This window comes from Babylonia areolata, chromosome 2, assembly GCF_041734735.1.
Source record: "Babylonia areolata isolate BAREFJ2019XMU chromosome 2, ASM4173473v1, whole genome shotgun sequence".
In the NCBI taxonomy this organism is placed as follows: Eukaryota; Metazoa; Mollusca; class Gastropoda; order Neogastropoda; family Buccinidae; genus Babylonia; species Babylonia areolata.
In genome coordinates this window covers 72105989-72335630 of record NC_134877.1, presented here as the reverse complement: position 1 = coordinate 72335630, position 229642 = coordinate 72105989, and the positions used below count along the sequence as shown (strand labels likewise).

The 229642-nt window shown below is 46.1% G+C and overlaps 2 protein-coding genes, 1 long non-coding RNA gene and 1 other non-coding gene across 9 annotated transcripts; 1 reads left to right on the top strand and 3 right to left on the bottom strand.

Moving 5' to 3' along the window:
- Positions 1-1959: 1959 nt before the first annotated feature.
- On the bottom strand, positions 1960-8760 carry LOC143279579 (uncharacterized). The gene is made up of 3 exons (XR_013054904.1): positions 8677-8760; positions 6188-6296; positions 1960-1975 (listed from the first exon to the last, which is right to left on the bottom strand). It is a non-coding gene; the product is annotated as an uncharacterized LOC143279579 (long non-coding RNA).
- A 38118-nt stretch (positions 8761-46878) lies between these two features.
- LOC143276939 (oxaloacetate tautomerase fahd2, mitochondrial-like) lies at positions 46879-105628 on the top strand. 3 transcript variants are annotated; one of them, XR_013053663.1, is made up of 8 exons: positions 46879-47401; positions 49241-49457; positions 52613-52672; positions 63992-64151; positions 73573-73681; positions 81290-81377; positions 93679-93792; positions 104835-105628. XR_013053663.1 is itself a non-coding variant. In XM_076581614.1 (7 exons), exons 1-7 carry the CDS (start codon positions 47007-47009, stop codon positions 93739-93741), a joined length of 1092 nt encoding a protein of 363 aa, XP_076437729.1. In that variant the 5' UTR covers positions 46879-47006; the 3' UTR covers positions 93742-94352. The 3 variants fall into 3 exon arrangements, 1 of the variants encoding a protein (XP_076437729.1); XR_013053661.1 differs by having other exon boundaries at positions 93679-93896; XM_076581614.1 differs by lacking the exon at positions 104835-105628 and having other exon boundaries at positions 93679-94352.
- Positions 105629-131682: 26054 nt separating this feature from the next.
- LOC143276912 (uncharacterized) lies at positions 131683-167152 on the bottom strand. Of its 4 annotated transcripts, none has more exons than XM_076581581.1 (6): positions 166977-167152; positions 160617-162186; positions 144214-144403; positions 136809-136901; positions 134224-134467; positions 131683-132755 (listed from the first exon to the last, which is right to left on the bottom strand). In XM_076581581.1, the coding sequence occupies exons 2-6, from the start codon at positions 162133-162135 to the stop codon at positions 132384-132386; spliced, it is 2418 nt and encodes an 805-aa protein (XP_076437696.1). In that variant the 5' UTR covers positions 162136-162186; positions 166977-167152; the 3' UTR covers positions 131683-132383. The 4 variants fall into 4 exon arrangements, with proteins under 4 accessions (XP_076437696.1, XP_076437703.1, XP_076437712.1 ...); XM_076581588.1 differs by having other exon boundaries at positions 160617-162170; XM_076581597.1 differs by having other exon boundaries at positions 160617-162154.
- On the bottom strand, positions 157111-157229 carry LOC143279595 (5S ribosomal RNA). The gene has a single exon (XR_013054916.1). It is a non-coding gene; the product is annotated as a 5S ribosomal RNA (ribosomal RNA).
- Positions 167153-229642: the final 62490 nt, after the last annotated feature.

The following is a 229642-nucleotide window of genomic DNA, read 5'->3' as shown; positions in this document are numbered from 1 at the left end:
GACACCCCTTGACATTAAAAGACATCACTTGAAAAGGGGAAACCAAATACTACAGCCCCCACCGACACGGTGACAAAAAAAAGCAACCCCCCTTGACACGGTGACATCAAAACTTACGGGCACAACCGCACACACTTGACACAGGTGACATCAAAACGGGCACACCTCACCTTGACACAGGTGACTCAAATACTACAGACACCTACCTTGACACAGTGACATAAATACTAAGCACCCCTCCCCTTGACAAGGTGACATCAAAACAGACCCTCACCTTGAACAGGTGAATCAAATACTACAGCACACCTCACCTTGACACAGGTGTACATCAACAGCACACCTCACCTTGACACAGGTGACATCAAAACAGCCACACCTCACCTTGACACAGGTGACATCAAAACCAGTACACCTCACCTTGACCACAGGTGACATCAAAACAGCACACCTCACCTTGACACAGGTGACATCAAAACAGCACACCTCACCTTGACACAGCTGACATCAAAAACAGCACACTCACCTTGACACAGGTGACATCAAAACTCAGCACACCTCACATTGACACAGGTGACATCAAAACAGCACACCTCACCTTGCACACAGGTGACATCAAAACAGCACACCTCACCTTGAACAGTGACATCAAAACAGCAACCTCAACTTGACACAGCTGACATCAAAACAGCACACTCACCTTGACACAGGTGACATCAAAACAGCACACCTCACCTTGACACAGCTGACATCAAAACAGCACACCTCACTTGACACAGGTGACATCAAACAGCACACCTCACCTTGACACAGGTGAATCAAAACAGCCACCTCACCTTGACACAGGTGACATCAAAACAGCCACCTCACCTTGACACAGGTGACATCAAAACAGCACACCTCACTTGACACAGGTGACATAAAACAGCACACCTCACCTGACACAGGTGACATCAAAACAGCACACTCACCTTGACACAGGTGACATCAAAACAGCACACCTCACCTTGACACAGGTGACATCGAAACAGCACACCTCACCTGACACAGCTGACATCAAAACAGCACAGCTCACCTTGACACAAGGCTGACATCAAAACAGCACACCTCACCTTGACCAGGTGACATCAAATACTACAGCACACCTCACCTTGACCACAGGTTGACATCAATAACAGCACACCTCATCTTGACACAGGTGACATCAAATACCTACCAGCACACCTCACCATGGACACAGGTGACATCAAAACAGCACCTCACCTTGACACAGCTGGACATCAAAACAGCACACATCACCTTGACCCAGCTGACATCAAACAGCACACCTCACCTTGACACAGGTTGCCCTTAAATGTCTGCCGGATGTAGTCAGCCACTCTGGGTGCCGCCATTCGCTCTGGGTCTGACCCGGCCTAATGTCCCGGGTCACAGTCCTGCACACACCATGACCTCTGACCTGTCAGCAAGTAAAACTGTTCCAGATCACTTCACTTACATTACACCACTGACCCCGTATAATCACACACACACACAGACACACACAGTGACACACACACACACACACACACACATACACACACACACAGTGACACACACACACATACACACACACACACACACACAGTGACACACACACACACAGTGACACACACACACACACACACAGTGACACACACACACAGTGACACACACACACACACAGTGACACACACACACACACACACACACACACACACACATACACACACACACACACACACGCACACAGTGACACACCACACACAGTCACCACACACACACACACTGACATGAACCACACAAACAGAAAGACACACACACACACACCTTCCTGTCTCCAGGGCCATCACCCACATCAAGTCCAGTAGGAGTTCCCATGGCCAGACTGCCGCACATCACACCCAGCACCTCCACCTCCTCCGTCTCTCCTCACACGCCCTCCCCACACCTCCAGGGGCTGCACACACCTCACACCCCACTGACTGACTGAATAGTGACTGACCTGACTGAGTAGTGACTGACTGACTGACTGACTGAGTAGTGACTGACTGACTGACTGAGTAGTGACTGACTGAGTAGTGACTGACTGACTGACTGAGTAGTGACTGACTGACTGACTGAGTAGTGACTGACTGGAGTAGTGACTGACTGACTGACTGAGTAGTGACTGTACCTGACTGACTGAGTAGTGACTGACTGACTGACTGAGTAGTGACTGACTGAGTAGTGACTGACTGACTGACTGAGTAGTGACTGGACTGAGTAGTGACTGACTGACTGACTGAGTAGTGACTGACTGACTGACTGAGTAGTGACTGACTGAGTAGTGACTGACTGACTGACTGAGTAGTGACTGACTGACTGACTGAGTAGTGACTGACTGACTGACTGAGTAGTGACTGACTGAGTAGTGACTGACTGACTGACTGAGTAGTGACTGACCTGAGTAGTGACTGACTGACTGACTGAGTAGTGACTGACTGACTGACTGAGTAGTGACTGACTGAGTAGTGACTGACTGACTGACTGACTGAGTAGTGACTGACTGACTGACTGAGTAGTGACTGACTGAGTAGTGCCTGACTGACTGACTGAGTAGTGACCGACTGACTGACTAGTGACTGACTGACTGACTGAGTAGTGCCTGACTGACTGACTGAGTAGTGACTGACTGCTGACTGACTAGTGACTGACTGACTGACTGAGTAGCTGACTGACTGACTGACTGACTAGTGACTGACTGACTGACTGAGTAGTGACTGACTGACTGACTGAGTAGTGCTGACTGACTGACTGAGTAGTGACTGACTGAGTAGTGACTGACTGACTGACTGAGTAGTGCCTGACTGACTGACTGAGTAGTGACTGACTGACTGAGCAGTGACTGACTGAGTAGTGACTGACTGAGTAGTGACTGACTGACTGACTGACTAGTGACTGACTGACTGAGCAGTGACTGACTGAGTAGTGACTGACTGAGTAGTGACTGACTGACTGACTGACTGACTAGTGACTGACTGACTGACTGACTAGTGACTGACTGACTGACTGACTAGTGTCTGACCGACTGACTGACTAGTGACTGACTGACTGACTGAGTAGTGCCTGACTGACTGACTGAGTAGTGCCTGACTGACTGAGCAGTGACTGACTGAGTAGTGACTGACTGAGTAGTGACTGACTGACTGACTGAGTAGTGCCTGACTGACTGAGCAGTGACTGACTGAGTAGTGACTGACAGAGTAGTGCCTGACTGACTGACTGAGTAGTGACTGACTGACTGACTGAGTAGTGACTGACTGAGTAGTGACTGACTGAGTAGTGACTGACTGACTGACTGAGTAGTGCCTGACTGACTGAGCAGTGACTGACTGAGTAGTGACTGACTGAGTAGTGACTGACTGACTGACTGAGTAGTGACTGACTGACTGAGTAGTGACTGACTGACTGACTGCCTGAGTAGTGACTGACTGACTGACTGAGTAGTGACTGACTGACTGACTGCCTGAGTAGTGACTGACTGACTGACTGAGTAGTGACTGACTGACTGACTGCCTGAGTAGTGACTGACTGACTGACTGAGTAGTGACTGACTGACTGAGTAGTGACTGACTGACTGACTGCCTGAGTAGTGACTGACTGACTGACTGAGTAGTGACTGACTGACTGACTGCCTGAGTAGTGACTGACTGAGTAGTGACTGACTGACTGACGGAGTAGTGACTGACTGACTGACTAGTGACTGACTGAGTCGTGACTGAGTAGTGACTGAGTCGTGACTGACTGAGTCGTGACTGACTGAGCCGTGACTGAGTCGTGACTGACTGACTGAGTAGTGACTGACTGACTGACTGAGCAGTGACTGACTGACTGAGTCATGACTGAGTAGTGACTGACTGAGCAGTGACTGACTGACTGTGTAAAGACTGACCAACTGAGCTGGGACTGACTGACTGAGCATTGACTGACTGACTGACTGACTGACTGAGTAGTGATTAGTGACTGAGTACTGACTGACTGACTGACTCAGTAGTGACTGACTGACTGAGTGACTCGTAACTGACTGACTGAGACTGACTGAGTAGTGATTGGTGACTGAGTAGTGACTGACTGACTAACTGATTTGTTTAGTGATGAGAAACCCTTAATTCATAAATTGAAAAAAAAACTGCTTTTGTCAAAATTGGTATGTACACGTGTCAGATAGCAAACATTTGATTTTTAACATTTGTTTAAAAGTACCGGTACATTTGAATGAGAAAAATACTTCCATTACATTAATGACATGCATTTTTAAAACAACAATTGCTGGTTTCTGAATGGGTGTTGGCTATGAATAGCCACAGCTGCTGATATAAAACAATTTTTACAGGTTTCAGAATGGGTGTTTTGGCTATGAGTATAAATAGCCAAAGGTGCTGATATAAAACAATTTTTGCAGGTTTCAGAATGGGTGTTTTGGCTATGAGTATAAATAGCCAAAGGTGTTGATATAAAACAATTTTTGCAGGTTTCAGAATGGGTGTTTTGGCTATGAGTATAAATAGCCAAAGGTGCTGATATAAAACAATTTTTGCAGGTTTCAGAATGGGTGTTTTGGCTATGAGTATAAATAGCCAAAGGTGTTGATATAAAACAATTTTTGCAGGTTTCAGAATGGGTGTTTTGGCTATGAGTATAAATAGCCAAAGGTGCTGATATAAAACAAAAGGTGCTGATATAAAACAATTTTTGCAGGTCTCAGAATGGGTGTTGGCTATGAGTATAAATAGCCCAAGGTGCTGATATAAAACAATTTTTGCAGGTCTCAATTGGTGTTGGCTATTATTTAAAACAGCCACAGCTGCTGATTTTCCCAGTAGGTGACTAGGTCAGCTGCTGAACCACTGCCTGTACCAACAACTACCAAATGAAGGGCAATATTTTGTTCATGTAAGTCATCAACTTATTTGAGTGTGATGATCTTCAACTAATAAAGAGAGGACCAAAAAGTAAATCTTCTTGTCCATATTTAGGTTTGATAAGGTTTATGTCTGCAACAGGCCACATGCCTATGTATGCAATTAAACCATTTTGTTCTTGTTGTTCTCTCTCTCTGTCTCTCTCTCTCTCCACAAACTTTAAAACTGATCCTTCTCAAATCCTGATCAATAGTTTCTGACAATACAATAGAGATCAAAATAATCTGTACAATGAAGCTGTTTTTATGTCCATTCCTCTCACAAGATTTGAAACAAAAATAATTCACAATGTATAGAACTAATTATAAGTTCAACATATATCTCTTCCAAGAATATCTATCTCTTCAAATCTAGCCTTATTCACTTGGGCATTTATTTTTGCTGAGTATGTTTTGTTTTGTTTTTTGTTGTTGTTTTTTTGTTTCAGTTGCATGCAAGTCAAAGAGCATATTATCTTTTCTTCTTTTTGGGTGGTTGTTTGTGGAATGCATTACTAGTTTCATTCAAATATGATCCAACATTTGATATCAAATGTAAATTAATTAAATTATGTTTGTCTGTCTCTGTTTCCCTCTCTCTCCCTCTCTTTCTAATCTACTTTTGAAATATATATATGATTATGAAGGGACTAATGTGTATGTGTACATGCAGATTACGAAGGGAGTAATGTCATGTGTATGTGTATAAAAATTATGCATATTATATTATGTGTATATGCAGAATACGAAGGGACTAATGTCATGTGTATGTGTATATGTATATTATATTATGTGTGTGAGTTTACCCTGCCATTTCTTCTATTATACTCACATATTTTTTTTATTATCTGAATTTTCTTTTCTCTGTTTTGTCATAAGGGCTGAGTGCAAACAAGCACACATGCTTATTCAAATTCCCTCAACAAATCCACAAAAATTATAATGCAGACAATATTTAAACGCACACAGACACACATACACTCACACAGACACATACAGACACACAAATTATAATGCAGACACATTTAAACGCACACAGACACACATACACTCACACAGACACATACAGACACACAAATTATAATGCAGACACATTTAAACGCACACAGACACACATACACTCACACAGACACATACAGACACACAAATTATAATGCAGACACATTTAAACGCACACAGACACACATACTCACACAGACACATACAGACACACACACGCACACTACTCACCACATACAAGGCATGCAGGGCACCCAACAAAGTGGCGTAGTCCGATTTTTCAAAGGACTTGTCCACTGGCTGCACCAGCAACGGTTTTCTACAGCCCGCCTCCACAGCCCTGGGTCAGTCACACCACAGGGTCAGTCGACACAGATCAGTCCCACCACTGGGTCAGTCAACACTGATCAGTCACACCACTGGGTCAGTCACACCACTAGGTCAGTCAACACAGATCAGTCACACCACTGGGTCAGTCACACCACTGGGTCAGTCAACACAGATCAGTCACACCACTGATCAGTCACACCACTGGGTCAGTCACACCACTGGGTCAGTCAACACAGATCAGTCACACCACTGGGTCAGTCACACCACTGGGTCAGTCACACCACTGGGTCAGTCACCACAGATCAGTCACACCACTGATCAGTCACACCACTGGGTCAGTCACACCACTGGGTCAGTCAACACAGATCAGTCACACCACTGGGTCAGTCAACACAGATCAGTCACACCACTGGGTCAGTCACACCACAGATCAGTCAACACTGATCAGTCACACCACTGGGTCAGTCAACACAGATCAGTCACACCACAGATCAGTCAACACTGATCAGTCACACCACTGGGTCAGTCAACACAGATCAGTCACACCACTGGGTCAGTCACACCACAGATCAGTCAACACTGATCAGTCACACCACTGGGTCAGTCAACACTGATCAGTCACACCACTGGGTCAGTCACACCACTGGGTCAGTCACACCACTGGGTCAGTCACACCACTGGGTCAGTCAACACAGATCAGTCACACCACTGGGCCAGTCACACCACTGGGTCAGTCACACCACTGGGTCAGTCAACACAGATCAGTCACACCACTGGGCCAGTCGACACAGATCAGTCACACCACTGGGTCAGTCACACCACAGATCAGTCACACCACTGGGTCAGTCAACACAGATCAGTCACACCATAGATCAGTCACACCACTGGGTCAGTCACACCACTGGGTCAGTCACACCACTGGGTCAGTCACACCACTGGGTCAGTCACACCACTGGGTCAGTCACACCACTGGGTCAGTCAACACTGATCAGTCACACCACTGGGTCAGTCAACACAGATCAGTCACACCACTGGGTCAGTCAACACTGATCAGTCACACCACTGGGTCAGTCAACACTGATCAGTCACACCACTGGGTCAGTCACACCACTGGGTCAGTCACACCACTGGGTCAGTCACACCACTGGGTCAGTCAACACTGATCAGTCACACCACTGGGTCAGTCAACACTGATCAGTCACACCACTGGGTCAGTCAACACAGATCAGTCACACCACTGGGTCAGTCACACCACTGGGTCAGTCAACACAGATCAGTCACACCATTAGGTCAGTCAACACAGATCAGTCACACCACTGGGTCAGTCACACCACTGGGTCAGTCAACACAGATCAGTCACACCATTAGGTCAGTCAACACAGATCAGTCACACCACTGGGTCAGTCACACCACTGGGTCAGTCAACACTGATCAGTCACACCATTAGGTCAGTCAACACAGATCAGTCACACCACTGGGTCAGTCACACCACTGGGTCAGTCGACACAGATCAGTCACACCACTGGGTCAGTCAACACTGATCAGTCACACCACTGGGTCAGTCACACCACTGGGTCAGTCAACACAGATCAGTCACACCACTGGGTCAGTCACACCACTGGGTCAGTCACACCACTGGGTCAGTCGACACAGATCAGTCACACCACTGGGTCAGTCACACCACTGGGTCAGTCAACACTGATCAGTCACACCATTAGGTCAGTCAACACAGATCAGTCACACCACTGGGTCAGTCACACCACTGGGTCAGTCAACACAGATCAGTCACACCACTGGGTCAGTCACACCACTGGGTCAGTCAACACAGATCAGTCACACCACTGGATCAGTCACACCACTGGGTCAGTCAACACTGATCAGTCACACCACTGGGTCAGTCACACCACTGGGTCAGTCAACACTGATCAGTCACACCATTAGGTCAGTCAACACAGATCAGTCACACCACTGGGTCAGTCACACCACTGGGTCAGTCAACACAGATCAGTCACACCATTAGGTCAGTCAACACAGATCAGTCACACCACTGGGTCAGTCACACCACTGGGTCAGTCAACACTGATCAGTCACACCATTAGGTCAGTCAACACAGATCAGTCACACCACAGATCAGTCACACCACTGGGTCAGTCAACACAGATCAGTCACACCAATGGGTCAGTCACACCACTGGGTCAGTCACTCCACTGGGTCAGTCACCACAGATCAGTCACGCCACTGCGTCAATCACACACAGTGACATTACTGGGTCAGTCACATTACTGGGTCAGTCACATTACTGGGTCAGTCACACACAGTCACATCACTGGGTCAGTCTTACACAGTCACATTACTGGGTTGAAAGACAAAGAAAAAGATCATTTGCTTACCGCTTGATACCTTTCTCTGCTGCTTCAGAAAATCGTCTGACATCATCAAAGTCTCTGTTCAAGGGGCCAGTAGGGGAGTACACCTAAATCATGACACACAAACTACATGTCACATGGAAATTATTGGTCTTTCATTTTAAAGGCCAGCAATATCATTAACCACATAATATTATGAGGGATGTTCATTAAACATTTCCCCTGACCCACTTCCCATGGATTGAGAGGAGCAAAACTTCGCACAATTATTTATTAGTCTTTCTCTACATGGGTTCCACCAAGGGTGACACACATCGCCCATCGCTTTATGCAGCTGTGAAGACCTTGCCTGCAGGGTGCACAACAAGGCACAACTTAACCTCAGAAATAAGTGTCTCATCGTCTGTTAATCACTTTATGCAGCTGTGAAGACCTTGCCTGCAGGGTGCACAACAAGCCACAACTTAACCTCAGAAATAAGTGTCTCATCGTCTGTTAATCACTTTATGCAGCTGTGAAGACCTTGCCTGCAGGGTGCACAACAAGCCACAACTTAACCTCAGAAATAAGTGTCTCATCGTCTGTTAATCACTTTATGCAGCTGTGAAGACCTGGCCTGCAGAGTGCGCAACAAGCCACAACTTAACCTCAGTTGGGCAGCATGCGAGTTGTTAATCGGGGAGTTCTCTTGCATGAGTCGGACACCTTTGGTCAGCATGCCTCGCCTCTCAGTTTTGAAGGCTTTCTACAGCAATGAAGCACAGCACGTCCTGGTAATTGTGGTACCCTTTGCCAGGAAATCCATCATCACAACTCCGTGTCGATCCCAAAAGACCGTGACCATGACCTTGCCCGCCGAGGGTTGGACACGTGCCTTCTTCAGAGGTGGTGAGTCAAAATGCTTCCATTGCTTTGACTGGGATTTGATCTCTGAATCATAGTGATGGACCCATGTTTCATCCTGCGTGATCAGCCTGTCAAAGAAGTCCTCCTGGTTTTCTTAGCACATGGCCAAAAGAGCCTGAGAGCATGTGACTCATTCCTGCTTCTGGAAAGGTGTGACCGACCGGGGAATTCATTGTGCAGACTACTTCTGCATGTGCAAATGGTCAGGGATTGTTTTTTCCACAGGCCCCACATTGATCTTGACATCTTGGGCTAGTTGGTGAATGGTTATGTGGGAGATCCTTCAAAATGGCAGCCTCCACATGCCAGATGGTGTCTTCATCAATGGCAGACTGTGGTCGCCCAGAAATGGGAGCTGTTTGTGACGATGTCGACCACATTGGAACTGATGATGCCAGAGCTTGACTACATCATTTGATGAGGCATCCTGCCCATAAGTCTCTTTCACCTCAATGAATGTCTGCCTTGGTGTTTGGCCTTTCAAGTACAAAGTCTCTTTCACCTCATTGAATGTCTGCCTTGGTGTTTGGCCTTTCAATTACAAAGTCTCTTTCACCTCATTGAATGTCTGCCTTGGTGTTTGGCCTTTGATGACTGTTGTGCATTCAACTGGCTCCTTTATCACATCCTTACTCCACCATAGCACCCATAAAAGAAAACTGTGAGTTCAGATATGCAAATTACCATGTGAACTATAGAAATATGTATTATAATACATCACATGTGGCAGTTTCAGACCCCTACACTAAATGGAGATATGTCAGGGGAAATCTTTAATGAACATCCCTCATAAATGATACACAAACTACATGCCTGGTTTAAATCATTGGTCTTCCACTGAATGATGTAAACCAATGCCAGTCCCCATCTGACTGTGTCACTGTGGCTACCAACGACAGTAACATTAGTGTGTCCCTGTGGCTACCAACGACAGTAACAGTAGTGTGTCCCTGTGGCTAGCCAACGACAGTAACAGGAGTGTGTCCCTGTGGCTACCACGACAGTAACAGTAGTGTGTCCCTGTGGCTACCAACGACAGTAACAAGTAGTGTGTCCCTGTAAGCTACCAACAACAGTAACATTAGTGTGTCCCTGTGGCTACCAACGACGTAACAGTCGTGTGTCCCTGTGGCTACTAATGACAGTAACATTAGTGTGGTCCCGTGGCTACCAACGACAGTAACAGTAGTGTGTCCCTGTGGCTACCACGACATAATCAACAGTAGTTTGTCCTGTAGCTACCAGTGACAGTAATCAACAGTAGTTTGTCCCTGTAGCTATCAGCGACAGTAATCAACAGTAGTTTGTCCCTGTAGCTACCAGTGACAGTAACAGTAATGTGTCCCTGTGCTACCAATGACAGCAACAGTACTGTGTCCCTGTGCTACCAATGATAGCAACCAACAGTACTTTTTAACCATGGGCTACAAATGACAGTAACCAACAGTAGTGTGTCCCTGTGGCTACCAATGACAGTAACATTAGTGTGTCCCTGTGGCTACCATGACAGTAACCAAACAGTAGTGTGTCCCTGTGGCTACCAATGACAGTAACATTATGTGTCCCTGTGGCTACCATGACAGTAACAGTACTATGTCCTGTGGCTACAAAGATTGACAGTAACCAACAGTACTGTTTAACTGTGGCTACCAATGACAGTAACAGTAGTGTGGTCCTGTGGGCTACCATGACAGTAACCAACAGTAGTGTTCCCTGTGCTACCAATGACAGTAACAGTAGTTGTCCCTGGTGGCTAGCCAATGACAGTAACATTAGTGTGTCCCTGTGGGCTAGCCAATGACAGTAACAGTAGTGTGGTCCCTGAGGCTACCAATGACAGTAACCACAGTAGTGTGTCCCTGTGGCTACCAATGACTGTAACATTAGTGTGTCCCTGTGCTACCAATAACAGTAACCAACAGTAGAGTGTCCCTGTGGCTACCAATGACAGTAATCCACGAGTAGTTTGTCCCTGTAGCTACCAATGACAGTAACAGTAGTGTGTCCCTGTGGCTACCATGACCGTAACAGTCTGTGTTGTTGTGGCTACAAATGACAGTAACCCAACAGTACTGCTTAACTGTGGCTACCAATGATAGCAACCAACAGTACTGTTTAATTGTGGCTACCAATGATGGCAACAACAGTTCTGTTTAACTGTGGCTACAAATGACAGTAACCAACAGTACTGTTTAATTGTGGCTACCAATGATAACAACAGTAACTGTTTAACTGTGGCTACAAATGACAGTAACCAACGCTACTGTTTAATTGTGGCTACCAATGATAACAACAATACTGTTTAACTGTGGCTACAAATGACAGTAACCAACAGTACTGTTTAATTGTGGCTACCAATGATGGCAACAACAGTACTGTTTTAACTGTGGCTACAAAATGACAGTAACCAACAGTACTGTTTTAATTGTGGCTACCAATGATAACAACAGTACTGTTTAACTGTGGCTACAAATGACAGTAACCAACAGTACTGTTAATTGTGGCTACCAATGATAACAACATTACTGTTTAACTGTGGCTACAAAGTGACAGTAACCAACAGTAACTGTTTAACTGTGGCTACTCAATGATAACAACAGTACTGTTTAACTGTAGCTACAAATGACAGTAACCAACAGTACTGTTTAATTGTGGCTACCAATGATAACAACAGTACTGTTTAACTGTGGCTACAAATGACAGTAACCAACAGTACTGTTTAATTGTGGCTACCAATGATAACAACAATACTGTTTAACTGTGGGCTACAAATGACAGTAACCAACAGTACTGTTTAATTGTGGCTACCAATGATGGCAACAACAGTAACTGTTTAACTGTTGGCTACAAATGACAGTAACCAACAGTACTGTTTAACTGTGGCTACAAATGACAGTAACCAACAGCACTATTTAATTGGTGTTACCAAAGATAGCAACAACATTACCATGTAACTGTGACTACCAAAGACAGTTACCAACTGTGGAGTGAGTCCTAACAGTAAATAGAAAATGTCCCTGTGGCCTACCAATGACTGTAACAAACAATAGAATGTATCTGTGGCTACTATTGTACCAACTATAACATGTCACTGTGGCTAACCAATGATAGTAAGCAACAGTAGTGGTGTGTCCCTGTGACTACTAATGACAGTAACAGTAGTTGTTGCCGGTGGCTACCAATGACAGTTACCAACAGTAGTGTGATAGTAACGAACAGTAGTGTGTCCCTGTGCTACCAATGATAGTAATGAACAGTAGTGTGTCCCTGTGCTACCAAGTGATAGTAACGAACAGTAGTGTGGTTTCTGTGCTACCAATGACAGTTACCAACAGTAGTGTGATAGTAATGAACAGAAGTGTGTCCCTGTGGCTACCAATGATAGTAACGAACAGTAGTGGTGTTGCTGGTGGCTACCAATGACAGTTACCACAGTAGTGTGACAGTAACGAACATAGTGTGTCCATGTGGGCTACCGAATGATAGTAAAGAAACAGTAGTGTGTCCCTGTGCTACCAATTATAGTAACGAACAGTAGTGGTGGTCCCTGTGGCTACCAATGATAGTAAGCAACAGTAGTGTGTTTGCTGTGGCTACCAATGATAGTAACGAACAGTAGTGTGTTGCTGTGGCTACCAATGATGATAACGAACAGAGTGTGTCCCTGTGGCTACCAATGATAGTAAGCAAACAGTAGTGTGGTTGCTGTGGCTACCAATGATAGTAACGAACAGTAGTGTGTTGCTGTGGCTACCAATGATAGTAACGAACAGTAGTGTGTTGCGTGTGGCTACCAATGATAAGTAACGAACTGTAGTGTGTCCCTGTGGCTGACCAATGATAGTAACGAACTGTAGTGGTGTTGCTGTGGGCAACCAATGATAGTAACGAACAGTAGTGTGTTGCTGTGGCTACCAATGATAATAACGAACAGTAGTGTGTCCCTGTGGCTGACCAATGATAGTAACAAACATAGTGTGTTGCTGTTGGCTACCATGATAGTAACGAACAGTATGGGGTTGCTGTGGCTACCAATGATATAACGAACCATAGGGTGTTGCTGTGGCTACCAATGACAGTTACCAACTGTATGTGACAAAAAACCCCTTTGCTCACCATCTCCCCTGAAGAACAGAAATCTGTCTAAATTTGATGGAAACCCTCCTTCCCCAAAATGTTCTGATTGATCTGCAACACAGGTCCACATACAGGTATGGTGTTCTGATGTATGTGAGTGTTTCTGATTGATCGCAGCACAGTGTCACATACAGGTGATGGTTCTAAATGTATTGATGATTTCTGATTGATCTGCAACACAGGTGTCCCCATACAGGTGATGAGTTCTGATGTATTGATGATGTTCTGATTGATCTGCAGCACAGGTGTCACATACAGGTGAGGGTTTTTGATAACTGCAACACAGGTTGCCCCACATACAGGTGATGGGTTCTGATAGATCTGCAACACAGGTGTCACATACAGGTGATGGTGTTCTGATGTATGTCATGGGGTTCTGATAGAGCTGCAACCAAGGTGTCACAAACGGGTGATGGTGTTCTGACTAAATCGCAACACTTTTCACATACAGGTTCTGATGTAATGAGGTCGTGTTCTAATTGATCCTGAAAAACAGGTTTCCCACATACGGAAGGTTTTTTATAAATAAAACTGAAACACAGGGTCACATACAGTGATGGTTTTTCAAAAGTATTGGGAGGGTGTTCTTCTGTCTTAAACACGGGGCACAACAGGGATGGTGTTAGGTTTGATTACAACACAGGGGTCACATACGGGTGAGGGTGTTCTGATGACTGAAACAAGGTTCACATACGGTAAAGTTTCTGATGACCAACCAGGTGCCACATACAAGGTGATGGTTTCTAAAATGTGGGTGTTCTGATTACTAAACACAGGTGTCCAACGGTGAGTTTCGATTGATCTGAAACACAGTTCCCCTACGGGTGGGTTTCGACATCGAAAACACATTCACATACGGGTGAGGGTGTTCGATGTATGGTGTTTTTTTTAACTATCGCAACACAGGTGTCACTACATTGATGGTTTCTGTTTTTTAAAGGTTTTCTAACTGATCTGAAACACATGTCCAACATTTGATTGGGTTAAAACTGACACAACACGGTGTCACATACAGTATGGGTTCTACGATCTGAAACACAGCACATACAGGGATAGTGCTACTGATTAACACATGGTCACAACAGGGATGGGTTCGATTTTGAGGGTTTTCACTTCGCAACCGGGTGCCCATACAGGAGGTTTTCTATTTTTAGGGTGGTCGACTATCTGCAATACGGTCCCCACATACGGGGGGTTTTCTGAAAATCTGCAACCAGGTCACTACGGGAAAGGTTTCTGATAACGCAACACAGTTCACATACTAGGGTTCTGTTTATTCAGGTTTTCGAAGAGCTGCAACCAAAGGGGTTTCACAAACAGGGATGTTTCTGCCTGATCTGCAAAAACAGTGCCCATACGAGTTCTGATGTAAAGTGTGTTCTAATTGAATCTAAAAACACATTTCCCACATACAGTAAGGGGTTCTAAATTGATCTGAAACACAGGTTCACATACAGGATGGTGTTCTGATTAATGTGAATTTTTGTTCTGTCTGATCTAAACACAGGTGTCCACATACAGGTGGGGTGTTAGGGATTGATCTGAAACACAGGTGTCACATACAGGGATGGGTTCTGATGTAGTGTGGTGTTCCGATTAATCGAAACACGTGTCACATAAGGGATGGTGTTCTGACTAAATCTGCAACACAGGTGTCCCATACAGTGATGGGTCTATGTTTTGATGGTTTCTGACGATCGAAAACACCAGGTTCATAACAGGTGATGGTGTTCTGACTGATAACACATTGTCACATACGTATATGTTTCTGATTGATCTGAAACACGTGTCACAACGGGTGAAAGTGTTCTGATTGATCTGAAACCGTGTCACATACAGGTGAATGGATTTTTACTAAATCCTAAAAACACAGTTTCACATACAGTAAATGGTTTTCTGATTATTGATGGTGTCGACAATCTGAACACGGGTGTCACATACAGGTGATGGTGTTCTGATGTATGTGGGGTGTTCTGATTGATCTAAAACACAGGTGTCAAAATACAGGTGATGGTGTTTTTGATTGAATCGAAACACAGGTGCCCCCACATACAGGTATGGTGTTTCTGATAGATCTGAAAACACAGGTGTCACATACAGGTGTTTGTTGTTCTATTTATGTCATGTGTTCTGATAAAGCGAAACCCAAGTGTCACAAACAGGTGTGGTGTTCTCCTGATCTGCAACACAGGGCACTACAGGTGCTGATGTATGTGTTCTAATAAATCTGAAAACACAGGTTTTCACATACAGGTAAATGGTGTTCTGATTAAACTGAAACCCAGGTGTTCCAACATACAGGTGATGGTTTCTGATGTAGTGATTTGTTCTGTCTGATTTTAAAACAGGGTCACATACAGGTGATGTGTTATATGATCTGAAACACAGGTGTCACATACGGGTATGGTTTTTTCTGATGTATTGGGGGTTTTCCGATTAATCTAAAACACAGGTGTCACATACGGGTGATGGGTCCTGACGATCTGCAACAACAGGTGTCACATACGGGTGATGGTGTTCTGATGTATTGTGGTGTCCGATAATTTTGAAACACAGGTGTCACAAAACAGGTAAAGGTGTTCTGACTGATCTTCAACCACAGGTGTCCATACGGGTGAGGGTTTTCTGAGAAATGGGTTTTTTTCCCGTGATCTGAAACACAGGTGTCACACATACAGGTGATGGTGTTCTGATTGATTCCTGCAACCAGGTGTCCACAACAGGTGATGGTGTTCGATGTATGTGTTTGGTGTTTCTAACTGATCTCAACACGGGTTGTCACATACAGGTGAGTGTTTCTGATGTATGTGAGGTGTTCTGACTGATCTGCAACACGGGTCCACATACAGTGATGTTTGTTCTGATTCAATCTGAACACAGGTGTCACATACGGGGAAATGGGTTTCTGATGTAAGTGGAATTGGTGTTCTGATTGACCCTGAAAACACAGGTGTCACATACAGTTGATGGTGTTTAAATGATCTGCACACAGGTTCACATACAGGTGAGGGTGTTCTATGTAGGTGGTGTTCCGATTTCTGAAACACAGGTGTCACATACAGGTTGATGGTGTTCTGATTGATCGAAACACAGGGGCACATACAGGTGATGGGCTATTTATTGTGGTTTTTCCGATTGATCTGAAACACAGTGTCAAAATACAGGTGATGGTGTTCTGATGATCTGAAACACAGGTCACATACGGGTGATGGTGTTCTGATGTATTTAAAGGTTTTCCTAACTGATTCTAACAAACACAGGTGTCATACAGTGAGGTGTTTCGGACTGACTGAAACACATGTGCACATACAGGGATAGTGTTCTGATTGATCTGAACACAGGTGTCCACATACAGGTGATGGTTTTCTGACTAAATCTGCAACACGGTGTCCATACAGGTGAATGTTTCGATTGATCTGAAAAAACATGTGTCACATACAGTTATGGTGTTCTGATGTATGCCCATGGGGTTTCTGACTGATCGCAACACAGGTGTCACATACAGGTAATGGGTTCTGATGTATGTGGTTTTCTGACTGACTGCAACACAGGTCTCACATACAGGTGGTGTTCTGATTCATCTGAAACACGGGTTTGTCACATACAGGTGATGGTGTTTCTAAAGTATGTGAATGGTGTTTCTGATTGATCTGAAACACAGGTGTCACATACAGTGTGGTTTCTGACTGATTCTGCAACACAAGTGTCACATGGTGAAGCTCCTACCCTGACTGAGAAGCAAAACTGCCCTGACACCAATGATCACAGTTGAAGAACACTACCCTGACATGAAGCACACTAACCCTGACATGAATGAAAACACACTAAAACTGACATGATGAACCACACAAACCCTGAAATGATGATGAAGCAAAAACTACCCTGACAATAAGCACACTACCCTGACATGATGAAGCACACTACCCTTACATGAACCCACACTCCCCTGACGGGGAAAGCACACTACCTTTACATGGGAAGCACACAAACCCTGACATGATGTACACTACCCTGACATGATGCGCTGCACACTTCTCTGACATGATGCCACACTACCCTGACATGAAGATGAAGTACACTTCTCTGACATAAATGCCACATACCCTGACATAAAGATGATGCACACTTCTCTGACATGATGCACACTACCCTGACATGAATGATGAAGTACACTTCTCTGACTTTGATGCACACTACCCTGACATGATGAGATGCACACTTCTCTGACATGATCACACTACCCTGACATCATGATGATGCACACTTCTCTGACAAAAACACACTACCCTGACATAAATGATGAAGCACTCATCCTGACATGATGCACACTACCCCGACATCAATGATGATGAACACTTCTCTGACATGATGCACACAAACCCTGACATGATTAAAATGATGCACACTTCTCTGACATGATGCACACTACCCTGACATCATGATAAAGCACACTTCTCTGACATGGATGCACCACTACCCAAAACATATGATAAAAGCACTCATCTCTGACAGATGCACACTACCCTGACATAATATGAAGCACTAAATCTCTGACATGAGCACCACTACCCTGACATGATGATGAAGTACACTTCTCTGACATGATGCACACTACCCTGACATGAAGATGCACACTTCTCTGACAAGATGCACACTAACCCTGACATGATGATGAAGCCCACTTCTCTGACATGATGCAAACTACCCTACATGATGATGAAGCACACTACCTGACATATCCCCACTACCCTGACATAACACCTACACTCACATAAATGAATTGAAGCAAAAACTACCCCTGGGCACATGATGAAGCCACAAATCCCTCACATGATGCAACACTACCTTACACAGTGAAGACACTACCTTGTCATGATCACACTAACCCTACATGAAGCACATAAGCCACACTAACCCTGACACAATGCACGCTACCCTGACACAACACACTCTACCGTGATAAAACGCACACAACCCTGACACAACGCAGTCCTACCCTGAACCCCACCCTGACACAACGCACTCACCCTGAACACTACCCTGACACAACGCACACTACCCCTGACACAAACGCAACACTGACGGGACCTTGGCAAAGCAGTGGAGGCTGGCAGCAGAGGCTGCAGAAAGGGGATCCCCCTCCAGCCTGGTGAGGGTGATCTGTGACCACCACCACTCCATCTAGTCCTCCGATCTACGTCACTGGACCCAGCCCACACCGGCGCCACCCTGTTCACATAGCCCCACACTTAGTCAGTTAGTGCTACTTCTGCAAACAACTATTTTAAATTCTTAACCACACACTGTCTTTTTTAATTCTAAGACTGGAGACACCACAGCAAAAACAGAAAACAGAAATGGCCAAACAAATGGGATAATGGGCCAGTGAAAAGAAAAAAGAAAAAAAGAAGAAAAAAAGCTTTCTGGTCAAAAGAGATCTTGGTAACATTGGTACTACTTGAAGAAAAAAATGAGAAATTCAAAATTGTGTCCATTGTTTTTTGGAGCACAGGTAACAGGGTTTTTGATGGGTGATTTTAATTACCCTGACACTGACTCTGAGTGACTGGGAACAAGAGGTGTGTACCAAACACACACACCATCCTGCTTTAAAATTTCTTAAAATTTTGCAAGATAATTTTTGTGGTACAGTTTTGTTACAGAACCATTTTTTGCGCTAAATCAAACAGCAAATATTTTGGATTTGGTTTTTTGCAAACAGAGCTGACTTGGTTTCCAACGTTTTTTATCATCCGCCAATAGGTAAGTCACCATTCTAGTATTACCTTTTGAGCTAATCTTGGTTTTTCACATTCTCATTCTCATAAGTCCAAAAGGCAGACGCTATATTTTTTTTATAAATAGTCTACCGACACTAATTTTTCAATGGAAATCGCTGCAATATGATTTTTTTTTCTTCTCATAGGTTAGAATAAAGCCTTCTACAACAAGAACAATACCCTAGGACACACAAAAGTTTGGCATTGTGGTTCTAATTAACAAATTAGTTTTTTCAAGGGATTGTGATTTGCTCAAATACTGACCACTCTGATACACCATACAACTCACAGCAAGTGCACCAGCTGAAGTCGAGATGATGAGTGTTGACACGTGTGTGCATGTCGACATCCGCTAACCCAGAAAAGCACAGCTCTTACCTTGGCATTGCGCTTGCAGTGATATACCAACAGAAATACACTGACTGCAGAAGGGGACAAGCCTGAAAACTATGGCCGATTCAAAAAGCAAAATCCCATGGAATCAAGCGATCTCTCCGTAGAAGAAAACTGGACAGGAGGTAAGAGTAATCGTGCTTTCTTTAATGTTTCATTCTTTTGACGGAGTCTCCCCGTTGGTCCAAGGATTGAGTAGGCAGGCAGGCTTATTTGTCGGTGTGTGTCCTCATATGGGAGACGAGGCCGATTCTGGATGCGCAGCATTTCCCACAGGTGTTGCGAGGGAAAACGTCTTCAGAAGTTGAGCTCTGCTTCCTTCGCTCACGCTTCTCCTTAATGGCCACCATTCTCTTGTTTTCAAACGTCTTTATGCCACTAGAGCACAGCATCCTCCAGCGAGAGCAGTCAAGGGCATCAGTTTCCCAGGAAGTGATTTCTATGTCACAGGTTTTGAGGTTTGTCTTCAAGGTGTCCTTGAAGCGCTTGCAGGGTCTTCCAAGTTCACGGCGGCCTTCCTTCAGCTGGCCATACAAAAGGATCTTCAGGATCCTGCTGTCTGTCATGTGGACAATGCGTCCTGTCCACTTGATCAGCAGGCTTTCGATGCTGGGCAGGCCGCTCCTCTCTAGGACCTGGAGGTTGGAGACCCTGTCTTGCCACTTTATGCCGAGGATCTTTCATAGGCATCTCTGGTGAAACTGCTCAAGTTGTTGAATGTGACGGCGATATGTTGTCCATGTTTCACAGCAGTACAACAAGATGGTCAGCACAACAGCTATGTAGGTTTTGATTTTGGTGGTGAGCCTGATGCCTTTGTTGTTCCACAGCCTGTTGTTGAGTCTGCCAAAGGCGGAGCTGCCCTTGGCGATGCGCAGTGTCACTTCTGTATCAAGGGCTCCGTTGCTGCATAGGGTGCTGCCCAGGTAGCAAAACTTGTCGACTGACTTGATCTCTGTGTCATCGATCTTGATTGCAGGTGGGGGGAGGCACTGGTGTTCTGTGAGCTAGCTGGTTGGTACATGGACTCGGTCTTGCTGAGCTGATGTTGAGTCCAAAGCACCTGCAGGAGGTTGAGAACCTGTCCATAATGAACTGCATGTCCTCATGGGTGTGTGCAGCAAGCGTGTAGTCATCAGCGAAGAGGAACTCTCTCAACAGTGCCTCCAACACCCTGAACCTGGCATGGAGTCGCCGCAAGTTGAAAAGTTTGCCATCTGTGCGAAACTGAATGTAGATGCCCCGGTCACAGTCTTGGAAGGCGTCAATCAGCATGGCAGAGAAGAGAATGGAGAACAATGTGGGTGCCAGGACACAACCCTGCTTCACTCCATTTACCACAGGGAACGGATCCAACATGTCAGTATTTTCCTGTACTCTCGCCAGCAAGCCAACGTGGAATGACGCAATCAGCTGGATTAGGCTCTCTGGGCAGCCGAACTTTAGAGATCTTCCACAGACCACAGCGGTTCACCTATCGAAGGCCTTAGTCAGGTCTACAAAGACCATGTGGAGCTCCTTGTTTTTGCTCACGGCACTTCTCTGCATCTGGCGTACAGTAAACACCATGTCACATGTCCCCTGCCTGAGCAGAAGCCACACTGTGCTTCAGGATGAATGTATTGGAGACATCGTCAACCAGTCTGTTCAGTATGATGCGGGCGAAGATCTTGCCGGCAATGCAGAGGATGGTTATCTCAGGATGTTTTTGTCTCCCTTCCGTTATGTAATGTGGACATTGAAGCATCCTTGAAATCCCTGGAGGACCTCCCCTTTCTCCCAAATAGACTGGAACAGGCAGTCAGCTTGTCTGTCACACCTCGCCTCCATACTTGTAGATGTCGACCTGGAATCCATCCATTCTGGTGCTTTTCCTGATGCTGTCACTTCAGGCCTTTCCGGGTCTGGGCCTTGGGTGGAGGGGCAGCTAGCGAGTCATTGACTGTAGCTGAAAGGAGGGCTGCAATTGCCTCGTCAGATACGGACGATCCCTGTTGAGGAGGGTGTTGAAGTGCCTGCCCATGGGCAAGCATGTCTTTCTTTTCTGTCAGGAGGGGTCTGGTCCAAGGCTCAGACAGGGGTTCATCCTGTCACTCTTGGCCCATACACCGCTCGGAAACCATCATGGAAGGTCTTCATGTCATGAGCATCAGCACAGACTAAAGGGCATCTACCCGACAATGATGAAGCACGCTACCCTGACATGATGCACACTTCCATGACATAAGCAACTACCCTGACGTGATGATGAAGCACACTACCCTGACATGATGCTTTGCCATACAAACCAAACTTGCACAACAGCTTGACAGCCTTCCATGTGGGATAAACGATAGGTTGATGACCCGCATCTGAAGCTGTCCGAGGATCGCTTCTCCACAGTCATCAGCTGCTATGCCCCAAGATGACCAACTCTGATGACATCAAAGAACTTTCTATGAGGAGCTCAGCCACACCATTTCAGTGGTAACAGAAAGGACAGGTTTGTATGGCAAAGCCCACGCCTGAGTTTCATGGGGTCCATCTGGCCCCCCAATGCAGTGAAGGTGTAGCCCCCTCCAACTTCCTCCAGCGGTTTCACCAGCAAAACTGGTTCACCAGGGCTGCTATGTCCATTTGGTAGCAACCAAGCATTTACAATGACCGCTGTGCGCCTTTCGGGTCTATCGTCTTCCTGTCCAAAAGGGTGCGAACTTTCCGGGCACCCAGAGTCGGGGCATAACTCCTGGTTCTTTTCTTCTGTTGTTTTCAACTGCTAGTGTTGGATGTCCAAGAAAGTGAGGTTTCCTACTAGGTACTTGTGTATCAAAAATTTATGTAAAGGGCATGCCTGATATACTAGACTGTTTTGTGAAAAATCTTTGCAGATAACAAAATCTATCTATGAGGAAGTAGATTCGATGTTGGTAGATGGAAGTTACAAGTTAGTAACTGAAAGTTAATATTGATATGATATTAACTAAAAAATGAAATTTACTACAGTTTTTATTTCAGTAGCTCAAGGAGGCGTCACTGCGTTCGGCAAATCCATTATGCTAAAACCACATCTGTCCCAAACAATGCCTGACCAGCACGTAAACCCAACGCGCTTAGTCAGGCCTTGAGAAAAAATAAATAAATATATATATTTTTTAAAATAAATAAAAAAATAAAATAAAATAAATAAATACATAAAAAAGAACTACTACTGCGAATAATAATATGTAAATGGCGCAAAACTTGATGAATTCAACATAAGCGTAGAAAAAAATTAATATAATAAAATAAATAAAATAAAAAATAAATTAATATATAACTAACTAAATAATAATAATAAAATTTATAAAAAATAATAAGATAAAATAATAATAATAATAAAAAAAATAAATAAAATATAAAAAATAAAAAAAGAAAACAATGATTATAAAAGCAAATAAATGTAAAAAAAATTCTGACAACACATTCACACAAACAGCACATATGCATACAGATATGCACCAAACATGCATTTAAACAGATAAGGAGATAGAAAGCACAGTCAAATACACATAAACATACATGAGCCCCAACACACACACACACACACAATTCCCCCTCACCTCCCCCTCTACCCCCCTCCACACACCATTTCTAGCTAAGTATCGCAGCTTCCATCACACACACACACACAAAAACACACACACAGAGGCACACTTACTTGTAAAAGCACACCACACAGCACCCATATCCCCCAGCCCCAACCCCCCAGACATATACACAAAGATATATATATATGCACACCTGCACGTTCCAATATTCCATTGCTCCCACAGTGTGGGAAAGTTACACACACAAACCACTTTACCTCATCCTCTACCCCCCCCCCCCCCTCCCCCCCCCCTCCCCCCTCTGCTCACCCCTGTTTGTATTTGGAAAAGCCCACAGAGACTTTTCCTTTTGAAAGAAATTTGCGCCATGTTGGTTTTGGAAATGATGCCGATGTTTGTTTGATTTCCAAAGCATCATGCTCTAAACCTTCATGTTTAGACTTTCGGCCGCTCCCCTCCTCTGCTTTTAATCTTTGAGCAATAGATGGTGTGATGGCCTTGTACCTGTTCTTTTTGATATTCTTTGACTTTTCTGAGGATTTCCGATTTTCCCTGGGTGTAGGCCGCTCATTTTTTTTGTGTTACCAGCAATCGTCACTCGCTCAATTTTCCCTTTAAAACCTGCATGTCCCGGCAGTATACCACCGCAAGTTTTTTAATCGAAAGTTGCGCATTGCCTTATGCCCCTCTGGGGGTTTTCCCATTCAATTTTCAATTTTCTGTTGAGTTCACTGAGTCGGTAGAATCCCTGGCATGTTGGTTTTTCCGGGGATATGGGTAACGATAGCCACTGAAGGCATGTGTCACAGCTTCAACTTCCATCGTTAGTCTGGAAGTTGTGACTTTGTAGGCAGCATTCTCTTCCCTAATTGTTTTTCCATTTTGTTTCACAGTGAATCCCCAACCAGATTGGTTTTTGGTGACTGAGCCACTGTGTATATGATAATGTCCTTTTCTTTACTGTTTTTTCTATGGGGTAGCTTCACTTCTGCTCAGTTTTGCCCTCTGGCCATTCCTGACAATGTCTTCCTAGAGGGGGGAAATGGCTGTGTTGAATAGAGGGTTGGTTTTTTGGGTTTTTCTCCCATTCTTTCGTTTCTTTCGGGTCTTGTAGTTGGCATACTAGCTGGATTGTGTCTTCTGCTTCCCCCATCCATGATCTCGTTCTAGACGGCTGCCTTTTGGTTCTTTGACTGCGTCATGCAGTGGGTTTTGAGGTTTCTAAATGCTTTTGAAGTAGGTCTTGACCTGTTCTAACTGTTTCTGGCCTGCACTGAAGGAAGGTCAAGCGGGTTATGCATGGTTTCCGTGGGTGTGTCTTTTGTTGTTCCAAGGATCACCTCATAGCTTCTTTTTTGAACTCTTTCTAATTTTAGGAGGTTGTTGCTTTCAGATGGTGTTGTTAGCCCAAGTCCATAGTCGATCACACGAGGACGAGTGATTGGTATAGCGGGAAGAGTGGCGTTGTTCAATACCTTTGGTTCCCATTGCTTTTAGACTGAAACTAGTAAAAGGCCCTTATTTCCTTTACTGGCAGCCGTTTCAGTTGCTAAAGGAGCGTCACTTGCGTTCGGATAACACTGGAAATCATGCAAAACAGCAGCCCTTTCAAGTTACACCACTGACAGCTTACTCGATCTACCCACTATACAGAACAACAAGTTCAGTTTCAGGTAGCTCAAGGAGGCGTCACTGCGTTCGGACAAATCCATATACGCTACACCACGTCTGCCAAGCAGATGCCGACCAGCAGCGTAACCCAACGCGCTTAGACGGGCCTTAGAAAAAAAATAAATAAATTTAAAAAAAATATATATATATATATATATAAGCTTACATAAATAATTAATAAATAATAATTATGATTATTAAAAAAAAAAAAAAAAAAGGTAGTAGTAATGAAAAATAATGAATAAAATAATAATAATAATAAATAAATAATTATATAAATAAGACAAGACAATGATGAATAAATAAGTAAATAAATATAAAACATGAAGAGACACACATGCACACATACACCCCACATGCATAACAGATATTCCCCCAAAAACACAGTTTCACAGATTGAAAGCACAGTCAAATACATATAACGTACATGACTCCAACACACACACTCACACACACACACACACACACCACAAATTACCCTGCACCTCCTCTACCCCGCCTCCTCCCACACACTCATTTCTAGTCTATGTATCGCAGCTTCCACGGCACACACACACACACACACACACACAAACACGCACGACGCACACATACACACACACACAGATGAACGCTTTACTTGTACAAGCACACACACACAACGCCCATATCTCCCACCCCCCAACCCCACACACATATTACAAAGATATATATATATAATATACGTCCAATATCCTGTTGCTCCCAAAGTGTAGGCATGCATACACTCACATACCTCATCCTCTACCTCACCTTCCCTGCATCCCCACCTCCCCCTCACACACACACAACACACACACACATGCACAGAACTCTCCTGACACTTGTGTACACTTACACTCTCACGCATGCACAAACGCACTCAAAAACACAGACCCACACATACACACAAACACACACATACACTCACGCACAGAGGCTGCCACTGATTGGCCACAAGAGGGATGGAAAAGATCTCTGATGCCAAGAACGTGGCGTCTTAGTGTGTTGCTCAGTCTATTGTATTTGAAAAGCCCACAGAGACTGTTCCGTTTTGGAGAAATTTGCACAATGTTGGCTTGGAAATGATGCCAATATTTGTTTGATTTCCAAAGCATCATGCTCTACCTTTCATGTTAGACTTAACGGCCGCTCCCTCTCTCTGCTTTTATTTCTTTCAGGCGATCGATGGTGTGATGGCCTTGTACCTGTTCTTTTTGATATTCTTTGACTTTTCTGAGGATTTCCGATTTTCCTAGATTAGGCCGCTCGCTGGTGTTGCGTTACCAGCAAGTCTGTCAGCTCGCTCATTTCCCTAACTCCTGCATGTCCCCAGGCAGTATGACCATGTGAGTTTTTGATCTGAAAGTTTGCGCATTGCCTTATGCCACTCTGGGGCTTCCCATTCCGTTTTCAATTTCTGTATGAGGTTCATTGAGTCGTTAGAATCATGGCATTTGGTTTCCGGCGTATGGGATGGATGATAGCCACCTGGAGGGGCATGTGTCACAGCTTCAACTTCCATCATTAGGCTGGAGTTGTGACTTTGCATGCAGCATTCTCTTCCCTAACGGTTTTTTCCATTTTGTTTCGCAGTGAATCCCCAACCGGATTGGTCTTTGGTGACTGAGCCATCTGTGTATATGATGATGTCCTCTTCTTACCGTTTTCTTCACTTCTTTTCTTCTAGCTTCACTTCTGCATCAGTTTTGCCCTCTGGCCATTCCTGACAATGTCTTCCTAGAGCGGGTGAAATGGCTGTGTTGAATAGATGGTTGAGGTTTTCGGGGGTTTTCTCCCATTCTTTTGTTTCTTTCAGGTCTTGTAGTCGGCATACTACTGGATTGTGTCTTCTGCTTGCCCCATCGATGATCTTCCTCGTCCTAGACGGCTGCCTTTTGGTTCTTTGACTGTGTCATGCAGTGGGTTTTGAGGGTTTTCTAATGCTTTGAAGTAGGGTCGTGACCTGTTCTAACTTGTTTCTGGCCTGCACTGATGAAGGTCAAGCAGGTATCGCATGGTTTCTGTGGGCGTGTCTTTTGTTGTTCCAAGGATCAGCCTCATAGCTTCATTTTGAACTCTTTCTAATTTTAAGAGGTTGCTTTGAGACGGTGTTGTTAGCCCCAAGTCTGTAGTCGATCACACTGAGGACGAGTGATTGGGTATAGCAGGAAGAGGTGGCGTTGTTCAATACCTTTGGTTGCCATTGCCTTTAAGACTGAAAGGCCTTTTTGCATTTGAGAACAGTATTTTCCGTATGTTTTCTGAAGTCAGCCTCCTGTCGAAGTGTATTCCTAGGGTAGCGTAGGCATTCAGTTTTCTCGATCTGAATCCCATTGAATGACACAGAAGGTGGTGATTTGCTCTGCGGTTCTGTGTTCAGGGTGCACAGCAAGGTTGGGCTTTCGCTGGATTGATGGAAGATCCTGTGTCTTTGCACCATTGAGCAATATTGTTTAGTTGTTTCTGGACGGCTTTGGTTCTTTCCTGAGCATCTTTCGAAGTTTTGAAGACCAGCCATCATCCGCAAGAGTAAGCACCCGAGCTATTCCATTGTTGTTTAAGTCTGCAAGGCCCTTCGTGTAGACTTTGTAGAGGACAGGAGAGAGCGGAGACCCTTGTGGCAGTCCCATGGATAGTTTTAGAAGGTGCGGACATCCAATCTCCAAGGCGTAGGACGACGGTTCTTTCCTGAAGCGCTGCTGCTATCCATCTTGTCAGTGTCAAACTTACTCCATACCTTAGTAGCAGCTTCCATGAGGTGTGCAAACTGGACTTTATTGTTGGCATCTTCAAGGTCGATTGCTACTGCTAGTGTTTCTTCTTTCCTTTGAAATCCTTCATACACCTCATATGCAAAAGCAGCTGCATTTTCCCATGTGGACTTGCCTGTTCTGTAACCACCTTGATTTGAAGGGAGAATGTGCCTGTGTTCAAGATCCCTTGCAAGTTTCCTGGCTATCATGCGTTCCATGAGCTTTCCAGCAATGTTTTGCATGGTTAGGATCCGTTAGCCGCTTACCTGATGATGGTCCTTTGCTGGTTTGGTATGGGGTTTTAAGAAGCTGTGTGTCCAGTCCTCCGGCACATGTCCATTGTGGAAACTGTTTTGATATAGATTGAAAAGTTTGCTTCTGTCTTCTTTCCGATAGTTCCTTGATGTCCGAGTAGCGAACTTTGTCTGGGCCAGGGGCTGATTCTTTCTTGCATTTAGCTATTGCTTCATTTAGATCATCTATTGTCAAGTCATCATCAGGTCCAGTCTGCATAAGGGTTTGGTTTAACTCAACATATTTCTTTTTCTCATCTAAGTTTCTTTGATCGCTCTGTTGTATGAAACGTTTGAGCAAGGCGGATCCTTTTTCTTCGTTTGTCTTAAGCTTGGTACCGTCAGTGTCTACCATGTCTGGGGTTGTTGTTCTGCACAGTTTCCCTTCCATGCGACGATAAAATTGCCAGAACTCTGTCAATGTTGAGTCATAACTGAGTGCCTCGCAAAACTGTTTCCACTTGTCATTTTTGCCTCTTGAGCAATGGTTTCAAATTGTTTAGTTTTTTCTTTCATTTTTGTTTCAATATCTTTGTCCGGAGATGGTTTTGTTCTTTCTTTTTGCCAAAGTTTGACAGCCGCATGTTTTTCTATCCAGCTCTCTCTGTGTCGGTATTCCACCATGGGGGCTGAATAGTTTTGCATCCTGTTCGGTGCCGTTCTTTTGTTTCTTCTGCGTCTTAATTTTTCGATGACTAGAACAGACTTTACTTAAATAACAGCACTGATAGCATGCTCGATCTACCCACTATACAGAACAACAGTTTCATTTCAGTTTCTCAAGAGGTGTCACTGCGTTCGGACAAATCCATACACGCTACACCACATCTGTTGAGCAGATGCCTGACCAGCAGCATAACCCAACGCGCTTAGTCAGGCCTTGAGTGCATGCTTACATATTTGTCTACCTATGAAAGTGGATTTCATTTTACGTAATTTCGCCAGAGGACAACACTCTCGTTGCCATGGGTTCTTTTTCAGTGCGCCAAGTGCGTGCTGCACACGGGACCTCGGTTTTTCGTCTCATCCGAAAGACTAGACGCTCAGTTTGATTTTCCAGTCAAACTTAGGAGAAAGGGCGAGAGCGGGATTCGAACCCACACCCTCACGGACTCTCTGTATTGGCAGCTGAGCGTCTTAACCATTCTGCCACCTTCCGACAGAACAACAGACTTTACTTAAATAACAGCACTGATAGCATGCTCGATCTACCACCCAGTATACGGAACAGCAGGCCTCCCAGACAGTACACTCACCTTGAGGCTGCCATTTTCGAATCGTCTGATCATGTGAACACTGAACCCACATCACGTGACTCGATGACAGTAACACCGTGCGCAAGTCAACCTGACGGCCAGCTGAACTCGACAGCAGACACCACACCCCAAGATAGTATTCAATTCTGCCGTGTGTGTGTGTGTGTGTAGTGTGTGTGTGTGTGTGTAGTGTGTCAGTGTGTGTGTGTGTGTGTGTGAGTGTGTGTAGTGTGTGTGTGTGTGTGTGTGTGTGTGTAGTGTGTGTATGTGTAGTGTGTGTGTGTGGTTGTGTGTGTGTGTGGTGTGTAGTGTGTGCGTGCGTGTGTGTGTGTGTTGTGTGTGTGTGTGAAGGGCTGTTGGAGTGGTGCGGGAGAGGATTGATGTTCATGCTCCTTCAACTGGTAGAAGTTTGACCTGTATTATTTCAGTTGTGATGGAGTCAGATCCTACCGTAAGTAGTAACGGACTTAGAATTTATATAATAAAAATCAAAAATAGAATTCTATTTTTAAGTCCATGTGACTGTATTGGCAAAGGGCTGAAAATTAAATCATTGTTGAATGACCGTTTCTCGTGTATTTATTCATGTGTTTTACACAACAAAATGACATTCTCTTAGTGAGGTGATAAACTGAGTATTCTGTATGTATTGTAATTCTTTAAATCAGTGAAGTGAATACATGCTGGTAGGTGTGACAGAGGGGATTTGTTTCAGTTTGATGAGAGAGAGAGGGGGGTGGGGGGGTCTGAAGTCTGAGTGGTTTATTGTTTAGGCCTTTCTGCCCGTGACAACAGGGGTAAGGGGCTTGGGGGTGGGGGGACTTCCGTGTTAACATCCATTATGAATAACAGCATCAAACAAAGGGTAGAAGAGAGAGAGAGAGAGAAGACCAGACCAGACCAGACCTGACCAGACCAGACAAATTCTTTATTTTCGAGGATAATAGATAAGCACTGGCGCGCTTTTTTCATCCAGTCCCCGCCCCAGTGAACCAGGGTCTACACTACTAATACTACATTATATATGTCATTGCATGCACACACACACACATAGAGAGGTAGGGAGGGAGAGACGGAGAGAGAGAGAGGTGGGGAGGGAGAGACGGAGAGAGAGAGAGAGAGAGAGACAGACAGACAGACAGACAGACAGACAGAGAGAGAGAACGTCTGAATGGTTTATTGTTTATTGTTTTGGCCTTTCTGTACGTGACAATAGGATTAAGGGGAGGGGGAGACAACGTCCACGAAAAGCAGAGAGAGAGAGAGAGAGTCGGGGACAAGACAAGACAATCAAGACAAGACAAATTCTTTATTTTCGAGGATAATAGATAAGCACCAGTCCCCGCCCTGAAACAGGGTCTACGCTACACAATTCTACATTATATATGCCATTGCAAGCACTACACAATGCTACATAAAGGCACAAGCATGGTAATAACACACACACACACACACACACACACAGAGGCACAAGCATGGTATTATTAAACGACACAGGGAAAAAAAAACCCACACAGAACACACACATACACACACACACTCTCTCTCTCTCCCCCTATCTCTCTCTCTCTCTCTCTCTCGCACACGCACACTTACACACACATAAGCATACATTGTGTATGTTAACTAATACTATACTAATGTGATTATAAAACGATAAGTCTAAAAAAAAACAAAAAACTACACATAGCAATAACAGGGAGGGTGGTGAGGGGGATGCTCATTGCCAAAGGAAGCATAATTCAACATATAAAACAGTATGAGAATGAAAATGTCACAGGTGAACGAAAGAGACAGACAGGCAGACAGACAGACAGAGGGAGGGGGGACTCAGAGAGAGAGAGAGATAATAAAACAATATCAGCTAATGAATAAATAACCTCATATTACATGGAACATGTGATGGAGAACAGCAGGTCAGTAAGGAAGACAAAGTAACATGCATTGTATCATCTAATCAACACACACACACACATATGTGTGTGTGTGTGTGTGTGTGTGTTTAACAAAATAGGTGTTGTTTTTCAACTTTGTTTTATATATATATATATATATATATATATATATATATATATATATAAGGACTATGCGCATATCGGTACACATACATCAATACATCGAATTGACAATGGAGCAACTGACAACTAATGCATGAATTTTACTTGACAGAAAGAAATGAAAGAACCGAAGAAGCAAACAGAATAAGTAACATGCATTGCAAACGAATGAAATACTATAAAATAATACTTCAATTCACACACACAAAAACAGGAGTGCAATATAATATGATGAGGTGGGGAGTGGGGGTTCTTGGGCAACCGTACACACCAAGAGTCAATCGTTATCAACACAGTGGACAATACATTACACTGTCATCAGGTGGGGGAGTGGGGATTCCTGGGCAACTGTACACACCAAGAGTCAATCTGTATCAACACAGTGGACAATACATTACACTGTCATCAGGTGGGAACGGTAATGTTTTATGAAGGTAGTATGGCAGCGGTGTTGTTTAATTGTTTCTGGGAGTGAGTTCCATAGAGTGGCGCCTGAGTAAACCAAACTGGATTTGAACAAATCAGTTCTTGGATTGGGATATGGACTTTTAGGGGATTCCTTGATGAATCTTCAAAGAATGTGTTTATCACTAGTGTTGGTGGTGCATTTCCTGTCATAATCTTGTGCATTGTTATTCATTTGTTGTACTCTAATCTACGGACTCGAGGGAGAATATTCGCTTGTTTATATGTGATGGACTCGGGGTAAGGGTAGGGTTGGAGTGGAGTGGAGATAGGGATAAGTAGGACAGGTGATAAGGGTATGGTTGGAGTGGAATGAGGAATAGTAGAAAATAGCAGGTTCTCGTGCAGGCAGGAGCATATGAAAGCGGACGCCCTTTCAATTGTTTATTTACTACAGCTATGACAGGAAAACAGTGCCTGCAAGACACAAACAAATAAAAGCCATAAATACAATGTCAACGTTGAATGTATGTATAACAATGAACATACATGAGGCAAAGACCAAGACTGGTAGAGTACCCGCATCAACAAAGCATAAAGGAGGGAAACAAAACCAAACCGAAACACAAAAACCATATTCTACAATACATGAACACTGGAAGCACCATAAGTGGGAAGTCAGTCATTCATGGATGTGGGTAGCATGGAGCATACACAGTGCTGTGCCTACCTCTGGGTTTGGTATTTGCCCACAACAACTATATGCAACTCCCTTAGTCAAGTACCATTCATACTAACATACCTTATAGTATATAATAACAACATAATTATCAAAATACAACAAACTCATCCTACCAACTCCAAATGGGAAATCAAACCTCAAACTTAGTACATAAAATATTTAACATATAATTTATAAAATATACTCACTATCAAGTACACATACACAGTAAACTCATAAAAGCAACATGTCTGTTATTCTTCACCTGGTCCCCAAGACCATGCAACTAAAGGGCTAGGGTTATACTTAATTAGTAAAGTAACCAAACAACCTAATCCATGGAAAACTATTTCAGCTGTATTAAATTTAAAGCGACTCAAATGAATCAATCATCATGTGGCACTATACCGGAGTATGCTGTATAGGAGAAAGCATGATAACTGAACTGGAAAGACTATTACTGGGTCTGGACTAAGCCACAGCATAAAAATAATGCATACGTGTGAAAACCAAACACTGACAGCCAAAGACTTTCCTAATACATTTAAGCAGTGCAGTTACAGTGGTTGTGGCTAAGCTGATTGACTAGAAGTACACTGACAGTATAGATTAGGAAAAGCTCATACTGTGTCAAAGTGACTCAAATGAATCAGTTTATCATGTAGCACTATACGGGAATAAGCCGTATAGGAGAGAGCATGATAACTAACTTACAATTAACAGACTGATGCATATCAGGTGGTTTTAACCAATAACTGATATTAATCAAACACTATCTTCTAATCACCTCAACAGAATACTCCACACATCTTAGAGTACTGAGCACACTGTAGCAGTACAACCGAGATCAGCATGTAAGATAATACCTGAATAGTAAACAAGATGGAGAATCAGTGGCTTAGATATAATACTGGCAACCTGATAGACCAGAGAGTAAGTGAAGCACCATCATGGCTTAACCATTAAGTGGAGAATGAACTTACACAAGTTATCTGTTGCATCAAAGCCAAATATGAGCATAGCTAAGCTTGTGCTCAACATTTAAATTATCTCCGCTTCAGCGGGGATAAGTAACCTAACCTTCAGTGACAGCAGATGAGAGAGAATGAGTCATCCCCTAGAACATTCTGGAACAGACTATCTTGTGTCCTGAGACGTCATTGACTAACGTAAAAAGAATCAAATGGAATACTGCTTCGAACATATGACGACATGGCGATTTTCTAGATCAATCATAACCAAGCTGTGCCTAACATGTCAAAGCCATAACTAAACAAAGAATTAACTGAACAAAGCAACAACTGAACATACTTATATGAACACAAGTACTGTGTCGAAGGATACCTTTAAAGCACAAGTCAACACATTCTACACAATAGTACTTACAGCCATACGTAGCGAGATGCTGTTGTGGGAACGACACTGACCACTACACAGCAAGAGACAAAGGGAGCAGGTGCTGGCCGCGGCTGGCTCGGGTGTGGAAGTGACCACTCATCACCCGCTCGGCCAATTTATACAAATTAGGCGAACTACAAAGACAATCACGTGGGCTGCAAACCAGATCGTCACTAATCTGAAGAAATCTGATGAGAACTGTGCTTGTTACAAGGTGTTCAGTGACAGATTTCTAGATGATTACTGAACCGATTTGCATCGGATAAGTTGCAAAAGAAAGAGCTCAACGCCTACTTTATAATGAGTGTAAAATGAAGTGTTGATTATTTAAGATGAATTTATAATCTTAATTTAAGTCACCTGAACAGGGTCAGTTTTAACGAGCTCGTCGCTGAAAATTACAAACTGCGTTAAATCAGTTTCACGTAGGCAAACATAAATGGAATAGATTTAAAGATGGAGTTAAGACGATTCTGCCAGTATATAATACTAGTAGTTTACTGATCTAACAAAAGAGCTATTAATTAAATACTGTGGAACAGAAACACAAGTTTGCTCTCAGCCAATGACGTACCGGGATGCGACATTGGGCGAGCTGTGAGCAGGTGTCTGGCGAGGAGGACAAAATGATGTAAGCGGAGTGACGTCACACATTCTGTGCGCAGGTTATGAGGGAAAACTGTTGTCTGCTGTGGCTTGTGCGTGAATAGTGTTGGAGCAAGCATAGCGCGCTTGGTCACACCTCCCCCCATCTTTTGAAAACCATCGTCCGCGATGGTTAATTAAAAGTAATTCTTGTGTGCAGACTTAGCTGAGCATCAAACAAGAATTATTGGGCAGGTAAGGGAGTTAATTTAGCTGATAACTGATAGCTAAGTGAATGTGAAATGACTGCAACATTCTTAGGAACAATACCCTACTTCTATATTCAAAGTGGCTTTAGCCAGGTTAAGTTAAGAGTTTGGACACAGTCAAATGCATCCTAACTTAACTTTGAACAATTTGATTTTGAGAAGGGGTCCCAATTAGGTAAATACACTATGAAGATGTAAAGCATTCATTTGTGTGCCTATCAATCTATCTATCTTATCACTGTCAGACGCACATGTAGAATAGCATACATGTATAAAAGCATTGATTATAAACATACTTTGCATTGCTAAGACCTTGTGACAAGCTAGATCACAGGTTAAATTAAGCAAGAAGAGAAATAAAAACATGAATTATGCAAAAATATTTGAAATGAAAACAAAATTACAGCATGAACAGGAATGATAGTTAAATAACATATTAGCACTGTTTCCACTTAGCAAGAATAAAAACAACAACAAACAACATGAGTATTGGCATCATGATTGTTCTGGCTGTTAAATATTTTTTATCATCACCAGTCTTTGCAAAATATTCATTATCAGTCTCCTCACACAGTCAGTGGTGCCCTGGTTGCCAGTCGTGTGGAGCGCCTAGGTGCAGGATCTGGTGGTAGTGGAGGCGGCTCTGGAACAGCTCGCAGGATTGATGTCCTGGGTGGAGGCATGGGCCTGGTCAGCCACACACCACTGTCACTATCAGTATCAGTGTCTGAGTGTGACACCTTACTGTTCTTGTGGTGCAGTGGGACCGGGTGAGTCGGCGTGACAGCAGGTAGTTGTTGTTGATCGTGTCTCTGCTGCGTGGGGCTGACGACAGGTGGGGACAAGTGTGGGACGACAACATCAGGTGTGGTGCTGTGGCGCCTCCGTCGTCTGCGTCTCCTGCGTCGCTGGTTTGGAGCTGGAGTTGGTGTTGGTCCAGGTTGCTCAGTGTGTGTAGGAGCGACACACTGGTTGTGGGCTGGAGCTGCAGGCTGGTGGTCAGCATTCTGTCGCCTGGCCTTGTAGCATCGCTTGTGGCGACACTGGTCTTCGGTGTGACCGGGCCTCTCACACCAGACACAGTGTGGAGGGTGTGGGGTACGGTGAGCAGCACAGTGTTGAGGATGTGGGCGGTGGGCTGGCTTGGGGGACTGCAGCTGACGTCGCAGGCTGGTGTTTTCAGCTGCGAGTGTGGCCAGCTGGGCTTCCAGGCGGACAACACTGTCTACGCCGGGGCAGGTGTTGTAGGTGTGGCTGTCCTCCCTCAGCCATCGCTGGGCCTCCTTCTTAGCTGCCTTGAAGGTGGTGTCAGGGTGGTCTCGTATGAAGCGCCTGACATCGCGCCTGAGTGCAGCTGGCTGAAGACCTCTGGCGAAGGCGTTGCGGAGGATGGTCGCTGGCACCTGCATGATCCCATCTTCAGCCCTGTTGACCTTGGTCCACAGGTACCAAAGATGTGATGCGTAGTCGATCACCGTCTCCTTGGGCTGCTGCTGTCTGTTGAAGAACGCAGTGGCAAGGTCGGTGGCATCTCGCTGCTCTCCCCAGTTCTCCTCAATGATGTGAAGGATCTTGGCTGGGGTGTCCACTTCGGTCGCTGGCAGCCTGACGATCTGCTGGCGAGCTCTGCCGGCAAGGGCTGAGATCAGCCAGAGAGAGGCTGTCGCATCATCCAGGGTCTGTAGCTGGAGTATCAGTCTGGCCTCACTGATGAAGTCGTTGACCTCACTGCTGCCTTCCTCACCGGATAGCGTCGGGAATTTGGGCAGGAAGTCAGTTGAGGCCATCTTGATGTGGGCGACGTTTCTTGTTGTGGACTTGACGTACCTGCTGCACTGTCTTCTTTAAAAGAAAGAGCTCAACGCCTACTTTATAATGAGTGTAAAATGAAGTGTTGATTATTTAAGATGAATTTATAATCTTAATTTAAGTCACCTGAACAGGGTCAGTTTTAACGAGCTCGTCGCTGAAAATTACAAACTGCGTTAAATCAGTTTCACGTAGGCAAACATAAATGGAATAGATTTAAAGATGGAGTTAAGACGATTCTGCCAGTATATAATACTAGTAGTTTACTGATCTAACAAAAGAGCTATTAATTAAATACTGTGGAACAGAAACACAAGTTTGCTCTCAGCCAATGACGTACCGGGATGCGACATTGGGCGAGCTGTGAGCAGGTGTCTGGCGAGGAGGACAAAATGATGTAAGCGGAGTGACGTCACACATTCTGTGCGCGGGTTATGAGGGAAAACTGTCGTCTGCTGTGGCTTGTGCGTGAATAGTGTTGGAGCAAGCATAGCGCGCTTGGTCACATATAGTATGAGTCAAGTAGGGAAGTCTTTTTTAGGAGTACCAGCTTGAGCCCCCTTTTATGAAGATTTAGTAATGGCTTCATGGTGTTCGCACTGGCGGTGTCCCATAGTGTTGATGTGTAATCTATTGCAGACTGGATATGTGCTTGAAAAAAACAATTTCCGTGAGAGGAGGTCAAGGAAGTGTTTTATTTTGGACAGTTGATGGTTCTTCTGGGTTGTCTTATTTGCAAAGGGAAGGTTATGTGAGGAATCCAAGTGAGATTGTTGTCTAATATGACTCCCAGAACATTATGATCACTAACCTGTTCAACAGGTTCATTTTTAAGTTGGACGATAGAAGGAAATTTATCGATAGTGTTTTGGCTCTTTTGTCTGGTGGTGATCAACACACATTTTGTTTTTAGTGGATGAAGAGACATGTTGGTTAAGTTCAATCCATTGAACGAGTTCATTAGTACTTTCTTATAAGTCTTTAGCAAGAGCGTTGATATAAGAATGGGATGTGTGGATTGTTGTATCATCCGCAAAGCCGGAGTTTGCACGCGGATTTTAGATGAAGAAGCAGGTCATTTATGTATACTGAGAATAGTAAAGGACCTTGAGGAACGCCATAGTCAAGTGCTGCTATGAACCCATTGTCACGCATTGTTGCCTGTTTGTTGAGACATGATTGGAGTAAACATAAGACTACTGGTTGCCAGTCCATATAGTTCAAGTTTTCTAAGTAAGAGATTATATGGTCTATCACGTAAAATGCTTTTTTTTAAATCAACAAATAAAACACCGCAATATCTGTTGTCATTGATATTGGCAAGCCAGTCATTTATAAGATTGACTAATGCTGTGTGGCATGAGTATTTTTCTCTGAAACCAGACTAAGCTGGATGTAAAAGCTCATTGACATGAACGTGATGAGAAATATGTTTGTTTATGTGCTTTTCTAGTGGTTTCGAAAGAACAGAAAATAATGGAAATTGGCCGATAGTTTGAAGGATCGGATCGAGGTGTCCCGTGATTTGTATAAAGGAATAACCTTTTCTTTCTTAAATGCGTTCGGAAAGTAGTTTTTGTCGATGCACAGATTATAAATGTACGTGAATGTATCCGCATAACAACTGGAGCGGCTAGTTTGAGAATTCTGCTGTCGATACCATCCAGTCCACGGGCTCCTGTCTGTTTTAGATGGATAAGGTAGTTATAAACTTCAAATACTGTTGTGGGTGAAATATTTAACTTGACTGAGGTGTTCTTTTCATGATAATATAATTTTAACTTTTCGAGTTGATTCATTTTTTTTTGTAATTTCTGGTAATAATTTTTTTGGCTATTGTGGAAAAATGTGTATTAAGTTGATTCACCGAAATGCCTTTGATCACGGCTGACTTTGGCGAAGATTGTTAATTCGTTGGTTGATTTATGGCTTGCCACACTGATTTGGAGTTCTCCTTTGAGGATAATAAGTCTCGGTAATATTTCTTCTTTTCTTTGCGCTTATGTGAGTTTATTGCATTTCTCAGTCCATCGTTTTGATTCTTCATGGTAGCCATGTTCTTCAAGTTCAGAAGGTCTCTAAGGTAGCCTGCCTCTTCCAGCTCTTTGGAACTCCAAGCTGGTTTTGGGTTGTGTTTCACTCTGGTAGTTTTCAGCGGAACATGTTTATTAATGTGATATTTTCCTGTAAATATTTCAGCCCAGTATTCAGTTGCTGAATCGGGGTCTGTGCGATATCGTATTCAGAAGAAAGCCTGGATTTGTTCACGTCATCTATGAATAGTTGTTCATTGAATTTGAAGAAGCATCGACAGGTTATTGTTTTGTGGCCTGGTTTAGTTAGGAATTTTTACTCCGAGTTACTTTTACAGTGACACAGAGAGGGAGAGTGTAAAGAAAATGGTATCCTATTTTCTTAGATCCATTTTTTTTTTACAGGGCAACATATTTATATCGGGGACTGGAATTTGTTATTTTGATATACTACTTTCCTAGATCCATTTTTTTTACAGGGCAAATTTTATATCGGGGGATTGGGAATTGTTTCTTTTGAAAAATGGTTTCAAGTGTTTCACGTGCATTTTTGTAATCATACCATGAGTTATGAATGTGATGTGCTGCTGTGAAGTGTAGATTTGTTGCCAGATGGTGTCATGAAGCTGTCCAGGTTAGGGACATATTTTTGCCTTTAAAGGTATGTTGAAAATTATTGCACTCAGTTTGAAATGACTTTGACTACATTTTGTGATGGGATATTGACCATATTATATAAAAGCAGGACATTTGAATGGATAATTTAGGTAGCGTTTAAATGAGATACATTGATATGTTGTGGTTGATTTGATGTTGTTGTAAAGCTTGTATGGGTAATCAGTATTTGGTGCTTTGATGATATACAGTTAGGTTGATAATAGATAGTAGTTACTTAAATTTGTCTTAAGTCTTGTTGGACTATTCGATGGCTTAGAAATTGTGGGTTTTTTTTTAAACATTGAATTGTGTAGTAGCTAAGCAGCTACATTTTGGTATTTCCTGATAGGATGAATGGGAATAAATGGGGGAACATGTGCATGTGGGTGGGATGGGCATGATGTAATTGTGTCCGAGAATTTGTATTCAGTGGTGTGTGTGTGTGTGTGTGTGTGTGTGTGTGTGTGTGCGTGTGTGTGAAATGGAAATGCAATTTTGTATTTCTTTATCACAGTATTCTTGTATATATATATATATATATATATATATATATATATATATATATATATATATATATATATATATATATATGCATTTAGTTGTTGTTGTTGCTCTTCTTCTGCTTGTTTCTCTCTCTCTCTCTCTCTCTCTCTCTCTCTCTCTCTCTCTCTCTCTCTCTCTCTCTCTCTCCCCTAAATTTTTTCTTCAATTTTTTTTTTTCATTTTTTCCCCTTCTCTTTAATTATCATTATTATTATTTTCATTGATGGCTTGATGTAAAAAAGCAATTGTTGCTTATTCAATTTACCATCATGAAATAAAATCTTGACTTGACTTAAGGTAATTGTATTTTGCATTACTTAGGGTGGTGAAAGGACATCGTTTTCCAAGTGAATATTTTTTTTATATTAGCTTCAGTGATAATTGGAATTTATGTCAATAGTATTGGATGAAGATTTCCTCTTTAGTGTTTATGTAAAGGTATGGTGTCTATGTTGTCTTGTTTGTCCACTTAGGTTTCTAGGAAGAATAATCAAAACATGGTCTGTAGTGGGACTGGAAATGAGGGGGGTTTGCATCCAGAAAGTCAAGGAACTGACGCATACTAAAAATGTGCAGGCATCTAGTGGCTGGGGACAGGCCACGGGTTTTGTTTTGTGCCGAGGTGCCAGGGACTGGGCACGGGACTTCATAGAACTGGATGGTGGCACCATCGGGACGAACTATTGGCACAGAAGATGAACGTGATGGTGGGACCATCGGGACGTGCTGAGTGAGGAGCCAGGAGCTGGCGAGACTGTTGAAGAACATTCAAGGCGGTGAAGTTAAAATTGTTTCCCCCCATAAAAAATTATATTCTAGTCCAGGCCATGATTAACAGCTTTTGATATCTTTCTTAATAATAAATAAAAGGGTGTGGTTAATAAGTGTTCGTGTTTTGGGGAGAACACGTTCTGATTGGAGTGACAAGTGATCAGATAGCAGGCATACACTTACAAGCAAGCACACTCATTCTTATGTAGTTTTCTGTCTATCTGGCACTTTCTTTACAGAGAGGCCGGGGAATTTTTATCCTTAGTATAAAAGAAATAATCAAACAGTAAAATGTGGTATTTTCAAGCAAAAGGAATGTGATTTTTTTTCTGCCGACATGCATCAGTTTGCGGGTAACTGCCTGGAGCATTATACTGTTTTCTCCGTCACTTCCATAGCTCTGTACCGGCGTCACACAATTCCACATCTTTTACTTGTACTTTTGCTTGAAAGCCACAATGTTCAGCCGGGCTGTTTGCACACACATGCCAGTTTTTCGTATTCATATGAGAAGACCTGATCTAATATTTCGATGTATTCAATTGTTTATTTTGTCCATAATAATCATCTTATTTTATCAGTTTTATGTCAGTTAATGTTTTACAAAAACCGAAAAAGGCTTTCAAGGCCTGATGAGTCACTGATCTCTCTCTCTCTCTCTCTCTCTCTCTCTCTATATATATATATATATGTACGTATGTAGATCAGTGCTGATGAGTGGTTTGGTTAACTCACTCAGTACGGCCAGTCCTCTCTTCTCCTCTACACAGACCCCTCGGATGTCCAGTGGGTGTCTGAATGACCCAACCTTTAGTTTCCGTCGTCAGAATTGTGGTACTCTTTGTCAACATTCACCTCTTCAGCATAAGAGCCTTCCGCTTGCAATATTTTGATGATGGTAATTGGGGTGAAACGCTGTTAACGTCGTCTCTTTCGCCGTTCGTATGGAGAGAGTTAAAACGAAGGTCAGATGTTTGCCCCACCTCCCTCCCCCTTACCCTCCCCCACCTCTCTGTCTCTCTCTCTCTCCCTCCAAAGAACAATCAATGCGGTTTCTTCTTCTTCCTTGGCAGCGACCACAATCAGCTAGTTGATTATTCTGTCACTTATGCAAGAGTCCGCACTCCCAAAAACAACAACAAACAAACAAAAACAAACAAAAAAAGAAACACACACACAAAAGAAAACACAAAACAAACAAACAACAACAAAACTTTGGCGTGGCTTTTAATGGAGATGGGAGGCCCTTGACACAAAGGTGTCGATGGTCTTGGCCTCTACGACGTCCTGGGGTAGCTCGTTCCAGTCCTTGATGGTACGGGGAAGGAACGCCTGCTGCCTGTACTGCGTCCTGCACTGTGGAATAGTGAACTGCTGATCGTGGCCGCGGCGTCGGCGTGGAGGTGCAGGGCGCAGACTGACTTTGATGCCTTCTGTGCTGACCAGGTCGTTGTGGATCTTGTACTGCATGGATAGGCGTGCTGTTCGTCGTCTGTCCTGGAGGCTGGGCCACTTCAGTTCTTCAAGCATGGCGGTGGGGCTAGAGGTGTTGTGGTAGCGCCTCATCACGAAACGGGCTGCCCTGTCCTCAGTGCACCGCTTCAAACTTGCTGATGTTCTGCTCGGTGTGTGGATCCCAGATGCTGCTGGCGTACTCCAGGATGGGTCGCACGAAGGACTTGTAGGCCATTTCCTGGATCTTCCTCAGTGGAGCTGACTTTGATGTTACGTCGCAGGAAGCCTAGACCGGTCTTGTTGGCTTTGTTGTACAGGTGGTTGATGTGCGTGTCCCAGTCTAGATTGCTGCAGATAGTGACGCCTAGATACTTAGAGCTGGTGACGGTCTCTAGGATATGGCCGTGCAGACAGTAGTCAAAGTGGAGGGGGCTCCTGCTGCTGATCACAGGCAGAGTGGTGCACTTTCCAGGATGAAAGGCCATGTTCCATCTCTTCTCCCACACATCAAGCTGGTTGAGGTCTTGTTGTAGATGGGCCTGGGCTGCTGGAGAAGTGACCATGTTGTAGACCGCCGTGTCGTCCGTGAACAGGCGTGACCTCGTAGTCAGGATGTCGGGCAGATCATTTATATAGATCAGGAACAGACAAGGCCCCAAAACGGAGCCTTGTGGGACTCCGGACCTGACCGGGACAAAGCCAGAACGCTCTCCACTGACGACCACCGCCTGCTTTCTGTCTCTCAGGAAGTCGGCTACCCAGGTGTTGATCTCTCCTCGAACACCGTAGTAGTAGAGCTTGTGAGACAGGAGACTATGGTTGACCCTATCGAAGGCCTTGGCAAAGTCCAGCACCAAGATGTCTGTCTGCTTCCCGCTCTCCATGTTCTCAAACAGCTCGCTGGTGAAGTCAAGGAGTTGCGTCTCGCAAGTTCTCATGCGGAAGCCGTGCTGTTGGTTGCAGAGGATGCCGTGATGTTCCAGATGGTTCATGATGGTGCTGGTCAGGATGTGCTCCAGCACTTTACAGCATACACTCGTCAGAGAGACTGGTCTGTAGTTTGCCGGGTTGTACTGCTCTCCTTTCTTGAACACTGGCGTAACGTGGGCAGTTTTCCAATCAGCTGGTAGGGTGCCGGTATTGACTGGAGACTGGAAGATGATGGTAAGAGCTGGTGCCAGTTCGTTTGCCAGCTCCTTCAGGATCCTCGGGCTGATGTTGTCGGGTCCCGGTGTTTTTTCAGGTTACTGATGACCTTCACCCCGTGGATGTTAATGTCAATCTTGTCTAGGGTTGGGAAGTCTCTGAGTGGGAGTCTGCATTTTTCCTGGAATTCCTCCTGAGACTGAGAACTGAGGTCTGGTCGCTGCCGAATACAGACTGAAACTGGCGGTTCAAGATGTCTGCCTGTGCTTTTGGGTCGGACACCAACCTGCCTTCTTCCTTCAGTGGCGCGACACCGGTGCTGGACGTGACGACTTCAGGTGTCAGACATACGTACGACCAGAAGCGCTTGTTCTTGGCTGCCTCGAAGGTGTCGAGGTAGGACCAGTATGCTCGTCGTAGTTGGCGCTGGACCTCTCTTCGGAGTTGCTTGTGCTGCCGTTTCAGGTCTTCTGTCCCTTGCTTGCGTATCTCAGTTCTTGAAGACGCGGTCTCAGTCGTCTGTTGATGAGTCGGCGTAGGGCTGGGTCAGTCACGTGACGAATCGACCTCACTAAGGCCTTCGACACCATGAGTAGAGAGGGACTGTGGAAGGTCATGGCCAAGTACGGATGCCCTCGGAAATTTATTTTCTCGGTCAGCCAATTCCATGAAGGCATGCAAGCTCGAGTCCAGGACAATGGCGAAACATCTGCTCCTTTTGCTGTCACAAATGGTGTCAAGCAAGGCTGCGTCCTGGCTCCAACGCTGTTCAGCCTCATGTTCTCTGCAATTCTTACTGATGCCTTCAGAGATGGCGATGTTGGAATCGGCCTAAAGTACCGAACAGATGGCAAGTTGTTTAACCTCAAAAGGCTTCAAGCAAAAACGAAGGTCATGACAGACATCATCAGAGACTTTTTGTTTGCTGATGATTGTGCCCTCAACGCTGGATCTGAAGCTGACATGCAACTCAGCGTCGACAAGTTTGCCACTGCCAGCAGGAACTTCGGCCTTACCATCAGCACGAGGAAAACTGAAGTTCTCCATCAGCCAGCCCCAGGGAAACCCTACGTTGAGCCCAACATCACAGTCAACGGTCAGAGACTCAGTGCGGTGGAGCGGTTCACATACCTTGGCAGCACACTGTCACGAAATGCGACCATCGACGATGAAGTGAACGTCAGGATTGCAAGAGCAAGCGCAACTTTTGGCAGACTCAGTGCAAATGTCTGGAACAGAAGAGACATTAGTCTTGAGACCAAGCTAAAGGTCTACAGAGCAGTAGTTCTCCCCACACTACTGTACGCCTGCGAAACTTGAATAGTGTACCAACGACATGCCAAGAAGCTGAACCACTTCCACACAACATGCCTCAGGAAGCTACTGAACATCAAGTGGCAAGACAGGACCCCAGACACAGAGGTGCTCGCAAAAGCCACCCTTCAATCAATCAATCAATCAAAAACACTTTATTAATCCACAGGGAAATTAAGTTGTGCAATCACAGGCTCATTGTAAACACTGGCATAAAATCATGCGCAACATAAGAAGAGATTAAAACTAGTCAAATAAGAATTCCCAATAGCTGACGATATACTAACCCCCCCCCCGCACCCCCCCCCACACACACACATACTAATGTTAAGACAATAGGGTATTGCACAACAATATTAACAAATGAAAACATCCAACAAAAAAAGGGTATAAGATTACTAAAAATGACATGCGCGCACGCACGCACACACACCCACACACACATACACACACATGCACACACACACACACACACACACACACACACACGTTAAGACCATAAGGTATTGTACAACAATACATAAATAAAAACATCAAGGGAATAAATCGTATATATAAGTAAAATGCACACACACACACACACACACACACACACACAAACAACGTATGCATGCACATAACATATGTCACGCCAATAAGATTAGAACATTAACATTAAGATACATGAAATCCAAGTGAAATAAGAAAATATTTAAAAATCACTTCCGATCACACACACACAAAAATGCTGCTTGCCCGTGCTCACCCGCTCAGTCCCACATGCACGCATAATGTCTGCTCCCATACACTCGTCTGCTGGTGAAGTTCAGGTGTTGCTGTGGCGAGTCAGATCGGACTATTCAGCCATCTGCGCATTCACAGATAGATTCATGAGCATCCTCCCCCCCACCCCACCACCACCCCCCCAGCATCTTCACCATCCTGATGCAGTCCCAGCTTCGCTGGGCTGGACACGTGGCGCGCATGCCAGACCATCGGCTGCCCAAAAGGCTCTTCTATGGCGAGCTGCAACAAGGGAAGAGATCACACGGAGGTCAGAAGAAGCGCTTCAGAGATACTCTGAAAGTCTCTCTTAAAGCGTTTGATATCAACCCTGACTCCTGGGAGGAATCTGCAGTGGACCGTGACAAATGGTGCGCTGCTGTGCACAAAGGCGCCAAGTTGTGCGAGGCCAACAGGACTGCAGCAGCTGTTCAGAAGAGGCAGGCCAGAAAGTCACGGGCAAACAAGCTCCCTGACAATGATATGCCTGTCTTTGTCTGCCCCAACTGTCAGCGAACATTTCGTGCGCAGATTGGACTATTCAGCCATCTGCGCATTCACAGATAGATTCATGAGCATCCTCCCCCCCCACCCCACCACCACCCTCCCCCCATCCCCCAGCTGGATGACAACGATGGTCATCATCGATCTCGATGGACACACCACCACCACCACCACCTTGTCATGGACCTGCTTGTCACACTGAGGGGGATGAACTGCTTGACAGCTGCGTGAAGAGTGTCTCTGGAGCAAGCCAACAGCTCTTCTGTGGTGACAGTGTCCTTCGTCTCTTCCAAGGTGTTGGTGAGGTCGGTCATGGACTTCCTGAGACCCTCCCAGTCAGCCCGGTCCGCCTTCACTGTGTACAGTGGAATGGAGCGCGGTGCGTGCTTCCTCTTCTGAGTGTAAACCACCACCTCACAGCAGACTGCGGCATGGTTAGACAGCCCAGGGAGGACTTCCACTCACGGAATCAGCTGTACGTGGGTTGTTGGTAATGATCAGTGATCAAGTCCAGGGTGTTTTCCTCTCTAGTAGATCCGTCGATCTGCAAGTACTCTTCAAAAGAACTCTGTGATACTCCGTCACGGCAGTGTGATACAACTGAATTAGACGGACTGGTCGATAATCCCTAGGCTCATAATAGATCTAGACTTAAAAAAAAAAGAAGTATTATTGTACTTGTAACATCGGTTGTGTGCTGCGGCGTGTGTGTGTGTCGTGTGTGTGTGTGTGTGTGTGTGTGTGTGTGTGTTTGTGAGTGAGTGAGTGAGTGAGTGTGTGTGTTGTTGTTGTTGTTGTTGTTGTTGTTTTGTTTTGTTTTTCTGTCTTCTTCTTCTTCATTGTTGAGGGCCCGCAGTCAGACGTGATTATTCTAGCAAGAACCATGCGAAACTCCACAGTGGGAATGCCAATTCTTTTGAGATACTTTAACACTTTACCCGTAAATCGTGGTTCTGGGTTATTCATAGTTCTGCACTCAAACTAACATCATATTGCACATTCTTGAATGGCTCGTTCCGGTTTAGTTTGTTTCAAACGAAGATTGAGCATGCAGCCAAGCTAAATGATAACGTGTGCGTTGTATTCTTGCTGAAAGTTATCTGCTGACATTGATAACGTCATATTTGGTATTTATCGTCCGAAATTCTTTGAACTATAATCTGAAATTGAATGACGCAGCAAGTCTGTGTGAACAACACCATCCACATATTCATCCTTCAACAAAAGGGCAAAGTGCAAAGGTCGCATGCGATGCTCAGTGTCGCAGTCAGTTGCAGGAGTCAATCAAACAATCTGTTGAAGACGGTGGTACGACACTCGACAAGGCCTCGGCGGTGGTTGAAGGGACAGGGGCTGGTTTCTCTCAGAAGGCAGTGTACTGGCTACAGTTGCAGCAGCGACAGAATGCGGTTCGTGCAGTTTGAATGGAACGGTCGGCTCGGGGTGGGGGTGGAGCAGAGTGAAGGAGGAGACATCGTGGATGTGACGGAGGTGGACCCCACAGTGCCGCACAACATGAGGGACTTCATTCAGGGAGGCCCTCCACACCTGGCCGCCGCCACACAGTGAGCACTGACCTGTGTGGTCATCGCTGGGAGGGGGGGGGTGCGGGGGGGGGGGGGGGGGGGGGGGGCAATGTGAGCACTGACCAGTGTGGTCATGGCTGGGAGGGTGGGGTGGGGGTGGGGGGGGGGCAATGTGAGCACTGACCAGTGTGGTCATGGCTGGGAGGGTGTGGTGGGGGTGGGGGGCAATGTGAGCACTGACCTGCCATTGCTGGGTAGGGGTGGGGGGGGGGGGGGGGATTGGACAGTGAGCACTGAGGGGGAGGGGGTGCACAATGAGCCCTCACCTGTACATCTTTCACTTTTCCTTTTCATTGCAGTTCTTCCAGTACAATCCTGTTTCACATGATAGTCTTTACCTGTTTGATATTGTCAGTGTTCTGCTTTTCTGACCAGTGTTGCTTCAGTTTTAGTTCCATATTCCATATGATACACAACTTGACACCTGACACCTGCTTCAGTTAAACAGAAAGCTCAGCAAGTGCTAACACTGAGAGTCAGCCAAACATTACTTGTTTCAGGCTTACAGCATGTACATCTGAAACCAGACAATACTTGTTTCAGGACGACAGCATACACATCTCAAACCAGACATTACTTGTTTCAGGACGACAGCATACACATCTCAAATCAAACATTACTTGTTTCAGGACGACAACATACACATCTCAAATCAAACATTACTTGTTTCAGGATGACCACATACACATCTCAAATCAAACATTACTTGTTTCATGACGACAACATACACATCTCAAATCAAACATTACTTGTTTCAGGATGACCACATACACATCTCAAATCAAACATTACTTGTTTCAGGACGACAACCTACACATCTCAAATCAAACATTTCTTGTTTCAGGATGACAACATACACATCTCAAACCAAACATTACTTGTTTCAGGACGACAACATACACATCTCAAATCAAACATTACTTGTTTCAGGCAAATTGGATGACTGATATCATGCGCATCTCAAAGCACACACATACACATAGGCACACACACACACACACACATGCACCCACACACACACGTGCGCACACATGCACACACACACACACACACACACACACACACACACATGCAGTGCATATATTATACACACACACATATATATATACGATTGTGTCAAAAACTACTTTTGAGATCATCAGCATGACAGTCAGTGACACTGACCATGGTACAAACCAAGCACAAATGTTGTTTGAAACGATTTTGTGCTGCATTATGCTTCATAATGAACATAGTTTTGTGTTGTGTGAAAACACTGAAGTAGTTCTATGTAGTACTTTGCATCATTAACATAGTTTAACATAGTTTTTATATTGTTAAAAACAATTATGTGCTGTAATATGCTTCATAGTGAACATAGTTTTGCGTTGACTGAAACAATTGTGTGCTGTACCGTGGTTCCTATTTAACATAATTTTGCGTTGTTAAAAACAATTCTCTGCTGTATTGTGCTTCATAGTGAACACAAATGTGTGCTGGGTCAGATATTTCTGTGCTTTACCATGCTTCATAATAAACATATTTTTATATTGTTTGGTTCTGTGTGGTCCTACACAGTCATGTTTTGAAGAGACATGTTTGTGAAACATAACTCCCTCACTGGTTTAAAAAACAGATAATAAAGGAAAAAAGATGAGTAACTTTCATAAATGTCAGCTTCAGTAAAAACACACTTGGACTATATATACAGTAATTTGTCAAACTATTTTAAATAGGTGGACAGAGGGGAGAAAGAAGAGAGAGAGAGAGAGTGTGTGTGTGTGTGTGTTGATGGAAACAGTGTATTCAGACTGAAGTGAGTTGTGGCTGGGTGGACAGGGCAGTGGAGAGCGGTCACTTTGTCCACAAGCGGGAGAACCTGAAGGTGCTGGCCCCCATCACCAACCCAGAGAAGATCCTGTGTGTAGGCATGAACTACACAGACCACTGCCTGGAACAGGGCTGCCCTGTGCCACAGGAGCCAGTCATCTTTAGCAAGTTCAACAGTTCTATCATTGGACCCACCGACGATCTGGTCTATCCTCCAGTCACTCAGGTAACCTTTCTATCCTCCAGTCACTCCAGTCACTCAGGTAACCTTTCTGTCCTCCAGTCACTTGGGAAACCTTTCTATCATCCAGTCTCTACAGTCACTCAGGTAACCTTTCTGTCCTCCAGTCACTCCAGTCACTCAGGTAACCTTTCTGTCCTCCAGTCATTCTGGTCACTCATGTAACCTTACCATCCTCCAGTCATTCAGATAACCTTTCTATCATCCAGTCACTCAGGTAACCTTTCTGTGCTCCAGTCACTCAGGTAACCTTTCTGTGCTCCAGTCACTCAGGTAACCTTTCTATCCTCCAGTCACTCCAGTCACTCGGGTAACCTTTCTATCCTCCAGTCACTCAGGTAACCTTTCTATCCTCCAGTCACTCCAGTCACACAGGTCCAGTCACTCAGGTAACCTTTCTATCCTCCAGTCACTCCAGTCACACAGGTCCAGTCACTCAGGTAACCTTTCTATCCTCCAGTCACTCAGGTAACCTTTCTATCCTCCAGTCACTCAGGTAACCTTTCTATCATCCAGTCACTCAAGTAACCTTTCTATCCTCCAGTCACTCCAGTCACTCAGGTAACCTTTCTGTCCTCCAGTCACTCCAGTCACACAGGTAACCTTTCTATCCTCCAGTCACTCAGGTAACCTTTCTATCCTCCAGTCACTCCAGTCACTCGGGTAACCTTTCTATCCTCCAGTCACTCCAGTCACTCGGGTAACCTTTCTATCCTCCAGTCACTCAGGTAACCTTTCTATCCTCCACTCACTCAGGTAACCTTTCTGTCCTCCAGTCACTCCAGTCACTCAGGTAACCTTTCTATCATCCAGTCACTCCAGTCACCCCCGCTGGGGGAGCTTACGGCACTCCCCCAGACCCCCTAGACCGGACTTCAGTCTTGCCACTTTTTTCCACTTGCACCCCTGCTCCAGTCACACAGGTAACCTTTCTATCATCCAGTCAGTCCAGTCACTCAGGTAACCTTTCTATCCTCCACTCACTCCAGTCACTCAGGTAACCTTTCTATCCTCCAGTCACTCAGGTAACCTTTCTGTGCTCCAGTCACTCCAGTCACTCAGGTAACCTTTCTATCCTCCACTCACTCCAGTCACTCAGGTAACCTTTCTGTGCTCCAGTCACTCCAGTCACTCAGGTAACCTTTCTATCCTCCACTCACTCCAGGTCACTCGGGTAACCTTTCTATCCTCCAGTCACTCAGGTAACCTTTCTGTGCTCCAGTCACTCCAGTCACTCAGGTAACCTTTCTATCCTCCACTCACTCAGGTAACCTTTCTATCCTCCAGTCACTCCAGTCACACAGGTAACCTTTCTATCCTCCACTCACTCAGGTAACCTTTCTATCCTCCACTCACTCAGGTAACCTTTCTATCCTCCACTCACTTAGGTAACCTTTCTATCCTCCAGTCACTCAGGTAACCTTTCTATCCTCCACTCACTCCAGTCACTCAGGTAACCTTTCTATCCTCCAGTCACACAGGTAACCTTTCTATCCTCCAGTCACACAGGTAACCTTTCTATCATCCAGTCACTCCAGTCACTCAGGTAACCTTACTATCCTCCAGCCACTCAGGTAACCTTTCTATCCTCCAGTCACTCCAGTCACTCAGGTAACCTTTCTATCCTCCAGTCACACAGGTAACCTTTCTATCCTCCAGTCACACAGGTAACCTTTCTATCCTCCAGTCACACAGGTAACCTTTCTATCCTCCAGTCACACAGGTAACCTTTCTATCCTCCAGTCACTCAGGTAACCTTACTATCCTCCAGCCACTCAGGTAACCTTTCTATCCTCCACTCACTCCAGTCACTCAGGTAACCTTTCTATCCTCCAGTCACTCAGGTAACCTTTCTATCCTCCACTCACTCAGGTAACCTTTCTGTCCTCCACTCACTTAGGTAACCTTTCTATCCTCCAGTCACTCAGGTAACCTTTCTATCCTCCACTCACTCCAGTCACTCAGGTAACCTTTCTGTGCTCCAGTCACTCAGGTAACCTTTCTATCCTCCAGTCACTCCAGTCACTCGGGTAACCTTTCTATCCTCCACTCACTCAGGTAACCTTTCTATCCTCCAGTCACTCCAGTCACACAGGTAACCTTTCTATCCTCCACTCACTCAGGTAACCTTTCTATCCTCCACTCACTCAGGTAACCTTTCTGTCCTCCACTCACTTAGGTAACCTTTCTATCCTCCAGTCACTCAGGTAACCTTTCTATCCTCCACTCACTCCAGTCACTCAGGTAACCTTTCTATCCTCCAGTCACACAGGTAACCTTTCTATCCTCCAGTCACTCAGGTAACCTTTCCATCCTCCAGTCACACAGGTAACCTTTCTATCCTCCAGTCACACAGGTAACCTTTCTATCCTCCAGTCACTCAGGTAACCTTTCTATCCTCCAGTCACACAGGTAACCTTTCTGTCCTCCAGTCACTCAGGTAACCTTTCCATCCTCCAGTCACACAGGTAACCTTTCTGTCCTCCAGTCACTCAGGTAACCTTTCTGTCCTCCAGTCACTCCAGTCACACAGGTAACCTTTCTATCCTCCAGTCACTCCAGTCACTCAGGTAACCTTTCTATCCTCCACTCACTCAGGGAGTAACGTTTCTCCCTGTGCTGTGCTGCATGGTGATGTCATGGTGATTGTGATGTCATGGTGACAGCAATGATGTCATACTGGTAGTGGTGTCATGGTGGAATATGGAATTTAATGGAATTGTTGAAAGAACAGCAGGGAAAGGAGAATTTATAAATATTAGGTGATCTGGTTACTCAACAATTTTGTACCAGAATAATAATGAACACTAAGAGGAACAATAGTCTCACACAACTGTTGATTTTTAAATGGTTGGAAGCTGAAGAGTAAGAATTTCACCATAGTTCCAGGATATGTGTGTGCTTTGTGTGTGTGTGTGTGTGTGTGTGTGTGTGTGCGTGCGTGCGCGCGCGCACGTGTGTGTGTGTGTGTGCGCGTGCGTGCGTGTGCATGCGCGCGCACTCATGTGTGAGTGTGTGTTTGTGCGTATATGCAGAAGTGTGTGTGTGTGCATGTATTTAGGTGTGTGTATTGATAAGTGTACCAGTACTGTTACAAGTAACTGTTCAGCATGAGCTGATTCACAGTGTTTCCCTTTCAGCAACTGGACTGGGAAGTGGAGCTGGTCATTGTCATGGGCAAAACAGCCAAAGATATCCCGGTGAGTTCAGTTCACCTCACCATCTGAATTCATTAACATTCATAAAGATGTCCAGGTGAGTGCACCTCATGATCTGAAGTCATTGTCATTCATAGAGATGTCCTGGTGAGTTCATCTCATAATCTGAATTCATTAACATTCATAAAGATGTCCAGGTGAGTGCACCTCATGATCTGAAGTCATTGTCATTCATAGAGATGTCCTGGTGAGTTCATCTCATTATCTGAATTCATTAACATTCATAAAGATGTCCAGGTGAGTGCACCTAATGATCTGAAGTCATTGTCATTCATAACCTTTGCCGTACAACTGGGCAAAAATGTACCCAGATATTCATTTAAAAATTCGTAACACAAAAACTATTGGAGTTGCATCAAAAAAATTTATGACTTTGTCAAACATTTTTATCTTCACACACTCATAAAGAATAGTGAACTTTTTATTGTAAAAGTTGTTTTAACCAAGTAAAAGTATCAAATTTATGCATGGCATAGATACTGGGTCAAAATACCCCATGGTTTTAAAGAAGAAACTTGCACTGTGTACACACTGGGGGAATTTTGACCCACAAAGCAGATGCGCAGCAGGGTCTGCCTTGCTAGCAGAGAGGTGATAAAACATACATTGTTGCAGTTTGTGGAACGGGATCAATCCATCGGCATGGAACGGGATCGGCCAAGTTGGGGTGGGGTTCTGGGGAGGAAGGGAGGGGGGTGTCATATATCGGGCATCTGAAGAACCACATGGACACAAGGAAGATAAAACTTTGATTCACGTTATTGTGTGTAGTGTGTTTGTGCATGTGTGCATTCATTGTGTGTGCTTGGGGTTAGGGGGTGCACGGGAGGGGTAGTACCTCTAGAGGGGGTGCTTGACACGCTCTTCCGGGAGTGATTCGTCCTCTGTTGGTCCCCACCGGCACCCAGCTCTCACCTATGGGTCCTAGAAGCTGCTAGCATGCGGCATCTCCCAACCCCCGGGCATCGGCTATGACAGGCTGGCTAAACTCGGTGAGTTAGGGCTTGTCTACCCAAGCATGTGAAGACTGGATCTGGCGGACTCTGCGGAAGAAGCCTTCATGGTTCAACGGAGAGGAAGGCGGTTGTAGCAGAGCACTGTGGAGTGCTGAGGGCAGGAAGAGGCACATAGGACATCCTGGTCATCCACTGCATCCGTCTCCATCTCCATTCGTCTTGACCTCATCTTGCCACTGGATACAGACGGTCTCGGACAAGAGAGTGAGGTCGACGGTGCGCAACTCCTCCTCACTATAAACAAAGTCATCGCGCAAGTCATCAGTCATCCTTCATCCCATACCATCATTTTCCCCAAGCCCTGTGGTGACAGGTGAGCGACAAAGTGACAGGTGTGGGTACACTGGCAGTCGTAGCCGCGGACCTGCACACAGGCGGCTCAGGCCATAGGGTCGTTTTTTCATCGACTGGAGCAGCGGTGGAGATCAGCAGCCCCCTGAGCGACTGAGCAGCCCTCTTCAGGACAGCACTGCTCACCTCCATGGCATGAGGAAGGGGCTAGAAAAGGTGCTCTAAACATTGCCTGCTCCACACCACCCTAGTCAGCATACCGTGGCTGATGGGGACCCTGCTCAAGCGGTCGACACACAAAGGAAAGAAAGAAGAAAACAAGGAGCACCCCATTGACCATTGCCACATGGTACGTGTGTACACTTCTGGACAGAGGCGACTCAGCCAGACCACAGAGACGCACAACACTCATTGCAAGTGAATTAGCCAGGTATAACATCGACATCGCCGCCTTAAATGAGACCAGACTGGCAGAAGAAGGCGAACCCTGTGAGCGAGGCGCAGGCTCCACCTTCTTTTGGAGTGGTCGCAGACCTGAGGAGAGACGTGAGGCTGGAGTTGGCTTTGCAGTGAAGACAACCAGGCAAGCTGGCTGGCCCCCCGAAAGGAGTGAACGATCGCCTGATGACGATGAAACTCCCTTTATGCAATGGGAAGAAGTTTACCACCATTGTCAGCGCCTACGCGCCCACCATGACCAACCCGGATGAGAACAAGGACAAGTTCTACGAGGACCTGAACGCTGTTATCACCACTGTTCCCAATGCAGACAAGCTCATCATTCTTGGTGGCTTTAACGCGAGAGTTGGTTGTGACAGCACCTCCTGGGAAGGCGTGATTGGGAAGCATGGGGTTGGCAACTGTAACAGCATTGGCCAACTACCTCTCCAGACATGTGCCGAGCACGACCTTCTTATCACAAACACCATCTTCTGCCTCCCTACCCATAACAGGACGTCATGGATGCATCCTCGCTCTGGCATCTCATCGACTTTGTCATCATCAGGAAGAGGGACAGGCAGGACGTAGAGTCACGAGGGCCATGTGCGGCGCCGAGTGCTGGACAGACCACCGCCTTATCGTCTCCAAACTCAACCTCCGCATCCAGCCCAAGAGACGGCCTCAGGGCATGAAAGCACCCAAACGCCTGAATGTCAACAAGCTGGAGCTATGCAACATCAAGCAGAGCTTTGCTGACACCCTAGAGGAACGCCTTGAGTCCACTGTGCTGGACAACCAGAATGTGGAGGCAGCATGGGGCGCACTGCATGAGACTGCCATGGAGTGCGTGTGGCCTTCTGTCAGGAAGCACAGACTGGTTTGATGAGAACTGCACTGAGATCAAGCAGCTGCTAGAAGACAAACGCCAAGCCTACAGAGCCCACATTGAAGATCCCAAGTCACAGTCAAAGAAATACATACTGAAGAGCGCACGCAGCACCATCCAGCTGAAGCTGCGGCAGATGCAGGATTCCTGGTTGAGCAACAAAGCTGATGAGATCCAGTGCTTTGCAGACAGGAACAACATGAAGAACTTCTGTAACGGCCTGAAAGAAGTCTACGGTCTCACCACCTCCGGATCTGCTCCACTCCTCAGTGCTGATGGTTCTACATTAATCACTGACAAGGATGGGATCCTTGAGAGATGGGCTGAACACTTTGACAGTGTACTGAACCGCCCTTCCACCATCAGTGATGAAGCCATCGAGCGACTCCCCCAGGTGCCAGTCAGTGAGTCGTTGGATGCCATTCCAACTTTGGAGGAGACCCAGAAAGCTATCCATCTGCTATCCAATGGCAAAGCCCCTGGCTTAGACTCCATTCCAGCTGAGGTCTACAAAGAAGGTGGTATGGCGCTGACTGAGAAGCTTCATCAGCTGTTCCAGCTCATCTGGCAGCATGAGGCAGTTCCACAGGACTTCAAAGACGCTTCCATCATACACCTGTACAAGCGCAAAGGAAATCGTCAGGCCTGTGACAACCATCATGGAATATCCCTGCTGTCCGTCGCAGGCAAGACTCTGGCCAGAGTACTACTCAACCGTCTCATAGCGCACCTTGAGCAAGGTCTCCTACCAGAGAGCCAGTGTGGCTTCCGGAAAGAACGCGGGACTATCGACATGGTGTTTGCTACCAGGCAGCTCCAGGAGAAGTGTCAGGAACAGAACGCCAACCTTTACTCCACCTATGTCGATCTGACCAAGGCCTTCGATACTGTTAGCAGAGATGGCCTTTGGAGAATCATGGTGAAGTACGGATGTCCCAGAAAGTTCATCACCATCAAACGGCAACTACACGATTGGATGCTGGCCCGAGTCCAAGACAATGGAGAGACTATAGAACCATTCCCTGTCTCCAACGGAGTCAAGCAAGGGTGTGTTCTTGCCCCCACCCTGTTCAGTCTCATGTTTTCAGCCATGCTGACAGATGCCTTCAGAGATGCTGACGTAGGCATTGGCATCAGGTACCGCACAGATGGCTCACTCTTCAACCTCAGGAGGCTTCAAGCAAAAACCAAGGTGAGGACAGACACCGTCAGTGACTTCCTGTTTGCTGATGACTTTGCTCTCAACGCTGCCTCTGAAGCTGACATGCAACACAGTGTCGACAAGTTCTCTGCTGCCTGTGACAACTTTGGCCTCACAATCAGCACAAAGAAGACTGAGGTGATGCACCAGCCAGCCCCAGGAAAACCTTACATTGAACCAAATATCTTCATCAACGGGCAATGACTGAACGCGGTGGACAAGTTCACATACCTGGGCAGTACACTCTCGCACAGTTGTCATTGATGACGAGGTGAATGCCAGACTCGCCAAAGCCAGTGCTGCCTTCGGCAGACTCCATAAGAACGTTTGGAACAGGAGAGGCATCACCCTGGAGACGAAGCTCTAAGTATACAAGGCCATAGTTCTCACCGCACTGCTCTATGGATGTGAATCATGGACGGTCTACAAACGCCACGCCAAAAAGCTGAACCACTTCCACACCACCAGCCTCAGAAAACTTCTTGGCATAAAGTGGCAAGAGAAGATCCCTGACACAGAGGTGCTCACTCGCGCAAACTTGCTAGCATCTACACCATCTTGATGCAGGCCCAGCTGTGCTGGGCAGGCCATGTAGTTCGCATGCCAGACCACCGGCTCCCCAAGAAACTGCTGTACGGCGAACTCCAACATGGCAAGCGCTCCCATGGAGGCCAAAAGAAGTGCTTCAAAGACACTCTGAAAGCTTCTCTGAAGGCCTTCAACATCAGCCACGACACATGGGAGCTGAATGCAATGGACAGACCAAAGTGGCGTTCAGCTGTCCACAAAGGCGGCAAATCCTGTGAGGCCAACAGAATCGCTGCAGCAGAGCAACGCAGACAGGCCAGGAAAAGCAATGCCAGCAAGTCCCCGACAGCCGCCACCATCCCCTGTCCACACTGCGTCAGAACCTTCCGGGCGCGGATTGGCCTGACCAGTCATCTGCGCACCCACAGAGCCCAACCCACCCACCCACAGGATGACTAGATGGTCCTCGTCGATCCTGACGGATGAAACACACACACAGTTGTGTGTGTCTGTGTGTATTTGTGTATGTGTGTGCATGCATGTGAATACTTTTCCAAGTAAGTGTGTGTGTGTACATGTGTGCCTGCATGTGAATACTTTTCCAAGTGTGTGTGTGTGTGTACATGTGTGCCTGCATGTGAATACTTTTCCAAGTAAGTGTGTGTGTGTACATGTGTGCATGCATGTGAATACTTTTCCAAGTAAGTGTGTGTGTGTGTACATGTGTGCCTGCATGTGAATACTTTTCCAAGTAAGTGTGTGTGTGTGTACATGTGTGCATGCGCACGCATGAGCATTCAGTTCAGCTGTGTGACTGTGCATGTGTGTGTACCTTTGGTAATCTGGCTATAGATTCCAGATTTAAACAAAGTAAACTAAATCTCCATGAACTGTTGTGCCAAGTGCAGCATCATCGGCTGACGTAATTTCAGCCAGTGAGATTTCACACACTGTGTGTGTGTTTGTGTGTATGTCACACAAACAGAGTCAGACAAAAGTTGGTCATTGTGTTTCTATTAGCACAGACTGGTGTACAGTCATTCCCACCCATTTGAATATCTGTTATTCTTTGTTTGCATGAGGCTTTTCTATAAGTCACTTACCAAAAGCCAGATTACTACGTTTATTCACTTATGTAGCCGTGTACTGAACCGAGTGGTTCTAATAAGGGGACGGTACAAAAGAACTAACTAAATGATGATTTACTGAATTAAAGGATAGACAAGAATTCCCGCGCACAGGCCAGGAACATATAGAGGCCAGTCACAAATGGGTTTTTCTATTGTTTTATTTACAGTTGTTATGAAAACATAAGAAAAGAAGACATAAACTAAAGGAGAAGACATAAATAAGAAGAGATAATGAGAAGACAGTGCAGTGATACGTAGCGAGATGTCTGCCATTGTGGGAACACACACGACACACACACACACACACACACACACACACACACTGCTTGTGACGCAGCAAGAGAGAGAGCGCGGCTCTGGTCAGATGACTGACCAGGTATGAAGTGCCCACTCATCACTCACTGTGCCAATTTATGCAAGTTAAGCGGACTGCAAAGACAATCACGTGCTGCAAAGCAGATTGGGTCAAATCAGGCCAAATCTGAGAGAAACTGTGCATCTTACAAGGTGTTCAGTGATAGATTTCTAAATGATTCCTGAAAGTCGCAAAAGAAAGAGCTCAACGCCTACTTTCTAATGAGTATAAAATAAAGTGTTGATTATTTAAGATGAATTTATAATCTTAATTCAAGTCACCTGAACAGGGTCAGTTTTAACGAGCTCATCGCGGAAAATTAACTGCGTCAAATCAGTTTAACATAGGCAAACATAAATGGAATAGATTTAAAGATGGAATTGTGATGATTATACCAGTATATAATACTTGCAGTTTACTGATCCGACAAATGAGATATTAATTAAATACGGTGGAGCAGAAACACAGATTCCAGCTTGGCCAATAGTGTACAGCGATGCTGGTTGAGGAGTAGGGCTGTCTGGCGAGAAGGACAAAATGACATAAGCGGCTTTGTGTTCAAACCAGGAATGGCGTCACACATTCTGCGCGGGCCTGTTGAAGTCCGGCAGGTTAGTTGCAAAAACTGATGTCGTCTGCTAGTATAGCTTGTGCGTGAAGCAGTTTTTGAAGCAGGCAGAGCGCTTGGTTACACTTATAAAGGAGCAAAGCCAAACAACAAATCATCCTCGGTACTGCTCTCTTTGTCTTCTCCGTCCCTCTCTCTTTCTCTTACTGTACAAGGGTGTGCTTATCAGTCATTGGTATATTATGTCGTGAATCCAGTGATTTTGACCCTACTGGCCTTCAGGAGGAAATAATCCAGTGTTTTTTTCCCAGTGGCCTTCAGGAGGAAAGAATCCAGTGATTTTTCCCACTGGCCTTCAGGAGGAAAGAATCCACTGATTTTTCCCAGTGGCCTTCAGGAGGAAAGAATCCAGTGGTTTTTCCCAGTGGCCTTCAGGAGGAAAGAATCCAGTGTTTTTTCCCAGTGGCCTTCAGGAGGAAAGAATCCAGTGATTTTTTCCCAGTGGCCTTCAGGAGGAAAGAATCCAGTGTTTTTTCCCAGTGGCCTTCAGGAGGAAAGAATCCAGTGATTTTTCCCAGTGGCCTTCAACAGGAAAGAATCCAGTGTTTTTTCCCAGTGGCCCTTCAGGAGGAAAGAATCCAGTGTTTTTTCCCAGTGGCCTTCAACAGGAAAGAATCCAGTGTTTTTTCGCAGTGGCCTTCAGGAGGAAAGAATCCAGTGTTTTTTCCCAGTGGCCTTCAACAGGAAAGAATCCAGTGTTTTTTTCCCAGTGGCCTTCAGGAGGAAAGAATCCAGTGTTTTTTCCCAGTGGCCTTCAACAGGAAAGAACCATGTTTTTTCCTGACTTGCCTTCAGGAGGAAACAACCAGGTGTTTGAAACATGTTTTTTCTATATATATATATATTAAAAAAAATATTTTTTTTAAAGTTATACACAACATACCAACATTTTATATTATCAGATTCAACCAATATACCAACATTTGTATCATCTTATAAATGTGCTTTTAAATCATCAGCTACATACAACATCATGAACAAACTAACACTATAATCAACTTGAAACAAGTCGATCAAATGATAGAACACTGTGGGTTTTTTTGTGTGTGGATGTTGTGCCATTTCTCTTCCATTCACACTTGAAAAACACTGGGTTTTTCTGAGAGACAGACTGGAGGGGCTAAAGACAAAGAAAGGTATTTTGCAAAGGTCTCGAAGCAAGGACTGTCGGCAGAGAGGTGTCAAATGAGCACAGTGACCCAGAGGGACAGTGTAGATGGAGAAGATCTGAAAGACGACATATTGTTGGGGATAGAGACACTGAAAGCAGAGACAAACTACTGTGTGTCAATTCTTGCTTTGACAGGTAAGCCAGTGAAGTGTTCTGAGTAGTGACTGGTGCCATCATCACTATGTGCTGTGCATGAGGACAGAGTGATGGACTACGTGTATGGGTTCACGGTGTGTGAAAACATCACTTTGTGCTGTGCATGAGGACAGAGTGATGGACTTATACGTGTTTGGGGTTCATGGTGACTGATGACAACATCACTTTGTGCTGTGCAGGACAGAGTGATGGACCATGTGTTTGGGTTCACGGTGACTGTTGGCATCATCACTTTGTGCTGTGCAGGACAGAGTGATGGACCATGTGTTTGGGTTCATGGTGACTGATGACATCATCACTTTGTGCTGTGCAGGACAGAGTGATGGACCATGTGTTTGGGTTCATGGTGACTGATGACATCATCACTTTGTGCTGTGCAGGACAGAGTGATGGACTCTGTGTTTTGTGGTTCATGGTGACTGATGACATCATCACTTTATGCTGTGCAGGACAGAGTGATGGACCATGTGTTTGGGTTCATGGTGACTGATGACATCATCACTTTGTGCTGTGCAGGACAGAGTGATGGACCATGTGTGTTTGGGTTCACTGTGACTGATGACATCATCACTTTGTGCTGTGCATGAGGACAGTGATGGACATGTGTTTGGGTTCATGGTGACTGATGACATCATCACTTTGTGCGGTGCAGGAGGACAGAGTGATGGACCATGTGTTTGGGTTCATGGTGACTGAATGACATCAGTCACTTTATGCTGTGGCAGGACAGATGTGATGGACTGGTGTGTGTTGGGTTCACTGGTGGACAGATGAACATTCACATTTGTGCTGTGCAGGAGGACAGAGGTGATTGACTACGGTTTTGGGTTCATGGTGAGGGGATGATATCATCCTTTTTTCCCTGTGCGGGGAGGGACAGGGGAGGGAAGGGTTTTTTGGGTTTCCCTGGTGCTGATGACACCCGGGAAATTTTGTGCGGGTGCAGGACAGATTTGGATGGACTGTGTGTTTGGGTTCATGGTGACGGGATAAACACCCCCACTTTGTGCTGTGCTTGGGGGCAGAGTAAATTGGACCATGGGGGTTTTGGGTTTTATGGGGGATTTGATGACACCCACCCCTTTGTGCTGTGCAGGACGAGTGGGGATGGCTCTTTTTTTTTTTTTTTCATGGTGATGATGAATCATCCTTATGTGTGCAGGACGGGATTGATGGATTGTTTTTGGGGTTCCCATGGTGGATGATGAAATTTTCACTTTGTGCTGTGGGACGGGAGTGAGGGCCCAGGTGTTTGGGTTATGGGATTTGGTTTCCCTTCTCACTTTGTTGCTGTCCCGGAAAAAGGAGGGAAACCTTTGTGTTGGGTCATGGTGACTGATGACATCATCACTTTGTGCTGTGGCATGAGGACAGAGTGAGTGGACTCAATGTGTTTGGTTTCATGGTGACTGCTTGACATCATCACTTTGTGCTGAGGTGGCAGGACAGAGTGATGGACCATGTGTTTGGGTTCATGGTGACGGATGACATCAATCACTTTGTGCTGTGCAGAGGACAGAGGTGATGGACCGTGTGTTTGGGTTCATGGTGACTGATGACATCAGTACTTTGTGCTGTGGCAGGACAGTGATGGACCATGTGTTTTGGGTTCATGGTGACTGATGACATCATCACTTTGTGCTGTGCAGGAGGACAGAGTGATGGACCATGTGTTTGGGTTCATGGTGACTGATGACATCATCACTTTGTGCTGTACAGGAGGACAGAGTGATGGACTACGTGTTTGGGTTCATGGTGACTGATGACATCATCACTTTGTGCTGTGCAGGACAGAGTGATGGACTACGTGTTTGGGTTCATGGTGACTGATGACATCATCACTTTGTGCTGTGCAGGACAGAGTGATGGACTACGTGTTTGGGTTCATGGTGACTGATGACATCATCACTTTGTGCTGTACAGGAGGACAGAGTGATGGACTACGTGTTTGGGTTCATGGTGACTGATGACATCATCACTTTGTGCTGTGCAGGACAGAGTGATGGACCATGTGTTTGGGTTCATGGTGACTGATGACATCATCACTTTGTGCTGTGCAGGACAGAGTGATGGACCATGTGTTTGGGTTCACGGTGACTGATGACATCATCACTTTGTGCTGTGCATGAGGACAGAGTGATGGACTACTTGTTTGGGTTCATGGTGACTGATGACATCATCACTTTGTGCTGTGCAGGAGGACAGAGTGATGGACTGTGTGTTTGGGTTCACGGTGACTGATGACATCATCACTTTGTGCTGTGCAGGACAGAGTGATGGACCATGTGTTTGGGTTCATGGTGACTGATGACATCATCACTTTGTGCTGTGCAGGAGGACAGAGTGATGGACCATGTGTTTGGGTTCATGGTGACTGATGGCATCATCACTTTGTGCTGTGCAGGAGGACAGAGTGATGGACCATGTGTTTGGGTTCATGGTGACTGATGACATCATCACTTTGTGCTGTGCAGGAGGACAGAGTGATGGACCATGTGTTTGGGTTCATGGTGACTGATGGCATCATCACTTTGTGCTGTGCAGGAGGACAGAGCCATGGATTAAGTGTGTCACAACCCCCCAAGGGAAGAGGTCAAGAGCTGTCTTAAAATGTAACACCCACCCCAATTCGCCAGACGACACAAACACAGAATACAGATGTTTTTCTCCCACACAAAATTCATTCTCTTCCGCTCTGTCTGTCCCGCTCACGCAACCATACACACACAGCTAATATTTGCCAAAAAGACAACAAAACAAACACCATAACTACAACAACAAATAACGAACAGAAATCTCCAAAATTTCCTCAAGAGCATTTTTCCACACACACACACACACACACTCAAGAAAACCTCCCCACCCAAAACCAGGACTGGTACACATATTCATGCTTTAGTCTTCGGCGGCTTGAAGTTTTCCTCTTAAAAGGAAAAACAAAAGACCTTAACACATGGCTCCAGACGAACTTTGGAGGATATGCCTTTGCAGCCCCACTGCCGTAGTGTATGGGTCGTCTCTGTTGTTGGTGGGGTAGCTACCCTGACATCTTGGCACCAGTTGATGGCATCATGACTTTGTGCTGTGCAGGACAGAGCCATGAACAGTGTGTTTCAGTACATGATGACTGATGACATCATGACTTTGTGCTGTGCAGGACAGAGCCATGAACAGTGTGTTTCAGTACATGATGACTGATGACATCATGACTTTGTGCTGTGCAGGACAGGGCCATGGACAGTGTGTTTCTGTACATGATGACTGATGACATCATGACTTTGTGCTGTGCAGGACAGAGCCATGGTCAATGTGTTTCAGTACATGATGACTGATGACATCATGACTTTGTGCTGTGCAGGAGGACAGAGCCATGGATTACGTGTTTGGGTTCACGGAACCTGATGACATCATCACTTTGTGCTGTGCAGGAGGACAGAGCCATGGATTACGTGTTTGGGTTCACGGTACCTGATGACATCATCACTTTGTGCTGTGCAGGAGGACAGAGCCATGGATTACGTGTTTGGGTTCACAGTGGCTCATGACGTCAGTGCCAGAGACTGGCAATTCAAAAATGGGGGACAGTTCTTACTGGGCAAGACTATGGATGGGTTCTGTCCCTTGGGCCCTGCTATTGTCATGAAGGAGGATATTAAAGGTTTGCTCTGTGTGTGTGGTGTGTGGTGTGTGTGTGTGTGTGTGTGTGTGTGTGTGTGTGCATTTTCAGCACATGCAGTGCAAAAATGAAAAGTGGAAGAAAACATTTGAAGTATATTTTCTGAATATATGAAATATATTTTCTTGTATGGATTAAACATCCCACTGTATTACAATGCTTATACTGAAAATAAGTAGTTTTTTTCCAGCTGCTGAGAGAAAAGTTTGCATTGTGAACCAGTGTGGCTGAAATGATTTGGGTTGTACATTATAGATTACAGAATACTTTATTTTTTCAACAAGAGAAATTCATTTGTGGTGTAAAACACATAAACAATACATGGAAATTGCCAACAACTTTGTTACCTTCCTTGTGCACAAAGCGAAGACTCGGTTTTTCAACACCAAGATCTCCAAAGCTAAATCAAGCAAAGACCTATATTGCATTACAAATAAGTTTTGTGGCAGAACAAAATCTTCTTTGCTTCCTTCAGTCTATCCATTTTCATTACTGGCCAGTGTCTTTTCAGATTTTTTCTGCTAAAAAATTAACATCAGGAAAGAACTGGATTCACAGTCACTTGTGCCACATCCCTTGGGAAAAGAATTTCAAGGTGTTCCTTTTGTTGCTTTCACACCTGTTTTAGAGACAGAAAATGTCTGCTCCAAAAACATGTGACCTGGACCCCCTTCCCACACCACTACTGTATGAGTGTTTGGATGTTGTTTTGCCTGCACTTACAAAAATTATAAATGATTCTTTAATTTCTGGTGTCTTCCCAGATGTATACAAAACTGCACTTCTTAAGCCCCAGCTAAAGAAAACAACTCTGGATCACAATGACCTCAAATCTTTTTGCCCTGTATCCAACCTTGCTTTTGTGTCCAAAATTATTGAAAAAATTGTTCTCTCCCAACTTTCAGACCATTTAACATTAAACAACCTGTTCTCTTCTTTTCAGTCAGCATATAGATCTGCCCATAGCACTGAAACTGCTTTGTTGAAAGTAGTTAATGACCTGTTACTGTCTGTTGATGAAGGTAAACTGTCTGTGTTAACTTTCCTTGATCTGTCGGCTGCGTTTGACACAGTAGACCACAGCATACTCCTTTCCAGACTTGAACATGTTTTTGGGATTCACTCAACAGTTCTGAGTTGGTTTTCTTCATACCTATCCAGCCGCTTCCAGATTGTCTCTGTTAGTAACTTTAAGTCTGATCCAACCCTGATCTCCTATGGTGTGCCACAAGGCTCTGTCCTGGGCCCCGTTCTGTTCGTTCTGTCCACTGCTCCTCTTTCTGATGTCATTTCTGGCCATTCTGTTCTTCATCACTCTTCTGCTGATGATACTCAGCTACAAAAATCTGCAGAACAAAATCAAGTACATAGTCTGATTCTGTCAATGCAGGATTGTATTCTCGATGTTAAATCCTGGATGACATTCAACAAACTAAAATTGAATGATGACAAAACTGAAGCTATGATTATTTCCTCTGCAAGAATGTCCACATCTACTTCTTTTCCTGTCTCTATTGTGGTTGGTGATGCCACAGTTCAGTTTTCTAAATCGGCAAGGAACCTTGGAGTCATTCTTGACTCAAACCTCAGCATGCATGCTCAGGTAGTAAATCTGATACGCATAGGTAATTGTGAACTTTGTCGCATCAACTCTATCTGTCAGTACCTTTCTGTTGAAACTACTAAAACTCTTATTTCTGCTTTTGTGCTGTCACGAATTGACTACTGTAATTCTCTTCTCATAGGCTGTCCACATAATATTCTTCAGCGAATTCAAAAACTTCAAAACAATACTGCCCGTCTGACTCTGAGTCCCACGTACTGATCACATTTCTCCTCACCTCCGCACTCTACATTGTCTCCCCATTGAAGCGAGAATTAAACACAAAGTTGCGCGTCTCTGCTATTCTGCTTTCAACTCCGCAGGACCTACTTATCTTTCTGACCATATCAGTGTTTACACTCCCATAAGAAATCTCCGCTCTTCCTCTGACTGTTACCTTTTGAAACTTCCTTGTGTCAATACAAGAACCTATGGTGAACGTTCTTTCTTCTTTGCTGCTCCACACATCTGGAACAACCTTCCTTATCATATCCATGCATCTGATTCTATTTCTGCTTTTTGCTCATCACTAAAGACTCATCTTTTTAAAACCTATCTATAAGTACTCTCGGCTTCCTTTTCTCCAATACCACCCATGCCAGCTCACTTTCGATGTATGTAGAGTGGGAAAGGGAGAGTGTGAGTGGAGGGAGGGTTTTTTGAGAAAGAGTGGCCATGAATGTTTTATGTTACTTGTAATATTTTTCTTTCATGTAAAGCGCCCTGAGCTCTTAGTGAGAAAGGGTGCTATATAAATGTACAGTATTATTATTATTATTAATTTGCATCCAAATTTTTAGATATTTCGCAGACTTGTTGATGATACCCTAAGGTTACTGTGTGAAATTTTTCAAGGACATTGGTTTCTGTATCACAGAAAATATTTGTCAAAAAGCAGTTCACTTTTTTGTGGACACCTGATATACCTGTCACTGTGAATGATGTGTTCAGATCCCCACATCTTGTCACTGTCAGTGATGTGTTCAGATCCCCACACCCTGACACTGTGAGTGATGTGTTCAGATCCCCACACCCTGACACTGTGAGTGATGTGTTCAGATCCCCACAACCTGACACTGTGAGTGATGTGTTCAGATCCCCACACCCTGACACTGTGAGTGATGTGTTCAGATCCCCACACCCTGACACTGTCAGTGATGTGTTCAGATCCCCACACCCTGACACTGTGAGTGATGTGTTCAGATCCCCACAACCTGACACTATGAGTGATGTGTTCAGATCCCCACACTCAGACACTGTGAGTGATGTGTTCAGATCCCCACACTCAGACACTGTGAATGATGTGTTCAGATCCCCACACCCTGCCCTCCCAAAACCTGGAGGGGGTCAGGCTGGTGTTCTCTTGACCCTCTCCCGGGAGGGTCACTACCTTGTCGTAGTCGGGAGGCTTAGTGGCCAGTGATCGAGCCAGCTATGTCGGCGGGGGCATCAGTGCTTCTTGGGGTTTGGTGCTCTGGTCCCAGGTCTTAATTGACAGCCTACATAGCCATCGTAGCTGTTAGGGCTGAATAAGTGGTGGTTTTGTACTGATGCCCCTGATAGGGCTACATAGCCATCGTAGCTGTTAGGGCTGAATAAGTGATGGTTTTGTACTGATGCCCCTGATAGGGCTTCCCATGCCGAACAGGTCGTGAGTGAGGCCCAAACTAAACGTGACCCACTGTCCCTTTCGCTGTTCTCTGTTCTTCTTTTTACCGCCTCTTTTCTGTCCTCAGCTCCCCATCAAGCCTTCTTTTCCACATTCTTTTTTCTCTGCGGCCTTCTTCAGGCCCGCCGTGTTTGCCGTGCGGCGCGACCTGTGATGGAGGGGAATGAGATCCTGGGGATTGAGAGAGCACGCTGCTCTCAACACATCCCTTTGGCTCGGACCTCTCTTAAGACAGGCGGCACACATTGGCCCATGTGTGTCAATCGGCTACCCCTTCGTGGGGCTGGGTCAAGACTGGCAGTTTAGTGGCTAGCGAAGATAACCCCTGTAGTGCTCGGTTCTCTGTCCCCAGGAGCTGGGCATGATCGGGGGGGGGGGGGGGGGGGGGGGGAACACGTTGGAGCTAGACTGTTGGTCGTATATACCTCTGGATTTTGGCCATCGTGGCTTGTGATGGAGGGCGCTGATGACGACAAGCCGTTGTCGGCTCTCAGCCCCTTCGCTATCCAGAAGGGCTTTCAGTGTCTGGCAGGATCGCTGAAATCCATCAAGAGGCTGAGGAGCGGAGCATTTTTAGTGCAGAGTCCAAAAGGCAGACACAGCTCCTTCTCAAGGCGACCACTTTCGTTGATAGGGCGGTGAAGGTTTCCCCTCACAAAGGTCTCAACTGCTCAAAGGGGGTCATCAGATGCCCGGAGTTGAAAGGTGTGTCTGAGGCTGAAATCAAGAGCGAGCTGTCCTCTCAGGGAGTGACCGACGTGTACAGGGTGACGGTGAGGAAGGGGTCGGACAGAGTCCCGACCAACACTTTCTTCCTCACCTTCTGCTGCCCGGATGTCCCCAAGGACATTCGGGTCGGATACCTGATAGTTAGTGTAAGCCTGTATGTGCCGTCCCCTCTGAGATGTTTTAAATGCCAGAAATTTGGACACGTGAGAGACCGATGCAAGGAGGAAGAGGCATGTGGCACCTGTTCGAAGGCGGCGCACCAGGGCGATTGCGTCAGTGCAGCCCGGTGTGCGAACTGCGGAGGTGGCCACCCGTCCTCATCGAAAGACTGCCCCGCCTGGAAAAAGAAAAACAAATCCAGAAGGTCAAGACAGAAAAGAAGATATCCTTCTTTGAGGCAAAGAAACAGGTGGAGGCCGCGTCGCCTAAGGCGTCGTACGCCTCTGTCGTCAGACCCAGGACGGTGGACGTCGCAGTCCAGACGACGTCCACAGGGACGCAGACGGACGACTTACCCACCTCGTTGGAACGGTTGGCCTTGGGTGGAGGCGCCGTGTCCACCCCTTCCCATCCTGTGCGGCAGTCCTCAGGGGCTGCTGGGCGGGAGCGGAAAACCTCGGGCAGAGGCATGTTGTCTGCCTCCCACCCCACCCCACCCCCAGGCACCCCTCGTCTCGCCTCTCGTCTGCCTGGCCCTCGGGCTGGCGGAAGTGGCCGGAAACCCCCCGTACCTCCAAAACTCAAGGAGGGGAGGGTTGCGGCCTCGGCAGGATCGGGAGGGGCCGAGGTGGTGGATATTCCGACTTGGTCGGAATCCGAAAAAGTAATTTCTAAAAATAAATACTCCATCCTGGCCGACCTTGAGCCACCGCAAGCAGAGGAGCAGGGGGTAGCGATGGAATAGGCTGCTGCTTTATTTTTTTAACCTTTTTAATGGCAGTGATCCACTGGAACATCCGGGGGTTCTATGCCAATTTTCAGGAACTCCAGCTGCTTTGTCGTGCTTTGAAACCTTCAGTGCTGGCGCTGCAGGAGACTCTGCAAAGAGATGGCAAGGTTTTATCTCTCTCTGGTTTTAACTCCGTTTTTAAACCCGCTCAACCGAAGCAAGAGGGATTGACGGGAGGTGTCGCTCTTTTTATTCACAAGTCCCTTTTATACAGTACAGTTCTTTTAAAGTCTCAACTCCCGAGAGCAAGGTTTCGGTTGCGCATGCGCACTAGAGCCTATCCATAAAAGGGAAAGGGGCGGAGTTTATCTATAAAAAGCGCGAGCACGTGTCCGGTAGAAATGTAAACATGTGGGAGGTGAAAGCAAAACAAAGACCGACTCACTGTTAGCGGAGAAAGATATCCGTGTACTCCTGCCACACAATGTGGTCGTTTACGGTTGCCAACGTCGAGGGGCTGTCTGCATGCTTTCCAATTCTCACCAGACAGTACCACGTGCTGGTGCTATTTTTATCTGACAGACACGTCTAGCGCAAACACAAACGGCTCTAGCTCCGCCCCTTTTCTCTGCATTCAAATTTTGTATTACTTGTAGCTGACACATTTTGTACTTTCCAAAGTCAATTCAGGTCTAGATTGGAAGCTGCTAGGCAAATCTCGCTCTCTGCCATAAATGAAGCCAAACCGTAGCTTTATTAGGCTTTTATTTTGAATAAACCTTCACCGACGTCACAGTGTCAGACTCTGGTGAGAAACTGGCTTGATTCAAATCGCCCGCCATTTATAGTCCGGTTCAGGCTTTAAGCACCCCTTTACAGGCGGTGGCAGTCAGAGTCACACTTGAGAAAACCATCACTGTCTGCTCTCTCTACCTTCCTCTTTCCGCCCGTGTTCTGAGGCAGGACCTCATGAACCTGGTCGACCAGCTCCCACATCCGTTTTTACTGTTGGGCGACTTCAATGGACACTCCCCGCTCTAGGTAAGTGAGATGACATCAGCCCGAGGTCTTCTCTTGGAAAACCTTCTTTCCGACATGGACTTGTGCTGTCTTAACGACAAGTCTCCCACTTACCTTCATCTGTCCTCTGGAAAGCTCTCGTGTTTAGATCTGTCGGTCTGCGATCCATCACTGGTCCTGGACTACGAGTGGAAAGTGCACGACGATCTGCACGGGAGTGACCACTTTCCTGTCGTCCTCTGCCCCACAGATGGAGAAGGTGACTCTCTGCCTGACCGCCTGAACTATGACAAAGCAGACTGGAGTTTTTTTACCAAGAAGATAAGAGCGGAGCTGCAGGAAGAAACAGTATTGAAAAAGCAAGGAACCTGCTGACACTCTGACTCGGATCATTTTAGATTGCGCCAAAGCAGCAGTCCCATCGTCTACCTCCAAGCCTCAGGTCCATAGAACGCCCTGGTTCAACGCGGAATGTCGGGAGGCCCGTAAGTCTCGGAAGAGAGCGCAGCGACGCGTCTTTCGGAGACCGGAGACCGATAACGTTTGAACCCATCAACAGCTGAGGGCGAAAGCCAGGTATGTTTTTAAAAAGAGCCAGAGGAAGTCATGGAGAGATTTTTGTTCTTCCTTAACCTCCAACACACCCAAGAAGAAAGTGTGGAGGGTTTTAAAAAGAATTAAGGGCAAAAACGTATGCCCAACCTTTCATCATCTTAAACTTTCAGACGCTCTGGTCACAGAGAAGAAAGCAGTTGCCAATTTGCTTGCCTCCACAATTGAACAGAACTCGAGATCTGCTAACAAATCTGCTCGGTTTCTTAAAACCAAAAACCTGTCAGAAAAAACACCATGTAACTTCTTTTCCGACAACACAGAGAATTACAACCTTCCTTTCACAATGAATGAACTTAAATCTGCCCTTCAGACCTGTACCGATTCCTGTCCAGGAATGGACGAGGTCCATTATAAACTCTTAAAGCAGCTTCCCCAAACCTGTCTGGACACCCTGCTTAAGTTATAACCACATCTGGGTCACAGGCTTTTTTCCACCCTCCTGGCGGAAAGCCCTCATAATCCCGCTGCCGAAACTGGGAAAAGACCCCTCGAACCCCTTCAACTACCGCCCAATTGCACTGACCAGCTGCATCTGCAAACTGATGGAGAAGATGGTCAACGGTAGACTGATGTGGAAACTAGAGACCGACGGCCTTCTGGCGAAAGAACAGTGCGGTTTCCGCAAGCATCGCTCTACCGTTGACCTTCTGGTTCATCTGGAAACCACTGTAAGAAATGTCTTTGTAAACAAACAACATGTGGTGGCCATATTTTTTGACTTGGAGAAAGCTTACGATACCACCTGGAAATTTGGTATTCTCTCGGACTTGCACAAGCTTGGCTTCCGAGGACACCTGCCTCAGTTCATCCACAATTTTTTACAAGACAGACAATTCCAGGTGAGACTCGGCACCACCCTGTCCGACATTCACGAGCAGGAGCTGGGTGTCCCGCAAGGGAGCATTCTGTCGCCGGCTCTTTTCAGCATCAAAATTAATGACATCGTTCAATCCGTTCAGAAGGGATCGGACAGCTCGCTGTTCATGGACGATTTTGCCTTATATGCAACTGGCAGCACATATGCCAGCATCCAGCGACGGCTTCAGCTCTGCGTCAACAAAATCCAGTGTTGGGCAGAGGAGAATGGCTTCACATTTTCGTCCTCCAAAACTGAATGCATCCATTTTCATATTTTCGCCAGTTCTATCCGGACCCTGAAATCCGTCTGGGAAAATCCACCATCCCGGCGGTCAAGGAAGCCAGATTTTTAGGGGTCATCTTTGATCAGAAGCTGAACTTCCTCAGCCATATTAAACAGTATCTTGCCAAAAAGCACTGAACATCATCCGAGTTGTGGCACACACGAACTGGGGGTGCTGATAAGAGAACTCTCTTGCACCTCTACAGAGCCCTGGTCCGGTCCAAACTGGATTATGGAAGTGTAGTATACGGCTCAGCCAGACCGTCCTACCTGAAACTGTTGGACCCTGTACACCACCAAGGACTCCGTCTCAGCTTAGGTGCTTTCCGCACCACCCCTGTGCACAGCCTGTACGCAGAGGCGGGGGAACCGCCTCTCTCCAACCGCAGACTGAAGCTGACCCCTGAATTATTATTTGAAATTGTTTTCTGAACCTACAAACCCTGCTTATGACGCTGTATTCAACAACCCTTTCGATAAGAAATTTACAGACAACCCAAACTGCATACCTCCTCTCGGACTCCGCATTCAGCCGCACTTAGAAAATGCCGATCTGGATGTCGGTGGTATCTCAGATTTCTCTAAGTTCCCTGACAGCCCTCCGTGGACCTTTACAACACCTGAGGTGCGATTCGATCTGGCCTCATACCGTAAAGACACCACCAGTTCTCTGGCCTACAGAACTTACCTTTCGGAACTCTGCCACAATTCCCCACTTTTCAAAGCATCTTCACTGACGGTTCCAGGTCAGAGGACGAGTCGCTGCATCTGCGTTCTGTCCCGCCTTTCCTGACCGGCCCTCAATGGAACACATCCTGTCTGACAGCTCGGTGGTACACTGCGGAACTGACCGCACTGGTTCTGGCGGTAAAAATGGTTCTCTCTTCGAAACAAAAGAGATTCATGATCTTTTCCGACTCCTTGTCAGCCCTGGAGGCGATCGCCTGCAGGAATATCACTCATCCCAAACTGCTGGAATTTTGTGAAGATTTACTCTCGCAACGAAGAAAGGATACGAGGTTGTGTTGGCCTGGGTTCCCGGACATGTTGGCATTCGTGGTAACGAAAGGGCGGACCTGCTGGCCAGGAACGCTGTAAAGAAAGAATTATCCAGATCCTTTGTACCCTATACAGACATGAAGCGGAAGGTGAACACTTACGTTAAGGATCTTTGGCAAGAGGAGTGGAACACCCAGACGGACAACAAGCTCTTCCAGATCCGTCCGGACCTAAAAGAGACCCTCCCTTCAGGGGTGAAGAACAGAAAGGAGGAGTCTGTGCTGTGCAGACTGCGTACGGGGCACACTTTTTTTTACTCATTCTTACTTGTTGAAGGGGGAGGAGGCCCCTCGATGCATTCCCTGTGATGAGCCTCTCACCGTGAAACACGTGCTCCTTGACTGTTGGGATCTGCATGACGTTAGACGCAGACATTACACGGCAGTTTCTTTGAAGACTTTGTTTCGTGATGTCCCTCCGTGGGCGATGATGGACTTCTTAAAAGAAGTGAACATTTTTAACCAGATTTGAAGGTTTTAAACTATGGAAGTTTTTTTAACTTTGGAGTGGAAAGTTTGAAGTGGTGACTCATTTTAATTTGTTGTTTTTTTATCCTTGTAGTAGTTATTGACGCGGCGATAGCCTTGAGATGGCCTTAGTGGTCGGCGAGGCTCTAAGCACCATAATTTCATTTCATTTCATTTCCCCACACCCTGACACTGTGAGTGATGTGTTCAGATCCCCACGACCTGAAGCTGTGGACCCGTGTGAACGGAGTGACCAAACAGGACAGCAGCACCAACCAGCTGGTGTTCAAGACTCCACAGCTGGTAGCTTTCATCTCCAGGTCAGTGCCCCCACACCACACCCACACCCCTCCTCCCCCACACACCCTCCACACCTCTCTTCACCCACCCCCCTCCACCCTTATACACCTCTTTCCCCCCCACACTCCTCCTCCCTCCTCCACCCCCACACCACCCCCACACCCCTCCTCCCACACACACCCTCCACACCTCTCTTCACCCACCCCCCTCCACCCACCCCCCTCCACCCGTACACACCTCTCTTCCTCCACACTCCTCCTCCACCCCCACACCACACCCACACCCCTCCTCCTCCACCCTTTCACACCTCTCTTCACCCACACCCCTCCTCCCCCCTCCACCCTTACACACCCCTCCTCCCCCCTCCACCCTTACACACCTTCACCCACACCCTCCACCCCCCCCCACCCTTACACACACCCCTCTCCCCTTGCACACCTTTCTTCACCCACACCCTCTTCCCCCCTCCTCCCTTACGCACCTTTCTTCACCCACACCCTCTTCCCCCCTCTCCCCTTTCACACCTTTCTTCACCCACACCCCTCCTCCCCCTCCACCCTTACACACCTTTCTTCACCCACACCCTCTTCCCCCCTCTCCCCTTACACACCTCACCTCCTTCCCCCTCCACCCTTACACACCTCTCTCCCCCCCACACCCCTCCTTCCCCCCTCCACCCTTACACACCTTTCTTCACCCACACCCTCTTCCCCCCTCCACCCTTACACACTCACCTTCTTCCCCCTCCACCCTTACACACTTCTCTCTCCCCCCACACCCCTCCTCCCCCCTCCACCCTTACACACCCCTCCTCCCCCCTCCTCCCCCCCTCCACACACACCTCACCTCCTTCCCCCTCCACCCTTACACACCTCTCTCCCCACACCCCTCCTCCCCCCTCCTCCCCCCCTCCACCCTTACACACCCCTCCCCCCCCCTCCACCCTTACACACCTCTCTCCCCACACCCCTCCTCCCCCCCTCCACCCTTACACACCCCTCCCCCCCCCTCCACCCTTACACACCCCTCCTCCCCCCTCCCCCCTTACACACCCCTCCTCCCCCCTCCTCCCCCCCTCCACCCTTACACACCTCACCTCCTTCCCCCTCCACCCTTACACACCCCTCCCCACACCCCTCCTCCCCCCCTCCACCCTTACACACCCCTCCCCCCCCCTCCACCCTTACACACCTCTCTCCCCACACCCCTCCTCCCCCCCTCCACCCTTACACACCCCTCCTCCCCCCTCCACCCTTACACACACCCTCCTCCCCCTCCTCCCCCCCTCCACCCTTACACACCTCACCTCCTTCCCCCTCCACCCTTACACACCTCTCTCCCCCCCCCTCCTCACCCCCTCCACCCTTACACCCCCCCCCTCCCTTACACACCCCTCCTCCCCCCTCCACCCTTACACACCCCTCCTCCCCCCTCCACCCTTACACACCTCTCTTCCCCCACACCCTCCTCCCCCCTCCACCCTTACACACCTCTCTTCCCCCACACTCCTCCTCCCCCTTCCACCCTTACACACCTCTCTACAACCCACACCCTTCCACCCTCATACTGATACTCACCTCTCAGGCTCATAACACTGAGGAGGTTTGTGGCAGGATGTGAAGAGTAAGAGTTGCGACACAACTGGAGTGGCTCCACTGAAGAAAGCGGGCTAACATAAGCACCCCTCTGTGAAGGCCAACATTCTAAACGAGCAGTTCTGCTCCGGCTTCACTGAGGAGGACCTGAGACAGATCCTGGAACTAGGTGAGAGCCCCTACCCAGACATGCCTAACATCATCATCTTTGAAGAATGCGTGAAGTTACTGAGGAACCTAAACCCTTGAAAGGCAGCTGGTCCAGACAACATTCCCTTTCACCCCCTGGTTACAGTAGCTCAGGAACTGGCCCCTGCACTTACCCACCTCTTCAGTCTATCTCTTGTCACTGGAAAAATACCTGAAGTCTGGCGACATGCTTGCAGCCCATCCAGCATACAAGAAAGGAGATCAGAGCTCTCCAGCAAACTACCGTCCCATCTCACTGACATCCGTCAGTGGCAAACTGATGGAACACATCATTCAAAGTGCCATCCCATCACACCTTGGCAAGCACAAGATCATTGTCGATGCCCTCTTGGATTTCGCAAAAGAAGATCGTACGAATCACAACTGATCTCACAGTGGATGACCTGGCAGCAGCGCTTGAGGAGGGAGGACAAATGGATACCATCATGCTGGACTTCTCGAAGGCCTTTGACAGGGTGCCCCACCACTGCCTCCTTCTCAAGCTCTGTCACTGCGGAAACTGTGGACAAACGCTTTGCTGGATTGAAGAGTTTCTCACCAACAGAGCCCAGCAAGTGAACGTTGAAGACAGATCTCCACCATCGGCCAAATCACCTCTGGGGGTTCCTCAGGGATCTGTCCTTAGCTCTGTTTCTCATCTACATCAATGACATCAACAAAAACATAAGATCCACGATCCATCTGTTTGCCGATGACACCATCCTATACCGGCAGATCAGATCCCAAGCAGATACCAACGCCCTCCAAGAAGATCTGAATGAACTTGAGCGTTGGCAGAAGACCTGGCAAATGTCATTCAATGCCAGCAAATGTCATGTCCTCTCAGTGACAAGGAAGAAAAAACCCTCCTACCACCCTACTTTCTGCATAACGAGGAACTCCAGAAGGTGGAGAAAGCCAAATACCTGGCGTACAGTTGTCTAAAGACCTTCACTGGGAGCATCCAGGCCACAACAGCAAAGGCAGACAAGACCAGTGCCTTCATGTATAGGAACCTGAGAGGATGCCCCTACATCACGCAGACAACATGCTACAAGGGGCTTGTGAGGCCCATCCTAGAATATGCTGCACCAGTCTGGGACTCCCCGCAACAGTATCCTCACAACCACCTGGAGATGGTACAACACAGACCAGCTCAGCGAATTATGCATGACTTCCGCCCAACCACCAGTGCAACCGAGCTTATCACCAGGCTGGAACTCAACCCCCCTCAAAGTGCGCCGGCACTGCAGCCAAGGCCACCATGATGTACAAGATCATGGGTGGTTTAGTTGAGGTGGCACCCCAGGAAGGTACTTCAGTGCGGACAATTAGAACCGTCTGAGGCCACCCAGAGAAGCTACAGGTACCTTCTCCCGCACAGACTCCTGCAGGCACTCCTTCCTCCCTTCAGCTGTCTGCCCGTGGAACCAGATTCCAGACCATATAATCTCAGCCATTTCCCCTCAGTCATTCAAGACCAGGACTGAGGCCTGGCTGTGAGCCTCAGCATCAGTATAGCTTCAGGACAGGATTTAATTTTTTTGTTTTTTGTTTTTTGATGTGTTTTTTTTGACTGATGCTGTGTGGAGCCCGGGTTCCCCTGGCTGAACTAGGGGCTTAACGGTCCGCACACAGACATCAGACATCTAGAGCGCACCCCTGTGTTGTGGATTGTTGCCCTGTATAGGTATTGTAACAGGATTGACAAGAAAGTGTTGATGTGTGTTCATCACTCAGGTTCATGACACTGATGACAGTGTTGATGTGTGTTGGTTCATGACACTGATGACATTGTTGATGTGTGTTCATCTCTCAGGTTCATGACACTGATGACATTGTTGATGTGTGTTCATCACTCAGGTTCATGACACTGACGACAATGTTGATGTGTGTTCATCACTCAGGTTCATGACACTGATGACAATGTTGATGTGTGTTCATCTCTCAGGTTCATGACACTGATGACATTGTTGATGTGTGTTCATCACTCAGTTCATGACACTGATGACAGTGTTGATGTGTGCTGGTTCATGACACTGATGACATTTGATGTGTGTTCATCTCTCAGGTTCATGACACTGATGACATTGTTGATGTGTGTTCATCACTCAGGTTCATGACACTGATGACAGTGTTGATGTGTGTGGTTCATGACACTGATGACATTGTTGATGTGTGTTCATCTCTCAGGTTCATGACACTGATGACATTGTTGATGTGTGTTCATCTCTCAGGTTCATGACACTGACGACAATGTTGATGTGTGTTCATCTCTCAGGTTCATGACACTGACGACAATGTTGTGTGTTGGTTCATGACACTGATGACAATGTTGTGTGTTCATCACTCAGGGTCATGACACTGATGACAATGTTGATGTGTGTTCATCTCTCAGGTGTCATGACACTGACGACAATGTTGATGTGTGTTCATCACTCAGGTTCATGACACTGACGACAATGTTGTGTGTTGGTTCATGACACTTATGACAATGTTGATGTTGTGTTCATCTCTCAGGTTCATGACACAGATGACAATGTTGTGTGTTGTTCATGACACTGATGACAATGTTGGTGTTCATCTCTTCAGGTTCATGACACTGATGACATTGTTGAGGTGTGTTCATCACTCAGGTCATGACACTGACGACAATGTTGATGTGTGTTCATCTCTCATGTTCATGACACTGACGACAATGTTGTGTGTTGGTTCATGACACTGATGACATTGTTGATGTGTGTTCATCTTTCAGGTTCATGACACTGATGACAATGTTGATGTGTGTTCATCTCTGAGGTTCATGACACTGATGACAATGTTGATGTGTGTTCATCACTCAGGTTCATGACACTGATGACAATGTTGTGTGTTCATCACTCAGGTTCATGACACTGATGACAATTTTGTGTGTTCATCTCTCAGGTTCATGACACAGATGACAGTGTTGATGTGTGTTCATCTCTCAGGTTCATGACACTGATGACATTGTTGATGTGTGTTCATCTCTCAGGTTCATGACACTGATGACATTGTTGATGTGTGTTCATCACTCAGGTTCATGACACTGATGACAATGTTGATGTGTGTTCATCACTCAGGTTCATGACACTGATGACAATGTTGATGTGTGTTCATCACTCAGGTTCATGACACTGACGACAATGTTGTGTGTTGGTTCATGACCACTGATGACAATGTTGATGTGTGTTCATCTCTCAGGTTCATGACAAAAGACTGTTGATGTGTGTTCATCACTCAGGTTCATGACACTGATGACAATGTTGATGTGTGTTCATCTCTCATGTTCATGACACTGGACGACAATGTTGTGTGTTGGTTCATGACACCGATGACAATGTTGATGTGTGTTCATCACTCAGGTTCATGACACTGACGACAATGTTGATGTGTGTTCATCACTTCAGGTTCATGACACTGATGACAATGTTGATGTGTGTTCATCTCTCAGGTTCATGACACTGACGACAATGTTGTGTGTTGGTTCATGACACTGATGACATTGTTGATGTGTGTTCATCACTCAGGTTTCATGACACTGACGACAATGTTGTGTGTTGGTTCATGACACTGATGACAATGTTGATGTGTGTTCATCTCTCAGGTTCATGACACTGGACGACAATGTTGTGTGTTGGTTCATGACACTGATGACAATGTTGATGTGTGTTCATCTCTCAGTTCATGACACTGATGACAATGTTGATGTGTGTTCATCTCTCAGGTTCATGACACTAATGACAATGTTGTGTGTTCATTACTCAGGTTCATGACACTGATGACAATGTTGTGTGTTGGTTCATAAGAATGTTGTGTGTGTTCATCTCTCAGGTTCATGACACTGATGACAATGTTGATGTGTGTTCATCACTCAGGTTCATGACACTGACGACAATGTTGTGTGTTCATCACTCAGGTTCATGACACTGATGACAATGTTGTGTGTTCATCACTCCGGTTCATGACACTGATGACAATGTTGTGTGTTTGGTTCATGACACTGATGACATTGTTGTTGTGTGTTCATCTCTGAGGTTCATGACACTGATAATGTTGTTGTGTGGTTTCATCTCTCAGTTCATGACACTGATGACATTGTTGATGTGTGTTCATCACTCAGTTCATGACACTGATGACAATGTTGTTGTGTGTTCATCTCTCAGGTTCATGACACTGATGACATTGTTGATGTGTGTTCATCTCTCAGGTTCATGGCACTGATGACAATGTTGATGTGTGTTCATCACTCAGGTTCATGACACTGACGACAATGTTGTGTGTTGGTTCATGACACTGATGACATTGTTGTTGTGTGTTCATCACTCAGATTCATGACACTGACGACAATGTTGATGTGTGTTCATCACTCAGGTTCATGACACTGACGACAATGTTGATGTGTGTTCATCACTCGGGTTCATGACACTGATGACAGTGTTGATGTGTGATCATCTCTCAGGTTCATGACACTGACGACAATGTTGTGTGTTGGTGCATGACACTGATGACATTGTTGATTGTGTTCATCACTCAGGTCATGACACTGATGACAATGTTGATGTGTGTTCATCTCTCAGGTTCATGACACTGATGACAATGTTGATGTGTGTTCATCTCTCAGGTTCATGACACTGGATGACAGTGTTGATGTGTGTTCATCTCTCAGGTTCATGACACTGATGACAATGTTGTGTGTTCATCTTTCAGGTTCATGACACTGATGACATTGTTGATGTGTGTTCATCTTTCAGGTTCATGACACTGATGACATTGTTGATGTGTGTTCATCTTTCAGGTTCATGACACTGATGACAATGTTGATGTGTGTTCATTACTCAGGTTCATGACACTGATGACAATGTTGATGTGTGTTCATCACTCAGGTTCATGACACTGATGACAATGTTGATGTGTGTTCATCACTCAGGTTCATGACACTGATGACAATGTTGATGTGTGTTCATCTTTCAGGTTCATGACACTGATGACATTTTTGATGTGTGTTCATCTTTCAGGTTCATGACACTGATGACAATGTTGTGTGTTCATCTTTCAGGTTCATGACACTGACAATGTTGATGTGTGTTCATCTTTCAGTTCATGACACTGACGACAATGTTGATGTGTGTTCATCTTTCAGGTTCATGACAGAAGACTGTTGATGTGTGTTCATCTTTCAGGTTCATGACTCTGAAGACTGTTGATGTGTGTTCATCTCTCAGGTTCATGACAGAAGACTGTTGATGTGTGTTCATCTTTCAGGTTCATGACAAAAGACTGTTGATGTGTGTTCATCTCTCAGGTTCATGATAGAAGACTGTTGATGTGTGTTCATCTTTCAGGTTCATGACAAAAGACTGTTGATGTGTGTTCATCTCTCAGGTTCATGACAGAAGACTGTTGATGTGTGTTCATCTCTCAGGTTCATGACAGAAGACTGTTGTTGTGTTTTCATCTTTCAGGTTCATGACAAAAGACTGTTGATGTGTGTTCATCTCTCAGGTTCATGACAGAAGACTGTTGATGTGTGTTCATCTCTCAGGTTCATGACAGAAGACTGTTGATGTGTGTTCATCTCTCAGGTTCATGACAGAAGACTGTTGATGTGTGTTCATCTCTCAGGTTCATGACAGAAGACTGTTGATGTGTGTTCATCTTTCAGGTTCATGACTCTGAAGACTGTTGATGTGTGTTCATCTCTCAGGTTCATGACAGAAGACTGTTGATGTATGTTCATCTTTCAGGTTCATGACAAAAGACTGTTGAGTGTGTTCATCTCTCAGGTTCATGACAGAAGACTGTTGATGTGTGTTCATCTTTCAGGTTCATGACACTGAAACCAGGTGACCTGATATTGACTGGCACACCACCTGGTGTTGGAGTCTTTCGCAAGCCACCAGAATTTCTCAAGGTGAATGACTCACATAGAGTGGATTGTGTTTTCAACAGTTTAAAGAAATTGAATGTGTTTTCAAGAGCTATAAAGAAATTAGATGTGCTTAGAATAGTTTTAAAGGATTGGCAGTCCAGATGCCAATGGTTATCCCAGTGACATCAGTGGAAAATGAAAGCTGGTTATCTCAATGACATCAGTGGAAAAGGAAAGCTGGTTATCTCAATGACATCAGTGGAAAAGGAAAGCTGGTTATCTCAATGACATCAGTGGAAAATGAAAGCTGTATAAATTAGTGAAGCTGTGCCTGGATCAGACCTGCAGCCAGTCAGTGTGTGAGACATGGAGAAACAGGAAGTGGTGTGAAGGAGGGGTGGGGGGTGGGGGTGGGGGGACTGAGCTATGGTGAGATATGAACTGAACTATGGGGAGTTTGAACTGAACTATGGGAAATTGGAACTGAACTGTGGGGAAATTACTGAACTCTGGGGAAATTGGAACTGAACTGTGGGGAAATTGGAACAGAACTGTAACTGAACTGTGGGGAAATTGAAACTGAACTGTGGGGAAATTGGAACTGTACTGTACTGTGGGGAAATTTGAACTGAACTATGGGGAAATTGGACCTGAACTGTGGGGGAAATGGAACTGAACTATGGGGAAAAAGGAACTGAACTGTGGGAGAAATGGAACTGAACTATGGGGGAAATTGGAAGTGAACTATGGGGAAATCAGAAATGAATTGTGGAGAAATGGGAATTGTACCATAGGCAAATGGGAACTGAACTATTGGGAAATGGGGATGTAGCAGTGGGCTACAGGGAACTGAACTATGGGGAAATGGGGATGTAGCAGTGGGCTACAGGGAACTGAACTATGGGGATGTAGCAGTGGGCTACAGGGAACTGAACTATGGGGAAATGGGGATGTAGCAGTGGGCTACAGGGAACTGAACTATGAGTAAATGGGAACTGGGCAATAGGAACTTAATGTTGGAGAAATCAAATTGAACTGTAGTTTCAGTTTCAGTTTCAGTAGCTCAAGGAGGCGTCACTGCGTTCGGACAAATCCATATACGCTACACCACATCTGCCAAGCAGATGCCTGACCAGCAGCGTAACCCAACGCGCTTAGTCAGGCCTTGAGGAAAAAAAAAAGAAAAAAAAAAGGTGAATAAATGATAGATAAGCTTACACAAATAAATAAATAAATAATAACTATAATGTTAAAGAAAAAAAAAAAAAAAAAGATAAATAAGCAAATAGATGTAAAACATGAAGACACACATTCACATATACACCCACACATGCATAACAGATATGCACCGAACATGCAGTTTCACAGATACGAAAGCACACTAGAAATGAGTGTGTGGAGGAGGGGGGTAGAGGAGGTGCAGGGTAATGTGTGTGGTGTGTGTGTGTGTTGGAGCTCATGTACGTTTATATGTATTTGACTGTGATTGAACTGTAGGCAAATGGGAACTTAATGATGGAGAAATCAAATTGAACTGTAGGCAAATGGGAACTAAATGATGGAGAAATCAAATTGAACTGTAGGCAAATGGGAACTTAATGATGGAGAAATCAAATTGAACTGTAGGCAAATGGGAACTTGGAGAAATACAAATCGAACTGTAGGCAAATGGGAACTTAATGATGGAGAAATCAAATTGAACTGTAGGCAAATGGGGAACTGAACTTCGGGGACGTGGAAACTATGGGGAAATGGGTACCGGGTAACTTGAAATTTGGGGAAATGGGAACTTGAACTTCTTGGAAAATGGAAATGAACTATTTATAGTTCCCTGTGGACTGCTGATAGCAACCAAACATTGTTTCCTTGTGGACTGTTGAGAGCAACACAACAGGCAATGGGTTTCCATGGCGCATGTGAGATGATACACATCAGGTGTGGGTGTCTATGGCACATGTGAGATGGTACACATCAGGTGTGGGTGTCTATGGGGCATGTGAGATGATACACATCAGGTGTGGGTGTCTATGGGGCATGTGAGATGGTACACATCAGGTGTGGGTGTCTATGGGGCATGTGAGATGGTACACATCAGGTGTGGGTGTCTATGGGGCATGTGAGATGATACACATCAGGTGTGGGTGTCTGTGGCTCATGTGAGATGGTACACATCAGGTGTGGGTGTCTATGGCTCATGTGAGATGATACACATCAGGTCCTCCCGAAACCTGGAGGGGGTCAGGCTGGTGTTCTCCTGACCCACTCCCGGGAGGGTCACTACCTTGTCGTGGTCGGGAGGCTTAGTGGCCAGTGATCGAGCGAGCTATGTCGGCGGGGGCATCAGTGCTTCTTGGGGTTTGGTGCTCTGGTCCCAGGTCTTAATTGACAGCCTACATAGCCATCGTAGCTGTTAGGGCTGAATAAGTGGTGGTTTTGTACTGATGCCCCTGATAGGGCTTCCCATGCCGAACAGGTCGTGAGTGAGGCCCAAACTAAACGTGACCCACTGTCCCTTTCGCTATTCTTTGTTCTTCTTTTTACCGCCTCTTTTCTGTCCTCAGCTGCCCATCAAGCCTTCTTTTCCACATTCTTTTTTTTCTCTGCGGCCTTCTTTAGGCCCGCCGTGTTTGCCGTGCGGCGCGACCTGTGATGGAGGGGAATGAGATCCTGGGGATTGAGAGAGCACGCTGCTCTCAACACATCCCTTTGGCTCGGACCTCTCCTAAGACAGGCGGCACACATTGGCCCGTGTGTGTCAATCGCTACCCCTTCGTGGGCTGGGTCAAGACTGGCAGTTTAGTGGCTGACGAAGGTAACCCCCGTAGTGCTCGGCTCTCTGTCCCCGGGAGCTGGGCATGATCGGGGGGGAGCACGTTGGAGCTGGGCTGCTGGTTGTATATCCCTCCCGAAACCTGGAAGGGGTCAAGCTGGTGTTCCCTGACCCTGGCCCCTAAGTTGGGACCCCATGGTGGGTGGGTAAGGGAGGGATGAATTCACATTTTCTTTCAACATGAATCCTAAACAAATACACCCCCCCAAACTCGGAAAAAGACGACGACAGGGAACGGACGACTCAGACTCTGAGTCGGAGGTCGTCGAGACCTCTGGTTTTGGCCATCGTGGCTAGTGATGGAGGGCGCTGATGACGACAAGCCCTTGTCGGCTTCTCAGCCCCTTCGCTGTCCAGAAGGGCTTTCAGTGTCTGGCAGGATCGCTCAGATCCATCAAGAGGCTGAGGAGCGGAGCGTTTTTAGTACAGACAGAATCCAAAAGACAGACACAGCTCCTTCTCAAGGCGACCACTTTCGTGGATAGGGCAGTGAAGATTTCCCCTCACAAAGGTCTCAACTGCTCAAAGGGAGTCATCAGATGCCCGGAGTTGAAAGGTGTGTCTGAGGCCGAGATCAAGAGCGAACTGTCCTCTCAGGGAGTGACCGATGTGTACAGGGTGATGGTGAGGAAGGGGTCGGACAGAGTCCCGACCAACACTTTCTTCCTCACCTTCTGCTGCCCGGATGTCCCCAAGGACATTCGGGTCGGATACCTGCTAGTTAATGTCAGCCTGTACGTACCGTCCCCTCTGAGATGCTTTAAGTGTCAGAAATTCGGACACGTGAGAGACAGATGTAAGGAGGAAGAGGCGTGTGGCACCTGTTCGAAGGCGGCGCACCAGGGCGATTGCGTCAGTGCAGCCCTGTGTGCGAACTGCGGAGGTGGCCACCCGTCCTCATCGAAGGACTGCCCCGCCTGGAAGAAAGAAAAACAAATTCAGAAAGTCAAGACAGAACAGAAAATTTCCTTCTTTGAGGCAAGGAAACAGGTGGAGGCCGCGTCGCCTAGGACGTCGTATGCCTCTGTCGTCAGATCCGGGACGGTGGACGTCGCAGTCCAGACGACGTCCACAGGAACGCAGACGGACGACTTAACCGCCTCGTCAGAACCGTTGGCCTTGGGTGGAGGCGCTGTGTCCACCCCTTCCCATCCTGCGCGGCAGTCCTCAGGGGCTGCTGGGCGGGAGAGAAAAGCCTCGGGCGGAGGCACGTTGTCCGCCTCCCGCCCACCCCCACCCCCCCGGCCCCCCTCGCCCCGCCTCTCGTCTGCCTGGCCCTCGGGCTGGCAGAAGTGGCCGGAAGCCCCCCGCACCTCCAAAACTCAAGGAGGGGAGGGCTGCGGCCACGGCGGGATCGGGAGGGGCCGAGGTGGTGGATATTCCGACCCGGTCGGAACCCGAAAAATTTATGTCAAAGAACAAATATTCCATCCTGGCGGACCTTGAGCCACCGCAAGTGGAGGAGCAGGGGGTAGCGATGGAATAGGCTGCTGCTTTATTTTTTAAAAAAAACAACCTTTTTAATGGCAGTGATCCACTGGAATATCCGGGGATTCTATGCCAACTTCCAGGAACTCCAGCTGCTTTGTCGTGCTTTGAAACCTTCAGTGCTGGCACTGCAGGAGACTCTGCAAAGAGATGGCAAGGTTTTATCTCTCTCTGGTTTTAACTCTGTTTTTAAACCCGCTCAACCGAAGCAAGAGGGTTGACGGGAGGTGTCGCTCTTTTTATTCGAAAGTCCCTTTTATACAGTACAGTTCTTTAAGCACCCCTTTACAGGCGGTGGCAGTCAGAGTCACGCTCGAGAAAACCATCACTGTCTGCTCTCTCTACCTTCCCCCTTCCGTCCGTGTTCTGAGGCAGGACCTCATGAACCTGGTCGACCAGCTCCCACGTCCGTTTTTACTGTTGGGCGACTTCAACGGACACTCCCCGCTCTGGGGAAGTGAGATGACATCAGCCCGAGGTCTTCTCTTAGAAAACCTTCTCTCTGACATGGACTTGTGCTGTCTTAACGACAAGTCTCCCACTTACCTGCATCTGTCCTCTGGACAGCTCTCGTGTTTGGATCTGTCGGTCTGCGATCCATCGTTGGTCCTGGACTACGAGTGGAAAGTGCACGACGATCTGCACGGGAGTGACCACTTTCCTGTCGTCCTCCGCCCCACAGATGGAGAAGGTGACTCTCTGCCTGACCGCCTGTACTACGACAAAGCAGACTGGAGTTTTTTTACCACCAAGATAAGAGCGGAGCTGCAGGAAGAAACAGTATTGAAAAGCAAGGACCCTGCTGACGCTCTGACTCGGATCGTTTTAGATTGCGCCAAAGCAGCAGTCCCATCGTCTACCTCCAAGCCTCAGGTCCCTAGAACGCCCTGGTTCAACGCGGAATGTCGGGAGGCCCGCAAGTCTCGGAAGAGAGCGCAGCGACGCGTCTTTTCGGAGACCGGAGTCCGATAGCGTTCGAACCCATCAACAGCTGAGGGCGAAAGCCAGGTATGTTTTTAAAAAAGAGCCAGAGGAAGTCTTGGAGAGATTTCTGCTCTTCCTTAACCTCCAACACACCCAAGAAGAAAGTGTGGAGGGTTTTAAAAAGAATTAAGGGCAAAAACGCATGCCCGACCTTCCACCATCTTAAACTTTCAGACGCTCTGGTCACAGAGAAGAAAGCAGTTGCCAATTTGCTTGCCTCCACAATAGAACAGAACTCGAGATCTGCTAACAAATCTGCTCGCTTTCTTAAAACCAAAAACCTGTCAGAAAAAACACCATGTAACTTCTTTTCCGACAACACAGAGAATTACAACCTTCCTTTCACAATGAACGAACTTAAATCTGCCCTTCAGACCTGTACGGATTCCTGTCCAGGAATGGACGAAGTCCATTATAAACTCCTAAAGCACCTTCCCCAAACCTGTCTGGACACCCTGCTTAAAGTTTATAACCACATCTGGGTCACAGGTTTCTTTCCACCCTCCTGGCGGAAAGCCCTCATAATCCCACTGCCGAAACTGGGAAAAGACCCCTCGAACCCCTCCAACTACCGCCCAATTGCACTGACCAGCTGCGTCTGCAAACTGATGGAGAAGATGGTCAACGGTAGACTGATGTGGAAACTAGAGACCGTCGGCCTTCTGGCGAAGGAACAATGCGGTTTCCGCAAGCATCGCTCTACCGTTGACCATCTGGTTCGTCTGGAAACCACGATAAGAAATGCTTTCGTCAACAAACAACATGTGGTGGCCATATTTTTTGACCTGGAGAAAGCTTACGATACCACGTGGAAATTTGGTATTCTTTCCGACTTGCACAAGCTCGGCTTCCGAGGACGCCTGCCTCAGTTTATCCACAATTTTTTACAAGACAGACAATTCCAGGTGAGAGTCGGCACCACCCTGTCCGACATTCACGAGCAGGAGCTGGGTGTCCCGCAGGGGAGCATCCTGTCGCCGGCTCTGTTCAGCATCAAAATTAATGACATCGTTCAATCCGTTCAGAAAGGATCGGACAGCTCGCTGTTCGTGGATGATTTTGCCTTATATGCAACCGGCAGCACGTACGCCAGCATCCAGCGACGGCTTCAGCTCTGCGTCAACAAAATCCAGTGTTGGGCAGAGGAGAATGGCTTCACATTTTCGTCCTCCAAAACTGAATGCATCCACTTTCATAATTTTCGCCAATTCTATCAGGACCCTGAAATCCGTCTGGGAACATCCACCATCCCGGCGGTCAAGGAAGCCAGATTTCTAGGGGTCGTCTTCGATCAGAAGCTGAATTTTCTCAGCCACATTAAACAGCTGAAAATATCTTGCCTAAAAGCCCTGAACATCATCCGAGTTGTGGCACACACGAACTGGGGTGCTGATAAGAGGACTCTCTTGCACCTCTACAGAGCCCTGGTCCGGTCCAAACTGGATTATGGAAGTGTTGTATACGGCTCGGCCAGACCGTCCTACCTGAAACTGTTGGACCCTGTACACCACCAAGGGCTCCGTCTCAGCTTAGGTGCTTTCCGCACCACCCCTGTGCACAGCCTGTACGCGGAGGCGGGGGAACCACCTCTTTCCAACCGCAGACTGAAGCTGACCCTGAACTATTATTTGAAATTGTTTTCAGAACCTACAAACCCTGCTTACGATGCTGTATTCGAAAACCCTTTCGATAAGAAATTTACAGACAACCCAAACTGCATACCTCCTCTCAGCCGCACTTGGAAAATGCCGATCTGGATGTCAGTGGCATCTCAGATTTCTCTAAGTTCCCTGACAGCCCCCCGTGGACCTTTACAACACCTGAGGTCCGATTTGATCTGGCCTCGTACCGTAAGGACACCACCAGTTCTCTGGCCTACAGAACCTACTTTTCGGAACTGTGCCACAAATTCCCCACCTTTCAAGGCATCTTCACTGACGGTTCCAAGTCAGAGGACGGAGTCGCCGCATCTGCGTTCTGTCCCGCCTTTCCTGACCGGCCCTCAACGGAACACATCCTGTCTGACAGCTCGGTATACACCGCGGAACTGACCGCACTGGTCCTGGGGTTAAAAATGGTTCTCTCTTCCAAACAGAAGAGATTCATGATCTTTTCCGACTCCTTATCAGCCCTGGAGGCGATCGCCTGCAGGAATATCACTCATCCCAAACTGCTGGAATTTTATGAAACTTTTACTCTCGCAACGAAGAAAGGATACGAGGTTGTGTTGGCCTGGGTTCCCGGACATGTTGGCATTCGTGGTAACGAAAGGGCGGACCTGCTGGCCAGGAACGCTGTAAAGAAAGAATTGTCCAGATCCTTGGTACCCTATACAGACATGAAGCGGAAGGTCAATACTTACGTTAAGGATCTTTGGCAAGAGAAGTGGAACACCCAGATGGACAACAAGCTCTTCCAGATCCGTCCGGACCTGGGGGAGACCCTCCCTTCGGGGGTGAAGAACAGAAAGGAGGAATCTGTGCTGTGCAGACTGCGTACGGGGCACACTTTTTTTACTCATTCTTACTTGTTGAAGGGGGAGGAGGCCCCTCGATGCGTTCCCTGTGACGAGCCTCTCACCGTGAAACACGTGCTCCTTGACTGTTGGGATCTGCATGACGTTAGACGCAGACATTACACGGCGGTTTCTTTGAAGACTTTGTTTCGTGATGTCCCTCCGTGGGCGCTGATGGATTTCTTAAAAGAAGTGAACCTTTTTAACCAGATTTGAAGGTTTTAAACTATGGAAGTTTTTTTTTAACTTTGGAGTGGAAAGTTTGAAGTGGTGACTCGTTTTAATTGGTTGTTTTTTTTTAGCCTTGTAGCAGTAATTGACGCGGCGATAGCCTTGAGATGGCCTTAGTGGTCGGCGAGGCTCTAAGCACCATAATTTCATTTCATTTCATTTACACATCAGGTGTGGGTGTCTATGGCTCATGTGAGATGATACACATCAGGTGTGGGTGTCTATGGCTCATGTGAGATGATACACATCAGGTGTGGGTGTCTATGGCTCATGTGAGATGATACACATCAGGTGTGGGTGTCTGTGGCTCATGTGACATGATACACATCAGGTGTGGGTGTCTATGGCTCATGTGAGATGGTACACATCAGGTGTGGGTGTCTATGGCTCATGTGAGATGATACACATCAGGTGTGGGTGTCTATGGCTCATGTGAGATGATACACATCAGGTGTGGGTGTCTATGGCACATGTGAGATGATACACATCAGGTGTGGGTGTCTATGGGGCATGTGAGATGATACACATCAGGTGTGGGTGTCTATGGGGCATGTATGACACAACAGGTGTGGGTGTCTATGGGGCATGTAGGACACAACAGGTGTGGGTGTCTATGGGGCATGTAGGACACAACAGGTGTGGGTGTCTATGGGGCATGTAGGACACAACAGGTGTGGGTGTCTATGGGGCATGTGAGATGATACACATCAGGTGTGGGTGTCTATGGGGCATGTATGACACAACAGGTGTGGGTGTCTATGGAGCATGTAGGACACATCAGGTGTGAGTGCATGGGGCATGTGAGATGATACATATCAGGTGTGAGTGTCTATGGGGCATGTAGGATACATCAGGTGTGGGTGTCTATCGGGCATGTAGGACACATCAGGTGTGAGTGTCTATGGGGCATGTAGGACACAACAGGTGTGGGTGTCTATGGGGCATGTAGGACACAACAGGTGTGGGTGTCTATGGGACATGTGGGACACAGCAGGTGTGGGTGTCTATGGGGCATGTAGGACACAACAGGTGTGGGTGTCTATGGGGCATGTAGGACACAACAGGTGTGGGTGTCTATGGGACATGTAGGACACAACCGGTGTGGGTGTCTATGGGGCATGTAGGACACAACAGGTGTGGGTGTCTACGGAGCATGTAGGACACAACAGGTGTGGGTGTCTATGGGACATGTAGGACACAACAGGTGTGTCTATGGAGCATGTAGGACACAACAGGTGTGGGTGTTTATAGGGCATGTAGGACACAACAGGTGTGAGTGTCTATGGGGCATGTAGGACACGACAGGTGTGGGTGTCTATGGGGCATGTAGGACACAATAGGTGTGGGTGTCTATGGGGCATGTATGACACAATAGGTGTGGGTGTCTATGGGGCATGTAGGACACAACAGGTGTGAATGTCTATGGGGCATGTAGTACACAACAGGTGTGAGTGTCTGTGGGGCATGTAGGACACAACAGGTGTGGCTGTCTATGGGGCATGTAGGACACAACAGGTGTGAGTGTCTGTGGGGCATGTAGGACACAACAGGTGTGGCTGTCTATGGGGCATGTAGGACACAACAGGTGTGGCTGTCTGTGGGGCATGTGAGATGATACATATCAGGTGTGGGTGTCTATGGGGCATGTAGGACACATCAGGTGTGGGTGTCTGTGGGGCATGTAGGACACATCAGGTGTGTGTCTATGGAGCATGTAGGACACATCAGGTGTGGGTGTCTATGGGGTATGTAGGACACAACAGGTGTGAGTGTCTGTTTGGGCATGTAAGACACATCAGTTGTGGGTGTCTATGGGGCATGTAGGACACAACAGGTGTGGGTGTCTATGGGACATGTAGGACACAACAGGTGTGGGTGTCTATGGGGCATGTAGGACATATCAGGTGTGGGTGTCTATGGGGCATGTAAGACACAACAGGTGTGGGTGTCTATGGGGCATGTAGGACACAACAGGTGTGGGTGTCTATGGGGCATGTAGGACATATCAGGTGTGGGTGTCTATGGGGCATGTAGGACACAACAGGTGTGGGTGTCTATGGGGCATGTAGGACATATCAGGTGTGGGTGTCTATGGGGCATGTAAGACACAACAGGTGTGGGTGTCTATGGGGCATGTAGGACACAACAGGTGTGGGTGTCTATGGGGCATGTAGGACACATCAGGTGTGGGTGTCTATGGGGCATGTAGGACACAACAGGTGTGGGTGTCTATGGGGCGTGTAGGACACATCAGGTGTGAGTGTCTATGGGGCATGTAGGACACATCAGGTGTGGGTGTCTATGGGGCATGTGAGATGATACACATCAGATGTGGGTGTTTATGGGGTATGTAGGATGAAACACAACAGGTGTGGGTGTCTAAGGGGCATGTAGGATGAAACACAACAGGTGTGGGTGTCTATGGGGCATGTAGGACACAACAGGTGTGGGTGTCTATGGGGCATGTAGGATGAATCACAAAAAGTGTGGGTGTCTATGGGACATGTAGGATGAAACACAACAGGTGTGGGTGTCTATGGGACATGTGGGACACAACAGGTGTGGGTGTCAAAGGGGCATGTAGGATGAAACACAACAGGTGTGGGTGTCTATGGGGCATGTAGGACACAACAGGTGTGGGTGTCTATGGGGCATGTAGGATGAATCACAAAAAGTGTGGGTGTCTATGGGACATGTAGGATGAAACACAACAGGTGTGGGTGTCTATGGGACATGTGGGACACAACAGGTGTGGGTGTCAAAGGGGCATGTAGGATGAAACACAACAGGTGTGGGTGTCTATGGGGCATGTAGGACACGACAGGTGTGGGTGTCTTTGGAGCATGTAGGATGAAACACAACAGGTGTGGGTGTCTATGGGATATGTAGGATGAATCACAACAGGTGTGGGTGTCTATGGGACATGTAGGATGAAACACAACAGGTGTGGGTGTCTATGGAGCATGTAGGACACAACAGGTGTGGGTGTCTATGGGATATGTAGGATGAATCACAACAGGTGTGGGTGTCTATGGGACATGTAGGATGAAACACAACAGGTGTGTGTGTCTATTGGACATGTAGGATGAATCACAGCAGGTGTGGGTGTCTGTGGGACATGTAGGATGAATCACAGCAGGTGTGGGTGTCTATGGGACATGTAGGATGAAACACAACAGGTGTGGGTGTCTATGGGACATGTAGGATGAAACACAACAGGTGTGGGTGTCTATGGGGCATGTAGGATGAATCACAACAGGTGTGGGTGTCTATGGGACATGTAGGATGAATCACAACAGGTGTGGGTGTCTAAGGGGCATGTAGGATGAATCACAACAGGTGTGGGTGTCTAAGGGGCATGTAGGATGAAACACAACAGGTGTGGTTATATGACCATTTTTGTGAAAAATCCCTGGTAAATTGATTTCATTCAAATCTTGTTTCCCAAGCAGCGAAAGGGTTAAATGATATTAGACGTAGTACACACTGAGTAGTATGTGTGACTCTCTCTCTCTCTCTCTCTCTCTCTCTCTCTCTCTGTGTTAATGAATGTGTGAGAGTGTATTTTGTATGGAGGAAAGGTTTTCAGAATCTAGAGGGAAAATATGGAACATAATGAACACATAAATACATCCAAGAATCTAACATCAGCAATTTTGTAATATACTGAAGAGATGAAAATGCCAAACAATCTACCAACAACTGTTACAGGTGTCCTTTAGGACTATTCAGCAATCCTCTGACAATATCTGACAATATCTTAAAATTGTCATGTCAAGAATACAAGAGATATCTGAGAAAAGTGCAATATCTGACAATATCTTAAAATTGTCATGTCAAGAATACAAGAGATATCTGAGAAAAGTGCAATATCTGACAATATCTTAAAATTGTCATGTCAAGAATACAAGATATATCTGAGAAAAGTGCAATATCTGGCAATATCTTAAAATTGTCATGTCAAGAATACAAGATATATCTGAGAAAAGTGCAATATCTGACAATATCTTAAAATTGTCATGTCAAGAATACAAGATATATCTGAGAAAAGTGCAATATCTGGCAATATCTTAAAATTGTCAAGTCTAGAGATGAAGAATACAGTAATCTGAGAAAAAATGGATACAGATTTTCTTAAGCTTTGGTATTGAAGAATAACATGCTTCCTAGAAATAGGCAGTCCACATAAACATTTAGCATCTCTACTGAATTTAGTTACAAAGGCCTTCTTTTTTGTCCCTTTTTTCCTCTGTATTATGAAGGTGAGTGTGTGTGTGTGTGTGTGTGTGTTTCAGAAGGGGGACGTGGTAGAAGTGGGAATTGAGGGCATTGGCAAACTGACCAACAGAGTGGTGTGATGTGTGCTGTGACCGGCTGACCAGTGGCTGGCTGACCATATATCCATCCAGGTGTGACTGCAAAATGTGAATGAAGGCACAACAAAATGGCTCTGAATCTTGGAGCATTAGCCATTGGCCCGGTGGAAAGCCGGCAGTCCTATAATTGTGTTCAGGTAAAATAGAAAGAATCAGAATGTTTTTGTTGTGAATCCAAAAGTTAAATATATACTGTATAAAAATAGTATCATTGTTTACAGGTTTCACATTGATTTTTCAAGTGCTCTGATAGATAACATGAGCCTGACTGAAAGTGATTGACCATGTGTACTCTGTGCTTTATATATAATAATGATATAATGACAATGATTATTATAATATGATTTATATAGCACCCTTTCTCTCTAAGAGCTCAGGGTAACATGAACAGAAAAGTTACAAGTTACTTGAATCATTCATGTCCACTCTTTCTCAAAATCCCTCTCTCCCTGCCCTGTCCCCCCCTCTCTCCCTGCCCTGTCCCCCCCCTCTCTCCCTGCCCTGTCCCCCCTCTCTCCCTGCCCTGTCCCCCCCTCTCTCCCTGCCCTGTCCCCCCTCTCTCCCTCCCCTTTCCCCCCATCTCTCCCTGCCCTGTCCCCCCTCTCTCCCTCCCCTTTCCCCCCCTCTCTCCCTGCCCTGTCCCCCCTCTCTCCCTCCCCTGTTCCCCCCATCTCTCCCTGCCCTGTCCCCCCCTCTCTCCCTGCCCTGTCCCCCCCTCTCTCCCTGCCCTGTCCCCCCCTCTCTCCCTGCCCTGTCCCCCTTCTCTCCCTGCCCTGTCCCCCCCTCTCTCCCTGCCCTGTCCCCCCTCTCTCCCTCCCCTTTCCCCCCATCTCTCCCTGCCCTGTCCCCCCTCTCTCCCTCCCCTTTCCCCCCCTCTCTCCCTGCCCTGTCCCCCCTCTCTCCCTCCCCTGTTCCCCCCATCTCTCCCTGCCCTGTCCCCCCCTCTCTCCCTGCCCTGTCCCCCCATCTCTCCCTGCCCTGTCCCCCCCTCTCTCCCTGCCCTGTCCCCCCATCTCTCCCTGCCCTGTCCCCCCCTCTCTCCCTGCCCTGTCCCCCCATCTCTCCCTGCCCTGTCCCCCCATCTCTCCCTGCCCTGTCCCCCCATCTCTCCCTGCCCTGTCCCCCCCATCTCTCCCTGCCCTGTCCCCCCCTCTCTCCCTGCCCTGTCCCCCCATCTCTCCCTGTCCCCCCCTCTCTCCCTGCCCTGTCCCCCCCATCTCTCCCTGTCCCCCCCCTCCCTGCCCTGTCCCGCCATCTCTCCCTGTTGCCTCCCTGCCCTGTCCCCCCTCTCTCTCCCTGCCCTGTCCCCCCCATCTCTCCCTACCCTGTCCCCCCATCTCTCCCTGCCCTTTCCCCCCCATCTCTCCCTGTCCCCCCATCTCTCCCTGTTGCCTCCCTGCCCTGTCCCCCCTCTCCCTGCCCTGTCCCCCCTCTCTCTCCCTCCCCCCCTCTCTCCCTGCCCTGTCCCCCCTCTCTCTCCCTGCCCTGTCCCCCCTCTCTCCCTCCCCCCTCTCTCTCCCTGCCCTGTCCCCCCTCTCTCTCCCTGCCCTGTCCCCCCTCTCTCCCTCCCCACCTCTCTCCCTGCCCTGTCCCCCCTCTCTCTCCCTGCCCTGTCCCCCCTCTCTCCCTCCCCCCTTTCTCTCCCTGCCCTGTCCCCCCCCTCTCTCCCTGCCCTGTCCCCCCTCTCTCCCTCCCCACCTCTCTCCCTGCCCTGTCCCCCCCTCTCTCCCTGCCCTGTCCCCCCTCTCTCCCTGCCCTGCCCCCCCTCTCTCCCTGCCCTGTCCCCCCTCTCTCCCTGCCCTGCCCCCCCTCTCTCCCTGCCCTGTCCCCCCTCTCTCTCCCTGCCCTGTCCCCCCTCTCTCCCTGCCCTGTCCCCCCTCTCTCCCTCCCCCCTCTCTCTCCCTGCCCTGTCCCCCCCTCTCTTCCTGCCCTGTCCCCCCTCTCTCCCTCCCCCATCTCTCTCCCTGCCCTGTCCCCCCCCCCTCTCTCCCTGCCCTGTCCCCCCTCTCTCCCTGCCCTGTCCCCCCCTCTCTCCCTGCCCTGTCCCCCCCTCTCTCCCTGCCCTGTCCCCACCTCTCTCCCTGTCCCCCCTCTCTTTCTCGCCCCCCCTCTCCCTCCCCCCCTCTCTCCCTGCCCTGTCCCCCCTCTCTCCCTCCCCCCCTCTCTCCCTGCCCTGTCCCCCCTCTCTCCCTGCCCTGTCCCCCCTCTCTCTCCCTGTCCTGTCCCCCCTCTCTCCCTGCCCTGTCCCCCCTCTCTTGCCCTGTCCCCCCTCTCTCTCCCTGTCCTGTCCCCCCTCTCTCCCTGCCCTGTCCCCCCTCTCTCCCTGCCCTGTCCCCCCTCTCTCCCTCCCCCCTCTCTCCCTGCCCTGTCCCCCCTCTCTCCCTCCCCCCCTCTCTCCCTGCCCTGTCCCCCCTCTCTCCCTCCCCCCCTCTCTCCCTGCCCTGTCCCCCCTCTCTCCCTGCCCTGTCCCCCCCCTCTCTCCCTCCCCCCCCCTCTCCCTGCCCTGTCCCCCCTCTCTCCCTCCCCCCCTCTCTCCCTGCCCTGTCCCCCCTCTCTCCCTCCCCCCCTCTCTCCCTGCCCTGTCCCCCCTCTCTCTCCCTGCCCTGTCCCCCCTCTCTCCCTCCCCCCCTCTCTCCCTGCCCTGTCCCCCTCTCTCTCCCTGCCCTGTCCCCCCTCTCTCCCTGCCCTGTCCCCTCCCCCCCCTTACCAACTCTCTCCCTGCCCTGCCCCCCTCAACCCCCCCTCCCCACCTCTCGAGAGTCTCATTTATCATGCATCCTACGTGAGCTAACAAGCATGATGTTGGAGAAGAAGAAAGCTGAGAGTGCTTTAAAAAAAGAAAAAAGGAAAGATAATTCACAAAAATGAAATTGAAAGGGTTAGACAAAGCCATGGTCATCAATGATGATGGTGATTGGAAAATGGTTACTCTGCTTGGCAACATGGGTAGCTTCCCTTGGTTCCCCATGTTGTCAGAGGGGGTTCCTGTCTCCCTCTTTCTCTGTTTACCACTTCCCCATCATCCAGCCACCTCCCCATCATCCAGCCACTTCCCCATCATCCAGCCACCTCCCCATCATCCAGCCACCTCCCCATCATCCAGCCACTTCTCCATCATCCAGCCACTTCCCCATCATCCAGCCACCTCCCCATCATCCAGCCACTTCATCCAGCCACCTCCCCATCATCCAGCCACTTCATCCAGCCACCTCCCCATCATCCAGCCACCTCCCCATCATCCAGCCACTTCCCCATCATCCAGCCACTTCATCCAGCCACCTCCCCATCATCCAGCCACCTCCCCATCATCCAGCCACTTCCCCATCATCCAGCCACCTCCCCATCATCCAGCCACCTCCCCATCATCCAGCCACTTCATCCAGCCACCTCCCCATCATCCAGCCACTTCTCCATCATCCAGCCACTTCATCCAGCCACCTCCCCATCATCCAGCCACCTCCCCATCATCCAGCCACTTCCCCATCATCCAGCCACTGCTCCATCATCCAGCCTAGGTCCTGTCTCCCTCTCTCTCTGTTTACCTGGCCACTTCTCCATCATCCAGCCACTTCTCCATCATCCAGCCACTTCTCCATCATCCAGCCACTTCTCCATCATCCAGCACAGGTCCACAAGGCTTGGTTATGGGTGTATTCATGTTAAGTAAAAGAAGTCGAGGCCCTTTTGTTACGTTATTTTTTTACAGTGGCTTCCCAACTTAGTTTTGTTTTATAATAAATATTGTGACACTTTGCACTTTGACCCCTGACTTTTCCATTGTGATCCTTTCCATTCCATAACGATCCGATCCTTTTTCCATGATGATTTTGCTATTTCCATTGTGATCCCATTTTCCATGGTATGCTGACTTGTCCCTGTACTACATATACTGTCTGTTGACATAGCCTTACACTTGTGTATACTGACTGTGTATACTGACTATCTATTGACATAGCCTTATGCTTGTGTATACTGAGTGTGTATACTATCTGTTGACATAGCCTTATGCTTGTGTATACTGACTGTGTATACTATCTGTTGACATAGCCTTATACTTGTGTATACTGACTGTGTATACTGACTGACTGTTGACATAGCCTTATACTTGTGTATACTGAGTGTGTATACTGACTTAGCCGTGTACTGTGTCCCAGAACTGTGTATACTGACATGGCACTGCACAGTTTAAGTTTTCAGTTACAAGGTGTCAAATCATGAGGACTGATCCATATTTGCAACACAACATGCTGCGAGGTAAAAAAAAAAAAAAAAATGAAGCAGATGCCTGATGTTCACATAAATCCAGCATGCTTTCAGGGCCTTGACAGTGTATACTGATGTGGCCCTGTCCAGTGTATACCGATGTGGCCCTGTCCAGTGTATACCGATGTTACCCTGTCCAGTGTAAACTGATGTTGCCCTGTCCAGTGTATATGGATGTGGCCCTGTATTGTCTATACTGATGTAGCCCTGTACTGTGAAGACTGACGTGGCCCTGTATTGTCTATACTGATGTAGCCCTGTACTGTGAAGACTGACGTGGCCCTGTATTGTCTATACTGATGTGGCCCTGTACTGTGAAGACTGACGTGGCCCTGTATTGTCTATACTGATGTGGCCCTGTACTGTGAAGACTGATGTGGCCCTGTATTGTCTATACTGATGTAGCCCTGTATTGTCTATACTGATGTAGCCCTGTACTTTGAAGACTGACGTGGCCCTGTATTGTCTATACTGATGTAGCCCTGTATTGTCTATACTGATGTAGCCCTGTACTGTGAAGACTGACGTGGCCCTGTATTGTCTATACTGATGTAGCCCTGTATTGTCTATACTGATGTAGCCCTGTACTGTGAAGACTGACGTGGCCCTGTATTGTCTATACTGATGTAGCCCTGTACTGTGAAGACTGACGTGGCCCTGTATTGTCTATACTGATGTAGCCCTGTACTGTGAAGACTGACGTGGCCCTGTATTGTCTATACTGATGTAGCCCTGTATTGTCTATACTGATGTAGCCCTGTATTGTCTATACTGATGTAGCCCTGTACTGTGAAGACTGACGTGGCCCTGTATTGTCTATACTGATGTAGCCCTGTACTGTGAAGACTGACGTGGCCCTGTATTGTCTATACTGATGTAGCCCTGTACTGTGAAGACTGACGTGGCCCTGTATTGTCTATACTGATGTAGCCCTGTACTGTGAAGACTGACGTGGCCCTGTATTGTCTATACTGATGTAGCCCTGTATTGTCTATACTGATGTAGCCCTGTACTGTGAAGACTGACGTGGCCCTGTATTGTCTATACTGATGTAGCCCTGTATTGTCTATACTGATGTGGCCCTGTACTGTGAAGACTGACGTGGCCCTGTATTGTCTATACTGATGTAGCCCTGTACTGTGAAGACTGACGTGGCCCTGTATTGTCTATACTGATGTGGCCCTGTATTGTCTATACTGATGTGGCCCTGTATTGTCTATACTGATGTGGCCCTGTACTGTGAAGACTGACGTGGCCCTGTATTGTCTATACTGATGTAGCCCTGTACTGTGAAGACTGACGTGGCCCTGTATTGTCTATACTGATGTAGCCCTGTACTGTGAAGACTGACGTGGCCCTGTATTGTCTATACTGATGTGGCCCTGTATTGTCTATACTGATGTGGCCATGCACTGTGTGCACTGATTTGGCCCTGTACAGTGCATACTGACGTGGCTATTTAAAGTGTACACTGACATAACCTTGTAAAGTGAATACTGATGGGGCCCTATAAAGTGTATACTGATGTGGCCATGTACAGTGTATACTGATGTGGCCCTGTAAAGTGTATGCTGACGGGCCATGCACTGTGTACACTGACGTGGCCATGCACTGTGTATACTGATGTGGCCTTGTAAAGTGTGTACTAACGTGGCCCTGTAAAGTGTATACAGGGCCACATCAGTATGCAGGTGTACAGGGACTGATGATAAACTGACACTGAACTGACACTCCATTGTCACCATGTGTCATAGGCTGTAAAGGGGACTGATGATAAACTGACACTGAACTGACACTCCATTGTCACCATGTGTCATAGGCTGTAAAGGGGGCTGATGATAAACTGACACTCAACTGACACTCCATTGTCACCATGTGTCATAGGCTGTAAAGGGGGCTGATGATAAACTGACACTCAACTGACACTCCATTGTCACCATGTGTCATAGGCTGTAAAGGGGACTGATGATAAACTGACACTGAACTGACACTCCATTGTCACCATGTGTCATAGGCTGTAAAGGGGACTGATGATAAACTGACACTGAACTGACACTCCATTGTCACCATGTGTCATAGGCTGTAAAGGGGGCTGATGATAAACTGACACTGAACTGACACTCCATTGTCACCATGTGTCATAGGCTGTAAAGGGGACTGATGATAAACTGACACTGAACTGACACTCCATTGTCACCATGTGTCATAGGCTGTAAAGGGGGCTGATGACATGGGGCCTGCTCAACACGTTGCCATTCTTGCCTGTCACCTCTCCCTGTGTGCCTTTCTCTTGAAGTTCCTCCTGTGTGCACTGTCACTGTGTACAGTGTTCACTGTGTCACTGTATGATGTGTCACTGTGTGCACTGTCACTGTGTACAGTGTTCACTGTGTGCACTGTCACTGTGTACAGTGTTCACTGTGTCACTGTATGATGTGTCACTGTGTGCACTGTCACTGTGTACAGTGTTCACTGTGTCACTGTATGATGTGTCACTGTGTGCACTGTCACTGTCTGATCTTTCACTGTTACTGTGTAATGTGTCACTGTATGATGTGTCATTGTCATTGTGAGATGTGTCACTGTGTGATGTATCACTGTATGATGTGTCACTGTCACTATGTGATGTGTCACTGTATGATGTGTCACTGTCACTATGTGAGGTGTCACTGTGTGACGTGTCACTGCCACTGTGTGATGTGTCACTGTCACTGTCTGATGTTTCACTGTTACTGTGTAATGTGTCACTGTATGATGTGTCATTGTCATTGTGAGATGTGTCACAATGTGAGGTGTCACTGTGTGACTTGTCACTGTCACTGTGTGATGTGTCACTGTCACTATGTGAGGTGTCACTGTGTGACGTGTCACTGCCACTGTGTGATGTGTCACTGTCACTGTCTGATGTTTCACTGTTACTGTGTAATGTGTCATTGTATGATGTGTCATTGTCATTGTGAGATGTGTCACAATGTGAGGTGTCACTGCGTGACTTGTCACTGTCACTGTGTGATGTGTCACTGTCACTATGTGAGGTGTCACTGTGTGACGTGTCACTGTCACTGTGTGATGTGTCACTGTCACTGTCTGATGTTTCACTGTTACTGTGTAATGTGTCACTGTATGATGTGTCATTGTCATTGTGAGATGTGTCACAATGTGAGGTGTCACTGTGTGACTTGTCACTGTCACTGTGTGATGTGTCACTGTCACTATGTGAGGTGTCACTGTGTGACGTGCCACTGTCACTGTGTGATGTGTCACTGTCACTGTCTGATGTTTCACTGTTACTGTGTAATGTGTCACTGTATGATGTGTCACTATGTGAGGTGTCACTGTGTGACGTGTCACTGTCACTGTGTGATGTGTCACTGTCACTATGTGAGGTGGCACTGTGATGTGGCACTGTGATGTCACTGTATGATGTGTCACTGTCACTATGTGAGGTGGCACTGTGTGACGTGTCACTGTCACTGTGTGATGTGTCACTGTCACTATGTGAGGTGGCACTGTGATGTGGCACTGTGATGTCACTGTATGATGTGTCACTGTCACTATGTGAGGTGGCACTGTGTGACGTGTCACTGTCACTGTGTGATGTGTCACTGTCACTATGTGAGGTGGCACTGTGATGTGGCACTGTATGATGTGTGCACTGTCACTATGTTTTGTGTCAGTGTCTGATGTGTCACTGTCACTATGTTTTGTGTCAGTGTCTGATGTGTCACTGTCATGTGTTACTGTCTGATGTGTCACTGTCACTATGTTTTGTGTCAGTGTCTGATGTGTCACTGTCACTATGTTTTGTGTCAGTGTCTGATGTGTCACTGTCACTATGTTTTGTGTCAGTGTCTGATGTGTCACTGTCACTATGTTTTGTGTCAGTGTCTGATGTGTCACTGTCACTGTCTGATGTGTCACTGTCACTGTCTGATGTGTCACTGTCAGTGTCTGATGTGTCACTGTGATGTGTTACTGTCTGATGTGTCACTGTGATGTGTTACTGTCTGATGTGTCACTGTCACTATATGATGTTTCACTGTTACTTTGTGATGTGTCACTGTGTGATGTGTAACTGTCACTGTGTGGTGTCATTGTGTGATGTGTCACTGTGATGTGTTACTGTCTGATGTGTCAGTCACTGTGATGTGTGCACTGTCACCATGTGATGTGTCACTGTCACTGTGTGATGTGTGCATGTCTGTCTTAACTCTCTCCATACGAACGGCGAAAGAGAAGACGTTAACAGCGTTTCACCCCAATTACCATCATCAAAATATTGCAAGCGGAAGGCTCTCATACTGAAGAGGTGAATGTTGACAAAGAATACCACAAGTCTGACGACGGAAGCTAAAGGTTGGGTCATTCAGACACCCACTGGACATCCGAGGGGTCTGTGTTAGAGGAGAAGAGAGGACTGGCCGTACTGAGTGAGTTAATTCAGAGACCAGCACTGTTATGTTGTTCTTCCACAATCCTGTCTTAATTCAGAGACCAGCACTGTTATGTTGTTCTTCCACAATCCTGTCTTAATTCAGAGACCAGCACTGTAATGTTGTTTTTCCACAATACTATCTGTCTTAATTCAGAGACCAGCACTGTAATGTTTTTCCACAATCCTGTCTTAATTCAGAGACCAGCACTGTAATGTTTTTCCACAATCCTATCTGTCTTAATTCAGAGACCAGCACTGTTATGTTGTTCTTCCACAATCCTATCTGTCGTAATTCAGAGACTAGCACTGTAATGTTCTTCCACAATCCTGTCTTAATTCAGAGACTAGCACTGTAATGTTGTTCCACAATCCTGTCTTGTGGACAAGGCCTGTTGCTCAGAAGACGACAGCTTCTTTCTACACTTCAAGCTTTAGGCACAGTGATTCATGTTCTCCCATAGAAAAATTAGCATGTCGTGTGCATCTGAGAAGAGATCGCAGCTCACAGTACCAGGTTTTGTACATGCTTTTTGATGACACTTGGGTGTGTGTGTGTGTTGCTGCAGCTATGTATGTCACATGTCAGCAGCCTCATCCTCTAACTTCGCACACACATGCATGCATGCACATGCACACACTTGCTCACACACACACATGCATGCATGCACAAGCACACACTTGCTCACACACACACACACATGCATGCATGCACATGCACACACTTGCTCACACACACACACACACACACACACACACACACATATACATACATGAACGTACATACACACACATACCCCACCCCCTCCCACACACACAGATATGTATGGTTGCATGCTAAACACATTAGCATAGAAATGAGAGACTGACATGCACATTTCCCCCACCACCATTTAATAACACCAATAACATTTTTCCCACCACCATTTAATAACACCAATTCATTTTTTAGTGCAGATACAGGCACACAACATTCAGAGTATTTTACACCAGTCATTTGGCTAGTAGCCATACAACATCTAAGGCATTTGTTTGTTTTCATGCACATTGAATACAGAACTGTTCCTAGAATAAATGCAGTACTAAGATTGCTAAGTTTGGAGAACAAATACAGAGAATGATTTAAACTAGGGTTTTATGAACAGAACGTTTATTTCAATACTTAAACATCAAAGCAAAGAATTAATTGTGTAATCACGATCGCACTACAGTCAGTATGATTACATCTGCTGAAATATTGCACTGCAGTGACAATGTTTTAATCCTCTAAAATAAGACACTGCAGTCACAATGTTTTAATCCTCTAAAATAAGACACTGCAGTCACAATGTTTTAATCCTCTAACATATTGCACTGCAGTCAGTATTATTAAATCCGCTTAAATATTGTACTGCAGTCACAATGTTTTAATCCTTTGGAATAACACACAGCAGTCACATTGTTTTAATCCTTTGGAATAACACACAGCAGTCACAATGTTTTAATCCTTTGGAATAACACACAGCAGTCACAATGTTTTAATCCTTTGGAATAACACACAGCAGTCACAATGTTTTAATCCTTTGGTTAATCCTTTGGAATAACACACAGCAGTCACAATGTTTTAATCCTTTGGAATAACACACAGCAGTCACAATGTTTTAATCCTTTGGAATAACACACAGCAGTCACAATGTTTTAATCCTTTGGAATAACACACTGCAGTTAATGATTTTTTTTGTTTTTTGTTTTGTTTGCTGCCGTATCATCTCCACTGTTTCAGTGGCATTACTCCCACGCCACTTACCAGAGGAGACCCTGCACTGCTGCTGAGTCACTTCGGTGGTGTTCAGTGGTGCCTGTTCTGGTTTAACGTATTTAGAACACTACCTACTAAGCCCCCTACTAATGACAGTAATGACTTAGTCGCGGAGCCAGACTGAGTGAGCGTCCCTCCCAGAGTGGAGACCGCCACCACGTCCCTCAAACAGCCCCCCATGAATCTGCCAACACTGATGACATTGACAGGACTCACCCCAAGCACGGAAGTGGAGGGGTATCGAAACCGAGGTCACTATGAGAGCAGGGCATGAAAGGCCACAGACTTTGAGACTATTTTGTTTATATTGATGACGATGGAGGAGGAGGAGGATGACGATGATGATGACGATGTTGCTATGGAGGTCCATTTTGGTTTGGGACTGCGCGACAAGGCTGTACTCTACGCTTCCTGTCATAATGATATCCCAACATTAACCAGGCCAGAGAGATACAGTCACTTGCAGTGTTAGTCAGGTAATTAGAGCAACACACCCAAAGACGCATCCTTGAAGTGGATGACACTGGACTGTGTGGTCCCAGTCTCCCCATTTAAGCCCACAGCACACTCAACTCTGTGTAGGAGCCGGCCACGGGCTGAGAAACCAACCTCTGCTGGGATTTCAACCCGCGTCCTCCCAGCCCTCAGTCATCGACGCTAACCACTTCACCACGGCGGCTGGTGCAGTTACAATGATTTGATGTTTTACAATAACACACTGCAGTTACAGTGATTTGATGCTTTGAAATAACACAGAGTAGCCATGTTTAAATCCACTAAGGTGACACACTGCAGTCACAATGCTTTAGAAAAACACTGCAGTCAGAATGAATTGATGCTATAAAATAACACACTGCAGTCAGAATGAATTGATGCTATAAAATAACACACTGCAGTCAGAATGAATTGATGCTATAAAATAACACACTGCAGTCAGAATGAATTGATGCTATAAAATAACACACTGCAGTCAGAATGAATTGATGCTATAAAATAACACACTGCAGTCAGTGCTTTAGAATACACTGCAGTCACAATGATTGATGCTTTAAAATAACACACTGCAGTCACAATGATTGATGCTTTAAAATAACACACTGCAGTCACAATGATTGATGCTATAAAATAACACACTGCAGTCACAATGATTGATGCTATAAAATAACACACTGCAGTCAGAATGAATTGATGCTATAAAATAACACACTGCAGTCAGTGCTTTGGAATACACTGCAGTCACAATGATTGATGCTTTAGAAAAACACACTGCAGTCACAATGATTGATCCTTTAACACACTGCAGTCAGTGCTTTGGAATACACTGCAGTCACAATGATTGATGCTTTAAAATAACACACTGCAGTCACAGTGCTTTGGAATACACTGCAGTCACAATGATTGATCCTTTAACACACTGCAGTCAGTGCTTTGGAATACACTGCAGTCACAATGATTGATGCTTTAAAATAACACACTGCAGTCACAGTGCTTTGGTATAACACACTGCAGTCACTGCTTTAAAATGATACACTGCAGTCACTAGTCACTGTTAATGATACACTGCAGTCACTGTTAATGACACACTGCAGTCACTGTTAATGATACACTGCAGTCACTAGTCACTGTTAATGATACACTGCAGTCACTGTTAATGATACACTGCAGTCACTGTTAATGACACACTGCAGTCACTGTTAATGATACACTGCAGTCACTGTTAATGACACACTGCAGTCACTGTTAATGATACACTGCAGTCACTAGTCACTGTTAATGATACACTGCAGTCACTGTTAATGATACACTGCAGTCACTAGTCACTGTTAATGATACACTGCAGTCACTGTTAATGACACACTGCAGTCACTGTTAATGATACACTGCAGTCACTAGTCACTGTTAATGATACACTGCAGTCACTGTTAATGATGCACTGCAGTGACTGTTAATGACGCACTGCAGTCACTGTTAATGACGCACTGCAGTCACTGTTAATGACACACTGCAGTCACTGCTTTAAAATCATACACTGCAGTCACTGTTAATGATACACTGCAGTCACTGCTTTAAAATCATACACTGCAGTCACTGTTAATGACACACTGCAGTCACTGCTTTAAGATGATACACTGCAGTCACAATGCTTCAAAGCAGTGACTGCAGTGTATTATTTTAAAGCAGTGATTGCAGTGTGTTATTTAAATCATTGTGACTGCAGTGTCTTATTTTAAAATGATACACTGCAGTCACAATGATTTGATTCTTTAGAATAATACACTGCAGTCACGGTGCTTTAAAATTAATACACTGTAGTCACAATGCTTTAAAATATTACACCGCAGTCACAATGCTTTGAAATAACACACTGCAGTCTCAATGATTTTATGCTTTCAAATAAAACACTGCAGTCACAATGATTTCATGCTTTTAAAAAACACATTGCAGTCACAGTGATATAAGTGGATTGGAGTTTATGGGATTGATGTCAAATTTTTTTTGTTTTGTTTTGGTTGGAGTTAAGGGGATTGATTCCTTGCTCTGTACCATGTAGGTTATGACACCTGTGAGTTAAGGGGATTGGTTCCTTGCTGTGTACCATGTCTGTTACGACACCTGTGAGTTAAAGGGATTAATTCCTTGCTCTGTACCGTGTCTGTTACGACACCTGTGAGTGAAGGGGATTGATTCCTTGCTGTGTACCGTGTCTGTTATGACACCTGTGAGTTAAGGGGATTGATTCCTTGCTCTGTACCGTGTCTGTTACGACACCTGTGAGTGAAGGGGATTGATTCCTTGCTGTGTACCGTGTCTGTTACGACACCTGTGAGTTAAGGGGATTGATTCCTTGCTCTGTACCGTGTCCGTTATGACACCTGTGAGTTAAGGGGATTGATTCCTTGCTCTGTACCGTGTCCGTTACGACACCTGTGAGTTAAGGGGATTGATTCCTTGCTGTGTACCGTGTCTGTTATGACACCTGTGAGTGAAGGGGATTGATTCCTTGCTCTGTACCGTGTCCGTTATGACACCTGTGAGTTAAGGGGATTGATTCCTTAATCTGTACCGTGTCCGTTATGACACCTGTGAGTTAAGGGGATTGATTCCTTAATCTGTACCGTGTCCGTTACGACACCTGTGAGTTAAGGGGATTGATTCCTTGCTGTGTACCGTGTCTGTTACGACACCTGTGAGTTAAGGGGATTGATTCCTTGCTCTGTACCGTGTCCGTTATGACACCTGTGAGTTAAGGGGATTAATTCCTTGCTCTGTACCGTGTCTGTTACGACACCTGTGAGTTAAGGGGATTGATTCCTTGCTCTGTACCGTGTCTGTTATGACACCTGTGAGTTAAGGGGATTGATTCCTTGCTCTGTACCGTGTCTGTTACGACACCTGTGAGTTAAGGGGATTGATTCCTTGCTCTGTACCGTGTCTGTTACGACACCTGTGAGTTAAGGGGATTAATTCCTTGCTCTGTACCGTGTCTGTTACGACACCTGTGAGTTAAGGGGATTGATTCCTTGCTGTGTACCGTGTCTGTTACGACACCTGTGAGTTAAGGGGATTGATTCCTTAATCTGTACCGTGTCTGTTACGACACCTGTGAGTTAAGGGGATTAATTCCTTGCTGTGTACCGTGTCTGTTACGACACCTGTGAGTTAAGGGGATTGATTCCTTAATCTGTACCGTGTCTGTTACGACACCTGTGAGTTAAGGGGATTGGTTCCTTGCTGTGTACCATGTCTGTTACGACACCTGTGAGTTAAAGGGATTAATTCCTTGCTCTGTACCGTGTCTGTTACGACACCTGTGAGTGAAGGGGATTGATTCCTTGCTGTGTACCGTGTCTGTTACGACACCTGTGAGTTAAGGGGATTGATTCCTTGCTCTGTACCGTGTCCGTTATGACACCTGTGAGTTAAGGGGATTGATTCCTTGCTCTGTACCGTGTCTGTTACGACACCTGTGAGTGAAGGGGATTGATTCCTTGCTGTGTACCGTGTCTGTTACGACACCTGTGAGTTAAGGGGATTGATTCCTTGCTCTGTACCGTGTCCGTTATGACACCTGTGAGTTAAGGGGATTGATTCCTTGCTCTGTACCGTGTCTGTTACGACACCTGTGAGTTAAGGGGATTAATTCCTTGCTCTGTACCGTGTCTGTTACGACACCTGTGAGTTAAGGGGATTGATTCCTTGCTGTGTACCGTGTCTGTTACGACACCTGTGAGTTAAGGGGATTGATTCCTTAATCTGTACCGTGTCTGTTACGACACCTGTGAGTTAAGGGGATTAATTCCTTGCTGTGTACCGTGTCTGTTACGACACCTGTGAGTTAAGGGGATTGATTCCTTAATCTGTACCGTGTCTGTTACGACACCTGTGAGTTAAGGGGATTAATTCCTTGCTGTGTACCGTGTCTGTTACGACACCTGTGAGTTAAGGGGATTGATTCCTTAATCTGTACCGTGTCTGTTACGACACCTGCTTTACACGCGAAGCAGGAAATCATAGTTTTTGTTGTGAAACAACAGACATTTTAAATGCAAAACTAAGACATGTGTAGTTTTTGTTGTGAAACAACAGACATTTTAAATGCAAAACAAAGACATATGTAGTTTTTGTTGTGAAACAACAGACATTTTAAATGCAAAACAAAGACATATGTATTTTTTGTTGTGAAACAGCAATTATTTCAAATGCAAAGCAGGAAACTGTAGTTTTTGTTGTGAAATAAATATTTGAAATGCAAAGCAGGGAATTACATAATTTTTGTTGTGAAACCACAGACATTTTGAATTTAAAGCAAGAAATTGTAGTAATTGCTGTGAAACAACAAATATTTAAATTTAAAGTAGGGAATTTTAGTTTTTGTTGAGAAACAGCAGACATTTTAAATGTAAAACAGGGAAATTATAGTTTTTGTTTTAATCAACATTTTATTCAGGCAGATTTTATTAAGATGTTGTTGTTGTTGTTGTTGTTGTATTTTTGTTTACCTATTTATTTATTTATTATTTTTTGTATGTTTCAAATGGGCATGGATTTCTGAGTGTTGGCAATAATGAGTATTCAGTTTACTGTTAAAGTTTGCCACGGAGTTTGGTTTCTGACAGCAAATGCATTCAGAGAAAACATTATCATTGTTGAATACTTCGCCATGGATGGTGATCTTTGTTGTATGATAAAATATATTTGAAAGATCCTTGCAACATAAAAATACAATTATTTGAATGTGCAATGTGGTTTTGGTGTAGCGCATGAATGAGTGACTGTTAGCATAAATTTACACTTTGCATGTGTGGGTGTGAATGTGTTATGATCAGACTACTAATGTTAAACACACTTCATGATAATCAGTCACCATACACATACATTGTGGTTAACTTTAGTCTGATCATCATAAAGAGTGGTTAACTATAGTCTGATCATTATAATGAGTGGTTAACTACAGTCTGGTCATCATAAAGAGTGGTTAACTATAGTCTGATCATCATAAAGAGTGTTTAACTTTAGTCTGATCATCATAAAGAGTGGTTAACTATAGTCTGATCATCATAAAGAGAGTTTAACTTTAGTCTGATCATCATAAAGAGTGGTTAACTATAGTCTGATCATCATAAAGAGTGTTTAACTTTAGTCTGATCATCATAAAGAGTGGTTAACTATAGTCTGATCATCATAAAGAGTGGTTAACTATAGTCTGATCATCATAAAGAGTGTTTAACGTTAGTCTGATCATCATAAAGAGTGGTTAACTATAGTCTGATCATCATAAAGAGTGTTTAACGTTAGTCTGATCATCATAAAGAGTGTTTAACGTTAGTCTGATCATCATAAAGAGTGGTTAACTTTAGTCTGATCATCATAAAGACCTGACAGAGTAACAGTGTAAATGAACAGTGGATGTAACATGTAGACCTGACAGAGTAACAATGTGAATGAACAGTGGATGTAACATGTAGACCTGACAGAGTTACAATGTAAATGAACAGTGGTTGTAACATGTAGACCTGACAGAGTAACAATGTGAATGAACAGTGGTTGTAACATGTAGACCTGACAGAGTAACAATGTAAATGAACAGTGGATGTAACGTGTAGACCTGACAGAGTTACAATGTAAATGAACAGTGGATGTAATATGTAGACCTTACAGAGTAACAGTGTAAATGAACAGTGGATGTAACGTGTAGACCTGACAGAGTAAGAATGTGAATGAACAGTAGACGTAACGTGTAGACCTGACAGAGAAACGGTGTAAATGAACAGTGGATGTAACGTGTAGACCTGACAGAGTAAGAATGTGAATGAACAGTGGACGTAACGTGTAGACCTGACAGAGAAACGGTGTAAATGAACAGTGGATGTAACGTGTAGACCTGACAGAGTAACAGTGTAAATGAACTGTGGTTGTAACATGTAGACCTGACAGAGTAACAATGTGAATGAACAGTGGTTGTAACATGTAGACCTGACAGAGTAACAATGTAAATGAACAGTGGATGTAACATGTAGACCTGACAGAGTAACAATGTGAATGAACAGTGGTTGTAACATGTAGACCTGACAGAGTAACAATGTAAATGAACAGTGGATGTAACGTGTAGACCTGACAGAGTTACAATGTAAATGAACAGTGGATGTAATATGTAGACCTTACAGAGTAACAGTGTAAATGAACAGTGGATGTAACGTGTAGACCTGACAGAGTAAGAATGTGAATGAACAGTGGACGTAACGTGTAGACCTGACAGAGAAACGGTGTAAATGAACAGTGGATGTAACGTGTAGACCTGACAGAGTAAGAATGTGAATGAACAGTGGACGTAACGTGTAGACCTGACAGAGAAACGGTGTAAATGAACAGTGGATGTAACGTGTAGACCTGACAGAGTAACAGTGTAAATGAACAGTGGATGTAGCCAGAAACATGTAACGGGTAGACCTGACAGAGTAACAATGTGAATGAACAGTGGATGTAACATGTAGACCTGACAGAGTAACAATGTGAATGAACAGTGGTTGTAACATGTAGACCTGACAGAGTAACAATGTAAATGAACAGTGGATGTAACATGTAGACCTGACAGAGTAACAGCGTAAATGAACAGTGGATGTAACGTGTAGACCTGACAGAGTTATAATGTAAATGAACAGTGGATGTAACATGTAGACCTGACAGAGTAACAGTGTAAATGAACAGTGGATGTAGCCAGAAACATGTAACATGTAGACCTGACAGAGTAACAGTGTAAATGAACAGTGGTTGTAACGTGTAGACCTGACAGAGTAACAGTGTAAATGAACAGTGGATGTAACGTGTAGACCTGACAGAGTTATAATGTAAATGAACAGTGGATGTAACCAGAAGCATGTAACGTGTAGAGCTTTCAGAGTAACAGTGTAAATGAACAGTGGATGTAACCAGAAACATATAGCGTGTAGACCTGACAGAGTTAATGTGTAAATATACATGATGTTAGCACAGACATGTATAGGCCTGACACAGTTACTATTTGTATTTGTATTTCTTTTTATCACACCAGATTTCTGGGTGTGAAATTCGGGCTGCTGTCCACGGGCAGAGCACGTCGTACACTACAGCGCCACCCATTTTTGACTCACCTGTGTAAACAAAGTGAGTCTATGTTTTAACCCTGTGTTCGGTCCTCTCTCTCTCTCTCTCTCTCTCTGTGTGTGTGTGTGTGTGTGTGCGTGGTAAACTTTAACATTGCCATTTTCTCTGCAAATACTTTGTCAGTTGACACCAAATTTGGCATAAAAATAGGAAAAATTCAGTTCTTTCCAGTCATCTTGTTTAAAACAATATTGCACCTCTGGGATGGGCACCAAAAAAAAAGAAGGAAAAAAAAAAGCCAAATTATATGCAAACTGAATTTACTGTTATATTTATATATATTTTTATTCTCTAAACTTGGCACTTTGATCTGATATTCTGACACAACAACAAGAACAGTCATTTTTATAATTCTTTTGTTCAAAAAGGAACTTATTTTGCTAAGCATGGAAGTTATATTTATTTTGCATATCCTTCGGTACAGATAGTAAAAAAGGGAAATTAATCTGTAATTAATGCTAGGGGGCTTAATTTGCTTTAAAGTGATCTTTCTCATCTGAAACATTACATTTTGAAATTATACTCAATACATAAAAAGCTTGTGTGTTTTCATTTGCCCAAGTGGTCTTTTTCGGAAAATACTAAAATCAATATGACGAGTGGACTTTATAGATCTATTGGCTGAGCCCTGAAGGTCATGGGCGAAAATCAGTTGCGTACACATATTTATACATATTCAAAGCGCGTGCTCATATTCTTCGCGAAGGCGAACGACGCCATTTTGTTTCAAGTTGTTGACCTGCCCGTTCAGTTCAATATTCAATCGACAATACACGATAACACGTGATGGAAAGTTGGAGAAGGAGACCATTAAATATTTATTCAGAGAAAGATTTGTGAATGCCTCATCACTTACTGGATTATGCCCCAAACTGCCATAAAAATATCCTCAGAATCAGTCGGAATTCACAGTTTAAAATAATAAACCATGAGAGTTAATACCCTTGATGAAACGTAAAAATTTCCAGTCTTGACTTTTCTCAAAATTAAGTCCTTTTCACTTCATACGACGTTTAGAAGTACTTGTACTTGACTCTACATGTTATTAGTTTAACAAAATACTCAATTTCCACATCAGCTTTAAAACTATAAAACTAGAATGAACATAAAAGAGAAATTCAATCGACCGTGTCAACAGGGTGCAACAAAACTTGTACATCTATCTAGATCCAGAGAAAACTAAATGTTGCAGTGTGATTGCGGCGATAGCCACGTCTCCTTTACCGCGGACTTAAAAAGAATTTTTAATTGCCCTTAAAGATTTTTTGAATGCCCAAGATACATCAGAATAGTATGATGCCCCTGAAAAATTGTTGTCGCTCTTGCAAGAAACATCCAACTGCTTCCTGGACATTCAAAACTGGATGACTATAAATAAGTTACAATTGAACGCGGACAAAACTGAAGCAATGATCATAGGAACTAAACAAAAACTGTTTTCCATCACAATTGACACAATCAAACTTGGCAGTACATCCATCCCTCTTTCCAGGTCAGTCAGGAACCTCGGTGTTGTCCTTGACAACACACTGTCCATGCAAAAATTTATCAGTCAGACATGTCAGTCCTGCTACTGTAAACTGCGGTGCATCAGTTCCTTCCGGAAATATCTGTCCACTGACGCAACATCTAGCCTTGTCGTTTCTCTCATTCTCTCTCGCATTGACAACTGTAACTCTCTATTGTCTGGTTTGCCTGCTTCATCCATTCAGTCCCTTCAGTGCATACAAAACTCTGCTGCCCGACTCGTCCTCAGAAAGAAAAGATTTGAGCACATCACTCCTTTTTTGCAACATCTCCACTGGCTCCCTGTCTCACACGGAATAAAGTACAAGATCAGCACTCTATGTTATAAATGTGTTCACAAAACTGCCCCTTCCTATCTCTGCGGCTGCCTTCACCTCTACACTCCATCTCGCTCACTACGATCGGCTTCGGATCCACTCTGTTTACGCATACCCAGATTCAAACACTCGACTTGTTGGCCGCCGTTCTTTCTCCGTCTTGCAATTGAAATGAACTTCCTCTTTCGCTTCAAGTCTCCACACACAGCTCTTTCAAGTCTGGCCTTAAAACCCACCTCTTCCCAAAATAGCCTTCCTTCCCTGCCTCTTCCTTGTCTTTAGTTTCTACAGTTTTAGAGTTATGCATGCGTGTGAATGACTGGTGCGAAAGCGCTTTGATTTGTCTCTGCACAAGATTCAGCGCTATATAAATACAATTATTATTATTTAAACAGCATTCTCACTGCGAATACCGCAATCGATTTATCGCCCTTTAAAAAAGTGTGTTTAAATATATTTTGGAACGTCATTTAAGGAGCCACGATAGTGTAATGTGTAAGACAGTTTCTTCTCACCCGAACATGCGGGGTTCGAATCTGCCGTTAGGACTTTTTTTTCCTTTTCCTTTTAACCCGATGCTTTATAGCAACAAATACAGAACACATTTTAAACGATTAGATTTTAAAAAAAGTGTATCACAAGTGAGTCTTGAAGGCCTTGCCTCTCATGTTTTGTATTTTTTCCTGCGTGCAGTTATTTTTGTGTGTGTTTTTCCTGTCGAAGTGGATTTTTCTGCAGAATTTTGCCAGGAACAACCCTTTTGCTGCCGTGGGTTCTTTTACGTGCGCTATAAGTGCATGCTGCACATGCTGCGGGACCCCGGTTTATCGTCTCATCCGAATGACTAGCGTCCAGACCACCGCTAAAGGTCTAGTGGAGGGGGAGAAAATATCGGCGGTTGAGCCATGATTCGAACCAGTGCGCTCAGATTCTCTTGCTTCCTTGGCGGACGCGTTACCTCTAGGCCATCACTCCACATTGGTAAATAAACTCGGTGTAACCAGAGACATTTTCAGACCAGACTCAGTTACTATGTAAATAAACAGTGGATCTAACCAGAGACATTTTCAGACCAGACTCGGTTACTATGTAAATAAACAGTGGATCTAACCAGAGACATTTTCAGACCAGACTCAGTTACTATGTAAATAAACAGTGGATCTAACCAGAGACATTTTCAGACCAGACTCAGTTACTATGTAAATAAACAGTGGATCTAACCAGAGACATTTTCAGACCAGACTCAGTTACTATGTAAATAAACAGTGGATCTAACCAAAGACATTTTCAGACCAGACTCAGTTACTATGCTGATAAACAGTGGATCTAACCAGAGACATTTCCAGACCAGACTCAGTTACTATGCTGATAAACAGTGGATCTAACCAGAGACATGTATAGACATGACATAGTTACTATGTAGATAAACAGTAACCCTAACCATAGACATGTACAGATATGACATAGTTACTATGTAAATAAACTGTGGATCTAACCAGATACATGTATAGACATGATATATAGTTACTATGTAGATAAACAGTGGATCTAACCAGACATGTACTGGACATGACATGGTTACTATATAGATAAACGGTGGACCTAACCAGAGACATGTGTAGACATGACACAGTTACTATGTAAATACACAGTTGATGTTACCAGAGACATGATGTATAGACCTGACATAGTTACAATGTAAATAAACAGGATGTATCCAGAGATAACTAATGCATTCAAGGTTCCTCGCAGAGGTATCGGGTTAAAGTTCCCAGAGCCTTTTACGGCCATCGCAGCAGTGAATTCCTATCCATTGTGTCTGGGGCTTGGCACAGGAGGGCGGGGCCCAGTCTTCTGCCATTTGAAGTTAACCTTCCCCATTTGAAGTTAACCTTCCCCATTTGAAGTTAACCTTCCCCATTTGAAGTTAACCTTCCCCATTTGAAGTTAACCTTCCCCATTTGAAGTTAACCTTCCCCATTTGAAGTTAACCTTCTTCCCCATTTGAAGTTAACCTTCCCCATTTGAAGTTAACCTTCCCCATTTGAAGTTAACCTTCCCCATTTGAAGTTAACCTTCCCCATTTGAAGTTAACCTTCCCCATTTGAAGTTAACCTTCCCCATTTGAAGTTAACCTTCCCCATTTGAAGTTAACCTTCCCCAACAGTAGCCGGATACCTATTCACACCTTGTGGTCCGAGTGATAACCAGGATACCTGCTTTTGCTTGATATGTTAGGTTCTTTTGTTGATTTTACGTGAACTGGGGGTGCTGATTCATAATCTGTTGGAGGCCAAATCGTAAATAATGGGCATTTGAGTTATTGCATAAAATGCAAGATGGCCGCCAATGGATTTGTAAAGTATAGAGTACCTATGACGCATAATTCTAATTGTTTCGTAACTAATACTTGTCTCAGTCAAGAAAATGACTCGCATGACCAAATAATTCTTACTATCTCTATTTTATCCTATTTTAGCCTGGTTTACCAGATTTTCCAAGATGACCGACAGTGGAAGAAGACAAGACTTTTCTTGCTCATGATTGGCATGCAAAATGAATTAAAGAAATCTGACACAAATTGAATTCGCTTGTTGAGTACTTGCAAGTTTTCTTTCTTTCAATGATTGTTGCATTAAATAATTAATGGTTGCATGTTTAGAAAGCAATCAGTTACAAACATGAAAGGTCGATCGTTTGTCAAAAGCCAGTTACTGATGCCCACTTTTTTGTGCCCCAGATTTTTGGGCATTTAATTATCTATTTCGAAGTGTTATGCAGTTTTCATCTCAAACGAAACAATGTTCTCTGAAACCGAACTAACTTCGGTCAGAACTGCGTCCCCCCCCCCCCCCCCAACCCTCCTCCTCCCCACCACAAACACCGTGTTGTCTCCTTCCTCTAATCTCGGTAAATAATTTGGCTGCATGTTGTAATTTCGTAAAATTCTCTGACTGGGGTCTTTGGAACAGTTTGATTGTATGCAGTTTCTGTGTATTGAAGACCTGCGGTTATTGAGCACACTATCAGTGGGAGGTGTGTGTGTTTTGGTGGGGGTATGGGGGGGGGGGGGGGCAGTCTGCCATATGTATTGAAGACCTGCGGTTATTGAGCACACTTTCAGTGGGAGGTGTGTGTATTTTGGTGGGGGTATGGGGAGGAGGAGGGGTGGGGGGACCAGTCTGCCATATGTATTGAAGACTTGCGGTTATTGAGCACACTATCAGTGGGAGGTGTGTGTATTTTGGTGAGGGAAGGGGGGGGGGAACCGGTCTGCCATATGTAAACAAAAGAACGAACTTTCCAATACCAGTCATCCAAGAACGCAGAAGCTATGATTATTTCCTCTGCAAGAATGTCCACATCTACTTCTTTTCCTGCCTTTATTGTGGTTGGTGATGCCACAGTTCAGTTTTCTAAATCAGCAAGGAACCTTGGAGTCATTCTTAATCTTGACTCAAACCTCAGCATGCATGCTCAGGTAGTAAATCTGATAGGCATAGCCAATTGTGAGCTTCGTCTTTCCATCAGTACCTTTCTGTTGAAACTACTAAAACTCTTATTCCTGCTTTTGTGCTGTCATGAATTGACTACTGTAATTCTCTTCTCATAGGCTGTCCACACAATATTTTTCAGCGAATTCAGAAACTTCAAAACAATGCTGCCCATCTGACTCTCATAGTGCCACGTACTGATCACATTTCTCCTCACCTCCGCACTCTACACTGGCTCCCTATTGAAGCGAGAATTAAATACAAAGTTGCGTGTCTCTGCTATTCTGCTTTCCACTCTGCAGGACCTACATATCTTTCTGACCTTATCAGTGTTTACACTCCCGAAAGAAATCTCCACTCTTCCTCTGACTGCTACCTTTTGAAACTTCCTTGTGTCAATACAAGAACCTATGGTGAACGTTATTTCTTCTTTGCTGCTCCTCACATCTGGAACAACCTTCCTCATCATATCAGTGCATCTGATTCTGTTTCTGCTTTTCACTCATCACTAAAATCTTATCTTTTTAAAACCTATCAATAAGTACTCTCGGCTTCCTTGTTCTCCAACACCACCCATGTCAGCTCACTTTGGATGTATGTAGAGTGGGAAAGGGAGAGTGAGTCGGCGGGGGTGGGGTGCGGGGGGAGTTGAGAAAGAGTGGTCATGAATGTTTTATGTAACTTGTAATATTTTTCTTTCATGTAAAGCGCCCAGAGCTCTTAGAGAGAAAGGGCGCTATATATATATATATATATATATATATATATATATATCCACACACACATACACACATATATATACATACACACTGTCACACACTCCAGAAATCTGGGCAAGCCCAAAAGTCAGGAGACGTGGACTTTAGGGTCGACACCGCGCAACACACACTCCCAAGAAGGACGCAGAAATCCGTGTACGATTTTATAACTTTTATTCACACACATATGGGTACAGGACCTACTTCCTAAGCTATCCCCAAACCCAAACCCTCGCCCCACCTAACTCCAAACCACCCCTCCTTAACCCACCTTTAACCCCCACGGGGACAAAATCAAGAAACGAAAGAAAAACGAACCAAACACATACACACTCGCACATTCACTGCACAAGCGGCAACGTTCATTTAACTCATCTGTCACTCGTTGACGGACTGAAAAATCCCTGCTCCAGGCTGAGAGTCGAACGCTAACTACAATCTCTCCCTCGACGTCCAGCTCACCCACAGAGCACCCCACCAGATGAGTCCGGGAGGTCGCGGCAAGCAGGGCAGGCTGCGGTCGAAGGTCGACGCCGAGGGACGATCTGGATCCCCAGGGTGCGATCCCAGGGTTTCGTGTCAGCGCTCGGCTCCTCAGGTGGAAGACCTCGAGGGGCGACCTCGGAGCTGGGACAGCAGAGCAGTCGATTTGCCGCTACTTGACAAACAAGCAAGCTGGGGACGGGGATAACCCCCTGTCAGTACCAGTCCATAACCGCATAACCCTATGCGCGTTGGGCGACCTAAGAAGCCACAGGTTGTGCTCTCATTCATCCAACAAGCACTCTAAGGCAAAATAATGAACAACCACTGTCATACACCAATCGCACGACAACATGCATGCCTGGAAGTGAGGGGTCCGGAACCTGCCAGGGTACCGGCCGTCGCCCTACTTATACGGTGGCACAGGTCAACCCAAGACTCGAACCCCAAACCTTGTGCCGCGCATCCTGAAGCACGCTCCCACAGCGCTACGCTGCCAGAATCGAAGGCCCAATCAAGGTAACCTCCCTTGCACAAGCAGACATGTTGGAACAGAACATTCAAAAAGGAAAAATTATGATAGCGTCAGCACATGGCTGCCAAAGCCATTCGGATCACAAGCAGAGCAATTAAAGTGAACAAATCAATACACAAACTCTTCCAGTGCTCGGTCCATACAGGGAGAGAACTCAGTAACCTATTATTGCCACAATAGCTTACACGGAAAACACTATCTTCTGACACGCTGCTAACAGCGGCCACTTACGCAGGTTTAAGAACCTATCGAAACAGTATTTCCCCCAACGTCTCCCTCACATTCCCGATACTAACATCAGCTTGTAAGCTTTACATATCCAACGTACACTCTGTCGAACAAATTACGGAGATTATACTATTCCCTCACACTTCCTCACAAGTGTATTAATATAAACTCAAACCCGTAACTCACGGAATGATAATTATAACACTGGACCGTTACACGACAGTCTGTAACATCAGGTAATCGTAACAGTTTCATAAAGTGACCCCAGCCACTGTCCAACCCACAGACCTCCCAAAAGTGGAAAAGACAACTAAAGACACTCGAAACAGTTACCGCCTGATATAAGGTTACCTCACGACAGCTTGTGATGGGCGAAGGTGGTAACTTGGGTGGGACCTCCAGCCGGGCACTGCAGCCTCTGCTCACCGGCTTGCTAAAAATCAGGCAGAGGTTCTGGCTGGCCAAGAATTCCTCTCCATCAGCCTTCCGGGCCTCTTCCACAAGGTCCGCCCTCTCTGACGTCTCAGAGTCAAGTCACGCCTAATCACAGTCAGCTGCAGCCAGGTAAACGGCAGGTGAGCGCGAGTTCTGCACTTGGCACGCTAACCGGCCAAAACACACATTGCACGCACTGCACCGCAGTTGCAGTCATGCCAATGTGACAAGAGCCCTCTCGCTCCTACAGAGCGGTGTGTGCACGTGCTGCACAACTCTTACACAGGTAAAACGAGTGTGCATACACACGCTTTTACCAAACCAAGAACATGTCAGAAAACATGATCTAGAGAAACTGGGATTCGAACTCCCAACCATCGGAACTAACACCACTTTCACCGGCCACTGAGCCATACTAAATCGCTCGCACTTCCGCCTATACTTCCGCAGCAACGAAAGGTTGGGCTGATCCGTGACACACACACACATACACACACATATAATGTAAAATCATCACAGGCAATATCATAGTCTCACATCACATAGGCCCCAAATCACAGCAAGATAAAAACGTATCACATTTACCGAAGTCAGAAACATGCACCAGGAACCAGGCCTCACTGAAGCACACTAAAAATCATCGCTAATGCACGCAGTCAACCCCAAGAGCATGTCCAGCCATCAAATCACAGCAAGAGATGGAAAAGCTCTACCCAGAAAGATGAACATTGAAAAGATGTGTTTTGAGTGCTCTCTTGAATGCAGATGTTGGGGTGTGACGAATGTGTGAGGGCAGTGAATTCCGTTGTTTTGGTGCAACAAAAGAAAAGGAACGTTCACCATAACATTTTGTGCGAATTCTTGGAATAGACAGTGTGCACATGTCATTTGAAGAATGGAGTTGTCTGGATGGTGAATAGACAGAAAATAGATCTGAAAGATAGACAGACGGTACAAGAATCAGCGAAAAAAATTGTGACAAAACTGAGAGTTTGTATTGTATTCTTGTTTCAGTGGGGAGCCAGTGACGGGAAGCGAGTAGGGGGGGGGGGGGGGGGGGTGATGTGCTGACCTTTCCTAGCCTTGAGTGTGAGTTGTGCTGCAGAGTTTTGAACTTTTTGAAGTTTGTCAACATTGTGTTTGGGGCAGCCTGCAAGAAGAGCATTTCCATTATCTGGATAGGACAAAAGAACAAACCAATGTCTTTGTGGTTTCTGTGGTTAGATACTGGTGAATGGAACTGATTTGTCAGAGTGCTGCATATGCTGATCTACAAAATTGATGTGGTTGATGTGTATGTCAAGTGTCATGTCATCTGAAAGCATGTACCCTAAATTGCGTGCAGGTGCTGAGAAAGGTATGTCTGAGGTTCCTACCAGGATAGATGAAGGTTTAAGCAAGTCAGAAAATGAACGCTTTGAGTGAATGAGAAGTGCTTCTGTTTTATTATCATTTATTTTGAGTTTGTGATATGTCATCCATGATTTGCCATCTGTGATGCATGACCGTAAATTCTCTATGGTTTGACCTACTTCTGTAGGTTGACATGTTCTATAAAGTTGTGTGTCGTGTGCGACAGATTGGCTGGAAACAAAGTGACTTTGGATGAGTGTATGAAGAGGTTTAGTGTACTTGATGAAAAGTATCGGACCTAAGACAGAGCCCTGTGGAACTCTGAACAATACAAGATCTGGTTATAATGAGTGATTATTGATGATGACTGTCAGGATGCGACTTGAAAGATAGCTTTTGACCCAAGAGAGAGCTAATCCCATAGTAATAATGAAGGATGTGCAGCAAAAGTGTATGGTCTATGGTGTCAAACGCTGCGCTGAGATCTAACAGAGTGAGAACGGAAATATTATCACGATCTAGTGCCAGGAGTATATCATTAGTGACCTTGAGAAGTGCAGTCTCTGTACTTTGTGATGGTCTGTATGCTGATTGGTTGGGTGACAGCAGGAAATGTGAGTTTAGGTATTCAAATAACTGACCCAGAACAACTTTTTCCATGACCTTAGACATAAAAGATAAGTTTGAGACTGGTCGATAATTTTGTAGAGCATTCTGATCCAGAGGTTTCTTCAGCAGCAATTTTACAACTGTGGCGTTATAGATAGACGGGAAAGAACCAGACAGAAGACTTTAATGTACTATATGTGTCAAGGTGGGTAAGAGAGTGTCGATGTTTTCAACTAACAAAGAGGTAGGGATGGGATCCAGTTGGCAGGTGGTCGGTTTTGACTTTAAAATGATCTTTCTTAGTTCATCTTCTGTGACAGGATGGAAGCAGTCAAAAACAGAAGAAACAGAACAGGTGGCATGATTCGAACTGATCACTGATAATGCAGCAGTTGTCATACGACCAAGTTCTTGTCTGACGTCAGTGACTTTCTTTAAAAAAAAAAAGAAGTCTGAAATCACTTGAGGTAGCTGATGGACGGGGTACAAAATAGGAAGAGATGATTTGACATTGCCAGTCAACTTTCCACAGATACAGAACAATTTTCTAGCCGACATACCATCACTGATTTGAGAGTTGTCGTAAGCTCTTTTTGCATGCTGGACAATGCGAGTGACATATTTCTAAGCACTACTAAAAATCTCTTTAAAAACAGTAATGCCAGTTGATATCCATTTCTTCTCAACCATGCGTCTTTTAAACTTTGCTTCTTTTAATTCATTTTTAACATCGCCATACCAAGGAGCTGACTGACCGACCTTCACCTTGCAGCGGGTGACGGGGTCATGCCTGTCAAGGACCTCACGTAAAGCACTGTCCAGCTTATCTACCGTGGAGCAGACAGTGGGGGATTCACTGACATGCATGTTCTGTCTAAAGGCCTCTCTGTTCAGGGGTCGAAAGTTACGAGTCTCTTTGTACACAGGTGATGGTGAAGGAGCATCTATACAAAAGTCACACACGACACAAAAATGAGAACGAAGACCCTGTGTCACTGAAGTGGATTTGATGATGATGTCATGAGGCCTATAAATAACCCAGTCTAAAATATGACCACGTACGTCAGTTGCTTGAGAAACAGACTGACTAAAACCAAATATTTCAAGCATATCAATCATTTGCACAGTACTGGGACGAGCTGGAACACCAAAGTGAAAGTTTGTATCACCCAAAATGACTGTGCTGCTGGTGGTAGTCTTATTGCACAGGTCAAGCAATTCAGGGAATTCCCTAAAGAACACACTGTCAGTAAGTTTATTTTTTTATCTCTGGGACTGGTGCGGTGGATGTCCCAAAAGTTGACACTACGGTGTTGTGATGAGACAGCCACTTGAACTGCTTCAAAAGACGTGTGTGGGAATGAAATAAAAGTAAGTGTTAAAGTGATAAAACTGGTCAACGTGTTTCTGAAAACCACGGCAAGGCCCCCACCGTGATGGGAGCGAGGGAAGGACCTAGCAGTGAAACCTGATGGAGCCAGTTCAGCACTCTTCCCCTCATCGCCTTCTTCTTGAAACCAGGTTTCCTGAATGAATAAAATGTCAGTCTGATTGTCACTGATAAATTCGTTCCCTGAATGAATAAAATGTCAGTCTGAATGTCACTGATAAATTCGTTCCCTGAATGAATAAAATATCAGTCTGATTGTCACTGATAAATTCGTTCCCTGAATGAATAAAATGTCAGTCTGATTGTCACTGATAAATTCGTTCCCTGAATGAATAAAATGTCAGTCTGGTTGTCACTGATAAATTCGTTCCCTGAATGAATAAAATGTCAGTCTGGTTGTCACTGATAAATTCGTTCCCTGAATGAATAAAATGTCAGTCTGAATGTCACTGATAAATTCGTTCCCTGAATGAATAAAATGTCAGTCTGGTTGTCACTGATAAAATGTCAGTCTGGTTGTCACTGATAAATTCGTTCACTGAATGAATAAAATGTCAGTCTGAATGTCACTGATAAATTCGTTCCCTGAATGAATAAAATGTCAGTCTGAATGTCACTGATAAATTCGTTCACTACTAAACGTTTGTCTTGACAATGAGGGCCGAGTGGCCGTGCACTGAACGAAGCTGTCTGCAGTTTTTGTGCAGATTTAGTGGGCTGTGTGTGGGAAATGTGTAAAAGGTTGCTTTGAGTCGCGCCATGGGTCATGCAGTGCAACACACACACATCAACAATCCAGGGCTCAGTGTCCAGAAACACAGCTGTGTCGCTTTCACTCTCATCCGTGCAGGCAACAGGCACACGATTTAATGTGACAACAGGGATATTTTTCCGAGCTCTCATTGTGGCGGCACGCGAGATCGGGGGCCAAAGAAGCGGCGTTCGAAGATATCAACTGTTGTCGATTGTAAAAAGGTTGAACAACACGCTGACCTGGCGACCGGGCAACGCCCACCAGTTGACATTGTCGTTTCACGTGCGGGACTGTAAGAGCTGTCCGCCATGTCTGCTGCACTCGCTAAATGGCGGTAACACGGAGAAAGAACGATCCATTACACACTTGTACACTAAAAATGACAGTCCAACACAGGATAAAACAGGTAAAACGGAGCATAAAATGACGGAGCAGAACACTCAACCTGTGAGGCGTGTGACCTTGACCTTGTATTGATGCAAACTTCTCTCTTACTCTTCACAGACACTGCTTCATGCAAACTTCTTACTTCCTCTTCACAGACACTGCTTCATGCAAACTTCTCTCTTCCTCTTCACAGACACTGCTTCATGCAAACTTCTCTCTTCCTCTTCACAGACACTGCTTCATGCAAACTTCTCTCTTTCTTTTCACAGACACTGCTTCATGCAAACTTCTTTCTTTCTTTTCACAGACACTGTTTGATGCAAACTTCTTTCTTTCTCTTCACAGACACTGCTGCATGCAAACTTCTTACTTCCTCTTCACAGACACTGCTTCATGCAAACTTCTCTCTTCCTCTTCACAGACACTGCTTCATGCAAACTTCTTTCTTCCTCTTCACAGACACTGCTTCATGCAAACTTCTCTCTTCCTCTTCACAGACACTGCTTCATGCAAACTTCTCTCTTCCTCTTCACAGACACTGCTTCATGCAAACTTCTCTCTTCCTCTTCACAGACACTGCTTCATGCAAACTTCTTTCTTTCTTTTCACAGACACTGTTTGATGCAAACTTCTTTCTTTCTCTTCGCAGACACTGCTTCATGCAAACTTCTTTCTTCCTCTTCACAGACACTGCTTCATGCAAACTTCTCTCTTCCTCTTCACAGACACTGTCTGATGCAAACTTTTTACTTCCTCTTCACAGACACTGCTTCATGCAAACGCATCTAATTCTCTTCTAAAAGACAGACACTGTTTGCTGAAGGAGCTCTGAAGGAGAGAATCATTTGCTGGAGTTAGTGATTATGTTAAAGATCCACTTGACCAAAAGCAGTGAAATCAAAAGAAAAATTACGAAATATACTGTAAGGAATTAATGAATCATTCAAAGACCACTCCAGAAATATTCATTAAATGAATCATCGAAAATCATCATAGCAAACCATCGAAAATCATTCCAGATGTAATGATTCATTCGAAAATCCTCCAGAAATGAACAGTAATGACTCATTCGAAAATCATTCCAGAAATGATCATAATGAATCTTTAGAATATGATTCCAGAAATGAACAACAATGACTCGAAAATAATTCCAGGAATGATCCTTGATGATTCATAGGAAAATGATTCCAGAAACGGTTATACTGAATCATCGGAAAGGTAAAGTGGCGTCAACCCGACAATTTCATCAGCATTCTGTTGGTCGGTGTTCCCAATGTCTGTGGGAACCAACACACTGTCTAATCTACATCCAGGCTACAGACGGTTTGATATGGAAACTGAGACTTGCGGTGTTCAGCCAGTGCTGGTGTGGTCACAGTGATGACGATGTCCGTCCTTCCGATTCGAAGGTGAACATGGCTTCAAGAGTCAGATGGAAGATCGCTGGCTGTTGGTGCGGGGGTGACTGATGAAGCCAATCCAGACCCGAAGACTCGTCCACATGCGAGACACAAGCGAGTGGGTGCTGTCGTGGCAGTGGATGCTGCTCGGGCCTTGCGCACAGTACGCTTTCGTTGCCCCTCGGTGATGCGCCTGGCTTCAGCTACACTGGCTCCTGTGGTGATCTTGCTACGCCAAGCTGGACGGTACACAGAAAGCGTCTCCCACCTGTTGATGTCGTCGCCCAAGTCTTTGAAGGACACTTCGAGGCAGTCTTTGTAGTGTTTCTTCTTCCCTCCAACTGAGTGCTTGCCCTGACACAGTTCTCCATACAGCAGCTGCTTATGCAGTGGACTGTCTGGCATTCTGACCATGTCCACCCCACCTGGCTTGGGCTTTCTGCTGGAGGTCGTAGACGCTTCAGAAGCCAGCTCGTCCCAGGACTTTCGTGTTGGGGACTTTGTCCTGCCACATGATGTGGAGGAGTCTGCAGAGACAGCTCAGGTGGAAGCGAATGAGCTGTTTGGCGTGTCTGCTGTAGACAGTCCAGGTCTCGCTGGTGCAAAGGAGGGTGGTAAGGACCACTGCACAACAGACCTTCATCTTGGTGGTAGCGCTGAGTCCTCTCCACTCCCAGACGTTCTCATGGAGTCTCCCAAAGGCAGCGCTGGCTTTGGCGATCCTGTTGTTGACATCAGCGTCAATGTTCACTGCGCGAGAAAACGTGCTGCTTAGGTTGGTGAAGTTGTCGACTGCCTGAAGGTTCTGCCCCTTCACTGTGATGCGTGGCTCCTGGTATAACATCCCTAGGGCAGGCTGGTACATAACTTCGGTCTTTTTGGTGCTGATGGTGAGACCGAAGTTGTTGCAGGCTTATGAGAAGCAGTGCATTTCACACTGCATCTTCTGCTCTGTGATGGCGTTGAGTGCAGTCATCAGCAAACAAGAAGTCTCTGATGACAGTCTCTTTGACCTTTGTAACAGCCTGCAAGCGTCTGAGGTTGGACAGTCTCCCATCAGTCCTGTACCTACGTGGATTCCTTCTTCGCAGTCACGGAAGTCATCTGTCAGCGTGGCAGAGAATACTGTACTGAAGAGAGTTAGGGCGAGAACGCAGCCTTGTTTGACACCGTTTGTCACTGGGAAGGCCTCTGACTCGTCTCCGTCATCCAGAACTTTCTCCATCATGCCATCATGGAACTGTGGACGATTGTGATAAACTTGCTGGGGCAGCCAAACTTCTCCATGATCTTCCACAAGCCTTCTCTGCTGACCGTATCGAAAGCCTTGGTCAGATCGTCAAAGGTCATGAAGAGGTCGCTGTATTGCTCCTGGTATTTTTCCTGGAGATGGCGCGCAGCAGAAATCATATCCGCAGTCCCACGTTCAGCACGGAAGCTACACTGGCTTTCTGGGAGGAGACCTTGTTCAAGATGTTGAAGAAGGCAGTTGAACAGGACACGGGCCAGAATCTTTCCAGCAATGGACAAGAGGGAGGTGTCTTGGTGGTTGTCGCAAGACTGGTGGTTGCCTTTCCTCTTGTAGATGTGGATTATGCTGGAATCTCTCGGCTATTGCAGGGTCTGTCCCGCGTTCCACGTGGACTGGAAGAGTTCAGTCAGCTTTTGCATCATGGCAGGGCCTCCTGCTTTGTACACCTCAGCAGGGATTGCATGGGATCGTGGCGCTTTGCCACGGGACATAGCGACCGACCACACTAATGTCTGATCTACATCCAGGCTACAGACTGCTTGATGTGGAAACTGAGACTTGCAGTGTTCAGCCAGTGTTGGTGTGGTCACAGTGGGGTTGTGTCATCGTCGTGCAAGGCGCAGTAGTATTGAGCCAGGGGGTGATGTCAGACTGGTCAGTCTGGTGGGTGGTTGCTGACTGAATTAACCACTGTCGGTGATGCCTGAACACCATGTGAGGAGTTGTCATAGTGCGTCGTCTTCTTCCTCTTGCGTGAGTGACCCACCCTTTAGGGGTAACGGTTCCGGGATAAATGACGTCTGCTTTCCCCCGTTTCACATCGAATCATTCCAGAAACTATCATAATGAATCATTTGAAAACCATTCCAGAAACGATAATAATGAGTCATTCGAAAAACCATTCCCGAATGGATGATAATGAATCATTCGAAATCCATTTCAGAAACTATCATAATGATTCATTCGAAATCCATCCCACAAACGATAATAATGAATTATTCGAAAATAATCCCAGAAATGATTATGATGAATCATTTGAAAGTGATTCTAGTAATATTCATTTACGAGTCATCGAAAGTCACTCTAGAAATGATAATGATTCATCCTAAGTAGTCGAGAAATCATCATAATGATTCATCCTAAATATCTTCAGAAACAATCCTGATGATGGGAACAGTGTAACGAAGTCATGAAACATCCATTGACATCCTGGTGTTTTGGTCTCTTCCGAAATGACAAAGGGGGTTAACCCAGTGGTATACACCTCTCTACCGAAATGACAAGGGGAACTAACCCAGTGGTATACACCTCTACCGAAATGACAAAGGGGGTTAACCCAGTGGTATACACCTCTCTACCGAAATGACAAGGGGGGCTAACCCAGTGGTATACACCTCTCTACCGAAATGACAAGGGGGGCTAACCCAGTGGTACACACCTCTCTACCGAAATGAAGAGGGGAACTAACCCAGTCGTACACACCTCTCTTCCGAAATGACAAAGGGGGTTAACCCAGTGGTACACTCCTCTCTACCGAAATGACAAGGGGAGTTAACCCAGTGGTATACACCTCTCTACCGAAATGACAAAGGGGGCTAACTCAGTGGTACATGCCTCTCTACCGAATTGACAAGGGGGGCTAACCCAGTGGTACACACCTCTCTACCGAAATGACAAGGGGGCTAACCCAATGGAACACACCTCTCTACCGAAATGACAAGGGGGGCTAACCCAGTGGTACACATCTCTCTGCCGAAATGACAAGGGGGGCTAACCCAGTGGTACACATCTCTCTGCCGAATTGACAAGGGGGCTAACCCAGTGGTACACACATCTTCAGTGAATTGACAAGATCGTATGGGTGGAGATGTACAATCCGCTCTACGGTTCTTGTTTTGTTCCTGATGAGAAATGTGAAAAAGGAGTGCTGAAAGATGCACACATGCAGGTATTACAGTGGTGAAAGATACACACGTACAATTGTTACAGTGGTGAAAGATGCACACGTACAGGTTTTACAGTGGTGAAAGATGTACATGTACAGGTGTGACAGTGGTGAAAGATGCACACGTACAGGTGTTACAGTGCTGAAAGATTCACTCGTACAGGTGTTACAGTGCTAAAAATATGCACTCGTACAGGTGTGACAGTGGTGACAGGTGTGACAGTGGTGAAAGATGCACTCGTACAGGTGTGACAGTGGTTAAAGATGCATACATGCAGGTGTTACAGTGCTGAAAGATACACACATGCAAGTGTTACAGTGGTGAAAGTGCACACACGTACAGGTGTCATCATCATCTTAGATGAACAGACTATAAATAAATAAACATACAGGTGTTACAGTGCTGAAAGATGCAGACGTACATGTGTTACAGTGCTGAAAGATTCACACGTGGTGTTTGGTGCTGAAAGATGCATAATGACGCTGGAAGCTGCATGGAGAGTGTTGATTACACTGACGTGATACAGAGAGCTGTATGGAAAGTGTTTGATTATGCTGACGTGATACAGAGAGCTGTATGGAAAGTGTTTGATTATACTGACGTGATACAGAGAGCTGTATGGAAAGTGTTTGATTATGCTGACGTGATACAGAGAGCTGTATGGAAAGTGTTTGATTATGCTGACGTGATACAGAGAGCTGTATGGAAAGTGTTTGATTATGCTGACGTGATACAGAGAGCTGTATGGAAAGTGTTTGATTATGCTGACGTGATACAGAGAGCTGTATGGAAAGTGTTTGATTATGCTGACGTGATACAGAGAGCTGTATGGAAAGTGTTTGATAAAACTGACCAGCAATAGACAAGGGAGATGCCACGGTGGTTCTCGCAAACTGGCAGTTTGCATTTCCTCTTGTAGATGTTGACTGTGCTGGAATCTCTCGGCTATTGCAGGATCTGTCCCGCGTTCCACGTGGACTGGAAGAGTTCAGTCAGCTTTTGCATCATGGCAGGGCCTCCTGCTTTGTATACCTCAGCAGGGATTGCATGGGATCGTGGCGCTTTGCCACGGGACATAGCGACCGACCACACTAATGTCTGATCTACATCCAGGCTACAGACTGCTTGATGTGGAAACTGAGACTTGCAGTGTTCAGCCAGTGTTGGTGTGGTCACAGTGGGGTTGTGTCATCGTCGTGCAAGGCGCAGTAGTATTGAGCCAGGGGGTGATGTCAGACTGGTCAGTCTGGTGGGTGGTTGCTGACTGAATTATCCACTGTCGGTGATGCCTGAACACCATGTGAGTTGTTATCATAGTGCGTCGTCTTCTTCCTCTTGCGTGAGTGACCCACCCTTTAGGGGTAACGGTCCCGGGATAAATGACGTCTGCTTTCCCCCGTTTCACATCGAATCATTCCAGAAACTATCATAATGAATTATTTGAAAACCATTCCAGAAACTATCATAATGAATCATTCGAAAAACTATTCCAGAAACTATCATAATGAATCATTCGAAAAACCATTCCAGAATGGATGATAATGAATCATTCGAAATCCATTCCAGAAACTATCATAATGATTCATTCGAAATCCATCCCACAAACGATAATAATGAATTATTGGAAAATAATCCCAGAAATGATTATGATGAATCATTTGAAAGTGATTCCAGTAATATTCATTTACGAGTCATCGAAAGTCACTCTAGAAATGATAATGATTCATCCTAAATAGTCGAGAAATCATCATAATGATTCATCCTAAATATCTTCAGAAACAATCCTGATGATGGGAACAGTGTAACGAAGTCATGAAACATCCATTGACATCCTGGTGTTTTGGTCTCTTCCGAAATGACAGTTTTCAGTTTCACTTTCTCAAGGAGGCGTCACTGCGTTCGGACAAATCCATACACGCTACACCACATCTGTTGAGCAGATGCCTGACCAGCAGCATAACCCAACGCGCTTAGTCAGGCCTTGAGTGCATGCTTACATATTTGTGTACCTATGAAAGTGGATTTCATTTTACGTAATTTCGCCAGAGGACAACACTCTCGTTGCCATGGGTTCTTTTTCAGTGCGCCAAGTGCGTGCTGCACACGGGACCTCGGTTTGTCGTCTCATCCGAAATGACAAAGGGGGTTAACCCAGTGGTACACACCTCTCTACCGAAATGACAAGGGGAACTAACCCAGTGGTATACACCTCTCTACCGAAATGACAAAGGGGGTTAACCCAGTGGTATACACCTCTGCCGAATTGACAAGGGGGCTAACCCAGTGGTACACACATCTTCAGTGAATTGACAAGATCTTGTGGGTGGAGATGTACAATCCGCTCTACGGTTCTTGTTTTGTTCCTGATGAGAAATGTGAAAAAGGAGTGCTGAAAGATGCACACATGCACGTGTTACAGTGGTGAAAGATGCACACGTACAGGTGTTACAGTGGTGAAAGATGCACACGTACAGGTGTTACAGTGGTTAAAGATGCACACATGAAGGTAATACAGTGGTGAAAGATGCACACGTAAAGGTTTTACAGTGCGTAAGAATGCACACATACAGGTGTTACAGTGCGTAAGGATGCACACGTGCAGGTGTACCATACTCAAAGATGCACACGTGGTGTTTGGTGCTGAAATATGCATACTTGCAGGTGTTACAGAGCTAATGACGCCGCAAGCTGTATGGAAAGTGTTGATTACACTGACGTGATACAGAGCTGTATGGAAAGTGATTATACTGACGTGATACAGAGCTGTATGGAAAGTGATTATACTGACGTGATACAGAGCTGTATGGAAAGTGATTATACTGACGTGATACAGAGCTCTATGGAAAGTGTTTATACTGACGTGATACAGAGCTGTATGGACAGTTTTATATAGTGATGTGATACAGAGCTGTATGGAAAGAGATTATACTGACGTGATACAGAGCTGTATGGAAAGTGATTATACTGACGTGATACAGAGCTCTATGGAAAGTGTTTATACTGACGTGATACAGAGCTGTATGGAAAGTTTTATATACAGTGATGTGATACAGAGCTGTATGGAAAGTGATTACTGACGTGATACAGAGCTGTATGGACAGTGATTATACTGACGTGATACAGAGCTGTATGGAAAGTTTTATATACAGTGATGTGACACAGATGTATGGAAAGTGCTAATTATACTGACGTGATACAGAAAGCTGTATTGAAAGAGTTTTATAATACCGACATGACACAGCATTTTCCGTTCCTGTAAATCCAGTGTTGTGTCACTCTGTGCAATGTCCCCTTAAACTGACACTTTTGTGTCGTTTTATCACTGCTTAAAAAAAAAAAATTCCGTTTCTTCATCTTTGATTCCATGTCGTCATGTTCGGCTTGGAGTGTGAGAAGATGTTGATGGTGAGAGTGTGAACCACGATGTTTGTTTGAACCAATACAATGATACTCGACAGCATGCATTGAAATACAATACACAGGGGCACACGTCGGATTTTCAGGTTAGTGCTGTTTAGTTATGTCACACCACACAGTTATTCAAGGTCCAGCTCTTTTGCTTGCGAAGTATTCAGGAAGAAACATGGGAAGTCCCTGCTGCACTCAGCGGGCCGGGAAAGGGTTAGGCGGCTGGAATGGCGATTTTGAAATCGACCAGCGGCTGTTGGTCACATTGGAGCTCAGTATCCGTCAACCAACGCCGCATCCGATACTCGGCGTCAGCACTGGCCCCCCTCCCCACCCACTGCAAGGCTCCTTCCTCCCTCTTTCCTCCCGACATAATTCCCGCTTTCCTTTCCAGCTCCGCGCAATTTCGTCTGCTGTGGTGTGAGTGGCGCTGAAGGAAAATGTCGTGCAGGTGAACGTTGTGCCGAGTTAGGGCCAAAGGGATGTGACTCTGGCCACGGGTCGACAGCAGTGACGTCACCTTGTTCTCCAGAACGTAAGTTTTTACCTGGGGCAGTGGCACGTGCACTGTGTCAGCTGGGGGCACCTGCACACAGGGGGTTGTGGGGAATTGTGTCAGTCAGTGACACCTGCACACAGAGGGATTGTGTCAGTCAGTGACACCTGCACACAGGTGGATTGTGTCAGTCAGTGACACCTGCACACAGGTGGATTGTGTCTGTCAGTGACACCTGCACACAGAGGGATTGTGTCAGTCAGTGACACCTGCACACAGGTGGATTGTGTCAGTCAGTGACATCTGCACACAGGTGGATTGTGTCAGTCAGTGACACCTTCACACAGGTGGATTGTGTCAGTCAGTGACACCTTCACACAGAGGGATTGTGTCAGTCAGTGACACCTGCACACAGAGGGATTGTGTCAGTCAGTGACACCTGCACACAGGTGGATTGTGTCAGTCAGTGACACCTGCACACAGGTGGATTGTGTCAGTCAGTGACATCTGCACACAGGTGGATTGTGTCAGTCAGTGACATCTGCACACAGGTGGATTGTGTCAGTCAGTGACACCTGCACACAGAGGGATTGTGTCAGTCAGTGACACCTGCACACAGGTGGATTGTGTCAGTCAGTGACACCTGCACACAGGTGGATTGTGTCAGTCAGTGACACCTGCACACAGGTGGATTGTGTCAGTCAGTGACACATGCACACAGGAGGTGGGGGGGGGGGAGGGGGGGATCAAGATTGTGTCAGTCAGTGACAGCTTCCCACAGTGGTAGGTGGTTTTTGTTTTGTTTTGTTTTTTCTCCAAGACCTGTATGTTGTTAAAGCCCAATTCACGTAAGTCCACTTTTCAGGCAAAGCCCAGTGCACTTAAGTCCACTTTTCAGAAAAAGTCCAGTGCACTTATGTCCACTTTTCAGGCAAAGCCCAAGTAACAAATGTCCAGTTTTCAGACAAACCCCAATTCACGTAAGTCTAGTTTTTACACAGAGCACAATTCACATATATCCAGTTTTCACATAAAGCCCAAATAACAAAAGAAAAGTTTACACACAAAGCCCGATTCACATAAGTCCAGTTTTCAGACAAACTCCAATTCATATATGTCCAGTTTTCACACAAACTCCAGTTCACATATGTCCAGTTTTCAGAAAAACTCCAATTCATATATGTCCAGTTTTCACACAAACTCCAATTCACATATGTCCAGTTTTCAGACGAGCCCCAATTCACATAAGTCCAGTTCTCAGACAAACCCCAACGCCAATTTTCACAAAGCCCAGTTTTCAGACAAATCCCAAAGCCAGTTTTCACACAAAGCCCAGTTCACATAAGTCCAGTTTTCAGACAGATCCCAACGCCAGTGTTTACAAAGCCCAATGCACATAATCCAGTTTTCAGACAAAGCCCAATGCACATAATCCAGTTTTCAGACAAAGCCCAATGCACATAATCCAGTTTTCAGACAAAGCCCAACTCACGTAAGTCCAGTTTTCAGACAAAGCCCAACTCACGTAAGTCCAGTTTTCAGACAAAGCCCAACTCACGTAAGTCCAGTTTTCAGATGATTCCGGCAACTTGCCAGAGGTCGTTGTCTGCTCCTTCAGTCCCTCAGGTTCTCCTCCTCTGCCATCCTCACCCTCCTCCTCTTCTTCTTCCTCCTGCCCCACGTGACCCTGGGAGACGTGGGAGTGGAGAGGGCCTGTCTGAGGACAGTGGGGCGGGTGGTGGTGGTGGCGGGGCGGCAGGGACGACGGGTTCTGGGGCTGCCAGGGTCGTGGTTTGAATCCACTGCATGACAAGTGGGCAAGTCTGTCTCTATGACCCGTCTGTCGGTCTGTCTCTGACCTTTCTGTCTACTTGCCTCTCTCTCTCCCCCCTCTCTGTGACCTGGTTGTCTGCCCTTCCCCTTCTCTCCCCCCTCTCTGTGACCTGCTTGTCTGCCCTTCCCCTTCTCTCTCTCTCCCCCCTCTCTGTGACCTGGTTGTCTGCCCTTCCCCTTCTCTCCCCCCCCCTCTCTGTGACCTGCTTGTCTGCCCTTCCCCTTCTCTCTCTCTCCCCCCCTCTCTGTGACCTGCTTGTCTGCCCTTCCCCTTCTCTCTCTCTCCCCCCCTCTCTGTGACCTGCTTGTCTGCCCTTCCCCTTCTCTCTCTCTCCTCCCTCTCTGTGACCTGCTTGTCTGCCCTTCCCCTTCTCTCTCTCTCCCTCCTCTCTGTGACCTGCTTGTCTGCCCTTCCCCTTCTCTCTCTCTCCTCCCTCTCTGTGACCTGCTTGTCTGCCCTTCCCCTTCTCTCTCTCTCCTCCCTCTCTGTGACCTGGTTGTCTGCCCTTCCCCTTCTCTCTCTCTCCCCCCTCTCTGTGACCTGGTTGTCTGCCCTTCCCCTTCTCTCCCCCCCCCTCTGTGACCTGCTTGTCTGCCCTTCCCCTTCTCTCTCTCTCCCCCCCCCCTCTGTGACCTGCTTGTCTGCCCTTCCCCTTCTCTCTCTCTCCTCTCTCTCTGTGACCTGCTTGTCTGCCCTTCCCCTTCTCTCTCTCTCCTCTCTCTCTGTGACCTGCTTGTCTGCCCTTCCCCTTCTCTCTCTCTCCTCCCTCTCTGTGACCTGGTTGTCTGCCCTTCCCCTTCTCTCTCTCTCCCTCTCTCTCTGTGACCTGCTTGTCTGCCCTTCCCCTTCTCTCTCTCTCCTCCCTCTCTGTGACCTGCTTGTCTGCCCTTCCCCTTCTCTCTCTCTCCTCCCTCTCTGTGACCTGGTTGTCTGCCCTTCCCCTTCTCTCTCTCTCCCCCCTCTGTGACCTGGTTGTCTGCCCTTCCCCTTCTCTCCCCCCTCTCTGTGACCTGGTTGTCTGCCCTTCCCCTTCTCTCTCTCTCCTCCCTCTCTGTGACCTGCTTGTCTGCCCTTCCCCTTCTCTCTCTCTCCTCCCTCTCTGTGACCTGCTTGTCTGCCCTTCCCCTTCTCTCTCTCTCCTCTCTCTCTGTGACCTGCTTGTCTGCCCTTCCCCTTCTCTCCCCCCTCTCTGTGACCTGGTTGTCTGCCCTTCCCCTTCTCTCTCTCTCCCCCCTCTCTGTGACCTGCTTGTCTGCCCTTCCCCTTCTCTCTCTCTCTCCTCTCTCTCTGTGACCTGCTTGTCTGCCCTTCCCCTTCTCTCTCTCTCCTCTCTCTCTGTGACCTGGTTGTCTGCCCTTCCCCTTCTCTCCCCCCCCTCTCTGTGACCTGCTTGTCTGCCCTTCCCCTTCTCTCTCTCTCCCCCCTCTCTGTGACCTGGTTGTCTGCCCTTCCCCTTCCCCTTCTCTCCCCCCCTCTCTGTGACCTGCTTGTCTGCCCTTCCCCTTCTCTCCCTCTCCTCCCTCTCTGTGACCTGCTTGTCTGCCCTTCCCCTTCTCTCTCTCTCCTCTCTCTCTGTGACCTGCTTGTCTGCCCTTCCCCTTCTCTCTCTCTCCCCCCTCTCTGTGACCTGCTTGTCTGCCCTTCCCCTTCTCTCTCTCTCCCCCCTCTCTGTGACCTGGTTGTCTGCCCTTCCCCTTCCCCTTCTCTCCCCCCCCTCTCTGTGACCTGCTTGTCTGCCCTTCCCCTTCTCTCTCTCTCCTCTCTCTCTGTGACCTGCTTGTCTGCCCTTCCCCTTCTCTCTCTCTCCCCCCTCTCTGTGACCTGCTTGTCTGCCCTTCCCCTTCTCTCTCTCTCCCCCCTCTCTGTGACCTGGTTGTCTGCCCTTCCCCTTCTCTCCCCCCTCTCTGTGACCTGCTTGTCTGCCCTTCCCCTTCTCTCCCCCCTCTCTGTGACCTGGTTGTCTGCCCTTCCCCTTCTCTCCCCCCTCTCTGTGACCTGCTTGTCTGCCCTTCCCCTTCTCTCTCTCCCCCTCCCTCTCTGTGACCTGGTTGTCTCCCCTTCCCCTCTCTGTTCCCCCTCTGTCTACTTCCCTCTTGTTAGTTTATCCTGTGTGTGTGTGTGTGTGTGTGTGTGTGTGTGTGTGTGTGCGTGTGTGCAATTGCGTATATGTGCATGCAGTTCAAAGTTATTTTGTGTAGTTTTCAATTTTGCGTTATAAAATGAGTTGAATCTCTGAATTTGTGATCGATCGATTGGCTGCATTGATTGATTGATCGATCGAATGGTTGATTGATTAATTGATTGATTACCTGACGCGCTGCTGGGATCGTTCAGTGAGGGGCGTCACAGTTTCCAAGGTGATGAGGTAAACGTCCTCCTCGGCACTCTGCTCCGTCACAATGCTGTGACAGTCACGTGACCTTCGGCACTGTTCATTCCTTGCTTTCCTGCAGCTCTGTCTCTCTGTGTCTGTCTGTCTTTATCTCTGTCTCCCTGTCTGTCTGTCTTTATCTCTGTCTCTCTGTCTGTCTCTTTCTGTCTGTATCTCTGTCTCTCTGTGTCTGTCTGTCTGTCTTTATCTCTGTCTCTCTGTATCTCTCTGTCTGTCTGTCTGTCTGTCTCTCTGTGTCTGTCTGTCTCTCTGTGTCTGTCTCTGTTTCTCTGTCTCTCTGTGCCTGTCTCTGTTTCTCTCTCTCTATCTCTGTCTCCCTCTGTCTCTATCTCTCTGTGTCTGTCTCTGTCTGTCTCTATCTCTGTGTCTGTTTCTGTCTGTTTCTATCTAAATGTGTCTCTCTCTGTCTCTGTCTGTCTCTATCACTCTGTGTCTGTCTCTGTCTGTTACTGTCTGTCTCTATCTCTCTGTGTCTGTCTGTTACTGTCTGTCTCTATCTCTGTGTCTGTCTCTGTATAGATCTCTCTCTCAGTATCTGTCTCTGTCTGTTACTGACTGTCTCTATCTCTCAGTATCTGTCTCTGTCTGTTACTGACTGTCTCTATCTCTCAGTATCTGTCTCTGTCTGTTACTGTCTGTCTATCTCTCAGTATCTGTCTCTGTCTGTTACTGTCTGTCTCTATCTCTCAGTATCTGTCTCTGTCTGTATTTGTCTGTCTCTATCTCTGTGTCTGTCTCTGTATAGATCTCTCTCAGTGTCTGTCTCTGTATAGATCTCTCTCTCAGGATCTGTCTCTGTATAGATCTCTCAGTGTCTGTCTCTGTATAGATCTCTCTCTCAGGATCTGTCTCTGTAGAGATATCTCTCTCAGTGTCTGTCCCTGTATAGATCTCTCTCAGTGTCTGTTTCTGTATAGATCTCTCTCAGTATCTGTCTCTGTATAGATCTCTCTCAGTGTCTGTCTCTGTATAGATCTCTCTCTCAGTGTCTGTCTCTGTATAGATCTCTCTCTCAGTGTCTGTCTCTGTATAGATCTCTCTCAGTATCTGTCTCTGTAGAGATATCTCTCTCAGTATCTGTCTCTGTCTGTATTTGTCTGTCTCTATCTCTGTGTCTGTCTCTGTATAGATCTCTCTCAGTGTCTGTCTCTGTATAGATCTCTCTCTCAGGATCTGTCTCTGTAGAGATATCTCTCTCAGTGTCTGTCCCTGTATAGATCTCTCTCAGTGTCTGTTTCTGTATAGATCTCTCTCAGTATCTGTCTCTGTATAGATCTCTCTCAGTGTCTGTCTCTGTATAGATCTCTCTCTCAGTGTCTGTCTCTGTATAGATCTCTCTCAGTATCTGTCTCTGTATAGATCTCTCTCAGTGTCTGTCTCTGTATAGATCTCTCTCTCAGTGTCTGTCTCTGTATAGATCTCTCAGTGTCTGTCTCTGTATAGATCTCTCTCAGTGTCTGTCTCTGTATAGATCTCTCTCAGTGTCTGTCTCTGTATAGATCTCTCTCTCAGTGTCTGTCTCTGTATAGATCTCTCTCAGTATCTGTCTCTGTCTGTATTTGTCTCTCTGTGTACCTGTCTCTCTTTCTCTCAATATCTGTCTCTGTATATATATATATATGTATATATATGTATATATATATATATATATATATATATCTCAAATTGTTTTTTCAAGCACATACCCAGTCCACAATAGATTACACATCAACACTATATATATATATATATATATATATATATATATATATATATATATATATATATATATATATATATATATATATGGGACTCCGCCATTGCAAACGGCTACAACCCGCTATTGCCGCGGCCCGTTGTTGCCGCGGCCCGCTATTGCCGCGGCCAGTTGTTGCCGAAGCCCTTTTTTTCTTTTTGTTGGTCTTTTTTTTAATGTTTTTTTTTTTAATTTCATTATGTACATTAATTTTTATTGACGAGAAAATCTCTTACACAAGGAGAAAAGACGACCCCCAACGGAAGTTATAATTCGTCAGGAAGGATTTATTCGCTGAACAAGAATAGAAGAGTAAAAGCAAACAAAAGACAAAACATAAGAAAAGTATAGAGAAATGCATAGATCAAATGAAAGTGAAAGTTAGAGGAATTATGACGTGAAATGATATTTTTAATTGTGAAACAAAACAACAATCTTGTTTGCATCGTTGTCTTATAAATCAAGAAAATTAATCTGGATTCGTCACATTATGTTCAACACACATTCAGGTGTCATCACATATTAAAAGCCAAAAAAAGGGGGGGAGGGACAAAAACAAGGGGGTGGGGGTGGGGGACAAATAAAACTAAAAAAAGAAATAAAACGTTCGTAACGTACCACGCTTTCTCAAGAAGACAATTTTACCAAAAAAAATCAAAAGAAAGTGCACTAACGTGTTGTTGGAACACAAAATACCATACCTTATTCAAACTGCTGTAGCAAGGTCAAGGTCAAGGTCAAGGTTCAAGATTTCAATGTGAAATCCAAAATCGTTGCGGCAACAACGGGCCGCGGCAATAGCGGGTTGCGGCAATAGCGGGTTGACCCCTTGCAAACACCATGAAGCCATTACTAACTGTACACAAACGGGGGCTCAAGCTGGTACTCCTCGAAAAGACTTTCCATTTAGACCCACACTATAACCAAGCGAACATACTTCCTATCATCCGTAGATTAGAGTACAGCACAGGAATAACAATGCACAAGATAATGACAGGAAATGCACCACCAACAATAATAACCAAATTTTCTGTAAATTCGTCAAGGAATTCCCGAAAAGTCCACATCCCAATCCCAAGAATTGATTTGTTCAAATCCAGTTTGGTTTACTAAAGCGCCACTCAATGGAACTCACTCCCAGAAACAATTAAACAACACCACTGCCCAACTACCTTCAAAAAGTATTACCTTTCCCACCTTATGCCAGTGTAATGACTGTCCACCTTGTTGATACCGATCGACTCTTGCTGTGGACGGTCGCCCAGGACCCACCACTCCCCCACCTCATCATACTGCACTCCTGTTTATTGTGTGAATTGAATTATTCTTTTATATTTCATTCATCTGTGATGCATGTTACTTCTGTTTGCTTCTTCATTTCTTTTCTTTTTCTATTTTCTGTTAAATGTCGTTCACATTCATGCTGTCGCTGCGCTTGGGCCCTTTGTTAATTCGATGTATCGATGTATGTGTACCGATATGCGCGTAGTCCTTATATATATATATCTATATCTATATATCTATATCTATATCTATATATATATACAATTCGTAAATATCTGTGCAACGGCAATTAACAACATAAACACCAATTAACAAAAAATCGGAAGATCGTATCACAGAAACACTACTGTTGGACTATGTAACAGGGATTCGGCAATTTCAGTCAACAGTAATTTGTTGGACATTATTTCTATTATGTTTTGTTCTGAAAATGTTCTTACTTTACATGACTTCGGAAGTAACCTGCCAATCGTTTGACATTGAAACAAAATATGATTTTGTGTGATCTGTTTACCACAAACACAATAAACGTTTTTGCTAAACTTTGTCTTAGAAGCGTCTAGTCTTATTCGAGACACCAGAGAGGTTACCAGTCTGTGATAGAATGGGCAATCCATCAATTTGTATCGTGTAATTTCAGTTGTAAACCCCTTTTCCTTTGAGTATGAAATCCTCGCTTGACATCTGCTCCATATTGAAGACTCGAGAAGTCTGCAACATTCTGAAACTGATTGATAACTATTGTTTGATAACTATTTCAAAAGTATTCTCTATTATTTGTGTACCCCCCCTTTTTTTCGCTGCTCTGTCGGCCATTTCATTTCCTTTTATACCAACAGAAGAGGGTACCCAGCAAAAATCAGTTGTGCTTTTCGCTGATAAAATGTGCAATGATAATATATTTCAAAAATAAGATCTGGTCGAGTTTTTATATCAAACGATTTTAATGCATGTACGACTGACTTTGAATCAACCAATAAAACGACCCTGAATATAGTTACTGGGAGATTGATCAGATATTTCGACGCAAACATTATAGCCATTGGTTCTGCTGTAAATATAGACAGCTTACTTCCTAGATAAAATGATCTTTCAATCCTAAGTGCAGGGATTACAATAGCTGCACCCGTGTTTTTATTTTCCAGAACTGAACCATCTGTCAACACCTGGAGATGTTTTTGATACTGTTCATGGACACGGATGTTTGCATTCTCTTTCATAATAATGATATTGTCAAGCACTGAACCATCTGTCAACACCTGGAGATGGCTTTGATACATTTCATGGACACGGATGTTTGCATTCACTTTCATTATATTAATATTTTCATCATTTTTCTGATCACAACAGTTTATATCAAAAGCTGGTCTCTGTGTCTCCCATAATGGTATAGTGTGAAAGTATGTGTGGCTGCCACATTTTTTATATCTATTCCAGAACTTTCGATTAAGTCAGAAGTATATGTTGCTTTTGTCATTTGAGATGACATAGAGTTGGCTCTTTTCGGAAAGTCTGTATCTGATCTAAGTTTCAACTCCTCTCCAGTGCAGTTATCACTTGCGCTTGCTGTTATTGCCAACTTTGATGTCGTAAGTTCTCGATATTCGTCAAGTGGTAGAATTCCAGCTTCTCTGTGTGTTTCCAAATTTGATGCGTGACTAGGGACTCCTGGTGCAAGTTCAAATGCTTTACAATCTAAACTTTGTCACTTTTAAAGTAAATATTTCGGGGCACTAAAGTACACTTCTGGACAATATGTAAGTATTGATCTGATGAGTGCTGTAGACAGGTGAATTAAAGGTTTTACCTCCATCCCCCAAGGCTGTTTACTAATTATCTTTAAGAGACTTCTTTAAGGTGACGTTCATCCACATGCAGATATCATCAGCATATTGAACGTACGTCACAAGAAGATCATGTATAAGGATATTAAAAAGGATGGGTGCTATGATTGATCCATGTGGAATTCCCGTGTCTAGAGTTCTAGGTGTCGAGTATGCTGTTCGTATTCTAGCTTGCATAGTTCTATTTGATAAATAGCACTTAACATAATTGTACATATCTCCACTTAGGCCTATAGTTTTCAGCTTTGACAGAAACTGTATATGCCGTACTTGGTCATATGCCTTTTTAACATCATTCTGTCTCCCCCCCCCCCTCTCTCTCTCTCTCGCGCGCGCAAAGTTTGTGGCCGAAGCTATTGAAATTAGGAAACATAAACTGAACAACAGTGACTGTCACCACGATAGTTCCACCCTGTGAGAGGGCGTTACGTCAGTTACAGTTGAGTACACGATTGCGTGCTCGCTCGTTCACCTTTCAGTTATAAAGGAAATGTTTTCTTCTTTCTTTATACTGCTCAATTGAATTCTTAAGATAAGAAGCGGCGAAAAGAAAGGGTTTGGCCCGGCTTTCTATGCCAAGCCGTAGCCAGCCATCATGATTTCACTGCTCCTGTGAGCTGTTTAAGGCTATGGAACCTTGAACCTTCCTATCTATCTATCTATCTATCTGTTCACCGCTCTGTCAGTCTGTCGGTTTATATGAAGAATGTCTGTATGTGTGTCTATCCATCAGACGGAGTATGGCTACCCACATGACAGAGGGAATAAGCAAAACAGTCATTCACCGAAAACGTTAGATATGTGCGTGCGTGCTTGCGTGAGTGAGTGAGACTGAAACCCGATTGCATGGCACAGGAAACGAATGATTAGCGCCTCATGGCAGTTGTCAGTCGGCTCTTCCCAGATGGCAGGAAGGGAGGAAGAAAGGGAGAGAAGAGGATGGGAGGAAGAAGTGAGGAAGGGGGAGAAAGGAGGAAGAGAGAAGGAAGGAGGGAGAAAGAGAGGAGGAAGGGGGAGAAAGACACGAGGAAAGGACGGAAGGGGGAAGAAAGAATGTGAGGAAAGAAAGAAGGGATAAAGAATACTAGGAAAGATGGGAGGGAGGAAGAGTGCGAGGAAAGATGGAAGGAAGAATGAATGTGAAGAAAGAAGGAAGGAAGAAAGAGTGTGAGGAAAGAAGGAAGGAAGGAAGGAAGAGGGTGGGGAAAGAAGGAAGGAAGAGATAATGTGAAGAAAGAAGGAAGGAAGAGATAATGTGAAGAAAGAAGGAAGGAAGAGATAATGTGAAGAAAGAAGGAAGGAAGAAAGAGTGTGAGGAAAGAAGGAAGGAAGAGATAATGTGAAGAAAGAAGGAAGGAAGGAAGAGTGTGAAGAAAGAAGGAAGGAAGGAAGAGTGTGAAGAAAGAAGGAAGGAAGAGATAATGTGAAGAAAGAAGGAAGGAAGAAAGAGTGTGAGGAAAGAAGGAAGGAAGAGATAATGTGAAGAAAGAAGGAAGGAAGGAAGGAAGAGGGTGGGGAAAGAAGGAAGGAAGAGATAATGTGAAGAAAGAAGGAAGGAAGAAAGAATGCGAGGAAAGAACGAAGGGCGGAAGAAAGAGTGAGGAAAGAAGGAAGGAAGGGAGGGAGGGAGGGAGGAAGAAAGTGTGAGGAAAGAAGGAAGGGAGGGAGGGAGGAAGAAAGTGTGAGGAAAGAAAGAAGGAAGGAAGGGAAGGAGGGAGGAAGAAACAGTGAGGAAAGAAAGAAAGAAGGGAGGGAGGGAGGAAGAAAGAGCGAGGAAAGAAGGAAGGAAGGGAGGGAGGGAGGGAGGAAGAAAGTGTGAGGAAAGAAAGAAGGGAGGGAGGGAGGAAGAAAGAGCGAGGAAAGAAAGAAGGAAGGAAGGGAGGGAGGAAGAAAGTGTGAGGAAAGAAGGAAGGGAGGGAGGGAGGAAGAAAGAGCGAGGAAAGAAAGAAGGAAGGAAGGGAGGGAGGAAGAAAGTGTGAGGAAAGAAGGAAGGAAGGGAGGGAGGAAGAAAGTGTGAGGAAAGAAGGAAGGAAGGGAGGGAGGAAGAAAGTGTGAGGAAAGAAGGAAGGAAGGGAGGGAGGAAGAAAGTGTGAGGAAAGAAGGAAGGAAGGGAGGGAGGAAGAAAGTGTGAGGAAAGAAGGAAGGAAGGGAGGGAGGAAGAAAGTGTGAGGAAAGAAGGAAGGAAGGGAGGGAGGGAGGAAGAAAGAGTGTGAGGAAAGAAGGAAGGGAGGGAGGGAGGAAGAAAGTGTGAGGAAAGAAGGAAGGAAGGAAGGGAGGAAGAAAGAGTGAGGAAAAAAGGAAGGAAGGGAGGAAGAAAGAGTGTGAGGAAAGAAGGAAGGGAGGGAGGGAGGAAGAAAGTGTGAGGAAAGAAGGAAGGGAGGGAGGGAGGAAGAAAGAGTGAGGAAAGAAGGAAAGGCAGAGAGCCAGGCGGACAAGGGAGCGGTCTTGTGACGACGTACCGCTGCTGGTTCATCTTCAGACGTCTCTTGAACATCTCCAGAGAGGATGCGAAACGGCTGGGGTTCCGTGGGTTCCTGTCCTGGCCTGGGCGTACAGACAGCTGGGGGGAGTGGGACAGAGCGTTCCCCTTTACCTCCCCTACCCTCTCCTCCACGACCCGCGACCCTTCTGCCTTCTGTGGATGTGCACCTGACGACCGTCACAATCATAATCGTCATCACTGTCGCTGTTGTCATCACGGTCATCATCACTGCCGTCATCATGGTAATCAGCACTGTCGTCAGCACAGTAAGAATCACTGTCGTCATCATGGTCATCATCACTGTCGTCATCATGGTCATCATCACTGTCGTCAGTATATTAAGCATCATTGTGATCATTGTGGTCATCACTGTCGTTATCATTGTCATCATCACTGTCGTCAGCATAGTAAGCATCATTGTGGTCATCATGGTCATCATCACTGTCGTCAGCATAGTAAGCATCATTGTGGTCATCATGGTCATCACTGTCGTCATCATTATCATCATCACTGTCATCAGTATAGTAAGCATCATTGTGGTCATCATGGTCATCATCACTGTCGTCGTCATGGTCATCATTGTCGTCAGCATGGTCATCATCACTGTCGTCATCATGGTCATCATTGTCGTCATCATGGTCATCATCACTGTTGTCATCATGGTCATCATTGTCGTCAGCATGGCCATCATCACTGTCGTCAGCATGGTGTTCATCATTGGATGTCATCAAGCCCTAAGTTTGAGTTCAACAACTATTAGTTACAAGCCCTAAATGTGATCGTCCGATGGTGATTAGTTCAAATGAATGTTTTCTCAGTCATGTTTTTTTTTTCCTCAGAAATTGATATTAATTACTTGGTGTAAACTCAATTAAAAGTTATTCAACCATGAACAATGTTAGTCTCAGAGATAAAACATGCAATGTAAGATCAAAAGCACTACAAATAATACCTGATCTTAAGAAAGGATCATACCACTTGAACCAGTTTTTATGCGTAAATTCCTTTGTTTCGTGGGAACAAAAACCAGATACTGTAATAAATTGGGGAAACACTATGAAATATAAAAAAAGCCAAAAGAAATAAGATTGTTATGGTTCCACATCAGTATATTACGGTATGAAGGTTTCAAACAGACATTAAAAACGGGTACAGTAAACAATAACAATGGCAATTTTTCTAAGAATGAGCATTATTTATGGTACTGTGAATTTCCACAGCTGTTTTGGAGCGACTTCGAGAACGTCTTAAAGGAAAAATGCGAAAACTGTTCCATTATAAAGTTAAGCGTAGAGTTAATACTGTTTGGAATGGCGACAGTACAACAACGAATGAAATATTCTATCGTTCTTTTAAAAAACACTTTAGGTATAAATACAAACTGAATTAACTTATACCGGGTTTGAAATATTTTCTAACAGACTTAAGAAATATCCGATTTAAAGTATTTTCTGACAGATTTAAGAAAAACTTATACCCGATTAAAGCATTTAGTGACAGACTTAAGAATCAACTTATATCTGATTTAAAGCATTCTCTGACGGACAAACTTATACCCGATGAAAGCATTTAGTGACAGACTTAAGAATCAACTTATATCTGATTTAAAGCATTCTCTGACGGACTTAAGAATCAACTTATACCTGATTTAAAGCATTCTCTGAAAGACTTAAACAACTGTCAGGTCGAAAGACATTTGCTGGACATGTTGTTCAGAACATTCACCACAAAATTGTGCCCTTATATGGACATTATGGAAAATCACTGTGCTTAGAATTAGTTGTCTGGGGTATGATTCCGGGCTTCAGAATTATCACAGGGTCTACTGCACTGTACTGTTATGGATCGAGGTAGTTATACTGTTTGTTATGTTTCACGTATTACATTCGATATTGTGTGTCAGTTCATTTGAATAATTCTTTTACGCCAAGATAACTGTGTAAAATGAGGTTAAATCCATACTGGTTGATGACTGTATTGTACTACACTTGTGTAAAACTGTTCTTTCCCCCCTCATGTTCGAACCTGATAGATGTGTTCTATATATACCAACCAAAAATATGTCACATGCCTTAAATTTAACAATGATTAGTTACACTCTCTAAATGTCACAGTCTAACAATGATTCGTTACAAGCCCTAAATGTCACAGTCTAACAATGATTCGTTACAAACCCTAAATGTCACAGTCCAACAATGATTCTTTACAAACCCTAAATGTCACAGTCCAACAATGATTCGTTACAAACCCTAAATGTCACAGTCCAACAATGATTCGTTACAAACCCTAAATGTCACAGTCCAACAATGATTCGTTACAAACCCTAAATGTCACAGTCCAACAATGATTCGTTACAAACCCTAAATGTCACAGTCCAACAATGATTCGTTACAAACCCTAAATGTCACAGTCCAACAATGATTCGTTACAAATCCTAAATGTCACAGCCCAACAAGGATTAGTTACAAGCCTTAAATGTCACAGCCCAACAAGGATTAGTTACAAGCCCTAAATTTCACTCTTACAATGATTAGTTACAAGCCTTAAATGTCAGTCCAACAAGGTTTAGTTACAAGTCCTAAATACCACAGTGCAACAATGATTAGTTACAAGCCCTAAATATCACAGTGCGCAATAGTCGAATGGTTTAAGCGTTGGACTTTCTGAGGGTCCCGGGTTCGAATCTCGGTGACGGCGCCTGGTGGGTAAAGGGTTGAGATTTTTCCGATCTCCCAGGTCAACATATGTGCAGACCTGCTAGTGTCTGAATCCCCTTCGTGTGTATACGCCCGCAGAAGATCAAATACACACGTTAAAGATCCTGTAATCCATGTATGCGTTTGGTGGGTTATGGAAACAAGAACATTCCCAGCATGCACACTCCCGAAAACGGAGTATGGCTGGCTACAAGGCGGAGTAAATAAAAAAGAAGATAAAAAAAGGTCATACACGGAAAATGTTACATGTCTGTCTGAGTGTGTATGTGTGCGTGCCTGAAATCTGATTGAATGACACAGGAAACGAATGATGAGCGCCCAGTGGCGGCCGGCAGTCGGCTCTTCCCAGGTAGGCAGCCTTTGTGCAAATGACTCCGTGTTTGTAAAGCGCTTAGAGCTTGGTCTACGACCGAGGATAGGCGTGAAATAAGTATCCATGTCAATCAATCAATCCAGAAAAAAAAAATCACAATGCAACAATGATTAGTAACAAGCCCTAAATATCACAGTCCAACAACGATTAGGTACAAGCCCTAAATGTCACAATACAACAATGATTAGTGACAAACCCTAAATATCACAGTCCATCAATGATTAGGTACAAACCCTAAATGTTACAGTCCAACAACGACTAGGTACAAGCCCTAAATATCACAGTCCAACAATGATTAGGTACAGGCCCTAAATGTTACAGTCCAACAATGATTAGGTACAAGCCCTAAATGTTACAGTCCAACAATGATTAGTGACAAGCCCTAAATGTTACAGTCCAACAATGATTAGTGACAAGCCCTAAATGTTACAGTCCAACAATGATTAGGTACAAGCCCTAAATGTTACAGTCCAACAATGATTAGGTACAAGCCCTAAATGTTACAGTCCAACAATGATTAGGTACAAGCCCTAAATGTTACAGTCCAACAATGATTAGGTACAAGCCCTAAATGTTACAGTTCAACAATGATTAGTGACAAGCCCTAAATGTTACAGTCCAACAATGATTAGTGACAAACCCTGAATGTCACAGTCCAACAATGATTAGTAACAACCCCTGAATGTCACAGTCCAACAATGATTAGGTACAAGCCCTAAATGTTACAGTCCAACAATGATTAGTGACAAGCCCTAAATGTCACAGTCCAACAATGATTAGTAACAAACCATAAATATCACAGTCCAACAATGATTAGGTACAAGCCCTAAATGTTACAGTCCAACAATGATTAGTGACAAGCCCTAAATGTTACAGTCCAACAATGATTAGGTACAAGCCCTAAATGCTACAGTCCAACAATGATTAGTGACAAGCCCTAAATGTTACAGTCCAACAATGATTAGGTACAAGCCCTAAATGCTACAGTCCAACAATGATTAGTGACAAGCCCTAAATGTTACAGTCCAACAATGATTAGGTACAAGCCCTAAATGTTACAGTTCAACAATGATTAGTGACAAGCCCTAAATGTTACAGTCCAACAATGATTAGGTACAAGCCCTAAATGTTACAGTCCAACAATGATTAGGTACAAGCCCTAAATGTTACAGTTCAACAATGATTAGTGACAAGCCCTAAATGTTACAGTCCAACAATGATTAGTGACAAACCCTGAATGTCACAGTCCAACAATGATTAGTAACAACCCATAAATATCACAGTCCAACAATGATTAGGTACAAGCCCTAAATGTTACAGTCCAACAATGATTAGTGACAAGCCCTAAATGTCACAGTCCAACAATGATTAGTAACAAACCATAAATATCACAGTCCAACAATGATTAGGTACAAGCCCTAAATGTTACAGTCCAACAATGATTAGTGACAAGCCCTAAATGTTACAGTCCAACAATGATTAGGTACAAGCCCTAAATGCTACAGTCCAACAATGATTAGTGACAAGCCCTAAATGTTACAGTCCAACAATGATTAGGTACAAGCCCTAAATGCTACAGTCCAACAATGATTAGTAACAAGCCCTAAATGTTACAGTCCAACAATGATTAGTGACAAGCCCTAAATGCTACAGTCCAACAATGATTAGTGACAAGCCCTAAATGTTACAGTCCAACAATGATTAGTGACAAGCCCTAAATGTTACAGTCCAACAATGATTAGTGACAAGCCCTAAATGTTACAGTCCAACAATGATTAGTGACAAGCCCTAAATGTCACAGTGCAACAATGATTAGTGACAAGCCCTAAATGTTACAGTCCAACAATGATTAGGTACAAGCCCTAAATGTTACAGTCCAACAATGATTAGGTACAAGCCCTAAATGTTACAGTCCAACAATGATTAGTTACAAGCCCTAAATGTCACAGTGCAACAATGATTAGGTACAAGCCCTAAATGTTACAGTCCAACAATGATTAGTGACAAGCCCTAAATGTCACAGTGCAACAATGATTAGGTACAAGCCCTAAATGTTACAGTCCAACAATGATTAGTGACAAGCCCTAAATGTTACAGTCCAACAATGATTAGGTACAAGCCCTAAATGTTACAGTCCAACAATGATTAGTGACAAGCCCTAAATGTCACAGTGCAACAATGATTAGTGACAAGCCCTAAATGTTACAGTCCAACAATGATTAGTGACAAGCCCTAAATGTTACAGTCCAACAATGATTAGTGACAAGCCCTAAATGTCACAGTCCAACAATGATTAGTGACAAGCCCTAAATGTTACAGTCCAACAATGATTAGTGACAAGCCCTAAATGTCACAGTCCAACAATGATCAGTGACAAGCCCTAAATGTCACAGTCCAACAATGATCAGTGACAAGCCCTAAATGTCACAGTCCAACAATGATCAGTGACAAGCCCTAAATATTACAGTCCAACAATGATCAGTGACAAGCCCTAAATGTCACAGTCCAACAATGATTAGTGACAAGCCCTAAATGTCACAGTCCAACAGCGTGTCGTGGTGACGGATCACAGCGAGCAGCATACGACGTTATGCAAAACGTGATCCTGTCCACCGGACTGACAATCTTTTCACCACCAGGGAACCAGCCTTTGGTCTCCAGACAAGGTCTGGACAGGTTGATTGTGTCTACACAATGAGGGGAACCAGCCTGTGGTCACGATGATTGTGTCTACACAGTGAAGGGAACCAGCCTGTGGTCACCATGATTGTGTCTCATAGTGAAGGGAACCAGTCTGTGGTCTCCATGACTGTGTCTCATAGTGAAGGGAACCAGCCTGTGGTCACCATGATTGTGTCTCATAGTGAAGGGAACCAGCCTGTGGTCACCATGATTGTGTCTCATACTGAAGGGAACCAGCCTGTGGTCACCATGATTGTGTCTCATAGTGAAGGGAACCAGCCTGTGGTCACCATGATTGTGTCTCATAGTGAAGGGAACCAGCCTGTGGTCACCATGATTGTGTCTCATAGTGAAGGGAACCAGCCTGTGGTCACCATGATTGTGTCTCATAGTGAAGGGAACCAGCCTGTGGTCACCATGACTGTGTCTCATAGTGAAGGGAACCAGTCTGTGGTCACCATGATTGTGTCTCATACTGAAGGGAACCAGCCTGTGGTCACCATGATTGTGTCTCATAGTGAAGGGAACCAGACGGGTGATGCTGACCAGAAACAGCAACTCAGTGAGCAGTCGTTCTGTGTAGGGTGTCGTTGCAAGGCATAAAGGAGTATCGAACTTTTCGTGCGCATTTGCGGTAAGAGCTACTTCCAATCAATAGTTACAAGCCGTAAATTTGAGAGTCCAACAATACTTCAGTCCAGCTCAGTTACTCAAGCAGGCGTCACTGCATTTGGATAAATCCATATACGCTAACCACATCTGCTACGCACCTGGCATACCTTTGGTTGCCAACGCCCGGAGACGTTGGAGTGTAGGGTCTTTGGCCTGCAGACAACAAATGGTCTTCCTGTCTGTGTGCAAAGCCACATTATCAGTCACAGGCTCCTGGATGGGCTTCAACACTGAGGGTTGTTCCTTGGCTCTTGCCCTGGTAGTAACTCCCACCAACACCTGGCTAGGGAGCTCGGTGATACCCGTTGACGAGTGCCGTTGGCAAAGTGAACATTGTTCCCAACGAGCAACGAGTATGCTGGCCTCCTGAGGGCTACAGCCCAAACGTCACCTTTGAAGTAAGGTGTAGCTACATTTTCACATAAGACCTGCTGGCACTGAAGGCTTCCTCAGCGCCAGCTACCTGACATGTCCCTCCTCTCTCTGCATCAGGAGGTACGATGCTCTCGTCCACAAATACGCAGGTCGCCCAAGAGTCCCGAATGGAGTCGACCAAGCGAACATTACCAGACTGAGGAAAACCGAACAAGTGGGGTCAACAGGACCTTGATCACCTTTGTGTGCCGCCCTGAAAGCAGGCAAAGAGGCTTGGTCACATCGTTCACGATCAGTGGCGACTGACGCACTCTGTCTCTTGTCTCGTTTGTACTTTGGACAATCACGCTTGAAGTGACTCCCGTCCCCACAGTAAAAACATGTGCCACCACCTTTACTTGTCACCTGCTTTCCCCTGCGCGTTTGATCGCCAGCAGATGGGGTAGATGGAGGTGGGTGGCCTTGTTTGGATGGGGAGACAGAACTAGGTACCCCGCTACGTGTATGATGCAGGGGTCTGTTTCCACCAAACGACCCAGTGTTAACCCTGAGGCAAAAGCTTCAATCCTGACCGTCGTACTTCAGCAAAACGTTCTGCCCTCTCCAACACATCCTGAAACGTTTTAAGCCCCTCATCTTTGATACAGACGGCCATATCGTCTGTTACAGAGCAAGTAGCTGTTCAATGAGGATCAAATCCCCCAGCTCCATACCAGACATATCCTTCCAAAAGGTGAGTGCATGCCTCAACCTCTTCCAATAGGTGAGTGCACGCCTCAACCTGACTCCGTACTGAATGAAAGACTCATTGGCTGACTTACACATCTCACGGAATTTCTTCCAGTATGCTTCAGGGGTCAGCCTGAACTAGCGACGGAGAACTGCCTTCAGGTCATCATACGAACTTCCCGTAGGCAGGTTGTTGAAAGCCTCCCGAGCCTTGCCTGAAAGGGAACAAGAGAGGTACAACTTTGTCGCTTCTGCCATAGCATACGAATCGGCAAAAGCCTCAAAGTGGTCCAGGAAATCGTCAATATCTTCCCCTGGATGACACTGGGGAAGACAACTTGGGAGTTGCAAAAGCAGGCAACTCTCCCAATGAACGAACAGACTCGTCATTCGCTGCATGACGCGGTTGCCCTGCTAATCGTTCAGCAACAACTCAAGTCTTGCCTGCTCATCCTGACGGCGGCGCTCTTCCTTCTCAGCCTCCTGTCGGCGGCGCTCCTCCATCAGTAAGAAAAACGACAGTCATTACCCTGAGGTGGCTGCTCGGAAACACCCCCTACCCTACCGTCGTTCCTGTGGGGTGCGCGTCACGCCGAGAACACTCCCCACCAAACGAACCCGGGGTGGGAAATCGAGGGCCCGCAACTGTCTCGGGGGTGAACAGTGCTGATCCCAGGACCTGGGATCCTGGAGGTGTAATAATAATAATAATAATAGATTGTTTTTTCTAAGGCGCGATATCCAGCACCAATGCTGCTCAAAGCGCCTTACATCATCCAGATGACTATAAACATGCCTTAAAAACACATCAACAGCTATCTGACAATGGAAAACATCCAGTGTGTTCATATGAATGAAAAATCACACTTACGAGATGAATCAGGTTATAAAAGCTATGAAGTAAATAAGGCTTAGATTAAAACAAAATGCATTTCATAGAACACACACACACACACACACACACACACACACACACACACACACACACACACACACATATATATATATATATATATATATATATATGTATATATACATATATAGATGTCCCTCCCTTACGCACACACTCACACACAGATACAGACACACACACACGCTGACATTAAATATCAACTGCACTAAAAACAAAATTGCATAAGCATTAAGATATTTATTTTCTAACATAGAATTCTGTTCGGACATACTAACATGCCTACACACTTACACACGCGTACCAGAGCACTGTACCCTCACAAACACATGCACGCACGCACACGCGCGCGCGCGCGCACACACACACGCGCCCATTAAAAATAACCAGATAGAAAAAATGCCATCACATCCAAGACAGAAACTACATAAAATACACAATGCATTAAAACAGGACTTGTTCACATGCATACCTTGGTTTAACCGTTCCGCCCAGAACAAAAAGGCTTACGGAAAAGGTAAGTTTTGAGATTTGACTTAAAGGAATGTAGATCAGAGGCATTTCTAAGAGATGAAGGTAGAGAGTTCCACACTTTGGGAACCTGAACTCTGAAAGACCCATTTCCAGCGCATTTGAGATTAGTCCTTGGAACTTTAAGCAGCTTTTCAGAACTGGATCTTAATGTTCGGTGCGGTTCATATGCTTCCAATACAAAGGAGAGATACAATGGAAGAGACTTTTCAAAATGTTTGAAGGCGAGTGTTGCTAACTTATAGGGAATGCGGGACCCAATCGGAAGCCAGTGTAACCAATTCAACAGAGGTGTAACATGATCAGATTTCTTTTTGGCGAGAACCAGTCATGCAGCATTGTTCTGAATTTTCTGTAATCTGTTGATGGAGGAAGATGGTAAACCTGCAAGAGTGGAATTGCAGTAATCCAGTTTGGACAGGACAAAAGAGGAAACCAACGGAGCCATATTTTTCTCTGTTATGTGACACAAGAATGAAATCTGGTCGTTCATAGTCAAGGTTTGATCGATATATACACCCAGTTATTTGGCTGATGTTTGAAATGCTACTGAAGCAGGGCCAAACGTAACTGGGTCCTTTTCTGCTGCCTTAAGATGAGTTAGGTCTCCAACGGCTAGGAGTGGTTTTGTCTTCATTGAGCTTTAGCTTGTTTTTTTCCATCCATGTTTTTACATCAGCTACGCAAGCTTCCAATTCAGTAATGACTGTTTTAAAATCAGATGGTGGGGCGGCTTTTTGTAATTGTGTCATCTGCATATTTATGGTAATCTAATGAGTGCCTTTTGAAGATGTCAGACAAAAGCTGAGTGTACAAAGTGAACAAGATAGGCCCTAAGACTGATCCTTGAGGGACACAAAAACACAAGAGGAATGACTTTAGAGGTGCTATATTTTACTTTAACCTTCAGTTGACGATTTGAAAGATATGAAGGAAACCATTTTAAAGCAGTAGATTTATTGACAAAGGTAGTGTAAGACGATTGATAAGAATTTGGTGGTCAATTGTATCAAATGCCGCTGACAGATCTAAAAATGCCACTACAGATGTACGTCTTTTGTCTGTGTTTGAGAGGAGACTATCTGTAACCAAAAAAGGGCTGTTTCTGTGCTATGGCTTTTCCGATAGCTGACTGACAAGTTTCAAGCAGGCCGTTTTCATCAAGATGTTCCTGGAGCTGATGTAACACAAAATTTTCAATGATCTTAGAAATGAAAGAAAGATTAGAGACAGGTCTATAGTTCTTCAGCTGATTTGTGTCCAAATTGTGCTTTTTCAAAAGAGGGGTGACAATGGCCAATTTAAGACAATCATCAACAATGCCTGACTCTAGAGAATGATTAATAATTCTGGTGATCAAAGGGAGAAGGTCATCAAGACATACTTTCAAAAGGTTAGTGGGGAATGGATCAAGGTCACAGTTTTTACTTGGAGATTTAAGAATAAAATCTCTTACAGCTTTTTCAGAGACAGGTCTAAAACATGCCATTAAATTTCCTTTAAAATCATTAAATCCGTCCTCTGGTGGGCTAGCATCCTCCAGTTCTTGTCGGATTTTTACAATTTTGTCATTAAAATAATTACTAAAAGCATCAGGGAGATCCTGAGGAGGAATGTTTTTTGGCAGCAACAGTTCTCTATTTTTGCCTATCAGCTGGTTTGATACAGCATAGAGCTGTTTGGACGTGGAACACTGACTGATGAAGGCGCTGAAATGTTGACGCTTTGCAGCTGTCTGCTTGTCATTCAGTTTTTTACGCTCCTTGACATAAATCTGTCTGGAGACAGTTTGTTGGAGCGCCAGACGTGCTCGGCCTGTCGTTCTCGACGCTTGGCGGCCCTCAGTTCATCAGTCATCCAGGGAGCAGAGGGACGGTCAGTAACAAGGCGAGTGGAGAGAGGGGCATGCTTATCCAGTATCTGACGGAGGCCAGTGTTGTATGTTGTCAGAGGAGAGAGGGGCATGCTTGTCCAGTATCTGACGGAGGCCGGTGTTGTATGTTGTCAGAGGAGAGAGGGGCATGCCTGTCCAGTATCTGACGGAGGCCAGTGTTGTATGTTGTCAGAGGAGAGAGGGGCATGCTTATCCAGTATCTGACGGAGGTCGGTGTTGTATGTTGTCAGTGGAGAGAGGGGCATGCTTATCCAGTATCTGACGGAGGTCAGTGTTGTATGTTGTCAGTGGAGAGAGGGGCATGCTTATCCAGTATCTGACGGAGGTCAGTGTTGTATGTTGTCAGTGGAGAGAGGGGCATGCCTGTCCAGTATCTGACGGAGGTCAGTGTTGTATGTTGTCAGTGGAGAGAGGGGCATGCTTGTCCAGTATCTGACGGAGGTCAGTGTTGTATGTTGTCAGAGGAGATGGGCTTGAGTCAATTCCATCCATGAAGGATTTGATGTCAGCCTGGAATACCTCAAGGTCAATCATCTTTGTGTTCCGTGATGTAACAAAACGTTTTGGTCGCTTCAGTCTTTTAAAAGGGATGCCATAAAGAATTGCCATGTGATCAGCAAGAGCCAAGTCCATGACCTTAAACTGGGGAGTGTGAATCTTCTCTCGAACCACAAGCCAGTCTAGAGTGTGACCATGTTTGTGGGTTGGTTCACATATTAGCTGTTTTAACCTTTGGTCGTGAAGTAGAGTACGCAACCGTAATATATCTGAACTGCTGGTCTGTTCATAATGAGGGTTAAATCACCAGTTAAAACTAAGTCTCCTGCATCTAGTTTGTATTTATCCAGGAGATTAGAAAAGTCAGTAATATAAGTCTGGGTGTTACATTTATCGTGTCGACTTGGTGGGGGGGTCTATAAACATAAATAATATGGCACACAGAACTATTGCACTCAACCCTTAATGCTACACCCTCAAATGATGTATAATCGAGGGGTTTTAAAGTACAAATATCCTGAATATGGCTTCTCTTAATGGTTGCAATACCGTCTCCCTTTCTAACTTGTCTAGGGAATGATTTCAGTTTGTACCCTTGCGGCGTAAGCTGCTCAATATATGATTCGTCTCCCTGCTCATACAACCAGGTCTCAGTCAGTATGGCGATGTCAAAAGCATGGTCAACAATCACATCGTGAATACACAGTCACTGGCCAATAACGCTCCCTCTACACAGTCACTGGCCAATAACACTCCTCCACTCCCTCTACACAGTCACTGGCCAACAACACTCCTCCACTCCCTCTACACAGTCACTGGCCAATAACACTCCTCCACTCCCTCTACACAGTCACTGGCCAATAACACTCCTCCACTCCCTCTACACAGTCACTGGTCAATAACACTCCCTCTACACAGTCACTGGCCAATAACACTCCTCCACTCCCTCTACACAGTCACTGGCCAATAACACTCCTCCACTCCCTCTACACAGTCACTGGTCAATAACACTCCCTCTACACAGTCACTGGCCAACAACACTCCCCCACTCCCTCTACACGGTCACTGGTCAATAACACTCCCTCTACACAGTCACTGGCCAACAACACTCCCCCACTCCCTCTACACGGTCACTGGTCAATAACACTCCCTCTACACAGTCACTGGCCAACAACACTCCTCCACTCCCTCTACACGGTCACTGGTCAATAACACTCCCTCTACACGGTCACTGGCCAACAACACTCCCTCTACACAGTCACTGGTCAATAACACTCCCTCTACACAGTCACTGGTCAATAACACTCCCTCTACACAGTCACTGGTCAATAACACTCCCTCTACACAGTCACTGGTCAATAACACTCCCCCACTCCCTCTACACAGTATCAGTACCAGTATCAGTAGCTCAAGGAGGCGTCACTGCGTTCGGACAAATCCATATACGCTACACCACATCTGCTAAGCAGATGCCTGACCAGCAGCGAAAGTAATGCCAACAGCACCCGGTGTTCCCAGGCGGTCACCCATCCAAGTACTAACCGGGCCCGACGTTGCTTAACTTCGGTGATCGGACGAGAACCGGTGTTTTCAACGTGGTATGGCCGTTGGCAAGGGTTAGGGTTAGGGTTAGGGTTAGCTCCCTCTACACAGTTACTGGCCAATAACACTCCCCCACTCCCTCTACACAGTCACTGGCCAATAATACTCCTCCACTCCCTCTACACAGTCACTGGCCAATAACACTCCTCCACTCCCTCTACACAGTTACTGGCCAATAACACTCCTCCACTCCCTCTACACAGTCACTGGCCAATAACACTCCTACACTCCCTCTACACAGTTACTGGCCAATAACACTCCCCCACTCCCTCTACACAGTCACTGGCCAATAACACTCCCCCACTCCCTCTACACAGTCATTGGCCAATAACACTCCTCCACTCCCTCTACACAGTCACTGGCCAACAACACTCCCTCTACACAGTAACTGGCCAACAACACTCCCTCTACACAGTCACTGGCCAACAACACTCCCTCTACACAGTCACTGGCCAATAACACTCCCTCTACACAGTCACTGGCCAACAACACTCCTCCACTCCCTCTACACAGTCACTGGCCAACAACACTCCTCCACTCCCTCTACACAGTCACTGGCCAATAACACTCCTCCACTCCCTCTGCACAGTCACTGGCCAATAACACTCCTCCACTCCCTCTACACGGTCACTGGTCAATAACACTCCTCTACTCCCTCTACACAGTTACTGGCCAATAACACTCCCCCACTCCCTCTACACAGTCACTGGCCAATAACACTCCTCCACTCCCTCTACACGGTCACTGGTCAATAACACTCCTCCACTCCCTCTACACAGTTACTGGCCAATAACACTCCTCCACTCCCTCTACACAGTCACTGGCCAATAACACTCCTCCACTCCCTCTACACAGTTACTGGCCAATAACACTCCCCCACTCCCTCTACACAGTCACTGGCCAATAACACTCCCCCACTCCCTCTACACAGTCACTGGCCAATAACACTCCCCCACTCCCTCTACACAGTCACTGGCCAATAACACTCCTCCACTCCCTCTACACAGTCACTGGCCAACAACACTCCCTCTACACAGTCACTGGCCAATAACACTCCCTCTACACAGTAACTGGCCAATAACACTCCCTCTACACAGTCACTGGCCAACAACACTCCTCCACTCCCTTTACACAGTCACTGGCCAATAACACTCCCTCTACACAGTCACTGACCAACAACACTCCTCCACTCCCTCTACACAGTCACTGGCCAACAACACTCCTCCACTCCCTCTACACAGTCACTGGCCAATAACACTCCTCCACTCCCTCTACACAGTCACTGGCCAATAACACTCCTCCACTCCCTCTACACGGTCACTGGTCAATAACACTCCTCCACTCCCTCTACACAGTTACTGGCCAATAACACTCCCCCACTCCCTCTACACAGTCACTGGCCAATAACACTCCTCCACTCCCTCTACACGGTCACTGGTCAATAACACTCCTCCACTCCCTCTACACAGTCACTGGCCAATAACACTCCCCCACTCCCTCTACACAGTCACTGGCCAATAACACTCCTCCACTCCCTCTACACAGTCACTGGCCAACAACACTCCACTCCCTCTGCACAGTCACTGGCCAATAACACTCCTCCACTCCCTCTACACGGTCACTGGCCAACAACACTCCTCCACTCCCTCTACACAGTCACTGGCCAATAACACTCCCCCACTCCCTCTACACAGTCACTGGCCAATAACACTCCCCCACTCCCTCTACACGGTCACTGGTCAATAACACTCCTCCACTCCCACCTCACTTGGGGACCCCCTACTGACTCTAGGGTCCAGCCCTCCAACCGCCCACAGTAATAATCAATACACAGACAAATCACAACAAGATGATAGACAGAAACACTGGTGCGCTCTGGTGTAACTGATGTATAGGTGCCGAGAAGTCCCGGACGAGCCCCCATTAATTGTCACATGACAATCTTAAAAGAAAAGAAAGAAAGAAAAAGAAACAGTAAATTGGGCCTCTGACTTCACACCAGGAAAAACACCAGGGCACACCAGGTAAAAGCTAACACTTTATTCACTCACACACAAAAACAAAACAGTTGTTCCTATTCTTTAATTCCCTTCCACACCCAGCCTCCCTCTATCTACCACCTTCCCTTACCCCTGAACCCAATGTTGACAATAATCAGTCAGTAGTTAATCAAAACACCAAAACAAACTTCACACTCCACACTCACAATCTCACATACACAGGTACAAGATGCGCAGTCAGCCCCTTGTTCACTCCCCAGGCTTTCCACGTAACACCCTGTCCATGTCCCACACGCAGCACAGGTCGATGCCGTCGTCATTGGGAGACCTGGTGACTCCGGTCCACGGAAAGAGAGGGAGGGGGGTGGGGGGGGGGGGGGGGGCGGACGGATGTCTCAACGCCCAAACGCCACCACGAGAGAGACCCCCGTCACTGATTCCGGCGCTGACTCCACCCTCCTCCACCTCTCACTTCAGGCAGACGAGAGAGGCTGGCAACTCTGGCACCAACCTCCGGCACCGCGCGGACACTGGGGACCTGACGTGGAAGGGGCAACAGGGCTGTCCACGTCTGGACGTGAAGGGAAAATAGCTGAAACACCCTAAACAGCTGGTGCAATCTGGTCAAAAATTCCCAGAGACTGGAACGCAGCCTCTTCCACCTGGCCAGACGAGGACACAGGTAAGTACAGGGCCTGCAGTAACCCTGGCACAACTTTTGGCTGAATGAACAGCCCGTCCCCTCCTCTTCAGCAGAATGAAGAGGAACCGGGGAACCACTGGACAGACTGACCAGAAAGCCTTCCAGTTCAAAACCTGTCTGTGAGGAGACGGAGCAGAGAGACGCTCGAATCTGAAGCATGAACGGTTCACTCACGAGCATAACCGCACGAATGGCACGGACCACATTGCCACACGGACACACTAACTCACACACGCTCACATACTCCTATGTATGGCAGTCCTATCGTCTCAAAAGCTGGTACCATGCCGTCTTCCCCAAGAATGGCGAAATAGAAAAGTAGTATCTTAACTGTCGACCGTGACAAAGGCCATACAGGTAAACAACACTGCAGAATGGGCAACTAGTGCCCATCCCAGTGGTTGCAATCTCACTACCTAATCACCAGAGCAAAACAGCACAGATAGTGTCAAGGCTTGCTTGGAAAAAGAAAGGGGAATGGACTGGGAAGGCAGAAAAGAGAGACAACAGTGAAGAAAGAAAAAAGGCAGAAAAAAAGACAGTGATAGAAAAGAGGAAATTTCTGGCACAGAATTTCCAGAAGGCGGGGATGCTATCTATACTGACTGACCCCCGGCTTCCCCACGGGGGTAGAAGAGAGAGAGAGAGAGACAGAGAGAAGGAGACAGAGAGAGAGAGGGAGTGCAGCATTCACCCGCAGTGTGGACTCGTTGAGCGGTGTGATCAGGCAGGAAGCGGACAGTCTTGTGCTGACCTGGCCCCGAGACCGCCCCCCCTCCCTGCCCCCTCTGCTGCTGCCCCCACGGGGGCCGGGGGCCCTGGCTGGCTCGCAGAGCTCGTGCTGCCCTCCTCAAGGTCACACTGCGTCCTCCGTGGCCTGAAAGGTCATGGGCAGAAGGAGCGTGTCCGTGGGGGGGATGGGTCTCATCCTTCAGGTCTTCTCCCCTCGGTCTGTGCTTGGCGAGGTATTCAGCTGACGGCAGTTTGGAGGACTCACCGGATCTCACTGACGGTTTGGACGACTCACCGGATCTCACTGACGGTTTGGGAGAACAGTGGCTGTGTCCTATGGGGCAAGTAGCGTTGTCGTCAGTGTTTTCTCTGCTGTCTGTGCCGTCAGAATGTGGATGGTTGTTCAAGTCTTTGGACTTGACTGGAATGTTGCAAGGACGGCGTATGTTTGTGTCCAGTGGAGAGGATGTCTTTGCAGGGACTCCCTGGCTGTGCGCGGCAGACCTGCCCTGTGAACTCTGTGCCCTCGGGCTGCCAGGAGAGTTGCACGTGTCCTGACCGTCCACCGAGGGTCGCTCTTTGGGCACTGCTCCACGGGGACTTCTCACGGACTTGACAGCGGCTCTGGGGGCTGTGACTTTGGTTCTGGTTCTGGAGATTGTGGTCATAGAACTGGTGACGGGTTTGGATATGTCACTTGTCTGATGACGTGAAGCATCGTGTGAAGCATCGTGGGTTTGCCCAGGACCTGCTTGTGAGCAGTGCTGTGGTAAAGCAATGTCCGAGGGATTTGGATGTGAAGGGGCCCCAGAAGAACTTCCTTGCGCAGGAACGCCAGGTGTCGCCACGTGCCTTGGTGACCGACGGCGGGCTTCTAGTTGGGAAGTGGGCGTGGGAGGGTGGGGGAGGAAGGAGCCCAGCCTTGAAGCGGAAGGCTGAGTGAGCAGGGAAGATCCTGGAGGACCGTTGAGTGGCGGTGTGTCTGGCGGCAGACTGTGTGTAGCGGTGTGTTCTGGCGAAGAACTGACGCTCACTCTAGATTGGTCGGGTCCATGGTGTGCCCGGATGTTAGGCCCACGTGGTCTCTCTGTCAGGCTGCAGCCAACAACGGTCTTGCCGTGAGACACATCAGCCCCAGTGTTCAAGTCCCTGACATTTGCCTTGCTGTCTCGACTACAGTCAGAACAATTCTTATGCTGTTGGTGTTGATGCTGATGTTGATCCTGTTGATGCTGATCCTGTTTATGAGGATGGTTCGCGGAGCTTGGTGCGGAGATGAGGCGAACAACGTCACGAGACTGCTGCTTGTCTCTCTGATTGGCCAGCTGCACGACCTTTTGGCGGAGACTGCTGGATTGACGTGCTCGGTGCACCAGCAACCCCCTCCTGTCTCCCGTTGGCGTGCTGTATCGACCTTTCAGGGGGAGTGGCGGGGTGGCCATGGGAGGGGGTGCTGGCGCTTGTGCTCCTTCCCTCGTCATCCTGCCTCGTTCTGGCAGACTGTCAGACACACAGCCTGTCAGACACACAGCCTGTCAGACACACAGCACAACCTGTCAGACACACAGCCTGTCAGACACACAGCACAGCCTGCCAGACACACAGCCTGTCGGACACAGCACAGCCTGTCAGACACACAGCCTGTCAGAAACAGCACAGCCTGTCAGACACACAGCCTGTCGGACACAGCACAGCCTGTCAGACACACAGCCTGTCAGAAACAGCACAGCCTGTCAGACACACAGCCTGTCGGACACAGCACAGCCTGTCAGACACACAGCCTCTCAGACACAGCACAGCCTGTCAGACACACAGCACAGCCTGTCAGACACACAGCCTGTCGGACACAGCACAGCCTGTCAGACACACAGCCCAGCCTGTCAGACACACAGCCTGTCAGACACACAGCCTCTCAGACACAGCACAGCCTGTCAGACACACAGCCTGTCAGACACACAGTCTGTCAGACACACAGCACAGCCTGTCAGACACACAGCCTGTCAGACACACAGCCTCTCAGACACAGCACAGCCTGTCAGACACACAGCACAGCCTGTCAGACACACAGCCTGTCAGACACACACAGCCTGTCAGACACACAGCCTGTCAGCCTGTCAGACACACAGCACAGCCTGTCAGACACACAGCCTGTCAGACACACAACCTGTCAGACACACAGCCTGTCAGACACACAGCACAGCCTGTCAGACACACAGCCTGTCAGACACACAGCCTGTCAGACACACAGCCTGTCAGACACACAACCTGTCAGACACACAGCACAGCCTGTCAGACACGCAGCACAGCCTGTCAGACACACAGCCTGTCAGACACACAACCTGTCAGACACACAGCACAACCTGTCAGACACACAGCACAGCCTGTCAGACACACAGCACAGCCTGTCAGCCTGTCAGACACACACGAAATAAAACGGTGGTTGACCCAAGAAAGTCCGGGACAAAAAAAACAAACAAAAAAACCAACAAAAACAACTGAATGTAGATGCCCTGGTCACAGTCTTGGAAGGCGTCAATCAGCATGACAGAGAAGAGAATGGAGAACAGTGTGGGTGCCAGGACGCAGCCCTGCTTCACTCCATTTACCACAGGGAATGGATCCGACATGTCAGTATTTTCCTGTACTCTCGCCTGCATGCCATCGTGGAATGACGCAATCAGCTGAATTAGGCTCTCTGGGCAGCCATACTTTAGGAGGATCTTCCACAGACCACGGCGGTTCACCGTGTCGAAGGCCTTAGTCAGGTCTACAAAGACCATGTGGAGCTCCTTGTTCTGCTCACGGTACTTCTCTTGCATCTGGCGTGCGGCAAACACCATGTCACATGTTCCGCTATCTGAGCGGAAGCCGCACTGTACTTCAGGGATGACTGTGTTGGAGACATGGTCAACCAGTCTGTTCAGTATGATGCGGGCGAAGATCTTGCCGGCAATGCAGAGGAGAGAGATTCCACAGTGGTTATCGCAGGATGTTTTGTCTCCCTTCCGTTTGTAAATGTGGACAATTGAAACATCCTTGAAATCCTGGGGGACCTCACCTCTCTCCCAGATAGACTGGAACAGGGCGGTCAGCTTGTCTGTCAGCACCTCTCCTCCATACTTGTAGATGGCCTGGATTCCATCCGCTCCTAGTGCTTTTCCTGACGTTGTCAGCTTCAGGGCCTTCCGGGTCTCGGCCCTGGTGGGAGGGGCAGCTAGTGAGTCACTGACTGGTAGCTGTGGGAGGGCTGCAATTGCCTCGTCAGATACGGACGAGTCCCTGATGAGGAGGGTGTTGAAGTGCTCTGCCCAGCGGGCAAGGATGTCTTTCCTTTCTGTCAGGAGGGTGGTCTGGTCCAAGGCTCGGACAGGGGTTGATCCTGTGACTCTCGGCCCATACACAGCTCAGAGACCATCATGGAAGGTCTTCATGTTGTGAGCATCGGCAGCGGACTGAAGCTCTTTGGACTTTCTCTCCCACCAGGTGTTCCTCATCTCACGCAGCCTCTTCTGTACGAGTTGCTTGGTTTGCAAGAACTGGTTCTCCTTCCTCTGGCAGTCTTTATCGGAAATGTGATCCTGATGCCGTATATGCAGTGTGTTCAGGAGCTAGGAGATTCCAGAGTCTTTGTGGCTCCTCTGTACAAAGTCGAGTGTGTCAGCTGCTGCTGTGTACACAGTTTCAGTTTTCAGTTTCAGTAGCTCAAGGAGGCGTCACTGCGTTCGGACAAATCCATATACGCTACACCACATCTGCCAAGCAGATGCCTGACCATGGTGTCTTTGCACCATTGAGCAATATTGTTTAGTTGTTTCTGGACGGCTTTGGTTCTTTCCTGAGCATCTTTCGAAGTTTTGAAGACCAGGCCATCATCCGCAAGAGTAAGCACCCAAGCTATTCCATTGTTGTTTAAGTCTGCAAGGCCCTTCGTGTAGACATTGTAGAGGACAGGAGAGAGCGGAGACCCTTGTGGCAGTCCCATGGATAGTTTAGAAGGTGCAGACATCCAATCTCCGAGGCGTAGGACGACGGTTCTTTCCTGAAGCGCTGCTGCTATCCATCTTGTCAGTGTCAAACTTACTCCATACCTTAGTAGCAGCTCCATGAGGTGTGCAAACTGGACTTTATTGTAGGCATCTTCAAGGTCGATTGCTACTGCTAGTGTTTCTTCTTTCCTTTGAAATCCTTCATACACCTCATATGCAAAAGCAGCTGCATTTTCCCATGTGGACTTGCCTGTTCTGTAACCACCTTGATTTGAAGGGAGAATGTGCCTGTGTTCAAGATCCCTTGCAAGTTTCCTGGCTATCATGCGTTCCATGAGCTTTCCAGCGATGTTTTGCATGGTTAGGATCCGGTAGCCGCTTACCTGATGATGGTCCTTTCCTGGTTTTGGTATGGGTGTACACAGCATCTCTACAGGTGCTCCATACCTCTTCTACATCAGTCGATGCAAGAATTTCTTGGAGAGCTGCTTGTATTTGCTGCTGCAGCACGTCCTTGGTGATAGGGAGGCGGTAGATGTTCAGCTTCCTAGGTTGGAGCTTGCGTGCAAATCTGATGTTCATCTTGCTGCGTACCAGGTGATGGTCCGACCAACAAACTGCTCCTCTCATGCAGCGTGTAATGGAAACATCACCTCTGTCCCTTTGCCGGACAATCACATAGTCCAGCATGTGCCATTGCTTAGAGCGGGGGTGCATCCATGTGTTCTTGTACTTGTCCGCTTGTTGGAAGAGTGTTAGTGATGGTCAGTCCATGCTGCGCGCAGAGCGAGAGCAAAAGCAGTCCTTTGGTGTTCCACTTGCCTGTGCCGTGCTGTCCTAGGACTTTTGGCCACGAGGAGAAGTCCACGTCAGCGCGGGCATTTAAATCCCCAAGGATGATCAGCCTGTCCTTTCTGTCTACCGCTGAAATGGTGCGGCTGAGCTCCTCGTTGAAAGCTTCTTTGATGTCATCAGGGTTGGTCATCGTCGGGGCATAGCAGCTGATGACTGTGGAGAAGCAATCTTCGGACAGCTTCAGACGCAGGGTCATCAGCCTATCGCTTATCCCACGTGAAAGGCTGTCAAGCTGTCGTGCAAGTTTGGTTTGTATGGCAAAGCCGACGCCTGAGGTTCTTGGGGTGCCATCTGGCTTCCCAGTGCAGTAGAAGGTGGAGCCCCCTCCAACTTCCTCCAGCTGGGTTTCACCGGCAAACCTGGTTTCGCTCAGGGCTGCTATGTCCACCTGGTAGCGATCAAGCATTCTAGCAATGAGCTCCCCTTCCCCATGTGGGGAGAGCAGTGCTGTCCCTAAAAAGGGCTGCTCTGACACTGTGGGATGATACGGGCGCTGCATCTGCTCCAGTTGACAGCGGACGGCCATCACCCCACAGCCGCCTGCGTGCAGAGTCGTGACTAGGAACTGCCAGTAGCATCCTCTGCCTGTCCCCGTTACCACTTCTCCATCGCTTGGGAAAGCTGGGTGTTGAAGGGCTAGCTCGTCGCTCCGACATTAACCTGATTGCCTGACCAGCACAGGTGACTTTTTTTTTTAGTGAACAGGAGTTATGCGGTCTCTTCCCCACTCTCTCGCCTACCGACGCTCACAGTCCCACATGTGCAGATACTGCCACGTGTAGGACGGCCTCGGCAGGTGCAGGTTTTTTCTTCTGAGCTCCGTCTCCTAGGAGGACTTCCAGCCAATGATAAGAGCTCCCCCTGCCCTTTGGTCATCCTCTTCCCCCTTCACAGCCGTTGGGAAAGGTTTCCTCCTCCGCCTGGTCCGTCGTTGGAAGACTTCACATGCGGCAGGTAGTACTGGGTTACATGGTACCAGTAGCAAGGGCTATGCCCCTGACCTGACCTTAAGTGTGATATGTGACGTGAAGTTAGCAACAGGATCAGCTGAAGTGAAATGAACTGCGCCACTTTTCCTTCCTTTCTCTTTGACTGTATCGTTGATTTTCTTTTTCCATTCTCTCCACCTTAAAAATCATCGTGACTCCATTTTGTGCCTTTGGATGACATGACAGAGGTGGAGGAGGTCAGATGGGGGAAGATACTGGCTGTAGTGTGCTTCAGGCTGAGAACAGGGAGGTAGATAGGAATCTGTCCATTTGATAAATATCTGTTCTATAGAAACGAGAAATGAATTGTCCATTTGATGAATATCTGTTCTGTAGAAATAAGAGATGAATCTGTCCATTTGATGAATATCTGTTCTAAAGAAATATGATATGAATCTGTTCAATATAATAACGAATGGATCTATGTGACCTATGTGACGTCACCTATGTGTGCCTTTCAACACACACACACACACACACACACACACTTACTTCCGTTATGGCACCATCAGTGCAGCCAGTCACAATCCTAACAGCGAACCGTTCAGTGAATGGACAGCTGTGTAACAACAGCACTGACTTCTCACATCACAATGAAAACAGTCACACACCGACAGACATTGGGCAGGACAAAGCGCAGCTCACCACACACCACCTGTCTGTCTCTGTCTGTGCGTCGCTGGCGGTGTGTCTGTGGCGGAAATCTGTGGGTCCATAACAAAGCCACTGGATCCAAGCTGCTTAGATAGAGGTGTGTGTGTGTGTGTGTGTGTGTGTCTGCGTGTTACGAGTTGGTCTTGTGCTGGCTCCGTTCTACCTTAGGGGAGAGGTGGGGGCTGGGCTGGAGGGTGGAGGTGGCGGCGAAGTGAGGAGAGAAGTGACAATGAGGAGAGGGGTGGTCGGAGGGGGAGGGGGGGGAGGAGAGAAGTGACAATGAGGAGAGGGGGGGAGTGAGGAGAGAAGTGACAATGAGGAGAGGGGGGAGTGAGGAGAGAAGTGACAATGAGGAGGGAGTGAGGAGAGAAGTGACAATGAGGAGGGAGTGAGGAGAGAAGTGACAATGAGGAGAAGGGGAGTGAGGAGAGAAGTGATAACAAGGAGAAGGAGAGTGAGGAGAGAAGTGATAACAAGGAGAAGGGGGGTGAGGAGAGAAGTGATAACAAGGAGAAGGGGAGTGAGGAGAGAAGTGATAATGAGGAGAAGGGGAGTGAGGAGAGAAGTGATAATGAGGGGAAGGGGAGTGAGAAGAGAAGTGATAACAAGAAGGGGAGTGAGGAGAGAAGTGATAACAAGGAGAAGGGGAGTGAGGAGAGAAGTGATAACAAGGAGAAGGGGAGTGAGGAGAGAAGTGAAATATGGAGTAGGAGGAGTGAGGAGAGAACAAAAATGCTTACGGAAAAGTAGAAAAGTAAGTTTTTCAGATCTGACTTCAAGGAATGTAGATCAGAGGCATTTCTAAGAGATGAAGGTAGAGAGTTCCACACTAGGGGAACCTGAGCTCTGAAAGACCTGTTTCCAGCACATTTCAGATTAGTCCTTGGAACTTTAAGCAGCTTTTCAGAACTGGATCTTAATGTTCTGTGCAGTTCATAAGTTTCCAGTACAGAGGAGAGATACAATGGAAGATCAGTTTCAGTTTCAGTAGCTCAAGGAGGCGTCACTGCGTTCGGAAAAATCCATATACGCTACACCACATCTGCCAAGCAGATGCCTGACCAGCAGCATAACCCAACGCGCTTAGTCAGGCCTTGAGAAATTAAAACAAAAAGAAAAAAAAGGGGAGGGGGGGGGGGCGAATAAATAATAGATAAATACATAAAAAAAACTACTACCACTACTAATAATATGTATAAGGCGCAAAAACTTGATGAAGTCAACTATAAGCGTAAATAAATAAATAAATAATAATTATAATATAAAAAAGTAGTAGTAGTAGTAGTAGTAGTAGTAATAATAATAATAATAAAGACAACAACGATGATAAATAAGCAAATAAATGTAAAACATGGAGACACACATTCACATATTCACCCACATATGCATAACAGATATGTACCAAACATGCAGTCAAATACACATAAACGTACATGAGCCCCAACACACACACACACACACACACACACATTACCCTGCACCTCCTCTACCCCCCTCCTCCACACTCTCATTTCTAGGCTACGTATCGCAGCTTCCACGGCACACACACACACACACACACAGATGAACACTTGTACAAGCACACGCACATACGCCCATACCTCCAACCCCACACACATATATACAAAGATATATATATACACACCCGCACGTTCCAATATTCCGTTGCTCCCACAGTGTAGGCATGCATACATACACATACCTCATCCTCTACACCCCCCCCCCCCCGCACCCCCCCCCCCCCCCCCCCCCCACACACACACACACATACGCACGTGCACAGAACTCTCCTGACACTTGTGTACACTTACACCCTCGCGCATGCACAAACGCACTCAAACACACAGACCCACACATACACACAAACACACACACACGCACAGAGGCTGCCACTGATTGGCCGCAAGAGGGATGGGAAAAGATCTCTGATGCCAAGAACGTGGCGTCGAGTGTGTTGCTCAGTCTATTGTATTTGGAAAAGCCCACAGAGACTCTGTTCCGTTTTGAAGAAATTTGCGCAATGTTGGTTTGGAAATGATGCCGATATTTTGTTTGATTTGCAAAACATCGTGCTCTACCTTTCATGCTAGACTTACGGCCGCTCCCTTTCTCTGCCTTTATTTCTTTGAGGTGATCGATGGTGTGATGGCCTTGTACCTGTTCTTTTTGATATTCTTTGACCTTTCTGAGGATTTCCGATTTTCCTAGATGTAGGCCGCTCGTTGTTGTTGCGTTACCAGCAAGTCTGTCAGCTCGCTCATTTCCCTTAACACCTGAGGGTTTTCTAATGCTTTGAAGTAGGTCTTAACCTGTTCTAACGTGTTTCTGGCCTGCACTGAAGGAAGGTCAAGCAGGTATCGCATGGTTTCCGTGGGCGTGTCTTTTGTTGTTCCAAGGATCAGCCTCATAGCTTCATTTTGAACTCTAATTTTAGGAGGTTGCTTTGAGATGGTGTTGTTAGCCCAAGTCCGTAGTCGATCACACTGAGGACGAGTGATTGGTATAGCAGGAAGATGTGGCGTTGTTCAATACCTTTGGTTGCCATTGCTTTTAAGACTGAAAGGCCCTTTTTGCATTTGAGAACACTATTTTCCGTATGTTTTCTGAAGGTCGGCATCCTGTCGAACCTAGGTATCATAGGCATTCGGTTTTCTCGATCTGAATCCCATCGAATGACACAGGTGGTGGTGATTTTCTCGCGGTTCTGTTGTTGAGGGTGCACAGCAACGTTTGGGCTTTCGCTGGATTGATGGAAGATCCTGTGTCTTTTCACCATTGAGCAATATTGTTGTTGTTTCTGGACGGCTTTAGTTCTTTCCTGAGCATCTTTCAAAGTTTTGAAGACCAGGCCATCATCCACAAGAGTAAGCACCCGAATGGAAGAGACTTGTCAAAATGTTTGAAGGCGAGTGTTGCTAACTTATAGTGAATGCGGGACTCATTTGGAAGCCAGTGCAACCGATTCAGCTGAGGTGTAACATGATCAGATTTCTTTTTGGTGAGAACCAGTCGTGCAGCATTGTTCTGAATTTTCTGTAATCTGTTGATGGAGGAAGATGGCAAACCTGCAAGAGTGGAATTGCAGTAATTCAGTCTGGACAGGACAAAAGAGGAAACCAACGGAGCCATATTTTTCTCTGTCATGTAGGGTCTGACTGAGGAGATGAAAATTACATGAGCGACACAAGAATGAAATTTGATCGTTCATAGTCAAGGTTTAATCGAGATATACACCCAGGTTATTTGGCTGATGTTTGAAATGCTACTGAAGCAGGGCCTACCGTAACTGGGTCCTTTTCTGCTGCCTGAAGTCGAATTAGGTCTCCTACGGCTCGAGTTCGGTTTTGTCTTCATTGAGCTTTAAGGCTCGCCTCAGTCAGACCCGTGTGTGTGCTTGTACAAGTAAGTGTGCGTGTGTGTGTGTGTGTGTGTGTGGGGGGGGGGGGGGGGGGGAGGTGTGCGCCGTGGAAGCTGCGAAATGTAGCCTAGAAATGAGTGTGTGGAGGATGGGGGAGGGTGGGGTGGGGTTGCAGGGTAATGTGTGTGTGTGTGTGTGTGTGTGTGTGTGTGTGTGTGTGTGTGTTGGGGCTCATGTACGCTATGTGTATTTGATTGTGCTTTCATATCTGTGAAACTGCATGTCTGTTGCATATCTGTTATGCATTTGTGTGTGTGTGTGTGTGTGTGTGTGTGTGTGTGTGTGTGTGTGTGTGAATGTGTGTCTGCAAATTTCACATTTATTTGCTCATTTATCGTTTTTTTTTTGTTTGTTGTTTTTTTTGTTGGTAATATTATTATTAGTAGTAGTACTATTTTTATGTATTTATCTATTATTTTTTATTTATTTATTTTATTTTTTTGGTTATTTTATTTATTCATTTATTTTATTATTATTATTACTGTTGTTGTTGTTATTTTTTTTTCTCGAGCTCTGACTAAGCGCATTGGGTTACGCTGCTGGTCAGGCATCTGCTTGGTAGATGTGGTGTAGCGTATATGGATTTGACCGAACGCAGTGACGCCTCCTTGAGCTACTGATACTGATACTGAGCTGTAGCTTGTTTTTGTCCATCCATGTTTATGCATCAGCTACACAAACTTCCAGTTCAGTAATGACTGTTTTAAAATCAGATGGTGGAGCGGCGTTTTGTAATTCTGTGTCATCTGCATATTCACGGTAACCAGATAAGTGCCTTTTGAAGATGTCAGACAAAGGCTGAGTATACAAAGTGAACAAGATAGGCCCTAAGACTGATCCCTGAGGGACACCAAACACAAGAGGAATGACTTTAGAGGTGCAATGTTTCACTTTAACCTTGAGTTGACGATTTGAAAGAAATGAAGAAAACCATTTTAAAGCAGTAGATTTAATGCCAAAGGTAGTGCTAAGACGGTTGATAAGAATTTGGTGGTCAATTGCATCAAATGCCGCGGACAGATCTAAAAAAATGCCACTACAGATGTAAGTCTTTTGTCTGTGTTTGAGATGAGACTATCTGTGACCGAAACACACACACACACCAGAAATTCCTTGTTTTGGAAGTGGAATGCTCAGGGCTATGCTGTCTGGTCCTGTTCCAGTCCCCCCTTTGTCTCCGCCCCTCCCCTCACACCCCTTTGTTCCCAGTTGAAAGCACCCTCCCCCCGGCTCCCCCCCTTCTTTGTTGCTGGTTAAAAGCAGCCCCCACCCCTCACACCCCTTTGTTCCTAGTTGAAACCACCCCCCTCCCCTGATCCCCCCACACCCGTTCTTGATTAAAAGCAGCCCCCACCCCCACCCTTCACAACGCAGTGCTGTCTTGGGCACTCGCACACCTACACATACAAACACGTGTGCGCGCGCGTGTGTACTCACGCACACTCACACACGCGTACGCACGCATGTACGCACAAGCACACTTCCATTGCCCTTAGATGTCTTATTAACCCGGTTTCCCTCATTCACCCCCTCACCCCTCCCGTCCCCACACAGACAGACAGACAGACACACACACACGCACGCGCGCGCGCGCGCACGCACTCACACACACACACACACACTGATTGGCGAAAGAGTCAATCGAGAGAGAGAGGGAGGGGGGAAAGAGAGAGAGAGAAAGGAAGGGGGGGGGGGGGGGGGGGGGGGGGAAGGCAAGCTGAAAGGCCAGGGCTCCCCAGGGGGTGCCATGTTTTGTTCTTTTGCAGGCGATCCTTTTGTGCGCAGCAGAAACCCGATCTCCTCTGGCACAGTCAGGAGACGTGGCCAGTGTTCTCTGTCAGACAGGTCCCCACCTGCCGCTGACACGGTGCCAGCTTGCTGCCATTCATTGCTTTGGGGAGACCAGTTCTGTGTGTGTGCGTGTGGTGTGTGTGTGTGTGTGTGTGTGTGTGTGTGCGTGCGTGTCTGTCTGTCTGTCTTCTTTTCTTTCTTTCTTTTTACGTTATTTCACTGTTTAGTGACATAATACGATGACAATGATGATGATGATGATGAAGAAGATAATAATAATAATAATAATAATAATAAGTGGTGGGATACTTGCAGTGACAGAGTGGTTTAAGGTAGAACAACGACGAACTGTGCGCCTTTCTGGTCTGTCGTCTCGTCTAAAAGGGTGCGAAATTCCAGGCACCCATACACAGGGCATGACTCCTGGTTCTTTTCTTCTGTTGTTTTCGACCGCTAGTGTTGGATGTCCAAGTACGTGCGGTTACTTACTAGGTACTAGGCGAGGCAGGCTTTGTTTAGGGTTCCTTTTATCTCCCCTTCCCCATGTAGGGAAAGCAGTGCTGTCTCTAAAAAGGACTGTTCTGACACTGTGGGAGGATACGGACGCCGCATCTGCCCCAGTCTACGGCGGACGACCATCACCCCACAGCCGCCTGCGTGCAGAGCCGTGACTAGGAACTGCCAGCAGCATCCTCCGCCTGTCCCCGTTACCACTTCTCCATCGCCGCAGGGTTTGGGAAAGCTGGGTGTTGAAGAATTAGCCTGGTTGCCTGACCACCACAGGTTACCTTTTTTTTTTTTTTTTTTAGCGAGGAGTTGTGCAGTCCCTTCCCCACTCTCTCGCCTACCGACGCTCACAGTCCCACAGGTGCAGATACTGCCACGTGTAGGACGGCCTCGGTAGGTGCAGGTTTTTTTCTTCGGAGCTCCGTCTCCTAGGAGGACTTCCAACCAAGGATAAGAGCTCCCCCTGCCCTTTGGTCATCCTCTTCCTCCTTCACAGCCGTTGGGAAAGGTTTCCTCCTCAACCTGGTCCGTCGTTGGGAGACTTGTGCGCGCACGCGTGTATGTGTGTTTGTATGTGTGCGTGTGTGTGTGTGTGTGCGCGCGCGCGCGTGCGTATGCGCATTTTTTTCTGTCCGTGCGTTAATGCTTGGTTTTTTGATTAAGTAGATGATGACAGTAGGTCCAGTTCGCAGTTTGGTTGGAGTGACTGTTCTTCGCGTGGAGTGGTTTTGGAGATTGTTTATATGTGGTTGTGAATTTTGTTTAGTGTTTCATTTTATGTCATATTTACTCGTGTAATGTGCCTTGAGCATTATTGTATTTTAATGAAAGGCGCAATAAAAATAAACTGTTATTATCATTATCATTATTGTTATTATTATTATTATTATTAATGAGATCTTTCAGAATGCAGTTAATGAGGTGTTTTTTCAGAATGCAGAAAATGTCATGTTTTCCAAAATGCAGTAAATGGAGTATCTTTCAGAATACAGTTTATTGGGTGTCTTTCAGAGTGCAGTTAATGGAGTGTCCTTCAGAATGCTGTTACTTGGGTGTCTTTCAGAATGCAGGCAATGAAGTTCTTTTCAAAATAAAATTAATGGGTTATCTTTCAGAATGCGGTTAATGAAGTGTGGAGGATCAAATCGGCTTCACATTGTTTGCCTTGGTCCTCCATGACACGGTTCAGCATTGATTGCCTTGGTCCTCCATGATAGAGTTCAGCATTGATTTCCTTGGTCCTCCATGATAGAGTTCAGCATTGATTGCCTTGGTCCTCCATGATAGAGTTCAGCATTGATTTCCTTGGTCCTCCATGATAGAGTTCAGCATTGATTGCCTTGGTCCTCCATGACACGGTTCAGCATTGATTGCCTTGGTCCTCCATGATAGAGTTCAGCATTGATTTCCTTGGTCCTCCATGATAGAGTTCAGCATTGATTTCCTTGGTCCTCCATGATAGAGTTCAGCATTGATTGCCTTGGTCCTCCATGATAGGGTTCAGCATTGATTGCCTTGGTCCTCCATGATAGGGTTCAGCATTGATTGCCTTGGTCCTCCATGATAGGGTTCAGCATTGTTTGCCTGGGTCCTCCATGGTCAGCATTGATTGCCTTGGTCCTCCATGGTCAGCATTGATTGCCTTGGTCCTCCATGATAGGGTTCAGCATTGTTTGCCTTGGTCCTCCATGATAGAGTTCAGCATTGATTGCCTTGGTCCTCCATGATAGAGTTCAGCATTGATTGCCTTGGTCCTCCATGGTCAGCATTGATTAACTTGGTCCTCCATGGTCAGCATTGATTGCCTTGGTCCTCCATGATAGAGTTCAGCATTGATTGCCTTGGTCCTCCATGATAGAGTTCAGCATTGATTGCCTGGGTCCTCCATGGTCAGCATTGATTGCCTTGGTCCTCCATGGTCAGCATTGATTGCCTTGGTCCTCCATGATAGGGTTCAGCATTGATTGCCTAGGTCCTCCATGATAGGGTTCAGCATTGATTGCCTTGGCCTTCCTTGCTTGTGTTCAGCATTGTTTGCCTTGGTCCTCTATAATTGGGTTCAGCATTGTTTGCCTTGGTCCTCCATGATAGAGTTCAGCATTGATTGCCTTGGTCCTCCATGATAGGGCTCAGCATTGATTGCCTTGGTCCTCCATGATAGAGTTCAGCATTGTTTGCCTAGGTCCTCTATAATTGGGTTCAGCATTGTTTGCCTAGGTCCTCTATGACTGGGTTCAGCATTGATTGCCTTGGTCCTCCATGATTGGGTTCAGCATTGTTTGCCTTGGCCTTCCTTGATTGGGTTCAGCATTGTTTGCCTGGGTCCTCCATGATTGGGTTCAGCATTGTTTGCCTAGGTCCTCCATGATTGGGTTCAGCATTGATTGCCTTGGTCCTCCATGATTGGGTTCAGCATTGATTGCCTGGGTCCTCCATGATTGGGTTCAGCATTGTTTGCCTAGGTCCTCCATGATTGGGTTCAGCATTGATTGCCTGGGTCCTCCTTAATTGGGTTCAGCATTGTTTGCCTTGGCCTTCCTTGATTGGGTTCAGCATTGTTTGCCTGGGTCCTCCATGATTGGGTTCAGCATTGTTTGCCTAGGTCCTCCATGATTGGGTTCAGCATTGATTGCCTGGGTCCTCCTTGATTGGGTTCAGCATTGTTTGCCTAGGTCCTCTATGATTGGGTTCAGCATTGTTTGCCTTGGTCCTCCTTGCTTGGGTCCGCGATTGAATTTCACGTTGTACCACGCATTGACGGAGAACCGCAGTCACGTTATTATATATAAAAAAAAGCCACACACAAAAAAATTGTACAATATTTGAAACAGTTGTAAAAAAACAACGAAAAGAAAACAAAGTAGAATCCACACACACACACACAATAAATACATGTACACACAGAGACACTGACACACATATAATTATTATAGACACAGACACATACACCCCTACCCCCCAGCACCCCCACCCCTCCTCCCCTCCCACACTCACTAAATGATACACATATACGGACACACACAGAGACTTACAGAGAGAGAGATTCACACACACACACACACACACATACACTAAATGATAAACATACACGGATATACACAGAGACTCACAGAGAGATTCACACACACACACACACACACACACAAGCGCGCGCGCGCGCACACACACACACTATATATATATATATATATATATATATATATATATATATATATATATATATATATATATATACATACATACACAGTCACACAGAGACACATACAGACACACACACAATCACATATAAACACACAGACACATACATGTTATGTTAATGACTTACCTTGTTATATGAAATGTAAATGTGAAATGTTTGCAGATGACACATCCTTACATTCAAGCAATTCAGACGCCAGTAAACTAATGAACTCCAAGATGATATTCAGAAACTTAATGACTATACACACTTGAATCACATGTCCTTGAATGCTCAGAAAACGAAGTGCATGTATGTATGTGCACGACAAAAAAGACAAAAAATGAAACATAACTTCAAACCACTATTCCTAGGCGTCAATAAAATTGAAGAGGTAGATTCACATAAAATTCTGGGTGTCATTATTGATAAAGATCTATCTTGGACTGACCATACGAAGTACTTAAGTAAGCGTCTCTCAAATAGAATACTTCAACTAGCAAAAATCAAAAAGATCCTGGATGTCCATTCACGACAGCTCTTCTTCTGTGCACATATTCTGCCACTAATCGATTATGCGTCGACTTTATGGGACAGCTGTAGCCTCTCAAACTTGAAGTTTATTCACCGTATGTATAAAACAGCACTGAAAATAGTATTGTTAAAACCGAACTTCTTGACCCCAATGGACTATAAACAACTTAATATGTTATCTTTTCACAACAGGCTGTACTTAAACAAAGCTGTTTGCATGCATAATGTTATGTATGGAAATGCTCCAAAAAAGATTGCAGACACTTTTAAAACTAATGAACACAGACACAAACATATGCTCTGCATACCCAGACCAAGAAACAACCTTTACAAATCCAGCTTTCTGTAATCTGGTGAAAAATGTATGGAATAATCTCCCACTCACTCTGAAAAGTATCGTAAATAAAAACGTGTTTAAGAAAAATCTGAAGAATCACCTCATTGAAAATAATTAACAGTAATACAAATTTTGATCTGTTAGTCTAATGTTCCTATCAATTGTGAAATGTTTTGTATATGCTTGTGTTGGCAAGGATTGGCACTATATGGGGGAACATGTGCATGTGGATGGAATGAGCATGATGTAATTGTGTCCGAGAATTTGTGTTCAGTGGTTGGTGTGTGTGTGTGTGTGTGTGTGAAATGGAAATGCAATTGTGTAATTCTTTATCACAATATTCTTGTATATATATATATATATATATATATATATATATATGCATTTTGTTGTTATTGTTGCCCTTCATCTGCTTGTTTCTTCTCTCTCTCCTATTTTTTCTTTCTTTTTTTCCTTCATTTTAATTTTTATTTATTTATTTATTTTGTTTCATTGATGGCTTGATGTAAAAAAGCAGTTGTTGCTTATTCAATTTACCATCATGAAATAAAATCTTGACTTGACTTGACATCCTTAACCTCAACCCCCTACCCCCCACCTCCCCCTCCCTTCCCCCCACACACGGAGACAGTCCTGTGTCTTGCTGTTTTATGAAATCGGGGTTCACTAACAGCGTGTGGGGGAAATCGGGGTTCACTAAGAGGGTGTGGGGGAAACTGGGGTTCACTAAGAGGGTGTGGGGGAAATCGGGGTTCACTAAGAGGGTGTGGGGGAAATTGGGGTTCACTAAGAGGATGTGGGGGAAATCGGGGTTCACTAAGAGGGTGTGGGGGAAATCGGGGTTCACTAAGAGGGTGTGGGGGAAATCGGGGTTCACTAACAGGGTGTGGGGGAAATTGGGGTTCACTAAGAGGATGTGGAGGAAATTGGGGTTCACTAACAGGGTGTGGGGGAAATATGGGGGAAATCGGGGTTCACTAACAGGCTGTGGGGGAAATCCGGGTTCACTAAGAGGGTGGAGGGAAATTGGGGTTCACTAAGAGGGTTTGGGGGGGGGGGGGGGGACTGGGGTTCACTATGAGGGTATGGGGGAAACCGGGGTTCACTAAGAGGGTGGAGGGGAAATTGGGGTTCACTAAGAGAGTGGAGGGGAAATTGGGGTTCACTAAGAGGGTGGGGGGAAATCCGGGTTCACTAAGAGGGTGGAGGGAAACTGGGGTTCAATAAGAGAGTGGAGGGGAAATTGGGGTTCACTAAGAGAGTGAAGGGGAAATTGGGGTTCACTAAGAGGGTGGAGGGAAATTGGGGTTCACTAAGAGGGTGAAGGGGAAATCGGGGTTCACTAAGAGGGTGAAGGGGAAATTGGGGTTCACTAACAGGGTATGGCGGAAATCGGGGTTCACTAAGAGGGTGAAGGGGAAATTGGGGTTCACTAAGAGGGTGGAGGGAAATTGGGGTTCACTAAGAGGGTGAAGGGGAAATTGGGGTTAACTAAGAGGGTGAAGGGAAATTGGGGTTCACTAAGAGGGTGGAGGGAAACTGGGGTTCACTAAGAGGGTGGAGGGAAATTGGGGTTCACTAAGAGGGTGAAGGGGAAATTGGGGTTCACTAAGAGGGTGGAGGGAAATTGGGGTTCACTAAGATGGTGTGGGGGAAAATTGGGGTTCACTAGGAGGGTGTGGGGGAAATTGGGGTTCACTAAGAAGGTGGAGGGGAAATTGGGGTTCACTAAGAGGGTGTGGGGGAAATTGGGGTTCACTAAGAGGGTGTGTGGGCAAACTGGGTTTACTAAGGGAGGGCGGGGTGGTTGCGGGGGGTCGGGGGGGGGGAGGAAATCGGGGTTCACATAGGGGGGAAAGGTAAAGGGGTTCACTAAGGGAGGGGGAAATCGGGGTTCACTACGGGTGGGGGTGGGTTCGCTAACGGTAGGAAGGAACTGGGGTTCACAAAGGTAGGAGGAAATCAGGGTTCACCAAGGGTAGGAGGAAATCAGGGTTCACTAAGGATAGGAAGAAATCAGGGTTCACTGAGGGTTGGAGGAAATCAGGGTTCACTAGGGGTAGGAGGAAATCAGGGTTCACTCAGGGTACGAGGAAATCAGGGTTCACTCAGGGTAGGAAGAAATCAGGGTTCACTCAGGGTAGGAGGAAATCAGGGTTCACTAAGGGTAGGAGAAAATATGGGTTCACTCAGGGTAGGAGGAAATATGGGTTCACTAAGGGTAGGAGGAAATATGGGTTCACTCAGGGTAGGAAGAAATATGGGTTCAACAAGGATAGGAGAAAATCTGGGTTCACTTAGGGTAGGAGGAAATCAGGATTCACTAAGGGTAGGAGGAAATCAGGATTCACTAAGGGTAGGAGGAAATCAGGGTTCACTAGGGGTAGGGGGAAATCAGGGTTCACTCAGGGTAGGAGGAAATCAGGATTCACTAAGGGTAGGAGGAAATCAGGGTTCACTAGGGGTAGGAGGAAATCAGGGTTCACTAGGGGTAGGGGGAAATCAGGGTTCACTCAGGGTAGGAGGAAATCAGGATTCACTAAGGGTAGGAGGAAATCGGGGTTCACTAAGGGTAGGAGGAAATCAGGGTTCACTAGGGGTAGGGGGAAATCAGGGTTCACTCAGGGTAGGAGGAAATCAGGGTTCACTAAGCGTAGGAGGAAATATGGGTTCACTGAGGGTAGGAGGAAATCGGGGTTCACTAAGGGTAGGAGGAAATCAGGGTTCACTAAGGGTAGGAGGAAATATGGGTTCAGTAAGTGTAGAAGGAAATATGGGTTCATTGAGGGTAGGAGGAAATCAGGGTTCACTAAGGGTAGGAGGAAACATGGGCTCATTGAGGGTAGGAGGAAATCAGGGTTCACTAAGGGTAGAAGGAAATCAGGGTTCATTGAGGGTAGGAGGAAATCAGGGTTCATTGAAGGTAGGAGGAAATCAGGGTTCACTAAGGATAGGATGAAATCAGGGTTCACTAAGGGTAGCAGGAAATCAGGGTTCACTAAGGGTAGGAGGAAATATGGGTTCACTCAGGGTAGGAGGAAATATGGGTTCACTAAGGCAGGGATCAGGTTCGACATCGGTCATTGACGCATTTGATTTTGAAATGACCTATTGTTTTTCAAGTTGCCAGGTCACATGACTTATTGTTTTTATGACCAGTCGGTCAACCAAAGTAACCATCTCTCTCTCTCTCTCTCTCTCTCTCTCTCTCTCTCTTTAACGATCGCGATCGCTTTGTCGTCTGCTCCTACAGGAAATGACTATAAACTGGTTTATTAAAATACGGATCCGTGACGAAACGAAATCCGAAACGAATCTTTATCGCTGCCTTTCGCGATCTTCGGCGAGAAGAATTGGCGTTCCCACTTTTGCATTAACCGAGTGCAGATCCGGGACAACAGAAAGTGATATTTGACCTATTTATTTTCAAAATGACCTATTGATTTTATGTTCTTCCGGTCATATGACCTATTGTCTATTGAACCCAACCTGATCTCTGCTAAGGGTAGGAGGAAATCAGGGATCACTAAGCGTAGGAGGAAATCAGGGATCACTAAGCGTAGGAGGAAATATGGTTTCACTAAAGATAGGAGGAAATATCGGTTCACTAAAGGTAGGAGGAAATACAGGAAATAGGGGTTCACTAAGGGTAGGAGGAAACAGGGGTTCACTAAGGGTAGGAGGAAATCAGGGTTCACTAAGGGTAGGAGGAAATATGGGTTCACTAAAGGTAGGAGGAAATCGGGGTTCACTATGGGAGGGGAGAGGGGGGATGCAGGGAGAGTGGGGGAGGAAGGGGGGGGCAAGAGGGTGAATTGGGGTTCACTAAAGAAAATCGGGAACGAAGTTAGAGCAACGTAAATTTCACACACAACATCAGAGATCTTGTCAACATCATACAATCAGATGGATCTCAGTGTGTGTGTGTGTGTGTGTGTGGGAGAGCTTAGAAATACCCTGGAGGTAAGACAAATGTGGGGCCACGAGGTCCAACAGGTATTCCCCATCAAAGCAGGGCTGCACTGGTGACTGACTGACAGACCACTTAGAAGGCGTGGTAGGATCTTTGACAGGTATGTGATCTTACAAGTGTTCTCAACTTTGACAGGTATGTACAGTGATCTTACCAGGTTTCTACACTTTCACAGGTATGTGATCTGACCAGGTTTCTACACTTTAACAGGTGTTACGTATGCGTGGGGCGTGGAATGCAACAAAATCAAATTGCTCGACCAATATCTCTAACATTAATTTGATGTGTGTAATGTATGTGTGCGTTATGTTCGTGTTTTCTCTCTCACACACCACACACACTCTCCCAGTTTCAAGTACAGAATAAGACCACTTCAAGGTTGATGGTGTTTGCCAACTCTAATTAAATTCTTTTTGTTTTCATAAAGAAAACATATATTTGTCCACATGCTAATTTTTTCAGTCCTCATCAAATCTTGATAACATATACATATTTCTATGGGTTAATTATCAACAGTTTATAATCATACACCCCACAACAAGATTCATCTATCAAACACCATCACTCCTCCAACCAAAACAGAATCTAAAAAAATAACTTTCTTCTATTGAGCAGTGTCTTTTCCAAGTTCACATCCACCAAAAAATGAACATCTACATATAGCTTAAAAAACCCCAACTAAAGTATGTTTTCACTCCCGTTTTCACTGTTTCTCAAAGAGATTTCTCAGCTCCACTATCTTAATACCATATCCACATCAACTTATTTCTTCCTTTACTCACTACATTTCTCACACCATACTCATTAGGGGTTATTTTATCACTTTGCTTAATAATCATTCAACACACTCAATGTACTCTGCTTCCAAAATTAGCAGGTAATCATAGTCTCTTTTCATATTTCAATGGCTTGTTATTCAATATTTCTCACGGCCCTCTTCATAACGAAGAATGATGGTGGAACAGGGTCTAGCACATCAGCGCTCAGCTCGCCAGTGGCCCAACCGCCAAAATTAAGCCCGTCCAAGGCTCTCCGCTGAAAACATATTTACAACCATAAGTTTCCCACGAACTGGAAATAAACAAAGTTTCTGCTCCCCGTCAACTTCAACCTGTTTTGTGACGAAGCAAAATTTTGTTACTGACAAGGACACTCCCCTCTGCAACGATGAAAAACTCCACACGACCAACAACTCCAACTTGTTTTCCAAAGCACATTCACAATACTTCGTCAACCAAGCCCAATATCAAAAAGCTGAAATATTCTTTAATTCAACCGGAACATATTTACAATACCTCTTCGACCAAAACCAATGTCAGAAAGCTGAGATATTCTTCAATTCAACCGACCTACCTCCATAGTAAAAGCAGGCGACATTTTTCATGTAACTTTCAACAGCCAAAGACACAAACTAGATCTAAGTCGAAGCAGCAAACAACCTGGACTCACGTTACTTAGCAGGTAATTGATTTGAGTCGGTTTTAGAGCTGGGTGTCCACATCTCTCCAGAGTTTGGAACCGACTGACTATCCGAAAATATCAACTGATAAAAAAAAAAAATCAATATTTTAACAAAATGTCTTCAATCACCGATATGTGTGACGGGACATTAAACAAAATTCCTCCTCCTCAACCATAAATAAAATTCAAGGGGACTGAACTCTCGGTTAAAAAAAAAATTCCTCTCCACTCCACAGATTCAAAGCAACTCTAAAACGCCTTCGTCACAATACTCCCCTTCCAAAGAAAAACAAACAAACAAAAACAATGACCGATTTTTATTTTTATTTTTTTTGGAGGGGCGGGGGGGGGGGGGGGGGGGGACAAAACACAGCAACATGAAGTCTAAGGAACCGTCTGGTCAACCACAGATCTGGAAAGTCTGATCAACCACAGATCTGGAAAGTCTGATCAACCACAGATCTGGAAGGTAGATCAGCAATCTGATTTGAAGAGCCAGAAACTGGTTGAACTTGAAAAGCATACTCTTGCAAAAAAGAGTGATAGTCTCATGATTCTGGAATTTTTGAAGTTGGAAGACTTCAAATAAATGAGAGGACGATGATCCGTCTGCAAAATGAACCTGACTCTCCAAAGAAATCTGGTAAACTTTTGTATTGACCATACAATTGCCAAACATTCCCTTTCAATTGTACTGTAGTTCTACCCCCGAAAACGGAGTATGGCTGCCTATATAGCGTGGTAAAAACGGTCATACACGTAAAAGCCCACTTGTGTACATACGAGTGAACGTGGGAGTTGCAGCCCACGAACGAAGAAGAAAAAGAAGAAGAACTGTAGTTCCTCTCTCTGTCTAGCAACTTTTTGCTTGTATGGACGACTGGATGTAAAACATGATGTGACTCATGTTTCTGAAGGAGAACAGCGCCGTCTCCAATACTACTAGCATCTGTACGGAGTATGAAGAGAACATCTAGTCTTGGTAGTACTAACACTGGCCTCTTTGAAAGAATCCCCTGAATCTGTGTTAGTGCTTCAGCACACTGAGGTGTCCATACCAATGTCCTGCTGGAGCCCTTAGTGTGCAGTCACAGCAGTGAAATTTGGTATGTATCTTCTGTAAAAACTGAGGAGCCCCAGAAGAGAACGTACTTGTTTCTTTGTGTTTTTGAACTTTAACAGGTATGTGATCTTACCAAGTTTCTAAACATCAACAGGTATGTGATCTTACCAGGTTTCTGCACATTTAAGTTTTGATACAAGTTGATTTGATCACTGTTGACAAACGTAGTTTGATCGCTGTTGACAAACGTGGGTTTGGTCAGTGTTAACACACGTGGATTTATCGGTGTTGACAAGCGCGTATTTGATCAGTGTTGACACACGTTGCTTTGCTTTGTGTTGACAAACGTTGATTTGGGCGTATTCCAAACACTAAGGATAGATTGCAAAAGCCAAAACTTCCATCAAATGCCACAGTGCTGTTCACTAAATGATTCTTCGTGCATAAAATAATGGATGGCATCGCCCCACATGTCAAAGAGATAACAAACTTGGTTGTTTGTTGGATTGACAGTCAGTGTCTGTCTTTGTATGTATGTCTCTCCCATTTTGCCTTTGGATAGTACTTCAAAACGTGTGGCCCTTTGACCGACGTTATCAAATCAGTTGGATGGAATACTTTCACAAAATCTAGATCATATATTTTATTTAAATTGAAAATGTTCTGTCCTGAAATTTTGATGAACCACACATATGTAACACTACTTTCTCTGGGCATGTACCGATGTCTGCAACCACACAATGTAATACTACTTTCTCTGGACATGTACCGATGTCTGCAGACCACACAATGTAACACTACTTTCTCTGGGCATGTACCGATGTCTGCAGACCACACAATGTAACACTACTTTCTCTGGGCATGTACCGATGTCAGGTCAGGTCATTAGATCTGCTACTGGTAACCTGTAATCCAGTACAACCTGTTCAGGGTCGGGTTGCCGGCGACTAAACCGGCACTCCCACCGCTTCCTTCCGGGACTGGTGAGGCGGGTGGCTAGACACCCTTATGGAATTAAAAACGAGATCCATAAAAGGGCGTCGGCTCAGGAGAGCCACCGACGGCCATCTAGCTCCACTGTGCTGTGTGGATGCCACCCGCAGTTGGCCCCCGGGGTGTGTCTACCCATGCATGCGAAGTCTGGATCCGACAGAATCTGCGGAAGAAACCTATCGGTTCAACGGAGAGGAAGGCGGTTACATCAACGCACTGTGGAGTGCAGAGAGCAAGATGAGACACCGAAAGGATATCTTGGTCATCCACTGCATCCGTGCTCATCCTCCAGTCGTCTCGATTTAGTCTTGCCACTGGAAATTGGTGGACCCGGACGAGATAGTGAGGCCGACGTTGCACAACTCCTCTTCACTTTAAACAAACTCATCGCGCAAGTCATCAGTCATCCTTAATGACCTTTCATCCTTCATCATTTCATCACCCCCAAGTCCTGTGGCGACAGGCGAGTGACGAAACGACAGGTGTGGGTACACTGGCAGTCGCAGCCGCAGAACTGCACGCAGGCGGCTCAGGCCATAGGGTCGTTCTTCGTCGACAGGAGCAGCGATGGAGCTCGGCAGCCGTCTGACCAGCCCTCTTTAGGAATGCACTGCTCACCTCCCTGGCATGAGGAAGGGGCTAGAAAAGGTGCCCTAAAAATGGCCTGCTCCATATCACCCTAGCCAGCATACCGCGGCTGGCGGGGACCCTACATCAGCGGTCGAAACAAAGAGAAAGAAAAGAAAAAAAACAAGGATTGTTCCTCTCACCATTGGTGCTTGGAACATAAGGACTCTCCTGGACAGAGATAACGCGGACAGACCCCAAAGGAGAACGGCACTAGTTGCATCCGAACTCGCCAGATACAACATTGACATCGCAGCCTTGAGTGAGACTCGGCTTGCAGGCGAAGGCGAGCTCTGTGAACGGGGATCTGGTTAGACCTTCTTCTGGAGTGGACGAGGAAGCGAAGAGCGACGTGAGGCTGACGTTGGTTTTGCAGTAAAAAACAGCACTTGTCAGCAAGCTAGCTGGAATCCCAAAGGGAGTGAACGATAGGCTTATGACCATGAAACTCCCACTGGCATCTGGCCAGAAGCACCTCACCATTGTCAGTGCCTACGCCCCAACCATGACCAACCCGGATGAAGTGAAGGCGAAGTTCTACGAGGACCTTCACTCTGTCATTGCTGCTATCCCTAAAGCAGACAAGCTCGTCATTCTTGGGGACTTCAATGCTAGAGTTGGCTGTGACTACATCTCCTGGGATGGAGTGATTGGAAAGCACGGTGTGGGCCACTACAACCCAAATGGATTGCTTTTGCTTCAGACCTGTGCAGAGCACGAACTGCTGATAACCAACACAGTTTTCTGCCTCCCTACCCGTAACAGAACGTCATGGATGCACCCTCGCTCAAAGCATTGGCATCTCATCGATTACGTCATCGTCAGGAAAACGGATAGGCAAGATGTACGTGTAACAAAGACCATGTGCGGCGCCGAGTGCTGGACAGACCATCGCCTTGTAGTCTCGAAGCTGAATATTCGAATCCAGCCCAAGAGACGCCCCCAAGGCCAGAAGACTCCAAAACGGCTCATCATCGCTAAGCTGAAAAACATCACCATCAAACAGTCCTTTGTGGAGCTGCTGGAAGATCGTCTGGAATCCGCCTCTCTGGGTAACCAGAATGTGGAGTCTGACTGGAGGACCCTGCATGAGCTGATCTATAGTACAGCTTCAGAGACCCTGGGACCCATGACCAGAAAGCACAAAGACTGGTTTGATGAAAACTGTGATGAAATCGAGCAGCTTCTGGATGAGAAACGCTGTCTGCATCAAGCCTACCTGAGCAACCCAAAGTCCACATCAAAAAAGGATGCGTACAATGCCATCCGCAGGACTGTTCAGCAAAAGTTACGCCAGATGCAGGATAAGTGGCTGAGTGACAAAGCTGATGAGATCCAGGGATATGCTGACAGGCACGATATGAAGAGGTTCTATGATGCCTTAAAAGAAGTCTACGGCCCCACATCCTCAAGATCATCCCCCCTCCTCAGTGCAGATGGGAATACCTTGATCACCGAGAAGGAGAAAATTCTCGAACGCTGGGCTGAGCACTTCAACAGTGTCTTAAATCGCCCTTCCTCCATAAATGATGAAGCCATAGACCGTCTCCCACAAGTCCCCATCAACGAAGCACTGGACGATCCGCCAACACCTCTTGAGACCCAGAAAGCAATCCGTCTGCTATCCAGTGGCAAAGCACCTGGCTCAGACTCCATACCAGCAGAGGTCTACAAGGATGGAGGTACTGTGCTGACTGAGAAGCTCCATCAGCTGTACTCACTCATGTGGAAAGAAGAGACGATCCCCCAGGATTTCAAAGATGCGTCTATCATTCACTTGTACAAGCGAAAGGGGAACCGACAAGCCTGTGATAACCATCGGGGCATTTCCTTGCTCTCCATCGCAGGCAAGATACTTGCCAGGATCCTACTAAACCGCCTCACAGCACACCTTGACCAAGGTCATTTGCCTGAGAGCCAATGTGGATTCCGGAAAGAGCGTGGAACCACCGACATGGTGTTTGCTGCAAGGCAGCTGCAAGAGAAATGTCAGGAGCAAAATGCTGATCTGTTCTCCACCTATGTCGACCTCACCAAGGCCTTCAACACCGTGAGTAGAGAGGGACTGTGGAAGATCATGGCCAAGTACGGATGCCCTCGGAAATTTATTTCCTTGGTCAGCCAATTCCATGAAGGCATGCAGGCTCGAGTCCAGGACAAAGGCGAAACATCTGCTCCTTTTGCTGTCACAAATGGTGTCAAGCAAGGCTGCGTCCTGGCTCCAACGCTGTTCAGCCTCATGTTCTCTGCAATGCTTACTGATGCCTTCAGAGATGGCGCTGTTGGAATCGGCCTAAAGTACCGAACAGATGGCAAGTTGTTTAACCTCAGAAGGCTTCAAGCAAAAACGAAGGTCATGACAGACATCATCAGAGACTGTTTGTTTGCTGATGATTGTGTACTCAACGCTGGATCTGAAGCTGACATGCAACTCAGCGTCGACAAGTTTGCCACTGCCAGCAGGAACTTCGGCCTTACCATCAGCACGAGGAAAACTGAAGTTCTCCATCAGCCAGCCCCAGGGAAACTCTACGTTGAGCCCAACATCACAGTCAACGGTCAGAGACTCAGTGCGGTGGAGCGGTTCACGTACCTTGGCAGCACACTGTCACGAAATGCGACCATCGACGATGAAGTGAACGTCAGGATTGCAAGAGCAAGCGCAACTTTTGGTAGACTCAATGCAAATGTCTGGAACAGAAGAGGCATTAGTCTTGAGACCAAGCTAAAAGTCTACAGAGCAGTAGTTCTCCCCACACTACTGTACGCCTGCGAAACTTGGACAGTGTACCAACGACATGCCAAGAAGCTGAACCACTTCCACACAATATGCCTCAGGAAGCTACTGAACATTAAGTGGCAAGACAAGACCCCAGACACAGAGGTGCTCGCAAAAGTCACCCTTCCCAGCATCTTCACCATCCTGATGCAGTCCCAGCTTCGCTGGGCTGGACACGTGGCGCACATGCCAGACCATCGGCTGCCCAAAAGGCTCTTCTATGGCGAGCTGCAACAAGGGAAGAGATCACACGGAGGTCAGAAGAAGCGCTTCAGAGATACTCTGAAAGTCTCTCTGAAAGCGTTTGATATCAACCCTGACTCCTGGGAGGAATCTGCAGTGGACCGTGACAAATGGCGCGCTGCTGTGCACAAAGGCGCCAAGTTGTGCGAGACCAACAGGACTGCTGCAGCTGTTCAGAAGAGGCAGGCCAGAAAGTCACGGGCAAACAAGCTCCCTGACAATGATATGCCTGTCTTTGTCTGCCCCAACTGTCAGCGAACATTTCGTGCGCAGATTGGACTATTCAGCCATCTGCGCACTCACAGATAGATTCATGAGCATCCTCCCCCCCCCACCCCACCACCACCCTCCCCCATCCCCCAGCTGGAAGACAACGATGGTCATCATCGATCTCGATGGACACACCACCACCACCACCACCGATGTCTGCAGACCACAAAGTGTAACACTACTTTCTCTGGACATGTACCGATGTCAGCAGACCACACAATGTAACACTACTTTCTCTGGACATGTACCGATGTCTGCAACCACACAATGTAATACTACTTTCTCTGGACATGTACCGATGTCTGCAGACCACACAATGTAACACTACTTTCTCTGGACATGTACCGATGTCTGCAGACCACACAATGTAACACTACTTTCTCTGGACATGTACCGATGTCTGCAGACCACAAAGTGTAACACTACTTTCTCTGGGCATGTACCAATGTCTGTAGACCACAAAGTGTAACACTACTTTCTCTGGGCATGTACCAATGTCTGTAGACCACAAAGTGTAACACTACTTTCTCTGGGCATGTACCAATGTCTGCAGACTACGCAGAATAACACTACTTTCTCTTGAATGCACTGATGTCTGTAGACTACGCAGAGTAACACTACTTTCGCTGGACATGTACCGATGTCTGCAGACCACAAAGTGTAACACTACTTTCTCTGGACATGTACCGATGTCTGCAGACCACACAATGTAACACTACTTTCTCTGGACATGTACCAATGTCTGCAAACCACACAATGTAACACTACTTTCTCTGGACATGTACCAATGTCTGCAGACCACACAATGTAACACTACTTTCTCTGGACATGTACCAATGTCTGCAGACTACGCAGAGTAACACTACTTTCTCTGGGCATGTACCAATGTCTGCAGACCACAAAGTGTAACACTACTTTCTCTGGGCATGTACCAATGTCTGCAGACTACGCAGAGTAACACTACTTTCTCTGTGCATGTACCGATGTCTGCAGACCACAAAGTGTAACACTACTTTCTCTGGGCATGTACCAATGTCTGTAGACCACAAAGTGTAACACTACTTTCTCTGGGCATGTACCAATGTCTGCAGACTACGCAGAATAACACTACTTTCTCTTGAATGCACTGATGTCTGTAGACTACGCAGAGTAACACTACTTTCGCTGGACATGTACCGATGTCTGCAAACCACACAATGTAACACTACTTTCTCTGGGCATGTACCAATGTCTGCAAACCACACAATGTAACACTACTTTCTCTGGACATGTACCAATGTCTGCAAACCACACAATGTAACACTACTTTCTCTGGGCATGTACCAATGTCTGCAAACCACACAATGTAACACTACTTTCTCTGGACATGTACCGATGTCTGCAGACTACGCAGAGTAACACTACTTTCTCTGGACATGTACCGATGTCTGCAGACCACACAGTGTAACACTACTTTCTCTGGGCATGTACCAATGTCTGCAGACTACGCAGAGTAACACTACTTTCTCTGTGCATGTACCGATGTCTGCAGACCACAAAGTGTAACACTACTTTCTCTGGGCATGTACCAATGTCTGTAGACCACAAAGTGTAACACTACTTTCTCTGGGCATGTACCAATGTCTGCAGACCACACGGTAAAACACTACTTTCTCTGGGCATGTAGCGATGTCTGCAGACCACACGGTAAAACACTACTTTCTCTGTGCATGTACCGATGTCTGCAGACCAGACGGTAAAACACTACTTTCTCTGGGCATGTACCAATGTCTGCAGACCACACGGTAAAACACTATTTTCTCTGGGCATGAACCGATCCCTGTCTGCTGACCTGGAATGGTCTTTTTGCAGTCGCCTTGAATGTAAGCAACATGATTTAATTTGATTTGAATTGATGAGATGTGATGTGATCCATATCCCTGTAGTCTTTTTGCCATTCTTTCCATCCTCTCCCCAATCTCTCTCCAGTTTTCTTCGTTTTTTTTTTTTTTTCATGTGTGCGTTGGTTATTGCGTGTATGTATGTATGCATGTATGTTCCTGAGACTGTTAAGTCGGGGTGGGTAGTGAGGATAAGCTCTCACTGCTTTACGAAATGGTTTCAAGGCGTACGTCTCAGTTTGTCTCAGCAAAGGCTATCTCCAGCCTTCATATGTAGTTCAACCTCCCAGCCCGGCGGAGCTGCTTCCACTGACAGGAGAAGGGGCGAAAGGTGGGTCACTGCTGCCTCAAAACCAGTTGCTTCGGGCAGACTGGGCTCGTAAACCTTGGCCGGTAGCTCGTCTAAGTGCAGGAAAACACTGTTATTTCATTTGTTTTTTCTTATAACCTCCGCTGGCATGAGGCTATACCCACCAATTATCACCATCACCACTATCACCACCAACATCATCACCTACATCACTTTCATCATTATCTCCGTCGTCGTCATCCTCATCCTCATCACCAACACCACCAACACCATCATCATCACCACCATTATCACCATCATCATCACCATCATCAACACCACCATCATCACCTTCATCATCACCGTCATAATCATCACCATCATCATCACCATCACCGTTATCACCATTACCATCATCATCACCATCATCATCATTACTATCTTCCTCACCACCACCACCACCACCACCATCATCATCATCATCATCATCATCATCACCATCTTTATTAACCACCACCACCATCATCATCACCATCTTTATTAACCACCACCACATCATCACCATCATCACCAGTATCTTCACCACCACCACCACCATCATCATCATCATCATCATCACCACCATCACCAACATTACCATCACCATCACCGCCATCATCATCACCACCACCATCACCAGCATCACCACCACCACCACCACCATCATCATCACCATCATTATCATCATCATCAACACCATCAACATCACCACCACCACCAACATCATTATCTTTCATTTTCTCTCCAGTGAGCGTGTATACGTGCGTGAATTCGTAGCCGAATTGCACGTGTGGATGAGCGTGTTCACGTTATGTGGAGTGGCAGTCTTTCCCCTGAATGTTTTGTCAGAAAGGAGAAGCTGTCGGGTTGGTGGCACCCATTTGGATGTCCAGTGGAGCGGAGCCATAGTTTGGGCCTCCTCATTGATTGAAACACTTCTCGTGTGTTGGAGGACTCTTGTGATCAAGTTTGGGATGTGGGTTGTTTTGTTAGTAAATGTAACCACGAGGGGAAGAGCAAGTATTCCATGTAAGTACTGTTTTTTCATTATTTTTCTCGGTATCAAAATTTCCGTTCCTATGTATTGATAACATTTTTGTAGGAAAGGGTGGGGCTTCAGAAAGGAATCCAATACTTTACTTTTATTCCTTATATCTTGTTTTCTTGTTCTCTTGTTTTCTTGTTCTCTTTCATTCTTTCATCTGTGGCATATTCAGTATTTTTGGTTTTATTTTCCTCAATGTATTCCTTAGTGAAATATGATATAAAGATAACAGAAAACAAAATAAGGTGTTGTGATCATCTTTGAATCTAAATCGTTTTTCTTAAGCTGCAGTTTAGGTCAGCCATACGAAGGAGTACAGGAAAATACTGACATGTCGGATCCGTTCCCTGTGGTAAATGGAGTGCAGCAGGGCTGCGTCTTGGCACCCACACTGTTCTCCATTCTCTTCTCTGCCATGCTGATTGACGCCTTCCAAGACTGTGACCGGGGCATCTACATTCAGTTTCGCACAGATGGCAAACTTTTCAACTTGCGGCGACTTCATGCCAGGTCCAGGGTGTCTGAGGCACTGATGAGGGAGTTCCTCTTCGCTGATGACTGCGCGCTTGCTGCACACACCCATGAGGACATGCAGTTCATTATGGACAAGTTCTCAACCTCCTGCAGGCGCTTTGGACTCACCATCAGCCTCAGCAAGACCGAGTCCATGTACCAACCGGCTAGCTCACAGAACGCCAGTGCCTCCCCCCCACCTGCAATCAAGATCGATGACACAGAGATCAAGTCAGTCGACAAGTATTGCTACCTGGGCAGCACCCTATGCAGCAACGGAGCCCTTGATGCAGAAGTGACGCTGCGCATCGCCAAGGCCAGCTCCGCCTTTGGCAAACTCAACAACAGGCTGTGGAACAACAAAGGCATCGGGCTTAGCACCAAGATGAAAACCTACAGAGCTGTTGTGCTGACCACCTTGTTGTACTGCTGTGAAACATGGACGACGTATCGCCATCACATTCAACAACTTGAGCAGTTTCACCAGAGATGCCTACGAGAGATCCTCGGCATAAAATGGCAAGACATGGTCCCCAACCTCCAGGTCCTAGAGAGGAGCGGCCTGCCCAGCATCCAAAGCCTGCTGATCCAGTGCCAGCTACGCTGGACAGGACACGTTGTCCGTATGACAGACAGCAGGATCCCGAAGATGCTTTTGTATGGCCAACTGAAGGAAGGCCACCGTGAACTTGGAAGACCCTGCAAGCGCTTCAAGGACACCTTGAAGACAAACCTCAAAGCCTGTGACATAGACATCGCTTCCTGGGAAACTGGTGCCCTTGACCGCTGTCGCTGGAGGATGCTGTGCTCTAGTGGCATAAAGACGTTTGAAAACAAGAGAACCCTGGCCATTAAGGAGAAGCGTGAGCGAAGGAAGCAGGGCTCAACTTCTGGAGACGTTTTCCCTTGCAACACCTGTGGGAAGTGTTGCGCATCCAGAATCGGCCTCTTCTCTCATACGAGGACACACACCGACAGATAAGCCTGCCTGCCTACTCATCCGTCGGACCGACGGGAGACTCCATCACGAAGGAGGTTATTCCAACTTTGTAATTTGTTGCTCTTACTTGTATTTCATAAATTTGAATGTTTGCTAGTACTGGTATATGTTGGAATTATAAGACCAGAATATAATGCTGGCCTTTCAGGCCTCTGTTCGTTTCTTCCCCCCCCACCCCCACCCCCAGTCTGCCAGCTGTTCCCTCTCTCGCTTTGGCCAGGTGTGTTCGTTTCTTCCTCCTCCCCCCCACCCCAACAGTCTGCCAGCTGTTCCCTCTCTTGCTTTGGCCAGGTGTGTTCGTTTCTTCCTCCCTGCCCCCCAGTCTGCAAGCTGTTCCCTCTCTTGCTTTGGCCAGGTGTGTTCGTTTCTTCCTCCCCGCCCCCCAGTCTGCAAGCTGTTCCCTCTCTTGCTTTGGCCAGGTGTGTTCGTTTCTCTCACCCCCCCCCCCCCCCCCCACCCCAGTCTGCCAGCTGTTCCCTCTTGCTTTGGCCAGGTGTGTTCGTTTCTCTCCCCCCCCCCCCCACTCCCCCACCAGTCTGCCAGCTGTTCCCTCTTGCTTTGGCCAGGTGTGTTCGTTTCTCTCCCCCCCCCCCCCCACCAGTCTGCCAGCTGTTCCCTCTTGCTTTGGCCAGGTGTGTTCGTTTCTTCCTCCCTCCCTCCCCCCCCCCCCCCCAGTCTGCCAGCTGTTCCCTCTCTTGCTTTGGCCAGGTGTGTTCGTTTCTTCCTCCACCCCCAGTCTGCCAGCTGTTCCCTCTCTCGCTTTGGCCAGGTGTGTTCGTTTCTTCCTCCCTCCCCCCCCCCCCCCAGTCTGCCAGCTGTTCCCTCTCTCGCTTTGGCCAGGTGTGTTCGTTTCTTCCTCTCTCCCCCCCCCCCCCCCAGTCTGCCAGCTGTTACCTCTCTTGCTTTGGCCAGGTGTGTTCGTTTCTTCCTCTCTCCCCCCCCCCCCCCAGTCTGCCAGCTGTTACCTCTCTTGCTTTGGCCAGGTGTGCCTCCAGTGGAAGGACGACGCAGGACTGCCATCGTCTGAAAATTCCCCAAGTTTCCCCTTTGTTCCCCTTTTTCCACATTCCTTTCCCCTTTCCCCAGTCTGCTGATAGCCCCTCTGTTCAGCGTGGCGTCTCTCCAGGGGAGAAGGACACAGAGCTGTTGACAAGAACGACACAGAGCTGTTGACAAGAACGACACAGAGCTGTTGACAAGGACGACACAGAGCTGTTGACAAGAACGACACAGCTGTTGACAAGGACGACACAACTGTTGACAAGAACGACACAGAGCTGTTGACAAGAACGACACAGAGCTGTTGACAAGAACGGCAGAACTGTTGACAAGAACGACACAGAGCTGTTGACAAGGACGACACAGAGCTGTTGACAAGAACGACACAGCTGTTGCCAAGGACGACACAACTGTTGACAAGGACGACACAGAGCTGTTGACAAGGACGACACAGAACTGTTGACAAGAACGACACAGAGCTGTTGACAAGAACGACACAGAACTGTTGACAAGGACGACACAGAGCTGTTGACAAGGACGACACAGAGCTGTTGAGAAGAACGGAGCTGTTGACAAGTACGACACAGCTGTTGACAAGAACGACACAGCTGTTGACAATAACGAACGACACAGCTGTTGACAATAACGAACGACACAGCTGTTGACAGGAACGACACAGCTGTTGACAAGAACACAGCTGTTGACAAGAACGACACAGCTGTTGACAAGAACGACACAGAACTCTTGACAAGAACGACACAGAGCTGTTGACAAGAACGGAGCTGTTGACAAGAACGGAGCTGTTGACAAGAACGACACAGCTGTTGACAAATTTACCCCAGACCCCAGTTTCCCCCTTGTTACCCTTTTCCCCTCCATCCAGCCCCACCCCTCTGTGTGCCACTTTCCCTCCATCCACCCCCCCCCCACCCCTCTGTGTGCCACTTTCCCTCCATCCAGACCCCCACCCCTCTGTGTGCCACTTTCCCTCCATCCACCCCCCCCCCACCCCTCTGTGTGCCACTTTCCCTCCATCCACCCCCCCACCCCTCTGTGTGCCACTTTCCCTCCATCCAGACCCCACCCCCACCCCTCTGTGTGCCACTTTCCCTCCATCCACCCCCCCCCCCCACCCCTCTGTGTGCCACTTTCCCTCCATCCAGACCCCCACCCCTCTGTTGCCACTTTCCCTCCATCCAACCCCCCCCCCCAACCCCTCTGTGTGCCACTTTCCCTCCATCCAGACCCCCCCCCCACCCCTCTGTGTGCCACTTTCCCTCCATCCAACCCCCCCCCCACCCCTCTGTGTGCCACTTTCCCTCCATCCAGACCCCCCCCACCCCTCTGTGTGCCACTTTCCCTCCATCCAGACCCCCACCCCTCTGTGTGCCACTTTCCCTCCATCCAGACCCCCCCCCCTCTGTGTGCCACTTTCCCTCCATCCAGACCCCCCCCCCCCACCCCTCTGTGTGCCACTTTCCCTCCATCCAGACCCCCACCCCTCTGTGTGCCACTTTCCCTCCATCCAGACACCCCCCCCCCCTCTGTGTGCCACTTTCCCTCCATCCAGACCCCCCCCCCCACCCCTCTGTTTGCCACTTTCCTTCCATCCAGACTCCCAACCCTCTGGCCCGGAATCCTCTTTCACTGTGTGTCATCGTTTTTGTTTTCGCATCAAACTGTTACTTTATTGATAGCTTTATTAGTATTATCATAAAATATAATAAAACTTTTTAACTCCCTTGTTCCTGATTTCCTCTGTGTGAGAGGTTAGGCCCTTTCTTATAAAGTAGGGCGCGACAATCACCACCACCGTCACCATCACCACCATCATCTTAATCACCACCACCACCACCACCAGCGTCACCATCACCACCATCATCTTCATCACCACCACCACCACCATCACCACCACCACCATCACCGCCACCATCACCATCACCACCACTACCACCACCACCATCATCATCATGATCATGTTGCAGACTACCAGTGATGGCGAGCAGCACGCGAGCTCCCCTCTTCACCTTTCTGACCTTCCTGACCTTCACTCTAACCTTGACCGTTCTCCTCATTGGAAGCGAGGCTTTCTTCATGGGGTATGGCGGCGCCAGCAAACAGCACTCAGGTTACCCAGGCTACCCAGGTCACTACGGCAGTGTGGCCACACACGGCGCTGTAGAGATGCAGCAGCTAAAGGGGCGTGTGGCCAGCATTGACACTTTGCTGCAAGACTTCAGGACTCGTTTGGAGGTGGTGGAACATGTGGTGACAGGTAGGGAACGTGTGTGTGTGTGTGTGTGTGTGTGTGTGTGTGTGTGTTCGGGGGCTGGAACATGAGGCGACAGGCAGGGAACAATTGTGTGTGTTTTTGTTTGTTATTGTTTAGGGGATGGCGGTGGAGCATGTAGCAACAGGTGGGGAACAACTGTGGGTATAAAGGTTCATTATTAGGAACAGGTAGGGAACAACTGGGTATGAAGGTTCATTATTAGGGACAGGTAGGGAACAACTGTGGGTATGAAGGTTCATTTTTAGGAACAGGTAGGGAACAATTGTGGGTGTGAAGGTTCTTTATTAGGGACAGGTAGGGAACAACTGTGGGTATGAAGGTTCATTATCAGGAACAGGTAGGGAACAACTGTGGGTGTGAAGGTTCATTATTAGGAACAGGTAGGGAACAACTGTGGGTATGAAGGTTCATTATTATTGACACATTGACAAATGTTTATTGATAAATGATTTATTGAGGGTGGATAAGCTGGAAGCTGCTTTTCACCATGCCCTCACACACACATACACATACATACGCACAATATGATAAATGAAATAAGCGTGAATAAATAAATGACATAACAAATCAAATGGATAATAATATATTTGTCTTATTTTGGAACTCAGTCTCAGCATTAACTGGCTAAATGAAATGTCCACCATTGACAGGAAGTGATGTCAAACATGAAAGCAACAGAACGTTGGTCAGTGATGAGGATAAAGTGTTGACGAGAAAGGAGATGACTCCATTTCCTCACTGCTTCAATGACAGCAGTGTCCTCTGGAGCATGGCCTTCAACAGTTCGTTCTTCAAAGAATCAAAAGTCTCAAGAGCTTCAGCTGTCAGAGGGAATGATTCAACATTCTGCAAAGGCCGTATTTTGTCTGAAAAAATCGGAATACATTTTGCTTAGTATGCAAACATTCCAAGCACTCTGCGAAGAGAATTCAAATAAGTTGGTGGGGGCAGTTCTTGAAGAGGTCGTCGTCTTTCTGGATCTGGCTGTATGGTGTCATTGCCAACAAGACAGCCAAGAATGTTGATGGAAGACGAAGGCAAGATGAACTTTCCCTCATTCAATGTGTCTTCACCTTGTGACGAATTCCGTTCCTGGATTTGACACATTTCTGTCGTGCTCCTCTTGAGTATGGTCAGCAGTTGTAAAGTTATCAATATAAGGAAATGTATCTGTTAGTCATTCCTTGTCCATAGCCCTTTGAAAAGCTGATACACCATTTGTCAAACCAAATGGTATTCTACAGAACTGGTAGAGCTTACCATTGGCTTCAAAAGCAGTGTGTCTGATTCTTTGATTTTAATTTGATAAGCACTTTTCAGATTAAAGGTAGAAAGACCGTGTATTTGCTAAATCATCAATCCCAGGAAGTGGATACGCATCCAACTCCGTGAATAGGTTGACGGTCTGAAAATAGGCTACACACAATCTTTTCTCGTGGCGATTGAGTTCAACTTTGGAGACAACAACCTGTGCTCGCCAGGGAGAAGTACTTGGCTCTATAATGCCTTCATCCAGGAGTCGTCTGACCAGATGAAATAAAAGACTGATCATCTTTGTTGAAACGTCGGGATTTCCATGCAACAGGCTTGCAGTTTGGTTTAATATTGTTGAAGAGTGATGGTTCTTCAACTGATGTTGCTGATAGTGCTCATGTAGCATCTTGCCTATTAATCGTCAGATTAGACTTTGAACCACCATACTCAATGATCACACTGTTGTTGTGCCTGGAAATCCTGTCCGAGAATATCTGTGCAAAGATTTCTCAAAACATACAAACGCATGTCATGGTAAGTATGATTTTGCAATTCAAGGTCTACAACACTAAGTCCGGAGATATCAGTCTTCAATGTAGACTGTGCCATTGAAATGCTCTTTGTTACTGGGATCATCTTCAGATGAAGAAGAGAAGCAGCTGTCTCACTGATGAAGCTGTCGGAACTACCCGTGTCAATGAGGACCATCAAAGACTGATCACCGATTTTTGCTGAAGTAGTCGCACCAGTCAGTCCAACAAGTGAGTGACTATGAACAGAACAGTGCACAAGAATGTACAGCAGCAGAAGGACTTTTCCTCGTTGTAGACTGACAAACGTTTCCAAAATGTCCCTTCTTTCCACAATGATTGCATGCAACATCACGGACAGGACATTTTTTTCTGTTATGAAAATTTGCACCACAAAAGAAACATTGTCGATTTCCATTTCTGGATGTTGTAGCAGAATTTGCTGACAAACTGTCTTGCTTCATACTATTCTGTGCATATTCTCCAAAGACAGTTGTATCAGGAAATGCTGCAGCACTGAAATGAGCTTGTGGAGTAGACACTGGACTTTGTGATGAGTAGACTAAAGAATTCCGCTGGGCCTGATCTGGTACACTGGCTTGATCAAAGGCAGTTTTCAGATCAAGATATTTGTTCTCTAACAAATGCTGTCTGATGACTGCAGATGTCAGACCATTGATCAGTGCATCACGGATTATCTCTTCACGATACTGTTCAGCTGAGATTGACTTGAAATTACAGTCCTTGTTAAGTTTCTTCACGTCTTGCAAGAATTCGTCTACAGAGTCACCTGCATGCTGTTTGCGTGTTGCTAGAATATGACGAGCAAACATTTCATTGGGAGTCTTCACACAGAGTTCTTGCGGTGTCTGAATAGCTGATTCAAAGTCACGACAGTCTATGTACTCATAGACTTCTGCAGAAACGAAATTAACAAGTGTTCTAAGCTTGTCGGGTCTGGCACATGTAGTTTACATTCATCGATAAAGTTCAGAAAAGTTCGATACCAGTGTTTCCATTGCTTCGCTGCAGCAGGAGAACTAGGATCGAGGTCTAACCTTACAGGTTTCAGAAGAGTCGGAATCTTCTCCATGATTTTGATGACGTAAATTTGCTGATTACGTCGACATTCATTGAATGTTTAAAAAGCCAGTTAAATTGTCGTATTTTGGAACTCAGTCTCAGCCTTTAATTATCCGGCTAAATAAAATGTCCGCCATTGACAGGAAGTGACGAAGTGACGAAACAGTGAAGACCGGAAACAGCGAAACAGGAAACCAGCTAAACGAAAGTATATAGTCATTTACATAGACCAAATATTACGACATAGACGGATGAATCAAAGACTACAGTTACGGAAACATCATGAAAATCATACCAAAAATTGCCACATGAAAATCTTCAAACACACACGTGTGTGCACACACAGACATCATACACATGTACTCGAACACACAAGCACATAGACATGCACACACATACTTACACTGCGCCTTTTCCCCTGCTTACAAACTGTTGGAGAACAATTAATCATATTATGTCGGCTTACTCAGATCTCATAATATGCTTTGATTTTGCTGGAACTAATCACATTTGACATTTTTGATTCGCTTTTTTGAGATATACTATGGTAGATCCATTTCTAAGATGTTCGGGGCTTTCATTCCACAGTTTACCTCCAGAATAAGTGAGAGCAGACATGAAAAGGTTAGTTCTGGGACGAGGGGTAAAAATGGTACTCTTGCTACGAATGATTTTTTCCGGGAATTTTCTATAAAGATAGGGCGGTGCAAATTTCTTCATAATTTTGCACATAAAAACAGCCTTGTTAAAGCGACATTTAAGATGAAAGGGGAGAATATTTAGTTCAACATAGTCATTTGTTTGAATAGAAGATTTAAGGAGAATGAGCTTAAGGGAACGTCTTTATATACTTCAAGATGTTTTAAGCAGTTTTTACTAGCCCTGTCCGAGTATGTAGATGCATAGTCAATATCAGGTTGGATATATGCATGAAAAATGATTTACGGGTATGTTGATTAAGGAAATGCTTAATTCTATTGAGCTGAAATACCTTTTCGATAACTTCCTGCATAAAGCAGAGATATAAGACCAGGAAAGGTTATTGTCAAGTGTAAGACCTAGTAGTCTACAGGAACTAACTTCCAACAAATCATTGGCAAGTACCTTGAGCCCTTCTATTTTGGATTTGATATTTTGTCATTTTTGTCTGGTTGTGATTAACATAAATTTAGACTTCTGTGGGTGAATTGCCATGTGGTTCATTTCAGTCCAGTTTATAAGTTTATCAATATCGCTCTGCAACTCAGTGCATACTGTACTGGCATTTGCGTCTTTTTGATGGAGTGTTGTATCATCAGTGAAAAGTTCGCAAGAGGATGAAACATGAAGTGGAAGATCATTTATATAAATTGAAAATAAAACAGGCCCTGAAACTGAATCCCGAGGAATACCATAATTAACTGACATAAGAGAGGACATTTTAGAAGCTTGGATAAACACTTGTTTCCTATTTTCAATTAAAGAAGATATCAATTCATCTGAATCAGATTATAAGCCATACGTGACTTTTTCGAAAGTAGGTTACAATCTATTGTATCAAAGTCTTTTGCAAAATCGACAAAAACAGACCCAAATGCCATTGCTCCACAAGATTAGTCAGTACAGTATGACAGTAATAATTCTTTTTAAAGCCGCTTTGATTGGGGTGAAATAAATTATATGTGTTGAAATGTGACTGAAGATTTAGTTCGATATGTTTTTCGAGAGGTTTAGATAATGTGGACAATATTGATATAAGTCTATAATTAGTAGGGTCAGATGGATCACCATATTTAATGACAGGTAACACTTTAGCATTTTTAAAAGCCTGTGGATAGGAGCGTTTTTCGATGCACAGGTTGTAGATATACATGAAGCGTTCAGAGATAGGTGCTGCTATCTTCAGAATTATGCTATCAGTATCAGTACCAGTATCAATAGCTCAAGGAGGCGTCACTGCGTTCGGACAAATCCTTATACGCTACACCACATCTGCCAAGCAGATGCCTGACCAGCAGCGTAACCCAACGCGCTTAGTCAGGCCTTGAAAAAAAAAGAAAGAAAAAAATACATAAAAAAGGAAAAAAATAAAAATAAATAAGTAAATAAATAAATAATAGATAAATACATAAAATGAAGTACTACTAATAATGATAATATTTATAAGGCGCAAAAACTTGAAGTCAACTGTAAGCGTACCAAAAAAATACAACCCCCCCCCCCCCCCCCAAAAAAAAAAAAACCCACATAAAATAAAATAAATAAATAAATAAAAGAAAAATGGTAAATAAGCAAATAAATGTAAAACATGCAGACACACATTCACACATACACACACATATGCATAACAGATATGCAACAAACATGCAGTTTCACAGATATGACAGCACAATCAAATACACATAAACGTACATGAGCCCCAACACACACACACACACACACACACACACACTGACACACATTACCCTGCACCCCCCCACCTCCCTCCTTCACACACTCAATTCTAGGCTACGTATCGCAGCTTCCACGGCACACACACACACACACACACACACACACACACACACGCACACACGCATACACACACGCACACACACACACACGCACACATGCACACACACACACATTACCCTGCACCCCCCATCCCTCTCATTCACACACTCATTTCTAGGCTACGTATCGCAGCTTCCACGACACACACACACACACACACACACACACACACACACACACACACACGCATACACACACGCACACACACATGCACACACACACACACACACACACACACACACACACACACACACACACACACACACAGAGGCACACTTACTTGTACAAGCACACACACATACGCCCATATCCCCCACCCTTAACCCCCAACACATATATACAAATATATATATATATATATGCACACCCGCACGTTCCAATATTCCGTTGCTCTCACAGTGCAGGCATGCATACACACACAACCTCATCTTATACCCCCCCCCCCCCGCCCCCTCCCCTCCTCACACACACACACACACACACACACACACACACACACACACACGCGCGCGCACGTGCACAGAACTCTCCTGACACTTGTGAACACTTACTATACTATCGATACCATCTAAACCTCGGGATCTGGACTGTTTTAAAAAGCATAGTTCTTTGAAAACATCATGTACACTAATGTATGCTAGCTGAAAGTTTGAATGTATTCTTTTAGTGTTGCAAAAACATTTGAGCAATTGTAAGTCAATGGATTCGGTGTTATCGACCCCGACAGTTCTTTCTGGGACAGTCATAAAGTGTATATTTAGAATTTCAGCTGACATCTCATTTCCAGGAGTAAATTGAACTTTTCCCCAGACAGTTGGTTGATAGCTTTCCAAACGGATTTTGTATCTCTTTTAGATATTATCAAAATCACTAAGATATATCTTTTTGGCAGCCCGTTTCACTGATGTTACTTTCTCTGTTTCTTAAATTTCTCATCTTTTCCTGTAGTTTTTAATAATAGTTCACGAGCCTTTATTTCAATATTTATATCGTCTGTCAACCACAGGGCCTTACCATCCTGTGTAACGCGTTTAGTCCTCAAGAGAACATGTTTGCTGAAGACGGAAAGTACTTATACCATGTCGGAAGCGCACTGTCAGGGTCGGTAAACTGGTAAACAGAAAAACTAGCCATACATAAATCATACAGAAACTCTTCTGTATCAAAAGTTTTGCAAGTACGGAATGACATACACCTGTGAATGCATCTGGGGATTATTATACCTTATTTTTGACCATGTTAGACATACTGTAAAGTGATCACTAAGGCGAACTACAGGAACAGAGGTTTCTACAACATTTCTAGGGTTAGTTACATAAATGTGATTGATTAGCGTTTCAGAGAGAAGTGTCTTCCTTGTTTAGAACAGGTAGGGAATAACTGTTGGTATGAAGATTCATTATTTCCTTTTCTCTAGTTAAACGCAGGAAGGTTAGTGTTCTCAACCGTCACAAATCTAAGGAACGATTTTCTGAATTCAACAGAGCGAATTTACATATATATGTTTGCACAATTTTGTGTTGCACATTTTACCAAATGAAACCTGTCGGAGTTTTATTGGAAACACATTGTGATTCTGTGTGTGTGTGTGTGTGTGTGTGTGTGTGTGTGTGTGTGTGTGTGTGTGTGTGTGTGTGTGTGTGTGTGCGCGCGTGCGCGCGCGCGCGCGCTGCGTGCGTGCGTGCGTGCGTGTATATGCCTGTGCGTGTGTGTTCGTGCATGTGTGTGTGTATGCTTTGTTTTTGTTTTTTAAACCAGATCTCGGAAGGCAGGAATGTAAGTAGCGCACGCGCGCGCGCGCGCGCGCGTGTGTGTGTGTGTCTGTGTGTGTGTGTCTGTGTCTGTGTGAGTCTGTGTGTCTATGTGAGTCTGTGTGTCTTTGTATGTCTGTGTATCTGTTTCTATGTCTGTGCGTTACTTGAAAAATCGGTATCCGCTTACCCTTCGTCATTGATGTCTCTCTTCTCTTCCTCTCCTCCTCTGTCTGTCTGTGCTCTCTCTCTTCTCTTCCTCTCCTCCTCTGTCTGTCTGTGCTCTCTCTCTTCTCTTCCTCTCCTCCTCTGTCTGTGCTCTCTCTCTTCTCTTCCTCTTCTCCTCTGTCTGTCTGTGCTCTCTCTCTTCTCTTCCTCTCCTCCTCTGTCTGTCTGTGCTCTCTCTCTTCTCTTCCTCTCCTCCTCTGTCTGTGCTCTCTCTTCTCTTCCTCTCCTCCTCTGTCTGTCTGTGCTCTCTCTCTTCTCTTCCTCTCCTCCTCTGTCTGTCTGTGCTCTCTCTCTTCTCTTCCTCTCCTCCTCTGTCTGTGCTCTCTCTCTTCTCTTCCTCTTCTCCTCTGTCTGTCTGTGCTCTCTCTCTTCTCTTCCTCTCCTCCTCTGTCTGTCTGTGCTCTCTCTCTTCTCTTCCTCTCCTCCTCTGTCTGTGCTCTCTCTCTTCTCTTCCTCTCCTCCTCTGTCTGTCTGTGCTCTCTCTCTTCTCTTCCTCTCCTCCTCTGTCTGTCTGTGCTCTCTCTCTTCTCTTCCTCTCCTCCTCTGTCTGTGCTCTCTCTCTTCTCTTCCTCTCCTCCTCTGTCTGTCTGTGCTCTCTCTCTTCTCTTCCTCTCCTCCTCTGTCTGTCTGTGCTCTCTCTTCTCTTCCTCTCCTCCTCTGTCTGTCTGTGCTCTCTCTCTTCTCTTCCTCTCCTCCTCTGTTTGTCTGTGCTATCTCTCTTCTCTTCCTCTCCTCCTCTGTCTGTCTGTGCTCTCTCTCTTCTCTTCCTCTCCTCCTCTGTCTGTCTGTGCTCTCTCTCTTCTCTTCCTCTCCTTCTCTGTTTGTCTGTGCTATCTCTCTTCTCTTCCTCTCCTCCTCTGTCTGTCTGTCTCTTCTCTCTCTCTTCTCTCTCTCTCTCCTCCTCTCTGTCAGTGATAGGTTTGATCTTCATTTTTCCTCCCGCCCCACCACTCGTTTCTGCTGTATATCTTGACAGGTGTGTGTAGGGGGTAGGGGAGGTTGCGGGGCGGAGGGAGGGAGGGGTGAGGTGTGTGTGTGTGTGTGTGTGTGTGTGTGTGTGTGTGTGTGTGTGTGGACAGTGGACAGTCAGTATGTCTGGACAGTGGACAGTCAGTATGTCTGGACAGTCAGTGTGTCTGGATAGTGGACAGTCAGTATGACTGGACAGTCAGTATGTCTAGACAACGGACTGTCAGTATATCTGGACAGTCAGTATATCTGAAGAGTGGACGATCAGTATGTCTGGACAGTGGACAGTCCGTATGTCTCAAGTCAGTATGTCTGAACAGTGGACAGTCAGTACATCTGGACAGTCAGTGTGTCTGGACAGTGGACAGTCAGTGTGTCTGGACAATCAGTATGTCTGGACAGTGGACAGTCAGTATGTCTGGACAGTCAGTATGTCTGGACAGTGGACAGTCAATATGTCTGGACAGCCAGTGTGTCTGGACAGTGGACAGTCAGTGTGTCTGGACAATCAGTATGTCTGGACAGTGGACAGTCAGTATGTCTGGACAATAAGTGTCTGGACAGTCACCACATCAGGACAGTCAGTCAGTATTTCTGGAAAGTCAGCATGTCTGGACAGTTGACAGTCAATATGTCTCGACAGTCTCACTAAAGAGACTCTAAAACAGACCACCCAGACAGTGCAGAAAGACCTCTCGAAGTTCAAAAGACTCCAAAACAGACCACCCAGACAGTGCAGAAAGACCTCTCGAAGTTCAAAAGACTCTAAAACAGATCACCCAGACAGTGCAGAAAGACCTCTCGAAGTTCAAAAGACTCCAAAACAGACCACCCAGACAGTGCAGAAGGGCCTCTCGAAGTTCAAAAGACTCCAAAACAGATCACCCAGACAGTGCAGAAAGACCTCTCGAAGTTCAAAAGACTCTAAAACAGATCACCCAGACAGTGCAGAAAGACCTCTCGAAGTTCAAAAGACTCCAAAACAGATCACCCAGACAGTGCAGAAAGACCTCTCGAAGTTCAAAAGACTCTAAAACAGATCACCCAGACAGTGCAGAAAGATCTCTCGAAGTTCGAAGGGATAATTATCCAACAGTATGCAGCGAAACGGCAAAGAAGAGTCAGTATGTCTGAACAATGGAGAGTCAGTATGACTGAACAATGGAGAGTCAGTATGTCTGAACAAAGGAGAGTCAGTATTTCTGGACAATGGACAGTCAGTGTATCTGAACAATGGAGAGTGAGTATGTCTGAACAATGGAGAGTCAGTATGTCTGAACAAAGGAAAGTCAGTATTTCTGGACAATGGACAGTCAGTATGTCTGAACAATGGAGAGTCAGTATGTCTGAACAATAGAGAGTCAGTATATCTGGACAGTGGACAGTCAGTATGTCTGGAGAGTGGACAGTCAGTATGTCTGAACAATGGAGAGTCAGTCTGGACAGTGTGTCTGGAAAGTGGACAGTCAGTATGACCGGACAGAGTCAGTCAGCATGTCTGGACAGTCAGTATGTGTAACAGTGGACAGTCAGTGTCTGGTCAGTGTGTCTGGATAGTGGACAATCAGTATGTCTGAACAGTGCAGTCAGTATGTCTGGACAGAGTCAGTATGTGCGGACAATCTGAGATGTCTGATCAGTGGACAGTCAGTATGTCTGGACAGTCGGAACGTCTGGAAAGTGGACAGTCAATATGCCTGAACAGAGTCAGTCAGTATGTCTGGACAGTGGACAGTCAGTATGTCTGGACAGTAGACAGTCAGTATATCTGGACAGTTAGTATGTCTTGACAGTGGAAAGTCAGTATGTCTGGACAGTGGACAGTCAGTATGTCTGGACAGTGGACAGTCAGTATGTCTGGACAGTCAGTGTGACTGAACAGTGCACAGTCAGTATGTCTTTACGGTGGAGATTCAGTATATCTGGACAATCAGTATGTCTGAACAGTGGACAGTATGTCTGGACAGTCAGTATGTCTGGATAGTGGACAGTCAGTATGTCTGGACAGTGAACAGTCAGTGTGTCTAGACAGGGGAAAGTCAGTATGTCTGGACAGTCAGTGTGTCTGGACAGTGGACAGTATGTCTGGACAGTCAGTATGTCTGGACAGTGGACAGTCAGTATGTCTGGACAGTGGACAGTCAGTATGTCTGGACAGTGGACAGTCAGTATGTCTGGACAGTCAGTGTGACTGAACAGTGCACAGTCAGTATGTCTTTACGGTGGAGATTCAGTATATCTGGACAATCAGTATGTCTGAACAGTGGACAGTATGTCTGGACAGTCAGTATGTCTGGATAGTGGACAGTCAGTATGTCTGGACAGTGAACAGTCAGTGTGTCTAGACAGGGGAAAGTCAGTATGTCTGGACAGTCAGTGTGTCTGGACAGTGGACAGTATGTCTGGACAGTCAGTATGTCTGAACAGTGGACAGTCAGTATGTCTGGACAGTGGACAGTCAGTATGTCTGGACAGTCAGTGTGTCTGGACAGTGGAATATTAATAATGATATTTATATAGCGCTGAATCTTGTGCAGAGACAAATCAAAGCGCTTTCGCACCAGTCATTCACACGCATGCATAACTCTAAAACTGTAGAAACTAAAGACAAGGAAGGGCTGGCAAGGGAGGCTATTTTGGGAAGAGGTGGGTTTTAAGGCCAGACTTGAAAGAGCTGAGTATGGAGACTTGACGAAGCGAAAGAGGAAGTTCATTCCAATCGCAAAGTCCAGAGACATTGAAAGAACGGCGGCCAACAGTCAAGTGTTTGAATCTGGGTATGCGTAAACAGAGTGGATCCGAAGCCGATCGTAGTGAGCGAGATGGAGTGTAGAGGTGAAGGCAGCCACAGAGATAGGAAGGGGCAGTTTTGTGAATACATCTATAGCCCTAGTGGACAGTGAGCATGTCTGGATAGAATCAGTCAGAATGTCTCGATAGTCAGAATGTCTGGACAGTGAACAGTCAGTATGTCTGGACAATTAACCGTCAATATGTGTGGACAGTCAGTGTGTCTGAACAGTGGACAGTCAGTATGTCTGGACAGTCAGTATGTCTGGATAGTGGACAGTGGACAATCAGTATGTCTGGGCAGAGTCAGTCAGTATGTCTGGACAGTCAGTGTGTCTGGACAGTGGACAGTCAGTATGCCTGGACAGTCAGTCAGTATGTCTGGACAGTGGACAGTCAGTATATCTGGATAGTACGTATGAACAGTGGACAGTATGTCTGGACAGTCAGTGTGTCTGGAAAGTGGACAGTCAGTATGACTGGAGAGAGCGTCAGTCAACATGTCTGGATAGTCAGTATGTCTAACAGTGGATATTCAGTGTCTGCACAGTGGACAGTATGTCTGGACAGTGGACAATCAGTGTGTCTGGACAGTGGACAATCAGTATGTCTGGACAGTGGACAGTCAGTATTCCTGGACAGAGAGTCAGTCAGTATGTCTGGACAGTCAGTATGTCTGGACAGTCAGCACATCAGGACAGTTAGTCAGTATTTCTGGACAGTCAGTATGTCTGGACAGTGGACAATCAGTATGTCTGGACAGTGGACAATCAGTATGTCTGAACAGTGGACAGTCAGTAAGTCTGGACAGTGGACAGTCAGTAAGTCTGGACAGTGGACAATCAGTATGTCTGAACAGTGGACAGTCAGTATGTCTGGACAGTGGACAATCAGTATGTCTGAACAGTGGACAGTCAGTAAGTCTGGACAGTGGACAGTCAGTATGTCTGGACAGTGGACAATCAGTATGTCTGAACAGTGGACAGTCAGTATGTCTCGACAGTGGACAATCAGTATGTCTGAACAGTGGACAGTCAGTATGTCTCGACAGTGGACAGTCAGTATGTCTCAACAGTCAGTCTTTCGAGTCTTGCTGAAGAGATTCCAAAGCAGAGATCACCCAGACAGAGCAGAAGGGCCTCTCGAAGTTCAAAAGACTCCAAAACAGATCACCCAGACAGTGCAGAAGGGCCTCTCGATGTTCAAAAGACTCCAAAACAGAGACCACCCAGACAGTGCACAAAGGCCTCTCGATGTTCAAAGGGATACTTGTCCAACAGTGTGTGGCGAAACGACAAAGAAAGAATATCCAATCTGAGAGACCAGCATCAGACTTTGTCTGCACAAAGTGTAGGAGAGACTGCCAATCTGCAACAGGGCTGATTAGGCATAACCAACGCTTCACAAGAAATATCACCCAGAGCACAACACTATGGTCTCCCGAACATAAAGGACCCCTTCTATTGTATCGTGTCGTGTCGTGTTGTATTGTCTTGTATTGTCTTGTATCGCATTATATGGCATGCTTATTGTATTGTATTGTATTGTATTGTCATACTGTATTGTATTGTATTGTATTGCATTGCAGGTGAAATAGGTGAAGCAACCATTCACACCTGTTACGGGATTGACGAGAGCACTGCGGGTGGTGAAATGAGTTGTGTTACCTCCCCTGTGATTGGAACCTTGCCCATTGCAAATAAGCAGGACTTCGGCATTCCTTTCAGCAAGCGTTTCATGGTCAGACTGTGTGTGTGTGTGTGTGTGTGTGTGTGTGTGTGTGTGTGTGTGTGTGTGTGTGTGTGTGTGTGTGTGTGTGTGTGTGTGTGTGTGTGTGTGTGTGTCTGTCTGTCTGTCTGTCTGTCTGTCTGTCTGTCTCTGTGGCTGTTTTTGTCTATCTTTCTGTTTGTCTTTGTAACCTCCTCTTCTGTCAGCTGATTTGTCACACTTCACACACAACCAGTATCTCCACCATTGTCTCTGTTTATTTGTTTTGTGTTATTTGTTGGTTTACTTTGGTGTACCTTTCATGAATCATGTATCGTGATGAGTGTTCTCAGCCACGCCTTTACTTTGGTGTACCTTTCATGAACCATGTATCGTGATGAGTTTTCTATGCCACGTCTTTACTTTGGTGTACCTTTCATGAATCATGTATCGTGATGAGTGTTCTCAGCCACGCCTTTACTTTGGTGTACCTTTCATGAACCATGTATCGTGATGAGTTTTCTATGCCACGTCTTTACTTTGGTGTACCTTTCATGAATCATGTATCGTGATGAGTGTTCTCAGCCACGCCTTTACTTTGGTGTACCTTTCATGAATCATGTATCGTGATGAGTGTTCTCAGCCACGTCTTCACTTTGGTGTACCTTTCATGAACCATGTATCGTGATGAGTGTTCTCAGCTACGTCTTTACTTTGGTGTACCTTTCACGTCAGGTCAGGTCATTAGATCTGCTACTGGTAACCTGTAATCCAGTACAACCTGTTCAGGGTCGGGTTGCCGGCGACTAAACCGGCACTCCCACCGCTCCCTTCCGGGACTGGTGAGGCGGGTGGCTAGACACCCTTATGGAGATGCATAAAAGGGCGTTGGCTCAGGAGAGCCACCGACGGCCATCTAGCTCCACCGTGCTGTGTGCATGCCACACGCAGTTGGCCCCCGGGGTGTGTCTACCCATGCATGCGAAGTCTGGATCCGGCAGAATCTGCGGAAGAAACCTATCGGTTCAACGGAGAGGAAGGCGGTTACAGCAACGCACTGTGGAGTGCAGAGAGCAAGATGAGACACCGAAAGGATATCTTGGTCATCCACTGCATCCGTGCTCATCCTCCAGTCGTCTCGACTTAGTCTTGCCACTGGAAATTGATGGACCCGGACGAGAGAGTGAGGTCGACGTTGCGCAACTCCTCTTCACTTTAAACAAATTCATCGCGCAAGTCATCAGTCATCCAAAATGACCTTTCATCCTTCATCATTTCATCACCCCCAAGTCCTGTGGCGACAGGCGAGTGACGAAACGACAGGTGTGGGTACACTGGCAGTCGCAGCCACAGACTTGCACGCAGGCGGCTCAGGCCATAGGGTCGTTCTTCGTCGACAGGAGCAGCGATGGAGCTCGGCAGCCGTCTGAGCGTCTGAGCAGCCCTCTTTAGGAATGCACTGCTCACCTCCCTGGCATGAGGAAGGGGCTAGAAAAGGTGCCCTAAAAATTGCCTGCTCCATATCACCCTGGCTAGCATACCGCGGCTGGCGGAGACCCTACATCAGCGGTCGAAACAACAAGAAAGAAAAGAAAAAAACAAGGATCGTTCCTCTCACCATTGGTGCTTGGAACATAAGGACTCTCCTGGACAGAGATAACGCGGACAGACCCCAAAGGAGAATGGCACTAGTTGCATCCGAACTCGCCAGATACAACATTGACATCGCAGCCTTGAGTGAGACTCGGCTTGCAGGCGAAGGCGAGCTCTGTGAACAGGGATCTGGTTACACCTTCTGGAGTGGACGAGGAAGCGAAGAGCGACGTGAAGCTGGCGTTGGTTTTGCAGTAAAAACAGCACTTGTCAGCAAGCTAGCTGGAATCCCAAAGGGAGTCAACGATAGGCTTATGACCTTGAAACTCCCACTGGCATCTGGCCAGAAGCACCTCACCATTGTCAGTGCCTACGCCCCAACCATGACCAACCCGGATGAAGTGAAGGCGAAGTTCTACGAGGACCTTCACTCTGTCATTGCTGCTATCCCTAAAGCAGACAAGCTCATCATTCTTGGGGACTTCAATGCTAGAGTTGGCTGTGACTACATCTCCTGGGATGGAGTGATTGGAAAGCACGGTGTGGGCCACTACAACCCAAATGGATTGCCTTTGCTTCAGACCTGTGCAGAGCACGAACTGCTGATAACCAACACAGTTTTCTGCCTCCCTACCCGTAACAGGACGTCATGGATGCACCCTCGCTCAAAGCATTGGCATCTCATCGATTATGTCATCGTCAGGAAAAGGGATAGGCAAGATGTACGTGTAACAAAGACCATGTGCGGCGCCGAGTGTTGGACAGACCATCGCCTTGTAGTCTCGAAGCTGAATATTCGAATCCAGCCCAAGAGACGCCCCCAAGGCCAGAAGGTTCCAAAACGGCTCAACATCGCTAAGCTGAAAAACATCACCATCGAACAGTCCTTTGTGGAGCTGCTGGAAGATCGTCTGGAATCCGCCTCTCTGGACAACCAGAATGTGGAGTCTGACTGGAGGACCCTGCGTGAACTGATCTATAGTACAGCTTCAGAGACCCTGGGACCCATGACCAGAAAGCACAAAGACTGGTTTGATGAAAACTGTGATGAAATCAAGCAGCTTCTGGATGAGAAACGCCGTCTGCATCAAGCCTACCTGAGCAACCCAAAGTCCACATCAAAAAAGGATGCGTACGATGCCATCCGCAGGACTGTTCAGCAAAAGTTACGCCAGATGCAGGATAAGTGGCTGAGTGACAAAGCTGATGAGATCCAGGGATATGCTGACAGGCACGATATGAAGAGGTTCTATGATGCCTTAAAAGAAGTCTACGGCCCCACATCCTCAGGATCATCCCCCCTCCTCAGTGCAGATGGGAATACCTTGATCACCAAGAAGGAAAAAATTCTCGAACGCTGGGCTGAGCACTTCAACAGTGTCTTAAATCGCCCTTCCTCCATAAATGATGAAGCCATAGACCGTCTCCCACAAGTCCCCATCAACGAAGCACTGGACGATCCGCCAACACCTCTTGAGACCCAGAAAGCAATCCGTCTGCTGTCTAGTGGCAAAGCACCTGGCTCAGACTCCATACCAGCAGAGGTCTACAAGGATGGAGGCACTGTGCTGACTGAGAAGCTTCTTCAGCTGTACTCACTCATGTGGAAAGAAGAGACGATCCCCCAGGATTTCAAAGATGCATCTATCATTCACTTGTACAAGCGAAAGGGGAACCGGCAAGCCTGTGATAACCATCGGGGCATTTCCTTGCTCTCCATCGCAGGCAAGATACTTGCCAGGATCCTACTAAACCGCCTCACAGCACACCTTGACCAAGGTCATTTGCCTGAGAGCCAATGTGGATTCCGGAAAGAGCGCGGAACCACCGACATGGTGTTTGCTGCAAGGCAGCTGCAAGAGAAATGTCAGGAGCAAAATGCTGATCTGTTCTCCACCTATGTCGACCTCACTAAAGCCTTCGACACCGTGAGTAGAGAGGGACTGTGGAAGATCATGGCCAAGTATGGATGCCCTCGGAAATTTATTTCCTTGGTCAGCCAATTCCATGAAGGCATGCAGGCTCGAGTCCAGGACAAAGGCGAAACATCTGCTCCTTTTGCTGTCACAAATGGTGTCAAGCAAGGCTGCGTCCTGGCTCCAACGCTGTTCAGCCTCATGTTCTCTGCAATGCTTACTGATGCCTTCAGAGATGGCGATGTTGGAATTGGCCTAAAGTACCGAACAGATGGCAAGTTGTTTAACCTCAGAAGGCTTCAAGCAAAAACGAAGGTCATGACAGACATCATCAGAGACTTTTTGTTTGCTGATGATTGTGCCCTTAACGCTGGATCTGAAGCTGACATGCAACTCAGCGTCGACAGGTTTGCCACTGCCAGCAGGAACTTCGGCCTTACCATCAGCACGAGGAAAACTGAAGTTCTCCATCAGCCAGCCCCAGGGAAACCCCACGTTGAGCCCAACATCACAGTCAACGGTCAGAGACTCAGTGCGGTGGAGTGGTTCACATACCTTGGCAGCACACTGTCACGAAATGCGACCATCGACGATGAAGTGAACGCCAGGATTTCAAGAGCAAGCGCAACTTTTGGTAGACTCAATGCAACTGTCTGGAACAGAAGAGGCATTAGTCTTGAGACCAAGCTAAAGGTCTACAGAGCAGTAGTTCTCCCCACACTACTGTACGCCTGCGAAACTTGGACAGTGTACCAACGACATGCCAAGAAGCTGAACCACTTCCACACAATATGCCTCAGGAAGCTACTGAACATCAAGTGGCAAGACAAGACCCCAGACACAGAGGTGCTCGCAAAAGCCACCCTTCCCAGCATCTTCACCATCCTGACGCAGTCCCAGCTTCGCTGGGCTGGACACGTGGCGCGCATGCCAGACCATCGGCTGCCCAAAAGGCTCTTCTATGGCGAGCTGCAACAAGGGAAGAGATCACACGGAGGTCAGAAGAAGCGCTTCAGAGATACTCTGAAAGTCTCTCTGAAAGCGTTTGATATCAACCCTGACTCCTGGGAGGAATCTGCAGTGGACCGTGACAAATGGCGCGCTGCTGTGCACAAAGGCGCCAAGTTGTGCGAGGCCAACAGGACTGCTGCAGCTGTCCAGAAGAGGCAGGCCAGAAAGTCACGGGCAAACAAGCTCCTTGACAATGGTATGCCTGTCTTTGTCTGCCCCAACTGTCAGCGAACATTTCGTGCGCAGATTGGACTATTCAGCCATCTGCGCATTCACAGATAGATTCATGAGCATCCTCCCCCCCCCCACCACCACCCTCCCCACATCCCCCAGCTGGATGACAACGATGGTCATCATCGATCTCGATGGACACACCACACCTTTCATGAACCATGTATCGTGATGAGTGTTCTCAGCTACGTCTTTACTTTGGTGTACCTTTCATGAACCATGTATCGTGATGAGTGTTCTCAGCCACGCCCTCCTGTTGCAGGCTCCGCCCGTCATGCACATCAGCACGGGCACACCACGTGTCCAGCACGGACTGCCCATGGGTACAGGCAGCAGCTGCAGCCCGGTGGACGTAAAAGTGGTCAGCCAGCAGGGCATCACCTTCACCTTTCACACCACCCCCACCTGTCCCCTGCCCTTCCGCCTCCGATGGCTGGCCTGCCCCCCCGCCCTCTTTCTACCGGACCAGGGGCTGCCCCTTCAGGAGGGCTCTGCCGCAGAGCCTGAGCCCCAAGCTGAGAAAGTTTCCTCAGCCAACGGTACCCCCCCTCCTCCACCCCCTCCTCCTGCCCCGTCGTCCACACAGGAGTCTACCGCAGTCTTCAGCAAGGGGGATGGGAGTGGGAGTGAGGAGGATGAGGATGACAAGTAGTGCTCAGTTGTTTTCTCTCTCCAGCCCCCCCCCCCCCCCCCCCCGTCTCTGTCTCTGTCTCTCTGTCTCTGTCTCTCTCTCTCTGTCTCTCTCTCTCTGTGAATTACATGAATCACAACCTGTCCATTATATGACGATATCAGAAAGAAATATTTGTATGAGCATAATTATGCAAAGTGTTAGAAATCCATCATTACCATTTCTGCTGCAAAACGGTAGCTTCAATGTGACCAGACATGTTCCAATGTTTGTTTTCTTATGCATGAAGACTGAGAGAAGAGTACTGTCAGCACTAAACAAAAATATTAGCCTTGGGCTTTTCATTTATTTTACTTGTGCTGAGTGGGCTCACTGTGTCTTTAACTCTTTCCATACGAACGGCGAAAGAGACGACGTTGACAGCGTTTCACCCCAGTTACCATCATCAAAATATTGCAAGCGGAAGGCTCTTATACTGAAGAGGTGAATGTTGACAAAGAATACCACAATTCTGACGACGGAAGCTAAAGGTTGGGTCATTCAGACACCCACTGGACATCAGAGGGGTCTGTGTAGAGGAGAAGAGAGGACTGGCCGTACTGAGTGAGTTAATGGATCCTTTCGTTCTTCCTGTTTTTGTCTTTGATAACATATGTGCAACACGTGCACCCAAAATGTATTCAGGTCAGTGACCTTACATTACATTATTGTGTTCTCCTCCCTCTCTCTGTCTCTGTCTCTGTCTTTCTTTCTCACTCTCTCTTCTTTTTATCTCAAATTTATTTGGTATTGTGGTGGCGCTGGAGACGAGATAGCTTTCCTTAAAGTATTGAAGTATTTCCTAAAAGTATGCTGGATGGTTTTGCAAAAACGAAAAGAAAAAAAGGCAGTTATCATTTTCAGAAAAACGTTTCCTTTGAACCATTATTGCGATCAGATTTTTTTCTGACCTTACCATTGCTAAACTCGAATAATTTTTCCTTGAATTAAGATTTTGCATAATCGAACTTGAAGTTAATCAACATAATCATCAAAGATAACTTGAAAAACTGCATGTTGTGGAGGTAACGAAGTCATAACGTATTGGCAATAATATGTTCACAGTATGATGGTTTTGAGGAAGAAATACACATCCAAACATACGCACAATTTAAGTATTACCCCAACTGCTTCAAAATGAACGTATTTGGGATAGGCAAGGGACGTGGCAATGCTTACGTTCCATGCATTACAACAGAGAGTGAAAAGGACTTGCAGGTCCGTGGGACTGCCCTCACCAAATCCCATAGCACCAGGTGATGCGCCAGTGACCACTGGCTCTAGCTTTGCTCCCACTGCAGCTAACACAGGCAACATCAAGGCGATACAAGATGTATCAAGAAGGCACTGGGTTCCACGCAGAATGAAACCAACCCTCTGAAGTCTGACACAGACGAGGTCGTCCAAGATAAGACACGGCAAATGGAACACTGGGTAGAGCACTACTCTGAGCTTCATGCTAGGGAAAGCGTGGTTACCGAAGACGCCATGAATGCCACCGAGTGCCCACCTATGTTAGATTGGCTCGACAGAGAACCTAGCCTCGAAGAACTCAACGAGACTCTTTTCCCTGGCAAAGCGCCAGGAAAGACGACATCCCTGCCAAAGTCTTGAAGAGCTGTATGGGCACCCATCATCACTGAGCTACATGAGATCCTAAGCCTCTGCCAGAGAGAAGATGAAGTTCCACAAGACACGAGAGACGCCGATATTGTCACCTTGTAAAAAATAAAATAAAATAAAAAAAAAAAAAAAAAAAAACCGACGGCGACAGGAGTGATCACAACCACCATCGCGGCGTTTCCCTTCTCAGCATCAACAGGAAGGTCTACGCTCGAGTCGCACTGAAGAAGCTCAAAGTTCTTGCGAAGACAGTCTGTCCAGATTGACAACGCGGTTTTCGTCCCCTCAGACAGCTGCAGGAAACAAGCAGGGAACAAAGACAGTCCCTTTTCATTGCCTTCAGAGGTCTTACAAAAGTCTTGATCTCGTCAGCAGGGACGGCCTCTTCAGAATCCTCCCCAGGGTTGGATGCCCACCCAGGCTCCTCAGCATTATCGCATCCTTCCACAAAGACATGAACGGCACTGTGGTCTTTGTGGTCTTTGGTGGCTCCACACCGTCGCGTTCGATATCCGAAGTGGTGAAAAGCACAGCTGGGTTCTCGCTCCCATCTTCGCTGTTCCGAGGAAGCACGTCTTTAGATTTTTCACAGGGGGTGTCTACCTCCGATGGAAAGTTCTTCAAACCCTCTAAACTAAAACCAAGATCCAAAATCAGACGAAATGTCTGTGCGATTTCCCCTTCACAGACGGCTTGCCGTGACTTCGGCCTCACCAGACTGACAGAACACACCAAGGTCCAGATCTACAAAGCTAGCGTCGTGAGTTCCCCCTGCACGCTAATGAAGCTTGGAATCGTCACGTTGCGTGCCAGACAGGAACCAAGGATTAACGCTTTCCACATACACTGCCTCCGACATATCCAGAACATCTCAGCGGGACGATGTTCAGTAGCACGGTCGTAGAGAGGGCTGTGATCCCCCGCATGAAGCAGACACGCACGTGCTGGGTCGGACACATGTGCGAATGGACGACATCTGAATACCCAGGGACCTGTTCGGAGACCTGACTAAGGGAAAGCGCCCTGCAGGCACACCCCAACCACGCTACAAAGATGTCTGCCAAAGAGACCTGAAGACCCTGGGCACCATTCCAGACACCGGGAAGGCCTGGGGGCAGACAGTGCAGAAAGACCTCTCAAATTGCGAAGAGATATTTCCACAACATCGAACTAGCAAAGAAGCAAGGTCTCACGTCTGACAGACAGACCAGGGCTGTTAAGTCACAACCGACGCTGCTCCATAAATATTACAGTACAACTCCATAGACCCCAGAGACTGAAGGATGCCAACCGGTGAAAACGAGTCCCCAGCCTTACATGAAAGACGTATTTCTGTTATCCGTAACTCCTTGTCTTCTTTTAGTTATCAATAGAATGTCCTTCCTGTTTATTTGTGTTCATTCTTATCAAGGTTTGGTTTATAAATTTGTGCAAAACACGTGCAATCATTAAAGTTCTGATTTTTATCAAATCTATTTTTATCTTATGCTTTCCTCGCCCTCTTCCGCACCCTGTCATTGGCCTTCAACTCAGACCGCTATTTTCTGAGTAAACAATAGGTGACGAACTGTTCACTGAGTAACCAGTATGCGTGACGGGACATTAACGACTGATATCTGTTCTCTGAGTAACCAGTCTCTGTGACGGGACATTAAACTGATATCTGTTCTCTGAGTAACCAGTCTGTGTGACGGGACATTAAAATGATATCTGTTCTCTGAGTAACCAGTCTGTGTGACGGGACATTAACCTGATATCTGTTCTCTGAGTAACCAGTCTGTGTGACGGGACATTAAACTGATATCTGTTCACTGAGTAACCAGTATGTGTTACGGGACATTAGGGGGTTAGGGGGTGTACGGGAGGGGTAGTACCTCTAGAGGGGGGGCTTGTCACGCTCTTCCGGGAGTGGTTCGTCCTCTGTTGGTCCCCACCGGCACCCAGCTCTCACCTATGGGTCCTAGAAGCTGCTAGCATGTGGCAGCGCCCAACCCCCGGGCAACGGCCTTGACAGGTTGGCTAAACTAGGTGAGGGTAGCCGACGGGTCTCAAACCCTCGGTGAGTTAGGGCTTGTCTACCCAAGCATGTGAAGACTGGATCCAGCGGACTCTGCGGAAGAAACCTTCATGGTTCAACGGAGAGGAAGGCGGTTGCAGCAGAGCACTGTGGAGTGCTGAGGGCAGGATGAGGCACATAGGACATCCTGGTCATCCACTGCATCCGTTTCCATCTCCAGTCGTCTTGACCTCGTCTTGCCACTGGATACAGACGGTCTCGGACAAGAGAGTGAGGTCGACGGTGCGCAACTCCTCCTCACTATAAACAAAGTCATCGCGCGAGTCATCAGTCATCCTTCATCCCATACCATCTCATACGATCCGGTCGATGCGATCAGCTCAACGTGTGTACTGTAATGATAAGTCATGTCGTACGATGGTCAAATGTAGTTCTTTTGTTTTTGAAGGCTTTCTCCGACTGTTTGCACCAAGAAATGTCTGCGCATTCTTTTCAACGTTTTGTCGACGTTTGAAATAGCATGGGTGCCTGATGGGTAAATGCGAACCGGCAAGTCTAATTGCGAACGATAGCTTTAGGTACATGTACACAATTAACCGCACATAAACACACCCTTTTTAAAGCGCTCAGTAACTGTGCAGCATCGTTTGCAAATAGACTCAAGTCAAAATATCCTATAGTCTAATTGCAAACGACACTATTTTGCAGATTCCTGTCAAAGCTCACGTTCTGATCTGTCACCAATATGCTTTCTTAAATTCTCTCAGCACTGGTAATTCGCATTCAAGAAATCCGATCAAATCAACTATTTTGAAATGTGTCAAAGTTCAAGTCCTACAACTTGTTTCCCTTGATGTTAGGATTTTGAGAGGACGTTTGTAACCTTGGTCGGCAGTGGTACGATAAGAGAAGACACAGCGCGGAAATAGCCAGAAATAGCTGATGTTTGACTGACTCTTTGAAATGGATATTCATTAAGGCTTTGAAAAAAGGTCGAAGCAGACGTTAAATAATTGTGAAATGCAACCGTAAAGAACGCCTCGAAGTGGGGCGGTATGCGAATCGTTCGCAATTACACGCTGTTCGCAGTTACCCACACCCACCCTATTTATAACACAAACAACTTCCACGTGATAACTGTTTGGTGTCACAGGAACAAAACAGATGTATATCTTTCTTTCATCTGTTACCAATTTTGTCTTACCTACATTCATTTCCAAGTAACTGCCTTCACACTATTCGTTAAGAAAAGAAATCACACTTCAATTGTAAACTGGGTTCTGAACTGAACCCGACAGTGTTGAAATTACATTGGATTCTGAACTGAACCCAACAATGTTAGAATTACACTGGATTCTGAACTGAACCACACAATGTCAGAATTGCACTGGATCATTAACTGAACCCCACAATGTTAGAATTACATTGGATTCTGAACCGAACTGCACAATGTTAGAATTACATTGGATTCTGAACTGAACCGCACAATGTTAGAACTACACTGGATTCTGAACTGAACCGCACAATGTTAGAATTACACTGGATTCTGAACTGAACTGCACAATGTTAGAACTACACTGGATTCTGAACTGAACTGCACAATGTTAGAATTACATTGGATTCTGAACTGAACCGCACAATGTTAGAATTACATTGGATTCTGAACTGAACTGCACAATGTTAGAATTACATTGGATTCTGAACTGAACTGCACAATGTTAGAATTACATTGGATTCTGAACTGAACCGGACAATGTTAGAACTACATTGGATTCTGAACTGAACCCCACAATGTTAGAATTACACTGGATTCTGAACTGAACCGAACAATGTTAGAATTACATTGGATTCTGAACTGAACCGCACAATGTTAGAATTACACTGGATTCTGAACTGAGCCGCACAATGTTAGAATTACATTGGATTCTGAACTGAACCGCACAATGTTAGAATTACATTGGATTCTGAACTGAACCGCACAATGTTAGAACTACATTGGATTCTGAACTGAACCGAACAATGTTAGAACTACACTGGATTCTGAACTGAACCGCACAATGTTAGAACTACACTGGATTCTGAACTGAACCGAACAATGTTAGAATTACATTGGATTCTGAACTGAACCGCACAATGTTGGAGTGATTGGAAAGCACGGTGTGGGCCACTACAACCCAAATGGATTGCCTTTGCTTCAGACCTGTGCAGAGCACGAACTGCTGATAACCAACACAGTTTTCTGCCTCCCTACCCGTAACAGGACGTCATGGATGCACCCTCGCTCAAAGCATTGGCATCTCATCGATTATGTCATCGTCAGGAAAAGGGATAGGCAAGATGTACGTGTAACAAAGACCATGTGCGGCGCCGAGTGTTGGACAGACCATCGCCTTGTAGTCTCGAAGCTGAATATTCGAATCCAGCCCAAGAGACGCCCCCAAGGCCAGAAGGTTCCAAAACGGCTCAACATCGCTAAGCTGAAAAACATCACCATCAAACAGTCCTTTGTGGAGCTGCTGGAAGATCGTCTGGAATCCGCCTCTCTGGACAACCAGAATGTGGAGTCTGACTGGAGGACCCTGCGTGAACAGATCTATAGTACAGCTTCAGAGACCCTGGGACCCATGACCAGAAAGCACAAAGACTGGTTTGATGAAAACTGTGATGAAATCAAGCAGCTTCTGGGTGAGAAACGCCGTCTGCATCAAGCCTACCTGAGCAACCCAAAGTCCACATCAAAAAAGGATGCGTGCGATGCCATCCGCAGGACTGTTCAGCAAAAGTTACGCCAGATGCAGGATAAGTGGCTGAGTGACAAAGCTGATGAGATCCAGGGATATGCTGACAGGCACGATATGAAGAGGTTCTATGATGCCTTAAAAGAAGTCTACGGCCCCACATCCTCAGGATCATCCCCCCTCCTCAGTGCAGATGGGAATACCTTGATCACCGAGAAGGAGAAAATTCTCGAACGCTGGGCTGAGCACTTCAACAGTGTCTTAAATCGCCCTTCCTCCATAAATGATGAAGCCATAGACCGTCTCCCACAAGTCCCCATCAACGAAGCACTGGACGATCCGCCAACACTTCTTGAGACCCAGAAAGCAATCCGTCTGCTATCCAGTGGCAAAACACCTGGCTCAGACTCCATACCAGCAGAGGTCTACAAGGATGGAGGCACTGTGCTGACTGAGAAGCTCCATCAGCTGTACTCACTCATGTGGAAAGAAGAGACGATCCCCCAGGATTTCAAAGATGCATCTATCATTCACTTGTACAAGCGAAAGGGGAACCGGCAAGCCTGTGATAACCATCGGGGCATTTCCTTGCTCTCCATCGCAGGCAAGATACTTGCCAGGATCCTACTAAACCGCCTCACAGCACACCTTGACCAAGGTCATTTGCCTGAGAGCCAATGTGGATTCCGGAAAGAGCGCGGAACCACCGACATGGTGTTTGCTGCAAGGCAGCTGCAAGAGAAATGTCAGGAGCAAAATGCTGATCTGTTCTCCACCTATGTCGACCTCACTAAGGCCTTCGACACCGTGAGTAGAGAGGGACTGTGGAAGATCATGGCCAAGTACGGATGCCCTCGGAAATTTATTTCCTTGGTCAGCCAATTCCATGAAGGCATGCAGGCTCGAGTCCAGGACAATGGCGAAACATCTGCTCCTTTTGCTGTCACAAATGGTGTCAAGCAAGGCTGCGTCCTGGCTCCAACGCTGTTCAGCCTCATGTTCTCTGCAATGCTTACTGATGCCTTCAGAGATGGCGATGTTGGAATCGGCCTAAAGTACCCAACAGATGGCAAGTTGTTTAACCTCAGAAGGCTTCAAGCAAAAACGAAGGTCATGACAGACATCATCAGAGACTTTTTGTTTGCTGATGATTGTGCCCTCAACGCTGGATCTGAAGCTGGCATGCAACTCAGTGTCGACAAGTTTGCCACTGCCAGCAGGAACTTCGGCCTTACTATCAGCACGAGGAAAACTGAAGTTCTCCATCAGCCAGCCCCAGGGAAACCCTACTTTGAGCCAAACATCACAGTCAACGGTCAGAGACTCAGTGCGGTGGAGTGGTTCACATACCTTGGCAGCACACTGTCACGAAATGCGACCATCGACGATGAAGTGAACGTCAGGATTGCAAGAGCAAGCGCAACTTTTGGCAGACTCAGTGCAAATGTCTGGAACAGAAGAGGCATTAGTCTTGAGACCAAGCTAAAGGTCTACAGAGCAGTAGTTCTCCCCACACTACTGTACGCCTGCGAAACTTGGACAGTGTACCAACGACATGCCAAGAAGCTGAACTACTTCCACACAACATGCCTCAGGAAGCTACTGAACATCAAGTGGCAAGACAAGACCCCAGATACAGAGGTGCTCGCAAAAGCCACCCTTCCCAGCATCTTCACCATCCTGATGCAGTCCCAGCTTCGCTGGGCTGGACACGTGGCGCGCATGCCAGACCATCGGCTGCCCAAGAGGCTCTTCTATGGCGAGCTGCAACAAGGGAAGAGATCACACGGAGGTCAGAAGAAGCGATTTAAGAGATACTCTGAAAGTCTCTCTTAAAGCGTTTGATATCAACCCTGACTCCTGGGAGGAATCTGCAGTGGACCGTGACAAATGGCGCGCTGCTGTACACAAAGGCGCCAAGTTGTGCGAGGCCAACAGGACTGCTGCAGCTGTTCAGAAGAGGCAGGCCAGAAAGTCACGGGCAAACAAGCTCCCTGACAATGATATGCCTGTCTTTGTCTGCCCCAACTGTCAGCGAACATTTCGTGCGCAGATTGGACTATTCAGCCATCTGCGCATTCACAGATAGATTCATGAGCATCCTCCCCCCCACCCCACCACCACCCTCCCCCCATCCCCCAGCTGGATGACAACGATGGACATCATCGATCTCGATGGACACACCACCACCACTGCAGTTTTGTTCTCACGTTGTTTTCCTTTTCGTTCTTTTTCCGTTCTCTAAATTCGACGGGATGTACAAGAAAAATGAAGAGCACTACTCTACGTATCTCTCTCCTTCTGTCTGTTTGCCTCTTGTCTTCTTTCTATTCTCTCTCTCTCTCTCTCTCTCTCTCTCTCTCTCTCTCTCTCTCTGTCTCTCTCTCGAGGCGACCGTTGGCAGTAAAAATGAGGGCATTTATGTCTAACTTATTGGATCTGTTTTCATTGTTTCTCCTTGTTCTTGTTTTGGTCTTGTTCTTATTCTGTCCTATTTTCTTTTCATTCATTTTGTTATGTTTGCTTGTTTACATTTCTTTGATTTTTTTTCTAATTTGTGTGCGTGCATGAAAATATTCATTTCATTCCATCATGATGGTGACAATAGGTGAAATTGGTAATGATAGTCATTTTAGTATTAATTACAACTGTCGTACGTGGTTTTGATGATAACAATGTGGCTTTAGTCATCCAGTTGTCGATACTGATGACATATTTCTCTCCCTCCCTCCCTCTCTCTCTCTCTCTCTCTCTCTCTCTCTATATATATATATATATATATATATATATATACATGGTAAAATCAAGATGCCAAAACAGCAGAAGCCCACAGACATAAAATCGGACAGATTTATGGTATGCCTGTGCAAATTTCCATCAGAAAGCTGAGACGTGAACATAAAAACGGACGACACGCCCAGCCATGTTTACTGAAAACCCTAGGGTTAGAGATTAGGGTTGGGGTTAGGGATTAGGGGTTAAGGGGTTAGGGTTAGAGGTTAGGGTTAGGTTAGGGGTAAGGGTTAGGGTTAGTTTTATTATTTTTTTAACATTATTTTAATTCCATTTTGATAGGTTGACATTTTACAATAACAACAACATCTTAATGGACATTAGTAAAAAAGAAATTAAAAAAAAAGAAAAAAAAAGAAAAAAAAAAGACAAAAAAAAAGACTGACAGACAGAAAGAGCCAAGCAGCTGGATTATACATACGTTGTTTATCATCATGGAATATTATCATTCATTTCTTAAGATCTTGCACAAACTGTCAAGGAATACAAACTGTCAAGTATCTTATATGTTCACAGTAAGTGAACATCACAATCATTTCTTACGAATATCGACAAAAAGAAAATAAATATGGTGGTTAATTTTCGTTAATCATAAACAGATTACTAATCATTTGTGATCAATAATTTGTAAGGCAGCCATCTGGCAGAGAAAATGGTATGTTTAAAGTTATTCTATGCACTATATTCAATTATATATCGAGTTTTTAATTTGTTAAAAAAAAAACACCCTGATATTTGTGGAAAGCTGTCCTCAGTTTCACATAAATATAAGTAATACTTTGCAAACAATATCATAAAACACAAAACAGCATAAGTTATTATTGTCACATCATATCCAAATAACACAAGTGATTCTGTTAACTTTAAATTTCCTGCGTTTACACATTTCTCTTTTATCAAGTCCGTTAAAGTGTTCCAAAACATTTGCACATAATTGTATTTCCAAATAGCATGATCAATACTGTGTGTTCTCTACAAAAACTACCAATCTCTTTTAAAATAATTTTTGTACATAAACATCAGTGCATTATTTTCAGCTGAAACCGTTTCAGTTTTACATCAACTATCTAGTGTGCATGCATAAAACAAGATTTCCAGATATGATGCATCAAAAGCTTTAAGTCTCATTTATCACATTTTGGTTTCATATCATTTTCAATTAACACCTTGAGCCTTTAGAAACAGAAAACAAGCGTTTGAAGCAGAGCGAAGTATTTGTGTGTCGGTTGCTATCCACATGAATATTATGCTTTTGAACTAATTCATTTATTGTTGATTTATATCCAGCACAAGTAAAAAATCAAGGCGCAAATCATATTTTTCTTTGAAGCGTACATATGGAAGAACTTTACCATCATCAAAAAAAACTCTGCAAGACAATACACATGATTACTGAGCAGTCTGGATATAATATACTTTTAACCAATTGGCACACGATTATTATAACACAACGGGACAGCGAGCAGCTCCGCTGAGTTTTTGGTTCACATTTATAAAAGAAAATCTTATAACTTTCAAGGACATTTGTCCAGAACTGGTCATATTTGGCAAAATTTAAGATAAACTCTGGACCATATTTATCAATAGCTGGCCATTGGGGAAAGTTACATAACAGAAGTTGCTTCCACTTGTGATTTGATTTTTTAGCTTTACGAATCCAATCCAGGAAAGCTTTAAAGATAAGGCAAATAATTTAACATCAGAAAGACCAATACCACCATTTATGATGATGATGATGATGATGATGATGATTATTATTTAACACTTTTATGAGCAGTTTTACGGCTAATTTTATCTGGTTTATTGTTCCAAACAAACTTATAACAAATATGTTGACATATATTAAAATATGTATCTGGTGGGTTTGGCAAAAGCAACCACAGGTGAGTCAACTTGGAAAGAATAACTGATTTCAGAATTGCTACTCCGCCTAGAGGCTTTAACCGGCGTTTTACCCATATCTTATACAAATATTTTATTTCTGCTACTCTCTCTGAATAGTTTATAGTTACACATTCTTTTAAAACATTAGTAAAACAAATCCTCAAAATTCGGAATCTTGAGGGATTCCAGTCCATACCTAAATGTTCCATATAACGAGTCTTAAAATTTTTCTTGCTCCCTAACCAAATAGCACTAGTTTTGCTTGAATTCAAGTAAAGACCTGAGACACAGCCAAATCTATTAAGAGCTGTAACACAACATTCAAAAGATTTCCTATCCCCAGCAAGTAAAAATTCTGTATCGTCAGCATATTGGGTCAGTTTATTCTCAACAATGCCCGCGTCGGCGTGGAATTCTCCTCGTGGCCAAAAGTCCTAGGACAGCACGGCACTGGCAAGTGCAACTCCAATGGACTGCTTTTGCTCTCGCTCTGTGCGCCGCATGGACTGACCATCACCAACACCCTCTTCCAGCAAGCGGACAAGTACAATAACGCATGGATGCACCCCCACTCCAAGCAGTGGCACATGTTGGACTATGTGATTGTCCGGCAGAGGGACAGAGGTGATGTTTCCATTACACACTGCATGAGAGGAGCAGTCTGTTGGTCGGACCATCGCCTGGTACGCAGCAAGATGAACATCAGACTTGCGCGCAAGCTCCAACCAGCCAGGCAGAAACCCCCTAGGAAGCTGGACATCCACCGCCTTCCTACCACCAAGGACGTGCTGCAGCAGCAAATTCAAATAGCTCTCCAAGAAATTCCTGCATCGACTGATGTAGAAGAGGTATGGAGCACCTTCAGAGATGCTGTGTACACAGCAGCAGCTGACACACTCGGCATTGTACAGAGGAGCCACAAAGACTGGTTTGACGAGAACAACTCTGGAATCTTCTAGCTCCTGAACACACTGCATATACGGCATCAGGATCATATTTCCGATAAAGACTGCCAGAGGAAGGAGAACCAGTACTTGCAAACCAAGCAACTCGTACAGAAGAGGCTGCGTGAGATGAAGAACACCTGGTGGGATAGAAAGTCCGAAGAGCTTCAGTCCGCTGCTGATGCTCACGACATGAAGACCTTCCATGATGGTCTCCGAGCTGTGTATGGGCCGAGAGTCACAGGATCAACCCCTGTCCGAGCCTCGGACCAGACCACCCTCCTGACAGACAAGAAAGACATCCTTGCCCGCTGGGCAGATCACTTCAACACCCTCCTCAACAGGGACTCGTCCGTATCTGACGAGGCAATTGCAGCCCTCCCACAGCTACCAGTCAATGACTCGCTAGCTGCCCCTCCCACCAAGGTCGAGACCCAGAAGGCCTTGAAGTTGACAACGTCAGGAAAAGCACCAGGAGCGGATGGAATCCTGGCTGACATCTACAAGTATGGAGGCGAGGTGCTTACAGACAAGCTGACCACCCTGTTCCAGTCTATCTGGGAGAGAGGGGAGGTCCCCCAGGATTTCAAGGATGCTTCTATTGTCCAAATTTACAAACGGAAGGGAGACAAAACATCCTGCAATAACCACCGTGGAATCTCTCTCCTCTGCATCGCTGGCAAGATCTTCGCCCGCATCATACTGAACAGACTGGTTGACCGTCTCCAACACAGCCATCCCTGAAGCACAGTGTGGCTTCCACTCAGGCAGGGGAACATGTGACATGGTGTTTGCTGTACGCCAGATGCAAGAGAAGTGCCGTGAGCAGAACAAGGAGCTCCATATAGTCTTTGTAGACCTGACTAAAGCCTTTGACACGGTGAACCGCCATGGTCTGTGGAAGATCCTCCTAAAGTTCGGCTGCCCAGAGAGCCTAATCCAGCTGATTACGTCTTTCCACGATGGCCTGAGTACAGGCGAGAGTACAGGAAAATACTGACATGTCGAATCCGTTCCCTGTGGTAAATGGAGTGAAGCAGGGCTGCGTCTTGGCACCCACACTGTTCTCCATTCTCTTCTCTGCCGTGCTGATTGACGCCTTCCAAAACTGTGACCCGGCCATCTACATTCAGTTTCGCACAGATGGCAAACTTTTCAACTTGCGGCGACTTCATGCCAGGTCCAGGGTGTTTGAGGCACTGATGAGGGAGTTCCTCTTCGCTGATGATTGCACCCTTGCTGCACACACTCATGAGGACATGCAGTTCATTATGGACAGGTTCTCAACCTCCTGCAGGCGCTTTGGACTCACCATCAGCCTCAGCAAGACCGAGCCCATGTACCAACCGGCTAGCTCACAGAACGCCAGTGCCTCCCCCCCACCTGCAATCAAGATCAATGACACAGAGATCAAGTCAGTCAAGTTTTGCTACCTGGGCAGCACCCTATGCAGCAACTGAACCCTTGATGCAGAAGTGACGGTGCGCATCGCCAAGGCCAGCTCTGCCTTTGGCAAACTCAACAACAGGCTGTGGAACAACAAAGGCATCAGGCTCAGCACCAAAATCAAAACCTACAGAGCTGTTGTGCTGACCACCTTGTACTGCTGTGAAACATGGACGACGTATCGCCGTCACATTCAACAACTTGAGCAGTTTCACCAGAGATGCCTACGAAAGATCCTCAGCATAAAGTGGCAAGACAGGGTCTCAAACCTCCAGGTCCTAGAGAGGAGCGGCCTGCCCAGCATCGAAAGCCTGCTGATCCAGTGCCAGCTACGCTGGACAGGACACGTTGTCCGCATGACTGACAGCAGAATCCCAAAGATGCTTTTGTATGGCCAGCTGAAGGAAGGCAACCGTAAACTTGGAAAACCCTGCAAGCGCTTCAAGGACACCTTGAAGACAAACCTCAAAGCCTGTGACATAGACATCGCTTCCTGGGAAACTGATGCCCTTGACCGCTGTTGCTGGAGGATGCTGTGCTCTAGTGGCATAAAGACGTTTGAAAACAAGAGAACGCTGGCCATTAAGGAGAAGCGTGAGCGAAGGAAGCAGGGCTCAACTTCTGGAGACGATTTCCCTTGCAACACCTGTGGGAAGTGCTGCGTATCCAGAATCGGCCTCTTCTCCCATATGAGGACACACACCAACAGATAAGCCTGTCTGCCTACTCATCCGTCGGACCGACGGGAGACTCCATCATTCTCAACATCATTAATTGTTATTCCTCGGATATCCGAATTTTCCCTTACCATTGTAGCTAGTATTTCTACACACAGTACAAACAAATAGGGTGATATAGGGTATCCTTGTCTACAACCTCTCTTAACTTCAAACCAGTCAGAGACCTGACCATTCACAATCACACATGCCTTAATATTTGTTTAAAATACACTAATCCATCTACACATATTTTCGTTCAACCCAAATGCTTTTAACACCTTAAACATGAACTCCCAATTTATTGAGTCAAAAGCCTTTTCAAAATCTATGTTCGGTAATAAGCCAGGTAAATTACATTTATCTAAATAGGTTATTGTATCATATATCAGTCCCAAAGTATCATATATCAGTCTTAAACTATCTCCAATGTACCTATTTCTAATAAACCCTGTTTGATCTTCATTAATAATGTTAGGTAATACAGGTTTTAAACAGTTAGTGATACAAGATGATGGGTCTCCAATTTTTCATATATTGTCTTGGCTTATCACCTTTGGCGATACACGTAATCACTCCTTCCTTTTGCACACAACACATTTCTCCTTTCCTGAAATTAGCATTAAGTGGTCTGACAACAAATATTCCTATTTTCTTCCAAAAGACTTTTAAAAATTATGTACAAAAGCCATCTGTACCTGGACTCTTATTATTTTTTCATATTTCTAAGAACTTGTGTCGCTTCCTCCATTGTAATCATATCCTCTAAATCACTTGATTCTGACTCATTAATACGTGGAATATAATTCACTAAATCTTCAATTTCACAATGTTCCACCCCAACAT

What these genes read in the sequence shown, in the direction of transcription:
- LOC143276939 (XM_076581614.1), top strand. Translation starts at nt 47,007, where the DNA reads ATGACGCAGCAAGTCTGTGTGAACAACACCATCCACATATTCATCCTT. An exon ending in CATGAAGGAGGATATTAAAG is followed by an intron (nt 64,152 to 73,572) that starts GTTTGCTCTGTG and finishes TGATGTGTTCAG; the next exon opens with ATCCCCACGACCTGAAGCTG. An exon ending in CTGGTAGCTTTCATCTCCAG is followed by an intron (nt 73,682 to 81,289) that starts GTCAGTGCCCCC and finishes TTCATCTTTCAG; the next exon opens with GTTCATGACACTGAAACCAG.
- LOC143276912 (XM_076581581.1), bottom strand. Translation starts at nt 162,135, where the DNA reads ATGACGAGGGAAGGAGCACAAGCGCCAGCACCCCCTCCCATGGCCACC. An exon ending in TCAACGAGTCCACACTGCGG is followed by an intron (nt 144,404 to 160,616) that starts GTGAATGCTGCA and finishes GACGGTCGTCAG; the next exon opens with GTGCACATCCACAGAAGGCA. An exon ending in CTGAAGATGAACCAGCAGCG is followed by an intron (nt 136,902 to 144,213) that starts GTACGTCGTCAC and finishes TGACTGTCACAG; the next exon opens with CATTGTGACGGAGCAGAGTG.